Source organism: Centrocercus urophasianus, unplaced genomic scaffold (assembly GCF_019232065.1).
Source record: "Centrocercus urophasianus isolate 14NV4802_14NV808 unplaced genomic scaffold, USGS_Curo_1.0 seq_12, whole genome shotgun sequence".
In the NCBI taxonomy this organism is placed as follows: domain Eukaryota; kingdom Metazoa; phylum Chordata; class Aves; order Galliformes; family Phasianidae; genus Centrocercus; species Centrocercus urophasianus.
Genome location: NW_024884364.1, coordinates 29,021,034 through 29,246,608, shown reverse-complemented (window position 1 = coordinate 29,246,608; position 225,575 = coordinate 29,021,034). Strand labels below are relative to the sequence as shown.

The window sequence follows — 225,575 nt, the reverse complement described above, 5'->3', positions numbered from 1 at the left end:
TGGGAAGGGAAGGGAAGGGAAGGGAAGGGAAGGGAAGGGAAGGGAAGGGAAGGGAAGGGAAGGGAAGGGAAGGGGAGTTTTTTCAGTGCAAGCAATGTTTAAACACCAGATTAATACCATCTCAGCAGTCACACATATTATAGCCCAAAGATTAGTTCAAGGCTAGAGATATGAATTGTAGACTAAGGACTGATGGTCTGAATTTTGCAGGAAGTTTGATGAGATGATCATGATGGTCTGAATAGGTTTAATTATCCTTTCAGTGCATTCACTTTATTACATCTTTTTATTGCAAGGTCAGATATTCTTTCAACTGAGAACATCTAGCACATTAAGCACTCAGTGCACCAAGTCTAAGAATTGGACTTCTTCTTTTCAACTTCATTACTCAGTTCATGACTTCTGCATTATAGTTTGTGTACATGGTTCCAGTCCTTCACAGGGATGCTTCCTACAGACATTTCTGTCGTGTTTGCCACCCAGCAACAAACATTATTCAGTGGTCACCACCTAGATGAGGAGGGTGTTCCATTAACAAGGTAGCAGATGATGGTTAATTAAAAGCTTGTCCTGAAACACATGTGCAGAGAAGGCAAGTTAATAGTCTCGTCTCATTCTTTTATTTATCCATTCTTAGGGGTTTGGATCATAATTTGGTACTGTTTTTTTGAAGTACTGAAGATAGTCAAGGAGACTAATGCCCACACAAACACACGCACATCATATCTCATTCTGTGTAATTTTTATTAAGTGCTGTTTTTCACTTTTGTTTCCAATTATAGTTATTGTAAGAGCTCTTCCAGGCAAAGTAGGTGAAATGTAACCTCTCTGACATATCACGTTCCCAATCTCATCTTTATGTAAGAGTTTCCGAGTAAAACTTCATGATGTTTCTTAAGCATACCAGTAAATATACATGTAAAGGAAAGGGAAACATGCAAACAGTTTTTGGAGGAGACTTGCACTGGATTTTAGTCTTGTGGGTTTATTTACAAAGAGCTTGTTTTGTTAGAGCTATTTTTCAGACTACATTGACTCTGAGTCATTTGGAGAGAAAGAGGACTGATATTTCTTGTGGCATGAAACAATCCAAGCAACCCTATTTCTTGCAAATCAATAGAAGAAAGGGAAAAACCGAAGTTGTGATGATCAATTTAAAGAAGTGTTGCTTCTTCTTTAAGAAAAAAACGTACTTTCATAGTGACTGTAGAAGAGTTTGTAGCAGCCTCCTCCCTTTCTTTATCTCAGTGGATGCCTACAAAACCCAATTACTGGGTGATCCTCTCTCCAAGCCAGGTGGTAATGAAATGATGATACAATATTTCCAATTGCCAGCACAACCTCCAACTTGCAAAATGCTGAGACATGCCCAGAAAATACAGGCAAAAGTAGGCAGGGCTGCTGTTTAATAGTAGTCATAATAATAAAATGTTAATGATACCGAAAACGGAGTGGTATTTACTGCGAAACTCACAGAGAGGAAAAGTCCTTCAGCTATTTTCTTTTCCAATGTCATTTGAGATTAGCTTGCTTATTTTTACCTCTGCCCGACATAACTCTCTGCTTTCTGCACAGACTGAGATGCTTGCACGTGTTGTATTTGAGTCTGTTTTGTTGTAAGATGTAATTTATCTTCTAACTTTTGCTGTGATAACTCTCAGCCCTCGGGAAGGGCTGAGACAGGTTGTCATTTGTACTATCACCCCGCAGAGATCTTATAGCAAGTACAAATGACATTTATGCTCCTAGTACCTTCCTACTGCTGAAGTCCTAGTTTTGGCAGGAACCAGGCACGGCACGCTCGCTGTCCTAGATATGGGCTGGGTCCAGCATCCCTCCATCAGTCACTGGTGTGCATCCAGCACAATTCAACTCTGTGAATGCACGCAGTTACAGGCCTTGCAGTTATTTACTCGGTCCTCATTCACTAAAAGTTTAACAGCTCTGTCAGTTGTCAAGTGTTTAAGCTGAGAAGCTTTCTGAAGTAACAGAAAGATGTGCAAACGGATGGTGAAAATCTGCACATTTTTCATATACCTTAAATTTTACTGCGACTGCTGTCAATATTTGTCAAATTTTATAGAAAATATCTTTTTTTTTTTTTTTTTTTTTAATATATATATAGATAACTGGGCAGTCATTTCAATTAAATTTCTTCAGTTGAAAAAAAAAAAAAACCAAAGACATAATAAAAACTCAATTTTTTTCTCATCAACAGAAATGGCAGCAAAACCAGGACAGGCCTGTAGATGTGCCCAAAGCATAGCTGTGGAAGGGATAGCATTTCATTTCCCTGTTGTAGCAGTTCTTACTCCAAAGTGTTACATCTAGATACTTCTCTCAGTACAATTTCAGAGCTGCTTTTCCTAGGATTAAAATGGCCTTACCAGGCTGAGGAGCCCAACAGAGGAGCTGAAGCATGGGCACTGAATTCACTTCAGCCTGCCATGATTTGGTGAAAAGAATTAAATGAAAGCTCTGTTGTGGTCTTTGTTCTCCTGTTGGACAAATGCCACTGAACACCTTGAGAACAATTTCTGTACTGAAGTCCTGTGAGATCTGCAGTGTGAAGTGTGCACTGTATTGTAGAGCTATTCTGTCTGATCCCACCACTCACCACAAAATGCAGCAAGATATGCCTGCAACAAAATGAGTTAAACTGAAACTATATTTCTGGTCTCTTAAAAGTAATTGGAGAACAAAGCATGGTTTTGCTGAGTCCACCAGTGCTGCCATATCTGCAAGTGTAGATGAGGGGCAAAGCAGCAGTTCATCTCACAAGCCGTTGTGTATTTTGACACTGTGGTTTTCCCCTCTTGCTTCCCTCTTCACTTTGGCTTAAACAATGTGTCTGTCTGCAGATGTTCAGTAAAAAAACATGGTATTCAGGTGCCAGAAATGATCTGCTGCCTTTTTTCCACTCTTTTGCATCCTTCCCTTCTTGCCACCCGGTAACATTACAAGTAACAATATGTCCAAAAAAAAAAATGAGCATTGTAGATCCAGAGATTTCAGAACTATGGAAGCCCTGTTCTGGGTAGACTCTCTGCAGAGGGCTCTTTTGACCTGGAATGAGACAGCTCCTGATTCAGTCTCTGCATACCTGAAATGAGCTGTAGATACCATCTCCTCTGCTGCTCTGGGGACTAGGCTCCCCGTTGTTTACCTTCTGCAATAACAATTCAGCCTCATATAGAGTAGGATTGGTTTCTCCCTTTTTCTTTTCTTTTTTTTTTTTTTTTTTTTTCTTTTTTTTTTTTTCACACATGCAACAGCTGGGTTATGCAATCATTTCAGGGAGGGGGCTTGGCAGGCAGTCTCTACTGCAATTACACCCATCAATCTAGAAAACTGTCACTGGTGTTTGTGATATGGGCTCTCATCCACAATGCCCTGGAGTGGAGGAGCCTCCATATAAAATAAAATAAAAAATATTTTAAAAAAATCCCCAAATGTCGAGGAAATTTCCTTCTCTTTGTGTACGCAAACATGTGCTCCTCACATCAGGATTTGCTTATATGAGTCATAGAAAACAAAGGAGGGGGAATACATTGTACTTACATTATTATGTCTGTCACATAATCTTCACCACCTGGTTATTTATTAATTTCTTTGTGCTAAAGCCAACCTGTAGCCCATCTCAGGCACAGAAGGTGTTTATATCTCAGGAATCGTGCCCACATTTCACATCCCAGGAGCTCAGCTCTGCCTGGGGTTGCCTGCGATTCCTGTTACGGAGCAGCACACGTCCCCCTGGGAGGGAGCACCCCTCAATCTCCAGGTGCCAACACTACCTGCCAGCAGAAAATTAATATTTCATAGCTGATAAAAAGAACTGGAAGCAACCTCACCGTACCGTAGTAGCCAGCGCCGTGTGTGATGTATAGCATGCTGCCTAGCAAGGTTGCTAAGCAACACGGCACCATCCACGAAAATCCTGCATCAGCTCGTGGTGGCTGGTGGGGCAGGCTGGACGTGACACTTGGCACACGGAGCAGTGTGGAAAGAGAAGTGCTCAGCTCAGGAATATTACAGCAGCCTACCGATACATGCCCTCCGTTCTGCTCCCTGTGCTGCTCAACAACATTACAATGCAGCGGGCACTGCGATCATTTTCCGCTGCAAAAAAGAAACAACAACAAAAAACCACACACACAAAAACCCACCCTCCCCTGCCTGCTTCCTGTTTCTTAATGCTCTTCAAACCTGATTTACAGAGTAGTGGAATTTTACAGCTGCATCCCATGATGCTCTCGCTCTCAATCCCATGGCCTGGCTCATACCTCAAACTAACCGTAAAGTCAAATCACAATGATGTGACTCACTATTATAACTAAAGATAGATCTTGTCAAAGCAGTCATGAGCCCTGGATGCTGGAGGGTGTTTTAGTGTTGTTTTTTTTCCCCTATTCCTCCCTCTCCCGGCTCCATAGTTTTTGACATTTGGAGGTCCATCCCATGTTAGAAAGTATTTGCATGAGCAGGCAGGTAGGGAACATGCTTTTGTAGACCAGAAGAAACCATGCTGAAGCACACTGAAGTCTAGCTGAGGGCAAGTTCACAGAGCTGCCAAATCAGAGCTTCACAGCAATGAGGGCTGGAGGGTCCCAAACACCCCAGACAAAGGGCAGGACAGCCACAGGAGGGAGAGAGGAACATTTTTAACAGGGTTCTCTTCTAAGCCTAACAAATCTTTTATATAGATATATAATTTTCATGATTACACACCAGCTGTTTTCAAGTGTGAATATTCAACTGGAGCACTTACTACCCAAAGAAGAACTGCTGCAGGAGGAGACCACATAGTGGAACAAACCAGACACCAAATGAGAAAAGCAGGGCTCTTGCCCCAAGACCAGCAGCTCCTGCTAAGGTCACAGAATGGCTCAGCATCAGCTAGAAGCAGGGAAGTGGCAGGACAGGTGAGAGCTGCTTCAGTGTGGCAATGGGGATGTGTGGGTGAAGCTCCACAGGCATATCTCTAATAGCTCTGCAGGGCAAGCACACCTGATATCTCAGGAGATGCCATGCTGGAGGAGAGCAGCTCTTGCTGGTGCAAAGTGATCTGAATTCCCACAGCCTCAGTTGCCCAAACCTGGAGAAAGGAGGACTGACTTTGGTTACACCATCAATACAGAAAGCGACAGATGAGGGAGCCAGAGGTAGTTCCCTGTTTGGACGTACTGGATCTATTTCAGCCCTGTATAATTCCACTGGTGTCAATGGCATTACATCAGGGATAAAACCAACCCGTTATTAACCTGGCCATTTCCTTTTATGCCCTTGATGCAGGAAATCCCTATGCAAGTACATGGTTTTGGTCATGTGAATATTCTCACTGGAGGCAGTGTGACTGCTCACGTCCATAAAAAACACCTGCATATATACATGCAGGGTTGGGGCCTGAAACAGCACTGGAGGGAAAGGAAAAACAGAAGCAGGGTGAGAATACCTGAGAAACAATGCTCTGGAAGGGTCTGTGAGAGGTGTCTGTCCATTTGGGGAACAGCAATATTTCTGGCTATTTAACAATTTCTGTGAGACAGCAGTACCTTTAGGAAAAAAAAATTTAAGGTAAGACTGCTCTAAAGGGAGAGGGAAGGAGAAGAAAATACCCCAAATATCATTAAATGTTCCTAAAGTATTAAAAAAAAAAAAAAAAAAAAAAAAAAAAAAAGTTAACAAAGAAGCTAGTTATGCAAAGGCCCTTTGGGGACTGCAATTTATGTCTGTGACTTCCATAACCTTGCCCCGATTCCTTCTCCTGCTCTTGCAGGAAACACCCTAGGGGGCTTCGTAGGAAGCCTCAACATATGTGTTTTTCTGCACTGCTTCTGGCTTCATGTTTCTGCTGTGCCTCCAGAAAAAAAAAACATGAGCCAAATCATGACTTCCAAATACCAAGAATTATGATCTCTAATGATTGTCATATGACAGTAATGCTTCACAGAAATCTTCTGAACAGTCACTCTCATGTATATATGCATCTTGCTGCAGGAAAATACTAGCCAAAGAAATGTGGCTGATGAATCCCTATTCACTTTCTGTTTTACACCCAAACAGTTTTTTAAATTCCTGTATACAAAAGCACTGCTTTCACCAGTTTCTGAAGACCTTTCTGAAAAGTCTGTGCATGCAATTTAATGCCTGGATGCAGGATGAAATGTAATAACAAATCTTGACCTATTAGATTTAAGCCTTCAGCATGTGATCTAAATAAGGGTGACTTTCACAGATAACATACCACAAGATAAGTGATTCAGTGAAGTTCCTGAAATCAGCAGTTACTCTGGTTTGCAGCACAGCAAATGAGATCAGGTCTGACATAATAAATGAATCTATAAAGAAGGTGCTCTCATACATTGCAGAACAAGCTAAAGAACAAGAGTCAGCAGGCTTACTGAGTTCAGTTGCAACTATTTTGAGTAGTTCTTGCTGTGTAGTAATGATGACTGATTTGTCAAATACTCTTTAATTTTTCACATTCATAGAATCATGGGATCATGGAATGGTTTGGGTTGGAAGGAACCTAGGATCACCTAGTTCCAACCCCCTGCTATAGGCAGGGACACCTCCCTCGTTGCTCAAAGCTCTATCCAGCCTGGTCTTGAGTGCTTCCAGAGAGGGAGGGGGCATCCACAACCTTGCTGGGATACATGTTCCAATGTCTCACACCCTCACAGTGAAGAATTTCTTCCTAATATCTAGTTTAAATTATTAATATTCAGCCAAATAAGGGAAAATACCTTTTTTATTTCACCAGCTGCCATGCCCAAAAAATTTTCCCTTGCAAGCAAGTGGACTGTTTAAGTTTGCTATGAAAACAAACAGCTCAGTTTTGCCCCTACTTTCTGTTTCAGGTTTATGTATGCGCTGTTCAAATGAGAGAGACAAATCCATGAAATTCATTTCACAGGGCATTGAGCAAATGGAATGTAGAATAATGTTCTTTAGTTACTGACATATGATCAAACGCAAGTTTGCTAAAAGGAAAGAGAAGGAGACATGCAACAGCCTTGAAATGGATAAAAATCTTGCCACATTAACCATAGTTAATCAACGAATAGTTCTATTATTAGTATTGGCTTCCCTCTTGTGGCAATGAGCAAGTTGTAGTTCTAATATGTAACTAAAATCTGCTAAAGCATCTGTCTAATACAAAATGCTGCAATGTGTTCATTCAGCAAGACCCTTGCATCCTGGGTACCTCATTTCAGCTCAAGGCAGATACAAAGACCTGCACATGGCAAGCGGGGAGCAGGTTGGGATCTCAGGTCTGTAGAAATACCACCAATACGAACATTTCAAAGGCTTACCCTGGTATGATTCAAGCCAGTATCTAGCCCAACTGAATGAAGAGACATTTTCCACTTGAAGGTACATGTTTAATCTAGGAAGAGAGTTAGCTAAAGTGCTAGCTAGCTGAGAGAGTGGCTCGTATTCTAGGCCTATTCAATGGCCCCAGCTGAGACTTACAGTTTAGTGGTCATTTCTGTGACAGACCCTGAAGAAACAGACCAGCATCTCTCATTCCCTGCATACACAGCCATTCTGACTCCAAAAGTGGGATGAGACGTAATATCCCATTTTCCCCAGCACTGATGGAACAGGCATGGAGGTTCTCCTTTATTTTCTCCATAGCTCCTTGCACATTATCATCATTTGATATCTGTGAATTTACAACTACTTTATTAACAGCAGCACGAGTGAGAAGGTATCATTGCTATTAATAAAGCATGTTTCATCAACAGAATTTATAGCTATTTGTAAAGAGTGTTGATCTCATTCTTTCTTTTTTGCAGGTGGGAGAACTGAGGCACAGAATAATTAGAAGCCAATCAGTAGGCCCAAAGCAAAGCTGAAAATAGACCCCAGCTCTCCTGAGTCTCAGTGCAAAGTTCTTGCTGCTACTCTGCCAGCATGTGAGATAGGAAAGCTCATCTGTTAGCACTGCCTGCACTGAACCACATCCATTATTTGCATACTTTCTGAAAGAAGCTTTTATTACCACTGATATTTTGTGGACATCCTCTAAAATGGCCGAATATTCAAGCAAGTTCTCATCACCTTTTCCAGTGGAAGGTGTTCTTGATTAGTGCTTATTTTCTAGTCTATTAAAATCACATAACAGTTTGCCCTTAAATAAATTTTTTCAGGCTTATTAGACTATCCCAGAAGAGGTACAGAGGAGATATTTTACCAGTGAAGCTACAAGTATGTAATTGTGACTTTTTTTCCCTTTTACATTAGCTTACTATGGTAGCTCAGAAAATATACTACAGTCACACAATATTCTGGGGTGCTCATAGTAGAATAAATGATAATGATTTATCATTTTATCATATATACTATATGGTAGTTTGAAAACTCCTTTGGAGGGTAGGAAAATGTAGGCACAGGTGCTTGGTCCTGCAAATAATCCTACAAAGAACTTTCAGTACAGTGTTCTGATGCTAAGGTCAGCGAGTTCAGCATCCTAACTCAACTAATAGGGCTGCAGCTCCTATTCTGAATTCCTCACAATGGTTGTGGTTCTACAATCATTCTTGCTGGTTTGGAGGGAAAATAAATAAATAAATAAGACTGTTGAAAAACACTTTCTTTTTTTTTTTTTAAACAGGAAAATGAATCAGGTCCTCCCTAGACAGCTAGGTTTTAGCAGGTGGGCCACTCCAGCTGTAAAGGGTTAGTCCCCGAGGAGTTCTTGTGACAGAGCACTTGAACTTACCTGCCCAAGCAGAACAGCTCATGGAGCAGAGGTTTGGAAAACAGCCAGGTGAATTAGATTCAGCAAGAGTACCAACTGCTTCCAAGGATGAAAAGAGCAGCCCCTGGGAGAGAAAAAAACAACGCTTCCTTCAGACAGCTGCAGGAACAAAACCACAGTAGCAATGGGGAGGTGAGGCGGGTCACAGCTTTTCTGTACCACATTCCCTGAACCTAAGAAGCACTGTGAGTGAAAGCCTCCCCGGTTTCTTGTAAATAACATAAACTTTTTACAGAGGTCATGAACTTGTTTGCAGCTACACCCTAGTTGTTCTGGGACCTTCCCATGCTGCTGAGTGTGGGAATCCCAGGCACAGCCAAAGGAAAACAGCTGGGTGCAATTGCTGACTAGCAGGTGCAGAGGAGTGCTCAAAACAGGCTGAAAGCTAATGTTTCAGGTGAGTTGAAAAGTGAGGGAGCAAAGTACTTACTGCATTCAGCCTTCCTTTTTAAGATTTGACACGCTCATTTATTTATGGGAGGTTTTATTATGTTGTTGATTTTTTTAAAGGAGCTGGCCATAGCATGGTGGAGGGTAAGTTTGGCATATTTTTTTGAGAGAAAACAGATATGCTCTCATCACTGTGAGGACACCAGATGTGCTGTTACAAGTTTAATCTCATTTTAACACTGCGCTGCAAGCTCTCTGTGGAACGGTCTATGTCTTACTATGAATTTCATGAGACTTCATGCAGCTGTGCCCTGGTTGAAACACATCCCCACTGCCACTGTGGTAGAATAATAATGAAGAATCATCGCACTCTTTCTAGAGACATAAAAGCGCTGATTACTGTAGGCTCTGTGGCTGTTATGCTGGTGTGAAGTCCATGTCTTCAATAAGCAAGATGGTCTGTTTAAATGAACCTAAACTCAGGCCAATTATTTTGAAGATTTCTCAAATAGAAGTAGAGAGTATATTTTGCAGGATTTCAGTTCTAGTCAGTCTCAATAGGAGAAAAAAGGTGTTGTCTGTAGTATCACTATGTTTAGTGAGAACAGGTACTCTAAGGTAACGCTTCAAGCACTGACCCTCCACATAAACTGGCAGACCCATAAGTGCATGTTCTTCCAGGTATTTCTTGTGGAAGAGCTTATAAACAAAGTACGTGCTTGAGTGCTCAACTGATAAAGGACCTACATCAATAAATTGAAACAAATTGACAGACAGAAGTGAACGCCCAATGATGAGGGCCTGGCACTACAGGGAGTTCAAATCCTTTCTAGGGGGAAAACAACTTGTAAGATATCCAGATACAAGAACAAGCTTTATCAAGATTTAAATTTTCCTTCCTAGGACAAGGCATAAAGGTACAAACTGTTCATCAACTGTGTGATAATACTTGTCTAAAATTAACTGAGAAAGTTGATCTGATTTTATTTCTTGAAAGCATTATCAGGATTTGGCTCAGACCAAAGTTCGTTAAAGTACCCTCAGCTCTCAGTGATTTGACTGGCCTCAGTAAGACAGATTTTCTTATGTATTACCATAGAATGTAGAATCATAGAATCATTTGGTTTGGAAGAGACCTTAAAGATCACCTAGTTCCAATCCCTCAGCCTTCATGTTGCTTTGACTACATTGCTCAAAACTCCATCCAACCTTGCCTTGAACACCTACAGGTATGAGGCAGCAACAGTTTCTCTGGGCAGCCTGTGCCAGCACCTCACCACCCTGACAATGAAGAATTTCTTGTTTACATCCAGTCTACATCTACCTTCTTTCATTTTAAAGCCATTGCCCCTCAGCTTACCATTACACTCCCTGATAGGGTCCTTCTCCAGCTTTCCTTTAGGCCCCCTTAGGTACTGAAAGGGTGCTATATGGTCTCCCTGGAGCCTTCTATTTTCTGGTCTGAACAACTTCAGCTCTCTCAGTCTCACTTCACAAGAAAGGTGCTTCAGTTCTCTGACCATCCTCCTCTGGTCCCACTCCAGCAGGTCCAAGCCCTTTTTGTACTGGGGACCCAAGAGAGAGATGCAGATGAAGTCCCCAGGGGAAAAGTAGAGGAAGAGAACCTCTTCCCTTCACCTGCTGGCCATGCTTCTTTCTATGCAGCCCAGGTTATGGTTGGCTTTCTGGGCTGTAAATGCCCTCCTCAAGCCTCTCAAGGTCCCTATGGATGGCATCCCTTCCCTCCAGTGTGCCAACTTTGTCACACAGCTTGGTGTCATCCGCAAACATGCTAGAGTGTGTTCAATCACACTGTTCATGTTGCCAACAAGAATTTTAAACAGTGCTGGTTCTAACCAACTCCTGAGGCATGTTATTAATCATTGGTCTTCACCTGGACAGTGAACACAACACTTTGAGCACAACCATTCATCCAATTCTTTATCCACTGAGTGGTCCATCCATCAAATTCATGTCTCTCCAATTTAGAGACAAGAATGTCATGTGGGACAGTGTCAAACACTTTGCATGTTTCCGGGTAAATGACCTCAGTTGCTCTCATCCACTAGTGTTGTAACCCCATTGCAGAAGGCCACCAAATTTTTCAGGCACAGTTTAGCCTTACTGATGCATGGTGTCTGTCACCTCCTCATTTTCCATGTGTCTTAATAGAGTTTCCAGGTTCTGCTCTATAATCCTAACGGGCATAGAGGAGAGACTGACTTGTCTGCACTTCTCCAGGGCCTTCCTTTTTTCCCCTTCTTCAGAATTGCAGTTGGTGGCAACTTCACTGAACTGCCACAGCTTCTAAAAATATGATGGATAGTGGCTAAAAGATCATAGAGTGCTAAAAGATCATAAAGTGTTCCAGAATTACTATAATAACATTTTGGATATGTGGCTTAAAGCAAGTATGGGACTGGTAAGGCTGCACCTCAAGTACTGAGCTCAGTTTGAGGGCCCTCGCTACAAAACAGACATCGAGGCCCTGGAATGTGTCCAGAGAAGTGTAACGAAGCTGTGAAGGGTCTGGAGCCCAAGCATGATAGGGAAAAGCAAAGGGAACTGGAGTTGCTCAGTCTGGAGAAAAGGAGGCTCAGGAGAGACCTCACTGCTCTCTACAGCCACCTGAATAGAGGCTCTGGAGAGATAGGGGTCAGCTTCTTCTCTGAGGTAACAGCGACAGGGCAAGAGGTGATGGACTCAAGCTGTAATAGGAAACGTTCAGGTTGGGTATTAGGAACAATTTCTTCTCAGCAAGAGCGGTGATGCAGTGGCACAGGCTGCCCAGGAAGGTGGTGGAGTCACCGTCCCTGGAGGTGTTCAGAGCCGTGTGGATGTGGCACTGAGGGACGTGGGCCCCCCCCCCCCCCCCCCCCCCCCCCCCCCCCGGCTGATGGTTGGACTGGGTGAACTTAGTGGTCTTTTCCAACCTTAATTATTCTGTGACTCTATCCAACCTGGTCTTGAGCACCTCCAGGGATGGGGCACCACAGCTTCTCTGGACAGCTGCTCCAGCACCTCATTGTCCTCTCAGTGAAAAAATTTCCCTCTGACATCTAAATTAAATCTCCCCATAGCTAATAAGCTGCAGAGAGCTGAAGGAGCTCCATTCCAGCATCCAGAATAAAGCATAATGATGACACTGACTTACTTCTGATGGGATGCTAGACAATCTCTCTTATTCAGACCGCATTTCCTGAAGGGCGCTGGTCTAATTCCCTGTTTCTGACATCGCTAAAGCGGGCGCTAATTTTCCAATCTGTAGCAACAGCAACATCTAGCGTCTGGAGCCTGCCCTGCATGCTTGCAGCACGCTTGCCGTTGGCGCAACGCAGTTCGTCCAGCAGTTCTGCAGCACGCGGGACCCGAGCGAGCAGCTCAAGGTCGAGCAGAGGACTCTGGCACAGGTGGAGCTGAGGGCTGAGCGCCCGCCTGCCCCGCGCTCCACCTGGAGGGCCGTCTCTCTGTGCCCTAGCAGACGCTCAGCCCCTTTATCGGAGGGGGAGACAACAACTCGTTGTATTTCAGGGGTGGTTTCACCCTGTTAGAGGACAGAAATATCCTCGAGGGGCGTGCAGCCAACATCTCCTTTTGGAGAATGTATACGAAACGGCTGAGGGCCGGGACGCGCTGTTATACCGACTGCAAGAGGCGGGAAAGCGTTCTGGGGCCTAACGGGCCTATTGCGGCTCCTCTCCTCTGCGGAAAGCCCCGCCCACGCCGGAGAACTACGCGTCCCAGCATGCCCCGCATGGCGGAGGGGGTGGGGCCTACAGCTGCGCCTGCGCACTGCCTCCCGCCGGGCCCGGGCGCAGCGGTGACCTCGAGCGGTGGTGGGAGAAAATGGCGGCGGCGGGGTTCGCCCTGAAGGTGAAGTGGGGCTGGGGGGAGAGGGGACACGGCGCGTTGCGGCTGGCCGTCACTTCCTTTCCGACGGGGTTGGACAGCCGCTCTGTGTCCCGCAGGTGCGGCAGCTGAGCACGTCGGCGGCTCGGCCGGTCTCCAAACTGGTGAAGGTGAGCGGGGCCGGGGGGTTTGGGTTTGGGGCCGGCTTCCCGCTCAGGGCCGCGCTCAGGCTCCGTCTGTCCCGCAGCCGCCCATCCAGGTGTACGGGCTGGAGGGCCGCTATGCCACCGCGCTGTATTCCGCCGCCACAAAGCAGAAGAAGCTGGAGCAGGTGGAGAAGGAGCTGAGCCGTGTGTCGGTAAGCTTCCTGGGCGCGTCTCTGGCCTGAGGTCACCCAGGGGCTGCTGTTAGGACTCTCTTGCGTGCTGTGAGACGTGTCAGGCCTGCCTGCCTGTGCTCTGCACTCTGCCCCTAGTGCCCCTCCGGGGTGTGGTGAGTTGCTTGAAGGAGCAGCAGCTCTAAAAGGAGCATCCTCTCTATGAGTTCCATCTGGAGCTGCCATTTCACTTCCCATCTGCTCTCCTCTGTCCTCTATCCTTGCTCGATGGATGACTTTTTTTTTGCCTGCATGGGAAACTCGTGACCTTTACAGTGTTACTTGTGTGTTCTGTTAGACTCTTTTGAAGGACCCCAAGCTGTCCAGCATTATTATGAACCCTCACACCAAGGGCACAGTTAAACAAAAAGCTGTAAATGACGTTTTAGCTAAAGAGAAGATGTCCCCTGTTACCACCAACCTGATGAGTGAGTAATCATTTACATTTTGAAAAGCATCTGATACTGCTTGTGATTAGTTGTTGCTAACCAAATTTGCTTCTAGGGGGTGTGCTAAACCCTTCTGATACATCTGCATCTTCCAGACCTGCTTGCTGAAAATGGTCGCTTGCGCTACACTCCGGGCATTGTTTCTGCTTTTGGGAAGATCATGAGTGCATTCCGAGGAGAAGTGCTGTGCACAGTCACCACTGCACAGGTGGGTTAGGAACATCAGGGTTGAGTTTAATAGGAACGGGCATGAAAGACAAACTTCTTTAGCTATAGTGTAAGCAGCTTGCTGCATGAGGAATGAAGAAAAATCTCACCTCTACAAAACACTCCAATAGTGTTTCAATATACAGAAATTATTGGTTAGCAATTATACGTGTTCTTCTTGTTTCAGCTTGACAGGTAACATCTTTTTCTATGTGTGAACCCAGGGGCTGATGAAAGTCAACTGGGTCTGTAGATAAAGCTGCCTCTGCTTTTATTTTTGTCATTAAGATCATACTGATCAAGTTAGAGCTAACAGACCAGCTCTTAGCTGTAGTGAGGCAGATCGCTGAGGTGAAATCAAAGATAACATCTCTGTATGCTCGATACTATCTGTAGGTAGATAGTAACAGCACAAGGGGGAATGGCTTTAAACTAAAAGAGGAGAGATTTAGATTGGATGTCAGGAAGAAATTCTTTCCCCCAGAGGGCAGTGAGGTGTTGGCACAGCTGCCCAGAGAAGCTGTGGTGCCTCATCCCTGGAGGTGCTCAAGGCCAGGTTTGATGGGGCCCTGGGCAGCCTGAGCTGGTGGGGGGCAGCCCTGCCCATAGTAGGGGTTGGAACTCAATGGTCTTGAAGGTCCCTTAAAACTCAGACTGCGAAGCTGTAAACTTCAAGCTGGAGATGTGATTTCTGTCATTTCAGTAGTTTGTGTGGGGGTCGATCCATGCTCAGGCCTGGTAATGGGAAGCTTGCCTGCTGTACATGTAACATAAATGTGTAGCTTTTGTGCGCTAAAATGAGCTTCCAGTGTGGACTGAATAAAAAACCTCATCCATTTGGGCTTGACAGGCTCTTTATAGGCCACAGGCACAGACTGTAACTGATAGCTTTCAGGGACATAGGGGTTCACAAATGCAAAACTTTTTTCTGAGTTTTCCCAAATAATTCATAAGGGTTGATATAATAATAATTCCTGATGCCTCTTTGATTGATAGCAGTTGGTTTCTTTTGACTCTCAACTGTTAACCATTAAATAGGAGTTGTTATTGCTAGTAACGCTGGCAGCAGTATTCTTCTGTGGAGTCTGTTTAATTTCTGTTGCAGTAATATCTGAACAACTCACAGGGAAAGCGAGGGCAGGCTCATGGTGCCTCCCCCCCTCAGGGATGCAGAGTTCCTCTATGGTGATAGAGAGAGGTGTACTTGGCTGAGCCCACACAGCTGTGTTGGCAGCATCTTGAGTCCCTGTCTCATGCTTCACATGGAACTGTTTTTTTCTTAAGCTTATAAACTGAACTGTGAGAAGCAACAAATTACTCTCTCCTCATATAGACTAAATGCTGCTTTGAAATGGATATGAGGGTCTTGTGTCGAGTGCTTAGTTTAGCAAGTCAGGATTCTTGATGCTTGCTTTCCAAAAATATAAACAACAAGCATTTGCTGGGAATATGTGTGCAGGCAGCACAATACTTCATGAAATTAAAGGAGCACCAAATGCTGCTGTTTCTGTGCTGTCATTCGATTACTGTTATCCAAAAAGGCTGCTTCCTCTGCCTTCCTGGGAGTGTCTTTCTTTTAATGGAGTCTGAAGAGAAAATGAAGTGTTCTCATTATACCCTTTGAATTTTTTACATCCTTCATTTTCATTGTGTTCTGTGCAAATTTTTTCAGCCCTTGGATGATGCCAGCCTTACTGAGCTAAAGAGTGTTCTGAATGGATTCTTGGCTAAAGGAGAGATCTTGAAGCTGGAGACCAAGGTAGGGGTTTTATTTGTAAATACACTTAATGCCAAGCTGTGCTTCTTGTGCTGTCTCTCATCTTTACAAAAAAAATAAATGAAAGAGGAACTATAGGACACTAGTGTATATTCATTTGGTTGAATTCAGTAGCTATATAATATACTTCAGTGTTTTCTTGTACACCTGATGCTTCAATTACTGAAATCTTAACACTGAAATATAATGGCTGCAAAATTATCTTAAATAAAGGTCTTTTAAATGTTTACACTTTAAAAAAAGAAAATATATATATATATTAGGGTAAGAAGTTTTTGCTAATGGAGTTTCTGTTAAACCTTTCTTCTAGACTGATCCCTCCATCCTTGGTGGGATGATCGTCAATATTGGGGAGAAATACGTGGATATGTCGACAAGGTCAAAGATCCAGAAACTGACCAAAATAATGAAAGAGACTGTCTAGTAAGCTGTCCTCTTTGTTCACAGTGAAACCTGTCACATGGAAACAATAAAATCATTCTTCTTGAATAGCTGTTTTAGAGTATTGATTCTAATGTACAGCTGTGGGAGAAAGATGATGAGGCCTCCAAAAGCTTGCTAGTGAGAGGTTAAGGTGTTTGTATCTTAAAACTACTTATAAAAACGTTCAGCATAGAACACTGATTCACAGCTACCTCGTGTTACATTGGTGTTCTGATGACAAGGCTGTGTGTGCCTGCTTCTGTTTAATGGGATATTGAGGATATTGACCTCAGGGCAGCTGGCCAGATACAGTAATTATTAGCCAAAAGGAGGGGGCAGATCAGAGGGGGACCTTCTAGTCCTATTATCAAAAATACCAATCTGAACATTCATCTAATGTTTTTGAGACCATATCGCTCTTCCTCAGTGCTTCTCAAGAACATCACAATAGGCTGTTAAAATAAAAAAAAGAAAAACAACAGTGTTTATTCTTGCATAATTTCACTTGCACAAATACAGTCTTGTCTGTCTAACAATTTGCACAGACTGAAGTCTGATCTGCACCTTCCACCTCAGTGAATGCAGTCTGGGATGCGGCGTAAGTCCTCAAACAGGTGTATGCATCATTTTGAAGACTTTTGTTTCATTTGACACTGTCCATAAACAGAATTATTTAATCAAGTGCAGCAGAGGAAGTAACACATTCAGAGCAACCAAAGTACAGTTGAAATTGTCTTACGAGAAACAGTGGCATCCAATTTGTTGTTAGTTATTTGTTATACCAATTAGAAATGTTATATCTGTTAGAAATGCTTTCAAATAAGCCCATTTCACAGTATGGATGTGTTCCTGTAGGATAGTTAGCTGCAATGTAAATGAACAATACACGTGAATTACATCTTCTCCGAAAAAAGGAACCATTTCTCCTACCTGTCCAGCTCTTAAGACCTACATATGATAGTTATTTTCTAATGCCTTTGTAATTTTTAAGATCTTACAAATACTACATATAGTACAACACTTCCTTTCTTAAGAAGAAAAGGAAACTAATTGATACCATTCGTTTGGCAACAACAAGTGCACTAAAAAGTCACACCACCATCATGGGGTGGGGATTCCCCAGTTCTAAGTATTAACACTGAAAAAATACTACGGCTATCTTTTCTGAATGATGTATCAACACTGAATAAAAAGTACTCCATGAATAAGTCTGTAAAGGCTGTTGGAATCTAAACTATTTTGGCAAAGTGAGGACTGGAATAAGGTATTCTGCAAAAGCTGGGGGTTAGCCTGGTGAAAAGCTTTAAGCCTTTACGAATCGTCACCCAAATAGGAGTTGCTTCAACCCAACTCGGGCACTTCGCACTGCCAAAAGCAGTGCACTCTCACTCATCTTTCCATATGCTCCTCACAGAGTGACTTGCTCTTGACATACTGTGTGATCAGCATTCTGACTGGTGCCAGGAGAGCTCCATGATCCTGTGCCCAACCTTCTCCCTTACTCCTGACAAGTACAGGTTCCACCACCAGTCCCATCCCTGCGGAGTAGGCACCATAACAGGGAGGGATTTCACTTCTAGTCCATCACACGACGGACAATCCATCCCACACTTCCTAAGGGGAGAAGAGCCTGCTGCTCACCAAGCTCTGGTTTCGTCTCTGCCAGTTTTTCCCCTATTTTCCTGCAGCCCAGCCTTCCCCTGTCAGCTGTGCTCACCACAACAGGCAGGAGAGCCTGACAGAAGGGCTCTGAGGAAGCAAAACGCCTTGACTGACACGTCAGGTTGGGATCACAGATCCAGTGCTAAATCTGGGGTTAGCAACACTTTGCAGCTTTATAAGAAGTGCAAGGATTCACTTACAGTCGCAGCAAAACTTTTTTTCTGACAGCTATGCCATGCAACTAGGCTAGTTTAACATGTTCTTTATTCATTTAAGTTCCATCCTAAATATATCTGCCTATGTACAGAAAAATAATTTCCCAAGAATGACCTTTATTTTAAAATACGTAAGACAACAAACAAAACTGTGTGCCTATAAACGTTTTCGTTAGATTGACTCCGTATTTGACAACAACAAAGTAGCTATGCTCTTATCTTATATATACAAATAATCACATGTATATATATATATATATATATATATAGATACATCGATATGGATGTAGGACAGGAGTGTTTGGTCTGAACAAATGTGGGGTCCGTGTGGAATGTACGTACAGAGCAAACGGCTCGAAGTGAAGGTGAGTTCACCTGTTTCCCCACTGTTCTGCTTTTCAAGGGTTTTGATGCTCGATTGGAATAGTGAAGCAGCACAGTGCAAAAGGAGCAGTATGAAAGCAGACCCCGCTGTTGCGGTGAAAGTCTGGACTTGTCACATCTTCATCTGGAAAATGTATTTAATAATATTACAAAAACGTTGTTATCCACAATGTTCTTCCCCCCCAAACCCAACTCACATGTAACAAAAAGTGTTTTTTTCTGAAGGGTAAAAATATTCTAGAATGAACATTTAAAAATTTCCGTCATAAAAACTCATGTTGAGAAGATCTATAATAATTAGGTGCATCTAGAAAAAGTTCTGCAATGTATGGGTCATATTCCTTAGGGTCAGCCCAGTGACGTGCTCTGTCCCTTGAGGTGCCCACGTCAGACCATCAACTGCACACAGCCTCTCAGGACCTTACAGACCACCTCCCTGCAGCACTGATCTTGGGGAAATAGCATTTCCAAAGCTAAGATCAGCTTTATGGTTTTTATTTTACAGTGCTTCCAAATCATTATAACCTGCAGGTATATGACGTATGATTAGCCTGGTAAATACCATACTGGAGAATCTGGTGGCTATAACCCAATGACCATGCACTTTCAGAAAGACAGGGAAGGAAACAGATCTGCAAAGAACATGAACTCCTTTATCTTAACCTTGACTTGTTGTTTGACGATCTCTTCAGCAACTGCAATCTACCAGTCCTTATACAATTTGAATCAACTTTGTCATGTAGGCTCCTTGAACTCATCCCTGCATCTCCAGCATACCACATGAGCATCCAGCCAGCTTCTAGTATCCTTTGTTCTAGCTGAGACACAAAGGTAATTAACAGCAATGGATCAGAGCCTATGGGTCGGTAAGTGGAGTTCGCAGTGCAACCCTGCTGGGAAAGTGTGAGGTGCAGCCCTGGCAGAGGAGAGCTTAACATACCCCAGGCTTAGAACCACAATACCATTAAGGTTGGAAAAGACTTCCCAGATCCCCCAGTCCAACCACCAGCCCACCCCCGCACTCCCACTGCCCACGTCCCTCAGTGCCACATCCACACGGCTCCTGAACACCTCAGGGATGGTGACTGCACCACCTCCCTGGGCAGCCTGTGCCACTGCAGCACTGCTCTTGCTGAGAAGACATTTCTCCTAATACCCAACCTGAACCTCCCCTGGCACAACTTATCGTATCACTGTTAGCTGGAAGAAGAGGCCTTGCCAGTCCCACAACTCCACAACACATGAAGTCCTCGATGGACAAGGGAAATTACAAGGACTGATTGCAAGTTAGAAATCCAGGAGCTGAACCCCAGCCCTTCATCATCATCTCACACATGCATGACATTCATTGGCATTAACAGGAACTAAACGTTCCCATGCATTGAGGGCAGGTTGGAAATGACAAGCGATGGTGGTTGGGAAGGTGCTCAGTTGTGTTACCACATAAAAAGATGCAATCTGACGTATCGATGATGGGGTCACAGTCCCAGAGGAGCCCCCACAGCTACCTGGCAACCACTTCCAACAGCAATTGAATCTCAGAGGAAAACGCAGCAACTTGAGGCTTCTTCTGGAAACCTGGACTGGCTCTCTGCATCACATCCATAGTATTTTTTTCCTATTTGTCTACTTATTTTTTGCAGAAATTCGTGCTGTGGAAATGATGCCATAAAAAGATGATCCGATTTTCTAAACACTGAAAGGAATTCACTGTATGTCCAGCTAGTGAGTAAAATTAGGACAGCAATAAAAGGTTAGACATGACATTAAATGACATTTAATGTTACCCATTAATAGATTTTATCACTTTTTTTAATTCTACCACAACAACGTGTATTTTCATATACGTTATATTTAATAAAATGTATTGATATGGAATTAGGAAAACATGGGTTTAGTACTATTTACATATTTTAATCGAAACAATTTTCTTAACAACATTGAAAAATAGAAACTTAAAGTTCTCTTAATCATGTTTTCTGCCAGTTAGTGGTAACCAAATGCATGCCCAGGAAGTTGCACTCCCTCTAAAATGTGATCAGTTGAAAGTTTCTAACTAAAGTGTGTATCTCTGCTTTTCTGTTTCAAAAAATACATAAGTATGTCTGTCATTTCTGATACAAAATTCTACACTATCTTCAATAAATAAATAATAAAGCGATTCTGAAAAGTATGAAATGTAAACTTTGTCGTCCCTCCAACATACATTTTTTCCCATTGCTTGAAACATTACAGTGGTCTCGTAGGAAATTATAATACACAGACACTTCCCAGCACAGTTTACACTTATTACCATACTGTTTCTACCTATCCGTTATGAATATATCCTAATTTCCTAATGGAAATCAATAAGAATTGTAGTGCTAGAGAACACCATCTATACAGGGAAGGTGGAAACCAGTACTGAAAGGACATGCAAAGAACATCAAAACCTAACAACAGGCTCCACGAGAACATTCACATGCTAATGGAACAGGCTGACACCTCCCATTCAGAATTAAAGTCATTACAAAAATACCAGTGTATGCATGATAGGTAATGAACGAAATGGTTCCAGGCAGAACAAAGATGAATTTTACTCTTAGGGGTCTGTCACATCCGGTCTTAGCAAAGCACTCAGTCGTGTACTTAAGGGAAATGCAACCTATGTGTGCACTTAGGGACAGATGGTTTGCCAAAAGTGGGAAGTTTGCTGGACATTGGCCTGCATGTGTGCTATGTGTTGAGTTAAACACATATAACCTTTTGTGTTCCCCAAGATGAAAAAGACATTACCCTCGGGTTACCCACTCCATACAATCACAAACACTTCATTCTGTTCACGTCTACCATCTTTGCCACCAACTTTGTGACCAGCCCGGTTTGCAGCAAACACTGCTGTGAGCGACAATGTGCTACTGCCCTGAATTCAGCAACACGATGTCAAATGCAGTCAGGCACAGTACAGTTTAATAACTGGTCACCACTGATTGCTTTGCAAACTAGACTCTGCGGGGTAGAAATGAGCTTCCTGAGCTAGAGCCATCATTGTTTTCCTTCCTCACTGCAGGTGACGGAACATCCATCTGCATTCACACAACTGAGCAGCAGCAGTAAAACAGTATCGAAGTGGTACAGCACAACATTCAGCAGGGCTCTATATTCCGTCCTTCACTCACTGTTCAAACACTTCTTCCAAAGGTACTGAGTGGGTGGACTCTTCTGGAGTGTAACTCATCTCTGTGCACAAGGCCTGCACGTAATTTATTCTGGGGGCAATGTGAGTCATGAAGTGGTATGTTAATAGAATCTTCTCTGTTTATAGATATAGACTATTTATTTTCTAAATATTTTCAGTATCGCCATGAAGATCTCCAGAGATCTTCTTACTGCATAACTGCTTGTTCCATTCACAAAACATTTACACGCCACTTTGCTGAGCAATAGGCACAGAATTCCTTATGGGGGAAAACCCTGCAGAAAGCCATCAAACATACCAACATTGCCTTCTTCATGTAAATTAACGAGTAGAGTAACTGGAGCAAGCACGGGGACCTATGTGGTGTGCCAGCCTTTCAGGCTGCAGCACAACGAACAGCCAGGTTACTTCATAAACCCAGGAAACTAACATCAGGTTCCACATAGAGAAACTGAGGGAGATTTCCTCACTAAACTGGGACTCGTTTTTCAGTGAGAATTATCAAGGCACAAAGATGCTCCTGTTTGCTTTGATAACCCTCTTGTGTGTGAAGGGCAAGCAGTAGTTTCGTATCAAACCAATAAGGGTTTTGTGACAGCTTCTGCAGATACCTATATTGCAGTGAACTCAGACCAAAAAAAAACCAAAACATTGGTCCCTTTCCTTCTAAGGCTCATCAAACAATTGCAGGTCTAGTCGGACGACTATCTCTCCCGTTGGGACTTCATGGAGAAGGAGACACTTTGTAACTGGTCCCTTTGAACCCTGATCCTTCTTAATGTCTGCCACACGGATCTCTGTTCTGCCCAAAAAGTCTGAAATGCAAAAAGACAGCATGCTTAGAAATGAACCGTTTTCTGTTGCAATAAAAAGCTAAATTGCAGTAGGAGCTAAGTTTCCATTTACACACAACAAAAGGAGAAAACAAACCCTTGGTCCAATTATATTTTTGCAGTTGAAGGACAAATGCTGCCTGTCTGCACAGAAGAGACTTTCTTCTGGACCAGTGGCAGCATTTAAAAATAAATGATGCCGAAGGCAGAAAAAAATCCACCATGTACTTCACAGATGCTCTGCTTAAGTAGCTTACTTAGTTTATGATGTGTTAGAAAAAAAGCCAAAGGCCAGTGCCCAGCCTGAACTGGACGAGTAGCTCTCAGGAGATGATAGAGCAAGGGTGGATCACAACAGCGACAAGGTCACTGGGGCAAATGGTTCTGGCCACATGAATGACAGTCCTGCCCAAACATTCCTGGGAGACATTACTCCAAAAGACATAATTCAGTGCTCAGTATGTCTACTGCAAGTTATGAAATTAAAATGGCTTGGGAAGCTTGAGTTCATTTCTGCTACTGCCTGTTACAGGAACCTGACGACATTTCTTTTCCTCCTCCATTAATTTGTCCATTTGCAAAACACATCCAGAGTTTCATGTAAAGACTTAGCAGAATTACAAACTGCACTTCAGTTACTGTCAAACCACACAAGAAAGGAAACCCAAAAACCCAGAGAGAGCGCAATTCTTTTTGAGCCAACACAAGCATGGGAGTGAGAGCGCGTCGGGTCTCAAACACGCACAGGGGTTCAGTATTTACCTCAGCGGGAGTGCACCTCTTCAAAATGGCAGGTCTGAAACTACCCTTGGAAGGGTGGCTGCCCCTTACTTACCATCTGGGGAGAACTGGTCCCTCTCAAACACCGTGATGCAGAGTACGTCCTGCTCGAGGTCTTTAATAAAGAACTGGCAGTTGGAGTTCCACTTCGGATTGAGGGTGTCCTGCATTGTCTTGGTGATGTGGCACTGAGAGCCCATCGTCACCTCACAGTATGGATTACTCTTTCCTGGGAATTAGGAAACAAACAGAAAAATGTAATCATGTTTTCAAGTGTGTGTCTGAATACCCTCTTCAACTTGCAGCCAACAGACCAGGTAAAGACAGTGGCCTTGCTGTCCTTTCAATAAGTATGGACACAATTCTGCAAGGTGCTGAGCACTTTCCACTCTTCGTTAAGGAATTTGTGGCTTATGATCTCTTATGAAATAGTTTGTGTGGTAAAAGCCATTTGTATGAGCCAAATGATAAAGTGCAAGACAACTGCATGACTGCTACTGAAAAGCACAGAACCACCTTTGTGCTTTTTAAGTTCATTAAAACAGCTTTGTTAAACAAAAATATACTGACAGAACATCTAAGATGGTCAAATAGGAATGTCTCCTTCATACAGCATATTATGAAATCACAAGGCACTTACCATGGGATCTGCAAGGTTTTAGTTCAATGCCTTCAACAATATTCACCATCAGCCTCCCAATGCCCGTTGCTCTTTGTGACCGAACTGTGGTGAAACAGAAGAGGAGAGACAGAAGTCTTCAATATATTTCCTGGCCCAGGGACTTCCCCACGAAGGATGAGAACCCCTGCACCCCATGCTGTACCTAAGTAGGCCTTTTCCCTCTTCTTCTTTTCAGTCTCTATGTAAAGTTCCGAAGCAGCTTTAATTTTCTGAACCCATGCAGTCCTTCAGAGGGAAAGGAGAAAAAGGTTGCAAAATATCATTTCCATTTTTACTCCCTGCTGTACTGCAAACAACAGTAAAGCTGGCCCTCCTTCCCAACCTCTTCCAGCCTAAGGCCCTCACCCCACCACAGGCTCTGCTACGCTGAAGCTGTCTGCTTGGAAGAGATCTTGCTGGAATTCATAGTGCCTGTAGAAACGTAATCATTCCAGCCTAGCAGATCCCATCACACAACGGAAGCTCAAGGTAACTATGAGCAGGCAGGGAGCAAAGATGTTTTATAACTTTTTATGCATTGGAATTTTTCCAGATAACGCATTCTCAAGCTGGCATAATACTATCTATGCAATGTGTTTGGGGGACTTTTTGCTGATTTTTCAGCTTCCATTTTTTAACAAAAGTTATTTTTCAAGAACTTACAAATCTGCAGACCAATCTTTTCAGTATAAGTCCGTGCAATCCCATCTTTGTAAGCTTGCCAGAGACACAAATCACTAGCTGAAGTTGTCACTCTTCTGACTTACTCATTACAAATGGAACCAGATTAAAACTGAGTTTTGTTGGCAGGTTTTTGCTTCAGGTTTTAATCTGACTTGTTCCTGAATCCCATTCAACATACAGACATGCAGATGCTTGCACTGGCATAGAAAACTGATGGACATTAACAGAACAAGATTGGCCTGAATCTTTTAGCTGTTTCACACTACCACAGAATGGAATCATCAGCCCTCCTAGTGATCTCACCATTGGTATTACTGAAATTCAGGAAGCATCATTCTTTCTCCATTCTTTACATGTACTGAGTATCACCTTATTCTCAAGCACAAGGATATGTAATATTAACTGCTTGGACACTGCTATGCATGTGTACATCAAATACATTTGCACCAGACCTTTAAAACTCAGTACTAACGTGGCCTGTGCAGGTACTTACCTTTCATTAATGCTTTCAGCCCGGAGTGTATAGACTCTGTCAATGTGGGAGATATGGAAAATGGGCTCATCTCCAGAAGGGTCTGTGGGTAATTTTACTAGTACTTCATTTAGAAAAATGGGCTGGAAAACATTAGGCAAAGCAAGCGTTCTATTGCACAGTATCTAAACAGAGGCATGCAAGATAGAGCAATTCAGAACAGATTTCATTTGTGCCCACTATTGCTTCTCCCCTTCAGCTGGCCTCCCATCTGTCTTAAAATATGTCATTTTTAAAAATGTTCTTATTATTAAGGTGTGTTCACAGTCTGGAACATTTCTCCTCAACTGAGAAAACAGCTTTATGAAGTTTAGCAATCTCTCCTTTCTCACAAGGAACAGCAAATACTGCTCTCTGCATCATTCCTTGTTATGTGACCCCTGTTGAAGAGGTTGTTTTGGCCAAATTTCAAAAGCATCTTCCCTTACCTAGCAGACTACCAGCTTGCTCAACATTGGTCCCTGGAATCCCCAACATATGCCAAAGCTTTCAACATTCTTCTATATAAAATCCCACACATACAGTATGTGGGTGCTGCCTCCTGAACTTCTGTTAGTATGTAACTATCCAAGCCACCATGTAAGAGTGGTACTTACAGTTTTGTACATTTTGTACTGCAGATTAGACTTGGGGCTGAAGACCTTGTCTGTGCCAGAAGAGCCAAGAGGTTTTATGATCTGAGTCAAGAGGAGGAAATCGTTGAACAGAAAGCCATACAGTTCCTTGTTACTCTTGGCTTTATAGAGCTTCCCACTGTGCAGAAACTTGCGTGGTCCCAAGCAGTTTGTAACAGAATTAAATACGAGTTGCTGCGAAAAGTAGAAGAAGAAGAACAACGCACTGTATAAAGTAAAACAATCGAGGTTCCCCTGAAAGAGATCAAATACAGTTTTGAGTCCTGACATTAGTTTTACTTTGTGTCACAGGGATGATGAGCAATGTCTCTGCCTTGCGCATGACAAGCAGTGCAAGTCATAAAAATGTTATGTGAAATTTAAGGCAACCTATCAGTTGCACAAGGCATGATCTGGGCAGTCAGAGAAAAGCCAGAAGCATTTTTGCCTCCTTTTGAGTTTCTGTACCACACACATGCACCTCTGTGAGCAGAGCCGAGTTGATGATGATTTGTCCTGGATTAGCAGTAGTTACACAAATGACCTCTCCAAATCATGAGCTTCCTTAATAAGAACAGCATTCATGAATTGTGTCTGAATTTCACTCACTAAAACATAACAAAAGACTTCCAGATGACCTGTCTTTGTGTCCCTGTAATAGCTGGGCTTAGAGGACAGCTGCTGACCAGTGGCTGGAACCAGAAAGATGCAAGACTCATCTGGAGGTTACAAGGTCTGTAGAGGCTTACTAGCCCTTTCATTTTTAAGTTCATTTCCATTGGTCAGGATGGTGTGGGCTCTGGCATCCTTGCTAGCCAGGCAGGTAGATCTGGAGTAGCTCCTTCTACAGGTTAGAAACATCTCAGCCAGAAAACTACTGGGGGAAGGCCTGGTCACTGCTTGCCACAGATTTAAGGTGTTAGTGGCATTAACTTGTCAGCAAGCAGTCAGTTGGCCATTCAGGTAATATTACTGATGTTCCAAGGTTAGACATCATGTACAAAAGACAAAAGCAGCCATCTCCATTCAAGCACTAGTTTTAAGACAGCCAAACGCAACTCTGGCCCTTCTGAACTTGTCAGAATTGTCTTTCCCCCCAAATAGATTTTTAAGATGAAATGCAACATTGTCCAGTTTATAAACCAAACAGTGCTTATTATTTGTTTATCTTGAACTGAAAACTCAGTACACATTTTAAAAATCACGTTGTGATCTGTCTGCCACTGGTATCTTCACCATTATAGAGAGGTCATCAATGTATTCTCTGCCCACCACAAATATTCTATTTTCAGCAGAGAGGCTTAACATGTTATCTTGAAATATAACATGCATCAGTAGGCAGTGATTCTCTCTGTCAAGTCTTGAGAGGGACTTGATCTGTATCCTCACATTTTCAGAATGTAAACAAAGTTTTGTTACAAAAAAACAGATACTGTGATGACTTTTAAAGCACTCCAAGACAGTCAGATATTGCTTCAGGATGAGATACAGTACAATAATTCTTGCAAAGAGCCACGAAACTGAAGAGTTGTAGTTGAAAACTGCAGCACTTAATCTGGCACTAGTCCAGAGGCAGGAAACAAAAGCAACATTTATCATGTAGAAGACAATAATACAAGCAGCAAAAAGGAATTACGTGCATAAATGAAAGGGAGCCAAAGAAAGATAAAAGCGAATGATTTAAGATTATATGACATGATTACAACATTTTCCCTTGATGCAGAGCCAAAAGTGAGCCATGGTTTCTTCCCAAACAGTGAAGTGTGCTCATTACTCTAGACAGCATGTTGTTTACCTCAGAGAGGCCTTCGCACTGAACATGAGCCTGGATCCACTCCAGCCTATCTGAATTTTCTTTCTCTCGCACTCCTTCATTTACTTGAGAACATAATTCTTCTGCTTTTTCAAGAGCATGCTTCAAGTGACTGTGGTCAGGATGGTTTTCAGGAGTGTTTTCTATTATCTACAGGCAAATAAAATACGTTAGCTTTTTCTATTATCTGCATTTAAAATATATTCATCTTGAGAATCCTTAATTTCTGTTTTATTTCTTTATCTTCATCAGAGCTGGTCAGAAGCTTCCACATTTCTCTTCCTGCTTGACAAATGTGAAAAATAAGAGACAAACTCACAGTCGGTAGGTGAACAGCTGTCTGCAGAGCCATTACATCAGAGCACTACTCACTCTTCTGACGTAAGCATGCAAATTCCAGCCATAAACAGAAACATAGCTGATTATGGAATCTCTTAAACGACAACATCCAATTTGTAGCTGGATTAATTCCTACGAAAGTCTGGGGTCAATTTCAACAGTACTGTTCAAGATGGTAAGTGTTAGGCAACATATAAAAGTTAGGAAAGTGTTGTAAGTTTTCCAGTAATGTAAGCTGCAATGACTTGGCATTCAGGATTGTATACTGAATGCCATTTTTGAGACTATAAGGAAGGAATGATACCAAGGCAAAAAGGCAAAGATGAGCATAAGATGAACCTAATACTTCCATTTTCTAAATTTCAAACTTTTCATTCAGCTTTTATTGCCTTCTGGTTCTCTGTGCAAGTAAGTTTCACCCCTGTTTCTAGTGGAAATCCAAAGACATTTTGTTGAAGGCAAATGAATTACTGCATTTGCTCTAGTGTGGTAAAATGTAAAAAGGCAGCCCACTTTCCCTAGCTTATCAGACATCTAATAGTGACAATGTAGGGAAACTATCCTTTAATTAAGCTACAAGCAAAGCAGCATCAAAAACATCATCTTTGCAAAAGAACATACATTTTTAATTATTAGTGGGTATCTTGTTACCCGTTGCATAGGCTTTAGTAGAAAACTTGATAGTGGCATTCCTTTACAGCGAGGATCCATTGCTAACCTCTGAAACATTAGAGAGGTAAAATGGTGTTAGTCAATTTGCTTAAAATCCAGCAAAATAAGGAAAAGGCAAGGCAACAAATGAACATAATGCCTCTACTAAGTCCATTAGGTCACAAACAAGGTCAATGCATTAGAATTTCTTGTACAATGCATTCTTCACCTAACTTGTCAGCACAAACAAAGGCATCTTCTCACCATTATTTGTCCAGCTCTCAGCATGTTACTGCATAACCAGTGCTAAAGTAATTATTTTACAGCCATAAAGCTCACTGAAAAAAGGTATGCCTTTAACAAAAAAAGTATTTCTTCAGTGAGTGCTTAAGTCTCTTCATTCTTAAGACCCTTCATTCTAATTCAACATACAGCACTATTTCAGACAATGTTTTGGAAATTTGCAATGCAGTTTATGGTGTACAAAATACACAGTGAATGCTCTTCTCTTACTTTAACAAACTCCTTGAATTCGGGGACTTCATCTGTTTTCTGCTGAATGAGTGCTGCCCCATTGAGCTGGCAGCTACAGAACCGAATGTATGGCTGCATGTGTGGCAGCTGAGCTGTCAGGATGTCGCCAATCATTTTCACTGGCATTTTCTCTCCAGACATCTTCTTACGCACACGCAAGGCCCTAAACACAAAAAGGTCATGAGTGTTGGATAAGTCAGCAGACCTCTAAATAATGATTCCTGATCTGTGAAATAAGTAGGTTGATTGTTATTCATTACTGAAATGAACAGACCTCTGAATAATAAACAGATCAGCCACAGGACTTATTGCACATCATTAGAACATAATAATCAAGACTGCACCCTCAGCCAAGTGAAGTTTTCCCTCTTGTGATCACCAATTTATTATTTGACGTTAACTTAATGCAAAGCCAGATCAAATACAACGTAGGAAGGAATATCATTACTCTTACTATTAGAAAATATATGGATATGCTCTTGAACAAGGGATAAAAACCCTACCACCACCTTGGGCCCAAAGCTATTTCTAGCTTTTACCCTGGTTTCCTAAGGAAGGGCATTTTATTGTCATCTGCTGTTTTATTACCAATACGTGTCATGTTATCAATATATATGTCTCTGCCCTATAACTTGTTATTTTGTGAGCCATTTTCAAGCACATTACAAAAGCAAAGATATCTCAAAAAATTCCTACACTTTCAATGAGAATTAGCAAATCAGTAGGCAAAAACAAAGGAGTTTTATTAGTACTCTTACTTTTTAAGATGCAGGTGTAAATTGTTACTCATTTTGTTGGGTAAGGGCCAAAAGAAGCAATCTTTGTACATGCCTTCAAGGAAGTTCTAATTTATCTTACAGTGTCTCAGGATTGCATAGCTTGACCTCTTTTTCAAAAAAAAGAGGCTTTCCCTCCTGCTGAAATAACAAGGATGGGTGAGAAAAATGAGAGAAGGAAGATGGGATCTGGTGGAGGCCACTGAGAATGAAGGGGGAAATAAGGGTACTTGCACTGTGTGGAGTTTCATGGTAAAGAGTTGGGGTTGCAGTAGTTGGAGACTTTGGTAGGAAGGGTGCAGGGTGCACTGGGCACAAATCCATAGCAAACCAGGCTTTCTTCGGCCCGCTTCTCACAAAACAGCTCATTCAGGTGTTAAAAAGTTTACAATAACTAAAGGAATACACTGGACAACTCAGAATAACGGTGGCAGTGAATGTTGGTTGTAGTTTGCTTCCCATTCACAGATAACGGGACTGGAAGTCGGGAAGGGGCTGTGACAGAGAAAGAGGAGGCAGAAGTATGGAGTGTGGGCAGCCCTGAGAGGCACTATTCTCCAGGAGAAGCTGACCTTGTCTTCTGCTGTGCAGGTACCCTAAGAGCAAATTAAGTGCAAATCCTCACTCAGCAAAGAACTGATGCATTTTTCTCAACAGCAATAAAAAATTATAGCAAACAATAATATCTTGTTTTTTCCAACGTGGAAAAATGCCTGGCTCCTTTGGCGACTATTTTCATAAGTGGCAAATATTTTCATGCAGCTAAAAGAAGAGGCCCATGATTTTGTAATTGATAAGTACAGAGGAGAAAAAAAAAAAGCAAAAAGAACTTACTTCAGTAGTTTTATATTGCACATAATCAGTTCCTTCCAATTAACAAAAATCATAGCAACTTCCTTTTCTGTTAGCAGCTCAGATTCCATTAGTGGTTTCTGGAAGATCTACAGATTTAGAAAATTAAGCAATTTAGAAAGTATATGTTAAGTATAATCAAAGTTGCTAAGACTGATGATGCTTACTTCCTTAGTCTGGAAGTGAGACAACTTTACATCAGAGTAGCACTTGGTACTCAGCAGAACAGACCTCAAGCACGCCCTGTGCCCATTATCAGATCTACCTGATTATACCTTTCTGAGTAGCTTATCTCTTTGAAAGATAATAATCTGAGTTGGTCTCGGTGGTTGCTCACCGTGGCCTGGATAGTCTGTTTTAACCTTGGGAATTTTTGTGACAGGTCTCCTGTGAAATATCCCAGGGTTACTTTGATAAACAACTGAAAATACGTTTTACTTTGGACTCCTTTATGGAAGCTCTGACTTATCTCATATTGTCTCAGGCTTGTGTAACTTGACCTCCTTTTCAAAATAAAGGCTTTCCCTCGCTGTCAAAAGAATTGCCCACATCACTTGCCCGTATGAATCTCCCCAGATAAAAGATGCTATATACACTGTAACATTTAAAGAGAAACAGGCTAAGTGATAACTGAGTGCCGCTGGGCATATGGAAATTGGTACATGATGCGCTTCAAGCTTTACGAACCTACATATGAGAAGTAAACATTCAAAATCAGGAATGAAAATAGCTGACTGAAATGACAATTGAAACATTGAAGCATTTCAGTAAGGGTAACACAAGGGCTCGCCATCAGTTAATTACACTCACACCCAGACATTCATATATGTTCATATATGAAAATTTAACACTGATCATTCCTAGGAAATGCAACACAGCAGTGATACCAAATGAGTTTGTAGGGTGAAATTATTGATCCAATTCACTTCAGAAAACATGAGTGAATAAAACCTGCTCCTAAAAGTGCCGGGCCTCCTTACCTCTGTGACCAACTGCAAATCATTTACATAGTTCTCTTCTGTGACAATGAGCTCATGGATGTATCCCTGCCTTTTTCTTTCAGTAGGTGTCAACATATCCAGAAGATGCAAGTCTGCACACCCTGGAAAACACAACAGAATCCTGGATTTTACTTACAGTGGCTTTTAAATTGATCCAGATCTGTACTAGTTTGAATAATGCCTAATGAACAGTAACTACTGCCTGTTCATTTAATCATAATTCACTCTTAATGACACAGTGCTTACAATCTTTCATCTCTTAGTGAATAAAAACATTGTCTTTAACTTTTTTTTAAAGATTCAAGGTCATTTTTAAGAGCTAGCCAGTTAACAAGGCAAGTGAATGGAGGTCTCATTAAAATGAAAGCATGCAGTCCAGAAACAACTAAAGAAGACCTCCCTGTGGCATGAACAGGATTTCTAAATGTTTATTCTCTCGTGGCAAAACTTAAAAGTTCCCCTCACCACTACCTGCCCATTTCCAACCTCACTCCGAAGTTCAGTTTCCCTTAGTTGTGTCATTCATCTGGAACCACACTGTAAAATAAATCCCCAAATGGATCACTGTTAATAAAAAGGGGACAAAGGCTTCACCTGGAATTAATGCCAAAGAACACATATATTTATCCTAAAAGGGAGCAGAATTAAGGAAGAGAACTATAGTGACATTAATGCTCTGATGAGCTCTTTAGATTTTCAGCTCTCAGCTCTGCACTCAAGTTTGATCTTTATCATTGAAGTCAAAGTAGGCATCCTCATCAAAGCAGGGTTTATTTGCTTCTTCATGCTTCAGTTAAAAATTGCTGGAGAACTTTTGAAGGACTTGAGCCAAAAGTCATGAAGGTCAGTGGAGTTACCTCACAGACCTTACTAGTTTACAGACTGAGCCAAAGGGTTGATTGATTGTCGTTTTGTACCTTTAAAAGCAGTAGGAAATCTTATAACTAAGAACACACGTTCCGTCAAGTTTGTCCTTCTGTTTTTCCAAACCATCTTCTGTGTAAATTCTAGAATTTTTATACTATAGGCGCAATTCAATTTTCATGTTCTATTTTCTATTCTGCATTACAACAGAATACTTAATTACTTTTTTTCCCATAGATCTTGGTATGTTTCAGCACAGCTCAATTAAATTCTTCTGAAATTGCCAAGGAAAACGTTTTCTCCCTGTTTCACTTCTAATAGCTTTTATAACTGTTCTGCATAAAATACAATGTATTTCAGAAGTTGTTTTGAAATAGGTTTAAAATATTTTGCTTTAAAGAAATACTATGCTTTGACACAATCAAAATTCTTCATTTTAATTCTTTCTCCCACCTCTCAACAAAGCATTGGCAAATTCAGTACATTCCTCATTGAAACAGATTTTCCACATGGAGAAAAATCTGAATGCAAAACATTCAGTGAGACCTTCACTTCATGGGATTTAAAATGGCCAAAGCTTTTTTTTTTTAACTGTTCACCAGCATCAGTCGTGACTCCAACACAACGTGATCCAACAGGTGTGGTTTTAGATCAGATGTTCTCAAATGTTTTCGCACAGTGAACCGCTGCTGCTTCTAATCATATCACACCCTAGCCAACCCCTTCAGTTCTTTGATATAAAATTAATACTTAGGTAGTATCTACTGCATCTTCAGCTTCCCAAATGTAATTTAGGACCTGATTCTGCACTACACAACTAGCAAGGTCCACCACGTATCTCCATTAAATTTTTCATGAATGCCTTGGGACAGGTTGCTTGAACTAATCTGTGCTCCAGAAAAGATAAAAGATAGATTTGTTTAAAAACAATAAATGTTGATGCAGATATTCTCTATAAGTAAGAAGCTGAATACATATTAGACTGTAAGCGTAGCACACTGACAATGCTTCTTTGAAATGCTGTGTATTGCAGTCCCTTCAAAGATACAATTCAAACTTTGCCTGAAATTAAAAAGTTGGCTTGGAGAAGTGTCAATTAACAACTTCAAGTCGAAACAATCAAAATTCTCACTATTTTTCCAAAGTCAAAAGTTTCAATTCTGTTTAATAAGTGATCGCTTTCAAAGCATTTTCTCAGTTATCATGTAAATCACAGTTCTAATTAACAGAATCAGTTCTCCCCATGCACTGTCAGCTTCATTAAAAGTGAACAAAATGTTTAATGATTTTTCTCCAGAGGCTGAGGAATTTTAGTGTTCAACGATGCCAATGACCTTGGCTTGAAGTGCTGTTTCCAACCACCACCAGCTTTTAGAAGGAAGTATTTAACATTTTGAACTGTTACATTTCAGTGGCCAGCTTGACAGATAGCCAGCTGGGACTTAAATGGGTTACTCTGAGTGTCAATGGAGGGTTCAACTTTGAATGCTAAATATTTGGGGAAACTGCCTACTGCATTATTGCAGAAAATGCAGGAGACTTTTCTCATAAAGGATTTTCTTCATTAGGTGCACAAGTATTAAGAATTGTCTCATCTTTGTATCATAAATATCAAGCAAGAACTCTGTTCTTTTCCAAGATGGAATGTCAAGGTCATACGGCTCTAGCTGGTTGTTCATGGAAGCCAAAGTACTGTGTAAAGTACTTTTATGTACATCCAAATTCCATGTGCAGCTGAAATAACACCACCATTCATGAATTCATCCCACTAAAAGGGCCAAGTGCCAAAGTGCCCCTGATATTAGGCATTTCCTCTGACAAATGGGAAAGTTCTGCTATTGGTGAAGTCCCGGACCTTACCTCAGTGTAGAACCAGTTAATTTTTCTAGCTTAAAGCTCACAAGTAGTCACCATTCAAGTACTTAAAACTAGGCACTGTATTCTACCTTTTAGGATATCAGATTCCATTCTTTTCCATTTTCCCACCCACTCTGGCGTTTGATATCATCTGAAAGATTGCAGAAGCTGAATTTGAATCTTTAACTACCAAAAAATCTAGCAAATGCAGAAAATAATGGAGAAATTAGGATAGTTAATCCAGCATGTTCACAGTGCAGTGAATACGTAACCTTCTATCTTTTAGCTGTGTAACAGAAGTGAAGCCCAGCAGTGTCAGAAATCTGGTATCCTATCACCTCATGACCTGTGGAACTGAGAGTTCTAGAAATTTAATGAAAATAATTTAAAATAATGTTCTAAAAAGTAAATGTGCTTTTTCTTTTCCTTGCAAGGGCAAAGCTCTGAAAATATGAGTTTTCTAAGCTAATTGCTAAGCTTGAAAGCAGTTCGTCATGGATTGTGTCTTTTCAGGAAGAAGAATCCATTGTGGAACTCACTGCTCTAAGCACATAGGCATAACTTCTAATTTCTTCAAATTCAGGGAGATTTTCTGAACTCTGTAACTGCCAGTTTTCACCATAACTTCATACTGGCCCAATGTGCAACAGCAAGGTCACAGTAGACAGGAGTCCACTCTGTTGTCACAGAACTGTGAAATTGGACTAGAAGGGAACTTAAAGATCATCCAGTTCCATCTCCCCTGCAGTGGGCAAGATTGCTATTACAGTGAACCAGAAGCACTACAAAATTACACCATAGTTTTCCTCCAGAACCTTAAATGAGGAGAAACAGTACTCCTGACACCACAATAGCATTCTTTCCATCAAAAGACAGCATTTAAACATTCATTCTTCTTATCAACTGGCTTCAGATGCAAACACCAAAACTGCACAACTCAGCTTCACATTGTCTTCAGCAAAAATAAACATAATGTATAGGTACTGCACTTGGGGTCAGAATTGGGGTATCTTGTATTCTCAGAGTTCAAATATTGTATTAGCTTTCCACGTTCTCGTGCTGACCTCCACCCATTACCTTTCCTTGCTTCAGGTCTTCGCCTCCAAAAAAAAAAAAAGTAACGTAAGGGAATCGAACCAGATGGACTTTAACAGAATTAATCCAACACACACAAAAAAACAGCTGAGAAATGCACTTGGCAGAGATGAATATGACAGGGGAAAAAATCCACAAAATCAGATTTCAGCAAGCCAGCCCAGGGAGCAGAAAACTGCTATCTGTCATACTGATGTGAGCCCAGTGCAGAGCAGTGTTTCAGTAGCGATGGCACCAGCTCACAGCTCTGTGGGTATCAGCAGAGCTGGCAACATCAGCTCAGCACTCAGTGGGTACAAATGGGCAACATGATGGGCCAAATGTAAGTCGAGATCAGAGGAGAGCAGAAGCACTGAGCTTTCTTCTTGCTGTTGGGTAAAGCTGCTGCTGAGGGGGGACTCAAAGAGGTGGGCTATACACCAAGTAAAAGGAGAGGCTTATGCTGGAACGTGGAGCCAAGTTCCGTGATCATGGAGCAATGTAATGCTATGAGAACTACAGCCCCTTCTAAAAGTTGTATATTCACTTGCTGTAAAATTACCTCAGGTACAAGAATCTTTCCATTTAAACACACTAGCAGATACATTGTCCATTAAATACTTCATTGAAATAAAAAGAACACAGAATAACTCTTTCGTGAATACGGATTTCTTTTTTTCTCAAGACAAACAGAACAACTCTGAAGGAAAAGAACCACCAGAAGTTAAAGCACTCTCTAAATGCAATCTCATCTACATCCCTCAAATGATGGCTCCTTATTCCTGATTTTCTAATGAAATGGGAAAAGGTACTTCACAAATGAAAGCTGATTTTAAAAATGCATTCAACTGATTAGACAGCTACAAGGCTGCTCTTTATGCTGACTTAAAATGTAAATCAAAATGAAAATCATCTGAATGACTTCTTATCTTAGTCTGTGTAGATCGTGGAAATCTTATTTCAGCGTTGACCAAGATTAGTGTTTGTTGGCTTTCCAGCCACAAATTCAAGAACTGAAGAGACAAAAGCATGGACACATCTCCATCACAGGAGACAAGTGTATTTTGGGAGGTAATTGTGTGGTTGTAGGAGACTAAAGAGCTTCTCAGATGTACCACTAAGGACAGGAGTGTCAAAACTGGATTGAGACACAACCCTGAAAAAGTATTATTTCTGATGGATTATTTCAATTTTCTTTATTAAGGAATTACTTTCAGACTCCCTTTCTCACAAATATTAATAAAAACCCAGACAGGTAAGAGAGTAAGTGCAACATCATTTTTATAGAATCATATCATTGAATCATCATAGAATGGCCTGGGTTGACAAGGACCACAATGATCATCCAGTTTCAACCCCCTGCTGTGTGCAGGGTCGCCAACCAGCAGACCAGGCTGCCCAGAGCCACATCCAGCCTGGCCTTGAATGCCTCCAGGGATGGGGCATCCACAGCCTCCTTGGGCAACCTGTTCCAATGCCTCACCACCCTCTGTGTGAAAAACTTCCTCCTAACATCTAACCTAAACCTCCCCTGTCTCAGGTTAAAACCATTCCCCCTTGTCTAATCACGATCCACCCTTGTAAACAGCCATTCCCCCTCCTGTTTATATGCTTCCTTCAAGTATTGGAAGGCCACAACGAGGTCTCCCTGGAGCCTTCCCTTTTCCAAGCTAAACAAGCCCAGTTCCCTCAACCTTTCTTCATAGAAGAGGTGCTCCAGCCCTCTGATCATCTTAGTGGCTCTCCTCTGGACTCCAAGAGTTCTGCGTCTTTCTTGTACTGGGGACCCCAATTTTCCCTGCTACCTAGTGGAAATAACTGATTATGGGTAAGTTCCATGCTGATCTATGGTAGTATGCACAGTGATTTTTAATAATTTTTAACAATTGAGTAAATAAACATCGTAGATCTTTCAACGATGAATTTCATTACAGTCTGAATATCTTTGTCCAGGACATTTTAAATGTGTTTTGAGGTTTTTGTGAGTTAACTGTTCTCAAGAATAGACTGATTTATAAGATGTTGCTCAATTGAGTAATACACAGTGCTCTTCTGTATGAGAAATCCTGGCACAACATACATCAGTGTGTGTATCTACAGAGGGACAACTTCAGTCTGTTCTATTCAATTTAGTGGAAAATTGTCCCCAGGAACTTCTAGGGTACTGTGATTCTGAGTATCTTTCATGAGACATCACTCTGTGTTTTTAGAAGCATGTTAGAAAACATAGAACCTGCAGATATTGTAATAGTTTTATTTTTTTTCTCCCTTAATGTAATAATAATAATTAAAAAAAGCAGCATATGAATCTCCTATATTCAAAGTATTGCCAATATTTCAATATGTAGAGAAAGTGTGTTTCTGACCTGAAGTCATAAAAACCATAGCATACCTTAGGACAAAAGCTTTTAGTCAAGTTATGAATCTTTCAACACAACAGCTCATTATGGGAACACAGAGATACCCTTTCATTAAAATAACATTTTAATGCATGAAATATTGAAATAATGGAGAAGAATCTGCTACATAGTTCTCAGCAAGCAAAACAAGAGTAACTGAAAAATACAAGTATTAAGTTATGTTCAATTTCTGTCAGATACAAGGCAGCACTGTGTTCAGCAAATGGCTATGTTGAAGAAGAAAACCATTTTTTTATGGCAGAGTGATAAAGGAAAAAACGTGCACGTTAGAAACTATCCTAAAAACAGAGAAAATCTGTGCAATTGTGCATGTTTTAAGACTAGAGCTTCTGGCATACAACGCAGAGCCTAGGTCAATGTAAACCCATTGTAAAATAAAAAAGTATACTTAATATATCTACTAGCATAGTGTCAAAAAGTACCTACTGTTCTGTAACACATAGAAGGCAGTGAATAGAGAAAGAAAGGTGCAGAAGTTTGCAGCTGATCACAATGAGTAGTTATAATCAAATAATATTCAAAGTAACAACACAGGTGTCATTCAGAAATTAAACAGGGCTTCAGGCTACTCTGGTGGCAAATTCATTACATGCACTAATGCCACTTGGTGAATTCTGCGTGTACACAGCAACAAGACAACAAACACATTTTAGTCTAGCTTTTATATGAAGAATTTAATTATCTATACATGTGACTAATTTTAAAGGCTGTATTACAGTTGTTAAAGCTGCAGGTTTTTATATATTTATATATTTTACATTCATACTGATGAAATACTGAAGTGCAATTGTATACGGAGCTTCACTTGTTCTTTGCACCGCATGGTGGGTCAGAAGGAGGGAGATGGGATAGGATTAGAAATTCTACAACACTGCCAGCATGAAATATAGAAATAAATGAAGTACATAAAACAGAAGATAACTAAATGGTAAAGTAGTTAGTACAAATGCTATATTGTGCTTGAGGCATTGGGTAGAGGGGGTTTCTGCACTGACAGCACCAAGCATTTCATCAAGAGCTTGTTACTAATGCTGGAAAGGCAAACATGGCTTAGCTACAGCACATCTACTACATATATTTGACTGTAAGCTCCATTTAATATTAATTTGTATAAATTCCACAGTCTAGTTTAAAAAAAATGTAAACATTGGAAATTAATTGCAGGGAGATATTTCTATACATTCTTTCTTGTCAGGAAAATAACTTGTTCAAAAAGTGTTGTTCCATAGTCACGAGAAAGTAAAAATGAAAAATAAAACTCCATGAACTTCATGTAACCAAGATGGAAAAAAACCAAAGAAGTTAATGCTCAAACATCACATGAATGTAGCGTTCTGCTGATTTTTGACAAGAAAATGCAAAAACTGAAACATCTGAGACAAACACAAACCAGGATGTTTTCTAATTGTATGCAGCGACAAATAGTGTGCAAAATAAAATTAACATAACTGGGATAACAACATTATGCAAGGTTAATATCTCTTGCATTGGAAGGAAGTTAATCTCTTCTCTCCACAATGTATTACACTCAACAAGGAACACCTGATACACACAGTACAAGAACTACAACAAAATACCTTATCTGCAATTGGGCACACTTAAAGTTCCTTAAGCTGATTTAACTCCTTCTGGTTTTTTTTTTTTGCAATAATTAAAAAAAAAAAAGACATTGACAACACTGGACAAGCAAACAATAAAAAAGAAAGATACATAAAATCTCAAATTTATGGACATTTGGAACAAATTTAACAGCACATGCAGCATTCCTTGATAGTGGGTCTTTTTGCACAAACAAGATTAAAATGAAGAAATTTAATTTATACTTTTCCTTTAAAAGGCTAAAATATATATTTAAAAATAATTTTAAAACTGCAAAAGCACCTGTGCAAAGGTGGAAAAATTAGTTTGGTAACTATGAAAGCCACAAAAGGACCCACTATCCTCTGATTTTTTTGTGTTTTTTTTTTGTTTCATTTAATTTTGCGTCTATATCTGCAGGTAATTAACTCAAACATTGTGATTACATGCAACTAATGTAAAATGAGGTAAACTGCTCTGCAGTGTGTTCTTCTACTCAGAAGGCAGTAGATGATCATGCTGGAAGTCACATGATCAAGGCTGCATCTCCCATCATCCCTCTGGGCAGTGATATGGGATAGTGGGTCTCTTTGAGGACTTTCAAGCCTGAGTGGGGGATGGACAACATATGATTCCTAGAAAAAGGAGGAAAACAACACATAAGCAAAACAAAACAATGAGCAAATTCAAGCTAGGAAAATGAGTCAGGCATGTAAACAGCATGGTGCAAAAATGATAAAGGGTAACATGCTACAAAGGGGATGGGAACTAAAAATAAAACAAACATAAAATAAGGTTTGCATTACAGAAGGTCTTCAAAGAGACTTTGCCAAGTGCAGCAGTGGTGAAGCATTGAGTTCTGCAAACCGCAGCAGAATCACAGCAATGCTGCATGTTTCGTCTTAAAGTGCTACATAAATAATTACAGCATGGCAGCAGAGAGGGTCACTTACATTGCTGGCTTGGGTCCGTATCTGTTGTCAGCTTCACATAGTTGGATGGGAAGAGACCCACTTGTCCATTCACCTCCCCTTTCCACCAGTCTGGGTCTTCCTTGTTAAGGACGTTTATAATCTGGCCTTTATTGAATGCTAGCTCATCATCATTCTGTGCAGTGTAGTCATACATGCCAATTACTTGGCACACTGTAAGATAAAGGAAGAGTTCTGTAGCACTGGTAATGTTTCAACGAAGCATAAGCTACGTGTAAACACTGCAGGTATCACAATGTAGTTCCATGGTAGTGCACTGATCTATACAGGCACTGCTGTGCTCCTGCCCCTGTCTCCTCTGCCCCTGTATCAGAATTTATCCAAGCTCTCAACAATTTGGCTCAAGGTTAGTTTAAAAAAAAACAAAGACCTTCCACACAGCTTTACCCTCTTCGTCAGCTTACTGAGGATTTAGGATCACAATACGGAGGGCAGGACACAACAGTGCAAGCTGAGATCAGTGTAACCCACTGGAACTGCACTTAAGATATTTTCGATAGAAAGTGCTCAACAGTGAGAGACCAGAAAGATTTAGAATTTTAAGAAAAGGTCAAAATGTTAGCTTTCTGTTGATACTACTCTTCAGCTATATATATATATAGATATTTCTGCCCATAAAAGCACCAAACTTATAATGTATTTATAAAATTAGCATTCTGCATCCTCACCCTGTTCTAAATAAGTATCCTTTCCAGTAGAACCACTCAATGGACAGAAAAGTTTAGGAAACACTTTAAGTTCAATTATTTGAGAAAGGCACTCCTTTCTAATTAGCACTGACCATGCTAAACAGATCTGTAATTCAAGAGAAAGGCAATGGTGATTGTACTTGTACTCTTGTACTGCCTCACAGGCATTAGGAACATAAAAACCTTGGACAGATGAAAAAAGTAAGAAGGGTCATTTAGGGTGGCCTTTTGGCCCCACAGGACTGTTGCAAGAAGCATTTTTCCTATTTTCTTACCATAAAACTCATCAAACCTGGATGGTTCTCAGGATACAATGGTTTCTGTTCAGTTATAATAGAGCAATTTTCTTAATTCTCTAAAGCAGGAGGACTGTTTATTTAAGTTATATAATTTCCTCTATTTCTCTGCTGATTTGTCCTTGCCAAGACACAGGGCTTCTGGTATTTTGCCTGACGACACAACACTGCTGGCTAAATGAGCCTTCCTGTCATGTTGTCTCTATTCTCAATCTACAGTTTTCTTTTATTTTTGTTCTTGTACACAGCCAGCAATTTAATTAAATTTGTCAAACAGTTCCTTCCTCTTTCAGGAATTCATATTCCAGAAATTATTCAACTCCTTTTAGTTAATATCTTATGCCTGTTTGCAAACCTCATAATCAAATATATATATCATATCAGCACATATCTCAAGATTTTGTTTAGTTACACGCGAGAGAAAAAAAATGATTCTAATTAAAATGTAAAAATAAATAAAAAATAAAAAGTCAAGGGGCATTCACTGTTACTCATCATATCTAATACAACAACTCTCCAAAGTGCACATTTCCCTAGCATACTGAATATAAAATGCATATAATGGCATACTTCCTACTACTAGGTAGGTACTTTGGGGCTAATATAAGTTAAAATGTATGAACAGCACTGATGTTCATATTTCATTTTAAAGACCTGTGAATCTGTTTTATAACATTCTTGTTAAATATTTACAAGCTATTTCTAAAATTAGGAAAAATAAAAAGCTTAAACTAGATCATACTTGGGATGAATCCCATACAGATTTGTTTCCCATTCAAGAGTTTGTTTCTTCCAGGAATCTTTCATTCTCCTGATTGTTCTCCTGTACTTCAAAGAATTTCTTGGTATTTGGTGCTGGCCAGTAGTGTCATCAGAATATTTAAACGGGATCTCAAGAACCACCTATAACTTGGGGAGGTAATTTAAGAGGGTTTTGAAGATGGGACTCCTCCATTGAGCTTGAAGCATTGACCTCATCTTGATCTTGTTTACACCTGGTCACACAGCTTAGAAAGCACTTCAGTCTTATATATAAAACTCTTTGAGTAGTCCCAGAAAGAAAGTTCTTCAATAATGTTAAACAACTAACAGCAACAACTCCAAAAGCCACTGCTAACTACAGAAGTAGGCTAAAGCTTTCTCTGAGCTCCAGTGCTTTTTAGCTCTTTGTTTCTTTTCTAAAAAGATTTTGCCTGTTGATTAACTAGTCAATGGCAGAAGGAATCCAGGTTCTCATGGTACACTCACGACCATTACAATCTATAATGTTGTCTTTCTTTCTTTAAACATGCAGAATGGTTGAAATGTGTTTCTAACTATTCCTGTACTGTGAACCTCCTTGTGCCTGGCTAGATCAAGGAGCTTTAACAGCTCTTCTCATTTCTCAGAAGCAGGAAGATGTTCTGGATGCAAGTTTTGAACAGGGTAAGTATGAAGCAGTTGGAAATGAAGAAAACATCCAAAGTATAAAGCAAAAGAGTCCATGCAAAAGAATTTTTTAAAAGGTTGTTTAAAGCCATGCAGTTTGCATCACAGTATGATACACAGAGAGCCTATGCATCAAAACAAACAAAATGGCAAAAGAAAAGGAAGCTTCTCGTGGATCCACTGTCTTTAGAACCCAGACAGACTTGACACACTCTTACACTCTTCACATTGCACACTGCCTTGAGCACTATTTTACCCTTGTAGACAGTTTACTTCAAGCTTTCCATGTCTTTTGCTATAATAAGACTTCTCAGTAATACACTTCCTCCATAAAGGTGCTTCTCAAATGTTAACCTCTTAACATCTTACATAACCACACACTAAGTTAGACCACATCATAATAGAAAGGCAAGATGGTCCTATTTCTTCTTCTCACTCTCCAAAATAACGGGTCTATAACAAAGCTGAATTTGATTAGAATGAATGGCATTAAGATTTCCATGTTCTGTAGGCAGTGAGAAATTCACTAGAAAATTTGTTCTGTAAGTTTTATTAGCATGTGTCAAAAGTCCCAAACTGTCAAACTTGAAATAACAAGCAAAAAAATCCCTTCACATTCAGATATTGTGTCTCAGTGCTAACAGACCAGTCTAACTACAGAACACAAAATCATTTACAACTACCTCAAATCTTTGGGTATTATGGAAGAAAATGAACTATTCTATGCATTTTTGATTGTCAAGGATCTCCTTTACCTGGTACTACAAAACTACCAAACACAAAATGGTGAAGGACTAAAACAACCACAAGCACTGAACTTTCCGTTCTCAGTCTTCTGCCTGGCTTTATATTTTGCAGTAGATTGACAGAGCTGATGCAGAGCTGCCCATGTTGGAGCTGTAGCAAATAGATTCTGTAAGTAAAAAGGTCTATCGCTGCTGTATCCTTTCACAAACTTTAACAATAGGACAAAAAGCTCTATACTTGTGTAGTTTTCTCACACTTCATCTTAGGAAAAAAAGTCCTGAATAACAAAAGCCTCCACTGATAAGCCTAGGGAACATTCTGAACCTTTAAAAACTCCCTCAATATATTTACTATTAACAAACAGGACTTGTAACTTGAATATTTTACTCTTTAAGGTGCAATGTCACGCTACAGCTACACCTCAGGGATCACCACAATAAATGTAGAAACCAACTGTCTACCCTCCCTGTAAAAAAAAAATCAAAATAAATTGTTTTACCGTAGTGACTACTGTGGCATATATTTAATGCTTGTGATTAATTTTAGAAGTCTTACTGTAAATGATACGCATTACAACATCAACTCCATTAATGCACTGCTTACCTGAAGGTAATGCTGTTGATTTAGGTAGCTCGGTTGGCGTAGTTTTACTGGTACCAGGGCTCAAGAGTTTTACATAATTAGCAGGAAACCATCCTATTTGTCGTTTTTTCCCTCGTGCCTAGTAAAAAAAGAAAGAAAGAAAGAAAAAGAAACAATTCTTTTAAGAGGAGTAAGCATATCAATAGAACCTTAGGCGAGGCAATTCAGCCAATACCTTAACTACTTGCAGTCCAAGCATTTCAAAATTCATTTTATAAGGAAACTGTCAGCTATTTTCATCGTGATAGTTCAATGTTAGGATGCTTCCTATTATGAAGCAAGCTTTTATTGCAGCTAAACACTTATTTACTACTTATTTAAGTCTAGTATTAAATGTGGAGGTTGGCAGCTCAGGGTTGGAGCTTGATGATCCTCGAGGTCCCTTCTAATCCAATCCATTCTATGACTCTGTGATGCTATGAATTTAAGTGAGTTTTCACTTAAGTTTTCCTACTTTGTGTGCTTTATAAATAAAACTACAGTAACTGCTCCTTCTAAAAGATTTAATTTTTTTTTTTTTTTAACTTTAACTCACTCTAGAATGCCAGGCTAGCTATCACAATAATGAATAGCTTTTTCATTATGCCAATAATTGTTTTTAAATCGTTATCTGGATTGCAATAGTTTAAATAGAGATTAAGAATTTCAATTACCTCTTTTCTTCCAAGAAGCAGTTTCTAAACTTTGTATTAACCTCTCCTGCTCAACCAATAGATGGAGGAGTGCAAGCATATGTCACATTAACCAAGTGCTAGAAATACAGCAAAACATGACCTGAAAAAGTTCATCAAGTTTGGACTCAAACACGAAATCCCAAAGCAAATCCAATCAAACTATCCAAATGATCCTAATTAACAGATGTTAAGGTTTGGGAAAGCATGTTAGATGCTCTCATACTGTCAGAGAACATCAGTACAAAATGTGGTAAACATACATACTACAATGTATGTTCATGAACAGAAACAGATGACCACATACATGACCTAGAGTGGAGCTGTAAGGTTTGTAACACAGCGGCAATCAGCCTCTGTCAGAAACAGGATGTTGGGACAGAAAAGCACAGGCCTGATCAAGTGTGTCAAAGCTTATATCACTGAAGCAGGATAGTAATTTGACAGAATCTGCATCCTGTTATTTCATCAACTACATTGTGCTTTGCAAATTAAATCAGAAGAAATATCTTTAATTTTTCTCAGCTAAGAAAGGTTATTATAAAACTTCAATTCAAATCTCAGCTTTTACATTATTAAATCTATATTAAGAATTATTTTAACTACTTTTTTTTTAGTTTGATTAAAGTTGGAATTTTGAGTACAAAGAATATTACCTATGAAAGAAAATAGACACTAATTGACTTCAAAAAGTCACCAAACAAAAACTATTTTTTCACTATTTTCTTCCCTTCTTACTGAAAATGAAAGCTTTTGATCTACAGTGTTTCTAGACCATTAATTTTAACATATTCTGCATTAAATCTAGCAATGCAATGCTTAACACATTTACCCTACTTTATTTTACCTTCAGCTAAGACAAGAACAATCAAAATACACGTCAGGTTGATAATTAACAGTAGCATATACTTATTAAAAAATCTGCATTAAGAAGAAATAAATGCATTAAGAAGTTAATACCAATGTCCTTTTCCAAATCTAGTGGTCATTTTACAATAGCTTTTTGTTGTTGCTGCTTTTATTTTTTTTATCAATTCTTCAAACCATTTCACCATGTTGTTCCATTAGCCTTTGGGCACACGTAATAGAGGAGGCAAGGACTAGTATTAGTATTAAAACAGGAGAACGAAAAGAACAGGAACAGGACATCGAATGAAAAAAAACTTGTAAAACTAAATGTAAGATAGTACGGTATCCAAAACTACAGATAAGAACTTACACAATAAGAAATTGAACTTAAAAAACAAAACAAAACCAAAACCAAACAAAAAAAAATCCACCAAACAACTCACTCTGCTCATTAGCTGTTAAGTGATCAATTGTGACAGCTCTTGCCAAGTGAAGCTTATTTTGTGCCTTAAAATAAACTTTGAGTCTCAAGTTACAAGTGAACAACATAAAGATGAGCATGAGTGAAAACAAAAACAATCTTGGAAAATTATTTACGGACAAAGAAATGAAAAAATACCACCAGGAAAGCAAAGAAGGGAAAGTAGAAATGAGGAAAAAAAAAAAATTTAAGTTTGAACTAGGTCAAACACTGAGCCTCCAGGAAAATGAACAGGAGAGCAGATTGCAGGCCAGGTCTGATTTGTGAGATGGGTATCTCCGCCTCACAGTGAAGAAATATATTTTTTTCCTGCCATTCTCCAAAGTTATTTCAATTTCAACAAATTAGAATGAAAAGGCATTTTACTTGTAAAAGATTAGTTGCAGAACATTTTCAAAGTAACGTATTTAGCATTGACACATTTATCATTTTGAACTATTAAAAATAAAATCACAGATTCTTTTACATGTAATTTTATTTCAAAAACCAGTAACTCACTTGGAGCTCTCCTTCCCACCAGCCACCTGGGTTCTTCTTTCTAATAAGAATCAACTGACCAGGAGCAAGGGTGAGTTGTTCTGGACCCGTTGCTGTGTAAGAGGCAATAACTTGGGCAATTTCTGTTAAAGCAGGAAGAAAAAAAAGTTAATCTGGAAAAAAAAAAAAAAAGAACACATTCTATTCAAGATTGACTCTGCTATTATCATTGGTACAGTATATCCATTTTGAATTTTTTTCCATTAAACTGTAATGCATTTACATAATTTCTTGAATACAAACTATAATTACAAAACAGATTAGAAGTTTCTCCTTAAAAAGTTCACAGCAGTACAGGAATAAGAGAACAGAGATGCAAGAGCTGTCTGGGTAGGATGCAAAAAATATCTGAAATAGAGAAGAATAATGACCATAATTAAAGCCATGTGGCTCTTAAAATCAAGTTTCATAAATACTGTTTTCCAATAAACATGTTTTTGTAGCATCAGTTTGGACGACGTTCCCTACAAAGAGATAGACGGTGACGACTATCTACTACTGATGTAGTAACAGAGGTGTAAAATAATGAAGGCCTGCAAAAAAATTCTCACCACCACACTAGACAAAAAATGGAAGTTTTTGAAATGCAACAGGCAGGGTTTATTTTGAAACCTTTCTTTTGTAGACATTAATAGAAAACTGGTGCCTTCTCTAATTTACCTCGCAGCAAAAATGTGACAGGAGAGTAATGGTAAGCACACAACTCTCTCTCAGTTACATTAGCCAAAGTGGATAGAGCAGTTCATGCCATTTTACAGTTGTGGAAATATAGATGAAAACTTAATCACCACAGTCTGACAGGGTTAACCCATTTCTGAACAGATGTGAACTGACAGGAACTTGTAAGTGGCTGCAGTTAGGGCTGAAATGTCTGACTGATAGCATTTAAGTCAGGTTTATCATGTCATCAAAACATGGTTAGGATGATAGAGAGAGTATATTTAATACAATGATTATTGGAAACCTTTGGCAAAAGCGTGGACCAAACAGGTGATGAAAAAGGTCCAGGCTGAGAGTTAGAAAGATGCTTTACACACGGATCTGGAACATAAAAAATAGCATTTCAACTCTGAAAGCAGAAGATGGAAGAAAGAAATGCTAAGTAAATATGATATTTGTAGGTAGAATAGAAAGGTCTATACAGATAAAAGCCAGCAGCAGCACAGACTGTTCTGTACAAAGACAAAGCAAGCTTTTTGACAGGATACATGGCTGTAGTGCTAAAAGATCTACAAGATCTCAGGGGAATGGTAGGCTTTTCACAATTGCATCAATTCACCCACCTCAGAGCAATTCAGAAAGTAAAACGAACACTAGCAAAGAAACTAAATATGGGAATTGGTCTTTTTTTTTTTTATTATGCAAAATCCTCTCTCTACCATAAAAAAACCATCATCTTCAATATATCATACTATGCATTCTATTGAGAGAACAAAAATCTCATAGCTTGTAACTCAGAAAAAAACCATAACAATTTTATCTACATAATGACAATCCACACGGCTCCAGATATCAGAGGTCCTCTTTCACCAACTGGTAGCATATAGAATTTTTACTGTGAACTGATCTGAATTACAAATTAATATCTAGCTCTCATGTCAAAGAAAAGCAGAAAGTTGGAGGAAAACATGCAGCAAAATAAGTTTGGGGGATTTTTTTGGTGGTTTTCTTTTTTCTTTTCTGTTTTTTCAAGTAAAAAAGGAAAGAAAAAAAAAAAAAAAAAGTTTTATTCCAGGAAGGACTTTTAATTTTATTATATTTAAATATTGAATTACTAAGAAGAGATCCAATTCATTTACAGCTCAGGCCAGGAGAACCTGTCCTCTACCAAAAGAGATTCATTTAGAAAGAGAAAGAAATGTCTTCTCACAGATACAGTTGTCCCCATAATGCCACTTAAATTCCAGAAGACAGCATTTTCTCTTCCTTGTCAAACACAGGCTATTATCAACACTCACTTGTTCATTCTGCTGCTTCTAGAATAAACTGGAATATTTCACCTCATTTATTAGCCTTTCACTTCTGTGGCAAAAACATCCATGAACCTCCATGCTGAAAAATAGGCAGGACTGCTCTTAAACTGTTCTTAAATTCCAAAAAATTCTAAATACACCTTTTGTCAACACAAACCCATCTCTCCTCTGCTTAATATTCAGATTTAGCAGATTAGTGATTATAAGGCTGCTACTCAAGTCCTCTCATGCTTCATTCTCCCATGCATAGAAACAGTAGCTATACCTATCAGCATCTTGTCATTATTCCTACCAGGTCTCACTTTTACAGGTTTTCCAGAGTTCTTTTCAGCCTCTCTCAAACTTTTGATCTATTAACACAACTGTGTTTGGTTATTCAAAGCAAAGTTTAAAAGGGCAGAAGTAGTTTATTTCCAAACCCTTCTTTCCATAGAAAGTGGATGGATCAGTCAGATTTGCCGAGAGCAGAGGTAAAATAAGACAAATTAAGCTGGGGCTACTGCAATCTATTCTGCATCCTCTCTCTTTTCTGTTACACACTTGAGTAGTGAGCCACTTCAGGCAGACAAAAAGCAACTTTCTCTCCACAAAACAAAATAAAACATGAATATGAGTATGTATATGGGTATGGAAATAGGCAGGACTTGGTAATCCACATCCTTGAACTACCTCACTAAGCAACTAAATAAGTTCCAGAGAAAGGGACAGAAGCATTGAACATCTCCTAATTTAGTTCAACTGCATGCAAAATTATGTCTTTCGTACAGAAGCAAATAAATACACTGAAGAGAAAAACAGAGATGCCTTCTGGAATGTTTACAAATGCCTGCCAGTGACAATGTGCTCTTTAAATCTTTGGAAAAACAGCCGTTTAAAAGGACAGCCCTTCCCCTGATCTCTAACCCAAGAACAAGAGGACTTCTTTCAAGCCAAAAAATAAACTGCAACATGATGATCTACAATATGACCAGGCTTTTCAGGCAATAAGCTACACGGCATACATACAAGGTATATGCTCTTGAAAATAGGAAGCAGACACAAGAGCTCAGAGTCAATGTATACCAGATTAGGGCAAAGCTGTGAAACCACAGTGTGAAATGTGTACTTCCATTTCAGGGACACTGGGAAACTTGAGAAACTTTTGTGGGCTTCCACTGTTCTATTTGGTTTAGTTTACACTTGTTTTTGAGCAAGCAAAATGCTACTTCAATACGGTGATGAATAGGTTATAAATTAATTTAATATAAACAGTATTCATTAATGTAAATTACTAAGGCATAACAGTGTATTTCAGAAGATATAAATGACCAAGAGCAAATAATTTATTATTATGGAAAAGATTTTGTTCCCACTGAAGTTTTTTCACTGACTAGATATACACAGTACTTAAGAGGAGGTGCTGTCAACTATGTGTGACTTACCAGGTTTCTTCCCTAAGCTTCCTGTTTTTCCAGCTGCTCCAGAAGCCTTGAAATGAAGAGGGAGATGTAAGTTTAGCAGTCATAATTATATCTTCAGTATATTAAAATGATTTACTGTACTTCACTTTAACACACCAAAAAAAGATGAGAGTAAAAAAACTCAAATGAAGTCTGTTCTTACAGGAACTCTTACTATTTGAGATGGCAATTAATATATAGAAATTAAAGAATGTGATGTACAGAAGTGGATAACTATATAAAGGTGCAGACATCTTTCCTAACTCTCCTGCCTTCCACTGACTGTAAATACCAATGTAATTACAATTTACATAGTATTTTCATTATTAACCTGCATATCTGCAAAATGTTAATGTTGCCAAGTTGAGCTAGTATGACAATAGTATTTTTCAATTCTCAAATATTTGGATTGCAAATATGCCTAAAAAGACAATCAGACATAATTATTTAAATACTGTACATATTACGGTTCCAAATTTTCTTATATGGAAAATTAGTTAATGTAGAAATCCTTCACTGCATCCCTAAGATGAGCTATATGAACTTTTTAGATGGTATGTGTTACATTAGTAAAAGCTCCACTATCATTTTTTGTGCCTAGCTGAGAGCATAGGACACTCAATAGTGCTATCTGTCTTGACAAAGACAGCTAACTCCTTGGATCACAGGGTTCAGATGAGGTGTGAATATCCTGTTGCCCAAGCCAAGAGATTTACAAGAAAAGCTTTTGTGAACACTCATGAAAAAACTAGCAAAGCCATGGAAGTAGTTCAGTTCAGTTATGTTTAAGAAAACAGCTATTCTGAAAAACCAAATTTAGCATAAAAATGCTTCTTAATTTACAAACTCACAGTTCTCCTGTTCAAAAATATATCTTCCCTAAAAAACACCAGTCACTTGGAAGAAGTTATCTTTACTTATTTTTTTCAGTGCACTTTCAGACTAGTCACATACCTGCAATTAGAATATTCAAATCCAGACGTGGTTTGGACTCTACCCTTGCATATCCCTTTCCTCAGTCATTTTGCCAACCTTTTTAATATATACTCTTTGTAGGACAGAATCCCCTAATGCCCTAAATAATTATCTCACTTTCTTCCTGGTACATTGCCAGCCTTAGCTATTACAGTACAAATGTCTGATACAGATGACAGCAGCATAGCAAATCTGAACTCTCTTTTGGTCAGAAATACTGAACATACATCATATCCTATTGCCTTCAAGTGATGCTCACAATGCTTCACCCTCTTCTCAATTTTTCCCTCAGCATCTTCCTCACATATCTGGAGCCTACATAAATGACTGGAGGGTTTTCAGAGTACCAGATCTTCTAAGGAAAAGAACAATTTAATCCTCAATATTCTCCTTAACTTGATGTTTTTAAAAGCTGGGAATTTTTAATAATGAAACTAATAAAGGCAGTAACTAAGAATCTAGTTGAATGACTGAGAGAACAGTGCCATTTTAAAAATGTGTATTAGTTTTGAATACCTCAACAGAATAGATTATTAGGAAAAATAACTGTCTTGAAGAGTATGTGACTGCTCTAGGACTTCAATGTTGGGGACATTTTCCAGGAAAGCTACTATGGAAGCCTGATCTTTCAGACTGAGCTAAAATACTTCATAATGCTGTATTAGCAGAAAACTCAGTGGGGTTGTTGTGCAGGTCCTATTACCTGAAACTGCCACTGGAAGGTGACAGTGAGGATAGGGAGAGGGTCGTTTTTGTTGTTTTTAAATCCAAACATCTGGCACAAAAGCACGTTTCATACACCTAGCATACCACAACTGCCTTTGACATTTTGTGAATCCTAGGAAGGGTTGTGGAAAATGGATGAGGCAAGTTAAAAATCATTTGGTCTCAGTGCAACTTTCTTGTAAAAGACTGATTACAGTTACTTTCTGGAAAGCCAGCAAGTCTTCCTTTCTTTCCTTGGTTCTCTTTCTCTCCTGCCTTCCCCTTCCCCCCTTCCTCTGTGACTACTGTGACCTATATTAACTTTAAAAAGTGAAATACGAAAGCATAATACAGTGATTAGATGCAAAGACTAAAGTTAGGTTTGGGAACAAGATGTTCCATGCAAAATGATGGTGGGTCCATCCGCAGACACGAGGAAAGATTAAAAGGTCTGGAACCAAATGAGAGGACTGGCACTAATACAGTAATATCAGAAATTGATACTACTTTGGTAAGTATTTTTCAGCAGAGAAATACCACTTCGCCCTCTTAACAAAGAACAAATATTTGGACTTCCAAATAAAATTTTTTTTCAAACATCAATTAACCAGTGTCCAGGTTGTCAGATTAGGCATGTTGGGACTGATGAAGTAGGATGTGACACTATATCTTTGCTGGTAAACATTGATTATCCTGAGAGGGGAGTTTCAAAATCACCTTAACTAAACTGAGCCTGAGTTCTGTTTGAAGATTCTCTGAATCCTTGTTAAAGAAAAAGAAGAAATAAACAGAAAACCTGTTTCAAAAATTATCTAAATTAGAAATGGTGCGCTTAAAGATAGACCCAACTTCTGGTCTCCCCTGGAGAAATATCTTGCATCCTTTTGTTAAGAAAAAAAAACAGTGGAGAGTAAATAAATCATTTTATCTCCTTTTTATACATCTAAGATACTAACTGCATTTGAAGACATTTTGTGCCAAATGATAACATCTTTTGAAACAAGAAGAACTTGCTCTGATAGTTCAATAAAACAAGGCAGTAGAATTACCAATTGTGTTGTACAGTAATGCCCTAAGAATCCAGACTGAATAGGTTTTGATTGCTAGATGTTTTTCAGAACACTTACACAAGGTCTTATAAGTTGAAGGATCTACATTTTTGGTTTTCCAAATCCACCGTATCGATTCCATATTCCAATGCAGAGGTAATTATCACACCAGTCTCAAGGAAAGGGTAAAATAAAAATCCGTACATATCTACCTCAATTTAACAAAAACTCTGAGAATAGACCATCAAGTTGCTTACTTGGAGAACATAAAGACATTCACTTTATTAATATGTTCAAACTTTAAGGAAGAGAAAATTCCTTAGTATGGTTGCTTGAGGTAAATGAATAGAACTACTGAATGATTAGCACTGCCTTGTTTTTCAGGCCTAAGTCAACAGAGCAGAACACAGTAAACTAATTTGTTTTTTTAGCAAAATTCTTCATGATCAGCCAGCAGCTGTCCAAGCACAGCAGCACATCCGAAAGTTAAGACAGCCACTATTGTGAAATCCTTTGCAAAAACTGGCTCTGTGACCAAGCTGAATAGCAAAACCTTGTACGTGTAATGGCAATTATCCACTTAGAACAACTACTATCTCCTGGGGGGCATGTGAATCACTTCAGGAAAATAACCATCCTGAATATAAATCTCCTTGAGCTCTGTACTCTTTCCTCCTTTTTTTTTCTCATCAAGATTTTATCTGAAGATGTGGTTTTCACCAGCATAAAGAGCAGTCGGACCATTTTTAATAAACTGCATTTTGTGGTTTCAGGCCCAGACAAGCTGAGATCAGACAAACATGAAACTGAGTTCTCTAATAAGCACAGTTCTCAGTATTAAATATCTGTTTCTGAGCTCTCTACAAAGACTTGCCAACATGTGCCTCTTCTCCATCAGACAGGACAAGCATTTGATATGCCCAATACTTGAAAACACACAAAAGGCAACTTAACATATCTCAATATACATTCCCAGATTTTGAGACAAAAGTGTGTTAGAAATATCTCACTTGTCTTCAGGACAAACCTCTACCCCATCTTAATGAGGTGACATCACAACTTGCTACTGTAAAACATGTTCTCTCTGACAGAAAGTACTCCTAATCTAGCCGGGGACTTGACCCAACTTTTTGCTGCTCCACAGTCACTAGATAGATTTAAGGTCTGACCTGATGATCTTTCAAGGTCTCTACTGACCTGGGCTGTTTCATAACTCTAGAGTTGATGCAATTGAAATGGCAGGAAAGAGCACAGGCATATCCAAAACTGTATGCTAAACATAAAGCACAACATTTCAATTCTAAAATGAAGATTGAACGTCTTGAACTGAGGTGCAGAGAATGGGACACAATACTTCAGAAGTGGCCTTGCCAGGGCAGAGGAGAGGGGGAGGATCACCTCCCTCGACCTGCTGGCCACACTTTTTTTAATGAGCCCCAGTACGCCATTGACCTTGTGAGCCACAGGGGCACACAGCTACTGGCTCATGGTCGATCTGTTGTTCATCATGACACCTACATAAATTTGTATTTATTTACTTAAAAAAAACTATAATTCTCAAAGACACAAACAAAAAGTCCTTCCCAAGAGATCAATACCATATACAGCTGACAATAAGCTAATTCCTACTGGTAGATGAGAATTACCCTTCCCAAATAGACAAGGAACATAAATGAGAACACATCTTTCTTAAGAATGTCTAAAAAAAGTTTAACATAGACATGCTCTATCAGATTATTCCAGGATAAAATCAGATGAGACAGGATCTCTATTATTCAATGCAGTAGTTAGCTAATTTTTATTGCTAAATTTGTTTCCCTAAGTTGCAAGAACACTGAAACAGGGAAAGAAAAAAAATATAATAAACTGAAATATTTCCCTTAATTTCTTTTTTAAAGAAAATGACAGAAGGATACAACTCAGCCATCAAAAACTTACCTGGAAAAAAAGTAATTGTAGCTATTTTTATTTGTCTCCACAAAACTGCTAAGTTAACTATCAATTTATCTAGGAGTTATTGTCATAAATGGCTCAGAATGGAACTTAAGAAATTATGTTGTGAAATGTAACTATTATTTCCTTTTCCAAATTCATGTTCAGCAAATACTTCTTCATCCCTTGCAAACCACTCACTTGCAAACATCACTACAATACCAAAGAAAACATAACTCCCCCAGGCCAACTGTGAAACAATTTAATGTCTCTACCTCAGAATCTTTGAGTCTCACATAATTAGATGGGAAAACTCCTGTTTTATCACCCAGCGTTCCTGTCCACCAGTCGCCATCTTTCTTTGTCACAAGAATCATATCACCTTGCTGAAAGGTTAGGTCTCCTTGCTCAGAACTCTCGTAAGTATACATAGCAACATATTCTGCAAGAAGGAAATAGATACACAACATGGGGAAACACTTGATAACCTGCTCGATTATCATTTGCAAAGCCGAATAGAATATGATCTAACTAGAGGCTAGACAGAAGATAAATTGATTACTTTATTCATAAAGCTTCAGTATTATTTAATGTATAAAATGAAATAGATAGCAGAACTAAATACAGTCTATCAAAAGTCTGCCCTGGGGAATCTTTTTGGTAAAATAGTTTCCTAGTGTAATTATTATTATTACATTATTATATTATACATTATTACTTTATATCAGAAAGTATTCTGAACATATTTCCCAGTGGTTTCTGATTTGTGCTATTGACTAGCATTTTCAGATTTGAGGGCAGAAAAAAATCTCAGTACCCAAACATCTGTCTTAATCTTACATACTCTGTTTGGCTCTCATGTACAGTGAATTCTTTCATTACTTGAAGGTTTGCACAGGGAGCACACATCTCATCGCATCTTTTGAAACGGCTGGGAAATGTCAAGACAAAGCCTGAATGTTTTATTTTGTTAAAACACAGTCACCCACTTAGTATTCAAGTGCAAGAACACTAGACTGATGTTAAGTACTGCAGTGCATAACTGTACCACAGAACTACACAAAAAAAACCCCAAACACCTTTACAAAAAGGATTACAAAGAATTTTGAACAATTAATTAACATTGTAGACACAACTTGATACATTCTTACTTAACTAAGCATTAACAAACTTTACATGGGCAATAGATTACTGAAGATTATATCCTATGTTTCTGTGATCAGCTCTGGAATTAAGAACAGCTCACAGTATTTCAGGAAGATTATCATGCATACTTGACAGAAATGTTCAAGTATTCCATTGCAACTGGCGATGGTTCCATTTGCTTGAACACTACATCTGACCAAAACCCTCAACTTGACTACTGAACTTCAGCAAGAATTCAAACCACAATAAATTTTCTTAATGAAAGCTAAGAGATAGTTTACCTAAAAACTGCAGTTGAAGGAGACATACATCTGTTTGTACACAAGCACACAACAACATTAAAATACACAATGTATGCCATATACATGTATATTCTCTCACGTTCTCTACATCTAATAAAATATGGGTCTATCACCTTCTATTACTTCTTAAAAATACAGCTTTTTTGAAATGTTTTTAAATAAATTGTGTCCCTTTTTAATACTAACATATAACCTAAGATGTCCTATAATTTACCAAAAAAGACAGCATTTCCAAATTACTTTTAATGAAATACACACTGAGCAAGACTAGTTAGGTTTCAAAATAACTGATCATCCTTTTTTCCACTTTGGACAGATTTCTAACATTCTCTTCTTTTAATTTCTGTAGTGCTCATGTCAGTAACATATAAAATACAGCAATAACCAAAGAAACTCTTCCACTTGAAATCATACGTAGAATTGTAGCTGAAAAATGCAAGGCATTCTGAAGAGATTATGTAGATATTAATTTGTAAGCTAAATTTAGATCCATTAATTTACTCTGACAGTGATTTAAGTTAACCTTACAGACATTGCACTGAAGTGGATTAGAGTGCCCACAGTCTGTTAGCACAGCTCGTATGGAGACATTAACTTCCAGTTGAAGAGTGGTAACAACTAAGAATACAAGTCTTTTAAAACCCTTCAGAGACCTGACAATTATCTGTCTGTGCCCCATATGCTCCATCCTTAAAAATGAGGGGTAGCTTTGACCATAAGTATCACAACTTTCAAATAAAGAAACTACAATCAGTTACAGGGAGCTTTAATGGAACAGTGGAAATGAGTACCGAGTGAAATTGAGACATTCATTAATAATTGCTGGCATCATTAATTACTTACGAATTACAAATAAAAACAACATGGAAGTGTTTTACCGGCCCTCTGCAAAAACCCATTCTGAACAGTTCCATGGGGAACTGAACTGATACCAAAATATTTACATACATACTAGTATGTATAGTATGGAACACTATAAACTGTAGAAGAAATGTTCAATTATTGTTTCTACATATACAACATACCCACATTTTTACAGGCCTGATCTTAAAACAAACCTGTTTTGTTGATTCTGGGCTCATTTTTGGTTGATACGCAGACTACTTACATTTAATCACATAGTAAAATAGTGTCAATGCCATCCAGTCTGGAATGCTTACCTTCACCTGACATAGTTGCTTTAGCTGCTGGTGATGCTACTCTTTTCAGACTAGCAGGACTTTCTGAAGAACCAGAATCCATGCTTTACAAGAGAATAACAGTTATTTAAGAAATTAAATCTCTTCAGAAGATGCTTAATGTATGACAAAAATAAAATATGCACATGTATCCCTAAGCAATTCCCTAAATTTTCTAATAGACAGTAAACTTACAAATTACATATTTCAAGTACGATGGCTTGTAGTTATAATTAAGTAAATGCATGGAATACACAGTTTGCTGCCCCTCCTTCTCCCTCAGAAGAAAAAAATATCTAAAAACATTGTAATTAGTATTAGTGATGTTAATGCTGACTTCACCTTTCACAGAACTAGATTCTGATTGTTTCATCTTCCGAGAATAATGGTAAGTGATTAAGCTTTGATGTATTGTAATTTACTCTGGGAAAAAATAAGCTGAGACTTATGTAGCTATAATTCATGTCAAAATAGTAATTTCTTAGTTGCAAGTCACATATAATTAAGACTGTAGATTAAGCTTTAGGTCTATTGGTGGTGGCGCATAGTGCAAGGAGAACTGAGGTCAGCTTACATATTCCTCACCTGAATTTTCAGCGATGGGAGTAAAAACCTAACAGAGAAGAGTTACATAAAAATATTTATACATCGTTGAGTCTAAACTTTAAAACTCAAGTGAGCAACTCTTCATATATATTTAATCAATATAGTATGGAAGTAAAGTATGGTATAAGCAAATACAATACCTTGTTGACTTCCTAATGGGGCCTGAAATAAGCTTCACATATGACTTAGGAAACCACCCCTTTTGTCCTTGAACTTCTCCAAACCACCACATATCTTGCTGCTCTAAAACTGTGATGACATCATTTTTGTTGAAATTAAGGTGGTTATCTTTTTTTGCTCTCCAAGGATACAAAGCTTGTGCTTGAAGTCCCTCCACTTTTTCACCCTAATGCAATTTAGAGAAAAAGAGAGAGAATTCAGTCTTGCAACACTTTCCACAAAGAAAATTCCTTATGGAGTTACATTCTTATACTATTTATATAGCCACAATATGCTGTGACTTCCCCTCATCTGTATAAAGCAAAATATGTCAGTCAAAATTACAAATACAAGAAATGCCCACAGACCTCCTACATTTCTATCTGTTAATGTGTAATGCAGGACTATTTGGGAGTTTGCTTCTTTGCAATTTCTACAATTATGATATAGATACAATAAACCTTGACAAAGTTATTTTGAAAGGTTTAAAGCAAACTTTACAGAAAATTATGTTCTGCTGTTAGTAATATATTGTATATACTACCTTTTAGCTTTGTTCGAAGACACTAAGGTATTTTGCATTTATTAGAACAACACATTAGCTTACAAGAACAACATGTCCAGCTGAGGAAAGTTCAGTCTCTTACAGATGGACTGAATTCATCTACTGTGAAGATTAGTCTCATCTACACCACTTAACCATATAACCCACTCTGGAACAAAGATTGTTGTCATGTGATTTAATAAAGCCCAAAGGAAGTGATTCAAAAATAGCACCCAGCCAAAACTTTAAGACTGGACCACTGTAGTTTAAAAAAGCCAGCAAAGAACAGCAGAACAGCAGCTTGTTTGTGTTAGATTCTGCTACTGACTTTGTTAATGGGTGCACACTAATGCTTTAGCACTTCAAACTGTCCTAGTCCACACATCTCATGAAAGGGTTTCAATTGTAAACGTTGGCTCTTTGCTATCCAGAAGTTCATGCTGGCTCAGAACAGTTCCAGTGAACACAGCTGCTCACCTGACCCAAAACGGGAGAGGGAGATGATCCTGTAACAGTGGCAGGGGTGAAGGCTGATCGCTGCCGCAGCTGCCCTGCACTGGGAACTGTCAGCGACGGCTGAGCTGCCCAGGCATCCCAGTTGTCTGTCTCTGGTTTCTCATTAGTGTTTGCCGGCCATCTGAAAATAAGTGAATTACACTAATTCTACTGTGTTCAAAGGAATAAAAATGCTCTCATGCAAAGAAAAATAGTCTACATTCTAGGTCTATTTCTTGTAATTCAATACTCCATGAGTTATTAGCAGTGAAATTAACTCTGCAGTGAAAGTTAGGCAATCAAAGAGAGGGTTACAATAAAAACATTTCTGAAAGGCAGCCTGTAAGAACAGTTAATTGCTCATCGTTGCTCATTTATGGCCAACCATTTCTGTAATTTAGTTTCATTGTTCAGGTGTGCCCCCATACAATGAAAATGTTAAGTAATGCAGTCTGTATTATGCACAGACACTGACCTCTCACATGCCTCTGTGTTATGTCTCATACTACTTCAAATCCTTACCTTTTTTTCTTTTGCTTAAAATTATTTCCTACTGACTTTTCAACTCTTAAAAAGAGTTTCACACTATCTCTTATCCTTTAAAATGTCCAACAAATCTCATGATCCCTACCTTTGCCTCAAAGTACCTACTTAAATGATCAAAATTCAGTGAACTCGAGGAGCATGATAAAATAATCCAACTTAAATCTTCTCTGCCTGTTTTCTTTGCCTGCTTCATGTGCTCTTAGCTGAGTAATCAGTTGTACGTCTGGACTGTAATCGTGCCAAGCGCACAACCAACAAAACTTTTCTCATGTCAGGGACAGCATTACTAATTTTTATGAAAAGCATGAAAGTGTGTATTATCTACCTAGATACGATAGGAGAATAATTCCAGTTTTACAAGGCTGCAATTGTAACTATTTACTACAGAAAAATATTTTACTTCAAACAAAATCTTTATCTTTTGCAATCTGTGTACTTTGTGTCAACTTCTTGTCACAGTCTAATCAATTAGAAAGTACTCCAATGGTACTTTGAGGCAATAATCACTACCCAAACATACGTTGAACTGAAGTCTGCCCAGTTGTTGGCAGTTGTCGTGCACTCTGTAGATGCAGCAGTTCCTAGTGATGTGGTTGTTTCATGCACAGAAACTTTAGGTGCAGGAGCTGCCTCAACTGGTTTTATAGATGCTGGAACTTCACTTTCAGGTATTTTTTCTGCGTAGTTTGCCGGGAACCATCCAGTTTTTCCCTTCAATTCTCCACCAAGCCACCCTGGTTCTCCAGTCTGACTTTCATCCACCTGCAGATACATTACATTAGAAAGCTAAGAAACATAATATACAAATGGTATACTAAAAAAAAATAAAATACATCTCATCCACAGTAATTAACTTTATCTACTTACAGAGAAATGAAAACTTTATTACAAGTACAAGCTCCACCTAGGTAGAACTTCATTATTATTATTTAATTTACCACTGGGAGAATTATGCCGCCAGCTATTCTTTCAATAACCTTTAATAGCTAAGAGAAGATTTTGCAATGTAATGCGCTTTGCAATGCTTTTTTTTTTTCCAAACCAGAATCAAAAGGTTTTCTGGGTGATAAGGTAAAAAAAATTAAATAAATAAATGAATAAAAATTTTCATTTCAGCCCTAATGCATAAGCCAAGCATAGTTTTTGAAACAGATGCTTGAAAGTCTGTCACAGCACACCAGTTTTGGAGATATTAGTTCTGGAGAACTAATGAGTTTGGGGGGTTGGACTCGATGATCTCTGGAGGTCCCTTCCAATCCCTACAATTCTGTGATTCTGAGAAGACCATTTTGTGTTGCTATTTCTGTTTTAAAACATTTTAAAGTTTTTTCTAAATTTCCTTTTGCAGAAAATACAACAGAAACACAGCATATTAAAATCAACATCCACCAAACAAATTCAAAACAACAGTGACATATTTTCTAACATACTTATATGAAATAATTCCATGTTGATAAAGAATCAAGAATTGCAGAAGAAAAATAATCCACCATTACTATCCCTCCTCATAACTCATTAATTGATATGGTAGCCAAACACTGACACAATATCTGGAGGCTGCAGGCACATTTTTTTTTTTTTTTAAAAGGCAGTAATTGCATTAGGTAATAATTACAGCAAATCTGGTGATCTAGCTATCCAACCTGCCTTTGATACTCCAACAAAATTTCAGTTTCAAAGGGTTTAAGCAAATGTTTAAGTTTCAAGGGGTTTAAGCAAACATACAAACAAGGCTTGCTCCTGTAGCATGTCAATAACATACATCTATCTGCTGCAGATTCCCAAGCAATGATCAAGTTGGCAGTAAAACCAGGCCAGTAATGAAAAGTCACATGATCAGCTCTACACAGGAGCTGGTTTTTTGCAAGAATTTAATCTGCTTAGGCCAGTAGCATATACTGTTTTAAAATACATAAAAGTTTCTAATGAGAGCGTAAGTCATGCGTTTACTGCTGCAGTTATCAATATAGCAACTGGTGAAAGATGCTTAAATCCCTAATTCAAAATCACCTCACCTTTCTTCCTAAGCATTCATTATCAACACGAGGCATTTGTTGCTAACAGTATGCTACATGAGCTACAGAATTAGAAATTCTTTTCAGTCAAAGGAGACTTCAAAATATGGTGACAAAGGATGACATCCTACAACGGCATGTGGTAGTATCTCAGAACTGGCTGCTTCAACAATTGGAAATGTACCAATCTATACATTCTGTTTGTGTGGAGAATAAACAACAACAACAAAAATCCACAGTGGTAAAAAATTATTTGTGGCAATGGTGTAAATGAGTCACTCGAGACCAAGAGAGGGAACATTGTTTTGCATAGAAATGACTCCAACTGAAGCAGCAAAACCTCCGATTGCTCCTGGATCACTCCTTGGAGCTAGACAGATTGCTTTGCTTTATACCCTGTGCTGCCTCTTTCACTGCCTTATTATTGTAATTTGTAGCCCACACTCCTCTTCTGGTGCAAAACAATCCATTATTTCTGCTTTTTGTTGCATGTATCTTCTGTCTCAGTCCCTATTAACTCAAAGTAAAACCAGAAATGAATGAAGTACATGCTTGACCAGTTCAATGTGGTTTTACTGCAGTGCAAGGCAAAATTTCCACTGCAGAGCTGAATAGGATTTGTTAGCGCAGCAATATGAGTGATGGAAGGTCACAGCAGAGGTGAATCTTGGGACAGCAAGGGAGAGATGGACTATCAGCACGCACTGCAGAGTTGAATAATCTAAGCAGTAATAACAAGGACACAGTTCCTACATTCAGTTCCTAGAGTTGTATCTAGAATCACCAATACACAAAAGAATCAGTACTGAAAGACCAAAAATGTGTCATCATGGTCTTCAGAAAGTGGCATCTTTGAGACAAATCACAGTAAACACAAAAAAAACACTGTGATTTTTCAGCAGATAAAAAAAAAAATCACCAAAGCCATTTTTAAAGCAACTGATTTAATGTCTTCTTCGAAGGCAGCTTTATGTTATTATTAAGAAATTCTTAAAACAGCTTATTAGGATACTCAAAAGTATTATTCAATCAAATTAAGTTTTCAGTATATATTCATAGAAAGACACTTTGAAAAGCAATTTTTATTTTATAGTTCTTTGAAAATGATTTCTCAGTTATTCATATAAAATATAACTTGGATCTACTTTTGTTGCACAGTACTAGAACTTTAAATAAATTCCTTTGTATGTTTTTTTCAAATTAATTTGTTCTGATTACCTTCTGTTTTTATACTCACCGTCCCAAATCCCTACAAGAAACTCTATTCCAGATTATTTTTTGCAAAATACAACTAGAATATATATGTACATCTGAACAACAAATAGAAGTGTGTGCATACTTTTAATTTACTCAATCATACTTTAGAGACACAGCTTACATGTTCTCATTCCCAATGGCTGAACACAAGTGACAGAAGTAAGAGCAATACAATAATAAGCAGCAGAAGCATTGGGAACAGCTAATTTCTTTCCTAACAAAAGGACTGGCTTTGCAGTGGCCTAATCCACTTTGAACTGGCTTGTGTATCACTAGCAGTCCATGTACACAGAAAGAGAAGTTCTGTTTTACAACAGTGATTCACACTACATATGAAGTCAAACCCTTAGTCTCAAAAAGCTATTTAATGAAAGCTAAGCAAAGTACCACTGTTCGTTTTGCTCAACAATCTACCCATTAAATGATCATTTTAACTCTACTTCATTTGTAAGCTTTTGATCTAGATATTCTGAGAATACTGAAATTCTTATTATAAATCTGAATTTAAGCTCTGCCTGCCAGAGGCCATATGTTGACTACGCCTACACAAGATCTAACACAACAAGGCTGCCTATGTATCCATTACAAAGAACAGTCATTCTAAGTTTCACAATCAACAACTAAAAAAACTGACAACAAACTAGCATTATGAAATTGTTCTAGTCCTCCCTATTTGAGCTTCTTCTTCTTTGAGCTTTCTATTTAACATACATTCTGCTATCCGAGTCACTGCAGTTCAGTTAGTCAATAATTCAACTGTATTTCACTGAATTAAGTTTATTTAAACAGGCTGAATTATATCAAAGAGTATCAGTAACAACAGAATCCATTCATTTGCTCCAAGATGGAACCCAACAGAAGCAAATGCCAGCAGAATCTGTTTTTGTCAGAAAGCTCTCCAAAGGAGATGAATTCCATACATTGTATACATAATAGAAAGCACATAATAAGGTCTTGAACAGACAGAGCTCTGAACCAAGCATGGCTTTCTCAGCGCAGAATATACTTGTTTCCAGAAAAAAAATCTTGTTTAAGTTATAATTAGGGTTATAAATCAATCTATATAGTGAAAGAAATAACAACCTTAAGGTGAAAGGAATTAAACATACATAAAAAGGTAAGAAGCTGAGAAAATAGAAATTCAAGTTAAAATACAAATATCCTTTAATGAAAAAATAGATATAAAAAAAAAAATACAGCCCAAGCCTCACAAATTCTCTAAATCATTTCACAAGATGTATCAGTCCTACAATTGACTAACACATACTCAAAAGCAAAGCAGAAGAAAGCTCTTCTTATCTTTACCTTTGCAAATACCTTCAGACTGAACTCTCCTCCTCCTCATTTTCACCATGGCAGACCTCAACATTCACACACAGTGTAAAAGTGTATTACGCTGTTGTAAGAAGCTATTTACAAGCTGTACACCTATTAAAGCCCCAAGTCATTCTGACATAATGAATTCTGCAGTCCCCTTTAAATCCAGGGTTTATGCCTGGTTTCCATGTGCTTTAGCTGGATTCTTTACTCATAGCAGTGACAGTTTGGGTGATATCTCCTGTATATAATATACAGGTACAGCACATGGCTTCATAAGCTTGCACAGACAATGCCATTTATAGCACTAAAATGAGGAAATGCTAAATTTGCCTATGTTAGAACACAGTTACTCTACACTGTGTTTAGAGTAACTGTGTCTAAACTCTAAACTCATAATGTTTATTTTGTTAAACACGGTAAACTCCTAACTGCACAGGTCAACATAACTACAGAGTTGCATTTATGTCATAAATGAGAAATCAGATGCACTTTAACATGTAAGCTTGTAAATTACTATTTTCCAATAAACATAACTGACTGGAACCTTGTGGAACCACATGACATGACAAACACTGAAGGACAGAGTCTAGGAATCCAAATGCCCGTTATCAAAAGTAAGTTCTAGTTCACCGCACTTAAATTACTTTTGACAATGTGGGCTGATTTGTTATTTTACGCCTACATAAACTAAAAAAACAAATAAACTACATGATAACAGAATCTTGATTTATGAACACGAATAAATTGCATAGACTTCCTAACAGCCATATAGCACACTTACCCATTCCCTTTTAACCTCCATCAGGAAAGCAATGATTTAAAGCAAGGCAGCATTATAACACATTTCACAAAAGTGTCTTACATTAATTTTATAAGAGTAGCCCATTTAAGCAATTACTGCAGAGCAGGAGATAAATCCCACAAGAATCAATCACCAGGTTTAATTATTGTTAAATGGATGTTAAGTAAAGAAAATTGAGAGGTAGAGAATATTTTCTGGAGTAAGTTAAAGTCCAAAACAAGATACAAGAAAACTCAAATTACCCCTAAGTTATTGTTTTGGCAAAATGGTATTTTCCTGTGATTCTACTTTGTGGTGATCACTCTTTCTCAGAGTGAAAGAAGAAAAGAAGAAAAAAAGAAGAAAAAAAAAAAACCAAAACAACATCATATGCCTAGGCAATAATCTACTTTCCAATAAAGTAAGATAGAACATTTTCTAGAGCCTAAAGACACGCATGTATCCACATCCTCTCTAATTTAACAACACACTGACCTATTCTATTTATTGATAAAGAGCAATAAAAACTGCAGTATTATTCAGAATGGGATTGGTCCTCTTTACAAGTCATTCAGTACTGCTACTAATCGAGGATACACGTTTATTTTCCAAAAGCAGATTCTCATGTCACAAATATTTCACTGTGGCACAACAAAAGGCTGAGAGATGAGGGCTCATCTCTGTAGAATAGATGCATTTCCTTTCAAGTTACCATTACAATTTAGGACAGACTACAAGGTGTAATTTTTTTCCAAAATTCATTATTACTGTGCTAAAAACAATAGCTCCTAAAACAGTTTTTTTTGGGGTGGAACACTATAACGAATATACCCTCCCACAGTGAGAAAGATACCATCTGATATCCACGCCAGGCATTTTTATTATGAGCAGACATATGCATGCAAAGGTCATACTAGCAATTTATTATTATTAATATAATTTCCATTACTGTAGTCATTAACATCAGAACTGAAATTTTAAAATATAATTATGCATACAAGCAGAAACCAGCTTCCAAGAATTTGAAGTTTAATATGACAGTTATAGGCTTATAGGTAGATTATATTCCAGTAACTCTACTACTCCTAAAAAATGAATGGAAATGCTTCTGTGTCAACACGCCTGCAAGTAAATTTTCACATTTTCAGGCTTCCATTTTTTTAAAAAGTGATATTTTATCTACTTCATATCCTCTTGAGAATAAATGTAAAACTGCCTCATGAAAAAAACAGAGTAAATTATACAGTTTTAAAATTACAACTAAATTAGGTCATTAAGTCAGAAATAATGAGCAAAAGAGCTGTAGAAAAATTCCAGTATTGTTAGAGAAGTATCACTACAATACAAAGACTACATCACTGCTGGGATCATGACAGAAGTGTAGTCATCCTGTAATTGTTTTACTTTGTGCTACCCTGGACATCACATTCTCTTAATAAAAACAAATTATTCCTTTTTTTTTTTTTTTTTTTTTTTTTAACACTGCTCTTGTATTACTCATCTAAGAAAACAAATTTCTTACTAGAAACATTCTTTATTTATCAAAATCAGTTTTTTATTTAACCCATAGCAACCATACTCTCATTTGAAAATAACAGGATTGTATTTCCTGGGTACCTTGGAGAACAAGAAACTTTTCACCATGTACAGGAACCTTTTCAACACCTCTGCATCTCAGACACACACAGCTCAGCACACTAAAACTAGCACAATCTACACATAGATTATCTTTCAGTTTTACAATACAATGAACTTTAAGAAGCTATCCATAATTAAGAAATTACTGTGTCACATCCTGTTTATTTTGGTATTCACTAAAATATTGTTCTCAAATTTGTAAAAAAAAAAAATAAAAAAATAAATTAAAAAATCTTGCCATATTAATTTCTCTCACACAAGTGCAAAACCTGAAGTATTTTTTCAAGCAATTATATCACAGTCTGTTGTCTGTTCTTACCATGACTATGTCGCCAGGTTGAATAGTGATTTCATCATGGCTTCTTGATTCAAAAGGATACAGTGCTCTATAGTACACTATTTTTACATCCTCCTGAGCAGAAATTGTTAGTGGAGCTTTTCCTAAGCAAATAAAAAAACACAGATACAAACAAAAAACCACATCATTTTTCCATACTTGAAAAATATGGTAAAATTGAATAAATAAAAAAAACAATACCTTATATATTGTACATTAACCTCTTCTTATACAAGAGGAAATAAGAAAATTAATGATTTCAAATGTAACTCATACTGTTCTCTCTTCTTAACATCATGTAAAAAATTACTATATTTTAACTTTTTTGATATACAGCTATTTTTACAGAAAGAATTGTGTACTTATGGTGCAACACACATGACTTATCAAATGCTTCACTGATTATGTTTAAGTCTGATCACTAACCTATAGGTTCAATTCAAACAGTAATGTTCTTGCATGCAACAGTGGTATCCCAAGTACTTCTAGAGCCTGCTTATGTAGCAGCCTCAATTGCAGCCTGAATATAGTTTCAAAAAAGATGTCTCAAAATGTTCTAATACACACGGATTAGCTGAAAAGAGGTCACTTACAGATTGGTGCTTTAAAAATCACATGCTGTATTACAGATGCATTATTAGTGAAAAGAAGACTAGAGAAAAAAACAGATAAGCTACATTTCTCCTGCATAATGCAGTTCCTATTTTGCCCTGTACAAATAATACCTAGCAAATAGATACAATTGATAAAAGCTAGATTACAGCTAAAAGATAGAAAGCAATTTCCCTTTTATGCAGTCCTCTGATCAATTATTTAAATAAATATTACAATCCCAATTAATTCTCATGCATAATTATCAAAGCTACTCAAGAGTGTACCACAATTCCAAACATGGGCAAAAAATTAGGTTATAATACTGAAAAAAGCTCTCAGCTGAAAGTGGTCAAGTGCATAGTAGAAGAGATTCTATCATAGACTTCAGGCCATTCGTTCAGTAAGCAACCTGCATAGTGAGGAGGAAAAAAAGTAACTGCATGACACTATAAAAAATTCACATCAATACAAGAGTTGTAATGAGAAGTGTTGTAGCAATTTTTGGCACCTTATAGCAGGATTTTACACAAACATACAGCTTAGATTCTCCCTTTGATTTGGACTGTGAGTCTCATCAACTACATTTTATTCTGTCTGCTTAACATCTTACTTTTAAAAATACTGAAGCCTAAAAGTGAACAAGTTTTTGGAATCTAAAGCTCAAATCATACATTATTTACTTCAACAAAATGAGCAATCCAATCTTGAAACGCAGTACTTTCCTGTATTACATGAGAAGACAAAACCAAAAATAATTTTTAAGTGAGGTATGTGCAACAGTATTTTTTGAATTTTTCCTCTACCTGCATTTGACCATGGAGCCTGGACAGCTGGCTTAACTGGTTCTTGATGTGGTTGGAAAAGCTTACTCGGTTTCTCTTGGATTTCCTGTTTCCCCTTATCCTCACTTTCCTTCTTCTTAATTATTTCTTCCCTTTTTTGCTTGTCATCTTCTTGATTTTTTTTTTGCCATTGAGGTTCTTCTTCTTGTTGCACTCGATCCAGCCGTTGTTTATCCCGATCCTGGATTCTCCTGTTGGATAAGTAAAAAATCTTTCTTGAGTTAGTCAAAGAAAATATCAGAGATTTTCCTTGTACATAATTGACAATAAAAAGTGTAATCCTTATGGCTTTTCTGTATCCTGTCAGATCTGGTGATTTTATTTTGGTAAATTAGCAAGCACCCCAACACATTTTCTAACAGTGACTCTTAAAAGGTAAGGAAGAATGTATGAATTCTTAAAGAAAGAGCTGTGACTCTCAGACAAGTGAGAGAATTTTCTGTGTAAACTACTAGTAGCTGCAGGACTCTATTACTTTAAGTTGCCTTGTCTTTTCATTTAAAAACCAATTTCAATGACTTTTCCTTTTAACTCACATGTAAAGTCTATTCCTCCAGAAGATAATTCCACAGAACTCTAACAGAGTTACAGAGCAACCTCAGCACTCAGTAAGAAATGAAAAATCTGTTGTGTTTTGGAGCTGGAAGAAGGTGAAGGGAGGAAGTGAAAAAAACATCTAACATATCTGCTTTTTCCTCAGAACTGTATATTATTCCCACAGTCATACAATTCTGCATGGAAGTAGACTTACTAAAGCAAATTACCTTTAGGAGTTCTTCAAAAAGGTCTCTATGGTCCCCAATAGCTTAAAAAAAACACTAAACTGCTAAAAATGGAATCAAGCAGCTACAAATGAATGATGTCAGAATAAAAGTAGTCATTAAATTATATGACATTCACTTTACATAAATATAATACAAATACATTCGAAAACTTCTTCAAGTGTGTAGCAAGAAAATATTAACTATGTCCTTACATGTAGAAGTACCTTCAAGCAATGCTGCTGAAATCTGTAAGTATGTGACAGTTAAAAGTCACAGATTTAGATCACCTCCACAACATGCTTTTCATTCGAGGATAAATAAAAAGATTCTCCTGATTTCAAAACAAGTCATCTGCACTGAACTGAAACCTGATCTAGGTCTTGGATATTTTTGCCATTTAGTGATATATTATTTGAGATCAGACTACGCTCTGGGAAACATGAAGTTTGTTTGACTTTGTTGCAAAATGCTTTGCACTCCAACACCTCTGCAGTAAGGGCATAAACTAGAGCACTTTGCTACCTTTGAGCTTCTCTTTGCTTTTCCAGTTCTGTCTTCCTTTCTTGTTCTTTCTGTTTCAGCCTCTCAGCTTCCAAGTTCTTTTGTTTCTGAAGTTGCTGTTTGTTATGTATTTCTCTCAGCTCCTAGACAAAAAAAGCAAAGAACGTGTAAACATATGCTATATTAATCATAATTAATGGCCTCATATATTTTCATTGTGAGGTAACAAAAATCACAAATGTTGGATATTTCTTCAAACTTCCAGTAATGCCAAATGCATTGGTAGATATTTAAGGTACATTTCAAAGGACCATAAACCATTTAATATTTTCCTAGTTTTTACCCATATTAGCTGAGATGAAGATTAAGAAACAAGTCAGACTTTACTAAAATGTGGCTTTAAGATTTTGACAAAAGTTTGACAATGTTTCATCTAGATACACTAAATACGTAGAAACAGGAAATTCTTTCTAAACTCATATCTTAGTAATTTTCTGTTTCTATTGAAATATACGACTGACCGTAAGCAGGTTTGTTTAGTTCTTGTGTCCTGCAAAGCTTCATCTTCACTTACTTAGGCATTAAAATAGTTTATCTTGAAAGCAGTGTGATTTTTTTTTTTTTCAGAAATTCACGGATGAAGACTTCAAGTGATTCAAATAAAGGGCCAAGATGATAACTGAGTTAATCTCACAAATTGATTTATAACTTCCTAGTTATAAAAGTTGAAAGTTAATATTTATTAATTTTCAGACTGAATTTTCGTTGTGTCTAAAAATTTGTGAAAAATAGTGAAATTAAACCATGCATTAGTGCTTAAAGACTGCACTACGCAACACCAAATTTTAAGATCAAGCCAAAAAACTACATTATTAAGAGAAGTAATATATGACCTTTGCAAGGCATTAAAACATTTCTGACATGGATATAAGTTTTTAAAAAGTCAAGTTGAGCTTCGTGTTCTAGCTTTCAGTCCCATTTTCTTAATGATCCTCAATTTTAAATTCAATGAAAACTGAGTTCAGCATAATTAGAGAGATAATCAGTTCCTATACAAGTTTTAAATAAAACTCTGCTAGGGCCATGAAACCTACTGAAACACAGAGATAATTTGGGCAATACTATATTTTATGACCATTATTATTTTCCATAGTGACATGCAAGCTTAGCCAAAAGTTAGGATCTAGAATAGATATTGCAGAGTATAAAGTAAACTACTCTTGTGAAATCACCAGAATTATTCAGGCAGGATAATGCCTTTGGGAAAAATTTTAAACCCTGAATACCTACAGTTATAAACACTCACACACTGGCTTATTTTGGAAGGAGGAAAAGCAATTCTAAAACAGAAAAGCGTTAGCAATATTCAGCATAATGGGCTGAATGAGCATCATATTTGGCCCATATGGAACAATGAGAAAATAAAGCCATCAGCATATTGCAGCAAAAGCACAATTGGACAACTGCTCTTGCAGCTAGATGTGGTCTGCACCAGACCTTTCTGCAGTGCTAACCACAGCAAGAGATCATTTCCAATAACTGATGTATTATATCAGCTTCCTTCATGCTGCTATACTTCCACTGAGGTACAAAGGATTTGACTCCTGTTTCCAGTTAACTTTTCTGAAGGAATCACAGACACTATCTGCATTATATGATCACCTGAACCCATATTTGCATTTTAAAAGTATGTAGGTACAAGTGCTAAGGACAAAATATACAGCCAATAAAGCACTGGCGGTAAACAGCATCAATCTGTAAGGTCATAGATAAAAAATGGCAGTTTCACAGAATCACAGAATGGTTCGGTCTGGAAGTGGCCACAAAGCCCACACAGCCCCAACCCCTGCCATGGGCAGGGCTGCTCCACCAGCTCAGGCTGCCCAGGGCCCTATCCAACCTGGCCTTGAGCGCCTCCACAGCTTCTCTGGGCAGCTGTGCCAGGACCTCCTGAGAAGAGGTTTTCTCAGGAGATTACTGGCAGGTCTTTCTTTCCATCTGGGACTGATATGCTGCCACCATCTGCTTGCTCTGCCTGCCCCTTGTAGGAGTTGCTGGCTGGAGATGATTTGGGAAAGCACAGATCGGGCAGGGAGAAAGAGGCATCACTCATATGATTTTAGTTGGCCATGTGAAAAACTGCTTTCAACAGTATTCAGTAGATTACAAAAGTCTTCACATGTGCAAAATGAAGTATTTACAAAGCTCATGAAGTTAAAAATGCCATTGCTCAGAAGTATAGTGTCTTGAGTAGTACTCATGATTTTCAACTAGCTGCCACTCTTTTCTGGGTAAAAATACTGCTATTCAAAGCACAGGTTTCTATCTCCTAAGTTTAAATCTTTATTAAATTGTAGCACAATCTTTAGTTCAGAAATCCTTTGTTATTCTATTTGTTGTTGTTTTCCTTCACATTCATTTCCTCTGCTGTCCCTGAACTATGCATGCCAAGAAGCTCAAGTTTTTGAGTCCTAGTCAATGAGACAAAAAAACCCTGCTGTTGCTATTGAACAGAAAGAACTGAGGTAGCCACGTACAGTTCTAACATGGTAACACTGAAGATAACCTGTTCCTTGCAAAAACTATTTAGGTGATAGCATTTTCTAGTTTTTTCTTCCCTTTGCATCTTTTTCTCAATGTCTGTTTTTCTAGCAATTAAATAGGAATAATCACTAAGCAAGGAAAGAAGAACCAAAATTCCTGAAGAGTGTTCTTGGGGACTATAATAGTTAAAACAAAACAAAAAAAATCACAAAGACTTTAAATGTAACAATCCAGATGCAAATACATGAGCTTAGTTTACTTAACAAGAAATTTGTATATTAAAAAGAATAATTCAGTTCACCTACACTCACAGAATCAGGAGGAATCTATCTCTAATTCAGAAATAGGTATTTTGCTCCGTTCAGAAAAACATCCCTGATTCTCAATTACATAAAAGTCAGAGTTTACAATACATCTGTACACCAAACACTACTTACTTCTACTAGATGTCTAACTGCAAGGTTTGCCAAAACTGTATTTTAATTACAATTTAGACATATAAGTTTATCACACTACTGTACATACAATATATGCCACTTTTACTGCCAAACAGAAAACTTTGGAAGTTCCAGCTATGAGCCATCTCTCCATGTCTGTCCAAAGCAAGTCATTTATCATATGCAGTAAAAAAGGCAGCATCATTAAGTCTTGTTCAAATAATTAAATTATTTTCTTTGCTTATTTCGTGATTTTATATATGTGCTCAACTAAGTGAGGATCTCAAGATAAAGTTTATAAAGATATCCACAGAAATTTTATCATATCATTCCTTCCCAGCTAAAGCAATATGCTAGTTCAGTATTTTGTGAAGAGATTCTTCTGTGAGACATATCTGTCTGTAACCAGTGAGAAAATCCAACCTAACTTTTACAGCTGGCACTGAACAGAATATTTTGAAAGTAAAAAACGTAGTAAATAACCCTCTTTGCATCAGCTAGGAAGAAATAAAGATTTTCTTGGTGTCTCATGCCACTGGTAGATGCTCTATTGCTTTGCCAAGTATCAGTGGGTGGCTGAGGGAAGAAATAATCAGCATCTACCACAGTGCTACAGGACATCAACCGAACAGAATTATAGTAACACTTCAACAGTCAACAGAATAAAACATATACTGAATATTCAGCACAGTCCTACACTCACCTTTTACAAACACAAGCAACTTAAAATCTGTACAAATTGTATATTGTAACTCTGAGGACATAACGATGCTCTCTTTGTTTCTGGTGTGCAGGACAACAAACATCGTAAAAGCAGAGAGAAATATTACCTTTCACAAACAGACTAACAAGTATAAAAATAACTTTGAGACTCACGTCATACTGAATATGGATTAAAATATGAATTTCATACAGCAGAGTAATATTAACTATATACAGACAAGTCATATTGCTATGAAAACCTTAACTTTAAAAATGTAATTGTTTAAGCCCAAATTTTGCCTTTTGACAGCTTAGAACACTCTTCAAGGATTACAATACAAGATTTCCATCTAATCTTCTGAGACAAACAGGAGCATTTGTTGAACCCTACAGTTCTGTGCTCACTGAGGCTTTCCCACGGAAATGCTCCTCTACCCTATTCCCCAGCTCCCAAAGCGCCTTGACAGAGTTCTTCCTTTCACCCCATTTCAGAGCTACGGCGGATTTGAGAAGGTATTGTCATCTCTCTTGTATCTGGAATCCCAAATTACAGTGTTGTGTAGGAATACTTTACTCAATATAAAAGCTTTTTCTTTTTAAAAATTCTGAACATTGTGACCACAAGAGGCAACTAACTTCAAATCTTAAGGTGTCAGATATGCAAAAGGCAAAAGTAACTAACTAGTACTTTGTGCAGGTTGCAAATCGAGGCACACTTCTCATTTAGGCACTAAGGATCAGACAGATAAAATTACAAACTCTTCAGTTATGCTTTACTGTTAGCACTTATTATTAAATACTAACTTATTTAAACACTGCACACTCATCTGTTTATGGAAAAGTGAAGCACATAACTGGAGGAGGTTCACCACTCAGATTGAGAAAGTTGTGTACTGCCTGAGTATGGCATGGAGACCTTTAGAAAGGAGTCTAAGTAGTTGACGCAGCCCAGGAGAACTGCCAGGCACTGCAGCATTGCATCTTCCATTGCCATTGACTGGAAGAAAGAAATGCTCAAATGTAAACAGGCATTCATATGCAAGACTTGTCCAGTGCACACTGACTAGACAGGGACTGACAACAACTGGAACATGACACAAAATGTAAAACATTCTTAAGAGCTTAAATCTAGTTGTTCACCACTTTTTGCAGGCACTGAGAATAGCTTCTCAGCATGACTAACATATTTCAGAAACACCATTTTCTCTTGTGGAATGACTCAGATAAGCTCTAAAATATATGATTCTTCAGTGCTGTATGAAATAGCTACTTGGTCTTTGGAGACAAAAACCATATTAACAACTATTTTAATTGCTTTATTTGGCTGTGTAGTGACTGGTCATTGCGAGATTTAGAAGTGAATTTAGTTCATTTTACTAGTATCTGTATCAAATTTAATTATTACAGTTCTAGGCTAAGATTTTTGAAGAGGATCAGAGAGTTAGACTGCTACAATTTAATTAACGATACAAAGATGCGGCCTAATTTTCAACCTTGCTACAAACTCCGTCACTCATTTTTGCAGACCAGTACAATCAAGACTTCTGCAGCAAAATTTCACAAATCTCATTTCAAAAGATATTTCATCAATTTCAAACTAAAGTACTCATTTCTTTGCCAAACAAGTGCATTTGGTCGCTTTAGGCTAAAGCCACAGTGGCAGTCAGGTAATTCCATCAGTTTGCTCAAACTGAGTAGGTGATGCCACAAATATCCAGTAAAGATCCATGGATCTATCTCCTTTGAAGCATTAATAATAATTTATACTCCAGAAAAATTGTGAGTAGAAACAAACCCTATGGAAATTTCAAACAGTTGAGATGTTAACTTGAAACAGAAGTAACTGAAGTATTCGAGTTCCAAGGCATTAATAAGAAATTTAAGTAAATTGCTTTGGAGGATTGAATAGTTTCACTGGAAAGAGAACTGGTCATTTATCATCAGAAGTCATTTATCTCCTTAGTTCTGTCATTTATGCTATTAAGACATTAAGCAAATATAAGGTGATTTAATATCAATATTGAGCATTCACATAAAACTGAAAGATGGAAGCAAATGCAGTGCAATCCACTGCATATGATAGGTATTGAAATGTTGACCTGTAGCCAAAAATATTAGAGCATCAAGTAAACGTCATAGTCTCATCAAAGAAAAGGTACACTAGACACTAGTTAAATTGTTCACTTTATGTTGTGCTGTCTCAGCATATTTATCTATCAGCTCTCAGTAGATCAAGTGTAGCTTGTTTCAAGGGAATGAATTTGAAATGCATTGCAGAACGTAAATATATGCTCACATAGGAAATAATACAAGTTATTCATAAACAAAACATGAGAAATAGATCTCAACAACGATGATAAAAGTTAATGATTTTATGTTGTTGTCAACTTACTGTCTCTTAAGCATTTAATCAGAACTAGTAAGTTAGTTTTGGCATACAGTTTGTACTCAGAGAGCAGTAGCTTATATATTTCCAATATTGGCTCTGTATTTTATTAACTTAAGCATTTTGACTAAGTACTCTCTCTCCTAGTAAGTAAGTGCAAAACACTTCAGGATAGTATATACTTGAAGAGTATCCCACGTATACTTCTCTTTTAAGAGAATTCACAAAATGTATCATATCATTATGTTTCTAGCCCAGAATTTAGTTGTAGTATATAGTTAAGCATCAGTGCCTCTCCATCATTTAATAGAAAACAGATTCACGAGACAGTGTCAATTAGAGTGATGTTCCAACAGCTACCCATCAAACGTGCATCTCTCAGTACATTAGAGCACAACAGAAGAGTAGATCATCATAGAAAAAAAACTATTACTTTTTAAACATATAAGATAATTTAGGAAAGTCCTTGGTTAAAAATTGTGTTTTAAATTCATTTATTTCATAACAATACATTTCCAATAAATACATCCTGGTTGAATTTTTTGATACATTATTTGAAAATATTTTACATTTTAACATAAACACTATACAGCTGACTGATAATTATACAAGTTGTATAATATTTTAGCACCAAATGAACATGTAATGTTTACGCACAATATCACTAAGTAAATAAGCAAGTCATTCCACTTTTAGTTGTGGAAATTATTACTAAAGATTGGAAAAAGATCATCTTTCCAATGGTAGCATCTTAAGGTCATCATCAGTTTTTGATTGTTTATGTTAAAAATTTCAGATAATTATTCAGGTTCCTAGACTAATGTGCAGTATTTTTACTTAAGACATAGCTATGATCTGGTTTGATTAAAGAGCAGAACTTCTACTTCACATAAACTGTAACCAAACTAAGAGTTTCAGGAACTCTTTCCACTAGCTTTGTGTACAGACTCGCATACAAAATATTCCGAGAGCTCCCTCAGTAAATGTCCCTTAAAATAGTGCTGCATACACAGGGTCTTCCAAGCAGTTTCTCTGTCAATGGGATTCAGAAGGAGGAAAGGTTTTGATTGGATGTCTGGGGGAAGCTCTTTACAGAGTGGTGAGATGGTGGCACAGGCTGCCCAGAGAGGCTGTGGATGCTCCATACCTGGAAGTGTTCAAGACCAGGTTGGATGGGGCCCTAGGCAGCCTGATCTAGTACCAGATCTGCAGGTTGGTGGCCCTGCCTGTCGCAGGGGGGTTGGAGCTTGGTGATCCTTGGGGTCCCTTCCAACCCAAGCCATTCTATGATTCTATGATCACCATCCTGCGCCGAGCCCAGGAAATGGCATGTATTTGCATGCAGATGTTTAAATCTAGTAATAAAGATATTCAGGTCTCCAAAAATGCATCTTACACATTCAACAGAACTACAAAAGGGAGAAGATACAACTCTCTCTGAACTAAGTTCCCACTTTTCAGTTTCATTAGTAAAACTGCCCCACAGCCACATTTTGACTTCTTAAATTCACCTCCAAGCAAGAGTAGGAATCTGCAGCAAGGCAAAAATAGTAAAATTCAGCATTGCAAAGTGATCATCCTATTAAGCACTGTGTCTACACATAATGAAATCAAGAACACAATGTCCTCAGTAAAAGAAAGGCTGCTGCGGTTTTCCCAAAATCTTTCCACATCATTAATTTTCAGCATTTAAAGTTATAATGTTAAATACTAAGATTTGAACACAGAAGTCAATTCTCCCAGTAAGCTGTGAAATAGCTTACACTTACACATTGTGCCAAGATAGATGGCAAACACTCTGATAAATCAATGTCTTCGATAAATGTCAATTTTCATTTTCTAATTCTTAGCTTGTTAGTTAATGAGTCCTTTCGTATTTACCAAATTAAATGTAGATGCTTGGAGTTTTTTAAGTGCCATGGAACTAAGATTATTCGCACACACCCCCTTTCCACCCATTTATTCACTCTTCGGGTCACCTATTATCAAACCAAGTGCTGATGCTAATTTTAGAATGAGTATCCTTTGGTCACATTTATCTTCTATTTGGTTCAAAATGTAACAATTAAAAAAAAAAAAAAAAATCAGCTAGAAAGCACAATATGATAAAATGTGTCCAAAGAGAATACAAAGAAAATGCTAGTAAGGTAAACGGTTTTGTTTTCTTTTAAAGTGAACTGAATATTTAGTTCAGTTTTATGTACGTTACGTCTTCACAGAGATTCTTCACTTTCTACCTCCCTGCCTTGAAACAGGTAGTGTTATCATCTACAGCTTTTCATTTTTCCTACAGTGAGTAATTTTAAGATTTAGAAAAGCTATCTGTTGCATAACTTCCAACTCACCTTCCTTCTTAAAATGTATTATAGTCATAATTGATCTAATTTCAAAAGAACTACAGAAATATTAATGTATTGATCATTGTGCTTTTCCTTCTAAATACCAGCAGCACAACTTGATTTTGTCTTGCAGGAAATTGAGAATTTTTCTTGTCAGCTTTCAGTGGAAGCCAACAGATAAAAAATAAAAATAAAGATAAAAAATAGCAAATAAAGTACTTATGCATTGGAATATTTTGCTAGGGAAAAAAAAAACAATAAACAGTATTTTTATTTAATTTAATAGTAAATAGTAAAATAGTAAATAGTAAAACAGTTTTTATTTTATTTAATAGTAAGTGATTCTAACTAGAGACTGATTTATAACTTCCCTCTGAATAACTCTTCCTCTACTGACTTTTGCAACTTCTGTAATTTTCTTGTGCAGAAATAAACAAAATCACACAGTTTCAACAAAAGACTAATCAATAAAGTATGAAACCACAAACAACAGACAACTACATTCATGAACAAGTATGCTCTGACAAACAGTAGATAAGTAACTCTGTGTGTTAGTTGGAAAACAAGCAACTTCAACAAAGATTTGAAATTGAAGCACTGATTCCAGCAGATTTGATGACCCACTGCAGTCATGTAGTTCTTCCAATGCATAGGGGTAGAAAATAGTGATGTAATACTTATAGTTGCAGCTCTGGAATCAGACTTCAAGTTTATTCTTAGGTATATTATGCAGATTAAGTTTATTCAAATTCTTACTTTGAATGTTAAGTAGTATTTTCTTCAAAAACAAAAACGTTAGATTTCACAATGTTGCTAACACTGACATTCTAAATCAATCATTTTAGTTTAATATATTTCTCCATGATAAATTAATAAATGTATTGACTGAACATTTAGGAGAGAGATTAAAAGTTTCAGATTACCTTCAGCTGATTATTGAAAATATCAATTTCCTGAAGTTTAGATCTGGTTTCTTTTTCTACTTCATCTAGCTGGTCTCGAAGCTGTTGACGGGCTAGTTCCTTGGCTTCTAAGGCTCTTTTGATAGTAAGAAGAGAATCTCCTGTTTTTAAATATATTACGAAATAAATATTTTCATACATGGAGAATTTCATGGCACAGCACACAACATTTTTCAAATTATATCTTGCAACATAGAAAATCTTACAGAGTATGCTGTGTAATGCAATGTAATGGCTTTTAAAACCAGATTTAGACTTACAAAAAAAAACATACTTACTATGCAAACTGTTCTGTTGAACCTGCTTCAGTTGGTCATTGAGCAATTGCTTTTCTGGAATCAACTTTCCAAGCATCTGCTGAGATTCCTGAAAAGAAGACAAGGGAAGAGAATACAAGACAATAAAAATGCAGAGTGGTAAGTGACGGATGACGACTACGGTCATAAAAGCTTTCATTTTAATTCCTTCTGAAATCACTTTTTACTTTCCCACACAGTTAATCATGTATTATTGCTATTACAGAAACGCCATCTGTATGGTACCTCCACTCAGAAATGGTTCTCTGTCTATTTGTCCTGGTTTTTTTTAATACGAAAAAGAATATCAAATTTAAGTTTTTTACCTAAGGACTGATTTCTCATTGAATATGTAAGTTGGATTAGAAGTAATTGAAACTGAGGACAGAGAGATATAGTCATCTTTTCTTGTATCTAAATATGTTTTAAAAACACTTCTTAACAGTTTACTTCTCATTTTAATAAAAAAACATTAACTACAATAATAAGTAGGACAAAATATTATCAGTTTATACAAAGAAAATAAAGGCTTTCACCTTACATTATGGACAAAGATATGCAACACAAACTGTTAGATGAGAATAGAGATCTCTAATGTTCTATATTTAGTACTCGTGAAAGAGGATTAAGGCCTCTAAATTTCAACATACATTTGTATGATTTTGTACCAAAATTACAGGAGACTGAGAAATTCATCCTTTTGTGGATTATATATAGTCTTTGCTCTTTTTGGAGGATCAAGCCTTGACCTCCAGCTTCAAGTTATCACAGCAAATTATAGAAGCATGATGTAAAACAGCTTATTGTACAAAGCTGTTCAATTGTCAATGTCTCATCTCTCACACAAACTACGCAGTTCATTTCAGCAGCTACCTTGAATTGCAGGCATTTGAAGAACATCTGACAATTTCAATTTGTCACAAAGGACTGTGAATGAAATAATACAACCCTAACAACAAATGTCACATAGCAACTCATGAAAAGTTTCTACTTCTCACCACAAGAACACAAGCTTGAACACAGCGGCACGACTTCATAGTTGTCCCACCTAACTCATGGCAGTCTTGAAGACCCCAGTGTTTGGCTCAGATCTTATGATCATGCAACAACCACAGACACCTGTAATCTCCTTACGTTCAGAAGACACACTCAGCACAGCAGTCGAGGTCTCCATAAATTCATAAGGTCTAAAAATTAAGATAAGCTACGCATTTGACTATCAGGAGTCACACATCTCACTGTTTAGCTCTATTGTCTGTAGCACTTTTCAGCTCTTCAAGGATATAATGAAGGCCAGATAGTTCTATCATGGGCCTGTCGTCTTTATTTAGAAACAAAAAAGGAACAGCAATATATAATGCAGCATTTTCCAACTCATCTGCCTGAGGAGGTCTGCCTTGTTCCCAATAAATCACCACTGACATGTTTTAAAACTACATGCAAAATACCATTCTCTGCATTTATGCTTCACCCTTCCACCAAACTCCCTTCCCACTGAAATACCTGCAAGCTCCATGTCACAGTTTGAGACGAAAAATTTTAAAAGAAATATAGTCTTGCACACAGCTATACTGGAAATTGAGTTTTCAAATAGTATTGCTGAAAAAAGACGGCCTCTAATCAATTATATGTACTGAGGGATTAACTTCAATAGAAAAAAGGAAAGGAAACTGGCCCTCTAGATACAAAGATATCAAAATTCTATCATTCCAATCAAGGAATCACTTAGTTAAGAAAAATAGCACAACAAATCTCAAATTGATCCAGGATTTACAGAGAAATTACATTCTACAAGTGCAGAAAGTAATACAGGACAGTATTTCAGAGCAGAATGTAAACTTAATGTGTTTGCTTTTAATGGGCAGACTACTACTGAAATCCAGGCCAGTAATTTGAATACCCAGAATAATTTTGAGTGTATCTAAGAAAAGAGAATGTCAAGGGACTACGAGGATCAAGTTGTTTCCTGCTATCACAGACAACAGTGCAACAGTGATCTAGTCCAAGAATGTCTTCTGTATCCATTAGTTCTACTGAGGAAACGGAAGAAATTAATGGCATCACTAACACTGTAGTTTCATGCAACAAGAAATTTCTATATAGCAGCAGAAGTTAAAAAAAAAAAAAAAAAAAGCTATCAAAAACAAGTCATCTTACATCCAATGAGGGAAAATTTTCTTTTCTGACTCTATGCTCTGAGTAAAAGGGTAAATGAGAAACTGAGATACCACAATACACTGTAAGTCTCTGTCACATACTCTGCACCCAATGGTTCAAAGAAAAGTCATATTACTTGGGAACCGAACTGTTCATCAAGGAGGCAAAAAAACCCTCTGCAAAAAACTAGCAGAAGCCCTGCAGACAGAATGCATCTGGTTTAAACACCCCTGCAAATATAACTCTACCAGATACCAGAGATTCACGTAACTAGCACAGATTTTCATCATGCGGTATTAACTGTTACAAAATTTCTTCCAAAAATTTTAATCAAATCCATCTTGAAACTAATTAATAGGTTGAAGAATAATTACTTCCCTTAATTATCTCACTTTTCATGCCAACTGTCACATGTATTAAATTATAATGCTTCCAAGTAAAGATATAATATTTTACAAAAAGAATTCACAATATTAACTTTTAATCTACTGGAGCCTTTATAAAAGTCACATACTGCTCTTCTCTTTCCTCTATAAATTAGACAGTAAAATGTAAAGGATATTGGAGAAACTCATCTATTTCAGGAAAAATCTTTCCATTCTTCTAGGTTCTCCCCAGATAGAATTGACCTTTTCTGCTAACTAGTAGCATTTCTTTCTGAAATCACAATTGTGATTAACCCCTCAAGCAAAACTAACTGAAATACTAGTGGTAGAAAACAATGAGCTGCTAAGAAAAGAGTTCCACAAAGCTGTAGCTATTGTTATCAACATAAAACAAACAAAGAAAAAAGCCCTCAAACTCAAACCCAAAAATCCAACAAAACAACCACCAAGAGAGTCAAATGTAATTTTCCTTACAGAAGTGCTGTCACAATCACTGTGAATGAAGCAATTTAAAAAGTGCATAGTTAGAAGTGCCCTACCCCTCACCGAGTACAAACCATCTAACAGCAATGAAAGCTAAAAGCCGCTACAAAGATAGTGATTCTAAAACAAGAGGTAAATTTCAGAGTAGTGTCAAAATGCTCAAAAAAAAAGAAAAAGCAATCTGCTTTTTTATCATTGTGACCTGTTCATAAGTAGAATAAATTAAATATTAGGAAAGCGAAGAATCCTTCTGATGTCCTTCACTTTTTCTTTCATATAGATGAAGCTAAAATTGATGCATAAAAGCAGTAGAGAAGAACACCTACAACCAGCCAAGAAAACTAAAAACAAGCACTGTTGAAGATTCTACAGAGAACACTGCCCTTTTATTAATCTAGTACTACTCAGTAAGTTACTTACCTACATCTACCTGCAGATGGAATATCCTCTCATTACTTGTATCCTAACAGTGTTCAATTTCATATATTTTTTTTCTTTCATTTGTACCTTCCATTAATTACACTCAGTTGTGGAAGCTCATTCCAAGTTCTCGATAACCAATGCTGTATTTTCTCATAATTTTTTTTAGGAAGCCTGTTACAATGGGACCCTATAACAACTGTAGCACATTGGTCTTTTCTATTAAACAAATGACAACTTTTTGTCATACTGTTTTCTCCTTGTTATATAATGACAAAAGCTAAGAGATGCCTTACCCTTTCTGAATACAGAGGCTAACTGTTGAAAAATAACCAACAAGTTAACAGAAACTACATATGAAAGTAGGAAGCCAAATATACTCAAATTGTTGAAATAGCATTTACCTAGGTTCAGAAGACAACTGCTAGGTAGCTGTTTACCTTCTTCTATGATGAGTTATTGTACCTCAGATCATTTCTGTAGAAATTTTTTTGGAATCTAAGTGGTAGGGAAATTCAAGTGGTGGTTTCTTTCACATAGAAATTGGCTGTGCACATAAGATCTTAAGTCTTTAACTTATCCAGGTAAGTGGGTGCTTTTTCATGAATTTTATCAAGCACAGCCAGCTTTTTGCTTCTCTGAGCCAGCACTGCTAAAAGTGATATAATTTCCTACACTTCATCAAACGCTGTTTGACTTCACTTTCACTTGCAATACAGGAACATTTCGTTAAAGGGAGGCATGTGATTTCAAGCTAACTATGGTAGTTCTTAAATGTCACAAGCTTCCTGTTGTAGCATTTCTTGTTTGTATCAAGTGGACACAAATACTATAAGAAAATGATCCCTCAACAACACTTTATAACAAGCTGCTGCCAAAAGAAAGACATCATTCCGTTGGCAGGTGTAACGATGCACACAAAACCTAAATAGAAATGAGAGGTGTTTTAAAAAGTAAGAAGAAAGTCCAAAAAATACTCATTCTCAAAACAAAACAAAACAAAAAACCAGAAAGTCTTATCTTCATATCTGACAGAATTTTAAACAGAAAAGCAGGAAAGAAGAATGCAAGGACTTGACCAAGAAATGACTGGCTTAACTGGCAAATGAAGTTTTGATACTTTTTTTTAAAAATTTTATAATAACAAAAGTATCATCAAGTCACTTTAAAAGGTCATCCTTTTTGGCTCAGAAGCAGAAGTCACTACAATAAGAGTATATCACAAGATTCGATTCGTCTCATCCCCAAACGCAATTATTTACTATTCCATAGGAAAGGATTCCATGAGGACAAAGCAGTAATCACAGATATACCTTCAAGTGTAGGAAGCAATTCCTAAATGTCTGAAGAACAATACAAAAACTTTAAAAATAACCATCTATAATAATTGCTCATATACAAAAAACAATACATCATATTTTGTGCCAAGTTTTGTTTTGTTGATGTTAATGAGGGCAAAGTGCAAGACTAAGAACAAAATTAGAAAAATTTCCTTACCTGTAGCTGCTGCTGCAAATGGGTGATTTCTGCAATTCTCAGTTCTCTAGATTTATTTGTACTTTCAATTTCTTGTCTTTGGGTAGACAGCCGACATCTTATATCCTGAAGCTTTCCTTCCAACTGATTTTTTTTATCATTCTTTAGATAAAAAGAAAAAGACCTCTTTGTTTTACCAGAATGCTTCTCATGGAAATCAGGATCTAAAAAGCACTTCTATTCCACACTTAATGTTGAAATTATAGAAAATAAATAGGACTATAACACAGACATTAACATGTTTGTGCATTTATTTTGCAACACCACTTACTAGAGCTTCCAGCTCAAATTCTAAAGTTTTCTTCTTTGCCTTCAGAACAACTATGTCCTCTTGTTCTCTGTTTCTTTGATTTAGCAGTTCTTGCCGACGATTACGTTCCCATTCAAGTTGCCTCTGCCTCTCAAGTTCCCGTTTTGCAGCCTTCAGCATTTAATCAAACCAAAAAGATACAAAAAATCTATTTTGAGAAAATATTCTAATCACTGATATTCATATTCTAATGAGTGATTAAGACATTAATATAAACATGCTGCTAAGTCATGGAATAACTATGTATCTCTATTTAAGCATATAAATTGCTCAGTCATTTAAACGCTCGCTTGAAACTACTGGTGCTTCTCTTGTATAGATATACGATACAAGATACGTGAATTAACAGAATATCATTCAAGACCTAGTTTTCTGATTTAATAAGTTGTTTCACATTAAGATTTCAAAAACTCTTCAAAATAGCATCAAATCTCTCTCTAACATAAGGCATTCTCTGTCTTTGCAAAGAACAGACAAATGCTACTGCACTGCACTGATTGGCAATGTGAGAATGTAACAGATTTGTTAAGTTAACCAGTATGTGTTTTCTTTAAAAAATAGCCTCAACACAGGAAAATCAGGAATGTCACCAATGCCAAGAAATCTTTCATCATTAATTCAAACATCTCTTTACATTAAAGAGGACTAGCATTATTTTTAAAGAAATCAGAAAGTAGGCACACACTGTCCTAGATCTAAAGATCTCATCTTCACTTCATGTGAAAAATTAAGAAAGAAATCGCCAAACTCTTTTCTTCCCTTCAAAAACCCCAAAATATAAGTTCATTGTTTAGATGTTTGCTTACTAAAAATAAAGATGGTAAAATATTTAGTGTACACATTCTATTCTGTTCTAAACAAATATAGATCTCAGTACATAGCCACCTTCCTTTTATCCAGTTACCTCTCTTCTTTCTATTTCTTTCCTTCTCTCCTCTTCTCTCTGCCGTTCCAATTCCCGTTGTTTCTCCAGCTGTTTCTCTAGCTCCAGTTGCCTTTTCCGCTCTTGCTCTTGTCGCTCACGTTCCTTCCGTTCTTGCTCTGCCCGCTCCAGCTGTGCTAGACGCTCTTGCTCCTTCCGTTGCTGTTCCAGGAGAGCCTGCCTCCGTTTTTCAAGTTCTAGATTGCCACGTTCAAAGTTCTCACGTTTTTTATCTTCAAATGTAACTTTAATTTGTGGAAACATGGGGCAAAGGAGAATTAAACTTTTTTTTTTGGTCTTGAAAAAAAATCCAACGTATGCTGAATCAAAGTGAAATAATCTTCCAACAATACTAGAAACAGCATTCAACTACTGATAGTACAGCTCTATAGGCAATCCTAGGTTTTATCATTACCTTTCATATCGTAGTTCCCTTTAAACCCACAACCTGAGGTAATTAGAGTGAATTTTAGCCCCCGTTTTTCAGTGCAGACACATGATCTGAAGTTCCTCTATACACTGACAATAGCAACAGCACAAGAACCAGCCCTTCTTTTACTACAAGAAAGGCAAAGAACTCAGACAAAGATGTTATTTAAAAGCTATTATGCAAATGATCAGAATGTATTTAAACTAGATATTCTCATAGGAGAACTCATTACTGTCAGGAAAAGAAATGGCTTTTAATTAATTTAAATTAATTTATTGAGCAGAAATCTCACAAAGACTAGAACCCTGCTCATACACATCCTCATCATTTACTGTCCTAAAACAATGCCATCAGTTCCAGCACAAGTTCCCTCACATTTTTCTGCAATATCAGGGGTTATCCTTTCTCTATTACATGCCCTGGACCCCCCTCTCATGGTTCCTCCAAATTATTCCCTCCACATCACCTCCTGTTTCTTTTCTTACCCTCTATGTCCCATTCCCATACTTAGTACTCTATATTTCTCTTCCCTCATGCTCAACTATTGACATGCAAGCCAAATCAAGAGATAGTTCATGTTCACTCCAAATTGTGAACGTGCCAACTGCTTGACATGTTGGCCCAACATCTGCTCAACCAGTTGAATTCTTGTCTTAAGTTCGAGCCTCTTTCCTATTACCTATAACCAATTTTCACAGAAGAAGAAATTCAAACATTTTAATGTTTTGACTCTGAGAAAATTTATTTATTTCAAATTAGTCACTAGATTCAAGGGATATTAAGATACAGACCGATAAGATACAGAATGGGATTATAAACACCATTGCTTTAGAAGGAAAGGAAAAAAGGGGGAAAAAAGAAACTGTCAAAGAAATCATTTAAAAGAAATGGGTAGAAGAGCAAAATGCTTGTCATCAGCATAGGCACTGTTTAAGAAAAAAGTTCAAAGAAAACATATACCAACAGGATGAAACACCAAGCTCTAAGGGGATTGCCCTCTTACAGTCTACAGACTAGTACGGTTACTCAACAAAATCAAGACAACAAAGTATCAAAACAGAAGAACAAATAAAATGAAATCAATAGCTATTGGTTTATGTTACAGTGCTGAAGGGATAGCTTCTACAAGTTTATAAAACTAGTAATAAAAACTTTTCCAAAAGTCTCAATAAAAAAAACCCCAACCAGTTAGATTTAGTAAAACCAATTAAGAAGCAAGAAATCATTCACTATGTGAGTCATCTTTGCAGCAGAAAATCTATACATCAAATATAGTGAAAGATTTATGCACTCTACGTAGTTCTCGAACTGCAAATAAATGGCTTTAAAACAAAAATAAACTCCAAAATATTAACAGGTCGCCAAGCCCAGAGAATGTTAATTCATAGTTCAAAGACTAAACAAAATTCAGGAACTACTAAAGGTGGCCTTGCTTGAACAGGGTCTTGGACCAGATGATCTACAGAGGTCCCTTCCAACCTCACCCATTCTGTGACTGAGTGATACTAGATGTGCTATGCAAGCCTTCCTTTAATCAACATCATGCAGTAAGACTAAATGATTAAAAACAGAGCACCAGTCTTCAAGAAAAGACAGTATAATGACCAGTCAGTTTAATCTCAAGCAGGGCAAAGTAGCAGAGGCTAAGTAAGCATGACTAAAAAAGATAACCACATGGAAGAATCAATGCAGGGAAGAGCTGCCTCTCAAGTCTAATAGAGAGCTGTGTTTAGAACAAAACAAAAAAGCATTATCTTGACACTGTATAAATCCACCATGTTGCTACATATTCAACTGTTTGAGATTCTGGTCATCTTAGAATTGAATAGAGCAAAAAGTGTAAAAAGAACAAGAGGGGATGACCAGAAGTATAAAAAAGTTTCTTTCCATTTAGCATCATTGAGACTTTATGCTTCTCTCTTTTATTTTTTAAACAGAGCTGCTAAAGCTTATATAAAGGAAGCACTTTGTTACACAGACAGAAGTGAAAGCCTCTCTCTATATACATCAAATTATACTGCATATAAGACAGAAAACTGAGGTAGTAAAATTTTAATTGCAGTCCTATAAAAGGGCTGCAAAAGTGCTTCCCCTATTGAAAGTACCTAAGGTAAACAGCCTGAAAGCTGTTCCTATCTCCACTGTTAGGAACAAATGATTCAGGAATCAGCTGGACCAAGAAATATTGTGTTGGTTATGCCTCTGACAAACTGATATGAAAAGAAAATATTTCTTAAAACATGATTATAACTTCAGAGCTTATAACCTGATGTTCCCTAATAACAGCACACAACACATCTGTATTTATGCTTGCTCACCTGGTAATTTCTTTTCCAGTTGCTGCTGTTCTTCTTCTAATGCTGGTTCTTCTGGTAACCTTTGGTCTACAGATACTGAACTTACAGCAGATACGCCACTACCAGAGCGTACTCTTCTGTCAATAAAAGGATAATTCCAAGTTGCTTAAAAGAACCTACGCCTACCAAATTTACTGATTATTTAATGATGGAATCATAAATTAAATGCAATGATGTAATGGTTAGTGACATTTAATTCTCATTGCCTGAAGTATTTTACTCTGCAGTTGTCATTATGATAACAATACTGTCCAGAGTACCAACAGCACACACTGGTGATCTAAGCATCAAGTAGCCTACAGATGCATTTAACTCTAAGATCTTTTAATTATGACCAGTCTGAAGCTGGGGAAATAGTGAATTTAACTATAATGAAAGTTGCAAAGACAGAAAAAGCTTACTATAGTCAAACTGAAAGCAGGGCACCACACAGAAGAAATAAAAAATTATCATCTTCAAGACTATACTTTAAGAGCATGAAGCTGTGACTGCATGTAAACATTTCCTTCCATTTCTGCAACTTGTCTTCCCACCCGTTTCTCCACCAAAAAAAATTGAAATAGAGAAAGAGAAGTACTGATTCAGCATTACTATTCACAAATAAAACTTTAAAAAACAATAATAATAAAAAAGAATTTGCTACAGTGAAAAATTAGGGCACATTTTAACTTCTAAAACATTCTAACACATACAGAAGTATAAGGTTTAACTAAAAACCTTTAAGTCCATGTTGCCAGGCTGAGTCAGCAAAACACTGACAAAAACTGTACTCTCACAAGGATATTTTTGTGACAGGGCTTTTTTCCACTATTCAGCACTTCTAATAAACACACACACACACACAAAAAAAAAAAAAAAAAAAAAGGTAGACAAGCATTTCCCAATGAGAAGGCATTGTCTGCCATCTATGCAGCACAAAACCAAGAAGGGCTCTATTTTCCAATATCTTGCTTTTCACACTCACAGGACAGCTTTCCCACATGAAACAAAAATTGGTGAACAAGATTCCAGAATTATAACTAGTTACCTAAATGAAGGTGGAATATATTCTGGAGGCAGTACAGGTGGCAGTGGCTGACCAGACATAGCTACATCAATTAAGTGCATAGCCAGAATAAACTCTTCAGCTGTAAGCTTTCCATCTTGATCAATATCTGAAAGATTCCTTTTTAAAGAAAAGATACAGTGTAAGTAAATTATTAAAGATACAAAATCACTGTTAAAAAGTACAACTTTGAATATTCAGTTCCAAATTCATTTTTTTTCCATTATTTTTTCACACTTTTGTTGTTTTTTTTTTTTAAACGAATGAAAAGTGAAATCCAAATGCATCATAATTTTCCACATTTCTCTTGTATATTTTCCCTGGAACTATCCATACAGTCATGACTTCCACTTTATTTGAATGCTGCCAGTACTATAAGCTATGTAGGTAATGTTAATCAACGGGGTATTCTTGGACACCTTGTGAATATCCACTGTGCAATATAATTAAAAAAAATGAATGGTTCAGACGTTTGATAGAATTTTTGGTTTGTTTTTGGTCTGTTTTACATCTTCCATGAAGACTCTCACCTTGCATATCTGAGAGCATATCTGCATTAAAATCAAAACCATTAACACTGTAACCTTGAAAAGCACAAAAACATTTTATCATTACGCACATGCAAGAAAAAATGGATGGCCTAAATCCAGTGCTTCAAAAAATTCATGAAATCTCCAACACCACCTTCATATGAAGGAGATTTTTGACAAAACTTAACAGTCTAAACATCAGCTTCTTTTTTCTCCGTCATGCCTGTGACTCAAACCAGAACAGGAAAATCCCCCATGATGCTGTGAAAAATCTAAGGTGAGCAATTGATATATTTTTTTAATGTGTTAAGGTACAGGACTTTGGTCATGGAATTCAAATTTGGAAAGTTATCATAGCCTCATCTGACCTATGCTTATTAGTGGTAATCAGACTGGGGCACAGGAACAAGATAACAGAATGAAAATTTAGCATGTAAGGATATAAATTTGACACACTAACAGTTTGAGTCCACATCCTTGTCCCCCCCAAAACTGAAACAGCAGCTTCAGAACAGCTGCGTTCTGCACATCAGTACTTTACCTTGTGTGCCTATGAGACAGCAAATCAACTCCCAAAACAAATTGAAGCCAACCTCAATACAGACTGAAAACTCTTGCCCCAGGGAGCAGTAACAGTGGTTTCAGTGACAGAATAAATTCGGGAAAGACAGCAATACATAGGCCAGAAAAAGCTGTAAAGTCTATTCCTTATCTCAATAGACCAGGCAATTTTGAATGTCAAAAATTACTGCTATGATATGTTTAGAACTTCTGGATTCCCCATGCAACCAACTCAAGCACTGGCAACAAGCACAGAACTTTCTGGCTGACCGGGATGATTGGGTCGCTATTTTTTTCTCATAGGAGCCTTGTTAGGAAACAAAGAAGAGGGTGCTTTTTAAAGATACAACGAAAACACCACTGCTTAGAAAAGAAAGCTACAGTACTGTGACATTATATTACAGTTACAACAGAGTTGACATCCTCACACAACAGAAGTCAAATGGATTATTTTGTTGACAGTGTTTTTTTGAGGAAAGACTGATAATTAAAGAGATCAACTAGAAACAACTTGTAGAGGGAAACTGGAAGTTAAAATCAGTATGAAAGTTATTTGAGAAATCACCACAGATAACCATAAATCAAGTGCTACTAATTAATAAAGTAGAAACATTACACATAGAGCAGACTTTCAAAGTGCGAAGGCAAAAAGAGACTAATCCATGTGACAGTAAAACCACAACAAATTTGGCAAATGAGAACTTGAAAGGAATAGAGAATCCAAAACAAACCCTCCTAACATCCACAATGATAAGTAATCCCGCATCTTTGCAAATAAGGCCCTAGAAACTCACATAAAAGGCAGAGAAGCCTCCAAAAAAGTATGGTTCTAGGTTAAGCTTTCTTTTGTACTAGCTGTGCAAATCTGTAACTTTCACTGGTGCTGTACCACATATGGCTGAGGATGTATAAGATAGGAATCTAAGCATTTGGTCTACCTGGAGTCCCTGTAACTGAAATCCAACATACAAAGAATCTGTGTGAATAGTGCAAAATACACTCTTTTTTGGTTAGGAGGAATAATCTAACATAGGCAAAGCAGCGCAGGTTTTGTTTTATAAAGTTATATACTAAAAAGAGAAGAATATAATGATAGAGAGAGTTTGAAAATCGGGGAAGACAATACAGGAGAGGACAGAGGTTTAAGTAGAATTTCCAGTTTGGTAGAAATTGTTAGATTTATCTTTACCATATCGTAGCCAGCTGAGCCTGGGGTAAACTTGACTGCATAAGAATAGTTCTTGCTTGCGGACCTAACAAATTAAAACAAGGGTTAATAAACAAATAAGCAATTTTCTCCTTTTCTTGTTTTACCAAGAAGTTAATGCACAAGCAGAAGTTAGATCTGAACAGGTAATACCAAAGTGATGTTACCAGCATGAACAGGCTTACACATACTACTATTCCCATGTCCCTCAAGAAGAAAGTATTTAAAAATGTATAACACTTCCTTCATAACAGTCAGTCAGACAAAAAAAAAAAACAAAAAACAAGAAAAACCAACAACAACAACCAAACACCTCTTTGCCACAAAAGATGTTCACAGAACTAGTAAATCTAAGTCAGTGCATCGTTCAATTTTACTTCTGAAACCGGGTAGGAACCCCTACCAGCAGATACATCAAACATTGGAAATGGCTGCAGAAGTTTTCACAAAGCCCACTATATCTTTATTTCCCAGTGCCAACTTATTTTTACAGAAAATTCAGGAAAGAAAGAAAAAAAAGGATCCCAACTATAATGAGCACTTGCTCCCAAGGACCGTTGAGCGGCTGGAAAATTTTAGCTGAAAAATATTGATGGTAATAACATAGAGATGAAAGTTTCTTTACTATCTGAACAGCATTTAGCATGCTGTTACAATTGTCTCCAAAAAAGGAGACAACATTAACTGTTTCAATACCTGTTAAGTGTCCACTCATTGTTTTATCGTGGCTATTGAACAGCTGTCTGTATTTCAGTCTTGATGACTGAGGTACTGCCCACTCTGCCACAGGAGGCACACTAGAATGAGAAAATGGATAGGGAAGATAGGAAAAATATTTTGTTACATTTAATTGCACGAAGTGACAAATACAAGAGGATGAAGTGCTGCGAAGAGGTCAAGTTTCATGCCTGTACTGCTTGTTTTCACAAACATCCCTTTCTATTCCTGAAACTACAAAAGTTTTGACTTCTTGTTTGAAAACACTGTCATGACTCAGCGTCTTAGATGGTTTTTAGAAAAGATAAATGACAGGCCTAAGATCTTTACTTTTTTCTTTACTAGAAGAGAAGTTCAGTGACCTCAACAGTTCAGAGGAGCTAAAAAATTTTACTGAAACGTATGATAGGAAATGCTTTACCACAGTCAGTGGAAGTAATATCTCATTTTACTCTGTCTTTAACTACTTGTCTTAGCCAAATAATACGTAAGCTGATTAAGGAAAACAAATGCGAAATCTACTAAAAACATTAAAAAGTGTGAAAGAAATACACTTAAAAGCAATCAGATTTTTTCTTTACAGAACTCAACATACAAATGCAATACTTCTAATTCAGCTGCATAGTAGGCTGAGTGCTGTTATTTGTAGCTATAATTTCCCATGCTTGAAGGCTGACAAGTCTTCCTACTGCAAACCAATACGTGTAGTTTTTCTGTTTTTAGGCACATTAAAACTTTTTCCTTTTTTTTTAAAGTTAGAAAAAAAAAACAAAAAAAGTGGATTATATTATATGTCTGAAAGCATACCAAATTACAAAGAAAAAACTGAAGCAAACCCACTGAATCCCTTTCTCCTGGTCCAATGAGTAAGACCTTTCAAAATTGAGCTGAGGATTACGTGAACAAGCTACTAATTGACTTCATATCCTATTTTCACATGACAAGAGCCCAAAAATGCTAATACCTCTATTTCTACTCCTCCAGAAGCTTTAATGTTCTCTTTCCTGAGAGCAAAACAAAAAGAAGCTGCTTTTTTTTTCTTAAATAATGAATATAAAAGTTGAAACTTCATATAAATAATATATACATTTATCCATGTGAATTCCTCTCTCACCAGCTTTGCTAGATGTGGAGTTTCTACACACAGTAAGTCTACTTTTGTTTTATGCATGCATGTAACTTGATCTGTGATGTAATGTTACTGTGCTGTTAAAAACCCAAACTTTCCTTCCTGGATACTCCAATGGTAGTAAAAGAAATGCTGAAGGACAAAAGAGTGGTCTTACATATGCCAAATCCCACGTATGCCAAGAGTTTACTGATGGTAGGCTAATAAAAGCACCATAAGAAGAATCTTGAAATTCACCATTCTCCAAATCAAAACTAAATCGCAGCTAGAAAAAAGCCACCTCTTCAACTTCTAATTCCAATTTAATGGATTGAACTCTTCCAATAATGAATATTTTGGCAAAATTACCATCTTAACTCTTCTGAAGAAACTGAAGAAATTCCACATTATTAGATACATTTTCTACAGATGACAATATATTTTGCCTAACCATACTTTCTTCTAGGCCTTGAAATACATTTAAAGTTCTTCAGGTGATTTTTAATGAGAAGTTTTTGAGTACATATAACAAATAGTGAAGTTCATTTAAAATATAAGAAGCATTGAATATATTTCTTTTAAAAAGCAATCCTATACTTGCTAATTTTAAAGAATTTTACTTATTTTTCCATGCTAAAATGAGGAGTGCAGTAGTGAACAGAGCAAAGTATGCTTACAGAATCAAATGCTTTTCTAAAAACTAAGTTTTCAAGAGCTTGCAAATAGTATCAACACATACTGTAACAGCTTATTACATTTTAATGGTTCAGTACTCACGCAGCATTCTTTGAAAAACCACAGCATGCTACAAAATCCTGAAGTAGTATCTCAAGGGGAATCAATTTCTACAAGTATTTTTTTTTCAGAGAATAGTTTTGTTAAAGAGAAACAGTTCTTTTAACTATGAGGAAAAAGACACACATCCACTCACTCTACATCAACTTACCTAGCCACATCAAACGATTGTGCCTTTTGCAGTTTTGTGTTCAGCTGTGATCCTGGACCAGATCTACTAAAGGAAGAACTCTTTGGCAATGTGGCTGTAAAATAAGGCATCACCCCTATTTAGTACAAGCTTTTTAAAGTGTGTAATTTCAATGACATTCCTTTAGTTCCTAATGTCAAAAAAAAGCATTATGGTTCTTTTGATAGTGCGACTTTAAAAATACTAAGAGAAATAAACAGTGTCTAACAGAATAGTGAAAAAGCATAGGTGCTTTTCTCATGTTTTCTCACATTTGTATTTTTATGTATACACTCTGGATAACAAATTATATTAGAATTAATGATAGAACTTATATGTATTTCACTACTTTAAAATAATACCAAGAAACAGCAGTACTTCAGTTATAAATAGGGAGCAGAGGTCCAATTTCTAGTCAACAGTTTACAGGCAAACTTGATTTATCACACCATTGCTCAATGTGACTGACTGCTACAGCACTCCATGTCCCACATGCCTTGTTTTTAACTTTCATACATGTCTGCTAAACAATTACATTGGGCTAAATCAAATTACAGTCCTTAACCCAAATCATTCTTTAAAGTAACTTAGAATGGCTAATTTCATGTATGCTTTCCCCTGGATTTAAAGAAAATGGCAAAACGATTTGTTAAAAGCAAGATTGTACACAGAGGTTCAGTATGTAGCATACCAGGATGAGCAAAAGCAGGCAGAGGCTGTATAACAGCAGGAGCTCCATTAGCCAGGGGAGGCACTGCTGCTGCAGGAACAGAAGATACTAATGGCGGAGACATTCCTACTACTGGAATAGATGCCATTGGCACTGGGGCAACACTTGTAAGAGATGGCATGCTGGCAATGCCCCCAATACCTATGGGGGAGAAAAGGAGACATTTTTTTTCTAATTTGGAGACTCTCAACATGGTGTAAAAATTTAATGTCAGCCTGCACTCCAGGAAGTAAACACAGGATTAAACAGTGAATTGAAATGGAAACTTTCACACACTCTTACAATCCGCTGCACCATTAGCATGGCAGGGGAACATAAAACAATGTAGAGGGAACAAAATACCATTTTATAATGTAAGCATTTAAGATCACACTGAATGTAACACTGACAAAAAGAAATTAATTAGCATTTGCTGAAGAAAACAACTGTTTGCCTTGAACTAAAGGAAGTACTGTCAAGTTGCAGTGAATAATGAACCCAAAGTCCACGTTTAGCCACAGCAGAAAGGAACAAGCTCTGGGATAACTGCTTGCAGACTATTGTGAAGATGAAACACTGCAAAGCTAATCAGATAAAGCATAGTAATGAGGTATTTTAGGTGTAAGCACAGCTGTATGGATAACAAGGAGGTTAAGGAGGTCCAGTCATGCCAATGGGAAGAATGAGGATGCATGCAAGCAGCTGAGTTTATAGTAAATAACAAAAAAGAAAATCATGGATTTTGCTGGATTTCTTGGAGAGCTGATTTTATTACACCTTTTCTTACTTAGAGCAGCATTTGTTTTGTTCAATTTCACTTATTTCTTAGTCAGTAATCAAAACTGTAAAATTATGGAAGTGATAACTTAGCAAATAGGACTTTTCTTAAAGCTAGTAATTCTCAGGCATCCTTCAACTACAGTCTACAATGACTGAATCACAAAGATAAAGAACCTCTAATTATGGCAAAATATCAAGGTATAAAACATGAGGTTCAGCTTCATTTAGATATTTCCAACATAGAACTGCAGAATCATTTCTGTGATTGGAAAAGACCTTCAAGACCATCGAGTCCAACCCTCAGCTGAACCTACAAAATCCCATCTCTAAACCACATCCCTTAGTGCCACATCCATAGTTTCTAGAACACAACCAGAGATGGGGACTCCTGGGCAGCCTGTTCCAGTGTTTGACCATCCTCTTTAGAAAGAAATTCTTTCTGACATCCAATCTAAGCCTCCCCTCATAAAACTTACGATTATTTTCTCATGTGATACCACTTGTCACCTGAGAAAAGAGATTAACATCTTCTCACTGCCACCTCCTTTCAGGTAGTTCCATTTGGAACATACAGGGAACGGTCAAAGACCTGAAGCAAACAGGACCTCAGCTTATTTTATACAGCATAGTTGGGTGTTCAAAGTTCACTAACATTTTTCTTTTAGCATGTGCATGCAAGTGAAAGCATTTGTTTTTGAGTCCAAGCGTTGTTTCAGACACAGCAAAATGAAAATCAAATTATAGTTAGGTTGCTACAATACAAGCTAACTAGATAGACAACAAAGAGCTTACCAAACCCTGGTGCACCAGACAGAGCAATAGGTGGCTGCTTCATGACAGGAGGCAGCGCAGATGGGAGTTGATAGCCTTGTAGTTTTAATTTGATAAGTTTCATAGCTATTGAAAACTCCAGCTGATCCATCCTTCCATCATTGTTCATGTCAGCTAAAGCCCTATAAAATACACAGTTTTCACAGTTAGATTCTTAAATTATTATCTTCGGGACTGACCTAGAATCATGCACATACAGACCTGTATATTCAAGACTAACTAAAATTCACTCATAAATAATTATGCCAGGGTAAAAACAGTTATCAAACAAGACATTGTTTAAACCAAGAGCTTCTTGATTTCTTTCTTGGATTGATTACTGAGTAGTTTTAAAGTCACTTTTGAACTCCTGGAGGAATTACAACAAAGCGAATGGAGAGAAAGGATTAATGTAGCCGTACAAAAACTTTTCAAAATCACACAAAACTAAATGGCACTACAAACAGAACCACAGACAATCATACGACTGAGTCTGCAAATTAGTACTTCAGCTAAACTTACAACAAAACGTTCTTTGAATTTGTGCATTTTACTAAACACCATTATGTGTACAAACAGTTTTCCACATAAAAGATAGTACAAAAGATAAAACATAGAGACTAGGTGTTGTGTAGGCTTTCATTCAGCGCAGTCCGACTTAAACTGTCTTGTTTTGTGTTTTCATTCCATGGTTAAGAAAGCAGAGCTCAGCATGGAATAGGAGTGAGGGGAGAGGGAGAAGAAGGAAGAATGTGAGCTCCTGCAGTTGCAAACAAAAAAAAAAAACCCCAAGAAAACACAGTAAATGCATATTAATGATGTAATCAGATGTAAGCTTAAATTTTCAAATTACGCTAATTTTTTGCACTTATTTGAAGAATGAAGTACACATTTTAAGTTCACACATACATTTACAAGTCATGGATGCTAAGCACCTGGGCAGCTTAGCTAAACAAAGATTTTTATTTCTAGATCAAATCTCCATCAACAAAAGTTTTCATACATGTATGTCAAAAGTTATTAAAACAGTACTGCAATAAACTGACAGTTATTTATAATTGATATTTAAACAAGTAGGTAGTCTAGTAAACACAGTGGCACAGCATTTGAAGTAATGAAAGCCCTCCCAGTCCATGTCAAAAAGAAAAGAAACCTAGGATCTCAGCAGATCAACCACATATCTTAAGTGTTTACCCTTGTTTAGAGCGCCAGTAGCACTTTGTGAAAACCAGATAAGCTAATACTTTCAAGACATTTTCACCATTGTAGCAACCTTCTGACCATAGTGGAGTAAAATAAAGTAAAACTACCAAGAATCTGCCAGCATTATTTAAAGATGAAAGTCTTAAGAGTGAACTGAAAGAGATGGTGGGACTTACAGTCACAAAGAGAAGTGTGCATTACACCACACCCTCTAAAATACTGAATTAATCCATACATTCCATTCAAGAACAAGTTTTGGCTGTGTGAATATCTAAATGTTGTCTTCTGAAGCTCTGTATCACAGTGAAGTTTAATTTACATATCAAAGCTGTCTGCTTTACAGTAACTTCAAACTTTGCTTTAATTCCACTTAGCTTTCGAAAGCCCAAATTTGTAGTCAAAATTGGTTCTGGGATCCACACAGCATAATGCAATTTGGATTCAAGTTTCACACCTTAGTATGTGATTCATTTCACTAATATTCAGTTAAAAGTAGCTTAATGCAGTAGTCAGACTTCATGTCTAGTAGTCCAACCAGCAAAAGGAAAAGACAAAACTAGCACGGCAAAACTGGACCAAGAGATGTACAGCTTTGGAATGAGTATCTGTTCCTTGCAGAGCACCATGCTCTGAAGTTTCAGCGTCTGACCACACCTCCACAAAGAGCAAATAAAATATTGGTACCACCTGAAGCAATGGGCTGGCTAAAGTAAAACAGAAATGTAATGCTTTCGTTTTCATGCACTTGCAGAAATGAGTGAGAGAACCCTAGTGAAGGCAGAGGAAACCTCTCTCCTAGGAGTGGCAAGGTTAGACTGCAGTAATAGTAAATAATGAATGTGACCATAACTCGGGCTTATAACGAACAGGATTTCTCAGGATATTTTAATTTGCTTCCTCACATACATTTTTCTTTTCAGACCCAAAGAAGTTCATATACATTCGTTACCACCTATGAACAGTGATGTCAGATTTCTAAAAGTCTCACTTGGGAGAAAAATATACCGCAAGTCTTACAAGCCTGAAATATTCACAGGTGAAGAAGAAGAAAGTTACGTGGAGAGTGGGAATGTCAGAAACTTAATTGCTAAATTTATTTTCTGAGGTGCTCTCTTCTGTGGGTTTTGTATTAGAAATTAAACCAACATACAGTAAACAAACAGGGTAAAATAACTTCATTAGAAAATAAAGTGTTAAAAAAAACAATGGAAGCTAGGAGAAGACAATTAGTTTCATTTAATTGATGCTTACAAGCAGACAAAACACATTTCTGAAGGCAACTAAAGAAAACACAAAAATATCAGTAGGGAAAATGTGTGTTTTTTTAATGAAAGTTTAGTTCAGTGATTGCTTAGTCATTTTCCTGTCGGATGCCTAGTGGAAAAGGGAGAACAAAAGCAGGTTTATATAGGTAGAGGACACGCAGATGTTCATACAATGTCAGAGAGAGTCTGGAGAAACCTATTCTAGCAGATTTTTGACTGCACTCCAATTAGCCAGGAGTCCTCCCAAAGGAGACACCTTCCTCAACACATGGAGGAGTCAGCCAGCTCCACTGGGACCAACTAGCACTGACAACTCAAACTAATAGTTTCAATGCTCCTTACATCTCTGCATTTAAGCAAAGATTTATTTACAATTTTCTTATTTTTTCAACTTAAGTGCCTTCTACAAACATGCAAACAAAACAAAAACTGATTTATACAAGTGAAGGCCTTTCATCACTGAAGCAAAGGCATGGTGAAATACAAGGCCATGAAAATGCATAAGAGTAATAAGTTCTACTGTAGGCAACCTCAATTCTACAGACACTACCTATTGTAAGAACACGTAAGCCCTTGCATTCAACGTGAGAAAACATTAACTGACCAGTATTAAGACACTTTAACATGCACCAGTCTTACTGCTGGTTCAGCTCACTTACTCTGCATCAGTGACTTTGTTAGTTAATTGAAGACTATGAATTTCAGTGGAAAAAAAAATAAAGTATATGCCACAAAATTTACACCAGTTTTTACAGCTTGTTAACAAAATCTGCTTTTTTCTGGCAAAATCTTTAGTGAATACACAGGACAAAGTTCCATTTCTAATGATTGAATCTAGTTGTCCTACTGTTAGATTACAGTGCTACTTTTGAATAAACATCACCTTCAAGGCAGCAAGTGGCTGACAGTAAACACTACCTAATTACACTGTTCTGCTTATAATGAAATTTGGAAGAATGTAATGCCCTTAAATTTGTTTCACTTAACGTCTGACCGGAAACCTGTGGAGAGCAGTAAAAGGATTAAACATTGACTAAATATTGATTGCATTTCATATACATGCCTGTGATAAAAAATACAGCAGGCTTCATCACAATGCTTGATTTCAGGTGCTGATCAGATTCTTTCCCTACAAATCTCTCCCTGCTTTTTTCTCTTCTGTTCTGCAGAACGCAGAAACAACTTGATTATTTCTGCACCTATAAAAGGCAGAAACTAAGCACGCACTCATTTTTTTTCCTTTCAAATGTGCTTATTATTAGGCTACAAAATATCTATCTCCATGAAATTAAGTTGTGAACTTGTGAAAGAAGCCTATGTCTGGGAAAAGTAGTGTCAACCAGTAGCTTTAGTTTGTCCCAAATAAAACAAATAACTCCAAATGAATGAAAGCAGCTGGCATTGATTATTTTCCTTCCCATTTAATTCAAGAGAGACAGGCTACACAGAAAATGCTTTTAAAGGCCACCACTCAGGACAGCTTTAGAAGAAAGCCAGATTATAACCTACTTAAAAACAGCTATCTTTCAAGCCATTGCGCTCTTGATTCAAAGCTTACTTAGAGGCTTCTTAGTACATTACCAGCTTGGCATACTACAAAGTTTATAAAGGACAGAATAGAACCATACTTGACAGACCATAATAATTCCATTAATTTGCTATACTGAGGACCCAGATTAAAATTAAAAGAAGATACACTCTTTGGAGGTGCATCTCAGAAAGCAGTTCCACCAACTGCAGAATATCCTCAAAGCAGCCCCTGAAGAAGACATTTAACTGATGCTTCAGCTAGCTGGTGTTTCTTGAAGTGTTTTTCCGTGATAGAAAAATGGCAGTTTTATTTAAAATTAAAACATAAGATAGCTACTGTCATTACACTGCTCACTAAAACAAAACTCTCTCTCAAGAGATAATATGTTTGGAAATTCACAGAGGGCTTGCTTTTTCTGCAGACAGCTGGCCAGTCACTCATTAGGCCAATCCCCTCCACAATTCCTTTCCCAGTTGTGTTTTTCTATATAGGAACTTCCACAGCCAACAAAACAGACAAAACTTTCTATTAGCATAGGCTTATTTACACATAGATACGATTCTATTATCTGCCACACAGATAGATAAGATTCCTTTACAAAACAAATACTACGCTCTTGTCTGCATCTGTTATTGATGTAATAAGCTGTATTCAAGTAAGTACAATCATTAAAAATAAGAAAATGCTTGCAACACTCAATATGCATACAATTCCACATTTCTAGGATCAGAAAAGTAATTTGAAGATTTGTATAAGTTGCTCAAATTCAGAACAGTAGCCTTAGGATACTGCTATTAACTTCTAGATTCACAAAGCATGTGTGCCACTTCCAAGTCTTAACTCTGGGAGTTAAAGCAAACAATGATCCACATTTTTCAGTGTGGTCTGGAACACACTGTGACATCCTTCGGCGACTGAAATGGACTTTGTGTCACTGAACAGTCTGACTGCTATTGTTTCTGTGGGACAGTATTAATACATGGGAGGTTACAAGCATTCACCGATTCATCAAAAGAGTTAAATAATTCAAGTGGTGGGAAAATAAGGATTTTCTTTTCTTTTTATTTTTTCTTTTTCTCTTTTTATTTTTCTTTACTTTTTTTTTTTAAGGATTCTTATTTTTATAACCACTATGAAAACACTGTCTTACTTGGTTACTCTAATTCCAACTGAGAATGCATACAAGTGATCTAGATTTTCACTTGGGTAATAACTTCTCTTAATTCAGAGATAATTGAAAAAAAGAAGAGATAGTGAAAAGGAGAGATATCTACATTGTTTTGTATGACTTACAAAGGCAGCATGAATAAGTTTTAGTTCAGCTTTATTTAAAAATTGTGCAAGTTCAGGTCTTGTCTCTATGACAACTACAGAACTAGTGGAATGATTCTCTCCCTCTCAAGAGACTGAAAAACTGAATAATTCAGAGAGGAAGAGATTTTTAAGTCAGACTATTTACAACTGTTTAGTTTTGTTAACACCTATTTAAAGCTCATGCCTATGGAATGATTTTGGAGAAAGGCTTTTTTGTTTAAGACAAAACTTCTTTTGCTTTTTAATTAAGAGGCAAGAGAAGTTCCACAGGGACATTTGAACTTCCACCGAGTCTCCCTGCAACTAAGGTAACCAGATCAGATTTGATATTTGTAAGACAAAAGTAATTCTAAACCAAAATAAACTATTTATTTAAAACCCATGTAAACTCAGCCCTTCTTTAAGGCATGCATATTTCCAAAGGAAATGTTTTTCTTGAATGAAAATAACATTCCTTCTCCATTCTGTGTAGGATTCTGCTTTTAGAAGCCCTTATTACAACAAAAAGTTTTTCTAAGTGCAAAAAACCACTCTCTCTTTTCAACAGATAACATCAGAGAAAAAGTTAACACATTTGCCAAAAGTTGCTCTTGTAGCTTTTTCCAAGCAATAAAGTTCCTGCAGTAACACAACTAAAGAAAATTATAATGAACAGCCTATGTAAGTTAGCATTCCTGAATCCAGAAGGTTCATGTAATTTGGAGAGGAAATTCTCCAGCACGAAGAACTGGGGGATTGTAGAAATCTGTGTGATGCGTAATACACAGCAATGCACATTTTAAGGTATTTAAGTTCACCAAGAAATAGTAAAAATGTCAAGATTTCAAACTGTATTTCTAACTATAACAGAAATAGTCTACTGCCAATCTTAATTTAGTAACAAATTTTGTTGGTGTTACATAGGTTGTCCAGTAATAAATATTTTTACTACTACTTACTATGCTTAATAATTCTGTCAGTGAAGTTTTAACAGAGCAGAAAGCATTTAGTGGTTTGAAATTAAGCTTCCAAATCACTAACTTCAGAAACACCATTTGTAGGATGGCTACTTCCAATAGCTGAAAAAGTAACTTAAAAACTCATGCTAAATTATACTAGAAAGCATATTTGCACTGTAGACTTCAGGAAGCACACACAACAAAATGGGTGATTTTAAATCCAGCATATAGAATATTATTAGTGTCCAAGTCTGTACTAATTAGCTTCACACTGACAACTACAATGTTCCCCCACTACATATACTCACCATATCTGTGCTAACACCGGCTGAGGTAACCCAGACTGAAAAAAAAAGTTTCTAGCTTGATCACCTATAAAATAAATAGGATATCATTTCAGAAAATGCTAAAAATACATATAAGAGTAAGAAGGAAATTATGAATCAAAATATCTAAATCAGAAGCAACAGTAAAGCCATAAATACTTAATGCTACGCATACACAACAGAACAAGAGATTTAAATTGGGTTTGTCACTTGAGAACCTACAAGATATTTGCAGCAAGCGTGTGCTGTTTCACTCTGCAATAGTCAGCACCTGAAGACAACTGGACATAAACATTCAGGAAAATGGGAAACTCACAGTCCCTAATCTGTGTCAGTGGCTCTCTTTGAGCAACATACTCTTCGTGAGAACAAAAAAAAAAAAATGTTTCTTCCCAAGGTTTGTACCAATACAAACTTCCTGATTTTTTGTTTGTACTGTGCCAGTCAGCTGGCACTAACTGAAGTGGTCTTCATCCTGATGTGAGTCTGACAAGCAACCTTTAACGAAAGTAATAGTGCATTTCATTTTTTCAAGTATGAATTAAAAGTAAGAACAGAAAAACAATTACAAAAAAATCGGGCACTTGGAAATGTTGTGACCTGTAAAGGAGATTTGTAAACAAACTAGAAATAGCACTAAATATCAGAAGAAGTCAATAAAACCGGTACTAACTTGCACACTGAACTGTAACAGATTTTTATATCAAGTCTGTCACATAACAGAGCAGAAACAATAAAACTGGAGGTATGCACTAGTGTGATGTGTGATACTGATTTGATACTCTGGAAATTTGTTTGATGGATTAGACAGCAAAAAAAGGTAACACATTGATATGCCTCACACTTCCGTTGAGTGTAAGAGTTTAGATAGGACTGAAGATATTTTAATGTAGTAAAACAAAACAAACAAAATTGCAGACATCACAGTGCCTTTAAAGCCAAAGCAATCAGTGGGTTTTAACGAAAATTTAGTGGGAACTGCGCAGCCTTTACTTCAGTATTGCTTGCCACAATTTATACCAACTTTAGCCATTTAGATTTTTTAAGAGGTCATCCACACCAATTTCACTACTTTATGCACAGTTTCTGAATCAGACTTCAGTTAAATTGACAAATTTTTTGAATAGACTTCTTATTCTCTCGGTATGTTAGTGTAACAGGTTGTTCCCGGGCAGAAATTAAGACCCACACCATCATTCAGTCATTTCCCTCCACACAACAAGATGAGAGGAAATTGGGAAAGTGTGAAAACTTAGGAAGCTTGTTGGTCAAGATACAGATAACTGAAACATGGAAAAAAAAAAAAATACAAGCAGTACACAGGTAAAAACTCTCACCACCTCACACAGGCAACCAGTGCCCAGTCTGTTTCTGAGCAACAGCTACTTTGGAAGACAACTGAACCCTTATAAACTATTTTTTTGTCGTTTTTGTTGAGCATGCCAATACAGCATATGTTTCTGGTTGGTTTAGGACAACTGACTTGGCAGCGTCCCTTCACAACTTATTATCCACCCCCAGCCTACTTACTGCAGGGGGCAGCATGAGAAACAAACAAAGCCTTGAGGCCATGTAAGTGCTGGTCAGCAACAGCCAAAACGGTGTTATTAATGCTGCTTTAGTCACAAATGCAAAACATAGCACCATATGGGCTGCCATGAAGAAGTTTAATTCCATCTCAGCCAGACTCGGGACAGTGAGTTACTTCATTAAGGACATTAGAAACACTATAAATATTACTGTGTATCGAGGTGATTCCACATCCTGAATTATTATTACACTAGTTGCTGTCTCTACACAACAGTACTGCTTTATAAAGCTAGTTACAAACAATTTTAATTGTACTTAAAAAAATCAAGTGGCATAAACCAGGAATAGTGTGTGTATATAGTATAGTGTCAGAAATGGTGGAGTCAACAGTGAGACATACAAATAACAAAGTGATGCAAAGTGAACAAGAGATGTTCAATTTTCTAAATTCTTACACCCTACTTTCTCCTAGGCAGCTCTGTACATACTTAGGCTCAATTACCTAAGATGCAATTAAATGAAATTAGAAGTGAAATCTCTTTCATTACCAGTGATAAATCCAGATGTTGGTTTCAGACTGTGGAACTGTTGATCATGTTTAGCTCTCTCCTCCACAGTAATAGCCCAGATATCCAGGTTGCCTAGTTGAAAAGAGATGCAGAAATATGATTTAAAAATATTGTCTAAAAAAACCTTCCCTATTTCTGAGTATATCATCCCGTACTGGACTTATGAAAACAACAGAGAAATACGCAGAAGCTATTCCTCCAAAGTCTCTAGCTGAAAGCTCTATGAATTCTTAAACAGCTAGTTGGTACTTGTGATCATAGTAGAACTACATGTTAACAAACTACGACGACTGCTGAGCACTGATTCACTCATCTGGCTCAGGGGAATCTTAAGTCACAACTAGGCTACCTAAAGTGCAATCAAACTTTAAAATGGGCTGCTAAAAGACAACATCAGAGGATGTAACACAGAAAAGTCACAAAACTAAATATTCAGCGGGCAAGGGGCCACCTGCCTCAAAGAGCACATACCACGCAACTCGAGTTCTTCTGTCTGAAAAGGTATGTCAATCATGAGATGTGTATTATGTAGTTCTGTACTCTCGTAAGCAGAGAACTCCACACCTGTCTAGAAGTGTGATACAACAAGACAGCTAACAATTTTCACAGGCAACAACAGCACCATTTGAGAAACGCAGTTCAGGAATACACTCATCCTTCCTCTGAAACTGAGAAGTCTGAGTAATCAGATCACGTTACGCAGCCCAGATTCTTCACACCACGCTTGTAAGTTGGAAGCATTTAGTTTGCATTGAGATTTACTACATCTTCTACAGGACTATGCTCCAACAAAGTGTTCCTTAGTTCTACTTTCAATTTTTCAGCAGTTTCTCCCCTCTTCCAGACATTTCACTAATAATGTATTGCAGACTCATCTTAACAATTTGTAGACCAGTAACACATTGTGATTTCAACATCCTGAGAAGTATTTTATGCTGGTGCAACTTCCTGTAACTCCTACTGTATACACATGCAATGATCTGAAGGCATCTAAGTTAATGGAATTACTGTTTTGTGGGAATAAAGAGGAGAGTTAACATTCACTCTGTCTCAGCACTAAACTCTCAGAGATTCAATTTCAGGCAATAGGGCCCACAAATCTTTACAGCAAGCATTTCAAACTGCTTGCAGGGTGAGGCAGAAACAAACTCAGCAGATAAGAGGAACAGGAGGATTTCCTGCCTCCTAAATGTCTTCTAATTAAAAACTACTTCCATGTGGCAAAATGTACTTCGAGAGAAAACAAAATGGACAACTGGGAGAGAAACATCCTTTTAAATGTTAAGTTTCATTAATTACATAAAAACTACATTTTTGGTAACAAATTCTCTTCTCCGCTTCAGACAATCTATGAATTTCTAGAAGAAGGCAGGTTGATAATAACTCATTCAAAGAAAGGACATCCATTTATTCAGGAGTACTCCGAAGAAACAGAGGCACTGTAAACAGCTTTCAGAACTGTGCTGCCTGTATGAATTAAATTGGATTCTCGTTTGAATATGAATGTCCCGAAAGACAACAGTTAGTATAAGCAATAATCTCCCCTGCAAACTTCTGGCAGGAGAAAAAAAATGGTGCCAAGACTTTATGACCAGTATACAGCCTAGGCCAACTAACAGCAGATGAGCATCTGCCTGTAATGGAAACATGACTGCTCTTGTCTGGCATAAGATCAAAAAGCTGGATGCAGTAGGGTGCACATGCAAAGAAAATTTCTTGAATATAGTTAGAATAAAAGAAAAATACCATGACATTTGTAATGAGTCTCTGACTTGCTCTAGCCCAATTGAGGTGTACATGACTCCAGTATCCCTCTCCCCCACTGAAAACACCACAAAAAAGCAAAAAACAGCTCCTCCTATCAATTCCCAAAAGAAATAAACCCCAAACTAAAACTCTTTTGATCTGAGATAATAAAAAAATGTTATTAACTATTTCAAAACAAAAATTAATGCTTTTTTCTCTGGATTCTTTGAAACTAAAACAGATGACTGTATTTTCTTCTTCCCGATAGAGATTTGGTCAGTATTAAAACTGTAGATCTCCTCTGGGGGATATGAACATCAAAAGAGCTGAAGCTAAGTCAAGCAAGTGTAACAGTCTCTTCAGGAGGGCTATGAATGGCATCTCTGATGCCTCATCTCCATCTTTTGCTATTTGAGGAAACAATGAGATCCACGGGAGAGCATGAAGTAGGATCTTTCCCAGCACTAAGACATCATTCATGGCTTCAGATCCTGGATGCCACTGTAGAAGTTGCGGTGCACTGCAATATATTTGAATGCAAAGGAAGCAGCCACCAAACCACAAAACTGACTCATCAGAAAGTTATCCTTGAAGGCAGCAGCAAGCGCTCTAAGCTTCTCTTCTTATAAAAGGCTTGGCAATCATCACATCTGCAAAAGTGATGCAGTGCACTCTCATACATGAAATGGACATTTTCTTCTCATGAACAAACAAACTGAAGGTTGAACACACCACATTCTCCCCAGCAATTATAAAAAGCCTATTATGCACATTCACTTCATTTAAATAGTCATCCTTAAAATGAGCAGTGTTCCAGAACGTCCGTGAGTCACTCCAATTTAAATGGTGGGTGCTGTGCTCTCTCTGTTCTCATTCCCCAAGAAAACTGGAATATTCTTCAAAAAGAAAGAAGCGAAATAAAAACAAAACCAGAACTATGTATATTTGCATGGAGGTGAATACTAGAGATTATACATTCAGAGTAAAAGCTCTCCCCAGAAGGAGATAACATAAATTTCACCTCCATCTTGAACAGTGACTGCAGGTAACAGTAAATGACAGATTCTTGAATAGGGGAATAATTCCCCCACAAGAACTGAAAATTTCTTTACAACCCCATTTGTTTCCTCTCATAACAATCTTAGATTGTTCATGTAATTTTTCACAGAGTATATATGATGCTGCCTGGTAGATTTGGTTTAAGTACAAACATTGTAACAGGCATCTCTCACACCATGTTTGAAGTTAAAGATACTCCAGAAACTACATTAACCACATGCTTATTTTAAGCTACTTGCTGTAGAGCAGCCAGATTGGAAAAGCTGTATGAGAAGAAATGTAAATTCCTTCCTTCCTAAAGCCACTTAGTACAGTTAACAAGATCCTGGACAACATATGCAAGATCAAATGGTAATACATAAAGTTGAAAAAAGAAAGCTGGTATCCATCTGCAATGCAATAAGAACTCTCTGAAGATGGTAGATTAAAATGCTTTGAAGACAAGAGTTTCTGTAAGAATGTTTGTGTTTCAATATGGGCGCATGCAAAGCACAGCCCTAACTATAAACACAAGGAAATATGAGTCCAAACCAGTAGATTCCATTCACATCATGACTGATCTCAGAGAGTGAAAATCAGGATAAAAGGAAGCTTTTCATACCTTTCTATATAATCTAGAGGTGTATCCTACAGGACTTGATCAGTGACTTTATTTGATGAAAACTTTCAGTAGCCAGTTTTGCTCACAATGCCTGGCACCAAACAAGATGTAATTCCAAAGGGATGGATAATCAAGGCAGTGAATGGCAGCTTCCTATTATATATTTGTTCCGGCTGTGCAATTGCAAAGATAAATTTCTTCTGATATGTTTTATGTGCTTTTTCACAGTGGCAGAGATTGCATCCAAACAACTGTCTCTCTCTAACATACTTTGAACAATGCGCTTTTTTTTTTTTACTGAAGTCTCTTACTGAAACTTTAACACTAGACAGAAATTTAGTTCCTAGCTATTTCACATCCCAAAAACTAGACATCCATTTATATATTTATAGATATAAACACATACATGCATTTTTGTTTATTTACGTATATTTGCATCCGCATAAACATATACATACATATGAGAACCATATCTGCGTTTTCAGAAAAAAAGTCCACAACAGATGCATCATTCAAGTGGAATCAAACAAGTTCTGATAGTTACTAGCATTTCATTTCCAATCCAAACACAGATTTTGGGACAATGTATGAAGTGATGGCATACAAAGGCATGTGCCATACGCTTTAGCAATGAAAAAAATCCAAGAGTCCTAAAACAAAAATCACATCTGTTTCTCAACCAACAGTGCTTGTGAAGCAAGAATTTGTCATGCTTAAGTAGCATTTTAGAATTTCCTCTGGGGGGAAAAAATAAATAAATAAATAAATAAAAGACAGGCCTGAGCAGGGAAACTTAGGCAGATAAGACCAGGTACCTTCAGAATGTTGATAAGCACTGCTGTTAGTGGCTGAGTCACCTGGATCTGCCCTAGTTACAAACTGAAGACTGCAATGGAACAATGTGCAAAAAGGGAAACGGTGCACTTTTCTGCTTGACCCTCCCAAGATGTCTTTGCAGGATTTCAAGTATGTTTTCTAATGGGTCTGCAAAAACATCATAAGGCAGGTAAGGTAAGGTATCACTTCAGAAAGATGCAAGACCAAAAAACACTTCAATACAGAACATATTTGAAACACAACGCATTCATGAAGAATTTTTGCATATAAGAATATATCAGAATACAACTTACCCCCAAAAGGTGTTGGAAACTGAGCCATGGTTCTTTCACTTCTAGCTTATTAATGGATGCCTGAAAATTTTAAAAGAAAAACACAGTCACAGTTACAGCATCTTCCATTTTCAGTGTATTAACTGTACCACCATATAATCAATTAGTACAGGACAAACCAAGGCAATGAAGAAGCAGTATAAATGCTACTTCTAAGAACAGCTACTTATGTAAGATCTAAATGCTTAATTTTTTTGCACTACCCTATACATCCAGGAGTGTCTTAATAGGAGAAAATAGCTATGATTCAGTTCTGTTCAAACAATGTCCTCAAAAATGATCTTCATTTATAAATAATCAGCAATGTAGTAAAGAACAGAATTAAATCAGCCACAACTGACAAAATCTCAGTGACACTGTCCAATGCTGCATTACTTTACCAAGTATAACAGCTCCGCTCCTACTAAAGAGCAAAATTGGCTCTGGTTCCAACTGTTGAAATCATACAACGTTGGCAGAGATCTGTTTTTCACTCCTGACCAAAAAAATCATGTAATGCACTGCCTTGCTGAAAGTTCCTTTGTTTAAACAAAATACATTAAAAAACAAAACTAGATGGCAAGACTCCTTTACCCCTCAATCACCTCACAAATTCAATAAGATGAATACAGTGCTAAAGCTGACATCGCAAGGAAAAACACTTCAGTCGGTGGGTGATACTCTTAACACTGCTTGCTTTTCAAATAAAAGCAGCCTAGAGTCCAGAAATTTAATCTTTAATGAAAAAAAAAAAAAAAAAAAAAAAAAAAAAAAGCACAGAGAAAACATTTTTCTTGCTCCACACAAAGACTGACATGAATTGCCTGAGCCGAGGGGACAATAGCTAGCCACGGAGCCACCAAACAATGCGAAAGCAGCCTCTTGTCCTACTAGATTCCACTCATGTTTTCCAGGCAACAGGAGAAAAGCAAAGGAAGCAGAATCAGAAGGAGAATTATTTAGACTGCTTGAGCAGCAGCAGAAATTTATCAATATCACTAAGAAAAGACATTAACTTGCACCAACAATTTCCTTTTGTCTCAACTTCTTGTTTGTTCCCCTCTCCCCCAACCCCCTTTCACACTTCCCACATACTCCTCTAGCTTCCAACTTGGGAACCTACTATACATACACTCCACAGATGTCACTGAAGAAATAAAAAAAAAAAAACAAAAAAAAACAATAAAATGACAACAACAAAAACCCAGCAGTTCTGTGCATCAGTCTCCCCATCAGTTGCAATTCATGAAAAAAAATACTGATTTTTTCCCTCATAATTCGGCAAAGCAATCAAGCATGGTACATAACTCAGAAACCTTCACCCAAATGCTAGACAACGTGGCCAATACTAATTTCATGCACAGAAGGCATATCTCAAAAGTTTAAAATCACACATGTACCCATATGGCACTTCCAATCTCTGAAGTGTACTCACTATCTTTATTACTACGCTTCTATTTTTCAAAACTACAAGCAAACCCCATAAGAAAAGAGTTCTCATAACTGCCACAGATGTAACACTGAACTGTATGGCACAGGCAGCTTTTACACTCAAGTCAAAAAGAGAGGCAGGAGAGCAGAGATTCTCTCCCTGCTTCCATTTCCCACACTATGCAGAAGGACAAGAAAGGCATTTGAGGCAGGCAGACACGAGAGGATAGGAGCAGAAAGACAAGACTTCTTTTCAGACTTGAGAAGACAACTTAGAGTTTAAAACAGAAATAAAAGATCAATATTCTCCAGTGAGAGATTAATTTGTTTGCTCTTTATTGTCAATATTACATCCATCTTCCATAACCAGAGATTTCATTTTACATTTCATTGGAGCCCCAAGGGGTACATACCCAAGGGCTCTATCTTTGCACTAATTAAACTCTGCAACTGCAGACAGCTGATTCCAGCAGCTCAGGGTTTGTTACATATGAAAATGAAGGTTAAAAGAGATAAGAATTCACTCTAATGCTGAGTAACTTTGTAGGTTTTTTTGGTTGATTAATGTTTGGGTTGAAGAACTCTGGGATGGAGAGCAGATATTATTTATCTGAAAACCATCTGGCATATTCATTACGTTATAAACTTACCGTGTATTCAGAATTATTGTAATGGAAATACAAGCATTGACATTTCAATTTGCAACACCATTCTGAAGTAATAACAAGTTGGTTTAAATCAGTATTCTTCACACCCCAATCTCTACTGCGTGAGCTCTTTCCTCTGCCTTCTTTGATCCTCCCAACAAGATCACGTAGCATGGTGAAACAAAAACTATTCAGGGGCCAGAAAGATGGTAGCAAAACAGTATACCAGTTATCCTCAAAAAAACTGTAGGTTCTCTCTAATGAACTACCAGCATTCATATTTGTAGGGACTTCTAGGGAGGGAAGATTCAGGTTGGATGTCAGGGAGAAGTTCTTTACAGAGAGTGGCGAGCTGCTGGCACAGGCTGCCCAGAGAGGTTGTGGATGCCCTGTCTCTAGAGGTGTTCAAGGCCAGGTTGGATGGGGCCCTTGGCAGCCTGGGCTAGCATTAAATGTGGAGGTTGGTGGCCCTGCATGTGGCAGGGGGGTTGGAGATTCATGATCCTTGAAGTTCCTTCCAACCCTGGCCATTCTGTGAATCTGTGATTCTCATTTTGGCATTTTTATTTTTTTCTTCCCCATTTTTTTTTAATCCTCTAACAGATTTGATTGCAGTTGACCAAGAGTTCAGAAGTTACTCAAGCAGGAAGTAGAAGAGACCATAACGGGAACCATAACTGCATTGCTAGTAAGCACTGTCCTTAGAAAGCCAGCCTCAAACCCATAACAACATCGTAAGCAAAATTCTGGAAGTAATAAAATGTTAAGAGTTCATCAAATATTTTGTTTTGCCCAGATAGTTTATGCTTCCTTTAGAAAGAGCAATAGAAAGCTCTGAGCCACTCATCTTCACCTGCCCACAAAAAGAGCTTAACGTATTACCTCTCTGGCATACAGAGGTGAAAAGCCCATAAAGACTGGAAGTGCCCACTTCCAGTAAGGAAAGTGGGGGAAGAGTGTATTAATTATCAAAATAACGGGGATGATAAAATGAAATAGCAGGGTTTTTTTTAGTTAAACTTATCTACTCAAGGCCAGCCTGGTCTGGTGGTTGGTGACCCTGCTCACAGCAGGGGGTTGAAACTAGATTACTATTGTGGTCCTTTTCAACCCAGGCCATTCTATGATTCTATCGACAATACTTGGAGACGTTCTCAGCCCAGATTCTCTTCCACTGTGTAACCCTACCAGAGTAAACCCAGTCCTCCCATCCATGATTCCCCACAGGCTTCAGAGCAAAATGAAGCTTTCTCCATACATGAGCATGGTGGTGATGTAAACTTAAGTACTTACATTTATTTCAAATTTTGAAAACAATTTTGAAGTCACTTTTGAAAAGTAACTAGGTTGAAAACAATTGACATTAACAACACTTAAATACAGAAATCATATGTACAAAAATTCCCTCCGCTATACGTTACATACAGACGTCTCAAAACTTTGCTTTTATTTCTATTCAAAGCTGCCTGTGCTCTTAGAAGAACATTAATGTACAAAATTGGAAAAAAAAAAAAAAAAAAAACTAAAAAAATTAAAAAGAGGTATAAATTTAAGTGTAATTTAACTGTTTCTGTGCGAAATTCCTGGTATGAATCATAGAATGGCCTGGGTTGGAAAGGACCACAATCAAAGGACCACAATGATCATCTACTTTCAACCCCCCTACCAAATGCAGGGTCACCAACTATTAGACCAAGCTGCCTAGAGCACATCCAGCCTGGCCTTGAATGGAAAAGTTTCACTAGAAAAAAAAAAAAAAAAAAAAACCTGGCTTTTTTTTTTTTACTCTCCTCAAAATGCCATGTAACATTTCTATTCCAAAACATTAATTCACAAGATAAGTTGGGCATACAAAACATAAGTTGCTTCAGGGATTACTGTATCGGTCACCTTCCTCCTCCTACAGGAAAAAAAGGAAAAAAAAAAAAGTATAAAAAGAAAAAGAAAACCAGATAAACCACATGCTTTTCAAGAATTCCAAGTTATGGCCAAATACCCCCAAGCCAGATGTCATGTGAGAGTATCACAGACTAACAGCAGGTTTTGTTGCTTTCCCACATTACATGATAAAGTCCTTAGACTACTATTAATAAAAGGACATCAAGAGTTTCAACAAAGCCTGTTTTTTTTAGATAGATGTTGGAAAATAATTTGAGGAATTCACAGGGAGTCTGACTCTCGCTCTTTGGAGATCAGATCATGAATACAGTTACCAGTTTCCGGCAACTTTTCAGAGTTTCAGCTCTTCACAAGAATCGTTTACTATCCTGAAACACCCACCCAGGTGTCAGATGTCACGTCTACTGTTTCTTGTGTTTTTTTGCTGAGCAGCAGCAGACTAACAAGGCCGGGGACAGTTGCAGATGCTGTTCACATTACTGTGGCAATAATCAAAAGGGCTGAGAAGGTTACTTTCATAAATATAGTATCTATCTCTTGCTAAAAAGAGTAAGCTGGCCACAAATGGACGAAAAATCACTACAAGCCCAGCAGGTAGGCAAAATGTGCTGTAACAAAGGGCTCTTCTCTTTGCTCTGCTCCAAATCAGAAAATTGCTCAGGACTCTTGCAAAGATCAAACTCCTTACTTCCTAAAAACAGGAAAAATTGAGACATTCATCAACCTGATGTTGACAACAGCAGCGAAAGCCCCAGAAAAATAACAAAAATGATGTTTCTGTGTACAATAAACTTGCAAGCAATTATGGCCATTGTTTATTGCTTTGCACTGTCATCCTATCTTGTTCTGTCACTCTGCTATGAGTGGTTTTGGAAGAAAGATCTCAACCTCTTCCAGGAGCTATGAGATTTTTGTCTCTTCTGGCTGCCTAAGGGATACACTGCCCCAAATACGTTTTATTTCTTCAACACATTAGGTCAAAGTTCAAGAGAAATGTTACGAAGAACATTCTTGGTCAAATCAGACCCTTAACGCTCAGAGACATCTTTATTAAAGTTCAGACAGCAGACTTCTTTGCTATCCAGACCAATAACTGGCTTGCTGCTTTCTCCAGTTTTCCTCTCGCCAAAACACTATTTGGTTTTCCAAGCTATAGTAGCTCATACTTTCACACCTTACTAGGTGTGAGTTCATTTCTTCAATTAACCTGAAAATACTTACATTAATAATTCCTAATTTAACCAGTAAGCAATGTGTTCATGACATCCTTTTATTCAAGATTATTTTTTCAAAGCAACTTCACAGGTTCTCTGAAAACGTTTTCCATTTTTCTTCCAATGAATGAGAAGCAATCAAGTAACTTCTTACTAGTGTTAGCATTATTTTTCTAAAGCAAACAAGAATGACAAACTCTATCCCAAAGCTCAGGAAGCAATGGCAGTCAATGGGAGAAAAGACTTTTGTAGCCTAGCGAGACCAACTGAGGGCCTTAAACTAGGAGCAGCTAGAGAAGGGGATACCATTAGGAACATTGTGCTTTGGCCAAGGCCTGTGTGGCACTGCCTGAGGATGGCAGGGTTTAATGGGTTGCCTCTGCTGCTGCTCCACAGGGAATCCTATGGAATCAGAGCACATCTAAAATGCTTGCATACCAACATGCACAGCATGAGGAACAAATGGGGCAAAATGGAAGCTCTGGTTCTTAGAACTACAACCTCATTGGCATCAGAGAGACTTGGTAGGATGAGTTCCATAAGTGCTGGAAGGGAGGGACATAAGCTGCTCAGGAAGGACAGGCAGAACAGGTGCTGTATATAAGGGAAAGATGAGACAGCATCAATTGCCCTCATCCTTATGGGAGACTTCAATTTCCCAGACATAAACTGGGTATGAGAAAAAAGGTCAGCAGAATTGCCACCCTGGAATTTCAGAGAGCAAACTTTTAGCTTCCCAGGGAGCTAGTTAGCTGTGTCCCCCGGGAATCTGTCGAAGCAGATTTAGAGGCCCATGGGAGTTGGTTGCCTTTCAAGAACCACCTTTTAACAGTCCAGGAGCAGGCAATCCCACTGTGCCACATATCAAGCAAATGGCTTAGAATGTTAGCCTGCCTGCACAGAGCTTCTCCTGGAACTAGGGCAGAACAAGAAAATACATGAGCTCTGGAAACATGGTCTAGCTTCAAGAGCTGCTGTTTACATCTGTAATGGGAAAATGAGAAAAGCCAAAAAGCAATCTGAGTTTGCACTGGCCTCTGTTGTGTCAGGTAACAAAAGAAGCTTTTCTAAGTATGTTAGTAGCAAGGAGAGGTCAAATGAAAACACTGCACTGATACAGAAATGGTCAATTAACAAATAAGGAAGAACAAAATACAGAGGGATTTAATGCCTTTTGTTTGCTTCAGCTTTTAATATTAACGACAGATCTTGGGCTTTCTGGTCCTCCGAGTTGGAGAACCATGACTAGGGAAACAGCAACTTTCCATTTGTGGCCACTGAAATCGTGCTGTATGATCTGAATATTCGTAAGTCTATAAGACCTGACAGCATTCACACCCGAGTGCTGAGGGTGGATGTTCTAGCTGGGCCTTTCTCACCAATTTACCAGAAGTCACAGGAGTCTGGGGAGGTCCTGGCTCATTTCAAGCTAGCCAGCATTACACTCAGCTACCAAATAGGTATGAGAGAAAGCCCAGGAAACTACAGACATGTTAGTCTAAACTTAGCTCTTGGAAAAGTTTTGGAGCGATAAACTGGTTGAACAGCAGAGCTCACGGGGATGTTTTAAACTGAACTACATCTGGCTGCCACTGTCACCAGCATCTGTCAGGGCTTAATTCCAGGACCAGTCTTGTTTAATGCTTTTATCAATAGTCTGGATGCAGGACTGAAGTATACTCTTAGCAAGTTCACTTACAATACTAAACACTATAATACTAAATACTATAAACTAGAGGTGCTGCTGACCTCCTGGAGGGACAAGAGGGAGATTGTAAGGCTGGACACAGGTAAAGACTGGGAAAAAAAGAAAGCCAAGACATGACCTGAGGGAGACCCCCAAGAGAGGTAGTTCAAGCCCCTTGCCTGTCAGCATTCAAAAGGAATTGGGATAATGCCCTTAGCAACACACTTGAACTTTTGGTTAGCCCTTAAGTGGCCAGGCAGTTGGACTTGATTTATAGTTCCCTTCCATCTGAACAATTATTCTATTCTAATTCAAGGTAGAAGTTAATAGTGTAACTTGGAACAGAAACCTACTTCATTCTTATCGTGAACCACAAGAACATATTTTGCACAAGGGAACTAGAAGGAGCAGATAAACTAAATGATCAAGTTGGAAATAGAAAGTTAAATAACCCAGTATCTTCCAGTGTGATTACATTCAGCAACCTCCTCCAGATAAGAAATATGCTGATGACTACATATTACCAGCAGTACTCAAATAGCTCCCAAGCACAGTATTTAAAATACTTCAGGACACTAAGGACTATGTAAGCAAGCAAAAGCCTCTCCCTTAAGCAGTTCCCAATTTAATCAAATGGAATTAACACTGAGAGGAAAGCAAGCAAAGGCTGCAGTGACAAGAGCATTTTGTTGTATAGTCTAGCCAGCACTATTCGAATTGCTGTTTCTAATTATATACATACATACAGTTTTTAATCCTGACAGTATTTCATCCATTAATTCCAGTCATGAGTAAACTCTGTCTGAATTACAGTATCTTTTTAAAAAGATGGCAGGCCTTCATCTAAAAAGATTGAATGTAATCCACTGTATCACTTGACTAGTTCTAAAAATCTTCATGGAGAAATAAAATAAAAATCTTGGTTTATTTTCACTTTAGTATTTGCTGACTTCGTTCTGAACCACCAGACCTTGTAAGGTGTGAAGTTGCCTTTTGTTTGTTTGTTTAGAATAGACTTTTAAGAAGTTTCTGAAAACTTACAACTTCATTTCTCAATAGTTGTCTTATTTACACAGGTGCTTTTTACAGTAAAAAGCTGCATTAACATAACTGCAGTTGAGAAGTTCTGACTCTTCCCCCTTCATCACTGAAGTTGTTATACTGAAAATCTGAAAGACACGAATTATGGACTTAGAAATACATACTATAGCTGAAAGATAACCTTAATAATAGCCAGGCATTTACTTCAAGAAGGATTTAGTAAGAAGGACAACGAAACGCATGGCACACTGCTAGATATGAAAGTATCATGTTCTCTTAGACTCTCAAAGTCTGTCTTATTTTACAAACATGTACTTGAGCAGTGATCCCAATTGCCAATAAGTATTCGTTTGTAGTTATAGTGAATGCTAACAGAATCAGATAAAGAAGATTGGTTCTGCTATTTATCTTAGGCAAAACGAAACAGTGATGCTTTATTTCTGAACTGTCAATCTGGCTGTTTCCAAGGCTCAAGGATCACTAAGTAGTGGCAATGTCTTAAAAGATATACTAGGAACAAAAGAAAAAAGCGGACAAAGCCCAGAGTTCAGCCTTGGCCAAAGGAAAACAATTTCTGACAAAGTCCGTGTGTTTTTTAACACCTAAGTGCATGTTTTATGTTACATGTATACTGGTATATCATTCTAAGGAAAGGCTGACAGCCACATCGTAGTTTCGACTTAGCCATCTTTGACTTTTTAGCACTGCTTTTTCTGAGAGTTGAACACAGTTGTTCTGAAAGCCCAAAGCAGCGCTGGCTGACTTCTATTTCACTAGGCATTTTTCCCTTGTCAGATTTCTAACCTCTCCAATCCACATAACAAGTAACCTTGTTTCTTCCTTTACTGCCTCAGCAAAAAATAGCCCAGTTGCAGAACAGTAAGATAATGACTTTTTTTTTTTTTTTTTTTTTTTTTGTCTTGTCCTATAGATTAACTCTTTCCTTATCCCTATACCCAAGTATCACAGCACAAATGCTTTCTGTCCTCCGGGGCCATACCCTGTATAGAGGAGTAGATTGCTATTTTACTTGCAAGTCAAGGAACTCATAAGTACACCAGAGGTTCACTGATAGAACAACAAAACTCTTCATGAACTCTCCAATTTTTACCATGCTACCCCAGCATCCCTGCCTTCTCACGCATCATTTTAATCAATCATTCTTACCTACTCCTCCTGCAGCTAAAGCCCCCTAGCTGTCCCCCCCCCCTTTTTTATTTTTTTATTTTTTACACCCCTGCACAAGCTCAAAAGCGACAAGGGGATGGAGATGGTAGATCTTGTAGGTCCATTCCAACCTTGTGATTCTATGGAGGAGCTGTGTTTTCTGTCATGAGGTTGAAATGCAAAATAATTACCAAGACAGTTCAAATCTGTGCTCTCCCTTTCCAAGTAGGCCAACGTAACGGCATCTAACATCACACGCGCCTAAATCAAAGGATTCATCTCTCAGCTTGATGTTCTCAGATTCTACAGAGAAGTGGTCATGGCCCCAATCTGCCAGAGTTCAAGAATCATTTGAACAACAAAGATGTAGGGCTTGAATTTTAGGTGGTCCTGTGAGGAGCCAGGAGCTGGACTCAATGATCTTTGGGGGTTCCTTCCAACTTGGGATACTCCATGATTCTATGAATATGGACAGCAAAAGGAATAGGTCAGTCATCAAGTCTTTCTTGAACAGCAGCAGCTGTCTTCTATCACAGAGTTTCACTACACACAGAATTACCCTGATGCCATGAAGCTATGCTGTGCAAATGCCTATTCTCATCTAAACATGGTAGCTGGAGACATTGTAAGAAGTGGGAAAAGATTCAGATGTTCTCAGCTCTTTCACTTCATATTTTCCACCTTTGTCTCAAAGCAACAGTTATGCTAGAAGCAGAGTAAGAAGGAAGTAAAATCCTGGAGTCAGCATCTCTACGTTAAGAGAGAACAGAAGCTGTGTGGTCCTTCCCTCTTACCTCCCCCTAGACAAAAGCCATAAGGATAAGAAGGTTTAATAGGGCAGAAGTGGATGAAGTTGGTGATATAAGGGAAACTGCAGATGGCTCCTATCTTTGAACTGCTCTAGCATAGGCCAGTTTGTTTTCCACAAGCATCTGGACTTTTGAACTCTTAGAAGAACAATGATCATCAGCTGCATAAAAAGTCATATGGCAAAAGGTATTTGCCATAGGCAAGCAGGTTTTATTAGTAGGACTTATTCAGTTCTATTAAACTACAGAATCAATATTAAGTGAAATAGGCAACATCTCCCATCCATGGGCCTTCTGCTCTGTATTTCTTGATCGCTCTGCCTTTTTCACTCTTCCGTATGATGTTATCAGATTCAAAAGCAGACATGCATTACGTCCTTTAGACAAGTATTGCTGTTACCTTTTCTTTTGATCACACTTGATCCTGCCGTTCAGTCACAGGTTGACTGTAACTGTTCTTGACTAGCCTTGCCTTACTAGAGCAGATAGCTTTTGCTGTACTATAGTTACGTAGTGGAGGGGAGAAAGTAAAGGAAAAAGCATAAGAAGCTGTCTGTGAGCACCACAGTCAAAAAGGGAGGAGGTGGTGCTCCAGGTGCTGAGCAGAGAGTCCCCTGCAGCTTGTGGAAACCATGATGGAATAGGTATTTCCCTGCAGCCCATGAACAGTCCACAGAAGAACAAGATCCATGCAGCCCATAGAGGACATCACTCCAGAGCAGGTGGATACACCATGAAAGACTCATGGAAAGGCCATGCCAGAGCAAGGACAAAGTATCAGGGAGAAGCAGCAGCAAAGAAGAGCTGTGAGGGAGCTACCACAGACTCTACTGCAGAGGAGGCAATGCAGAGGAGGAAATAAGTGGGGAGAAGGTGTTTTCATTTGCCTTTGTTCTCACTGCCTAAGTCTATTTGAATTGATGATCATTTCCCTTCAGTCAAACCAGTAACTGCCAAGGCAAACAAACAAGCGATCTCCCTGTCTTTATTTCAAGAGCTTTTTCATCCCATTTTCTCTCCCTTTCCAGCAGAGGAGGGGAAGTGAGAGAGCAGCTGGATGTGACTCTAGCAACCAGCCAAGGCCAACTCATCACAACATGGCAACCTAGAATCATAGAATCACAAGGTTGGAAAGGACCTACAAGAAACTGGACCAAAGTGCTCTGTAAACAGTAGCAAACATAAAAAGTCATCAATGCTACATTTGAGTCAAGTAAGAGGTAACAATTTGTGTTTAAAGAAGGATTAAAGAAGAGAACATTGTCGCTTCCCTACTTCAAGTCAAAAACCCACATGTACAACATCCTCTAATAAGGAGCAGCTGAGGAAGCTGGGATTGCTTAGTCTGGAGAAGAGGAGGCTCAGAGGGCCTTACTGCACTCAACAACTTCCTGAAGGGAGGCTGTGATGAGGAGGGGTTTGGCCTCTTCTCCCAGGCAACAAACAGGACCTGAGGAAATGGCCACAAGTCGTACCAGAGGAGGTTTAGATTAGACATAAGGAAGAACTTTTTCTCTCAGAGAGTGGTCAGGCACTGGAATGGCTGCCCAGGGAGGTGGTGGAGTCACCGTCCCTGGCAGTGTTCAAGAGGCGTCTGGATGAGGAGCTATGAGATGTGGTTTAGAGCTTGTGGTAGCAGTGGTAATGGGAGGATGGTTGGACCAGATGATTTTGTAGGCCCTTTCCAATCTTGTGATTCTATGAATTCAGTGACACTTCTCAGACTCAAATTGAAAATGACCTAGAAGCAGCCACCTTCAGAAGCGCATTTGGAAAGCTATAGCTATGAAACAATACAATATAGTCCCTTGTGAACAGAGAGAACATACTTGAGTCTAAAGCAGCTGACATATTACAAGCAAGCTACTGAAGCTTCATTCCTTTTACAGAACAGAACATTTAGTTACCACTTTACTTGTGATAAAACTTGGAACTCCCTCTCCAAGAGTAGGATCAACATTTACTGGCTTAACAGAAAGTGAAATACTTCTATAACCAACCCAATTGAAGCAAATACACATCCTAACATTTCCATCAAAAGCATCTTAAGCACAACAGGTGAAGTCTGAGGCCTCCTTGGGATAAAAGATTCTTCATGAATTTAGATGCAAGCAAAGAAACCAGCTTGCTAGATAGATTAATGGTAGTAATAAGGAGCTTAAAGGCAGCAGTGAAATTACAGAAACTGAAGAGAAAAAAGAAAACTTTGCATATATTTCACTAAAGCAGAAGTGCAAGTATTTATGTAACAGATTGCTTCAAACCACACGCACTGTGAAGTTAAGGTTTTCCCCACTGCAAATAGAAATCTTACAAGTGGAAGTAAGAATTTTACTGGAAGAGAGAATTTTACTGAGAGAGCTCAGATTCTGCAAAAAGAAGCTGAATGTCGCAATCACTATCCCAAATCAGCACTTTCTAGCTACTGATCAGCTGATTGGGATCACTCAAACATGGGACCATGAAGTTCCAGGCTACAAACACTGCATTTCTGTCAAGAGACAGGAATTATTTCAAGTCTGTTCAAGAAGTAACCAGAATATTTTCAGGATGCAAGCATTTATAGATGACAAAATGGCTCCTCTTGATAATACAGGTGTTACAGGGAGACAATCATACACCAGGCATTTCTCAGGCTCAATCTGGAAAGCAGGCTACTTTGTTATAGTCTTTCTGTAAATGACTGGGGAAGCACACATGGTTAATAGTTCTAAAAAGAGCAATTTCGCTGGACTGCAATGTTTTAATATCTCCTTGAAAACCACCAAACTTGCAAGTTTTACGAATGCTAGCTATTCATCAGTGTCCAAGTACACACATAAGTACAATCCTGCTCACACATTATAGCATAATCCTTATTCACGGAAACTGCCTGATGGAAATACTTCAAACAGACAACCTGAACTCTGTGTGTCCTCACACTTGTCCCCTCAGCAAAATACAGAAAAATGTAAGATTAGACAATCATATGAGGAGTAGGAAACGGAAGGTCAACAAACAATAACAAGAAGCCTGATAACGGCCTGACTTGTGGCCTCAAATGGCCACAAGTTGTGCCAGAAGAGGTTTAGATTAGACATAATGAAAAGCTTTTTCTCTCAGAGTGGTCGGGCACTGGAATGGCTGCCCAGGGAGGTGGTGGAGTTGCCGTCCCTGGCAGTGTTCAAGAGGCATCTGGATGAGGAGCTACGAGATGTGGTTTAGAGCTTGTGGTAGCAGTGGTAATGGGAGGATGGTTGGTAGCAAGGGTAATGGGAGGATGGTTGGACCAGATAATCTTGTAGGTCCTTTCCAACCTGGTGATTCCATGATTCTATAAAAGCAGGAAGGGTACGATGGTACAGAAGACTTCATGGCTCACCCGGCTTGAAGTTAAAACATAATTACCTCCATTCCTACAACAAACTCCTAGACCTCTTATTGTACATCTTATTCTATTCTTAAAAGGATTAACTTCCCCAAGTTTTATATTTCTGAAATCATTCAAATATACTCAGAAGATGATCTTATTGCCCAGTGATGACAATATAGTGATTTGAAGATAGCACTTTTTTTCAGGATCTAGTTTGCCTACAGATCAGAAAGTAACACCACCGACAAAAAAATTCAAGTAGTCAACAGGCCTGTCAGACCTCTTCTTTTTTCCACCTTCTCTCACAATGTAAGCCTTGAAAAAGGGACACAGTTGCTGAATTGGAAAAACAACTAGTTTCCTTATTGGTTTCAAACTGGATAGAAGATATACACTGGGAACGACAAATATACAGGTATGTCTCTAAAACCAGAAAAATATGCCTAGTCCTTAGACCTCAAGACAGCTCTTCATTTCTAATCTGATAACAATTTCAGCATAGAATATGAAACTAAAGCTCAGAAAGATTCTGAAATAAACAGAAAAAAAAACACGTGTATATATTTGTAATGAGATTGAAAACATTGAACTGTGTGTAACAGGATTGCTATACATACTCCGCTCCAATGGAAGTATTCCATTTTTTCTCGTTGTTCAGTTGACTGTAATCTACTAAACTAATCTAAGTAGTTTGCATAAGTCACTCTGTTTCCAGCACAGTGAGCGCTGTATCCATGGCAGACATCTGTCACATCTAATTCACTCATCACTTCTCACAAACAGAAAACAATACTCTGATAAAATTTCTTCCAATAAACAGATTGAGTAAGCAATGTTACTTTTTCAACATTCTCCACTTCTTGGTTACTTAATCAGGCACTTAGTATTAGTACAGTAATCAAATAATATTGCTAGGTATAACAAATGCTTGGAAAAAGGGGAACCTCATTTTATTTTATAGTAAGAGCCCACCTCATTTGGCTACCAGGATTGCATATGCAGGTCATTAATCAGGCACACACACACACACACACACACACACACACACAGGAAGATGCATTAGAAATCTGTGATTTAAGATTACCAACTACATTTATTTATTCTAGCAGCCACAAATCTTAACATACCTTCATGTGAGAATAATAGATACAAAAAGTTTCTACTATTTATGGTACAGGAGGAATCTATGTATGCAGACTTACAGCTCATACTTGCAGTAGCAGATAAAAACCTAACAGCCAAATGATTACCATCACCATTCATTCAAATGACTTCAGCAGGAACCTACTGCAGCTTTTAAAGTGATCTCACTCTGAACAGGACTAAATTTCTTAATTTGGTATGTTAAAAACAAGGACAAGTGTACCTTGAAAACCAGGTCTTATGACTCCAGCAGAAGATACCATGAAGGCCACGCTCTGCAGCAGAGACATCATACAAAAAGGTTTGTGGACAGCTGTGAAGGAAGCTTGAAAAAGCAGAGGCTAGCATTACAGAGACAGTACATTCAGCACCAGCTTTTTAACACACACTGGCTAGCTTCTGTACAGCACAGCATAGTCTAAATGCTGGCAAGCAACAAGATGTTAAAAATACATTTGGACTCTAAAAATACATTTCTGATTATTTACCTTCTGAGTTAGGACACGAATATGAGATCTGAGTTTATACTGAAGCTTCTATGCCTTCTCCAATCATTCAGATAAGTTACCTTCTAAAACAGCAAGTAAGATTTTCCTCTTAACCATCTGTTAGGCTAAAGACATTTAACATCAAAATGAAGTTGACATCAGAACAATGAACACATGCCTCATCAACAACTTGAGTGCTATTTAACCAGAGGAGACACTAAATACAGCAAATAGGATAGTACAGCATTTTCTATTAGACACATTCCATTCCCAAGTTGTGAACAGATGTAACAGGTCCCATTAAGCAGAAAATTATGAGAAGTGTGGGACAGAGCAAGAATAAGATTGTTAAATTAATTTTCTCTAGAAACCCAGTGGTAATTAACTTTCCAAAAGCTCCAGTGCTATTTTCCGTCACTTTTGAGGCACCAAGACACACAGGTTTCCAAAGAAGCAATCACATAAATCTCTAACAAATCAACTTTACCTTCTCACATAAATAAGCAATGAAGTACCCCCAGAAATAAAATAGCAACAACATGCTTCAGCTCTTATCTGCTTAAATACAGTTGCTGACAGAATCAGAACCCAAGTACTCAAAATACTCCTTGAAATGCACAGCTGTTTTAGCACAACTTTTAAGCAGGAAACACCAAATTATGCAAGAAAAAATTCCAGGAAGAAGTGCCAGTTCATGTGCTCTAGGAAGAAAAAAGCAGCAGCAAGTAATCCTCAAAGCCTCTCAGCAAGCATTGCCAAGAGATGCACTGACATTCTAGACTGAATAGACCATTTATACTCCTGTTTTTTCTTTTTAATCCTCCAGTTAACAACTTCCAAGCCAACTGTCCTGAGCTACAGGAGTTCACATACATAGCAAGAATTCACGTTCTTACTTTAAAAACCTGCTGAAAAATCTCACTAATTATTTGACCGCCACTCTGACTTTCTTCTCTTAAACGCTAAAAACATGACAAGAACAGAGAAAAACACAAATATCTGCCATATACATGTCTCTATCTACACTGGATGTGGTGCTCAGGGACATGATTTAGCAGAGGCTTGTTAGAGTTAGGGTAATATGGTTAGGTCGTGGTTGGACTTTTTGACCTTTAAGGTCTTTCCCAAACGGAGCAATTCTATGATTCTATTTATAATCATCAGTTGCACAGCTGAGAACTGGACTGCTTGAGGAGCATTCCAACAACAAAAACCAGCACCTTCAAGATACAAACAACAGAGAAAGAACTTTGTAGTAGGCCCAGCAGAAAAACAAAACAAAACAAAACAAAAAAACCCAGCATTTTCCCACCCTGCTGTCATTCCTTTAGCCTTTTGAATAGCTCCTGATGGCTTAGCAGCCCAAAATAAGGCCTTCGTAGAGCCCTCAAGAAATGAGATTGCCTGCAGCCAGCACACTGTCAAACCATGCAGTGTTGAAGTCCTCAGAGAACTGAAAGTACCAAGAGGAACAACCAAGTTGAGTAATAGTGAAAGCATAGGGCATTATCAAGAAGATGCAATACCTCAAGAAAATGTATTTTATTTAATTGCTGAAAAACATTAGCAAGAAACCTACTGCCTAACAAGAGCAAAGGAAGAAAGAGACAAACTTTCTCAAGCGGCACATCACAACTACAGACAGGAGAGACATGCGGTGGGAAACATCGGACCACACAGAAATCAGCGGGTTTTCTGTTCTACTTATCTATTCTCTTATTTCAGCCTATTTTGAAGCTTGCATAGTTTTCATGGGCTACCATTTTCTGGAAAATTCATTTCATTACTGACTATTAAGAAAGCTATCAGCTGGCTTTTAAACTACCTAGAATATTAGGACATAACAAGATATACCTGCCTGAATACCAAACAGGCATTACAACAACACACATAGCTTACACCAGTCACAAGATAACACACATGGACAAACTTGGCAATTGCCTACACTTCAGGTTGATTTTTTTTTTTCCTAAAAAGTGAAAAAACTTTGATTACAGATCAAATCTTCAATATTTCTCTTTTCTAGAAGACTGCACATCCCAATTTAATTGAATCGTGGAAAAGATTCTTTTCGTGAAGTAAGAATTGGTCAGCTTTAGAAAACAGCAATTTGAGGTTCATACAAAGATCATACAAAGATTGGGTGACTGCAGATACTCCAAGTGATCTGTAACAGTTGCAAGGCACACCTAATTTTCTTACTGGTCTCAGTCCAAAGTGAAATATTGCAGACCCATAATTGAAACTGAGTTCAACTTCATTTGTGAGATACTTATCTCTAGATTGGCATATCAGCTGAACAGACACACAAAGACCCAAGAAGGAAAACGAGCCATAACACAAAAATGCTGCAGCCTGGCCAAAAATATGAGTAACCAGATACACAGTGCCAAAGGTCACAGCATCCACCAGAGGTGCTGCTCATGCAAGCCATTGAAAAACAGAAATAAAGAAGTTCCACAAAAAGGCACTAAGCCAGCATCTCCCTGAGAGAGAAAGAACTTACCGCATTTTTTCAGTTACCTTGCCAATAATCTCCCCACTGTATCCAACCCACTAAACATTAAAATCTGGAAGAGATATAGTGATTCTATAGCAACCAGCTGCTGAAATATTTTTCAAAGAGAATGAACTGAATAGAACTGCCAAATACTTTCCCAACAAATTTAGTCCATTCCTAGTGGGAGCAGGAAAGCATGTTCATTGCCGTGAATCAAGATCCAGTGTAAATCTGAGGTCATTACAAAACTGGGGGAATATAAACCAATTCAGACATTCAGGAATAGGTAAATATACAAACTGTAGGTAGGCAAATTGCCATTACTAGAGGGACAGACGTCACTCTATAGGCCTCTTCTTCAGATTAGCAATTCTGTGAGATCTTTTTTTCTGTACTGGTTACTCCCATCACCAGCAGGCCAACTTTACAGATCCATTCATGCCCCTGTAAGAGTCTATTCAAGAATCTTCTGGAAATATAAAGATACACACAGCCACATGAACACATCAGGTCCCCAGCGGCAGTTACACATGAACATCACTTGGGTTCTACAGTCTTTCAGAGAAAGCACTATTTCAGTAGTCCGTTTTCAGATGCAACCATTCACAGAATCACAAAATGGCCTGGGTTGAAAAGGACCACAATGATCATCCAGTTTCAACTGCCCTGCTATGTGCAGGGTTGCCAGCCACCAGACCAGGCTGCCTTGAATGCCTCCAGGGATGGGGCATCCACAGCCTCCTTGGGCAACCTGTTAATTGTGTTCACCTTTTCCATTATCTACACAAGGATAGGAGCTGAACTCAACAGGCAGATGCTTAAAACATCATAGTTAAAACAGAGTCCTATTTTTCCTCTTCATCTAGGTTTCTCGCAGTGTAGTCTTGTTAACTAAGCGCTTCATCTCTTTTCCCCAGCTGCAGAGCACAGCTCAACTACGTACCTTGTGTACCTCTACTTCAGAGAGATCCCTGTGCATCATCCCAAAAGCCAAGTGCTTCTTCTTTTACATGGCCCAGCACAGAACCAGAAACTGCTCTTGCTTACATTTTAAAGACTATAACCATACGGAGCTTGGAAACCTGTACACAGCACTATTTGTAGCCTTTCCCCATTCCCATCCCCCCCTTCCTGAATCTGGGAAAGGATAACAAAGCACAATAATAAGCCTCCACATAAAAAGAAATTTCACAAGGCTTTTGGTATACAGCTTTCCTAAGTTTCGTTTCTGCATACAAAGTTGTGCTGTATCAGCATTCTGTATTCATGATGCTGACACATGTCTGAATTTTGGTTGGGGGGGTGTTTTTACTTTTATTTTTTAAATAAGGGAATTAAATTTCTGTCACTTCTCAAGCAGAACACCACATTTTGATGTTGAAAATGGGCATCTAAGAGATTCAGCATGAAGATATTTCGTGTATATATTCATGAAAGATATTTTAATGTAGCAGCTTCCCTGTCCCATTCAGCCTGCACTCTGCCTTTCCTAACAAATCCCTGATGGTCTACTTAAGAATTGGATCAAGGTAATCCAGGAAATGCAGGAACTTGATGCTGCCTTAGCAAATTCAAGGAACTCTAGGAATTAAGCAACTTCAGCAGAGATCCCCATCTTCCTTGGTTCTGTGGTATAGCTCTTTTCTGCTCAAAGCACGTACAGCAAGGAGAAAGAAAGCAAAGTGATTTCTGAAGCTTCATGCTATTTTTGATCACAGAAACATTATAATCTATCAGAACCACTTCCAATTAGGAAGGGGGAAGAATCCTCTCTATTACACCGAAGTACTTGAAACTCTCTGGAAAAAAAAAAAAAAAAAACACAATAGGCAGAGGGTTTATTATTCAGCTATCAATGAAGCCTACCAAGCACCCAGAAACAACTACAAGCTGAAAAGACTACAGTCTTTCAGCCTGCTGAAATTTCAGCTAGCATGTCATCCCTGGAACACGTTCAAATTCCTCAAGCCAGCAACTAGCAAGAGCCAAAAACACCAAAAGGTCAAAGTTCCATTTCTCTTAGCCTTGTCTCCTAGCTAGTGATGAGACCAGTAAGGAAAATAAATAAAAATAAAATAAAAAATCCTCCATACACCTGCTTTTCTTAGCCTTACAGCTCTCCTTCCTCAGCAGGAATTCAGAAGGCTGCATTGAGACAAAGTAGCAGAGTAGAACTAGCCCAGACTCAACCACCCGCCCATGAAATTTGGAGTTCCAATATTGAAACATTCTTTTCTTACTTTCAGCAGAAACAGTAAGAAGAAACAACAGAAACAAATAAGTGTCTAAGGACCCGGAGATGCTACATCACATCTAAAGTAGCCCTTGTTGTATAAAGGCTGCATTCAAACTAAGATGCTGTAAGATCAGGTGATGTTCACGTGAACCAGCTGATGGCAAGTTTCCTCCTTGTTGCTGTAAAGAAAGATTTCATCAAATATTTTCAATCTGTCCCATTTTTCTCCCACAGCACATTTAGCTCTGCTCTGGGAGCATTAAGACGACCTGACACTTAGCCAGATGCACGCACACAAGAATATTGTGCTGCTTTTACTAACCCCAATATTACTTCTTTTCCTCTTTATTCACACACATCAAACACCACCAGCTGGCTCAGGACTCCGGGATTCCAGCATAAATTTAGCTTTATTAATGAACGGAGTTTAAAACCTATCGCTCATTAGCCCATAGTCTTCACCAAGATCTTCCTCACAGCATAATCCAAATCTCAAGTAGAACAAAGAGATGGGAATAAAACTGCTAGATTTCTTAGAACAAGAACTGGAAGGGGTACCAAAGAATCAAGTTCTATGTAAAATTCACAGGATACATCAGGTAAGTTCCAAAAGAGTGGATGGGTCATTTTTTCTTTTTCTCTGTTTCTTTGGAGTGAAGGAGAGGTGGTTGTTTCAATTTAGAAGATTGCTTAAGTTAGTAACAACCCAGACTTCCTCTTTAAGTAATCACATTATTGCTTACAAACTCTAAAATAGAAGCAGATTAAACTCTTTGAATTAAATTCACCCAACTAGTTAATACCCATCATCAAGTGTTTAAGAAGCTATGCAATAGCATTTGTCCACATCCTCAAGAGGATATTTCTTTTCCCCTTCTATTTCCAAAGTCTTCCACAGCAAAACTGACTTGCATCATCTACAGACAATGCAAGTTGCATGCCATCCCATCACATTTAAGCACTGAGTTTAAACAGTACCACCAAACATTATTGGGTCTTTCTTACGGAATCGGTTCATTTCCACATTTGATACCTTAAATTCAGCACTGAGTCCAGAGGATTTCATATTTTTGTTTCACAAGAGTGGATTCCAGTTAGTGTGCACAGTCCATCCATCTATTTTGATCGTGTAAAAAAGGGTGACTAATCAATCTAAAAAGCATGGAATGGTTAAAGAGAAAATGTTGCACAAGCCTTAATGCCATTCAGATTATTCCAGTAAGAGCATAATGAAACATAGCCTGAGCCAGGACACTTGTTATGAGCAAGACTGACTTAAAGATTATAAAAGCATAACAGTGATAGGAGTCCACAACTTTGTTTTCACACTGACTAAAGAGCTCTCCTTTCAAAGTTCAAGATCACCCTCTTTGTACTACACCACCACTGCACTGAGGGATTTCAGCCATGAGTTGACACTGAGGACTGCCAACAGCACCAAAGCAGCCGACTTCTCACCACAGGCAATCAAAGCTCATCCTTAGTGCCAGCATTACACCAAACACAAACAAGGAAATGACATTTGTCATCTTCCCCTGCCCGTATCATCGTACAGATTGCCCTGAAGCAATACCATTTTATTGCAACCTCACACCACTACAGTGAACACTACACTGGATTTCAAATGAGCTCTTTTCTACCTAAATGATACTGTTTATTCTCTTCAGTTGACAAAGAACTCATTACAACATACAATCACCTCTTTTATCTACACAAACCATTTGAGGAAAATAATTACAATTTAGACAGCAGTGTTTTCCAGAATTTGCTCTTTGCAAACCTTCATACAGAATTACAGCATCATTTAAACTCCCATTTAATTTTTCCAAGTGCAAGAATGCTCCTGGAAGTCCAGCAAATCTTGAAAGCTGCAAAGATATAACTGTATTAAAAGGATAAACTGAAGTTAAAAGAAATTCAGGAATGTAGTAGAAGCAATTTTAAGAGCCCACTGTCCTGCAGAACAGCATGACAGAGTCCTAAAACGGGGCAATTCCTCCAGCTGACCTTACTTAAACCTCTCCTACAAAGCAAAACCAGGTAACTGAGGTTCTGTCTAACTCTCCATTAACTGTGGAATCCCCACAGAACCTGCACATAGCTGAAAGCCATGTGTCTGTGAGGAACTCTTCACAGGTGCATCTATATTTGGTGACATTCTTGTCAGCTCTCAGCTCTGCATGGCTACAAGCACGTGTTCACACTGAACAGCTTGCAGGATCAGGGATTAACAATGTGAAGCTGATGTCTAAACAGTGTAATATAACTGGAACAAGGCAATTGAACTGACCTGTTCAGCCTTTATCTTCTTTCATTGCAGGACTGCCAGAAAAGCCAACACTGAAACTTTGACAGACCCCACCATGACCTGTTTAAAAAATATGTTAAATGTTGCCTCTTACAACCAGATTTACAGGCCAACCCATATTGTCTTGTGCTTGTGAATTTCAAATATAAAGCTACAATTAAGTAAAAATACATGTTTCATGGACAGTTTTGACAATTTTTTTTTCTTTTTAGTAAAGAAAGGATAACAGGAAAACACAAACTTTGCTACATTGAACCTTTAGAGTTTTCAGATCCCTCGTATGCATGAAAACATAATCCACGAGCACTACGTATCCAAAACACAAGGTGTAACATAACATGAAAACTGCCATCTTTGATAAGAATCATAGAACCCTTAGGGTTGGAAGGGACATCTGAAGGCCATTTAGTCTAATTCCCTACAGTGAACAGGGACACCACAGCTACATCAGGTTGCCCAGGGCATGATCCAGCCTCATCCTGAAAGTCTCCAGAGATGGGGCATCAATCACATCTCTGAGCAACCTGTTCCAGTCCCTCATCATCCTCACTGAAAAAGATTTCTTCCTTATATACAGCCTAAACCTCCCCTCTTTAAGCTTGAAGCCATCTCCTCTTGTTCTATCACCACACACCCTGCTAAAGACTCTGTCCCCTTCTTTTCTGCATTAAACACTGAAAGGCTGCTATCAGGTCACCTCAGAGCTTCGTGTTCTCCAGGCTGAACAGCCCCAGCTCTCTCTCGGCCTGTCAAGCATCTGAATGACTCTGCATAAATTCAATCTGATCTTTTGAAGTTACACGTGCAGCTGACCTCGTACAAAACTTGTTTAGCTCAATGGGCACCCAAGACTCTCCTGTTTTGTAGAGACACATGACTGAATTAGCCTGCTGGTAATCACTACTGGATTTCTCCTTCACAGTTCAACTGGTAAGGCAAAAGAAAACATGATTTTTAAAGTGTACTAATAACATATCTATGAATTGAACATTTATACAAAGCAAGTTAAACTGTATCTTACAATACAAACAACGCAAAGAAAACTCCTGTCCAATTGTTTACAGCAAATCAGTGATCTGTAAGTCTACATCCTTTCAATGCAGATTGGATCCCATCAAAATACAAAAGAAAACCTGGACTCTTGAGCCAACAGACCTTCAGTGACATTATTTTCATAGCATTTCTAGGGCCTGCTTCATCCACACTATTAATACTGAGAAATGTGAGGGAATATAGAATGGCCTGGATTGAAAAGGACCACAATGATCATAGTTTCAACCCCCTGCTACGTGCAACCAGTAGACCAGGCTGCCCAGAGCCACATCCAGCCTGGCCTTGAATGCCTCCAGGGATGGGGCATCCACAACCTCCTTGGGCAACCTGTGCCAGTGCCTCACCACTCTCCGAGTCAAAAACTTCCCCCTAAAATCTAGCCTAAACTGTATCATGAAGCCAATGATTTTCAAGGATAGCCACAACCCATAAGACTTATTCCAGAAAATCTATAGTATCTAGACTTCAACTGCCAAAACTGTGGTCACTGCACATATCCTGTGGGCACACACAACCACAACGATGGGGGGGAGATTGAGAAGTATTGTGAAAGAGAAATGTGCTGTAGGGATTTAGGTTTTAGGCAATTAATAGTACTATTGTTTTGAAAGTCCAAGCACTTTTTACAGATGCACAACTGTTACAACAAGTTAGCCTTAGAGAAAAAAAGGAAGGTGACCTCTGAAACGACGCTAGCATTTATCTTATAAACAACACTTGAAAAAGGAAACTCCAAAATCCAACGCATGCAAGTTTAGTATATTTCATAAGAAAAAAAATAAACTGAGTATTACCATTTCATCTAACTTTTCTGCATCAGAACACATCTTTGGCAACAGAAATGAAAGGAAGAATAGAATAAATTCTTCTTTTTCAGGTGAACTGGCAGGATCTCTCTGTTCACTCCTCCCCAAACACAAGTATTTTTATGGGTGGTCACATTCTATACTGGTCAAAAAGTCGTACTGATACTCCAAAATACATTGACAAACTCCAGTTTCAATTACAAAAAGGCCTTTGAGATCAGAAACTAATCTCTCCTACACAAATGGTGCCTGCTCTGCCAAGAACGCAACCACCTCTACCTCCTGCACACACTTGTAGCATTCCAGACAAACTGACTGTAGACAGGGGGATCAGCTCTGCATCCACACGCACCTTACCTTTTTTCCATAGAATCACAGAATGGCCTGGGTTGAAAAGGACCACAATGATCATCCAGTTTAACCCTTCCTCTTAACATCTAACCTAAACCTCCCCTGTCTCAGTTTAAGACCATTCCCCCTTGTCCTATCACTATCCACCCTTGTAAACAGCCATTTTTGTTTTTGTGTGAAGGATCAGGAAACAGTCAGGAATTCTAATTGCCAGTTGCAATATGTCACAACATACCTACAGCAACAATAACATTCAGAAATAATCAGTGGAATCTGGTATACTATTCTTTAATTTCAGAAAGAGTGCTCTTTAATGCAGGGCAACTACTTTTGGCACGTACCATACTGAAATTTTGGCACCTCACAGGAAAGTTTTATGCATACAAATAGTGTATCATTAGACCTCAGACTAGACCAAAGTTCTAATTGTCTCCTCTACCAGCCAATTTCATGCTATGCAAGTAAAAACAAAACCAACTCTGGGAGTAGGGGCCATTTCAAGTTCAGCAGCTGCATTAAATACAATAGCAACAAGCGTTCAATGTTCCTAGCAGACTACTTGGGTAGAAGCTATGCTGGCTTTATTTTAATGGCAAAAAAACTCTCATCTCTTTGGTTCCATGCAGATTAATTTCTGAGACATGTCTACCTGAAATGCGTACTACAAACACATCTTCCCGCTTAAGATTTATTCTACTGCGCCTATTACTACAAGCAACATAAGCACGTGTTCAAGGCTGGTAACTCTCAATTATCATTTTTTTCCCTCTCCTCAAACCATTGCTGACACTTTCATTTCAATTCTTTGTTTCTCATCCCATACTACAAACAGAAATTCTTATTTACCCTGGTGTTATCCTACCAAAAACTAAAATCACAATCTATGGTTACAGCACAAAGGTAGATCAGAAAAGGCTATTTGGCATCATCATTCACAATGATCTACTTGCTAGATTCGCATTCTTTCCTGAATCCAAATCTAACCTAATTGCATGATTAGAGGTATTAACAAAAGAGTACGCAGATTTCCCACCAGCTAACTACAGCAGCAATGGACAGAATAGGCACTTAACTGTATCTTAGTTGTCATTCCACTGAACAGCGACATAAAGGAAAATTAAAGAAAAACAATACAACTCCTCTGAAAACCAACTTATCTTACTGTCTCCAGTTCCAGATATTACAGTGGGAGTACCAGGACTGAAAGGATTAAGTGGTTTGAGAAGCAAGTGCAAAGAGCAACCCGTTTGGCTCAAATGAAGTCTGAGCCTAACACACTGGAGAAACTGTTCAGAAACAGTTCATCTGTACGAAACATGACCCCTGTAAGGCTGCCAAAACCAGTGAGGGCATACAAGTGCTAATCACGCGAGCTAAAATGGTCCAAGCTGATTGCCTAAATGTGGATGACCGCCTCGCCTAAATGTAAAGTTAATGAAAAGAAGGCAACTGTTCTCCTTACCAATAGGCAACCAGCACATCTAACCCCCACCACAGGCAAGTACAACTCCTGGCTGCTGCAGCTGGGAGCCTGAATATAGCTGATATAAGGCTCCTCCTTCAATACCATACCCTCCTAATGGGGGCTTGGGAGAAGCAGTGTGCTCATTTCACAATGGAAAGAACTCAGCAATCAAAACTGCTGCGTTAGGAACTACACTATATAAAAATGCCATCCAGTTGTATGCATTGAGGGAGGTTACAGGTGACTAGAAACAAAAGGAAGAAGAAAAGATTAGGACTGAGCGTGCAATAACACTGCACAGCCCAACACTCTCCAGAGTCATCAACATGGACACCGAGAGTCTGTTTATTTGACTGAGGAGAAAATACACATATGTGGAGGTTTCCATTAAATATGTTTTTTGTTAAAATACTTAACTATCACTTTAAGCATATATTGCCATACTAGATATGAACAAGCAGCATATCTCACAGCTATAGTGCAGGGTCAGAATGTCCTGATTTGGAAGGGATCCATAAAGACCACTGAATCAAACTCCAGACTCCACACAGCACCACCTAAAATCAAACCCTATGTCTGAAAGCATTGTCCAAACGTTCCTCGAACTCCTGCACGTGGGGCTGTGCCCACTGCCCTTCACCTTCGGTGAAGAACCTTTTCCTGATATCCGATAGGGGAAAAAAGGGCAAGGGAAAACAGGCTGTTTCCTACCCTAAGAAGTACCACACCATCACGTATGGGATGCCATTTATTTTAAAAGGAAAAAGTATTCATTCAACATTACTCTCTTACATCCACAGATGAGATTCCCTGCGACTCCCAGAGTTCACAACACCGCTTTCTATGACCCAAACCATCGTTCCTTCCCAAAATAACGGAGCGGTCAATTCAGAACAAAAAGGAAAACCTGTCCGGAAAGTTACCGACACCCAACGAGAAACCGACAGACCGAACCCCGACGGCGCAGCACCGTCCTCCTCCCGCGGTCCCGCGCTCCCTCGGTGCCGTGCCTTCGCCGAGCCCAACTCCGTGCGCGCAGAGGAACGCTGCCCCTGGTCTTCCCCCCCCCCCCACCCTCCGAGGCGCGATGGCTGCCGTGTGACTGAACCGCGCACGCCAACCGGCACCGCATCGCTCCGCTTCCCCCCGCCCAGGCACGGCCGCAATAGGAAGAACAAATATAAAATAAAAAAATTAAAAAATTAAAAAATTTAAAAAAAAAGAAAGAAAAGAAAAGAGAGAGATAAAGAGAGGCCAGCCCGAGGCCGGCGGGCAGCGGCCGCTCGGGGGGCTCCACGCACCGCGCTGGGGGCACGGAGGACGGAGAGGGCAGCAAGGCGCGTGTCAGCCCGGCCGCAGCGGGCGGAGGCTTTGCGGGGCCGGGGGCGCCGCTGTCCCCACCGCGAGGGAGGGTGCGAGCGCCGGCGGCCGTCGGCCCGAAGCGAGGCGGTACCCCCTCAACCCGTACCTCATATCTGCGCGGGCCGCCGGGCCCCGCTCACACCCATGGCGACGGCGGGGGGGATGGAGGAGCCGGAGCGGCGCCCGCCACCGCCTCCGCCAGGCGCACCATCCCCTCCCGCTGCCTCCTCAGCCGCCGTCTGGCGGGCGGCGAGAGGAGGAGCCCGCACCGCGCTCGCCCTCCCAGCCGCCGTAGTGACGCGAGGCCGCGGCCCGCCGCTCAGCCCCGTGACGGGCAGGAGATCGCCGCCAATCAGAGGCTGCGAACTCCGCGGGGACTCCGCCTCCGCCGGCCAATCGGGTTCGCTCTCGCGCCCAGGGGGTCAGCGCGCGGCGAGGGGAGACGGGGGCGAGGGTGGCCGAGCCCATTTCCCCCACGGCTCCAGTGGGACGCGCCCAAAAGGCGGGGAGAGGGGCGGGGCCGCGGCCGCGAGGAGGCGCGGCTTTGTGTTGCGGAATTAACTCAGCGCCTCTTCATTCTCCTTGCTGCTGGCTGGGTCGCGCAGGGCGCTGCGGCTCACGCCTTCTCCCCGCCAGAGGTGAGTGATGGTGCGCCTAGCCAATCCCGTTTCCGCTTTCATGCTGAGCACCCAATCGCGAACCTGCTTGCTTCGGTCGGGTGGGGCGTGAGGGCGTGACCCGCGCTCTCCGAAGGGCGCTGAGGTGGGAGCGCGGCGGAAGCAACTGTTCGTCATGACAACGGCCGGGCGCGGGGCCCGAGCTGTCGGGCGCGGCCGTGTACTTAGGCCCTGAGCCTCGGGTGGGGCTGCCGACCCCGGGTCGGGCTCCGGCTCTGTGTAGGGGACTGCCGCGTGCAGAAATACCGAGAGGGGCGTTTGGCGGCCCGAGAGGTGGGCGGTACTCGGAGAAGGGCGCTCGGTGGTGCGGCTGCGGGTTGTGAGCGGGCGTTGGCGCGGCAGCCGCGTTGCTCTGCGCTACAGAAGTGGCTCTGATGGGGCCGCTTGATGGGTGCCAACGTGAGGCCGGGCTGGCTCCCCCTCTGTCTGTGCTCTCTTTCCCCTCGGAACTTGAAGAAACCTGTTTTCAAAAAGATTCTTCTTCATCGAGAGCAGTGTGTATCAGAGAGGAGAGCTAAAACCTGAGTTGTGATTCTTGTTGTGTGTGAGGTTCCTGGTGTTCCTGCAGCAGTTTTATTTCCCTTTGTGCTGTCTTTATCTGAGCTGCTCTGACTGCGTGCCTTTCAGCTGGGTGGTATGCTCCCCATCCACTGCTGGGCTAACACATCATCCGTTGCCTTATGCAGCGCATCTCAGTCCCCAGCAGTTGCTACACTGTTGTCAACAACACTGATGTAATGCGTTGTAGGTAACAGCTGAGGCGCTGGCACAGCTGCCCAGAGAAGCTGTGATGCCCCATCCCTGAAGGCGCTCGAGGCCAGGTTGGATGGGGCCCTGGGCAGCCTGAGCTGCTGGGGGGCAGCCCTGCCCACAGCAGGGGTTGGGGCGGCGTGGGCTTTGTGGCCCCTTCCAACCCAACTCAAGCCATTCTATGGTTCTGTGATTCTATCAAGCTTTATCTCTTTATCTGTTTTAAGATTTATTTGAGAGACTCATTGTGTCTCTGTTGCTTGCAAACAATTGCTATTCTGGTTAGAAATTAATGTAAAGCTTTAGTGGCTTATTTTCTCTGTACTTACTGCATGATTACAGTTACTGTGTCTTTTTTCCAGGTCACCATGAAGGCCTTGTATTGTCAGCAGAATTCATCCGGAGAGGAAATGACCTTTATTTTCCAGGAAAGAGTGAGTTCTAATCATAACAGCACAATTAATCATTCAGTGGAAGAAGGGAGTGAAACTTAAAAAAAGAACTGGTGTTATCCTTGAGCAAGCAGCAGGCAGGTAAATAAAGGTGGGAGATAAGCATTTTACCATCATGATGCAGCACTTAGCAAGGGCTGTGCTACATTTCTGCTTGCAGTTTGCTGTCTGCATTTAAAAACAGCTTTTTTGCCTTGCTGCAAAGCTGGAGTTCATTTATTTTATGCTCCCTTCTCTTGAGTAGATTTTCTGGTCACTGAAAAAGTAGAAATGTAGCTTGAGAAATTTACCATGTTCAAAGTGTCTCTGCTGTTAATTTTCTTTCTCGTAAGTTCTTTGCTCTTATGGGGACTGAAATCACAGTGCAGCCTTTCTCTTAGAAGCATTGATAGGTCTCCTCTGTCTAGCTAACTTATCTTCCTGCAACTTGAAAGAGCAAGGAGACTGCTACTTGTCTGTCAGATCTAGTTGAAACTACTGTGCTGGCCAGTCTTTGTCAGTTTGATGTAAGTATTAATTGAATAAGTATACATGGAAGTTGGTGGCGTAAGACTAAAACAGGATTCTGGCACATGTATATTGATGCAGCATGAGTGTTTGTAGAAAAATGCTTACGTGGTTTTGGGGATGTGAACCCATGTTTTTTAAATGAATCTCTTACAGGCACAAAATAAATTGCTACAGATACCCGTGTATATTTATGTCACATAGATAGCTAAGTATACCTATGAGCCATATGTCAAAATGAAACAACGTAGTTCTGATAAGAATCTTGCTTGAGTAGATGTAAATTCACAGTAACGAAGCATGTTTAATGAGTTGCTGGAAGAGAAGCATGCAATAAGATGGCTGATCATGATATAACAAGATGCATATTCAGTGAGCAATCTTAAATCCACTTACACTGATCATTAAATAGTGCTTTAGCTGAAAAGGTTTTTTCACCTCTCAGCAACACATCTTTTGTCTCTTCTTTTTAATGGCTCTAAGAGTTATGCAGTTATAAGGTGACGTATCAGCTTACTTACCCAGCTGAGAACTATTAATTTTTACAGATTAGTTTACATCTATGTGGTGGCTTCATGATTACTGGCTCCAACACTGAAGAGGGAAGGAAGTAGACATAGATGCTGCCAACAGGCAAACCCATCAGCTATGGTATAGCCATAAGCAAGCTAAATTAGATCTTTAGACTGCAATCCCATATATATTAGTTTTCTGTCCGCTTGCTTATTTTAAGCTCTTCAGACAGGAGCTAATTCTGCAGATATTTGTACCATGAATAGTGCTGTGGAATCCTGATCCCAAATAGAAATAAATTTTGGAAAAAATAAGGAGGAAAACCAGTTGACTGAGGAAATGTTAATGAAACAGCAGCTGGGTAATGAGAAAACTGTCATTTAGATGAAGAATTTACATAGCAAAGTACCCTAAATAGTGCTTGGTCAAATTGTAATGTTGACATATTTAAGTTACAAAGTCATTAACAAGTTAACAGCACAAACATTTCATTGTCTCTTCTTGTTCCCAAGGTTTGCGTTCTTGTGATCTTTTCCTAAAGAAAAGCAATTTTACCCTGTGCGTTGTAACAGTACTTTGGTTCACTGACCTGTAGGCACCATAGATACAATACATCCAAAAGAAAATGTGATCTTGAATTTGCATAAATTACGTAAATCCCTTAGATTCTAAGTGTTGAGGTTTTGTGTTGTTTTTATTTTTTTGGTTTTTTTAAATCAGAAATGCAGTACTCATGTAGTTCAGCAGTCTAATGGCTTGGCTGTTTTGTGGAACAAAGAATGAGAACCCACTTTGGTTTGTTTGAGGAGAAGGAGGTCAGTCTCACCGGCAAAATCCTTTCCAACTTCAAATGAAGTTTGTTCATGTGTTTAACTGAGCGGTGGTAAGGAAAAAGTGCAGCTCAATATTCCTCTTCCTGAAGTTCCCCTTCACCTTGCTAAGCCTTGGAGAAGGGCAGCAGCTGTTTGATGGGAATGATTTTTAAAAATAAATAAAGGGAAGCTTAAACGTTTAGAAAGACGTCCTGTAGAAACAAAGCTGTAACAGCTTTCTGGTACGTGTTTTGCTTTCAGTTCTAACAGAAGTTTACATCACAGACTGCAGTCTGTGATAGAAATAGATGATTTTGCCTTCAGTAATTTATGTTGCTTTTTAAAAACTGCACAAAGTCAGCAGCTCAGAACTCAGTGTATCTAATTAAATGATTTAAATTAGCACTACTCAACTGCTTAAGATCGGTGCAGATCTCTCTGCCAAAACCAACAGTTGGGATAATCAAGGCGTTTTTATTAGACCTTCTTGTATGTTAGGTGCCCATCATTTGTGGGACACAACACCAATCCTTATTGGTGCAGTTTCATTGACATCATTGGGACTACTTGAACATTTACCTCAATATGTTTGCCCACTATCTCAGACACATGTCAAAATTATCATAAAATTCTCCGCCACTCCCACAGCCTAGATTTAAGATTATAAGTCTGCCTCTTTGTATTTGCTAGACAAGTAACTACATATTAAAATGGTTTGGGGTAAGAATCTGATACTTAACTTGCAGGGGAGAAAAAGGAAAAAAAAAAAAAAAAAAGCTTCATTAACAACAGAGATTTAGAAAAATCTTGTTGTCAGTTTGTAACAGTATTATACATGTTCTTGAAATGCTGTTGTAAATGCAGTGTGGTATCAGTTTCTTTTCCATTGAAAACAAATTATTGTTCTCCTTCCAGTCTTGTTTCCTAGTCAGGACTGTGGCAAAGTGTTTTTAAGAGCTTGAGAAGGATTCTGCTGGCACGTTCATGTTACATTGTATGATATATGTTTGTTTGTCCTAGGAAAACCTTCCTCCTACAGGAGACCATGATGTGAAAGTACAAGTTAGAGCCTGTGCACTGAGCTGGATAGACACAAAGGTATTTGCTTACTTTTTTTTGTAAAAGCCAGAAGTGTTTACAGTTTCCATTGGAGTTGTAAGCCCATGCCTTAGCTGGTAACTGGCACAATTCCATGCATGCCATCTGAGGATATGGCTTTACTGCTGAGAAACAAGGGGCGGGATTGATGTGGTGTTCTTATACGTCTCTTTAAGTAAAAGGCACCTGAATTTGTTTACTAATTTATGGGGAAAGATCACAGTTTTCATTTGAGTTCTTACAGTAAAACCCTTTTATCATCCCCTGCATACTGACTTTAAGTCCTGGTTTGGCTTGTCAGCTGATGGCTCCATTTTTATTTTTTTTCCTTTATACACTTCTAAATTTAAATACAGAAATAAAGTTTTTAATATTAAATGATGAATGTGTGTGCTTCTTTTTTTGTTGTTGCTTTTTAACCCTAATAATGTTTTGGTAGTGGTCCAGTTTTCCTATTTCAAATCTTAAACACTTTTAATATCATAACAAACATGCAAATCTTGAGCTCTGGTGAGAAAACTAAGCCAGTATTTTCATTTAGCTCCTGTCAGAAGTGAAATTGGAAAAGGAGCTTCTGCCTGTTGGTCGAGAAATTTCTGGAGTTGTATTGGAAGGTAAGTAGTACAATCTCCTTGTGAGAGTATGGAGCAAGAATTAAAGCTTGTTAATCCAGGATAAAGAAATAGTGTTTGCACAGTACGCATCTTTAATAATAGGATCTACTATTTGTCTCGCTGATTAGACTTTCCTTAGATCAGTAACGGTACTGAACAGAAAGTAATGGAACCAAACTGTAGTGCTTCATATCTGTTTGGAGCATTTAAAAAAAAAAAAATGCACTGCAGCTTTCTAGAGAAAATATATTGAGATCTTAGTGCCTTAACTATGCATGCTGCAGCAACCTTTAAGTAATTAGTAAAAAGTATTTGTTGGAGTAGTGAAGGCATTCAGCAGTGATTCATTTGCATATCCATCTTTGATGTGTAGTTTAAAGACTGGGTCTTTCAAATGTGCGTGTCTGCTTGCACCTAACTGGGAATGGGCTGCCAAAGAAAGGTTCATTTTCAGTGTGTGCATATTCAATACAAAATGTACACTCCTCACTAGCATTAGGGTATCTTTAATTGTGTGTGCTAGTGATAAGCAATGCTGTCAAATGCGTGCTTAATTTCAGCTGTAAATATTTATGCTGGTACTTTCTTCCTTCTGTTCATATATTCTTCGTGAGTTGGGAGAAAGGTGTCCTTCTTTCAGCCTGATGATGAAGTAGCAGGTAAGTCAACACATTTGCTTTATCAACTAATACCATTAATAATCATTTTATAACGAATGCCTGAGGTTATAGTCATTGCTAAAGCTACAACTGAACGTGTATTTTCAAAGTTCTAACTGCCATCACATCAATCAGCTCCTGTAAACGAAGACTTTAATCTGAAAGTATTCTCTTAGGGATGGTTTTTGGTTATTAGAGGCAGAAGTTCAGGTCTCCAGCTAACGTGATCTGTAGTAGTCCTACTACATCCACTGAATCCTGAAGAATATACAGCGAGCATGCATATTCATGTATATAAAATACATGTGCCGGTTAGCCATGCAGAGTGAGTGTTGTAGAGGCAACGTCTGAATGAATAGACAGTGATTAGTTTTTATAACACTGCCCTGCTGTATGTAGGTTTCTCCAAAAGTAATGCCACCTATTTATTTCCATGGAAACTACAGACACAAAGAGCACAATAACACCATTGGACAGAACAAACTGTCAGCTCCAAAGTGCTTTCTTGACATAGTTGCCACCATTAGCAATGTGTTCTCACCATTGATGAACAAGAACTTACAATTTTACAAGTGTATGCCACACTTGTAAAAATCTGCATCTACTGCTGGCACACACTGCTCACCACAATGAGTTCCTGGTTAGGTAAAAAAGTCACGAGTGGTTCTAACTTGAATATACAGGTAGGTTCAATAGTTCTTCTGGATTTTCTGAGCTAACAAAAGTAATGCACGTTCTCAGGTGTTTTGCTAACATTTGAATAGAAACGCTAGTTCAAGTTGCTTATTTTTTTGAGTCTTTGTTTTTACTGTACATTAAAATACTTCTTGAAAGCAGATTTTTTCCTCGCTTCCTTTGCTTAAGATGGAGCCTCTGTTTTCTGAGCCCTCTAGGAGGTGGCTAACATTGTTATCAGAAAAGCCCATCAGATGGGCAAGTGGTAGTCACTGTACTTTTGTGGTTTGGTTTTTTGTTGTTGAGAATGGACTTCCAAGTCAATCACATGGGAGGCGATTGGGGCTTTTCCTGTTAGAACTTTGGCAGAGCTTTCTTATAATTGGCTTCAGATTTAGCAGAATTTTGGATTATTATTATTATTAATTTACCATAGAAAGTCTAACTCTAAAAGGTTGGAAATAGCGTTACAATTATGGGATGCAGAAATGGCTTGCCAATGTTAAAGCAGCACAATTATGGCAATGCATTTTCAAGTCTTGTAACACAAACTACTTTGAACTATGAGTAGTATCATTATTGTGAACAGCATTGCTCATTTGGTTAAAAATCTGACTCACGTGCTGCATCTGTTGAATATTCTAAAATATTTGTTTCCATCACCTTTTGTGGTAGCTGAAAGAATGCAGTTTCAGTAAGTAATTAAGGAAAAAACACCCCAGAGAACCGATCTGTGCGCCTGAGAAAGCCAAGTGACACAAGTGATGGTCTAAGTGACTGTGGGAAGGTGTTAAGGTTTTTCTTTGTTTCTGTGGGTATTTTATTTATTTGTTTGTTTGTTTGTTTGTGAAATAAGACTTAATGTCATTCTTATTCAAATACAGAAAAGTGGTTTGAAGCATTTGAGCTGCTTCAGTGTCAGCCTGACTTTAAGGGAATGGAATCGGTTATGGAATCTATTCTGGGTTTGTGAGAAAAGCAGATTCCTTTTGTCTGATTTTTGTGTTTATCCAAGTTGACTGTGTTGGTTTTTTATATTTCAATACTGAGTGTTTGCAAATGCAGCTACAGAAGAATCGAAATTACAGTTCTGGAAAGGGGAAGACAAAGAAAAACAGCATTAAATATTTTTAGCTCTGAAAAAAAGAAGCCCTCTTCTTTGTTTTTAAACACTGTGTTTTTAAACACAATCTAACAGCATTGCTTATCAAACAGTTGTTCATCCTTATGTATCCAATATAGATGCTGTAAAGATGAAACACAGGAGTGAAATATCTTTTCCTGTAGTAAATCTTTTTTCTAACAACTATGCTTCCCAGTTATTGTTGAGAGCTTATTTTGAATTAATAAATGAACAGATTTGAAAAAAAGAATATAGCTACCACCAAATGGTTTGGTTATGTCTGTACTTAATAACATCAAACTGTCCAAAACTATGCAGTTGTCAGAAATGTATCTTTATCTAAATTGCATGAAAAAGCCTGTCCTACTGTCAAGGACTACAGTCCCGCTATAAGCTTCTGAGTTCATGAGAAATAATGTGGTGATATTGTCTTTATTTATAAATCTACTCTTTTGTGTGGAAATCATACTGTGTTCACTGCAACTACCTGGTATGTGACATCTTTAATCTGTACCTAAAATCATAGCAAGTGTTTCTCCATTTTGAAGGTTTTTTAATCCTTCTTTGACCTTCCTGATAAGATTATTTATCTATATAATGTATTCTTTTTTCATAGCCTTATGCTTGGTTACAGTAAACAGAGAGAACTCAGACCAACCGTTTTGAGATTCATTATTGACTTGTCAAAGTTAGTTGTTTTGTTGTTGTTGTTTTTTTCCTCTCAGAACCTTTTTAGGAATCAATTATGCCTTGCTAGTTATTAAAACAAGCACAGGAGAAAACAGAGCTACATCAGCTGTAGCTACTTGCAGACATGTTTAAATATTATGATGGTTAGCCAATTTGAGTGGCAGTTCTACATGCCTCGTTACTGAATGAATAAATAAAGGCATGAAAGCCCTGCACTGTGTTGAGTATTTCTGACAAATAAGGAGAAAAATCTGACTTTGTACTTGTGTCAAATGCTTGATGTGTATAGAATCATAACATAAAGGTCTCTACTTGATGTTGGAGCTTCTGGAAGCATTATTGACGGATGTTGAGTTAAGGGTGCAGTTATTTAAGAAGCTATATCTCTTTGCTCAGTGTAAGGGTCATATTTTTGTGCATGGTTTTAGAGACGCTGGAATCAGTGTGAGTGGACAGTGATGTGTCTTGGAGGCTGCAACATACATTATCTTCTAACAGTTCAGCACGTTTGTACCAGATCTTTTGCATCTCTTGAGAAAAGGAACATCTTCATGTATTACTTGGTTTGCATTTCCTATTTTGAGGTTTAGAATGCAAACTGTTTAAGGTGCCAAAGCTGTTTTAATTTACTATAAGGATATCCTTGTTAACATTTGAAATACGATATTGTATTAATCATCAAAATCTAAGAGCTTTAGGATAGAGGAGGGATTTCTTAGGAATGTTGCTCATAGATGTTAACGTCCTGCATATTGCTTTAAACAGGGGATAACTAAGTCGTAAAAGTAAAATGGAATTGATAGTAATGTTGCCAAGTGTGTTCTGAGATTCTTGCCCTTCTTGCATTATTACTAGCTCCTGAAGCTATCTTCTAGGCACTTTATTGTCGTTCTATTAAAGAACAAACAAAAAACTTTGAGAGATTTGAAAATGAACCCTGAGCCCATCATTTTTGAGTGGAAGTTATGACAATTTGGTGGAAATATCAGCCAGGTTTGCTGAGGATTATCTGATGAAGCCCTTGGTTTGATCTAAATGAAGTGTAAGATTTGAATGGGGGATGAAGGGAGCAGTATTAAGCATCTTACCAAGGAAAAAGGACGCACAACTTCAGAAGACTGCTTGGCTGCCAGAAACTATTGCTTATGCATCTTCTTTTTTGGCCGAAAGTTTGTCGTAACTCTTCTTCTTGTCCATTCTGTGTTTGCTTTCTGCCATCTTCAGGTGTTTTTTACCTTTGATTCCTCTTCTGCATTCTAACTTTTTAAAACTTATTGTCACTTATTCTTGATTGTTCTTCCTCTGCTCCTTTCTGTCCCTTTTTTTTTTTTTTAATTGCTCTTGCCAATGGCATTCTTACCTCTGGTCTTCCATCCTGGTGACTGTAGCCGTAGTGTTGCTTGGTCTGCAATATGAGGGCCTGATTTTCTTTCCTGTTAGCCATGGCCCAAAGCAGAAAGCAGAGCACTAATCAGAGAGGAATGCGAAGTGTGTTCAAACATGACCTGACAAAAATTAGCAGTGCTTGTAGCAAAAAGCATTATGTCCCAATTCTTTATCTCCCTGACCTCGAAGTGCTGTTTGGAGTACCTCTGAAACAGTCTTGTGCTCTCTTCCCTATTGAGGTTACAGGCTCTTACCTTACCAAGTTTTCTTAAACTACTGTAAGTCTGAAAAGAGAATAATAGAACCACAGCCCAAGTGGAATGGACAGTTTCATTAGGAGCTTGTTTTGAATCATAGAATCACCAAGGTTGGAAAACACCCGCAGGATCACCCAGTCCAACCATCCACTGATCACCAATAGCTCTCACTAAACCATGTCCCCCAACACAAAGTCCAAATGTTCCTTGAACACCTCTGGGGTCTCCACCACCTCCCTGGCAGCTCACTTTGGTTATAGTGTATGCCTGTTTGAAATTGAATACATTTACTCTTCTTTTCCCCAGGAATTTTGCCGCTGGATTCTGAAGAGTCTGGTCTTTGTGAAGTTGTTCTAGTTCATGAGCATTATTTGGGTATGTTGTTTATATATTTTGCTAATATATGTTACTGTACTTTTGGCACTCAGTTTGGCTTTTCTAATAGGGAGCTAAGTAATTTCAACTTCTAAATACATTTTCTAGCAGCATTCAGGCATCCTGCCTACCTATTCATAAAAGCATTGAATACCATGTACTTCCAGAATCTTTTTCTTTCCTGTTATCATTTAATGGGTTAATGTTTGCCTAAGCCATTCAAGCAGACTCATCTTTTTTTATTTCCTTCTAAATTCCCTTCCCATTGCTTGACTTTTACTTTCCTTCTTTTCCACGCCTCACCTATCAAAAAGAATTAAGTAAAAAAATTTGCATTTTTTCCTCAGTTTGATCCAATCCAGGATCGTCATGATTGAACGATGATAATCATCGTTGTGATTATGTTAACAGATGGGATAAAATTAGGAGGCTATAAATTGGAGAAAGGAATTTTTAGGGATTGAGGATCCTGGAAAACCCTATATTGAAATGTTCTTTTCAACTGCTGTGACTTTCCAGTTCCCACTTCTTGGGCATAGAGTGTCTTTATGTATGGAACACTGAATTGAGGAATCTCTGTGCTCTTCCCAACCACTTGTTGTGTTACTTTGAGTAAGCTGGTCTTTCTCAACTTTGCTTCTGTTGTATTTTTATGACTATCCGTGATCTCAGTTTCTACAGTTAGAAGGGGACTCCTTTAAGTTTGTTTGTGTCAATACTAAATCCTTATTTTACTGTTTAAAATGTGATAAAAGATCATTTCCATGGTTGTTTTTTTTTTTTTTTTTTAATATGCATGGTATAAACAATACTTGCTTATGTGAACTTGCTTGGGAAAAAAGTCTTTCTGACTGACTTTGGCAGTTTTTGCAAAGGAAGCTGTAGACTCATGGAGATGCAAAAGCTTTGTTCCTTCTAATACTTAAAAGTCCAAATACAGAGATCTTTGCTGTCTTATAACTATTTGCAATTGCTATAGGCTGAAAATGTTTGCCTTTTTCTTCTTTTCTGTCTTTTTTTTCCTCCCCTTTTTTAACTGTCAGTGCTTTACTTTATGCTAGGTAGTAACTGGCACAAGAGAGTTGGTGCTGATGATAATTCCTAGAATTTTTTTCCTGCATGTGGATAAATGTTCTCAGGAGATTGCATTGCTGATGTTGTTACGTAGCTCCTCTGGTTCAGACTTAATTGTCAGTTCTAAAGAGCTTGTAGAGGTAGACCAGGCTTTTCAAATCTTCCTTTCTGGTGCCTCAAAAGGATGATTGCCTGTTCAGTTCTATGCCAGACTTTTGGCTGGTCTGTGGTGATTTTCTCACTTATTGTCAAGCTCTCTGTTAAGTCATATAAATTGCCTGCATTAAAAATGATGCTCGAACTTGGGGTTTCTAGTTTACAAAGCTGTTCACTAGTTCTACCTCCCTACGTGTTTAAGCATGTGGATAAAACTGGGAAACACTTTTACCATCTCGAGTGAAATGTTGGGGATTTGTTGCTTTTCTCTTTTTCTGTGTCTGATTTTATTTTTCTTTCTGTCATTTAGTTCATAAACCAGAAAAAGTTTGCTGGGTGGAAGCAGCGGCGACTGTTCGTGATGGTGTCCGAGCATACACAGCTTTACACTACCTTTCACAAGTCTCTCCTGGAAAAAGTGTCCTTGTCATGGATGGAGCCAGTGTAGGTAACAACTGTGTCATAATAAAACAGTTTCAGTACGGATGGCCTCTGCCATAGCAACTGTCTTATCACCAGAAACATTGGATTTTTTACAGCATACTGAGCTTATCAAACTCTATTCTTTTCCTGTCGGTGCCCTGAGCTTAATGGGTTGGTGGAAGGGCCCTCCCACATGAGATGCTGAGTCAAGAATATAATCTTTACATGTTGTGTGGGCAGTGAGGAGGTAGTTCTTTTCTGCTGTTTTACTTTGACATAGTTTTATGCTAAGCCTTCAGGTGAAACTGGGGGAAAGTGCCTTGAGTTTTCATTCCTATCCCACCAATGCTTTTTAACTTTCTTTAGATATAAATAATTTCATTTGCATTTCTGCAATTCTTACTGCTGATGAGGATGTGGAGCTTGCCACAGCCAAGATTTGTTAACCTAAATGCAGATGGAGCTGTTTTCTTGGTTCCTTCAACTATCAAGCGAGTGCAAAGCTAGAAGTTACAATTGCAGCCACAGTACTTACATTTTTCAGCTGTTTTGTTGAGGAGGAGACCTAGTTAGCTCCTAAATGTATTCATAGCTTTCCAGTCAAGGAAGAAGATTCTTTGGCTTCATTTGAAACTGAAGGCAGGTCTGTGAATATTCATATTTTATTGAAGATGTTAATTCACTTTTAGATATTCTTCTGACTTCTCCTGACTGTCCTTGCAATATAACCTTTCTTAAATTCTTGCTGTAAATAAGCCTATCTGCTTCTTTGTTGTTTGTTGTTGTTTGTTTTGTCTCCAGCCATTTGGTACGATAGCTATTCAGTTAGCACAGCATAGAGGAGCTAAAGTAATATCTACTGCCTACAGTCTTGAAGATAAGCAGTACCTGGAGAGGCTTAGACCTGCTGTGGGTAAGTTGTGTTCTTCAGTACTAAAGTTTAAGCATAAGGGGGACTTCCTGAAATTCTTTTACTCTGGAGGCTTATTTCAATAGCTGAAAACTGAAACACGGGTTTATAAATAGTTTAATTAAATAGTTCTAAAACTTATTTTGTACTCTATACATATTTAAATTCTCTTTCAGTACTTAATGGAATTTTTATTTTTAATTTAATTTTTAATTCTCCATTATTCATCATTATGGTGATGACTCTCTGAGTACTTTCCATCTCACGTAGTGCTGACTTTAGTGCTGACTTTTGGCCTAGCCACTCAAAAACCTTTTCACTTGATAAAATTGTTGCTTGTGAACAAGAAGAAAGCATTATGATCACAAGTATCACAGGCTGTAATCTATGTACCCGAACCAGAGTTCACATATAATTATGTGCTTGAGATCAGTTCTTAATCAGACTCCAATTTCTTCTAGTAGCACTTTATCAAGCTGTGTGGCAGCTGTTTCAAGTACTGTTGCAGCTGTAAAATGATGCATGTTTTACAGTAGTTGGATGCTCAAATGCTTTGTTGGCTGTTTATGAGAGTGGATAGTGATGGGACAAGGGGGAATGGTCTTAAACTGAGACAGGGGAGGTTTAGGCTAGATATTAGGAGGAAGTTTTTCACACAGAGGGTGGTGAGGCACTGGAACAGGTTGCCCAAGGAGGCTGTGGATGCCCCATCCCTGCAGGCATTCAAGGCCAGGCTGGATGTGGCTCTGGGCAGCCTGGTCTGCTGGTTGGCGACCCTGCACACAGCAGGGGGTTGAAACTGGATGATCATTGTGGTCCTTGTCAACCCAGGCCATTCTGTGATTCTACGACTTTTCATTTGCTAAAGGAGCTCTGCATTAAAGAAAATACTTGCATTCACCCATGATTTCTATTTCTATCCTGATACTTCAGGTTTTCTCTTTTTCTCCTTCAAAATAAGAATGCTACTTGAAATGTGGGAAAAGGCTCAGTAAATGCTACCAGCATCTTTTCTGATCAACTTTTTGTATTCAGTGCTGCGGAGTTGAGGAGAGTAGAATATTTCTTTATCCAGACTGTTCTAAAATAAAGGATAGCATTACATTAGATACACAGATTCCAGATTAATTGCAGCCCATGAAGTCTGATGTAAAGTGAACAAGAGGTTAAAACTAGTTTCTGATGCTTCCTCTTCAAAATGATGAGTCTGATACAGTATAATCAACAGGTTTAAATTCTTAAATGCACGATTATTTTTTTTTTTTTTTGTCATTCAAAGAAGTATGCATAAAAGCAGTGGTGGCTGTTGTAAGAATGTCTTGATTTACGAGTAGTTCCATGGAGTCAGTTACATCTGCATGAATTACAGTCACGTGAAAATACAAATGAGTTAAGACGAGATGTGATTTCAGAAGATAATGCCAATTGTCTCTGACTCCGACTCCTTTCTCTTTTGTTGTTTTGCTTAGCAAAACTATTTGCAGTCTTGGCTTTCCGAGTGGAGAATTACAGCCATTCTCAAATCCCAGCTCTAGGTCTGAGTGACTTGTTAAAACCAGGCATTGCTGACATGCAGGTGCACTTCCTATTGTCCCTATGTTCTCCCTGCTGGCTCAAGAATCATAAGCTAGCAGAGCGATGAAATAAGCCAGACAGCTGTTGTTTAGACACTGAGAGAACAGAGTTCTTGTCAATTTGAATTCCTTTCTGGCTCCTGAGAACAAAACTGGCAGGGGAAGCACAGAGCCAACATAGAATGCATGTGCATTCTGGGGCTGCACGTTCACACACATCTGCACTGCTGGAGAGTGATTCATTTCTAGCCTACCAAGCAAACTTGTAGCTCTTCCCGTAGTAGCTTTGGAGTGCTGATAATGCAGCAGGAAGTGAAGTGCTGTGCAGAGTTTCTTGCACAACAGGAGAGAGAGAGGCACTTTTTGCTGTCTGACCTTAATGATCTTCAGCAGGGTGCTGCCAAGTGTTGTGTTGGGAATGTCATTGTTCCTTTTAGAACCCTGCAGATTTGTGTGTATAGATTTTTTTATATTTTGTATTTTTTTCAGTAATCTGTGGAGTAAATACTTTTACAATACAAAGGGGGGAAGTATGCTGATGCCCACATTTCAGACTAGAGACAAAATATTAAACAATGTGATAAGTTAATGTTAGAAAATGCAAGATTTATATAAGAAATACGTAAATCCACACAGGCGCATCATAGAATGGCTTGAGTTGGAAGGGATCTCAAGGATCATGAAGCTCCAACCCCACTGCCACATGCAGGGCAACCAACCTCCACATTTAATGCTAGACCAGGCTGCCCAGAGCCACATCCAGCCTGGCCTTGAATGCCTGCAGGGATGGGGCATCCACAGCCTCCTTGGGCAACCTGTTCCAGTGCCTCACCACCTCTGTGTGAAAAACTTCCTCCTAACATCTAACCTAAACCTCCCCTATCTCACTTTAAAACCATTCCCCTTGTCCTATCACTATCCACCCTCATAAACAGCCGTGCCCCTCCTGTTTATATGCTCCCTTTCAAGTATTGGAAGGTTATGGGTTTTTTGTTTGTTTGTTTTTAATTTGAATACAGGAAATGTTGGTATGAAATTACTATGAAGTTATGACCATGTCTGTTGTTTTTGGCCAGATAATTTGATTGCAATGAAAAATACAAAGTGATAAAATTTGAGTGCACCTTAGTATTTGAACAGAGGGGGGAAAAGGAGTATTTCTTAATATTCTTCTGAATGATCAGTTTCTTGCAATCTTTCTTCTTTTCATTCCTCGTCCCCGTGCTTAAATTCAAGAAGGTATGCAGCAGCCTTTAGTGAGTAAGTGCACTTGGCAAATTTGAGTTTAGTTCATCGTGCTTTGGAAATGAGCCTCTAAATTTCATTATTGCAATTGTCATTTTGTCAAGAAGTCTTTGGCCTTTATAGTTTCTATAGAAGAAACTTCTACTTCTCCGCCCTTGTTCCTGGCGCCTTCGTTTCTTTTCGTATCCATCTGTAAGTACGATGTCGTTCATACCTGAGAAAAAAATGCATTAGTGACTTTCAGATCAGGAATATCTCAAAAGGAGATGCAGAGACTTCTAGCTGCTTATTTATTTAATGACCCAGAGGGCCGTTCACTTATTTTAAAAATAATGCATTAGGTAATACCTTTAATCAGCTTATCCATGCCATGAGATAGGGGGTGATGCTGCTAAGCATTATTTTAAAAAGAAGATGGATATAATGAGATTAAAAATCTTGCTGCAGTCATCAGAAAAGTCAAGTCAGCAGCTCATTAGTGACTGAGCTTATTGGGTTTTACGCATTTACTTCTGATGTTGAAGATGAAATTGCATGTTAGGAAGAAATATTGAAGTCTGTTTATACAAAAAAAAAAAAAAAAAAGTTTTTCTTCTCAATTAAATTTAATCAATGTTTTCATTTTGGTTTTCCCTGTTTTGGGAAATGAAAAAAACATTGAGCTGTCTGACTTAACTACAAACTTACTCATAATACAGAAAATGGGAGATCTTCGTTCTGCTGTAAATCTGAACTCTGTGGCTCTGTGGTTTTCTTGTAACCAGCTGAATGTATTGCTTTGTCTAGCTCGGGTGATCGATGTGTCAAATGGAAAGATAGATGTGGCAGAAAGCTGCTTGGAAGAAACAGGTGGCCTGGGAGTGGATATTGTTGTAGATGCTGGAGGTATGTAACTGATGTGAACATGGTCCTCAGAGTAGCACCAAGTGTTTTATTTCCAAGTAGTAAATGTGGAAGTTACATCACCTCAAAACCTTGTCATCACTTGATCCCATGTAATTTTATGGAGGTATCTTTACTCAGCAGACCTCCTTCAGAAAGATCCTTGTATTACCTGTAGTGGAAGTATCTCGAAATATTAGGGATCAGTAAATTGGTCTGAAATGCTTCTTCTCTACTTAGAGCTGAAAAGAAGTGGTGTTTAGAAGTACATCTGTGACATCACTGTTTACGCTACCTTAGAGATCATCTTTCTACAACAGTCGGAATAGCTGAGAAGTCTGGTTGCAGTAATTAAAGAACTACTTAGTCCCACTGACATATCTTGAAAGCAGATTGTATTGAATTTCCTGAATCTTCTGCTGTCTCTGACAGCCCCATGAGGCCAACAGCGGAACTGAATTCTAGTTCTGTTGCAGGCGGCCGTCACGCAGTGTGTGCATTCAGGTGAACATATTGCAACTCTTTTGTAAGTCATGAGACTGAAAGAACCCCAAGATGCATGTTTTTCATATGGGAAAAGATAAGCATTTCATTTTTGATGACGATTGTTTTCTTCTGAGCTTGGATGTCCTTCTATTTTTCCAGTAAAATTGTATAGTGCTGAAGATGAATCAGCTTCAAAATCCCAGTTATTGCCTCATAAGCATGATATTATCACTCTTCTTGGTGTTGGGGGAAACTGGATAACAACAGAGAGAAATCTGCAGGTAAAGAGACTGTATTGATCACCAGGTTTGTTTATACTGCAGTACGTGGCTGAATGGCTACCCTCTATTAAATGATGTCAATTTTCATGGCCAGAAAATGAAAAGCATTCCAGTTTAGTAATGCTTCATTATCTTTTTTTTTTTATTAATGTTTTGCTTCGTGACAATTTTGGAGCTCCCTTCCCTAATGTAGTAAGTTAATAGCTTGGCTATTAACTATTGTCTGTTTGTTTTATAACCATAAATGTAAATTAACCATTTAATCTTTATTTTTGTACAGGAAAATGTAACTAAATAACACATTTCTTCATTCTGTTTAAGCTGGATCCTCCAGACAGTCATTCCTTGTTTCTTAAAGGAGCCACAGTCTCCTTTCTAAATGAGGAGATATGGAACTTGTCCAATATAGAGCAGGGGAAGTATCTCTATATCCTTTTGATGATAGTTTTGAGTAGTGACTGCTAAGGAATGGATGGAAATGTAACACATTAACTAATAAATCATCTTCTGTTCCCTCCTGTGACCTCTGGCTTAATGTCAGCACAGAGCAGCATACAGTGTAACTTCAGTGTAACCTTTGTATTTAAAGCTCTGCATACTTTCTAAATAAGAAGTAAAAAGTAATGGTGAAAGGCAAAAATGCATTCTGGAAAAAACAGTGGTTTTGTTTGAGGCAATTAAGTGAAGCCCTACAAGTTTTTACATTGTACATAAAGTATTTTGGACATGTGTATATTTTTCGTTGTGTTGAGACGTATCACCTGTAAATGTTAATGCAATCAGATTAACTGTACATGTTCAAATATTTCAGCTTCGTAATCTCTCTGTTATCTGCAGTGTTGTGTGCGTAACATTTAATTGAGGGAAGATGTGGGTGTGGACAGAGGTGTGCTGCCTTCATTTGCATTAGCAACGTGTGGCCTTAAGAAGGTGGACCTGGAGCTTTTTGCTGACAGGGCAGTGCTCAGTGGGTTGCTTCCTGGAATGGTTGTGGCTTTAAGGACCCTCCCTGTTGTGCACTGCAGATTGAGATCTGCTGAATCACTTTTGCAGCTTAGCAGAGCAGCAGAGGCAGGTGAGGATTAAGTCATTAGGCTTGTCAAAGGACTGACTATACTGCGAAGAAGTCCTCCCCTCCTCCACTGAACTGCAAAGTAGATTAGGCAAGGGCAGGCACACTGAGGGATCTATTTATGGGATATAGGTTATCAAACATAGTGTTATCTTTTGGTACTTTTGTTGAACTTAAAGTAAGCTGACTAAAACACATCTTCTTCTGTTGTCTCTCCTAATAACCACAGCACCTTTCATCACCACTTCTTTAAAAGCTGCAAAGAAAAAGTCTGCTTTTTGGTAGCTCTGTATCTTGTGAGATTCTTGACCCTATGGCACTGACGCCTTACCTGAAGAAATCACAAGGTGATCTTTTTCAAATGCCTTGAGCTTCAAATGTTAACCAGGTTGCTCTTAAGATGAAAAAAGGAAGATTATTTTTTCAGAGTTTCATGTGGACACTAAATACAAAATTATCTGTTGCATCGCTCCGAATGTTATGCATTAGCACAGAGATTCCTTTAAAGGTGTACAATGTTGCTCCAAGGATTTATAAGCTCTGCTGCACTCCTAACTTTGTTCTGTTGCAGTTTTTTTTGCCTCAAATTCCTGCACGAACGGTAGGGGTAGTTTAATCAGTACCAAAGTCAGTTGTCTTCAGTATGCAACAAGTGTGCAGTTGCCATTCTCATTACTTAGTGCTGTGCTTTACTTTGCTTCCTGTAGACTGCATTTGCATACTGTAACTCTTTGCTTTATCTTTTTTTATAATAATTCTTTTTTTCATTTCTACAAGCCAGGAAAGGTTATTCTGATATATCAACACTTGCGTAGATCAGGTCTAACGGAGTTACAGTTCATTTTTGTTTTGTCTCGATCCTGCTGGTTTCATGTGAACAGTGGGCTCTTAGCAGCAAACCCAACTGTTGAAAGGATTATCTGTAGATATGCTGTTACCTTGACAGAGCTCGTAGATACGCATCTTAGAAGATATAATGGAGAAATTATCAAGTGGTATTTTCAGGTAAGAAAGATGATTGCTTTTATTTTTACTGAGTAGAAATCTCTTGCCAGCATAGCAGATCTGTGTTGGGATGTTGAGGAAAGGATGCCTCAAATAGCTTATGTGGAACTGTTTGTGATCTGTTTATAATGTAGCAGGCTAAGCCTGGGGAAACTTGGTAAAATCTCTGATTTTGCTGATGGCAAAATTTAGCAGAGGCAGCGCATTCTTTTCTTGGTGGAGGAAGAGCATATATCTGACTGCTCAGCAGTGTGTCCGACTGAGAAATGGGGTTGACTGTAAAATTCAATAGCTCTGTCTGATATTCCTTTGTAAGAAGAGTGACAGCCTTATTAGATAGAGCCATAATGAGGTGAGAATGAAAGATCCTTCCTATTAACGTGGACTAACAGTATTGCTGTAGAGCAGAAGTTTTCCCACCACCACCTTTTCCTCATCATTAGAAAGATATATATTTATCTTCTGATTCCTGTTTGCTTTAGGGCCCTTTCATTCTTTTGCCTATCCAAGCAAAGCAGTAAAACATTCGTTGTGTTTAAGGAGTAAAGTTTACATAGTGAAAGTAAAGTCTATAGCAATAGTCTTAGAATGTTGCTATTGATCTGAGCATGCTCAGCAAACCAGTCTGACGTTCTGTTCCATTTTAGGCCTCAGCTGGATGAACCAATTCCACTGTATGAAGCCAAAGTCTCTATGGAAATAGTTCAGAAGAATCAAACAAGAAAAAGACAAGTCATTCAGTTCTAACACATGAATTCCTGACTTCTAAACCCATGGAAGATAAAGAAATGTAATGTATTTCAGAAGTAAACTAGTGTACACTTTCAAGTAGTTCTGTAACCAGAATTTAAAGATCTTCTGTACCTCAGCACAAATGGTCTGTGAAGCTCCTGGGACTTGTGAGGTTTTTTGATCCAGTTGAGTAAAATATTCTCATCAGTAATTTCTAAATGGACGGTCTTGACGCACAAATCTTGGCTGCCCTGCCCTCATTATAAATGTCAATAACATCTATGGGTGATCTCCCTTGCTGCTGTTTTTCACCCATAAGAAATTAAAGGGGAAAAAAGCAATGCTAGTAGTGTTTTTTGTTTGGGTTTGTAGGTTTTGTTTTTGTTTTTTTAAGTTTTCCCTTCTCTGTCCCCTACCAATAGTCCCATCCACACCGAATTGCTTTTATTTGGCTGCATTAAGACTGAGCAGTGTCTGCAGTGTGCTGAGGGTCTTAAATTATCTTTAAAATTGCTGTTATGTAGCTGAAAGGCAGAATGGGAAATCCATCAGGATTGGCAGGGATCCTAGAGGGGAGAGATGGTACTGAGAGCAGGAGTTCCCTCATTGCTGGTTTTCTTCATTTTAGCAACCCGAAACAGTAAACCTTACTTACTATCAGCAGTCCAGCAGCTAAGACAGTCCTGCAATTCTGAAGTTTCAGATACTTTATGTATCTTGTTACTGTAACGTTATATTTCTTTTTTTCTTTCCTATGAGATCCTTGTATTCTGTGCTCTTTCACTTCTCCTTTTTAACCTTGGTCCTATTCCTAGAACAGATCAGCAGAGAGGGAACTGCTGTGATTTTTTTTAATTTTTTTTGGGGTAGAGGCTGTTGTTTTTTCTCAAAGCATGTTGCTTCCTCCTTGCTTTTATTTAAGATCACACTTGTTTCAGATGTGCTAGCCATAGCTGGAGTTGCCTGTGCTTAGGCTTCCAGCTGGATCAGATCCTGAGATAAATGTCCGTTCATTTAAGGCATTAAGCTGCCCTGTGCTGCTTGCAGTTGGCTGAGATATCTCAGCTTTTTCTAATGTTCTTTAATAATGCTAGCTGTAGATGTAGATGTACTTGAACAAAGTGGTTTAGTGGTTTGTGGTAGCGAGGGTAATGGGAGGATGGTTGGACCAGATGATCTTGTAGGTCCTTTCCAACCTTGTGATTCTATGATTCTATTAAAAGGGTTCATAAGGACCCCTAAGCAACTCTTTCTTTCAAACGTCCATTGACAGATGTAAGCAGTTTTGAGCTGACAGCAAGATGGTGCAGCTCCTGGAGCTGTAAAATAAGCCAAGAAAGGTACACACCCCAGTGCTAGCTGGGTGCCTAGCCGACTGCACAACGCAGCCTGAGGCTTTGCAGCATATTGGGATGAGAGCAGCGCCGGCAGAACTGAGCTCGGCCCAAGCTGAGCTAGCCTGGCTTTCCCGGTTCTGAGGATGCTCCAGCCCGGCTCGCCCTGGTGCCGCGCGCCCCCCAGGGGCCGGAGGAAATGGCGGCCGCCACCACAAGTCAGCGCCGCCCAGGGGCGGAGCCCGGTCCCGTTGGCGCCAAGCGGGGACGGCGGCTCCCGCCCTGCCCGTCCGCTCCCAGCCATGGCGGCCGCCGTGCCCGGCTACTCGCCGGGCTTCAAGAAGCCGCCGGCCACGCTGCGGCTGAAGCGCAAGCGGCCGCGGAGAAGCGAGCCCGCTGCCCCCCAGCCCTGCGGCGCGGCCCCGAGGGCCCCCTCGGCGTCCGTCCGCCGTAACCCCTTCTCCAGCCTGGACAACGCGCCGCGGCAGCCGGTCTGGCGGCAGCAGGAGCCGGCGCAGCCCGGGCGGGGGCCCGCCTCCACTGTGCCCTTCTGGCAGGTAGAGATCCGCTTTCAGGGGAAGGGGCTTGTGAGATTCCTCTGCAAAAAGCCTGTTTTAACGTTGTCAATCTCACGGTTTTTTCCTTCAGTTTTTAGAGTCTGCAGGAGAAGATAAGCCGGCCCGGAACGTGGAGCTCTCACAGGGAACCGACGTCCCGGCGCTGCCCGAGGTACGGGGCCTCGCGTAAGGATTCTGAAACGCCTCTTGCTGCATTGACCTCGGGAAAAGCCCGAGCTGGTTAACTGCTTAAAGAAGGGGACTGGCACTTCAGTGAGGTCCGATGGGATAGGGCACAGGGAGACGGTTTCAAACTTAAAGAGGGGACATTTGGACTGGATATAAGGAAGAAGTCTTTTATAGTAAGGGTGGTGAGGCACTGGCACGGGTTTTCAAGAGAGGTGGTGGATGCCCCATCCCTAGAGACACTCAAGGTCAGGCTGGACGGGGCTGTGAGCACCTGATGGAGCTGTGGGTGTCCCTGCTCATGACAAAGGAGTTGGACCAGATGGCCTTTAAAGGACCCTTAAAGATCAACTCAAGTCAAAAGATTCTATGATTCTACATACTTAGAATTTGGTGGTACATCTTTAGATGTACTAAAATGTCAGCATTTGAGAAAATTCCCTAAACTGCCTAAATAGGAAAGAGAATAACAGTCCTTGGCAGAGCTTCAGGCTGATGGTGTCAGAGGCTTTTATAGGTTCAGAAACTTAAGCTCAGAGTAACTTAGAACAGAAAAACTTCTCAGACCAAACCATCCTGGAACTCCAACATTTTTTGTTATCCTCTGGGAAGCCTAAGTATGTGCTCCTGATTTAGTGCAAGTAGTTCCTTACAAGGGAGAGACTTGTAGTGTACTGTTAAAGTGAGTTGGGCAGAAACTTACAGGAAACAGCAGGTTCGCGTTCTCCTTGTGAAGGCTGTGGAGCTCCACTAGTGCCTTGTAACAGCCACTGTCCTGTTTAGGATCTGCTCTGCCTGCCAGGAGGGTGTATTGAGCCAGGATGGGAGGAAGCCTGACCATGTGAAAATGTGCATAGGTAGCTGCATCATTGGTTGTTTGGTTTTATTAATTGACTATGGATTAACTGATGCTGTTTCCATTTGTAAAGGATCTTCATTCATCTGTTCCTACCCCTGATGTCCCCCCCTCACCGAGACACGAGTTTCCTGCAGACTGGAGTATCAAAACACGACTTCTGTTTACGTCTTCTCAACCTTTCACTTGGGCAGAGCATTTAAAAGCACAGGAGGAAGCTCAGGGGTTTGTTCAGCATTGCAGAGCAGCAGAAATAAACTTGCCACAGAGTGTACAGGTAATGAAACTTCAGATGGGAGCTGGAAGCTGCTGCTTTACAAGGGGGAACCTTTGCACCTCTCCCTAAATGTACTGGCAGTGAAGATTTGCTTGTTTTGTTCTGGTCTTACTTGTGTAGAGAATAAGGCTCATGTAGACAGCTATTTAATTCCATCCACTGCATACTCAAAAATGTAATCTGTGGCAAACTGGTGACTGAGTGGGTTGTTAATTTCAACTGCGAGCAGTTTCCAGTCACTGCCCATCTTCAGTCTGGCTTAATCACAAACCTGTGATACCATTTTTTTAGCACCTAATCCATTTTTTTTTTTTAATTCCATCAGTTGTGATGCTGCCTTAAATAAAGTATTTCTGTTCTCCTAAAATACTTCTTATAATCTAGGAACCAAAACTGTCCACAGAACTGCGTTGTGCCTTTCAGCAGAGCCTTGTTTACTGGCTTCACCCATCACTGTCGTGGCTGCAGCTGTTCCCTCGTATTGGAGCAGACAGAAAGATAGCAGGAAAAGCCTGTCCATGGGCACAGGATGAGGCCTTGCAACAAGCACTGATGAGCGACTGGTAAGTGGAGCCTAAGTGTAGGTAGTAAGATCAAGATCCTAGGATTTAAATCAGCGTAAGTTCCTTCTGTTTTTATGAGAATATGTTTGATTTATTGGTTGTTTAATTATTTTAGCTGGTCTGCACTTAGTTTGAGGATCAGGTTAGGGACTGCCTCTAAGACCAAAGCTACCTTGGTGTGTTTAATGTCCTCCTCTGACCGCAGTTGATTCAGATTTCTGCGAATCCTGTTAGTAGGTTGCCTTTGGTGCTCCATGTAAAACTGCACATTGGGTGGCAAGTATGCAAGAAAAGCGTAGTACTTGCAAATAGGCTGTGCTTCACAGGAGTTCAGAGCAACTTCCTGGATGCTGAGTGCATGTGAAAATCAGACTAATCAGTTATTGTGGTCTCAAGCCTGGCTGGAGCACACATCAGTAACACCCAGCCAAATCCAGCTTGATCCATCAGCAGCAAAGGATTTCAATTACAAAATTGGTTTTTTGTTTTTTTTTTTCCCCTCGTTTGCAGGTCTGTCAGCTTTACTTCTCTGTACAATCTGCTCAAAGCCAAGCTGTGCCCCTACTTCTATGTGTGCACTTACCAGTTTACTGTCCTGTTCCGTGCAGCTGGTCTGGCGGGAAGTGATGTTATCACAGCAGTGATTTCTCCCACCACCAGAGGTTTAAGGGAAGCCATGAGAAATGAAGGTGAGGTGAAACCAATCTCACTTACATTTTAATAACCAATACATAGCATTCGCTGTGCATTCCAAAACCACTCATTGCTTTCTTTCCTTTTCTCTTCAAGGCATAGAGTTTTCTCTACCTTTGGTAGAAGAAAGTAGAAGCAGAAAACAGAAAAACTCTGAAGGGAATTTGGAAACAGAAGTTGCTCACGACCCTGAAGTGGGTAGAAGCCCTGAGAATGGCGAGTATGTCATAAATCTAAAATGCTGCAGTTCTGAGGCATTTCTGGACTCCTGCACATTTTATTTGAAAAGTTCTGAGAAAGTTTTATCCTCCTAAAAGTGATCCTGTTTCTTAGGGAAGCTGCTTCAAGTGATGATGATGATGATGGTTTCTCTTGGCTTGAGGAGATGGGAGTCCAAGACAAGGTTAAAAAACCAGATGCTGTTTCTATTAAACTGTATCCTTTCTTTTTGTCTCGCCACTTACTGCAGTGGAAAGCCCTGCAGCTGTTGCCTTTTGGTGAATCCAAGAGGAATGTCCTTCCAACTTCTGAGACTTACCCTGCACCAGTGCATCGTAAGTGGGGGAATCAGGGGAATCCCTACAAAAGCAGACTCCTGCTCTAAACTGAGCTGCTAATGTTTTTATGTTTTGATGCAAGATTCATAGTAAAAGTAGGAGTTGCAAGCTTTGTTTTAATAACTGCTACCTGCCAGCTGTAAGACACTGGACCTGAAAACATTCCTTCTCTCACAGCTTTAATGATCAGTCAGGTGTAAGATGCTGCCAAGTAATTGATGTAAGGAATCTGAATGAGCTCAAGGCTTGTTTTTTTTTTGGAGAAACTATTTGTTTTAATGATTGGTCAAAGGTAGAGGGGCAGTGGGCTTTGTTCTGGAGTTGCTGTGCTGCTTAAGTTTTTCCCTCGACTCTGGTCAATTCAGTCGTAAAGAGAAGCATGAAGTGCAGGTGGATCACAGACCCGAATCCCTCGCAGTGGTGAAAGGAACAAACACGTTCACTTTATTGAACTTCCTGATAAACTGTAAGAGCCTGGTGGCTGTTGCAGGTCAACAGGCAGGGCTTCCTCCCACTCTACTGTCTCCTGTTGCTTTCCGAGGTGGAACAATGCAAACGCTCAAAGTAAGTAATGCAGCAATCTCTTTTCCTGTAATAAGCAGAAAGCTCTACCTTCTGGTACAGCAGAGTGATTTTTGATGCTAGAGCCTGAATTGGCATTGACTGTAATGTGGACTTCCTCCAAAGTCATCTTTACCCACGTAACCTGTGGTGCTGAACTGAAATCCCACTATTTCTACCTATCCTAATAGCTGTTAAGTAGTTCCCAGATTGTAAAAACGTTCTTAGAAGATTCACCTTTCAATGCTACTGAGCTCATACAGGGTCTACTGAGATGATATTTCAACAGGCAGTGAGAGCCTCTGACCTGTAACTGTGGGAGGTGGTGGGCACTGTTATGCTCCCTGTGCAGATAGCGCAGTCCTCTGCCACTGGAGAAGCTGCACATGTGGCATGCAAAGTTCTTCTGCAGATGATTTCCCTAATACTGTAAAATACTCCTGCGTATCACAGTTCTAGGAGCTGTTAGAGATGCTAAAAACATAATACTCGTATCTCCTGAAGTTGATGATATTTAAAATATTTTGAGCTTTTCACGGGCTTATGGCACTGCAGTATGAAGGTGTATGAGCAACCATCTTGATTTGGTTTCAGAATGTAATCCTGCGTGCTGTTGGTTTCAGGCTCGTAGTATGAACGCAAAAGCCAGGGTCCGCCTGGCATATGAAGATATCTTCAGTTTGGAGATCGTAGGCCCTGTCCTGCCTCATTCTCTCCACTTGCTGACCATGCTGCTGCAGTCTGCACAGCAGGGAGCATTTTCAGCAGTGCTGTATACGCATGAGCCAACGGCTGTGTTTAACGCTAATCTCCATAATGCGAGCCCTGCCTTAAAGAAGGTAAGTAAACTAGAGAAGACAGCCTTTCCTCTTAGGAACACTATATTACAAACCGTTGGGTGCTGAGAGATAAGCTACTTAATGCATGGGTTTATACCCCACTGTGATCACCACATGGCAGTCACTGTGGCTCAGAAATGGGCTCATCAGAAAACTAGCTTTTTGGGAGCTCCCCAAAGATACATAAATGAACATCGAAAACTACAGCTATTTCAGACAGAAATGCGTATTACGTGTTTCTCTTCTTCAGGAAACCGTAAGTAAAGACCTGCTGAAGTGTGGGCTGCATTCTAAAACTTTGGATCAACTGAGTCAGGTGCCAACACTGGGAAAATCTTCCCTCCGGTTTCTGGAAATGAAGGACTCTGCATATGCCTGGAAGTCTTAGGTACGTGCTGTTTGGAGGAGGTGGAGCACAAAGCTCTCCAGGGTGAAGTTGCTGCGCTTCCTTCAGGCCTGCAGGGCAGCACCCATGCTGTTACAGGAGCTAAGTAACCTCGTTGAACGTCACAGCCAACTCTTGCACATCACAGCAATAGAACACGGTGAGGGGTTTTCAGAGGAAGTTGAGGAAAAGGCCCTGGACATCTCCTTTTGTATTTTAGAAAGCATTTTTAAAAATAAAATTTTATAAAATGGTCTGCTTCTGATCTGAATTCAGGGTGGAAGACCTGTATTTTTCACCTATGTGTATATTCTATTCTGAAACACAAAACTGCTGCTACTGCTCAGTGCAGTAATGTGTAGCCACTTCTGAGGGGTGGAATTCTTCTCCTATCACCTCTGAGCCCTGCTTACAGCACTGAGCCAGAAGCTTGGCCTAAATCTCAGCACTTTACACCTCTTGGTTGAGGTGTAACTTCAACTGCAAAAACCAGCAATCAGATGGGTACAAACAGTTCCAATTGCATCTGAATCAGATTAAAAGGCTGGGAGCCCCAGAACTGCTGCCATAATCCTCCAACATTGCCATCTTCATTTACTTAAAAATCTTATTTTAAACAGGCAGTTTATACAATGGAGAGTGCACCAGAACAAGTTAGAACAACACAATAGGGTTATGACACCTGATGGAAGCAGAGGAAATGAAAGGCAGCAAGGTGATGCTGCTCTGTTCATAGCAAGAGCCTATGTTCAGGTTTAATGTAATCTGTTACACTACTGCTGCTTTGGAGATGTGTATAATGTCATTTATCACACAGCTATCAGGTGAGCCTCTTCCTGCAGCAAAAAATAGTAGATCTGAAGAGCAGTAAGTAGAATACCATCATGCTTATGCACTCAGCAAGATTTGTAATTCTGGTATTTTGCACAGAAAAGAATAATACTTGTAGTCACGCAACCTTTATTTTCACTACAATGGTGTCCTGTTCTCCTGACATCATTCTGAAGCAGTGATAGTCTGCTTGATGGACCTAACAACCAGCTCTGTAAGCAAATCACTGCAGACTGAGGCAGTTACACAAGTACTGTGTAGGTTTACAGTGTTACTGCACAGTAACTACCATGGCACTGGCAGGGTCACAGTACAGAGAAGACCAGGGCATCAGGAAAACCTAGACAGACCTCAAGTCCCTACCTTACAGTACAAAAGGGCAGCTTTAGATCTTTAGATCTAGGGTGTCAGACAATTGGAGAGAAACCAGCACCAATTCTGGCAAGCCTGGCAGTTATTATACTTGACTTTGCTGTTTCTCCAGCCCTCTATATAAACTACCACTTAGTTGACTGTCTGGAACTGGTTCTGGTGGCTGCTGGCTCTACGTGCTCAGGCACCACAGGGAAATCAGAAGCACTATCAGTGGAAGCACTTCTAGGAAAGCAATCCTGCAACAACAAAAACCCAGCAGGCACAGAGATGACTTCAAGTTCCAGGAGTCCATTCACTTTAGAGACAGCTGAAGTGCCCCATAAATAAACAGGTCCCGAGAGAGTGTTTCCTAGTTACTCTTTTTAATAGGACTACTTGTCTATTCCTGCATGCAAAGGACACTCCAACCAAATTTACAAACTGAACAGAAGGACATCTCCGCACTAAATTCATTTATCATTCTAAACAACAGGAATGAAACTAAAACAGAAACCCCGAAGTCAAGAAGTGTCATAACTGAAGTATTACAGATATTAATATTGTAAGTATTGAAAATCAAAGGTTAGATCTACATACAGTACCACGTCTTTTAAGGCGTGAAATCCAGAATTTGCCTGAACAGTTACTTTTGAAATGGAGTCTTCTATGGGACTGAATTCATCTGTTCCTCAAAACATATCTTTCCAATATACACGGAGAATATAAACCCCGAAAGAACAAAATTAACAAAGTACAACAGATTATGTTCCAGATAACGAACAGATCCAAAACCTGTGCTTATATGGACACCACGGACGGAACAGCACGAGCAACACTGCTGATGTTTTAACTGTATCAGCAGATATTTGAACAGAAGCCTGAATAGGAGCTGCCTCCCACATCCTGAGTTAACAGCTTTGAGTCAGACATCAGAAAGCTGGACTTGCCTAAAATGGATACAATCCCCAGTTCTCCCACAGTCCGTCTTTCCATCGCTGTACCATCTGCTTAGCTTTGTTTCTCAACCTTACAACTTGTTCAGAAAATGAGGCAAGGAGATCTTCAAACAATTTTACACAGAGACTGAAGGTGAGAAGCCAAAGGGAGAAAACTTTAATTAGAGATAACTACGTCCACAAAAAGAAAAAAAAAAATTGTCATTTCTAGAGTGCTTTGACAGACTAATAAAGGGGTTTATTTTGTGGGTGTGTGGTGGACAACACAGTACTGCTTCTCTGCTGTATGCAAAACGAGATGCTGGTACTTGTCCACTGAGGGCAAAGGAAGATACCTTGTTCAGTAACAGCTGAGAGCACACACAAATAATTTACTCTGCGGAGGAAGAGCTACTATTAATTCATCACCTCCAAGATCCTACTGCCATTGCAAAGGTCGTTCACTTTAGGCCTGAGCACAGTCCTACTGCATACAAAGTGTAATTTGTTCCTGTTCCCGATGAAGCTCTGGTCACTTGATGTAATACAAAAAAATCCTCAAAGACTTTTCAGAAATAAGCACCTGAACTACCACAGTAACAAAGCACTGCTGTAATCCTGGCAGTCTGCTCAAAACACAGACAAATCTGGCTAAAGGTGTACAATGCCCTTTCCACTTCAAAGTGCACATAGCTAAAGAACTAATACTTCTTAAATTAAGAGGAAAAAAAAAAATAAAAGGAAAAGCTTCCTATATCCTTTCCCTTATCAAACTGCCACAACTCTGGATCAGATTGTCTCCTTGAGGGCAGAGTACCGTTACAGAAAATGCAAGCTCAAGGAGTTCATTTGGTAATAGTCCAAAGCAAGTGAAGTTGCCTAGAACAGATTCCGCAGCTCTAATGGCTGCTGCTACTCTTGTTAAGCGATACGTTTGCACTGTGCGTTTCGTCACAAAGCTCTTTTGGCATAGATTTTAATTACTGCTTACTGACCAGCGATTAAGATTATGAACTTGTGCTGCTTTATTGACCAAGTTGGGTACAACAATTTAAGCATCATTCTATTCCCTCCCTCCCCCCAGTCCAGTTGTAGATTTGTTAGACTTTAAAATTCACATTAACCACAAATCCATACAATCAACATCAGGCAGTGTGTTAATTTGTTTGGAATAGACAACTCCATCATCTCCCTTCTCAGAACATGCAGGGAGAGTCACTTTTACATCTCAAAAGTCTCGCTGGTTCCATTGCTGGACTTTCTGCCGTCCCTTTTAAAGCAAGACTTTTGCCTCATCGCGTACGTCCTAGAGGATGAGCTGCATGGCCAGCTGCGGGGCAGCACCGAGTGAAACCCCAAACAAAACTCCAAGAGAAGCGGCGGCGTTAGCACTGTACAACAGGGCTGCTACCACGGCTCCCTCTCTCCCAGGGGTCACAGTACTGGCCCGGTATCTGCCCAGCAGTACACGCCAGCCTCGACTAGACTAAGGTAAGCTGCGTGGTCTTTTACCAGCTTTCACCAGGCAAAAGTGCAAGAGTAGCTTTACCGAGACCAGGGAAAACTGCAGCATAGTACAAAACAGTATGAAAGTGTTAACATTCCATATTGAGGAGAGATCGCATGAGTTTTAAAACAAGGGTTTAGATTACTAATGCCTCCAGAGTCTGTCGTCTGATTTAGTCATTTAAGAAATAATTACATCACTAATGTAAACAATATAAACATACCAAAAACTAAGTATGATTTAAATACATTTTGATGGTACAAAAGAAAAACCTGAAGGTGTCTGTACAGTTTTTACAACGTGGGAATTGCCAATGTATTTACAACATGAAAGGGCAAATACCATTTTTGTGCAGAGTAAAATTATCTGAAATAATGTCAATATAAAAAACAATATCTAGCGGTGTGAGGCACTCCTAAACATGGTGGTATTGACCATGCTTTCCTTTGGTACAAGTCCCATCGCTTGGAGAGCCGCAGTTGCTGCTGTGGCTTTAGCATGCTTCTTATTAAGGCTGGCAAAAGTAGGCCTGTATTCATTTCCATTGACTCTCACCTGTTTGAGACGGATGGAAAAAGGACATGTTAGGAAGTGCCTCACGTCTAGCCTGCAAGAATCACCTCCAGATGGAAATTGTTAACACAAGATAGCACAACAGAAAAAAAAACAAAACAGATCACATTCTAAGATACCTAAAAGTAAAAAACGACTGAGTCTTTTCACTATCTTTACAATTGTATTTGCACCACACCTGCAAACAAGAAGCAAGAATATGATTCCACACAAGTTAATCATTTTAGTAAGCCGTGGAATGGTATCACAGTTCCTTGATGGATTTGCAGATTAATGCGCTGGAGAGACCTGATATGGCTTTCACAGAAACAGGGCTCTGATACTCTAGCACTGAGACACTGCCCAGCATACCCCAGCCACCTCTGGAATACAGAAATATAAAGATGAATTTAATATCACACTTTAATAGACAAGCTAACAGTAAACAAACAAATTCAGACTCACCTTAAAGATGAAGTGTTTGCGATGATCAGGCCCACTATCATCCACCAACACAAACTCAGGTGGTGACCATCTTCTTTTGTTACAGATCTCCATCAACGCAGAAACTGGATGCTTGCCTTAAAGCCAAATGCATTTGAAATTTCAGTGCTGCTATTCATTTTCAATGAACCTTTTGAGCTTTTCCAAAGATGATCAAAATCTCACCTGAAAGATCCTTCATCACAACATAATGTCCAGATCTCTTTTGCGCCTTCTCTCCCACAGCAACAAGCCCTGAACAAAACATGAAGTTTGTATATGTGAGTCTCACCTTACTTATGAGAATTCAGAAATCATAAAGCATGACATGTTATCAGTGGAGACAAAATATGGTGACATCATACAAATGCTTTTCAGAAGTCTTTCAAACTTCCCTTTCACCCAGCATTTTTTTTTCCCTCCATGCTATACACATTCTTATGAGTGCTCCAGTAACATTCTTCACAACCAGCTAGTAGAAGACTTTGGGTAGACTTATGCAAGTCAGAAAACGTGGTTTTCTGCATCTTCTTTGGAGAAATACTGAACAAGAGATAAAGACATCTTCTTGTTCACTATTAACATGTGTCGTGCAACCCAAAAGCCATCCAATATCTTAACAGTTTGCCCTTAAGCATACTAGGCATGTGAAGTATTTGACTATACAGAGTGTATCGAGCACGTCCTTTTATCACATGAAACAGCAGTAACACTTCCAACATTGTGCTTTCTTTATTAGGGGTATATATTTCATGTCCAAGTTCACAGCCTAATTACATTGATTTCAGTCACACTGAAATACGAAGTACCAGATAAACATGCAACTGGGCCCAGCAGGAGTAACAAGTTTCAGTGGAAGCCACTGTGAAACACAGAAGCCAAACACTTTTGCTTTTGAAATCTCTCAAGAGCAAAGGATAAAGCATAACAACTGTCAAAAATGTACCAAATACCAATAACTACACCGTACTTACCAAGAGACTCAGGTTTCTTTCCATTCATTTTGCCCTTACCTTAAATACCTGTAACTGAACTAAATATGTGGTGAATGGTGGTTCAAAACTTCTCAAGACTTCATTCCTTCAGTATTACTTTGTTCCTTACCTCTCTTTGTTTCTGTTCCTTGCTTTGGTGAATAAAGACATGGAGATACTGCACTTGTTTCCAGTTCCTTCTGTTCCTTCAGCTTTTTTTTTTTTTTTTTTTTTGCTTGCTTACTGGTTTTACTTGAAAAGAAAACCTTCCTCTCCTTACCAGATTTTCATCCCAACATTCATGCAGCTCTTACATGACTTCTCAGGTGGCATTAAGCCACACAGTCTTTTCCTTTTTTTTTTCCCCTCCTTACAGAAGCTGATATGAAAAACATCCAAGAAGTTTCCCCCAAACAAAAAACTCTTAGTTCATTCATCTGCATTAATATTGCTTTTCCCTCCCTCCACATCTCACCCCTGTCATGGTGGATTCTCAGAAAGGCTGCAACAGACTCCAATCAGCTCTGCTATTTGCTGAGAGCTGGTGCACCAAGCTCCTTTAAACAGAGACAACAGCAACTTACTGGATGACAGCAAAGCACAAGAAGGCTTCTGTTTCAATGCTGCCTCTCAGAGGATCACAGATGTGACTTGGTGTCCAGAAAAAACAAGGTCTAATGAAAAGCCATGGCACAGGCAGACCTTTGGTTCATGTCTTAGTACAACCCAATAAATAGCTCCTCAGCAAACTGCTTGTTCCCATACCTAAAAACAATATTTTATTTTGGAGATAAGTTCTAAAAACGTGGAGGTTTCTGTCTGCTTGTGTTTCAGATTGGTTGGGGTTTGGTTTTGGTTGTGTGCTTGTTGTTTTTTTGTTTTGATCTGCAAACTGGTTACTTACTGACAGACCTCGTATAAAAACTTCCACCTTCCAGTGGCATACATATACCAAGTGGTTTCTTCTAAAGCCTTTAAGAGTCTTTAAGCCTCCACACTGAACTTAGGAAGGTTTGACTTTCTACACATGTAAACATTTAAGAACACTTGCGTATCAAGTTTTTCACCTAATTGTCTCAAATATATAATCACTGTTCAGCTACTCCTTTACAACACATGAAGCACTTGCTTCTCCATAATAAGCTGTCACTTACAAATGTATACTTAGCCCACTATTAGTAAGTATTCTATATCAACACAACACATTCAGATTTTTTTGGTGAAAAATCAAACACTTCATCTATTAAAGACATATAAAAACATATGTATTAAACAGATAAGAATTAAGCAAAGCCCATCCATCACAAAGGTTAGCAGTATTTACAGGTGATCTACCACGTGCCAGACTGCTCTCTTTGAGCTCCATCTCACTGCTTCCCCGTGTCACTGAGCAGACACCAAGCTCTCTTACAGACTGCCCAGCACAACGCGGATCTGAACCTGCTTCACACCTTCAAATTTCAATTGAAAATTCCACAAGGAAATTTCTATCTGAAACCACACGAAGACCCGGGTGTACACTTTCTAAGATGAGAAACTTGAGCTGTAACAAAGCTGTGTAGCACTAAAAATGTTTTAATTTATGAAACAGTCACAGGTTGTGCAACAGTACTGCCTCTCTCCTGTGATATGAAACAACGCAAGCAATAAAATTAACAGCTAACTCTTCCCTCCTCATCACAAAAATCCACTCTTGCATTATGCAGGCTGCTTTAAAAAAATAACATTCAAATTGACTGTTCTCAATTTCCTCCCTCTGACTGACATTCATAAAACTACACTGAAAGAACTCTTACCAGCACGAGACAGCACCTACAAAGACCAGAGCAACTGAATAACAGTTACAGAAAGAACACTTTTCTGATACTTTCTTGGTAATCACTGTCACCAGAGTATCTTTTCCCCCTTTAAATGGAAAGGTTGCAAAGAAAAATAGCTGAAAAGCAAGTCTGCACATCGTTCACATTAAACTGAAATGTACACTATTGTTGTGTCCTGCAATTTCAAACTGCTGCACTTCTGCTTATAAAATCGTAGTATACTGCTAGGTTTTAAGAATTTGAAAAGCAATAGGTCTTTTCCTAACTTAGGATTTCTCCTGTTCTACCTTAATATTCAAACTGAATTATTTTGTGTTTTAACCACTGGTTTGATCAAGTGAGCATGGCTATCTCTGTACTGAGGTTAGCATCTCCAGAAATAAACTTCATGACGTTTGCACTTTTATGCTTTGTTTTCTTCAATTATGAGCACTGACTGAAGCAGGCACAAATCCATAATTCAAAGCATTTCATGCTTTACTATCAGTTGTGATCCATGTAAGATGTTAAAGATCTCCAGTTTGAGATTTTTTTTATTTTTTGTTTTCACTATTTTTAATATTGAGGAGATCAACTACAAGGATGATTTCTGCAGTCAATGTTAATTTGTTTACTTTGATAACATGCATAATTGAACAATTAAACGATAAATTCCATGTATATTATTTGAAGTTTTAAAATTTTCTGTAGGTATTTCAGATGGAAAGCTTTTCATAAACACCTCCTCTGAATACAGAAGTCACACGGAATATGCTGGCAAGATGGCCAACTGTCTAAATCATGGTTAGACAGTGTAAGAAGCAGCTTGCTGCCGGCAAGTCTCTTCTATCAGATGAGACAAGTGCAACAGTTTTCCACCTCTGGCCATGGACTTTATAAAGGAGAGGAAATAATGGACATTACAAAGGAGGAGAAATAATAAATGAAAGCAAGCAAGGAAACATCACTGCAGTTGAGCAGAGGTAGCTGTAACATGATCAAACTAGGAAATGGAAAAGCAGTTGAATCCAATGGCTAAGAAAGTAAACAACCCATTCAGAAGAGCTAAAAATCTGTGTGACACTCTCTTCATGTAAGGACTTCAGCTGTCACCACAGCTTAAAGACAATCAAGCATTCCACCTTCTACCCTGCCCCATTTCTGCTTCAGCCACTTTCTCTAGGCCAACCTCAGAGGCTTTTCATCCATTCATTTCCCTGTCCTTGCCTTTTCTGTATTTCCAACTGAAGTGTATCTGCAGTTTAAGAACCACAGAGAAGCACTTTTTCAAGTGGAAGGCAAAGGTTAAGGGAAGTCAATGAACTTCCTGAAGAGTTCACCGGCATAAGGACAGGACCTACAAAAGTAATCCAGGCCCTGAAAGACTAGTCATCATTCTGTACATTTTTGCAGGGAAGCTGTACCTAGAAGCTTACTATTTCAAGCTATTTTGCCTACCTTCCAAAGAAGCGTAAGTTTGCACTGTCATAAAACACTTAAGGAAGTGCTTACCTTTTCGATCAGTCTTAAAGTCAACCATAATAGGCTCGACGCTGCCTTCTTTGTTTTTTCCAAGCCCTTCTCCTTCTCTCCAGCCCATTTTTCTCATCAGCTGAGCTCCCATTCCTCCAGTTACAGGGGCTGCTCTTAAGAACTGATCCTATCCAGAAAAAGAGAAGTAAGACAAATCCTCAAGTTAGGACTGGGCTTTTAAAAAACAAGCGGGAGCTTCCAAAAACGTTTCTAACAACCTTTCACAGACTCAATTCAGAAAAATACACCTTAGCTTTATGTACAGCTGTATAAACCAGAATTCACGCAGACACACAATACACAAATCAGTATTTTCCAAAAAGAACAACTTAAGAAAATCCTAACGCAATCCAAAAGTGCCAAGTGACCCATTTCCGACGTATGTACTTAATAAAACAACAACCGTTCAGTTTTAAACACACTACTTTGGTTCCAATGCATCTCTTCTCATCTTGTGAATGGAGGCAGTGTTTAACTGTTTAACTGGCAACAGTCGTGCCAAGTGTACCTATTTATTGAACAAAATACAAGCACATTTAGTAATGACATACAAATAGTGTTTACACGTATTTTAAATATTAAAAAATCCCCCGCTTTATTATACAGAAGTTGCACATTCAAGTTCTACTCTGAAAATCCACATGACACAGATACAGGTTTTTCTTTCCTCTTTTTTTAAAGGCAAAAAGGCGCTTAGCCACACAGCTTAGCAGCAGCAGTCGTCACATTCTTTCAAATCAAAATTAATACAATAGTCGTTAACTGTCGAAAGCTTATCAACAGAAAGTTTAAAAATCTGTTTTGATGTAAAGAACTTTAAAAACTCCTTAAATGTTTACGTACCTAGGCCTCGATGGCCGCAGTGTTGTGAATAGTAGGGCTGGCATTGACCGTGGCAAGAAGGCAGCTACAAGGATTTGACCCTGAAACAAGTTTCCATATAGAGGGGTGAAAGTTCACAGGTTATTCTGTGAACTATCATCTCTCTTCTGCCCCACCCGCTGACCCAAGTAAGTAAGTCAATCATTTCCATCACAGCAAAAAACTGCTTGGCTTAAAATATACAAGTTTACACACTGGCACTGATAAGTCCATCAGGTATTTCTCATAGTAGGTTAGAGGATACAATGTCTAATATTTTTGTAGACTTTTCACTTACTTTCAAAGCAAATTAATAGAACCTTTTTTTTTTTTTCCTTTAATTTTGAGTTGTGCTTGCAAAAGTAAGAATTTCTAAGATTTGGACAATAACTGATTGAGTTCCTTGGTTTCAATTTGTATATAAACAAAAACAGAAGTCTTACTTTTGCAGAGACCAAGGATAATATCTTTTGAAGGGGATTAACTGTCCATTATTTGCAACTGACACACACTCACGATGCATGTGTGAAATCCCCACGATCCAATGGTGGCAGCAAGTTCAAAAAAATAAAAAATAAAAAAGACTAATTCCTGAAGATTGTGGTAAGACTTCTCCGAATATCCACCTATTGAACAGTGAAGTAAACTCCTACCGATCACGCAACTGGATGCTGCATTTAATATCAAGGTGCTCCGGGGGAAGAGGAAAGAGGTTAAGCTCACCTCTCCCGTGAAATTACTTTTTTGACTGGTGCAGACCATGCAGTGTGTGTGCACAGAGACGATCGTTCCTTTGATACAGACTGCCTCAAGCTATACGCCTAGAATAGCTTTTACTTACTTCCATTTTCATCCTCCCCACTCTTTTCCAGGAACCTCTCATAAGAAAAGGGCAACCATGCCGAGAATGATACAAACCCCAGTCAATGTCACCCTGGGTTCCGATTCCTCTTTTGTACCTGCTTTGCAATAATAGAATTTACAATATGAACATCTGTTTCATTACCACCAGTGTGTATTCAGTTCACAAGTGAAAGAGTGCAATTTCCCAATGAGGCTGCTCTAGCTTTCCCAGCACACCTTCCAAGGCACTAACTTGGGGCTTGGAGGTGGTGTACAAAGAAAAAGGAAAACAACATAGTGCTCCTCAGAGTCAAAAATTAAATCCTTGAGCTCCTACGTTAGGAATTATCAGAGATCAAATAAATTCCAAACACTGGAAATACCCAGAGTTTTAAATTCTAAAATGCAGTTCATTAAAAAATAATAATTTAAAAAAAAAAAAAAAAAAAAAAAAACCCTCTAAAAAACAAAACCACACCTGGCCTAGTGTTCCCACCTGATAATTTAAGTAGGAATTTTTACATATGCTGATTCTTTAACATGCACAGCATAACTGAAACAACAATTAGAAATGATTAAGTTTTGTTTCATTACAGAAGAGTCGTAGTTGTGCATCATGTTGCTGGGTTGAACAAGGTAATTCTAACCACAATATGAAGGAAGCAAGAAGAAGCCTACTGATTCAGGTTACTGATCAAACAGACAAGGCTGTCAGCTGGGAAAAAACTTCTTCAAAAATTTATCTTTCAAATAATAAATATGATTCTCTAATGCCACCTGTACAATTATATTCCATGGACATGTTTAGTACTGACATACTCACTCCATTGTTTAATGGACTATGAGTAATGGCATTTGAAAATGTAAATATACTAGAATGTTAATAGAAGTAGAGAAATAAGATCTTTCCAGTTTTGAAACTGAAAAGATTTGTCTCACAGAGATACCCGATAGTGTGGTACCTCTCCAGCTCCATCCCAGGAGGATATGAAGTTGAATAGCAGTCAGTACAACTAACCCCAAGTTTTGAAGTACTTGGTTACTGTTGAGAGAACGAAAGAATCATTCAGAAAATAACTACAATCTTTCTAATCCCAATTTTAGTAGACCACCATGAAAATATGATGTCATTTTTTCCTATTTTGATCTCTAAACTCCATGAAGTCAGACAAATAAAGCACACTTCAATTCCGCCAGCAGATGGAGACAACTAATAAGCCAAATTCTTGTGTTGCTACCATTTCTTTAAAAAGCAGGCTAAGCAGTAAAACCTGATCATTTCAGAATTTTTTTCAGTAATTTTAACTACCTTAGGGCAATATACTGGGGGGAGAGGGAGAAAATCAACATTACCAGCAAAATAAACCACAAAAGTTTGAATTACCATGTAAGGCCTTTAAAATAAAATAAAAAGAAAGGTAAAAAATGATTTTACAGCTTTTTGATGAAAGACACTATGAGTTGGACAGTCACCATTATTTGACTGCAACATCTGTCTTTGAAAAAAACATTATATACAGCAATGAATGGAATAATCTATAAAACAGCACTTGCGAAGCTCAAAATATTAAAGCCACAATTACCTGAGAGATCTTGATGAACATTATCGACTGCTGTTGTTTAAGAAGAAAATATTCTTCTCACAAAGCTGACACGGCACTAAAGCCCAAGCTCTCTGCCAGAAGGCAGGTTTCTCTGAGCAATTCTTTATTAAACAAAATACAACACAGCCTTACAGGCTCTTAGTTGAATCGTTTCAGCTGTAGCTCATGAGATGTTTGTGAGATTACTCTAAGAATGACTCCACAGAACTTACGAGTGCAGTACAAGTATACTTGGTGAAACTCGCAGCGTAGCTGAGGTTTCCATGACACTGTGACGCTTTCAACAGCAGCCATATTCCTTCCCTGACACAAGAGGGAGATGTGGCTTTGGGCAGCCTGGTCTAGTAGTTGGCAACCCCATACATAGCAGGGGAGTTGAAACTAGGTATCATTGTGACCCTTTTAACCCAGGCCATTCTGTGATTCTATGATACGCTCTTGAAGAATTCCTACAAATGCCTTGCAAAGACTACACTCACCATCGGTCTTAGAAATCCTCTTCACAGCTTCTGCATACAAGGAATAAAAACCCATCTGCGGTTGACTGAAAAAAGATTTTTCTCTGACCAAGTGCAGAGGAAGCCAGTCCAGTGTAACCAACACATGATCTGCCTTGCCATCTGGCCTTCAATTCCAAATAAAGCTCACTGTGTCATGCAAGGCACTAAGAACATCAACGTTCTGATAGACTGCCTTGCTAGAAGGAGAGCTTGGCAAGACACAAGCCAGTCCTCGCGTGTGAATGATAATAACAAGATTTAGTTTTAACTCTATTGGTCGTGTTTTATTTGCCTGCAGTGACTAGACTACAAAATAAGGGAATAAAGGATTTGACTTCTCAGAACTTGAGATGCAAAACACAGCATTCTAGCAGCCACTATGAAACTGTGCGGCATGCCTTAGCACAACCAAATGAAACAAATCCCAAGCATTACACTGTGCATGTAAAATGTTATAAAAACCTCCTTTTGGGGGGCAAATTTAGGGTATTAGAATGATATAGCTGGTAAACCCAGAAACAAGGGGTGACTGGAAAAGTCTGAACAAGCAGACCTCAAGAGAACTTGCCTGGACATATTCTGACCACTTCCACTAGTTTGTCATCAGCACTGTGTATTTGTAATAAATAAATAAATAAATAAATAAATAAATAAAAAGTAAAAAAAACAAACAGCAACCCCTGAAACAAGTTGTATTTGTGAACTGATTACACCAATGGTGATGAACTGAAACAGAAATCACTTTTCAGAAGAGAAGATAATACTGTTTATAACTGTTTGATGATACGAGAAACCTAACGATATATTATTCCTTTATGAATACTGCTCAATAAACACCACAAATTAGTGCGTAACTTAAACAAACCAACCTTACTTCTAATTGGTGTGTCTCTCCTTCAAATGTGTCACATTAACCATTTCAATAACTAAAGCCCTCAAAATTTTGTTGAGGTAGAACTGAAATTTGCAGACATTTTTGTTTGAGTACATATTACCTCTCCAGCGTCATTTTTAAAAGAAGTAACAATAAAAAGAATAGAAAAAGAAAGATGCTAATACCCAGGAAATGCAAAGTGACAAAAGCACTTTTCAAACGAGTTCCCTAAGTGCTTCAGCTTTACTCCCCTCCTGACACTGCTCTTACATTTTGTTACAGCTACCTCGTCTAGTCAGTATCTCTATGAAGCACAGTGTCTGCACACGCAGATAGATTTTCTATGGATACTGATACACAAACACCTAGCTGGCATGGGCTCTGTCTCTTCTGAATGTGTCCATGAGTCCTCCCATAGCAAGTGCTTATGGCTATCTCCTAAGAAAAATGCCTTCAGTAAGCCACGTTTAGTCAGAAATGTGCATTAATTTATACTTGCCACATAACTGAAGAAATCTCACAGCCCTACCGGCAGATGAAGTTTACAAATACTTTTGTTTTCTGATGTTAAAAATACATTATTTTCTTAGGACGAAAAAAAAAAAGACAGTGAATAGAAGTCTAACTTCAAGTGTTACGTTGCATACTTAAAAAGGAACCAAGTTACACAATTTCAAGTATCTAAGTGAAATACAACCTGTACTTTGCATTTCATGGTTGTATTCATGTCACTGAGAAAGATAACATGCATTCACAACTCATTATCCCTAATTCACTTTTTTTTTTTTTTTATTTCCTGTGAAATCACCCTACAACCAAAGGAAATGACTTCACATTGAGTTAATCAAACCTAAGTTTTATCAAGGTTTTCACTGGCCCCACCATTCCTGGAAACATTCAGAGACTTCTTTAGCCCTGAGGTATTTTGGAAAGGGCGCATGGCTTTAACTACGTGTCATCCTGTGGATATGATGGCAATGTGTGCACAAGTATGGAACCTAGAAAGAGCAGAAGAAGTCAAGCTGAGGAATGCCGAGCAGGAAGGAGGACTGTGTCCTCCTCATCTTCATCCAACAACTCTTCTTGTTTGCAGTAGCGGCCTCCATTCTGACAAACCACACGACGCTTGCTAGGGAGGATGCCTACTACTGCAAACCACTCTATTTTTACAGCTACTAGGAAGACAGAAGTGCTTCTGCTGGTTCACTCTTAATTCTAGATTCAATAAAACACCCCAGTTTATGCTTCTGCTCCTCACAGTAGTTATGTCCACCACAAACCAGACACCAGGCTCTTCTTTAATTTTCTCCATATAAAGCTTTTTTTTTTTTTTTCCTTCTCCAATCAGACCACAGAGTGAAGTTAAAAGACCAAGAGATAACACAACTCTACTTTGCTGTTGTTGTTGTCAGTGGACATTCCTGTTACTGCAAGGCACAGAAGGGCACCACCGCAGAAATTCAAGGACGGAAAAGAGGATGAGAAAAGGAGAGTTGGGAAAGAGATGCTCCCTTTCCTTTGTCTTGAAATTCCACTCAACATAAGCAGAAAGACAGAACCCTCGGTAGGCTTGCTAATCTTTCAAGCCTCTTGGTAAAAAAGCTCTCCTTTTCTCATCAACGCACCTGCCTGCTGAGTGCTTTTTATTTCTAAATTCCAGTGGCAAGGACATTTATTGCAATCAATATTTTGTTAAAATCTCAGAAGTTTATAATTTTTAAAATAAGACTGTATAATCTACACTCAATATTAATACAAAGAAGCCAAAAGATCCCCATCTAACAAGTAATTTGTATCTCTGTGTTGCCTGGCTCTCTGTATTGCTTGGCTACACAAAGTGAAAAATAAATTAATGAATCTTCACAAAAAATATTTCTAGTTTTACTACATCGTATTTCCAGACTTCCATGTTCAAAGTTCACATAAAGTTTTGTGGAAAACTTTCACTAAGTTTCAAGTCTAACCTACCAGTTCTGAGGGTCATCTTAATTCCAGAAGGATAAGCAAACACAGCACATACTCAACTACATTCCTTGTGAGAGTAACCATGATAACTCATTATTCATTTTGCTTGCAAAATGGATATTGCTTGAATTCCTCAGTTCTACTTCTTGAAAGAGTATCAGTTCAGCATTCATTTTCAAAGATGAAGCATGACTTATAAAACTTACAAAACGCATGTATGTATGACGCATCGCACAACCTAAATAAGCCAGTATTACTCTGCAGTAAGAGGTAACTATTTCACTGTAAGATAATCTCATACTTATTTAACCCAGTTGCAACTCCTGGTTTAATATTCCAAATCTTTGGATCCCAGAAAACACTGGTGATGCAAATAGAGGCAAAGCAGTAACCATCAAATGGAACCAAGTCAAACAGAATGGGCCTTCTGGGACTTGGCTCACTGAAGTTGATGCCAAAACATCATCAACTTCAATGACACCAGGATCAAACCTCCTTGCCTGATCTGCCCCAATCCCACAGAAGTAGTGATGGACCTACCATTGCAACCATACCAGTATCATGAATGTCATTTCAGTGTAAGTATGTACGTACCAATGTGACTCAAGTAACAGACGCACATCTTATTGCGGTACTTTAGACGCTCAACTGAAATGTCATGTTCAACATCTTAATGCATACCAAAAATGAACACAGCAGCAGCAAGTAGTAAAACTGATCAAAGAAAGTTTTAACTCAATCTGTTTGTTGCATTTGATACATGCATTACCATAAGTTTCAAGGCCTTTTTTTTGGCATGTTCCAGTACTTTTGCTAACATTTAGTACGTGATATTCAGACAAGTATGTCTGCATAACTTCTACCTTTCTAATCCACGCTTGAGGACCACTGTTGGTTAGCTCATCCGAGGACAAGATCTGTGCTCCAGTACTTCCTGTGAATTGGCCAGGTATGGAGTTTGATTGAGCCCAGGCATCAATCTAGAAAATAAAAATCAACGTAAGACTGGAATAAAATTTTTCTTATTTTTCTACTCTCAGTAACTGTTATGAGTCTTGTCTTACACTTACCAAATTGACAAAACTTATTTCAAAGCAGATATCTCAAAAAAGCTGAGCATCTTTTAACATTAACCCTGAAGGCTGAGCTCAGAGTCTAGCAGGTTTTGGCTCATGGTTTTTTTATCCTCAGTACTAGTATTATGAAGTGCAAATTAAAGGCAAAATTTTTAAAGACATCCCTATAAGCTGGACTTTCAAACACTGTACTTAAACACAGTAGGAAATAACAGTGATACGAAAAGCAAACATTTGCACTTTTTAAGTTGATTGATGAAAAGAGCAACATACCTGTTCCTGTGCACGATTTAACATGCACATGGCCTCTAAATCAAACGTGTTTTCGTTAAGTCTTTTCTGAGCCAACGCTCGATCATTCATAGCTGCAGTTATGTCCACACCCTAGGAAGAAAAATATGATTCTTAAAAATACATTAGAGAAAAGTATCACCCATTTGACCTGGAAAAAAATCCATTGTAGAACAAGTGCCACAAATACTATAGAGTTGTTCTAAACATTAAATAGTTAGCTTGACATACAAAATGGCAATGTGAAAACAAAAAGAAATTCTCAGACTATTTATTATGTACACACACTCTTGATGTTTGCTAAACAAATACAAAATCTGAAGTACAAATGCAGCATCTACAGATTATCTAAAGATTTATTTTCAAATAAATACTTTGGTCATTGAAAGTTGTAGGTTTTAATGCCTAAGACATTAAGAATTCAGTGGAATCTTATTAACTAACAGTATTAAATATAGTTTAGCTACAAAATTTAGGCAAGGGCCTTTATATTGAGCTGTTCACACAAATACCCCATTAAGGACTTCAACTTATGTGTGCAGAAGAATTACAGCAAGACTGACATGCATCCCACAAACATGGTTTTAGTGCATAGAATGTTTTATCTTCAGCCTAAAAAAGACTTACATAAAAATGAAAACAGACTGATAGCATGCAAAATTAACTGTTTAGTAAAAGATCATTTATATCTGTGCTGTTGAACCAGAACAAAAATTTAAGAAAAAAAAAATTGAAACCATCTTGCATATAACTGATCAGAACCCAGTGGGTAAAAATATGTAATAAATGAAGAAGTTCAGTGCAAACCTCTACATATAAAGGAACCAAGAAGGAAAATCAAACCATTTGAGGTTGTAAAGATAAATTAAGAGCTGTATACAACCCTTATGTAAGAGTATTTGTGCCTTACTCTTTAAATGATGTGCATTTTGTGGACCATACTGTTTTGAAAGGAGAAAAGCAACAGTGATCAGAGACAAATGAAATTTAATTGAATATAAGCATGTAAAGGAGACTGTAAAGGGCTGGAAAGCACAGAAGAAACTCAATAGCCAAAACAGCAAGTGGCATACAGACATTAATTAGATTGATGATTTAGGGTTTTGTTTTTGTTGTCTTTTTTTGTTTTACTTTGTATTACAAAAGACTTAAGTTAGTCATCATCTCATTACCTTAGCCTCTCACATTATACTAGAATAAAAGGCCAGTGGAAGAAACTGGAATTAGTTTAGAATTGTCTCTGCTGTAAAGATAAAGTTTATCCACAAAAATTCCCATCATAAGAAACATGTCAAGAATTTACTAAATATTGAAAAACCAGCACAAGGCAGACAAATGTCTACAGTAGCATAATACATGATTTCTTTAAAATTATTATTCTGGCTATTAAATCTTAGTTTCAAATGGGGAAAGATGGGTTTATTTGTTCTCCCTGCCTCAGACAAAAAGTATGTCCTCCAGTAAATTAATCCCATATCATGCTGCTAAACCACCTGGTACTGAGAAAGACAGACCGGAAATCCTCACCGCCTGTATGTCTATGAAACTGACTTCAATGTTTATTTATTATCTCAGATGACAAAAACATACATTACAAACAAGTTACTAGAAGAACTGAAATTCTTTCTTTTTTAACGCAACGTGATATTCATGTATGTAGAAGAACACTTGTCAGCAATGTACACTTTCTCATGTTAAGAAGATCCCCCCTGTACAGTTCAAATAGTTCTATGTTTCATTTGAGAAACTGCTTCAGGAGATAAATAAAAGTTATTCTACTCACCAAAAGCTTCAATCCAGCAATACACATAGGCATGCAAGTAGTCCACTGAAATCACATCGGGACCACTCGCATACTTAAATACACATGTGTACTTTAGTGCTTTACCGGACTGGGGCCTATTAGCAGATACCCTGGTTAGTTAGAATTCCCATACACTTTCCCCACATGGTCAGTCACCATTTTGGAGACCATCAAGGCTTTGTATTATGTCAAGGCATTCGATGGCAGCTTTGGATCTCGGGAAAAAAAAAAAAATCTCTGCTTGAAGTATGAAAAGTTGTTATTATTTAGTCAAGTAAAACAGTTCCATGTTCAGCATGCTACTCCTGAGTTCTGTCTTTCCAGTCTTGAGTTTCAATAACATTTTTCCCCCAGACAAATACTGAAGCAAGCAGGAAGTGGTGACAATAAAAACACAATTTTGACACACTTTATAAGTCTACTGATACACTAAATGCATTTTATGCACTTTTAGATCAAGAGGGCTTCTCTGCACATGAGCCATTGCTGTATCTTAAACTACAGCATTCTATCTCTGGACTTTCAAGTTTTCAAACATAATTTGCTTCTTCCGTGTTTCTGTCTTCTGTAAACACGCTGATACTTGAGATTAATTGAGGCAAGAGCTTTTCCTTTATCTTCTACCACCACAAATACCTACACTAACAGCATTTAATAAATCTAACGTTTTATTAAAAGCACCTGTAATATTTTAGCAGGGCAGTTTTAGGCTACATTATCCTATAACTTATTCTATTACCTGCATAACTGGCTTATTGTTATGCTTTTATTGTGTTTTCTTTCAAATACTGAAATTTACTTGAAATCAGAACTGTGACAAACAGCTACCAAAATTGGCAAGCAAACGAAATGAGGGAAATTATACGCCAAACCTCCTGAGGATTCAAGCAAGTTCCCTCTTTACCTCAGCTCCAGCAGCAAGGGACCTGGCTTATTCTGCTCCAGAGAAGCAATTTCACCCGCAGGCAGTCCCACAAACACTTAAAACAATTAGTCCTAACATTAAGCAGAGGAGCACTTTATTACCTTCCCAACTCTCTAGAGATACACATGGAAATCCTATTCCTACACGAATATTCCTGTATTTCAAGGTTAAGGATTGCCGAGCACAAGGGAACAGTATGTTCTGCTGTCAGTTACTGACCCTTGAAATCACCCTTAACACAAACCACGTTAAGGTAAATGCAAATAAAAATATTTATTCACAAAATATAAAAACAGACAAAACAGTTACAAGCATTTATAAGGATACACATGACAGAATGGAAAGAAAGCTATGTTGAATGTATTTACTCCAATGTCATTTTTCAAGTCCTCTTCTACATAATCAATAAACAAATCATCAGCACTTGCCTAACCAAACCTGTCAACGACAATGTCTTGTTTTTGGAAACCTGAATGCAGACAGCTTGCCCAAACCAAGTTTGTCATTAATCACATGAAGGACAAGACTTTTCACCACCTGCTAAAAACACCTCAAGCTCTGCCTTTGAGGTGTGCAATGAAAGCACGTGTTGAATAAGTTATATTCACTGTGCTTTTGGTGCTGCAAAAGACACAGAAGTAAATAACATCTGTGCTTCAGAAAGTGAACTGTACTACCTCAGAAAATTATTGAAAAACAAAATGCACCAAGTTGAAAAACAATTTCATCAGAAATGTGAAGGCAAAACTTTTTTTATTCATTTGTTTTGCAAGGTATTAAAACAAGTCTTTAGAAGGAACAATATGACATTAACTTAAAAAAACAAAAAAAAAGTAACGTCTTAAATATTTAATTTACTTAATTACAAAAATCCCACAAAATATTCTTTTGAAGACATATCAAGGGGAAAAACATTTCCTTTTTTCAGTTTATTATACATACAATTAAATTTTCCTTCAGAAGGCCACATGGAAGACAGCTTCATAAGAAAATGGGACTAAAGTTGGAAAAATGAGTAGATACACCAGATGAAATGGCAGTTTGACCTACTTTCAAATCTATTTTTAATGAATAACATTTCAATTCCATGTTAATGCTCCAACACTGGTAGAAAATTTAAAATTATTATTCAATTTATTATTATTAAAATCTAAACATACGGTATCAACCTTTGCAGAAAACTTGAAACTTGCTTCTCAATCTTCAAGTAAAAGTTTAAGTTCTACTGAGACAATGAAGTCACTAGTTGACAAAAGCACACAATATTGGTACAGGTTGCTTACACCACTGCTCACGTGAACGCTGTGAGTAAATCTGAAGGCTGTAGCAGTTCAGATAACAGCTTTCTCAAGTGCCAGCTACTACCTATGCACACCTTTCTTTTTTTTCACAGACTGTGATTTGACACCAGACTGACCAGACTGACCAGGCAATGGCTTTTTTTTCCTTAAAGTGTATGCTCTCCTTCCTTTCCTTACCTCAATGGACGGTTTGGGGAAAACATCATCCTTGCTATCTTCTTTGCCTTTCTCAACTGGAACCCATTCTCCATACACACTATCCGCTTCTTTTTTCCTATGCTGAGACCCAGATGAAACAGGAAATTCCTTTGACAGGCTGACCTGATTTTTTGGTTGTGGTGGTGGTGCTGGTTTTATGCTGGGAGTCTTAAAACAAAAATAAAAAGATAGGGAAGGTTAGAAGCTGAAAACGCCGCGTAAACTCCTGATATCAAAGACATGACTGAGAATAGTAATAAGACCAGAACCCAGGAAGAATGGAAAGGATGACATTAAATGCATCAAAACTGTGAGGAACAGGTAAAGCAGCCCATGCCCACTAAAGAACAATCCTTTTCAGAGTCTGTACAGAATCCCAGAATATTCTGAATTTCATCATACCACTTTCTAACAGTGCCACTGAAAGTAGAAATTTATTTCTACCTTGCATCTTGCATAGTTATGTATTACTATTTCTTTTGTAAACACCATAAACTGCATTTTTAAAATTAACTTTTGTTTTCACTTAAGCATATTAATACTTCTAATATTAACCAGCAAAACTAAGTCAGACTTTCACAAGCACAAAAAATTCTTAACGTGCAGTTGAAAAAACTTCCAAGACAAATTCTAACCACACTTAAAGTCACACAGATCCCAGACGCATAATAAGAGGTCCCTCATTTATTCTTTCCAGCACCCTGAAAACATCAACAGAAATGCTAACAAAATCAAAAGCAGCCTCAAACAAAGGCACTTAATGGGACATCTACATCCTCTTAATAACAGGCAACATTAGCAGATTTTCCTATTGGCTAATCTCAAAATTAATGGAACATATTTTTCCTTTCATTAACACTTAAGACCTATTGCAGTAGCAGACATAAAACACAGAGGATGAGCAAGCTTAATGGCATAATGTCATTCAGAACTCCTCACAATGCCTTTAGAATTTTGTGTTGCATTTAAAAGAAAACTAATACTCTTCTGAAGCTTTTTCCAATTCCAATGCTGTCTGCAAGTTCATACTAAAATTTTTTTGCAATGAAAATGTGAAACAAAACTGATCCCCTCTATGTTGCTAAAGCTCTAATGTTGTAAAAAAACATTAATTAAGAAAAAAATCTTAATCCAATTATGGAAATCTTTCATAGTATCATGGGCTGCAAATAATTTTCTTTTTTAACAAGAGTACTTTTAATGATACGCAAGCATAATTTCACCAAGCTTATCAATCATCGTTTCAATTTCTCTACAGCTATTTGTCCTTTTTAGAAAAGTTAAATTTAAACTTTATCTTTTAAAATTAAATTAATTTTTTAAAATTACTAATTACAGAAGTACTCACACTTAAATTGAAAAAAATAGGTTTAGGTTCATTGAGCTTAAAAGGGTGATTATAGAAAGGACGTTCTTCCTCCTCTTCATCAGAAACATGAGGTTTATTCACTATCACATCATCTGTGCTCTGAGCAATCTTCTTGCATTTCTGAAAAAGGAAAAAGAAGGAGAGGTGTGAAGACAATAATTAGGAATAAATCTGGATCTTTGAACTAAAATAGACAAAATGAACAATCTAACAAAGTGGGATCTATAACTCTGAGAAAAGCTCATAGGAATGTCGCAGATATGTACGCCATTTGACTTCTTACACACTTTATCAAACACCTACTTAAGTTTGCTTGGCACTCATGCAGAAAATAATTACAAACTGTTAAAGATTTTCAGAAGTATTGTAGAATTAGATGCTCAGTGCTCATTTCATAATGTGTGTATATGGCTGCAAGCTTTCAGAGATCACTAGCTACCTAGCATCCTATATAATACAAAGAAAATACAATACGCATAGCCTATAAGCCCATGCAGCTACTGCACAGAACTACTGAGAATTAACAATTACTAATACTGCTTAAATTCTACTAGCAAGCCAGGAACTTATTCAGAAGCAATATCTCTGGAAGACATCTCATTCTTCTGAAATATTTTGAGGTTGGCCAGGTACACAAGACCTATGTTCCATTCAACAGCAGTTTAATCTAAAATATAATATAGATAGATGTCTATATATATCTATTACATCTATATAGGTGCAAGAGACATCCTGCAGCTCAAAGAAAGAATGCATAATTCTGGAAAGGCTAGAATTATGACCAAAACTATATAATCAACTGCACTTTGTTGTTACTTGTAATAACTATAATTGAGACAGTCCAAAATGAATTTGAGAACACTTTAGTAACATACTTCCATTATGTCCACATTTACAAAACATTCCTACAAGACATCTGAGTACATCATCCGATCACATTCTAGTTCAAGTTCATACCATTTTAAGTCATGTCTATTTGATAACCTGACTGTTGGTACGTAAGGAGCAAACAGACACACTGCTGACACTGTTCTCATCAGTCATTATTAAATAAAGATTCCTATGCTCTTCTGTTCTAAGCCTCCTCTCAACAATGACTTAAGCACACACTTTATGCAGCAGAAAAAGCCTGCATCACTTAAAAGGCTAATCAACCAAATGTATTATCTACAGTCATTGGATGGCCCCCATTGAACTGGAATCAGCATGTCTTTTTCCTGCATGATGCAACCTGCAGAGCAGCCAGCTTCTTGGAAAACAGAACAAGTTCTCCAAGGGTTCTTCCTTTAGACACATTCTCATAGGATGATGATCTGGACTGTTTCTGAGGTTGCTTTTGATTCAGTGCAACATATTAATCATTGAATTCCCACAGACAGAAAGGGCAAGCAAGGGGAAAGTTTTTTTGCCCCAGATGAACAACAGTTGCATTGAATCTTGGTTCAGGTTATATGCAGAAGCACTCATCAAATCTGCACAACCTCCGTGGGTTTTTTGTTTGTTTTTAAGCTAACAAGCACTTCTGCAGCACTACCCCACAAGCAACAAAAGGATTACTTTTCAGCAATTTGACATTGCCTGATTTCAGATTTTACTTCCACAAATAAAAATGCTTTCAGAACTATCATACTAACAATGCAGCACTGCTACACTAAAAACAACTAGCAATTTTTCCCCACCATCAAAACAAAAACATCCTATTTGTATACTAAAATTGCAACAGATGCATTGCAACAATAACTTTCCCTCTAAAAATGTTTTGGAACACATGTAAAATTATACAGAACTACCGAAGCAGGTATTGGACTTTTAACACTTTGAACACTGAGCAAAGAGAAATTTGATAACAAAATAACAACAGAACTAACAAACAATGCTACGAACAAGAACTAGAAGTGAAAGCCTTGACTCATTTTTGGGAGTTCCGTTCTCTTTGTTGAGGTTTTTACTAAAGGGATGGCGAAGAAAACTACCAGTATGTAAAAATTAAAGCATGTAAAAATTACAACAGAAAAGAAACCAAAAAAAGCACAAGAACTGCAATTCACACCTTTCTACAGAATTCAAAGGCATGTTTTCATGGCCAAAAAACCCAAAAATCAAAGAAACAAAACCTCACAGCTCTAAGCAGCAAAAGCTCAAACCATGTGCCAGCTTTCACGTGAGTGAAGAACACAGAATAAAGCTTGCCTGACAGTCACAAAAAACACTTTGCTTATTTTTGGTTCGGTATGGTTGTTCTCACTTACCTCAGTGAGCTCCTTTAGTGTATCTCTTGACGACTTCTGACTGGCTTTGTCATCTTTCTTTTGAGATAACATAGGCATCAGGCTTGGTGGTAAAGGAACGCCTGACTTCGCACACATGGCAGCTGCATTAGCTTTGGCTATTTCAAGCAGCTGGGCCTTGTCTGGAAAATGTTAAAGAAAAATTATCAATATTCTAGCAAATTCTTGTTCTAATTGTCAATATTTTTATCAACTAAGCAAAGCATGTAAAAAATTACTCTTACTGTGCATTTTTATGCCCTGTGAGAATAATTAAAATTTCAGTTCATCACTCTGGAGCTACACCTTAAAGTACATTTAAGCAAGTTTACTGTAGCTTGGACACACAGTGGAGTTTTGTCCACAGCTTTTAACCATGCTCATTTAATTATCTAAAAGCTAAAGAAATTAAAGAATGCCAACTCTCTTTTGCAATACTCAAAAAGTTTTCATTTTCTTCAAAAATAAATCCATGAAATTAAAGCTGCATGGTATTATGAAAGACATAAGAGAAATGACAAAATGATATGCAACACTGCTTTTTAACTTCTACTATCTAGATCTTTCCTCAGATTTCCAAATCCCAAGCTGAAGAACATTTGCTTTTGTAGGCTTATGGCTATGAACATCACAGAATGTTACGTATTTTTATGTAGCATGAGAAAAAGAATTGAAACAAATCTTGGTCTAATCTTGATTTCCATATCACCAGCATTCAGCACCACATACTCTAGCAGTCTGAAGCCTCATCTGCAAGTAAATCTCAATCTACAAAACCCTATGGATGGCCATTATTGACAATGAATCTGAACAAGCTAGTCAGCTTAGGGGTCAAGAGTATAACTGAGCATATTAACTTAGCTAGGAGTACCTGAAATTTCAATTTTGGTATAAGTAAACAGAAAAAATGTAATCTCATCTAAAAATTCAAAAGTATATATACATATTTTTTTATTATTATTATTTAAAAAAAAAAAGCTTTTTGAAGCCCATAGAATTGTGCGGTATAGACCATCAAACCTCCATATCACATACTAGATTAACAGCTCAACAATGTCCCCCTTAATACAGCAAAGCTTTTAAATAACAAACATTCAAGTGGAAAAGAATAAAAGAATAACAGGAAAAACAAGAGTTATAGTCGATAACAGAGCTAAAGCTTCTCTAACTGGCACTGTAACGTTCTCTCACTCAGCTAGTTCTCAGGAAAACTGGAAGCTCGTAACTTTCTTAGAGACTTCTAGGCCTTTATTAAATGGTTAAAATGGAAAGTGTTCCTCAAGACCACAACAGACTACGTCTGCAGAAACACATTAAAGCAAAAGATATGCTCTTGGCTTTAAATGCACTTTAATCCAAATGGATGGCACAAATTTAGCTCCACCATGAATATTTCCTCACTGAATGTCACTGCTTAAAAATAATGCAGAAAATGACTTCAAGAAATTCCTTATGAATGCTACAAAAAATGTTAAAATTAGACTACGTAAACAAACACAGAATTATCTAGCCAGAGATTCTCAAAAATAAAACTTTCACTTACCTAAGTCTGTAAGGCGTTTTGGTGACCTGCTTGCAAATCTTTCTGATGATCTGGACCTACGACGATCAGGTGATCTGCTGTAACCTCTTCTTCTCCCTGAAGACCTTGATCGCCGCAGTCGAATTGGTGACCTACTAGAGCTCCGCCTTCTTCCTCTTGACCTCGATCGCCTCTGACGAAGAGGTGTCCGACTCCTGCTCCGCAATCTCAGTGATATCCTACGATCTCTTGAATCTGATCTTCTCCTTCTTCTATCAGCAGATCTTGATCTATTTCTCTGAGATCTTCTGCGTCTGTCTCTTGATAGAGAACGCCGCCTTCTTGATGCTGACCTTGACCTACTTCTTCTTCTGTGCCTTGAACGTGACAATGAGCTGGATCGAGAACGACGATTAGATTTTGACCTTGATGCTCTTCTACGTGTTACTGATCTGGAGCGATTCCGTCTAGAACGAGAGTCTGCATCATATCTCTGGGATCTGCGCTGAGAAGACCGGGAGCGCCTGCTTCTAGATCTCCGTGAAGACTCTTTGTCTGCTGTTTTGTCAACAGATTTTGACTGACTCCTTTGGCGAGCAGTGGACCTGGAACGTCTACGTCTAGACCTCCGTGAAGACTCCTTGTCTGCTGTTTTGTCAACAGACGTGGACCTCGAGCGTCTATGTCTAGACCTCCGTGAAGACTCTTTGTCTGCTGCTTTTTCAACAGACATTGACCTGGATCGTCGGTGTCTAGACCTTCGTGAAGATTCTTCATCTGCTGTTTTGTCAACAGATGGGGATCGACTCATTTGGCGAGGAGATTTTGAGGGTCTACTTCTAGACCTTTGTGAAGACTCTCTGTCAGACATCTTTTCAGCAGATTCAGATCTAGATTTCTCACGTTCAGAAGATTCAGATCGCCTGCTTTCAGTCATAAAAGAAGAGTCCTGTCCCTCTGACTTCTCAAGAGGTATGGAAGGTGACCCCTCATGTTTATCTTCAACAGCTAAAGAGGGCTCCATATCCTCAACTTCTTCACCAGTGGTAGACCTTGACTCATGGTCATCTGATGATGTTGAATCTCTTCGCTCAGCTGTCAAGGAGGGTTCCACATCTTCTCCTTCTTCACCAGTAGTAGACCTTGATTCACGTCCATCAGGGGATGTGGAACGCCTGTGTTCAGTTGTCAAAGACAGTTCCATATCCTCTGCTTCTTCACCAGTGGTAGACCTTGAATCTTGCTCATCAGAGGATGTGGAGTCTCTTCGTTCAGCCGTCAAGGAGGGTTCTACATCCTCTACATCTTCACCAGTGGTAGACCTCGATTCACGTTCATCTGAAGATGTGGAGTGTCTACGTTCAGCTGTCAAGGAGGGCTCTAGGTCCTCTGCTTCTTCACCAGTGGTTGACCTTGACTCACGTCCATCAGAAGACACAGAACGTCTGTGCTCAGCTGCTAAAGGCTCCAAATCCTCTACTTCTTCACCAGCAGTAGACCTTGAGTCATGTTCATCAGAAGACACGGAATCTCTACGTTCAGCAGCCAAGGAGGTCTCCTGGTCCTCTTCACCAGTGGTGGACCTCGAATCATGCTCATCAGAGGATGTGGAATCTCTTCGCTTCCCTGTCAAGGAGGGTTCCACATCCTCTACTTCTTCTCCAGCAGTAGACCTTGAATCATGTTCATCAGAAGAAATGGAGGATCTATGCTCCATTGTCAAAGGCTGTTCTGAATACTCCACCTCCTCACCAATGCTAGATCTTGACTCATGCTCATCAGGGGATGTGGAGCGCCTATGTTCAGATGTCGAAGAGGGCTCCCGATCCTCTATTTCCTCATCTATGACAGATTTCTCATCATGTCCCTCAGGGGTAATAGATCGTCTATGTTCAAAAGTAACGGAGGACTCTAGACCATCTTCCTCCATGGGAGATTTCACTTCATGACTCTCATGATATGGGGACGTGGAATGTATACATTCAGATGTCAAAGGTGGCTCTAGATCACCAGTTTCTTCACCAGGAACAGATTTCACACTGTTGCCATCAGGGGATGTGGAGCATCCTCTTTCAGGCATTAAAGGCATTGCATCATCCATTTTTTCAACAGGGGTGGATTTCAAGTCACTTACATCTGGGGACATGGAGCCTCTGTCATTTAATGTTAAAGGTTCAGGATCACCTACTTGTCCAGAAGCGAGGAATCTCAACTCCTGACTATCAGGAGATGCTGCATGTTCACTTTCAGATGTTGGAGAAAGCTCTTGAACATCTACTTTTTGAACAGTGGTGAATCTTACCTCCTGGCTCTTGAAAGACAAGTAATGGTCACGTTCAGATGTCAAAGAAGAATCCATATCTTCTGTTTTATCGCCATGAGTTGATCTTGATTCATATTCTTCACAGGACACAGCATGCTCATTCTCATATGTCAGAGAAGGTTCTTCACTCTCTACTTTTTCAGCAGGGCTAGTCTGCAGCTCCTGAACTTCGGGAGACATGGCACATTCACCTTCAGACATCAGAGACAACTCCTGCACCTCTGTTTTTCCAACAGCAGTAGACTGCAGCTCCTGGTCATCAGTGGACATTGAACTTTCACTTTCAGATGTTTCAGAAGATTCCCGTATTTCCTCTTTTTCAACAGGACTGGATCTCAAATCACGACCTTCAGGAGATATGTCATATTCATTTTCAGAGAGCACAGAACACTCCTGCGCTTCTGTTTTTTCAGCAAGAGGAGATGACAACTCCTGCACTCTGGGGACCACAACATATTCATTATCTGATATTGCAGAAGGCTCCTGTCTAGTTTCAGCAGAAATGGCTGTGATATCTTGGCTCTCAGGAGATGCATCATATTCATTTTCAGACATCAAAGAACGCATTTGTACCTCTGCTTTTCCAGCAGGCAAAGTTTGTGATTCCTGGTCTCCAGAGTACACAGCACATTCACTGTCAGGTACTACAGAAAGTTCCTGCATCTCTACCTTCTCAGGAGAGCTAGTTCTCAACTCCCGGCACTTCCAGGATACAGCATATTCGTTTTCAGATGTTAAAGCAGGCTCTTGCACTTCAGTCTTTTCAAATGCAGGTGACAACAACTCCTGGTTCTCAGAAGACACTGAACATCTTTCTTTGGGAATCAGATAAACTTCTCGTACCTCTGCTTTATCAGAGGTTGATGTCAACTCTGGACCAGAAAAACCCACTGTGTTTTCATTTCCAGGCATCTGTGAAGGATCCCCTACATCAACTTTCTTGAAAGTAGTGAGCGTCAACTCATGATCATCAGAAGAAACAGAATGTCTCCTTTCTACTACCAGAGGCTGTTCCTCCTGCACCTCTATTTCTCTGCTGGAGGGGGATCTCAATTGATGTTCATCAGGGGATGTAATGCATTTCTGTTCAGAATAAGAGGATGACTTCTGCCCTTCTACATTTTCAGTTTGAGCAGCTCTCAATTCATGACTATCAGGCAATATGGAAAGCCCACCTTCAGATGTCAGACAAGGCACTGTGGCCTCACATTTTTCAGCAGATGTGCTTACCAATTCCACAGTATCTACACCTTTCGTTTTCTCAAAGTAACTGTATTTTGACACATGGCCACGGTGGCACAAAGGAATCCCACTTGTAGACAAAGCTGATTCTGTAACCTCTATTTTTTCAGCGGGTAGATGTCCTGATTCATGCATTTCAGAATTCTCAAAGCAGCCAACTCCAAGTACTTGTGAAGATGCTGAACCATCTAAATCTTTCTCAATAGATGAACTGGACTCATGAGCCTCAGAAGACTTGCAGCTTTGTCCTACAGTAGTTTGAAAAACTTCCTGTATTTTTGCAGAAGATGAAGCTGAAATGTGGTCAACTGTGATCTCAACAGGACCACACTCAGATGCCAGGGAAGCACTGGGAGCATTTAATTTTCCAACAGGTGACTGTAAGGGCGTACCTTCAGATATCAATGGGACCTCCCCTGTTTGTGTACCAAAGCTGGATCCCAATTCATGTCTGTCAGGAGTCCTGAAGCATACATTATCAGAAGCCAGAGAAGGCAATTCCATCTGGCCCTGTGCAACTGGTAAGGAGACTGACTCATGGACATCGAGGAACTCAGAGCTTGTTACTTCAGGAGCTAAAAAAGGTTTTTGAACTTCTGCTGTTTCAAAAGACTCAGTGCTGTCAGCCAACTCAGAAGATCCACTTTGAGGCACTTGCAAAAACTTCTGGGGCTCTGCATTTTCAGCAGGGATGTGCCTCAATTCACAACCATCAGAAAGTACACTTTCAGACATCAGTGAAAATCCTTGAATCTCCATGTTTCCCGATGACGTGGAAGTTGACTTGTAATCATCAGCAGATACAGAGCATCCACTCTCATTTGTCAAAAGAGGTTCTGCACCCTCTGTTTCTTTGAAAGATGTAGATCTTGACTCATCTTGATGGGATGCGGAAAGATGAAATTCTGTTACCGAAGTTGTCTCTGCATCTCTCTTTTCAACCGACGAGGACACTGAACTGGATGCTGAGAACGTAAGTTCAGTAAGTGATGAAGATTCCAGAGGTACAGTTTTTTCTGCTGGCACAGATCCTAAGTCAGAGTCACAAAGAGTGGCTGACCCATTTTCAGAGGTCACAGAAACCTGTGTTTTTTCCACAGGTATGGAACACTGTTCTTGATCATTTGAAGTTTTGGAGCTATCAAGTTCAAGTATCACTGTAGGCTGTGGACCATCCATTTTTTCAACAGACTCAAGACTCTCAACAGTTTTGGAAAATCCACTTCCAGATGGTGGTGGCAGCTCTGGGCCATTTATTCCTTCAAGAGACAAAGCTACTGACATGGGACCATTAGAGGATTTGGAGGAGCTGATTTCACTTGTGACAGGTTCAGAACCATCTACCTTCTCTTGTTCAGAAGAGTCTGCATGTTTTTTACCACACTTTGCTGAGGCTAACTTACTTGCTCTTTTTTCTACAGATTTTGACCTCGATTTGAGACTGTCAGAGGATTTTGAACGCTTCCGCTTGGATTTCTTTGAAGAGTCTTTGCGTTTTTTTTCTACAGACCTAGACCTAGACTTGTAACGTTCTGAAGACTTTGAGCGACGACGCTTAGATTTTCGTGAAGACTCCTTCTTTTTTTCCACTGACTTGGATCTAGATTTATAACCATCAGACGACTTTGAGCGCTGACGTTTTGATTTCCGTGATGATTGTTTTCGATCTCTTTTTTCTACTGATCTGGACCTAGACTTGTAATGGTCAGAGGACTTGGAGCGCCGACGTTTAGATCTCCGCAGAGATGCCTTCCGACCCCTCTTCTCTACAGACCTAGACCTAGATTTTGAACGATCAGAGGAACCAGACCCTCTATGTCTGAACCTCCATGAATATTCTTTGCCCCCTCTCTTTTCTGATGACCTGGATCTAGACTTAGAATGGTCAGACGACCTGGAACGTCTGCGCCGGGATCTCCAAGAGGACAATCTGCTCCCTCTCTTTTCTACTGATGGCGATTTAGACCTGTAACGGTCAGAAGACCTGGAACGTCTGCGTCCAGACCTTCGGGTCTTTTCCACTGACCTGGACTTGGATCGGTAGTGATCAGATGATCTGGAACGTCTGCGTCCAGACCTTCGGGTCTTTTCCACTGACCTGGACTTAGACCTGTAGCGATCAGATGACCTGGAACGCCTGCGCCCAGACCTTCGTGTCTTTTCCACCGACCTGGACTTAGATCTGTAGCGATCAGAAGATCTGGAACGTCCACGCCTGGACCTTCGGGAGGACAGTCTGCTCCCTCTCTTTTCTGCTGATCTGGACTTAGATCTGTAACGATCAGAAGACCTGGAACGTCTGCGCCTGGACCTTCGGGAAGACAACCTGCTTTCTCTCTTTTCCACAGATCTGGATTTAGACCTGTAGCGGTCAGATGACCTGGAACGTCTGCGTCTGGACCTTCTGGTCTTTTCCACTGATCTGGACTTAGACCTGTAGCGGTCAGATGACCTGGAACGTCTGCGTCTGGACCTTCGGGAAGACACTCTTCTGTCTCTCTTCTCCACAGACCGGGATCTAGATTTGGAATGCTTTTTTCTGGAATCTGAATAGTTTCTGCTCCTAGATCGTGCTCTCTTAGAGGTCAAACGCCTGGAAGTAGAACGTGACCTTGACTTTTTTTTCCGCTTCCTAGACCTGGACTGGGACTTAGACCGACTCCTTTTCTGTTTCTTTGAATCATGTTTACTTTTTTCACTGCTTCTATGGCTGCTCTTTTCAATAACTTTCTCAAGTCTCATTAAAGTCTCCCTCATTCGTGCTGCCACATCAGGTTGCACATCCGATGTTTCTGAATCTCTTGTCTCAGATGCCTCTTCTGCAGCCACTTCTTTGTCAGCCTCTACTTGTGGAATTGCTTCCAACTGGCCTGCCTCTTCCACAAGTACTGGAACTACTTCTGTAACAGTCCCTGGTACTGGAGCAGCTTCCAAATCTTTCGTGTCTGCCTCTGCCTCCTCAACTGCTTCTGCAACTTTCACCTCTACAACAGTCTCAGAAATATGAGTCATTTCCAAACTTTCCGTTTCTGCTACGCAACTTGGAGGACCTTCTAAGTGTTTTGCATCCCTGATTATTTCAGACTCAGGAGTCCCTGTTGAATCTTTCACATTTGCAGCATGCGAAGAACTAAAAATAGTTTCTGCAGGTACTCCAGATTTTGTTGCAATCTCCCTATCACTTAGTGCTATGAAAGGCTCCAATGGTAGTGCTTGCTCTGAATCATTCTTTTCAGCAACCATCTCACATTCCAGAGCCAGACTGGAAATGCGCACATCCTCTTTTTGTTGACACTGCTGCCCTTCTGAATACTGTACTTCTGCAGAAACTTCATGTCCCAGCACTGTCCCCAGATCCTGTGTGTCCTCTGGTCTTGGAACTGCTTCAGATTTCATTTCAGCAGCTTCTTCTGTACTTTTCCATTCTGCAGTAGGTTTGGCTTCTAAAACTGTTTGTGCATGTTCTTGTGTTCCAGTGCTCAAATATTGCGGAACAGATTCTATATGCTGTTTTGTCATACTGAATGCTTCTGAAGCATCCGCTAAAACATTAATCTCTGCCACTTTTCCATACTTTTGGGAAGTTTCCAAACCTTGGATGTCCATGTATACTTCAGGTTCTTTGACTGTTTCAGAACCTTTCACTTCTGCTGCTGCAGATTTTTCCATGCTTTCCAACCTCACTTCTCCAGCTTCTGATGCTGGCTCCAAATATTTTGCTTTCATTCCTTTCTCAACTCCTGAAGATTCTTCCAAACCTTTTACATCAATCACAGGTGAAAACTCAATTTTTTCTCTGTCTGCCTTCCTTGTAACTGTACCAGATTCCTGAGTTATCGTATCTGTCAAAATCTCAGACTGCAAAGTTTCTTTCAAGTTTCTCACTTCCATCACTGTTTCTTCCACTCTTTGGCAAGACTCTAATGCTGCTTTTGAATTGCCTACTACTTGGTCCTGCAAAGGACCTAAAGTAGTATTAGAATGCTCTACTACTTTGAAAGCCCTAGATTCTGCTTCAACTTTGTTTGGTTCACTTCCAGTCTCATACTCTATAGTTGTTCCCAACTCCTCCAAGCATACAGGTTTTGAATTTGTATCTGAAGTTTTCACTGTCACTGTTTGCACAGGTTCTAGCACTGTTTCTCTGCTCCTTACTTTTGCTTTGTTCAGATCTTCCACATCAGATATTACTGTTGTTCCCCAGTCTTGTATTTGTGTCCTTGTTTCAGACCCCACAGCCATTTCCAAATTTTTCATCCCTGTTAAGCATGCAGTTTTTGAACCTGTTTCTGTACCTCTTGCCTCTGCAACTGCCTTAACTTCTGCCAAGTTGTCTAAACCTCTCACTTCTGCAATGGTGGAACTTCTAGCTACTTCAAAATCCTTTTTTTCCCCTGGAAACACAGTTTGTGAGGTTGCCTCCAACCCTCTCATACCTGTCCCGATCTCAGACTGAGAGACTATACAACTCTCTGTTTTGCTTGCAAAAAAAGGTACCGCAACTGTTTCCAGGTGTGCTGTTTCTCTCTTTGCTTCCATACTGCCACTAGAAGGTTCTTCTGAAGCTTTCATGCTTTCCATTTGCAAAGAAAGTGAAGTTGCTCTTTTCATGTCTTCTTTCTGCAAAGACTGGGGAGTTGCTTCCAAACCGCTCAAAACATTACTATTTTCCAATTGCAGAGCAACCGGAACTGTCTGGGGAATAAGGGTCTGGACAACAGGTTCTGATGTTCTTTGTAAACCTTTTGCCTCTGCAACAATATTCACATCTGTCAAGCTTTGCATTTCTTTTGAGAATGTACACTGCAGTAACACTTCTGAAGTATTCAACGCTGTTGCAGAATCAGAAGTTTCTCTCACAACCATGACTGCTTCTGAAGTTTTTGGCTTTATCACAGGTTGCAGAACTTCTTCCAAAGGTCTCACATTTCCCATGGGCAGAGAGACTCTAACAGGTTCAATATCCTTCACCTCAACAGACCCTGGTGCCATGGGTGTTTTGGCACTTTCCATTTGCACCTGACTTACAGCAGTCACTGCAGGTACTTTAAAAGAATGTTCCAAAGCTGCATCTGGGTCCACTTCTTTATTTTTCACATCTCCCATCATAACTACAGATTCCGAGGCTGCCTTCAAGATACTTGAACTCTCCATGGAGCTGTACTGTGTCACTCTCAAATTATCAGACACAATTGGTAATTCAGTTGCTCCTGGAATTCTTACTTCTGCCATGGCCATAGGCATGTCAGTTACCTTCACAGTATTCAGATCTGCAGGTTTAGGAATTGTTGTCACATCACTGGTCAAACATATCGATTCTGAAGTTGTTTCTAACTCTTTAGTGCCTCCCAGTGCCATAGTCTTCAGAGATGCTTCTGAATACGCCAATACCTCCGTGGTATTAGATGCTAAACTTGTATCCAAGGTTTTTACTTCTGAAGGTAAAGCTAATTTCTGAAGTTCAGACGTATTGGCAACTCCAGATGGGATGCTAGTTGAAGCAACACTTCCAGTAATAAAAAAATCACCCTTTTCGCTCACATTGACAGCTACAGGATAAATATTTTCATGAGATTGTTTTATTTGTTCTTCTCTAGTGCAAATTTCAGTTTGAGTCATACTAGCATTTTGTTGAATAACAAATTGCCTGCCTTCTAAATTAAACTGAGGATCCGTTGCACATAAAGTCCCCTTCTCACTTTCTAGATTTTCCACACATGGCTGAGAATCAGTTATCAATTGAGAAGCAAGTCCTAAAGCTTGTCTATCAAGTTCTACATTTGCCTGTAAGGACAGTCCTTCTGGCTGTATATGGACAGCCAGATTAGCATCTCCAAATCCCCCATGCTGCACGCTCAGTGTGGAGCTTGATTTCTCTGGAATCAAGAGAGAAGCTGGCTGTGAGTCCACATGTTCTCCACGACGTGCACTCAACTTTGACTCCTTTGGCTGCTTTTTATGTTTTTTCTCTTTCTTCCTTTTCTTCTTCTTTTTCTTCTTCTTTTTGCTTTTGTGCTTTTTGTTTTTCTTTGATTTTTTTCTAGGAATTTCATCTTCACCTTCAGCAGTAGAGCTTCTTTTAGTAGATTGAGTACTATTGCTCACAGTAGTTTTGTCTACATCTAGAAAAAAATGATATTTTCCTTATAAATATTATTAAAAGTTATTTTAGACAAGTAATCAAATACATGGAAAAGGCACAAACAAATTAGGACTTGACACCTATGCCTTCCTCACTAAACTATCATACACCAAACCAACAAACATTCCTTCTTCTGCCCTTTTGCACTGTAAGTAAAAATAAATAAATCTGGTTTCAAAAAGTTTTCAGTTCTTCAAAAAGTTTATCAGTTCTTCCTGGTGTTCCACTGGGAATACGACTCATTCCAACAAGTAGTTTGATGCATCTTGACCTACATACATACATACATCAATGCATTCTCCCAGGAGGTGGACGACATGTTTTTAAACTACAGCAAGCTGGAGATGAAAATAAAAAAAAAAAAAAAAAAAAAAAAGAACTCCAATTTTCCATGCAAATTATCTAAGTGGTGGCATGCTTAGTGCAGAAAATACGGCCAGCCAATTACGTCCTAGTTTGCTTTACAAAGTCTTACTCGCTCAACTTCTGAGTGAGTAAAATAGTATTACTGCATTAGAAATGACCTTAAACATATTTACTAATTAAGTTCCTCACTGACCAACAGAGTTCTTCAAATGTGTTTGATGAAACAGCACCTACTTCCTCAATTCTCAATAGGCTTTAAGAAACTGTAAATAAGAAAGAGCTTAGGCCTGACTGCAGCAGCTATGTTAGGTTCATACTCTTCTCACAATCTAGTCCCACGTTTTCATGAGAAAGATACTTCTTTCATTGGTAAATTGCCATAGACTTGAACATATAGCTAATAAGTAACAAAGGCTATCTGTACATCATCTTGAGTAACTATATTTTAGTAGGCAATGCAGAGACACAAGCTTTCCAATTGTAATCTGTGATTAGAAAGAATGATCTTTCAAGTAAACAATACAAAGCATTCAAAAATTGTTGGCAACTGCATTTAACCAATATGGCTAAGATCCCATAAACACATCCTAGGTAGCTTTAAGCACTCATACGTTAAAAAAAAAATAATCACAGGTTATTTTTTTTTTTCTTAGATATTCCCAACAACATTGCTGAGAATGCATTTGAAGATTATAATGAAAGACTTAAATGAACTGCACAGTACTTTCAGATAATCCCTGCTGACTAAAAGCAACATTAACTGCAGCAACCTTAGATTAAGTTTATCAACTTCAAGATGAATATATCTCATTTACTACCATGTTAGGTTGCCTCACTCTTTTTCAGCACAGCAACAAAAACACAAATAAAACAGATACCAACGTAAGCACTACTTGTATAACATAGCTCTGTAACAATACTGAAAATGTTCAAGGTAAACAAATCACTATGCACATAAAGAAAGAAGTAATGTCAAAAGGTTGAAAATAACATCTTTGAAACAAACAATTTCTGTCACTATTCTCTACGCTGCCACTTACAAAATCAGTCTGGAACTATACTTACCGAGTACAAAGAAACCCCCTATGTTTTAAATTCAAAAACGAACAAAAAAAAAAAACCACAAGTGCAATAATTACACCTTCATCTCAGTGACTGTCTTGATTTGGAGATTTTAAAGAAAAGACTAATCACATCAAAAGGGATACTCAAGTGCATACATCAGTAAATTACTGGGTTTATTATTCAAAAAAGTTGCAACTGCTATATAACTTTTTCTTAATGTTCAGAATACTGCTATTTGAGTACCTACAGCTTGAAGATAAGCACCTTATCCATTTTAAAACAACAAGCACCTTACTCTGACTGAACATTTAATCAATCATACAGTTCTGAATTCTAATAAATCACTTTTAAAAATAATCTCACATACTGATGGAAAATAAAACAACAAACAGTCCTTCTATCCACATCAATACCAGCTTTCTTAGTAAGAACTGCACATCAAGACCCCAAGGCAGATACATTTAAAGCAAAGCATAACATCACAGTGTACCAAAAAAAAAAAAAAAAAATTTTTCTCTATATATTTTTTCTAGGTGTCATTACTTTTTGTTGTTATTGCAAGGGACAGAAAACTAACATTTTTACACTAAGTAACACTTTCATAAATTAACTTTTTTTCTCTTGTTCATTTTTTTCAGTTATGTATCTCTCTGTCCATTTGTGGTTATAAGTCACAGTAGAGAAAAAAAAAATACTTAACAAACATTACAATAAACACACAACTTGCCAGATGAAGCTCAGTGAGAGAAGCAGCATTGAAAAGTACTTTTTTGTCTCTGTAAAAATGATTTAAGAACTACGACAGCCTTCTTAACAAGAATGTATTTGCCAAATGTGTTTTCATTTACCTGATTTGCTCTGCAGTTCTGTATCAAGGGCTCCAGAGAGCACTTCCTCTATTTTCTGCACTATCTGATCATTCTGACGACTCCCAGCACCAGCAACAGTGTCATCTGAAGGGTTGGCTTGCTCAGCTGGGACTGTGTCACCATTGGGCTGGCCTTCTACCTTTCCACTAACCAAAAAAAATATCAACATAATACAAGCAGTTTTGAGCCTTTTTCGACCTTTAAATTCACATACATTTATAACACTGAGCCCTTCAATGTAACCTCCTGAAGATGCCACACTTTTAATGAAACATCTCCTTTTTAATTAACTTTCAACAGAACACCTTGTAACAACTCAGTACAAGGCACAAGAGAGCAAAATGTGTCCTCTAATGAATAAGCCGCCATGCTTTACGTTGGAAGTTATACATGCCCATCAACTCCCAAAGCAAAGTAAGCACTCATCACTCAATCTTTTCTAGCACATTTTGCTTGCTTTCCGAGATAAGGCTGTGAAAAACAACGGGGTGAAGTTAAAACGAATAAGAACAGCAAGACAAACCAAACAAACCACACTCATCCTTTCCCCTCCGTCCACAGACGTGAGGCCACCACGGAAATCCCATCCGTGAAAATAAAAAAAGATACTGCATGCCCGCTCGCCCGCCCTTACACCCCCCCGGCTGCTTTCGCTGAAGGCGTTTGCAAGGCCGCAACCCCCCGAAGTCAGCCACGTCGCAGCTTAATACGAGCCGTGCGAGCCCCAGGCCCGGACCGTCTCACGCCGTCCCGAGGCGGAGCCCGCGCACGGTTCAGCCCTCCCTCCTTCCCCTCCTTCCTCCCGCGCCCTAGGCCCAGGCGCGATAGCGGCCCAGGCCGCTCCTCTTCCCCCGCCGCGGCTTGTTACCCGCCGTGCTGCTGCTGCTGCTCTTCCTGGATCTCCCGGAATTTGTTAACCACGAAAGAGCGAAAGATCTGCTCGATATTAGTCGCCATGACAGCGTTAACAGCGTTAGCGCGCCGGCCCCCCCCGCGCCGCTCCTTCCTGCCGAGAAGCGAGGCCTCCCCTATCCCACAATGCACCGCGGCAGAGAGCGGACGAGAGCTCCTGCTGACGTACTCGCTGCGAGCCCTCACGCTATTGGCTACCCTCACGGCGTGACGTAACGCAGAAGGGGGGGCGAGTAGCAGCGGGCGCTCGTAGTGTCGCTCTAGCACTCAGCGAAAGCCATAGAGCGGCAGACCTGGCTGACTTCCGGTGGGGGGGGCGGGGGTGCTGTCTCGTGTCTTAATGAAGTCCGCCGTTCCCCCTCCCCCCGGCGGTAGCGCGCCGCCATGTTGGTGCTCTTACCCTCCCCCTCCAGCCCGCCAACAGTCCCCCCTCTCGACCCCACCGACAAACACAGCCCCGCCGAACGGTCGCGGTCCTGCCCTGCCCTCCCCCCACCCCTCCAACGGCCTTAACGAATAAAACCGTTAACCGTCGCCACGCAGAACTCCCCAACGCACATATACATGCGCACCCCCCGCCGCCCGTTGCCGGCCTCTCGTAGCCCGCGAACCGCAACGCCGCGCCTCGGCCGCCGGGGAGAGCGGCAAGGAGGGGGGGCGACGGAGGGCTCCGTGATGGCCGCCCTCCAGGCCCCCCTCGCGCCGCACACACCCCCCCACCCTCCCCGCGCGCTCCCCCCGTCGCGATGGCGGTCGCCTCCGGGTGCGAAAGCCGGCCGGGCCACCGTGGAGGAGCCACTCACCTCGTCGAGGGCCCGAGCGGCGGCGGCGTTGGGGCCATGGTGGGCTGAGGCGTGTGGCTGTGCGTGCCGGCGGGCTCGGGGCCCGTGGGGGTGGGTGGGAGCGATGCCATTGGTCTCCATGGAGCGGGGCCAAGCCCCGCGCCTCCGCCGCCCCGCGTGTAGCGCGCAGGCAGCGCCTAGCAGGGGGGCCTGCCCGCGCACGAGTACTGCATCACAGGGCCCGGCGCCGCGCTGCCCTCACTCAGCGAACGGCTCCATGCGAAAGGCGCCCTCCCCCGCCGCCGCCGGGCCGGGCAGCTCGGCTGTGACACGCACATGTGCTCCGGGGGCTGGCGGCGGGGCCGGGCGGGCGCCTCGCGGGACGGGGGAGAAGGAACAAAGAAAGAGAGGGGAATGAATGCCCCCTTCGCCGCGAATACGGTGCGCCTGAAAGCTGTGACTCTTCTGCGGTGTTTTGCTGGAGTCCAGATGTTGTGGGGGTGCCCTCCTTAGCTTCCAAAGCAATTCTCGTGTATACATGTGTAGAATATTACTTTGCCATTCTCAGTCCTGGAAGACCCCCCACCATTTCAGTCCCCATAGGTTTTCTTCTCATTCCCTGAACGGTTTAGTTTATCTAAAATATATATTTTTTTTAAACCTTCAAAACTTAGAGGAAACTTTTAATTGTTGCTTGGGTTTCTACTTGCAACATCAACCTCCAATTTAATGTGGTTTAATAATAAGACCCTTTAATAGCAGCATTGTTTTTTACTATGTATTACTGGGAAGTGGCCTGTTTTGATATGAACTTAGTAAAAATCATAGGCTTAGTATTGGGATCAATTTCCTTACTTGTATGTCAAGTTACAACACAAAGCAGTTATATTTAAGAGGCATTTTTACAACTAATGGTACCTGTAATGCCATGCCTATGTTAATAGAGTTTAGATATTATTAATATTTCTGATACGCAATAAGCTAGAGTGAAAGTGCTTCACTTGATCTGTTTCATACACGTAGTTTTTCCTTATGTGAATGGTCTTTAGGAACCGAGCCCTTCTCAACTAAGTTAATTCATTCAAAGTAGATTAACTTCAGGAATAGCCCCATCAGAGTAGGCCTCTGTCAACAAGACAAGAGCACAACAAAAAAAAAGGGATTTTAACAAGTGCTGCATCTTTCACTCTGGCTGCCTAAAAGTGAACAGAAGACAGTTAACTAGAAAAGTCACTGTTGGTAGAAAGGAATATCCACGGCCCCATAGGAAAGTAATTCTTCCTTTTTTATTTTTATTTTTTAATTTTTTTTTATTTGCTGATAAATAAGAAAAACATCCTCAGTTATACACCTTTACTCAGGTGCTGATTTGTCTTCTGATGAATTAAGTGAAGCCTTATTTGGATCTTGCCACACCAGGGTGTTGTTCCTGGTACATTTTGCATTCAGTTTGAAAGCCAAGTGTTACCACTTCACTCACAGCAGTTCTGAAGCTGTCAGTGCTACTCTACCAGTATCTCTTTGCATTCCTTTTGGAAGCAAGAACCAAAGTTGTGCTGAAACATGAACACAGTCTTTATTAAATCTGTAGTTCATAAACTAGTTCCAAAGAACAAGGTTTTCATACAAATTCTCGGGGGAGAACAAATGTAAGGATCAAATCTGTTTTCCTTAATGTGTTGTTGCACAGTTTTATGATAAATTATTGTCTAAAAGCTGCCCAGCGCTCTTTGGTTTCATTAATACAAACCGGAGGGCTGCTCCTATTCAGTACTTAAAGCTGTTCAGGGCGTTTCTAGCTGAGAAGGCACGAGGACAAACTCAATCTTTGCACAGTACCATCCTACTAACTTAGCAAAGTTCACCTTTGCACTCTGGAGCCACGCTCTCAAGGCAAAACCATACAGTCATCTCCGTGTAGGTACGGCTTTTCAGATGGATCTCTCGCTGAGCTCAGCAACTCGCTGAGATGGAGATGAAGATATTTTTAGATCGTAAGAATTTAAAAGCAAAAGCCCATTCCTTGGTCTCCGAGCCACAGTTTTACTTTCCCTCCTCAGCCCCCGCCCCGGGCCCACGCGGCGCCCCCTGGGTACTGTAGTTTTGGCGGCGCGGCGGAGCACGCCTTCCCCATCCTTAAAATCCCCCCGAAGAAAGTAAGTGATTCTCTCGCTCTGCAGAAGGCCGGGCTGCGCTGGCCGTGCAGGCAGCCCGCTCTCGGGGTCAGCCACCCTCGGCCGGGCCTTGACCGCCGAGAAGAAGCCGAGCGGCAAGGCGGCTGCGGGGCCATGTGCTGCCCGCGATGCAAAATGGCGGGGTCTGGCCCCTGCCTGGAGCTCTGCGCTTTCCTCACACGCTGCGATAAGGAGCCGTGTAGAGCGATGGCTGCTGCTGGCTGTCAGCTTTTTATTTAAAATGCCTGCCTCCTCTCCGAATGTACTTTGGGGGCTCTTGTTTTCTGACTTTTCTAAATATGCCGCAGTTTAAATTATTTTAAAGTGCACGCAGCTGTTATTCATGTGCTTTTCCCTCTGTTTGGTTTCAAAAAAAAAAAAAAAAAAAAAAAAGTGGTGAAATATTTGCTTTAAAGTAAATATTCAACTTTTGGCTTTTCTTGCTGTGGACTTTGATTGACTTGTAATTCCTAGCCCTGGTGTTTGCAAAGCTGGGGGCTCATCAACCGACTTGAATATTGGGTTGTTTTGTTGTTGTTGTTGTTTTTTTTTTCCCCTCTGGTAATTCATCTTGTGGAAGCTTGAAATTAATGAGCAGATTGAGTATACACTTCACTGTTTATACCCAAAATAGAAAGGATGTTCCTTACTTCAGCCTCCCTGCTCCTTCTGGTTCTCGCACAGTAGTTCCTGTTAGTAGTTCCAGACCTCTATGGAAACATGGAGGGCTTTCGGCTTTCTCACAGTCCCAGTCATCCAAATTTTGTGCTTTGGGGCAGGGGAAATAACAGCACCATTTAGCTTCTTATTTGTACTGGGGAGATAACCTGATGATGGTTTGCCTAGGAAATGCACAATCTGGCTGTTTGGAGTATAGTGCCTGTCTCAAAGGTTCTCAGTTCAGGCCATGGAAGATCCGTGGCTTGTTCCTAATTAGCATGCAGGCCTTCTAGGGGCCAGAAGTTGATCATAAATGAAGAACCTGATTATAGAGATCTCTGAAATCTTAAAGTATCTCTTTCTGGTATTGAAACCTGAGGAAATTAAATGTTAGCTTAAAGGCAGCATCAATTTCCACAAGTAGAAGTTACATGCCAGCCTAGCTAAAACTTGCAGCTGCATTGTGTTTTGGCCATTCTGCTGGCTCAGGCATTGTGGGTATTTGTTTCTGCACCTTGCATCGCACCAGCAGAGCTGCCTGCACAATTGGCACAGTGACTTCACTCAGGAAACTGATCCCTGTTAGAAACATCCTCGCCCAAGTCTCATTCCCTGATGTGACTGTTCCTGGGACTATAAGCAACTGGGGGAGAAGGTGAAACAGGCAGATAGGTGAGAAAGTGCACCATGAAGTGGTATGTGCTACCAGGGGTATTGTGGCTCCTTGAACAATCAAGTGATCTGAGGGTGCTGTTAATTTCCTTTTTATAATTATGACTTTTCTGAGTTACTGTTTTGGTGTTAGTTTTCCAGCACTATTGGCTTCCTGATCCTTGTGACACACAAGGCATACATTTGGCACTCAAGCAAGAGGCTGGAAGTGGAGGAGAGAATAAGACCCATAGCAAGACTGCAGTAGCAAGGACCAGCACAGGCCAACTGTGAAACACTGGTAGGTCAACCTAAACCCTGCGCATTTCAGCTCTTTTTTTAATCCAAGCTTGAACAGGGTCCAGAAGCTGACAAAGGTTCTCTGAAAAGGCTAGCTGAGAACTTTCCTTGTGTGTACTGAGATCTTTGTGCACTCATAGCCTTTACCTCACGCGTATGAAGATCTTTGTGTATTCATCATGATGTGCAGCGGAACTCTATTTTCAGCCTTCTGATTAGTGTTAATTCAGAGAGCAGAAGAGCTGAGGATTTGGCTCTGTGCTGGAAAGTGCAGGAGCCAAGTAAAGGATGGCAGATTCCAGGGGGACGCTACAGAGCAGCTCAGCTGCTGAAGTTGATAAGGGAAAGTCCTAGGTTTTGGCTTCTGTTCCAAGCCATTCTTTTAATATTTTATCCAGCTACTGATTATGGGGAAAAAAAAAAGGGGGGGGGGGAGGGGGCATGCAACAGTTTGTGGAGCGGCACATGAATTGCAGAGCATTTTGATTTTGCGTTCTTTCTGTGTCCTGTGAGGCATAATTTCTTTTTATTCTTTTGCCTAACTTCAAGAGAAACAGTGAACTTTCTCCTTTAGTCCGAAGTTTGATGGGAGAAGCTTTTTTCCAGGCACTGGGACGTATGGGCTTGGTGATGCTAGGCTTGGAGTCTCTATATTTGGACTAAGAGCTATCAATGCTAAGCTGCTTTATAGCTGTTTTATAACCTTTCTTCTGGGAAAAGTAGGAGTTAAGACATTGTGGGCTTGGACCATATATTTTGTATAAAGAAACCTGACTGTCTGCATCAGGTTATCACAATCCCAGTGTTGAAAAGTTAAAGTATTGCAGCTTTTAATTAGGCAGTGGCTAAGATTAAATGTTAGGTGTGCAGTCATGCAGTAGATTGCTGCAGCTTAAAAGGCAGGTCTTGACATTTAGCTCTTTCTGCCCATCTCTGTTGTCCCATCTCTTTACTTTTAGTGCCACTAGTTATTGGTTGATTGCACAGTTAGTCAATTCAGCTGGCAGAAATCTGTTTAGATGGGGATGGGTGGCGTTATGATTTAGCTTAAAGAGTTTGAATTCATACACTTACACAGCTATCTTCGTAAGCTTTGCATTAATACAGCTAAGGAGCTCAGTTTAACATCCCAGTCTGAGCGCAGAATCAGTTCCAGTAGGAGATGGTGGCTCATGTCCCTTCCCTGTTACTAGTTAAAGGGCAGCTACTGAATTAGTAGTCTTGTCTCACTTCTGTCTGTATTTGAAATCTCCCTGTGCCTTGTGGAGGAGCCAGTACAAGGAAAGCTGCTATATATTGTTGGTTTTGCACCGTTCTCATTATTTTTTTTCACTCCAAAGGCCCTGACTTCGTGGAGGAGTTGCCCAGCTTCTTAATGAGCCCCATCCTTGAGGACGATAAAGGTCTCTAGGCTGATGCTCATCCCTGCTGACTAGCAGCTGGCAACTTCAGGAATAGGCTCTGGAAATTGCCTTCACTGCATTCTCATGTCCTCTCCTCTCAGATACTCAGAGTAATTAGCTTGGTTTTGCTTTCCTGTTCTTATTTTGTCTAAGAACTTGGTAACTGGTCCTTGCTTGAAATGCCGTCTTTCTTTAAGATATCTTTTAAACAAACATACGTTCCTTCTTTATGAAGGCAGATGATGTTTACTTATGGTAACAATGTACCATGCTTTAGATTCTTTTTGACTTCTTCCTGTTAATGAGAAGATTTAAGGATTTCACGTATGTTCTCCAAAAAAAAACACGTGTGGTAATTCTCATAGAAGAAATGGTCTACTTTGCGAATGGCTTTTGGTTGTTTGAAAACAGATTGTTGACTTCTGGATTAATGGTAAAAAGAATTTTTCTTTTTTTCTTTTTTTTTTTTTTTGAATCTCCCTTTTTTTGGAACTTTTCATTTTTAATGACAGTTATGTACAATTCCTCATGAGTATTGTGGTATCTCCGCCTGTCACATGGGAGGCTGGGGTTTGATTCCCCAGTGAGGAGGTACATAATACTTTGGAGAACCAGCATGGCTTCACCAAGGGCAAATCCTGTCTGACCAACCTTGTAACCTTTTATGATGGTGTCAATGCATCGATGGATAAGAGAAGAGCCATTAATGTCGTCTGTGTGGACTTCAGTAAGGCCTTTGACAACATACCCCTGGGTGGACTTTCAGCGGATGAAGAACTACCTGCAGCATAGCGTCCAGAGAGTGGTGGTCAATGACTCAGTGGATGGAGATCAGTGACGAGCAGTGTCCCCAGGGGTACCAATACTCTTTAAGACCTTCATCAATGACATTGATAGTGGAGTGGAGTGTGCCCTCAGCAAGGTTGCCGATGACACCAACCTGTGAGGTGTTGTTGGTGCATCAGAGGGACAGGTGCCATCCAGCGGGACCTGGACAGAGACACCTTGAGCACTGGGCCAAGGTGAACTCGTGAGGTTCAACAAATCCAAATGCAAGATCTTGCGCCTGGGTCAAGATAACCCTCACTATGAATACCAGCTAGGAGATGAAAGGATTGAGTGTCGCCCTGCTGAAAAATACCTGGGGTACCGTACCATTAGGTGAGAAGCTGGACATGAGTCAGCGATGTGCCCTCACAGCCCAGAAAGCCAACTGTATCCTGGACTGCATCCAAAGAAGTGTGGCCAGCAGGGCAAGGGAGGTGATCTTGCCTCTGAGGCTCTGCACTGGTGAGGCCTTACCCAGGGTACTGTGTCTGGATGTGGAGTCCTCAGCACAGGAGAAACATAAACCTATTGGAGGGTATCCAGAGGAGGGCCACAAAAACGATCCGAAGGGTGGAATACGTCTTGTACAAGGACAGGCTATAAGAGCTGGGGCTGTTCAGCCTGGAGAAGCTCTAAAGTGATCTGATAGCAGCCATTCAGTATCTAAAGAGGAGCTATATAAAAGAAGGAGACAGAGAGTTTAGCAGGGTCTGTGGTGATAGAACAAGGGGAAATGGCTTCAAGATTAAAAAGGAGAGATTTAAATTGGATATAAGGAAAAAGTCTTTTACAGTTGAGAGTGGCGAGGCACTGAAATACTGATGTGGTTGATGCTTTGTCCCTGGAAACTTTCAAGGTGAGGCTCTACCAGGCCCTGGGCAACCTGATGTAGCTGTGCATGTCCTTGTTCATTGCAGGGTAGTTGGACTAGATGAACCTTTAAAGATCCCTTCCAACTCTAAGGATTCTATGATTCTGTGATATTACTGGGCAATGGAGGGCCTACACTGCATCTTTACAGTCAGTGTGAAAAAGAAAGGCTGCCAGTACTTTATTTGGGCTTCCTGAACTGAAACTGAAATTGCCACCAGAAGAAGTTCTTGTCAAGCTGCATCCCTCAATAAAAGTTGCTAGGATACCTTTTGGGGGATGCACAAATAAGTTGAGTTCCTGAAAATAAAAAAAATGGCCAAAACGCTTTTTTTTTTTCCTCATATTTTATTGCAGAATGATGATTTTTCATTTGAACATATGGCACATGGTTTATTCCATTAACTGCTTCCATATAAAATTTTATGGTTTTTTTGTTTGTTTGTTTGTTTTGTCTGACAACTATTAGAATATGCTACTTTTAGGGAAGAAGAATGGCCGTTTGACTGATTTATAAGCAGGGTGATTTACTTCAGCTGACAGCAGTTTCATTGGATCTTGAAGCATTTCCTAATATTTTTATGTAGGAGGCTTAATGGAGCATAAATATGTATCATGCATCGTATTCTTCCATGCTGTTGATATTCATGGGAGTATGCACAGCATCATTTTTAAATAGAGGATGTTTATGATCTGATTAGTGAATATTTTTCGACTGCAAAAAATAATTTGAGTGAGGCAGAATTTATTCTGAATGTGCAGGAACAATAAAGTGGGCTGCTTCTGCTCTGTGAAGTTTTTGCTGCTTGTTTCTCAACCATACGTATGCTGGTTTCTGTTCTGTTCTGTTCTGTTTTCCCACCTGAAATGACCTGTCCAATGGCTAGGCATGCATGTTATCAATGGGTGGTGATACTGGAGCAGGGCGCTACATTTTAACTAGAGGCTGGTCTTCTCCGTTCTCTTTTCATTCCTGAACTCCCCAGCATTACTTTCCTCAGGCCAGCAACACATAGGATAGTGTAAGTATATTCTCCAGTTTGGTTTATAACTCTGCTCTCAGTTCTGATACGCCTGTAAAAAATGCTGTCATGTATATTTCAACTTGTTATTTAATGATGACTGTGAACTGCACTAGAAACATGCTTGCTGGGTTAAGCTTGCTGGGTTAAGGCAGCTGTCTGCTACATGACATTTATTCTTTTACACAGCATTCTTTTGCCCTAGGTTACTGTCTACATCTAGCTTATCCTTTCAATGTAGCCAACCTCTTAGTCTTTTATATGTACATATATATATATATATAAAATAAATATATATGTAATATATATATATATGTAGTTGGTGGTGTTTTTTTTTGCTTAAGTTGCAATATCAAAGAGCTTTGCCATAAATTTGCATCCCAAATAGTTTGTCGTAACTGTTAATTTTTATTCCCAGGTATTTTTTTTCTTACTTTAAGGAATCTAAGAAGTTTATTGCAACTCTACAGTATGTATTTTGCCAAACGTTTTAATAGAAACCTATTGGACTCTCCCAACCTGAAAGCACTCTTAAATTTTAACTCTGATGTGTTTAGTTTATTGTTAAAACTCAGTGTTGATTGTCCGTATTTTGTCCTTTTATTCATGTTTCTTTTGTCTTTATTTTGAATGCATGTTTTGCCTAAAATTATCATTCTCTGAACAAATCATTCCTTTGTTAATGGATTAAAGAAATGGCATGGGGGTGTATTCTAGAATGCGTGGGGGTTGCATTGTGTTACAGAGGACTTGGGTTTAATAATGGGGCTCAGCATGCACATCATGGGAGCCCTCAAAGCAGAAGCCATCTCCTTTGGAGTCCAGGCTTTCGAGACAGCTGGGTTTTTGTGTGTGGGGGGGAGGGGTCTACAGAGCTATCTGGGCAGTTCCTGGAGCTGGGGGGTTCAGCTGTCCTACTAGCAGCTGGGATGGGGGAGAAGCACATGCCCTGCCCCATCAATTGGCTGAACATCTGGTATGCCTCTGGTAAGATCACTTTTCCCTTAGAAGTCTGGTTTGGGTAGGTTTGTTTCTCCTCATGCTGAGGATATACACTGTGCTAGCTCTCTCACCCTCCCACAGGAGTTCTGACCTCAAAGGGAGCTGCCGCCTCTGTGTGCTCCAGCAGTGGTGTGAGGCCTTCCCCCACCTGCCTTGGAGGGTTCCGCACACACTGGCAAGCGTGGGTCAAGGGCCATTGACCAAGGGTTAGACACTACGTATGCTGGTATTGCAACAGGGAGGCTGTGTGTTACGTGGAGCTGAGGCTCTTACCAAGGCCGCGTCCCTCCCCTTGAACAAGGGAAGGTGATTTGTGCAGCAGGGAGGCATGTCGCACTACTTCGCTGTCGTTGCAAAGTCCTCAAAGTCGATCATGCCAGTTTCCACACAAAGCTGTATTTATTTTTGATACTTGCCATGCTTGAAATCATTTTATGTGTTTAGATGCTTACTTTGCCTGTGTTGTGACTTAGAGCTTTTAGATTACTTTTTGGAAGTAATGAACACTATTCCAGACACCTGTGCATAGCTGCTCACTCCATGCCTTGCTGAATGGCTTCTCCAGGCATCCCTTGCCTTCTGCTGATAAAACTCTGACCTTAACCAGTGCAGTTCCATCATCTTTGTGTGTATTTTGTACTTGGTTGAACTAACATGGCTATAGCAGCTTGTTCTTTGAGTACCACTGGGAGTTAGCCTTTGCTTTCTAAGAATCTCCACATAAAGGAATACGTACTTATTTACTACTTTCTGAATTCCAGTGTTCTTTCCCAATGTTAGTGACATCCTCTGTTCCCCTGCTAGTTGTGTGGTATCATTGCTGGGATGACAATTTTGAGGTGACTTATACAAATAAGTGTGTAGAGAATATGTGTAGAGGTAAACCTGTCTTTAAAAAAGCAAAGGCTAACAAAACTTTGCCTTGTTAAACTGTGGACAGCCTATAAGAGTCGTTCAGTCCCAAGGGAAATTTGTGTTAGGTTTCTGCTTCCCCTTTTGGGTTGCCTAGCATTGTGATTGATGCTCTGTCCCTGGAGACTTTTAAGGCTAGGCTGGATCAGGTCCTGGGCAACCTGTTCATCGCAGGGGAGTTGGAATAGATGGGCCTCAGACGTTCCTTCAACTCAAAGGATTCTGTGATTCTGCAATTCGTTCTATTAAGAGTAGAGCTGATCACCCTGTCTCATTGCTCTTAATCTTTCCCTTTCATGAAGTATTCAGACATTTTTCCGATATTTCCACCAAAGTGTTTCAGGTTCCAATTAAATTCCTATGGCTCTGTAAGAAAATACAATTAATACAATTAATTAATACCAAGGACTTTGTCTTTTGCAGGCTTGTATTCACCAGAAATGTCTATGAGTTACAAATCACAGCCTGGCCAATTGAAGATTTTTTTCTATATCCCAGATTCAGTACAACAGTTGCCAGTCTGATGAAAGAAAAACAAGATAGCCCTGTGGTTTATTTCAGTGTTTGACATTTATTTTCTGTCACACCTCATTAAGTCAGTTATGTCTTTCCATGTACTTTTTTTTTTTTTTTTTTTTTTTTAACCAACAAACCCCAATAGAAACATCATTGCCTGAAAAAAAGTGACATTCAGCACTGCTCAGAGTTCCTTGCACCCAACATTACGTTCCATGATGCTCTTGCTTTCCTAACCTCACACTCCCAACTCTGGCGATGTTGCTTGTGTTTGGTTTTGCGCAGGCTAATGGCTGATCGAGTGCTTGTGATCGGCAGTGGAGGCAGAGAGCATGCACTGGCCTGGAAGCTGGCCCAGTCCCCACATGTAAAACAAGTGTTTGTTGCTCCTGGAAACGCAGGGACAGCCAACAGTGGAAAGATTTCAAATTCAGGTAAAAAGTTTCAAAATCTGATAACCGAACAAGTATATTATTCTGTTAATTGAACCTAATCCATTAATTGATCTTATTGTTAATGTGAACAGTTTGTTATAATTTGAAGGTTTTGGAAATGTAAGATCATACAGATGCAGCTAAGAGCAAGTATCTGAGCAAAGCCTTATACTTATGTGCACTCAATTAATTTTATCTCAGTTTTTTAGCTAATTCATTGGATTTTGGAGTATGCAGCCAAAACTCCATCTGCCTGCTGTAAATTCCTACAGGAGTGTATCTTGGGATAGCAGTAGTGGTTCCCTCACAGGAAAGGGCTGATGGCTCGTCTTGGTATTCAGTGCAGTTCAGCAGCTGTTTGGTGAACAGCTGAAAAGTGTTTGCAGCAAACACCAGCACTTCTGGGGTAGTGGCAGAGCACATTGTTTTGGGTCTGAAGCACCACTTAGTTCTCAGAGGCGCAGTGAGAGCTTGTGATCCTTACAACCTTTCTTGAGAATACTTTCATACCTGAAAAGATCCATCTTAGAAACGTTTGTCTTTGTTTTAGTGATCCTGGGAAGTTAGCATTATTCTTAAATGCTTTTACTCCTCTCTGCTTGTTTTGAGCTTCCGGCCTAACTGAGGTGAACTCTGACTGGCTGCAACTGGACAGCTGTAACTGAAGCTGTTCATATCAGTTTTGAAAATCAAGCCTAAGGTTTTTCAAATGCAAAATTACATCCAAAATTACCTGCTGTGTTTAAAAAGTACTTGTCTAAGGTGCTCGCCTGGAGGTGCATCAGTGTGAAACCAGGGATAATTACTCAGAAATTCCTGTTCTTTGTATACCAGATCCTGAATAAGTGCCTTAAGGAACCAACTTAACTTTTACTTGAAAACACATGAGAACATACAGGATTAAAATTAACATAGTGTACATGTGAACACAAATTACGTGCCTCCAGTTTTTACATCTATATGAGTAAAATACTTCATTTTTTACCATCTCATGTCAAATTCTTACACAACAGATAATTATCAAATTTAATTCCACTGGAATGTTTAATTACAGAAAGCTTAAATAATCCTGTCCATAATTTCTTTGAATATGCACAGCATCCTAGTTAGTTTTTTGTGCTGTTTGATCTCACAGGAGAAAGATCAAGAGCAGGACAGGAAAGTCATGTTCATATGTTTCCTTCTTGTTCCAGAAGATCTTTACATATGTGTACATATAAATCTTTATACTCATGCCAACTGGAGTAAGTGCCAGCCCGCATGGCCCGTGAATGTTAATTTCAGTTTGCTTAGTTTTTAAAAACTGCTGCACTTTTCTCTCACTTTGTTATTGCATAAAATACACTGCACTTTCAACAATGCAAAATATTTGAACTTGTGCATAATAATGCTTGAGCCAGGTCCATGAAATCTACCACATGTACTAAAATCTTTTTTTCCAAGCAATGTCCTTTTATGTGCTTTAGGGAAGACATCCTCAGCCAGCTGGGAGGCAGGAAGAATCTAAAATTTGTGAAGAGGTTGACTGTTTTTTTTAACTGAAAGGGAATTATTTGTCTCATCTACTCAGGCATTTTAATGGTAGCACTGGAGCCTAGATTTTTAGTGAGAGGAGAAAATAGAAAACAGATTTCCAGAAGTGTGTGAGCCCTATCATATTGTATAAGCCTGAGCAGCAATGTCTGTGAAACTGTTACCATTGTTTTGGTATAATCAAGATTTGGCTCTGGAAATTCATCCTGCCCTGTGGTTCATGAGATTTCCTTTAATCACTATTGCAGCTGTAGTTCTCAGATGATTTCTGAAACATATAAAGGTGAACTTAAAACTATAAATAAATTTTAATTATTCAGATGTTGCCTTTATCGAAGTCACAAAAAAGTTTTCATGGTTAATTTGAGTCAGTAATCTTTCCTGACAGTACAGACAGATTTGGGTTGAATGGCTAAATATAGGTTTATATTCACTTTATATTTAACTAGCAGGGCAAATTCGGTGCTAAAATTGTACAGAATGGCATGCTGACTTTTTAGGTATACATATGTGTTTCTGTGAATGTCTTTTAGCATCCTGACAACACTGCATTTTAGCTCTCATGCTAGCTAATACTTTTAACTAAAATGTTCTGGCTTTAAAATCTTGGTTAAGTTCCTTCTGTTTGGTTTGAGATGTATGTCTGGCTGTCATTTTGAGGAAAAAAAAAAACACTGCTACAGAGATGTCTCCCTTCAGTTTACATCATGTGGAAATTTGTGTTTAGAGTAGAAGTTAAAATTATATCTTAATAGTGTGACTTATTCCTTTCTGTTTATTTCCACATAATGTAAATGTTTTACCATGTTCACCCTCACATTGCTGGTAGATGAGACCTGAGGCTAGGCAATTTGGGATGACAGGCACAGTCATCTTGCAGGCTCTTTCCCTGTTCCCTTTCATGTAGCTTGATCTCAAGGGAACAGATACTGATCCTCTTCAGTTGCTCACCAGAGCTCCCATTTTCTTTGGCTGGGATTTGCTGTTCTTGAACTGCTTTCACAACTGCCATGTGGGACTGAAAGACAGTATTGACCTTTATGTTTACCAGTACTATAAAGCCAAGTGTGTTATGCTTTTGGTTTTACACTCTTGTGAGCCAGAAGTCAATTGGGATAAATTGCACAGAGGTCTCAGAGGCCTTTCATTCCTTACTTACACATCTTCATGGAACAAAGTAATTGAACTGTTGAATGGTTATCAAGGAGGTAGTTTTTATTAGCATTTTATTCCCCACCACTCCACCTAAATGGGGCAAATCTACAATCAAAAGAGAAGTTTCAGATAGTTGCTTTTATGTCTTAGAATAATAGCTTCTCTTGTGAAAGGGGAGAATTTATTCACGTGGGATGGCAGAAGCAAAGTGTACACCAACATAATTGTGTAGATGTGTTTAACAGAAGATGCTTTATCACTGCTTCTCATTTCTCTCCCTCCCCTTCTCTGGAAACTTGACTGGAAGAGGACATCAGTTCTTCACATACTTGCCAATGTGGTCTCTAGTATGACTTCACAGACAAAACTGCAAGTATTCCATCACCAGGGAGGATCTGCACTTCATTCTGTTTGCAGATCTGTACTCTGATGTGCCAGTTTCCTCCCAGTGCAGGCAGCCAATCCATGCTGGGCCACGCTTGCAGCATTTGACTCTGTGAGTTCACGTACCAGTCCTTTGCAGACCTTGGCTTTATTTGTTTTTTGATAAAGTAGTGGAACTTGCATTTCGTGTTGCCTTTGCGCAAATTTTTTATCAAGAGGCTTGACATTATGGTCTTTCTAGCAAACTTTTTATTTTGCTTACATGGTTTTTGGAATTGCAACAATTGTCATGTTAAGTGCTTGTTTACAGAAATGTAACTGTGCTATAGATCTTTGTAACTTGCCAATAGATCTTTGCCCATAATTAAAGTACCTTTCCTTACTAATGTAAGAACAAGTGTTCAGATTTTGCTTTATTTCAGCAAAATCACCATTCATTGTAGCATTTTTTTAACTGTCACTACGTGAAGAAAAAAAGCAATTGCAATTCCACCAGCAGCCACTTGTTCCTGTCCCTGCGCTGTTCTGGCGTGAACATATGTAAAGCTTTGTGATGAACCTAAACAAGGAAGAGACTGGCTGAATAATTTTTATTTTTATTATTATTATTATTATTATTATTATTATATTGGTTTTGCCTGTGAATTATTTTTCATTTGGCTCTTTTATGATGCTTCTTGTGCTGGCAAACAGGATGTCTGTAGAGATGAGAACATGTTGGCAGTATAAGGAAACCTGAAACTTTTTTTTCCGCCTTCAAGAGCAAGATGGGTTTACGGTGCATGTCAAGTTACAACCTTTGCTTAGGGTTTCAGTGGTTTGTTTTGTTTGGATTTTTTCCATATGTGTACATGTGTTGTTCTGAGTATTTATATATTAGTGCATGCCTCTATTCCAGATTCACAGTGTCTTGCCATTCAAGAATGTGAGACTTGTGAAAACACCACTTCATGTTTATATGATAAATAACTACCAAGTAACAGTAGTGAATACAGTCTTACCACACTTTTCTGTCATTGACAGCTGTCTCAGTCAGCAATCATGCTGCACTTGCTCAGCTCTGCAGAGATCAGGAGATCAGGCTGGTTGTGGTTGGTCCAGAGGTTCCTCTCGCTGCTGGTAAGAGAAAGAAAATTAAAAGTGAAAGCTTTCTTGCTTTAGGAAGAAAAAGAAATTCTAGTCCCCATCTTTTTTCCACCACTCAACAGTATCTGAGTATCTTCATCAGGAAAAGAAACAAATCCTCTGTGGCAGTTTCCCTGAAATTCAGGATTCTGCTGTGATGAAAATAAAGTTCAAAGCACATGAGAAATATAGCAGTTAAAATATCCTTAACTGTTCAATTTCATTCAAAGTATTTGAGTTTAGTAAAACAGCTATCGAAGTGTTTCCATATAAGAAACTCAAAAAGGGTATTGGTTTTCCAGTGGAATTTTCATTCTTCCAAATATAAGAATTATTCAGGGGTAAAAAAAAAAAAAAAAAAAAAATTTAACAGTGATAATTTCAATTTTATCCTTTTGCATGATCAAGAGTTGCTATCTTCATGAAATACTAATGTCAACTAGTTGGTTAAAAGCTGTAATAAACTGAGGAAAGATTGTAATATCTTACAAAATGCAACAGGTCTTCTTAACTCCAAACACTGTAGGGCTACTTGATCTTGGTTAGAGTGAAAAATACATGTAAGGCCCATTTTATAAAACAGATACAGGGTAAACATAAATATGGCTTATAACTCCTGAATGCTTGCTCTAACAAATTAATGTGTCTGTAGATTTGAACTACATGACTTACAAATCATCTGGTGATTTGAAAAAAATTCTGTGTTGGTGTTTATAGGAATTGTTGATGACTTGACAGCAGCTGGAGTAAGATGCTTTGGTCCCACGGCAAAGGCAGCTCAGCTGGAGTCCAGTAAGAGCTTTACCAAATCCTTCTTGGATCGTCATGGGATCCCAACTGCAAGGTGGAAATCTTTTACTGATCCGAAGGCAGCATGTGGCTTCATTAACAGGTAAAATTCTTTGTAGTGGATTTTTTTTTTCAATGTGCCAGCTATCCAAAACAAACAAATTCTTACCAATGTATTAATACTTTTAGCTGTGATAGAACACCTGCAGAGGCTTTAAAGGATAATCTGTCTGTCACATTTCAGTAATAATTTAATGGTTCCTTATTTATTGCTCTTTTAATGAAAATTAAAAGTTCAGCTTTCTACGTGCGAATATGGGAGAAGTTTTTATTTTTTTTCAGATTGCCAACTATGGAAATTGATCTGACAGTCTGAAATCCAGTCTGAAAGACATAGTATGTTCTGTATTTTCTGTACTTGCCTCCATGAGTATAAATTCTGCTTGTGGGCTTACTCAACGAATAGTGATCTACTTAGCAGAGAAGGATCCAGCTGACCCAACATTGCTACAATGTTAAATTGTTCAAAGAACAGCAACCTTTCAGAACCATAGTGAAATTCAGTGATAAACAAACCAGGAAGCAGAAATCCTCAGGACAGCGTAAGAAGAGAATCCTGGATTTTATTTGTCTGTTGCTTGGTAGCACGAAGTTATTACTATAATACTGATGAGTATTTTGCTTTTGCAACCGTCAGCATTTTTCAGAATGCTTAAAATATATAATTGGAATATAGAGTGTTTACTGTTGAATCTCTCTTCTCTATCTTTAAAGTGCAAACTTCCCTGCTTTAGTTGTAAAAGCTAGTGGCCTGGCAGCTGGCAAAGGAGTAATTGTGGCATCAAACAAAGAAGAAGCCTGTAAAGCTGTTAATGAAATCATGCAGGTGAGTAGAAACATACAAGCACCAATTGGAAGAGTTCTCACAAAACAAAGAAAAAAGTTGTTAACCCTGTCAAAATCCGAGATGCTTTTTTTTTTTCCCTTTTATTTCTATATAATAGGCATTTAGCTAGCAGAAGTCAAATATTTTATCCATTATTTGGACAGCGACATTGTTTGGAAAGCTGTCATGTGTATTGCTTGAGGCAAAGTACTCTTTCTAGGTATAGTACGAGTAGGCTAAAATAAAATGGCTCTTACTGAAGGTCTGCACTTAATTCAGTATGAATTGCTTTTAATCTCTGCGTCCTTGGGGGCTCTGCTACAATGAATCAGGTGCTATAGTGCTCTAACATTAACACTGCAATTAAGCTGTATCTTGACATGCAACATCAGCTTTAAAACTCCTGTTACACAGCACTTACACGTGTAGTAAAATTCCTGTAGAGTTACATATTTAAGCATATGTTTGGTTAGGATGTTTACGAAATAAATTAGCATCGAAATCTGAAGGGAACCAAAACGAAGCAGTTCCATCTGAACAGTCAGGAACATAGAACTGAAAAAGAAGATGTACACAGGTTAGGTCCTCAGCTGGTGTCTGCAGCATAGTATCTTATAGTTCAGTGGTGCAATGCTGATTTGTATGAGACGTTATCTGAAACACTTGTATTTTGATTGTTATAAAATGACTGAAATACAGGTCTGAAGAGATTGACTTTTTAATGCAGGATAAAACTTTTGGCACAGCTGGGGAAACTGTTGTTGTTGAAGAACTTCTTGAGGGGGAAGAAGTTTCTGTAAGTATGCATCTCACTGTTGCACTTAGATTGTACATGTTTGAGATATTTAGAAACACCAGACAGATAAGTAAACAGCAGGGATTAAAAGGATTTTATTACATTAAAAACAGTTAACTGCTTATAAATACCATTTTATTAAATAAAGGCAGATGTGTTAAGAACCAAACTTCCTGCTGTCTGCTAAAATAATTCAAATTATGAGTAGTTAATAGCTCAAGCAGTAATCCGCTGCTACCACAAGGGGAAAAAAAATCAGAACATAAAAATGTTGAGTATAATGCAGTGTGCACTTCCGTGTTACGATTTCTCTGGCAATAAAGACAGTGTAGGATGTTTCTTCCCTTCCTTCTTCCTCCACCTTCACTGCTGTTGGCCTTTGATTCAGTTGTAGTACTTACTTGTTCATAGGGCTATAGCCTGAAGACCTTTTTTCAAGGAAAGCAGCAGCAACTTGCGTATTTTCTGTGGTCTGGTTTTAGCCCAGTCCCATATGAAATTGATACAAGTAACTGTGGTGAAGTGAGAGTAACAGAAGAATGAGTGGTTGGGAAAATGAAAATCTTTTTAATCATCTTTGCTAATTAAAGGAACATAGTGAACTATATCTTGAGGGGTCAGTAAACTTCTTTGGTGCACAGGAACAAGCAACACGAGACAGGTGCAGGCAGGACACTTTAATCAGTTTCATTGCCAGAAATACTGCAGTGTGGGAATGCACTCAGGGTTGAAGGGCATGTAACCAAAGGCTGCTGAAAGTTTTGACATCACTGATTTACTTTGCAGGTGGAGAGAGAAAATTTCATTTAAACATGATTCTGTTCCTTGATTTAAAAAATAAATTTTATCAGCAGAGTGTAAAAGAGAAAAGGAGAATTAGAGCTCAGTTTTGGGGAGAATTAGAGCTCGGTTTTGAGGTTGCTTGGGAACTTGACACTGGCATCACACAAAGTAGAACAGCCAAATGCCATCTCAGGTTCCTGAGACCTGAAGCTGCAATTGACTTATACTAGATGTTGTGAACTTTGATCTTGGAGGTGGTGGCATTTGTAAAGTAAGCGATCATCTCTAACTGCTGCCAGTCACTGCACAATCTGGTTTCCTGCTGGATATGAAAAATTATATTTGCAGACATTTGTCATCCATATTCTTTCTTGGCTGGTTTGACCTTGTGAGGGACCAACAGGTTATCCAGATCTCCATTCTCTGTTGAAAAATGTGTTGTTGTTAGGATGCATGCAGATTTACTGTAACGGAACACATCAATGTAAGCGTGCAAATTAAATTCTTTTTCCTAAGATGACTGATCACAATAATGAAGAAAATACTGCTCACTTTGCCTGTCAAAATAATTAGCCTTCCACAAATTGCTAGTTCATCATATTTTCACACTTAGGATTTTCCAGGGGATCCCTGAGTTGGCTTTTAATTAGCATTATACAGTATTTTTGTGAGTAGTAGTGCTATCAGAAGCCCAAACAGTGAGCATCATTATCTAGTTATGTAGGATGCTAGCAGATGTGTTATTATGAAGATATTGAGCTTCAAATCATATAAGTATATAAGTAATTTATAAGTAAGGTATATAAGTAATTTATAAGTAAGGTAAAAGCAAACAGAGTTTTGTCAACAAGGAAAAGGAAATTTTCGAAGGAATGTAATGCCTTCTTTCCAGGGCAGAGGGGAGGAGGAGTGAGGAAATAACTTCCACTGTGGGGCATTTTAGAGACTTTTTTTAAACTTTTTGAGTATTTCTTTTCAGTACAGCTATGGGTGTTATTTTAAATTATTATATATTAATAATATATGTATATATATATTAATTTTAAAATTGTAGAAAAGACTTAATTTTCTACATGCTGTATTAGAAGTGGTTGTTGCAGGAAGGTCTTATAAAGCGAGGCAATGGTTTCTGAGCAAAAGAAGAAAGTGTTGAGATTGCTGTAGTTTGTTTTATTAGGGAGATAGAATTTGTACTCTTAATTATGCATCTTTGCAACATCAAAAAGAAAAGATTTTCTCTTTTTTGCACTTCATGAAATGTTAGTCATATGCTTGGAATTCCATTATTCTTCCTGTTTTCCAGTGCTTATGTTTCACTGATGGCACAACAATTGCTCCCATGCCCCCAGCGCAAGACCACAAGAGGTTGAAGGATGGAGATGAAGGCCCTAACACTGGAGGGATGGGAGCTTATTCTCCAGCACCTCAGGTAAAAATGCAATAAGATGATGTATTGCTGCACCCATACTGCAGCTCTAGTACTCAAAGCAATCTGGATTTTCAGTTTCACTATGGCAAACAGAGCAATGAGGGCAGTGGCGTCTTGTGGATTGAATTTGTTGTCTAAAACAAACTAAGTCAAAGCCTGTAACTTGATAATTCATTTTTCTATGGAGGATGTTATTTCTACCAAATCATTTTAAATTATCTTCATTAAATTATTATTAAGATGGAAGTTTTATTTCTGAAACCTCATATTTTGATTTGTTTTCTTTTTCAGTTGGATTTGATACTCTTGAAGGTCCTTTCCAACCTAAATGATTCTATGATGCTAAGTGTTATGAAATACTCATCATTAGAAATAAATGCTTAAACCACATTTTTTGTTTTTGTCAAGATAAGCTAATGATGAATTCTTGCTGTAGCTCATAGTAGTTTGGTTTTTTTTGTTTTCTATTCTGAAAATAGTCTGCAAAAGGATTTACTTTGCTTCCTGTTGACCTATGTTATGGCCATTTAATTTTCTCTTTGGAGAGAGATTCAAAAATTCAAAATTTGACAGTTTTGTTCCTTCAAAAAGCTCTTAATTTTGTTCAACAAAATATGATAAATCACCACTGTGCTTTCCGTAGATCATTTGTCCTTGGAGAGGCCTTATCTGAATGCTGCTATGACTCTGTAGATGTTTTGTTCCCGTGAAGCCAGTGGGACTACTTGCACGTTTAGATCTAAGCTTGGAAATATGACTGAAAAAGATCCAACCTGTTGGATTAATGCTGTAGTATGTAGCCTGCCGAGAAAGGAAAAAATATTAGCTTTCTCTTTTTGTGATGTGTTGGAGTGAGCAACAGACCATCCAGGTGTTCTCCTTGGCTCTTCAAAACGCCGTAACAGCGGGGAAACAATCACATGCTCTGTTTTTACCATTATCTAATCCTGTTTTATTAGATTTCTAAAGATTTACTGCTGAAAATAAGAGAAACTGTTCTTCAGAAGACTGTTGATGGCATGAGGAAAGAAGGTGTCCCCTATCTTGGTATGTATAAAAGTTTTGGGTTTTTAATTATAAATGGGAAGAAAGCTTCTTTACTTTGTCGTCTTTGTAGGCCTAACTCACACTGCAGGTTAGAGAGATGACTTTGATTTATTTGGAAATGGGTTTTAGCATCAATGACTCGATTTGAAGTTCATTGAAATCAATCAATAATCAATGCCTGTTCCTCAGCAGGGGATAGCTGTTAAATGAAGTAGAGCAGAAGAAACAGCAGTTAAAGTGTTAATGACCTATACAGTTATTCATATCATTTTTTTTTTTTTTTTTTTATTTTAAATTTTTTTTTTTTTTTTTTT

The 225,575-nt window shown here is 39.0% G+C and overlaps 6 protein-coding genes across 20 annotated transcripts in view; 4 read left to right on the top strand and 2 right to left on the bottom strand.

Annotated features, from left to right (window-relative positions):
• Nucleotides 1-12,965: 12,965 nt before the first annotated feature.
• Nucleotides 12,966-16,304, top strand: ATP5PO (ATP synthase peripheral stalk subunit OSCP). The gene is made up of 7 exons (XM_042809967.1): nt 12,966-13,030; nt 13,126-13,176; nt 13,254-13,364; nt 13,681-13,810; nt 13,927-14,039; nt 15,711-15,797; nt 16,126-16,304. Exons 1-7 carry the CDS (start codon nt 13,004-13,006, stop codon nt 16,237-16,239), a joined length of 633 nt encoding a protein of 210 aa, XP_042665901.1. The 5' UTR covers nt 12,966-13,003; the 3' UTR covers nt 16,240-16,304.
• A 4,031-nt stretch (nt 16,305-20,335) lies between these two features.
• On the bottom strand, nt 20,336-137,460 carry ITSN1 (intersectin 1). Of its 6 annotated transcripts, none has more exons than XM_042809960.1 (39): nt 137,364-137,460; nt 110,281-110,340; nt 105,724-105,816; nt 103,628-103,691; nt 97,051-97,211; nt 95,461-95,640; nt 94,752-94,845; nt 92,677-92,777; nt 91,963-92,026; nt 89,665-89,802; nt 88,599-88,714; nt 85,833-86,095; nt 84,890-85,039; nt 84,580-84,720; nt 79,619-79,706; nt 79,302-79,441; nt 69,992-70,113; nt 68,667-68,896; nt 67,252-67,373; nt 60,442-60,683; nt 59,358-59,517; nt 58,318-58,523; nt 57,554-57,636; nt 55,221-55,387; nt 50,267-50,312; nt 46,834-46,955; nt 44,296-44,413; nt 40,494-40,685; nt 31,727-31,848; nt 30,729-30,835; nt 29,098-29,281; nt 28,555-28,653; nt 27,577-27,744; nt 25,764-25,976; nt 25,129-25,250; nt 24,115-24,197; nt 23,931-24,014; nt 23,346-23,519; nt 20,336-22,492 (listed from the first exon to the last, which is right to left on the bottom strand). In XM_042809960.1, exons 2-39 carry the CDS (start codon nt 110,306-110,308, stop codon nt 22,344-22,346), a joined length of 5,136 nt encoding a protein of 1,711 aa, XP_042665894.1. In that variant the 5' UTR covers nt 110,309-110,340; nt 137,364-137,460; the 3' UTR covers nt 20,336-22,343. The 6 variants fall into 6 exon arrangements, with proteins under 6 accessions (XP_042665894.1, XP_042665897.1, XP_042665896.1 ...); XM_042809963.1 differs by having other exon boundaries at nt 68,733-68,896; XM_042809962.1 differs by lacking the exon at nt 137,364-137,460 and adding an exon at nt 132,203-132,279.
• Nucleotides 137,461-137,734: 274 nt separating this feature from the next.
• On the top strand, nt 137,735-159,103 carry CRYZL1 (crystallin zeta like 1). Of its 5 annotated transcripts, XM_042810781.1 has the most exons (14): nt 138,331-138,428; nt 139,047-139,118; nt 141,989-142,066; nt 142,608-142,680; nt 143,295-143,339; nt 147,777-147,845; nt 149,386-149,519; nt 150,300-150,411; nt 154,014-154,112; nt 154,755-154,876; nt 155,198-155,303; nt 156,908-156,953; nt 157,601-157,743; nt 158,959-159,103. In XM_042810781.1, exons 2-13 carry the CDS (start codon nt 139,053-139,055, stop codon nt 157,698-157,700), a joined length of 1,050 nt encoding a protein of 349 aa, XP_042666715.1. In that variant the 5' UTR covers nt 138,331-138,428; nt 139,047-139,052; the 3' UTR covers nt 157,701-157,743; nt 158,959-159,103. The 5 variants fall into 5 exon arrangements, with proteins under 5 accessions (XP_042666716.1, XP_042666718.1, XP_042666717.1 ...); XM_042810782.1 differs by lacking the exons at nt 138,331-138,428; nt 158,959-159,103 and adding an exon at nt 137,735-137,895 and having other exon boundaries at nt 157,601-158,026; XM_042810784.1 differs by lacking the exons at nt 138,331-138,428; nt 158,959-159,103 and adding an exon at nt 138,001-138,019 and having other exon boundaries at nt 157,601-158,026.
• A 218-nt stretch (nt 159,104-159,321) lies between these two features.
• DONSON (DNA replication fork stabilization factor DONSON) lies at nt 159,322-164,784 on the top strand. The gene is made up of 10 exons (XM_042810779.1): nt 159,322-159,576; nt 159,668-159,748; nt 160,692-160,895; nt 161,280-161,458; nt 161,969-162,147; nt 162,248-162,371; nt 162,485-162,586; nt 163,074-163,272; nt 163,893-164,108; nt 164,359-164,784. Exons 1-10 carry the CDS (start codon nt 159,322-159,324, stop codon nt 164,494-164,496), a joined length of 1,677 nt encoding a protein of 558 aa, XP_042666713.1. The 3' UTR covers nt 164,497-164,784.
• A 1,984-nt stretch (nt 164,785-166,768) lies between these two features.
• Nucleotides 166,769-204,656, bottom strand: SON (SON DNA and RNA binding protein). Of its 5 annotated transcripts, none has more exons than XM_042810775.1 (13): nt 203,737-203,886; nt 202,848-203,014; nt 196,861-200,548; nt 190,883-196,788; nt 189,322-189,482; nt 187,052-187,192; nt 185,683-185,871; nt 181,458-181,568; nt 180,972-181,088; nt 173,441-173,588; nt 169,342-169,410; nt 169,138-169,253; nt 166,769-168,675 (listed from the first exon to the last, which is right to left on the bottom strand). In XM_042810775.1, exons 1-13 carry the CDS (start codon nt 203,823-203,825, stop codon nt 168,517-168,519), a joined length of 11,061 nt encoding a protein of 3,686 aa, XP_042666709.1. In that variant the 5' UTR covers nt 203,826-203,886; the 3' UTR covers nt 166,769-168,516. The 5 variants fall into 5 exon arrangements, with proteins under 5 accessions (XP_042666709.1, XP_042666708.1, XP_042666706.1 ...); XM_042810773.1 differs by adding an exon at nt 168,872-169,055 and having other exon boundaries at nt 168,585-168,675; nt 190,883-200,548; nt 203,737-203,887; XM_042810774.1 differs by lacking the exon at nt 203,737-203,886 and adding an exon at nt 204,584-204,656 and having other exon boundaries at nt 190,883-200,548.
• Nucleotides 204,657-208,211: 3,555 nt separating this feature from the next.
• Nucleotides 208,212-225,575, top strand: part of GART (phosphoribosylglycinamide formyltransferase, phosphoribosylglycinamide synthetase, phosphoribosylaminoimidazole synthetase) — a 36,642-nt gene continuing 19,278 nt past the window's right edge. The window contains exons 1-8 of one of the 2 annotated variants that reach the window (XM_042810778.1): nt 208,212-208,348; nt 215,186-215,334; nt 219,430-219,525; nt 220,249-220,423; nt 221,095-221,206; nt 221,934-222,002; nt 224,089-224,214; nt 225,174-225,261. In XM_042810778.1, the coding sequence (XP_042666712.1) occupies nt 215,190-215,334; nt 219,430-219,525; nt 220,249-220,423; nt 221,095-221,206; nt 221,934-222,002; nt 224,089-224,214; nt 225,174-225,261 (811 nt within the window). In that variant the 5' untranslated portion in view covers nt 208,212-208,348; nt 215,186-215,189. Of the gene's footprint in view, nt 208,349-212,361; nt 212,471-215,185; nt 215,335-219,429; nt 219,526-220,248; nt 220,424-221,094; nt 221,207-221,933; nt 222,003-224,088; nt 224,215-225,173; nt 225,262-225,575 lie in introns of those variants that run through there. The other variant, XM_042810777.1, reaches the window with a different exon arrangement.

What these genes read in the sequence shown, in the direction of transcription:
- ITSN1 (XM_042809960.1), bottom strand. Translation starts at nt 110,308, where the DNA reads ATGGCTCAGTTTCCAACACCTTTTGGGG. An exon ending in GCTCAGCTGGCTACGATATG is followed by an intron (nt 89,803 to 91,962) that starts GTAAAGATAAAT and finishes TTCTTTAAAAAG; the next exon opens with GAATCTTTCAGATATTGATC. An exon ending in CCCATTAGGAAGTCAACAAG is followed by an intron (nt 57,637 to 58,317) that starts GTATTGTATTTG and finishes TCTCTTGTAAAG; the next exon opens with CATGGATTCTGGTTCTTCAG.
- SON (XM_042810772.1), bottom strand. Translation starts at nt 203,825, where the DNA reads ATGGCGACTAATATCGAGCAGATCTTTCGCTCTTTCGTGGTTAACAAA. An exon ending in AAAACGCCTTACAGACTTAG is followed by an intron (nt 189,483 to 190,882) that starts GTAAGTGAAAGT and finishes AACATTTTCCAG; the next exon opens with ACAAGGCCCAGCTGCTTGAA. An exon ending in TAAATCGTGCACAGGAACAG is followed by an intron (nt 181,089 to 181,457) that starts GTATGTTGCTCT and finishes TTTATTTTCTAG; the next exon opens with ATTGATGCCTGGGCTCAATC.
- ATP5PO (XM_042809967.1), top strand. Translation starts at nt 13,004, where the DNA reads ATGGCGGCGGCGGGGTTCGCCCTGAAG. An exon ending in CGGCGGGGTTCGCCCTGAAG is followed by an intron (nt 13,031 to 13,125) that starts GTGAAGTGGGGC and finishes TGTGTCCCGCAG; the next exon opens with GTGCGGCAGCTGAGCACGTC. An exon ending in GCACAGTCACCACTGCACAG is followed by an intron (nt 14,040 to 15,710) that starts GTGGGTTAGGAA and finishes AAATTTTTTCAG; the next exon opens with CCCTTGGATGATGCCAGCCT.
- CRYZL1 (XM_042810781.1), top strand. Translation starts at nt 139,053, where the DNA reads ATGAAGGCCTTGTATTGTCAGCAGAATTCATCCGGAGAGGAAATGACC. An exon ending in GAGGCTTAGACCTGCTGTGG is followed by an intron (nt 150,412 to 154,013) that starts GTAAGTTGTGTT and finishes TGCTTTGTCTAG; the next exon opens with CTCGGGTGATCGATGTGTCA. An exon ending in AGAGCAGGGGAAGTATCTCT is followed by an intron (nt 155,304 to 156,907) that starts ATATCCTTTTGA and finishes GCTCGTAGATAC; the next exon opens with GCATCTTAGAAGATATAATG.
- DONSON (XM_042810779.1), top strand. Translation starts at nt 159,322, where the DNA reads ATGGCGGCCGCCGTGCCCGGCTACTCGCCGGGCTTCAAGAAGCCGCCG. An exon ending in ACGTCCCGGCGCTGCCCGAG is followed by an intron (nt 159,749 to 160,691) that starts GTACGGGGCCTC and finishes CCATTTGTAAAG; the next exon opens with GATCTTCATTCATCTGTTCC. An exon ending in ACTTGCCACAGAGTGTACAG is followed by an intron (nt 160,896 to 161,279) that starts GTAATGAAACTT and finishes CTTATAATCTAG; the next exon opens with GAACCAAAACTGTCCACAGA.